This window comes from Phocoena sinus, chromosome 14 (assembly GCF_008692025.1).
Source record: "Phocoena sinus isolate mPhoSin1 chromosome 14, mPhoSin1.pri, whole genome shotgun sequence".
NCBI classification, from domain to species: Eukaryota; Metazoa; Chordata; class Mammalia; order Artiodactyla; family Phocoenidae; genus Phocoena; species Phocoena sinus.
The window spans coordinates 85140077-85428434 of NC_045776.1; the positions used below are offsets into that span (position 1 = coordinate 85140077).

Below are 288358 nucleotides of genomic sequence, written 5' to 3' on the forward strand. Positions count from 1 at the left end.
AGAATTATCAGGGAATGGGCAGGGGAAGAATATTAGTGTTAATAAAACAGTTTATTCCATTGCCCTCCGCTGGCTTCAAAAAAGGGAGTTGTCCAATGACAATTACTTCCCTCAACTGAACGGAGAAGGAATTTCCAAGGAATAAGAACCGTTGGTCGTGGCTTCCTGCTTTCTTGTCACAACACTCTTTTCAGCCCATTGGGCCGTATTTTCAGCAGAAGGGTGGGCTGGCGTGGCTGATATCTCTTCTCCACGCCCGCTTGCCACCATTTACGCATCCTCTACCCACGTTTCCCAACCCCCAGGTTCCCCAACACGAGAGGCAGGGACTGCAATGCGGAAGAGAATGTGTCCCACCCAAGGGGGACAGCTGTTATTCAGTGGGCACGAGGTCCCAGTGGTGCCACAGCCCTGATTTTCCAAAGGAGAGGTCCTGAAATTGAAGCCAACACATAGGAGAACAGAGAGAGACTCCAATCCTTAACTGAGTCCTTTGATCAAGCAGTGCCTAAACCGATACTCAAAACGGTTCATTTAGAGACCCAGGTCTTAGCCCCATTTTTTTTCATTTTGACTAAGGCAGTTTGAGTTGGGTTTCTGTTTCCAGCAACACAAAGGGGATGGAAGTCAACCATGACATCAGTGTTCCAGGAGGCCAAGTGTTAGGTAAGTTGAAGACTGAGACATCCCTGGACCCGTGTCAATCAAGCATGGGAAGTCTTCATGGAAGAGGTAGCATTTGGCCTGGATGGGGCTCAATCATAGAAGAGGGACATCCAAGGAGAGTGAACAGTAAGAGATCAAGCAGGGGAAAAGGCTGCTTAGCAGGATGTCTCTACATCTCGTTTAGCCCCGGCAGTGCTGACACATGCCTGCTGTCCTAAGATGGTGTTCATAGCGCCCCCTCCCATGGCTTAGAGAACCTGAAAGCACCCAGGTTCCCGACGCCCTAATTCCCAACTGTCCCATATTTAGTGTTCAGCTTTCAGCGTCACCGTGCTGTGATCTTGAGCTCCATCCAGGAAATCCAGAGAGAGAGAAAGAGAGAGAGAGAGAGATCCTTAAAGTGGGCCAGGAATGAGCTCATTTTGGAACTAGATGAGGGAAATTTGCCTTCCTGAAAATAGCAATGCTGGGAGGGCGGCTCCACAGCAAAGATGACTCACTTGTGAGTTGCATGCTTGCCATAAGTCTGTCTCTGAACTAATTATTATCTGCCGATAAATGACAGGCATTAAAACAATAAAAGTAAACTCAGTTCAAGGACACACACCAAAAAGGAGCAATTAACATTCTGAAAGGGGCTTTAGTGCAGGAGGCTTAGGATAAATCTTTTCTCATCAACTCTTCATCACTTTTGGCATTTCAGAGCCAGGGTTATGAGTCTTGTGTTGGCTAAATAGCTAAACAGTACTTACATAGTGTGTCCCAAGAGACCAGGGTCAGAGCTTTAGAATAAGTGTCTGGGTTTGCAAAATATATGCTTTCTCAAGCTGCATGTGTGTGTGTGTGTGTGTGTGTGTATGAGAGAGAGAGAGAGAGAACCACTATTTGACTTTGTGTGTGAACATACGTCATTCTGTGCATGTGTGGTTTCCCTCCTAAAGGAATATTGTACTCTACGGGGTAAATGCGTAAAAATTATTTTTAATCTAATGATACATACTATTACATTGTACTCCAGTGTGTATTAAAAACATCCAGAAACTAGGTTCTAAGGATTGGGAAGTGCTTCTGAGAATTCAGAAATATTTGCAAGTATCCGACACTTCTGTGTAACTGAAACACATGATTTTTTTCTTCCTTGGATTTCAATCTCCTGATTCTTGAAACAGCTTCCTGATTTTCCATGGTCAAGACCATCCCCATCACACAGGGACTCCAGATGCCCTCCAGGGTAGGACTGTAACCCACGAAGAGCCAATCCAAGTAGTCCATCAAATTGGCAACTGTAACTGGCTCAGTGTGGTCGTGTGACCCATCAGAGTCCCACTTGCTGTGGGACCACTTGCCAAGGGGTGAAGGTACATGGGAAGTAAAGCATCCCTGCGCACCCACAGGCCTTGCAGGAGCCCTCTGCCATATGGAATGTCAGCCTGCCTCTGACATTTGCCACAATCCAACCGTATTGGGCTAAGCCTGCCTTGGGCTCCTCCGATTTGGGTCAGAAGACAGTTCCTGTTGTCATAGGCCTTGTTTCCTCATGAAGGCTTAATTAATTGCACCAACATTTCTAGCCTTGATTTTTCCTATTTAGTTTCAGTTTGTGAATTAGCAGTTCCTTTCCAGGCACAACTTGGAAGGCAGTGTCTTGAACAGTCACATCATAGAATCAAGCAGTTCACTCCAGCCCTTTCCGGTCTAAGGTGGCGTCCGCCAGGTGTTCCTGCCGGATGCTCATTAAATCTGGAAGAGAGAAGATGTGTAGTCTCTCTGGGGAAAGCCTCAGGTTGGGTTCTCTCTGAGATTAGAGACCAGCCCAGTGGCCTGAGGCTGCTGATGTTAGACCCAAACGGTCTGCGAGAGATTCCAACTCGCCCAAGAACCGCCAAGAGTCGAGAGTCGTTGCAACACGCAAGAGGTTTATTAGGAGCCGATGCACCGGGGTTCCCTGAACCTCACGCAGGAGGCCGATGGGGAACCCCTAAAAGCGGAATCACATACTTTTTATAGGTTTATTTACTCATAGGGCGGGTATATTCTCACAATGATTGGGTAAATGTGGTGACTTTTGAATTCATTGGCTTAGGAACTTTTGTCCCACCTTCTGGCCGTTATAGTTGTCTGTTCATTGTGGCGGTTAGGGCGTATACCTGTTACGGGCAACTGGAAAATTACCCGCTGGCTGGCAAGTCCCCGTCAACTGAAAAACTCCAAGAATTGGTTTCGATAGGGAGAAGAATTGGTTTCGATAGGGAGAAGGAGTGGCGCAAGAGGTTGGTTTACGGGAACAAGTGAGGGGGTGGAAAGTCCCTAAAGGCCCCACACTGGCATCCTTCCCAATGACCCTGAATGGGACGTCCTGATCCAGGGAGAGCCCGAGGCTACTTCCACCTTAGGACAAGGCAAAAAGCTTCTCCCACCTCACTTCAGCCAGACCAGAGGCATCGACCCTTCCTTGGACACTATTAGGCAGAAAATGGCTTCTGCCCATGGGAAGGCCACAGCTCGGAGAGATTTCATGGGCTGACTGGAAAAATCAGACACAAATAAAATGACTCCTCCAAAATCGACGTTTGCACCACTGTGGTGTCCTCCCATCTGGGCAGGCTTAGAGAGCCCAGGACAGTGGTAACTCAGAAAATGGGCAAGGAGAAAATGGTTAGAGCTAGAATGTGTCTAGATTATAGAACGTTCATTTGCAAGTACCAACTCCGTGGACATTCTATTTCCTAAACCACGGGTCAACTCTTAATGAGCTCCGACATTAATTTAAGAGAGTTCTATCATATTTTAAGTGCATAGAATAGAATTTTTAAAAATCAGAGTATATTCTTGGAACAAAGGTACATATTCTTTCAAATAAATTTTTCATTTAAATTGTGTGTGTGTGTGTGTGTGTGTGTGTGTGGTGAGTCCCAATATAAAATGCATTTCTCCTTGTGGATTATGATAAAGAAACTGAAAAGCACAAGCTGACCAGCTGTTCCTGACCTTGGTCATCCTTCAAGACCTAGAAAGTGTCATCATTTCCAACAGGCTCCCTTTCTACTCCAGCTTGGATTGCCTCCTTCCATCTCTGAATGTTCTGAACCAGCCAATTTAAAGCCCAATTTTACACATCCCTGTCCGGATCTTTATTATTCAGCATAAGTCTTCCATCAATCATTCAGTCAGCAAGTGTTTCCTCTCCCACATGACTGTTCCTCCTTCTAACAGGTCCTCTGACATAACATAGAGCCCTATAGCAGGTGTCCAAGCAGAAATAACCTCAGGCCAGCCTGGGAAGTCAGTGAGAGTAGCAGAATAGACCCCTTGTGGCACAGACACGATTTGCCCAAGAGACGTGAAGAAAGAGTGGTCATTGCCACAAAGAAGGCTCCCTTCCTTTCTGCCGGAAACACACGGGCCACTCCATTTTTAAAATTTCTCACTCGGATAGGGACATTGACACATGAAATATTTCATGCTTCTCTCAGGTCTCCTGTAAGAAAATAACAGCTCAGGTGCAATGATAAATGGCACTGATGCTCAGTTTCTACGACAGGGAACGATAGAGAGAGATGGGGACTGTAGTCAGGTGGAGAATGCGTGACAATTGCTACTCGGTGGGCGTGTAGGACCAGTGGTGCCACAGCATCCGTTTTCCCAAGGAAAACCCCAAACCATCTGTCTGTGGACCACCGGCATCTCATCCATGCCTTAAGGGAACAGACTCCTGCTGGGGATATGCACGATGGATACTGATTGATGGGACAGGACTATGCTCAGCAACAGCCCTGGGGGGACGGCAACCTCTAGGTTTTTGCCTGGGATGAAGTTTCACGTTAAAGGAACACGCATGCGTGAAGGTGCACTAACGCATGTTTTGTATACGATCTGTTGCTTCTTAAAGAAAATCACACAAGCAAAGCAGACTTCTGCTGCCCAGGGACTGTATGAACCCTTGTTAGCATGTTTATCTGGAACAGATAATTATCTGCATATTTATTCTCATCACGGACACTGCTTACCGTACACCGTCAGGTGCCGTTTCTCAGTCTCCTTCCTCCCCGGATATGCGAGCTCCTTTTAAGGTTAAAAGAACAATGATTTCCCCCTCTATTTTAAGCAAGTTCTGAAGGTACTTCAGCTCCCTCACAGGATTACAGAGGCTTGAATCCTACCCAGCACTCTCCCTGCAGTGTTGGACATGGGTAAATTCAGCCACTTATATCCAGCTTCTCAGGCTTTGCGGTTGCCACAAGGTTCTCAAAGATGGTCCATCTAACTCCCTTTGTGGGGCCTTTAGGGACTTTCCACCCCCTCACTTGTTCCCGTAAACCAACCTCTTGCGCCACTCCTTCTCCCTATCGAAACCAATTCTTCTCCCTATCGTGCGCCACTCCTTCTCCCTATCGAAACCAATTCTTGGAGTTTTTCAGTTGACGGGGACTTGCCAGCCAGCGGGTAATTTTCCAGTTGCCCGTAACAGGTATACGCCCTAACCGCCACAATGAACAGACAACTATAACGGCCAGAAGGTGGGACAAAAGTTCCTAAGCCAATGAATTCAAAAGTCACCACATTTACCCAATCATTGTGAGAATATACCCGCCCTATGAGTAAATAAACCTATAAAAAGTATGTGATTCCGCTTTTAGGGGTTCCCCATCGGCCTCCTGCGTGAGGTTCAGGGAACCCCGGTGCATCGGCTCCTAATAAACCTCTTGCGTGTTGCAACGGCTCTCGACTCTTGGCGGTTCCTGGGCGAGTTGGAATCCTTCGTAGACCGTTTGGGTCTAACACCTTTAGGGGCGGGGGCACTTCCCAGAGGAAAGTGAAGCTTTGGGCTGGAAAAGTGGCCATCCTACATGGTGTGTTGCACTGGGCTCTCCAATCCCTCCTCTGATGCCCAGTGGGTAGGGGTGTAACAGAGAAGAGCAAACCCGACTCTATGTTGGATCTATTCCTTTAGCTCTAACCCTTGTGCCTGTGCTGAGTCATGCTGGCTCTGCACCTTTTGTAAAAGAATGTTGCCTAGAGCCTGAAATATACAGGAGAGCTCTTTCCCAAGGCTCTGACCTTTAAAGGTGTAACACTTTTCCATTCATAAAGATAAAAAATTGCGGAACAGAAAATGACAGTAGTCTTGTGGAGGTTTATAGGAACGTGGTGACCTGACCTACACACACAGTTGAAAGAACAAAGGATCCCTGCACCAAGAAGTTTGCAAAAAACAGCCACACCCCTCCCCTTTCAGCACAAAAGAAACCTGAAATCTAACTCGCGTAAGATACTTCTTTGGGACGTTACTCCACTATCTTCCCGGTCTGCTAGCTTTCCAAATAAAGTCGCTATTCATTGCCCCTGCACCTCGTCTCTCCATTTATTGGCCGGTCCTGTGAGCAGTAGAGATCCGACTTGGTAACAGGGGCATCCTTCTTCCCAGAGGCCGCCTTTGTTTCCCACCCCTGGTGGCCTCTGTCATTACACCCCAAGCCCTGGAGTGTAACATAAGCCAGAGGTGAGACACTGTTTTCTGGGCAAAATTACAGAGAAAGAGCTATCATTTTGGTGAGGGTCCTCTAAGCTCATTGGGGCCTCCCCTTGGAAAAGGAATCTGAGTGCCTAAGCTCCTCCTCGGGTGGCAGCTAGCAGAAACACTTATGGGGGAAGCCGATTGGGGTCATAATTGTGAAGGCCCGAGAGAAGGGAAGCTATGAGACCGTGATCAGATGCTGAAACTAGATGCTGCTGGTCTTCCGTATCAGAACAGGCCCCGGATATACATTACCCAAGAAGCAATGATGCAGTTTGTCCCATTTTTCTTACTCTTACCTGTTCTTGGGGGTTATGGTATTAATCCAGGCTTGGGATTTGAAGAATGAAAATCACTTCAGGGCCAAAGCTTGTGGCCTGAGGATTAATATCCCATCTGTTTATGGCTCACTCATCACGTAGTTTGGCGGCGTCTTCTTTTATTAATTCAATGGATATTATTTTTTAAATTATAAAATCACATTCATTGGGAAAAGATAAAACTAAAAAATATACAGGAAAATAGACTACTTAAAGGTAGCCGACTCATGTTTTAATGAACCACATCTCATCCTCTTTCTTCGCAAGTGGAGGCACACACACACACATACGCGCACGCACACACATCAGCTAAAGCCAGACTGACCTTTGATATTTAGCTAATTAGCTAACCCCCCTTTTCCACATCTTTAGGAGAGTTCGTTATCTTCACTCTGAATTTCCATGCGTGCTAAGGGAATTAAATTTCATTTCGTTTATTCACTCCATAATGTCTTTTGTGTGCCAGGTTCCATTCCAGGCCCTGTAGCATACACAGTAGGCAGATGAGCCCCTGCATCGTGGGTCTTTCACCGCAGAGGAGATTTTCCGGTGATTTCCAACTCGGTGCCTAACTAGATTCTTGGTTTCTCTTCTAACTTCAACTCTCGTTTCCTGCTCCACTGAGGCTTTCATGGGATACGGCCACTTTGACTTGATTTCTGCCTCCCAGTCATAAATTCACCCTTTTTGCTTGGCCTATGCGATGCTTAATGTTAGGTGTCAACATGAATGCGCTAAGGGATGCCCAGAGATCTGGCAAAGCATCATTTCTGTTGTGTCTGTCTGTGAGGGTATTTCTGGAAGAGATTAGCATCTGATTCAGGACAGTAAGAAGATCACTGTCACCAATGTGGACGGCTATCCCGCTCTGCTCTGAGGGCCCAAATAGAACAGAAGTCAAAGGAAGGGCAAGTTCTCTCCTCTGGAGCTGGGACATCCACCTTCCCCTGCCCTCGGTCATTGGAACTCTGGGTTCTCAGCCCTTCGGACTTGGGTTGAATTACACCACCAGCTTTCCTGGTTCTCCGGCCAGCAGATGGTAGATAGTGGGACTTCTAGGCCTCTGGAACCAGGTGAGCTAACTCCTGTATAAATCTCCTCTTCTATACATCTCTCCGTATATCCAGTTGGTTCTGTGTCTCTGGAGAACCCTGTACAGTACAGTCTGCAAAAATGAATCTGGGCCCTTATTTTTTTCCCCCTTTACCAGCTGACACTGAAGCTTTGTCAGTAGAGGGCGCTGGAGAGGCACTGAGGAAGACATGTATGTTGCTCCTAGGTTCCAGAATGAGAGGAAGGCGCTGGAGGATAGGGGTGGGGGGAATGCTTCGAGCAAGGGCCGTCAGTCAGGATCACGAAAGGCTTCTGAGAAGTTTTTAGACGGAGGACAATGCAGTAACGTAGGGGCATAGAGCAATCGCAATTGACCTTTACTCTTTCCTTCTGCAAAATGAAAATAAAAGTTCGCAAGTTGTCTAAATTCAGTGTAATTAGCTCTCTGGGGTGATGTGTTAGGTGATTAAATACTTGAAAGACTTTGCCTCCTGGATCATCCAGAAATAGGCCAATGTTACCGTTCAGTATTCCACTGTCTACCTGGACCGCGCTCTTGTTGACCTGGGTCACAAAAAAAGGGAGGGGGGTGGATTTTGTTCAGTCTTTTCATCCTGGTTGAATTGACCAGAGCTAGATCTGTGAGATCAGAGTCAACAGTTTAATTATCCTAAGTTCTTGAGTAAAATCAATGCCTTTGGCAAACGTAGTTTATATCATTAAAGTCAACTCATCTGTTTGTTTTCCAAACACTGTCTACCAAATATAGCTGTCAGTAACAGCACTCACAGGTTCATGCTTAAAAATCAACAGGCCTGGGCTTCCCTGGTGGCGCAGTGGTTGAGAGTCCACCTGCCGATTCAGGGGACACGGGTTCATGCCCCGGTCCGGGAGGATCCCACATGCCGCGGAGCGGCTGGGCCCGTGAGCCATGGCCGCTGAGCCTGCGCGTCCGGAGCCTGTGCTCCACAATGGGAGGGGCCCCAACAGTGAGAGGCCCGCGTACAGCAAAAAAAAAAAAAAATCAACAGTCCTTTTAATCATTAAATACAAATACATATATCAATATTACAAGAACATCATTTGCCTTTTTTTAGAAACAAACTCAAATTTATGATGACATGATACAGAATAAGAATAAATCTGATTTAAATGTTAAGATAAAGGTGGAATGTAAATGTTGGCTAGCTTTTCCTTTTATTTATGTAAATATTCATGTCAATAGCTTCTGTTTCTCTGAAAGTTGTTAGACAATTCTGTGGTTTTGTCTTTCCTTTTTTTTTTTTGCGGTATGCGGGCCTCTGACTGTTGTGGCCTCTCCCGTTGCGGAGCACAGGCTCCGGACGCGCAGGCTCAGCGGCCATGGCTCATGGGCCCAGCCGCTCCGCGGCACGTGGGATCTTCCCAGACCGGGGCACGCACCCGCGTCCCCTGCATCGGCAGGAGGACTCTCAAACACTGCGCCACCAGGGAAGCCTCTTGTCTTTCCTTTTAATCATGGCTGAATTAAGAATTTTGCAGTTGACATATAATTGCAGTTGACATATAAGAGTTTTTTCTGTTTACATTTTGCTGCTGATCAACCTCTCTAATCAAATATTTTCACCTCCCACTTCGTTCAAGTTGTGATATGTTTGCTAGCTTTTTCTCAAAAGCAACTCATCTAAAAATTACCGTATATCCAGGCAACCCATGTTACAGGATGAAAGCGAGTATTTCCCTCCCAACTCTGATATGAGCTGGATAGTGGATTTCAAAGTGGCAGCCATGTTGCTAGTTCCCTGTGGCCAAGAATGCAAACCCAAAACGTCAGAGTAAAGACAGCAACCCCACATCTTAGGCTGGTTTGCTTCACATAAATAATAAGACCTGGGATACCCAGACAGTTACAGGTAGCATTTGGGTTACTTCCTGTCTGTGTTTGCTTTATATTTATTACTGCTGCAATGTATGTCTCAAACAGTAATAGAAATTCTTGCAAGTTCTTGATCAAGCTAGTTTTCCCAGTTTTCATTTAATGATCCCTTATTGCCTGTTCTATACTAATAGAAATATATATTTTTGGGGAGATAAATATTTTTTCTGCATGGATGAGCATGGCCTTGGAATTTCATCCAGTTGGGTTTTATTCCCTGTCTGCGTTTTCTACTGAAATACTGGTTTTGTCTACATTAATCTGACAATCTGGGTGAGAATTCATTCAAAATTTATATTTTTGTTGGTTTTGTTGCTTGATTTACCCTGACTACAAGCACAGTATAGGAATTCATACTAATGTCATTTATTTTACAGTGTACTTTGCTTTTTAGTTACCAGTATTCTATGAACTACCATACTGGCCTTTTGTTATCATAATCATACATATAAGGAATAGGTCCATTTCACTGGCATAGCTGTGGTATTTCTTCTGCTGTATTCCAGTATTATTCGCTGATGTATTTCTTTTAACTATGTGATTTTATAATTTTTCAGCACTGGTTGGCTATTATTTCAACTCCAGAACTCATATTTAAGTTCATATATTTCCTCATATATAATATACAGCATATTGTATTTACATGAGCAACGTTATATATTTTTCCTACAAAACAATTTTAAAATCATTTCCCAACCGTGTATGATGTAAAGTACTTGGATTTTCCACCATATATATTTGTCTTAAAGAAATGAGTGTGTTTTATACTCGGTTATGTCTTATGGACTAGAAAATAAACTATTTCTGCAAGGCATACTGAATGAATAACAGGACAGTAGCATTTACCAAGCACAGAATTTTTGTAAAACATAGGGCAGCTAGTTAAATTTGAATTTCATAGAAATGACAACTTTGGGTTTTTTTAGTATAAGTATATCCCAAATATTACATAGGATATCCTTAACTAAAATTATTTATTGCTTATCTGAAATTCAAAGTGAACTAGTGTCCTCTATTTTCTTTGTTAAATCTGGTATCTCTATCCTCAGACAACCCTGTCTGGCCCCAACTTGCATTTTTTTTTTCTCTTTCCTCCCCTTCTATATCCCTTTTCCTCACTAAAGAAGAGATTTCTTTGGAGAATGTGGGAAACTTGAAATAGCTTCCAAAATAAAGACTTGGAAGCTTAAGATTTTAAATGAGGGTATTCATAGCATTGCCCCTTATGTCTGAAAATGTAGCAAAATAAAGACTATCTTCACTTTATAGAGCATAGGATTATGGACTTCTAAATTAGAATAACAGAATGTTCACGCTGGAATCTTGGGAGTCGCCTCACTCGCCAACCTTGTTTCACAGATGGAGGGCAGGTGCCCAAGGTCCCCTCTAGCAGCAGGCTATCTCCAGTTAGGGGGATATTTCCAACAGAGGGGTTTTTGCCAAAATATGATTCATGTAAAGAGTGTGAAATAATTTTGAGGTGACACACTGACAACGGAGAAAGTTACACAGGCTGAGGCCATACCGTGTGTGGAGCTGGGGAAGGAAGAAGCAGAGGAGGAAGGGGGAAAGGTGGGCTGAAGAAGACTTCATATTTCCTTAGCGGCTCCCAGACCCTTGTGAGAGGTTCCCCACCCTCTCCACCCGTTCCTCCACTTTTCTTGGGACCACCACCAATAAAAAAAGAGCTCCCTGTTTTGCACAGCAAAGGAAACCATAAGCAAAACGAAAAGACAACCTAGAGAGAAAATCTTTGCGAACAATGCTACCGACAAGGGACTAATTTCCAAAATGTACAAACAGCTCAGACAGCTTTAATATTAGAAAAACAAACAGCCCAATCAAAAAATGGGTGGAAGACCTAAATAGACATCTCTCCAAAGAAGACAGAGGGATGGCCAACAGACACATGAAAAGATGCTCAATATCGTTAATTATTAGAGAAATGCAAACCAAAGCTAAAATGAGGTCACCTCACACTGGTCAGAATGGCCACCATTAAAAAGTCACAAATAATAAATGCTGGAGAGGGTGTAAAGAAAAAGGGAACCCTCCTGCACTGTTGGTGGGAATGTAAACTGGTACAGCCACTATGGAGAACACTATGGAGGTTCCTCAAAAAACTAAAAATAGTTACTTTATCATCCAGCAATCCCACTCCTTGGCATATACTCATTCAAAGACATAATTCAAAGAGATACATGCACCCCAATGTTCATTGCAGCACTATTCACAATAGCCAAGACATGGAAACAACCTAAATGTCCACCGACAGATGAATGGATAAAGAAGATGTGGTACATATGCACAATGGAATATTACTCAGCCATAAAAAAGAATAAAATAATGCCATTTGCAGCAACATGAATGGACCTTGAGATTATCATATTAAGTAAGTCAGACAGAGAAAGTGAACTATCGTATGATTTCATTTATACGTGGAATCTTTAAAAAATGATATAAATGCATTTATTTACAAAATATAGACTCTCAGACATAGAAAACAAACTTATGGTTACCAAAGGGGATATCGGGGATGAGGGATAAATTAGGAGTTTGGGATTAACAGATACACACCACTATATATAAAATACATAAATGACAAGGACCTACTGTAGAACACAGGGAACTATATTCAATATCTTGTAATAACCTATAATGGAAAAGAATCTGAAAAAGAACATATCTATGCGTGTGTGTATATCTGAATCACTTTGCTTTACACCTGAAACTAACATGACATTGCAAATTAACTACACTTAAAAAATGGTAATAGGGGCTTCCCTGGTGGCCCAGTGGTTGAGAATCTGCCTGCTAATGCAGGGGACACGGGTTCGAGTCCTGGTCTGAGAGGATCTCACATGCCGCGGAGCAGCTAGGCCCGTGAGCCACAACTACTGAGCCTGCGCGTCTGGAGCCTGTGCTCCGCAACAAGAGAGGCCGCGATAGCGAGAGGCCCGCGTGCTGCGATGAAGAGTGGCCACTGCTGGCCACAACTAGAGAAAGCCCTCACACAGAAACGAAGACCCAACACAGCCAAAAATTTAAAAATTAATTAATTAATTTAAAAAATGGTAATAAATAAATAAAGGTCCAGAGCAAAGGAAAAAAAAGTTTGCTAGAATTTACCTGTTGCAGGGGAGGGAAAAAAGGAGGCCCCTGGGGACAGGGCTCTCTTTAATATCCATGTTCCTTTCAAAGAGAAGGCAAAAGGCATTTCACGTCACAGACACCTCCTTCAGCCACTGGGACATAAGTCTGATAAATCTTATTCCTCTTTCTAAAATTAACAGAAAACATCACCTGTGTCTTTGAATCTTCAATGCAAACCTAACATGTCAGCATTACACTGCTCATGCTTGCACAAGCCAGCTTTTAAATCCTGTTCCGCTCCAAATGAAGAGTCAGCAAAGGGCTAGACTTTTATATAGCTCATGATCCGTAAGCAAATATAATGCTGCGGACCAGGAGTGCTAACACTGAAAGAAAGAAAGGGAATCTTTCATTGGACTGTGAATAAGCATCACGGTATTTATTAATCCTCCAAACGCCAGCTCTCACGCTCAAAGTGCTGTCAAAGCTGGGCCCAGCTGGGGAGTGATTCATCTGAGTACACATCTCCACCCCCCAGACAAAACTTGAATCTCTAATTCAAGGATAGTTACAATTGGACATGGCACCAAGTAGCTTGCAAGAGTGCAGAATGGAGTACAGGAAGCACACATTCGGAGCCCTGAGGGCTTTCTGAATTGGTGGAATTATTTTTTTTTTTAATAAATTAAAACTAGGGAGAATGTTGGTGACCCAGCGGCTGATGCCCGCATTTGTGAAAGCATTTGGAGTTTTCAAACTAATTAGTTTTCAAACTAATTTCTCAGTACATCTCCTGCTGACGTTTTTATTACAAGCATCTCTTCATATTGATCTCAGTGGAGGACTCTATTCCCCGGGGACATATGGACCCAATTATCAGTGTTTCTGTTACAAATGTCTCCTCTTTTTTAAAAGCGCTGGATAGAAAAAAAATGCTTTTGTTTTTCTCCCTAACCAGGACTTTTAGTCTGTTGAAATGAAACTCAAAACCCCAGAATGTTCTGTGAAGAAGCAATACACACTGCAAAGAATCAGACATGTTATTGGTTCGTCCTTCTAGAGCAGATCTGAACAGAAATTTCAATCCATTAAAAAATCTAACTCCTGTCACTCCTGCCCAGTTTCAGGAACAGTCACTGAGCAGTGAAGAGAACATCTTTCAAATGTTAATCTCAAATGTCCTCTTAAATCGTTAACTTGGTGACCACCTAGAGGGGTGGGATAGGGAGGGTGGGAGGGAGACAGACTCAAGAGGGAGGGGATATGGGGATATATGTATAGGTATAGCTGATTCACTTTGTTATACAGCAGAAACTAAGACACCATTGTAAAGCAATTATACTCCAATAAAGGTGTTTTTTTTAAAAAAAAAGAGTACAAAGTAAAAGAAAAAAAAAGTTGATGCAAATGCTTGGCTTGTGTCAATGTATTCAAATTTACACTTGAGATACACTGTAAAGGCAGTTCCGAGGGAAGAAATGGGATTTGTGTGTATTTTTTAAAGGCAGACAATGGCCATTTCAAAATCCAGTTGTTGTTGTTTTTAAATAAAACCAAATATGTCAAATAGTCTGACATGGGGAGGGAACCAAAGGCTGATCTTTTTGGACTCATTTGATTTTTTAAATTTAATTATTATTTTAATTTATTATTTTTTAAATTTAATTATTATTTATAGCTGATTTACAAACTTGTGTTAGTTTCAGGTGTACAGCTAAGTGATTCAGTTATACATGTACATATATATATATATATTTTTTTTTCGGTACGCGGGCCTCTCACCGCACAGCCTCCAGACGCGCAGGCTCAGCGGCCATGGCTCAAGGGCCCAGCCGCTCCGCGGCACGTGGGATCTTCCCAGACCAGGGCACGAACCCGCGTCCCCTGCATCGGCAGGCGTACTCTCAACCACTGCGCCACCAGGGAAGCCCCCATTATTATTATTTTTAAATTTTATTTATTTTTGGCTGCGTTGGGTCTTCATTGCTGCGCGTAGGCTTTCTCTAGTTGCGGCGAGCGGGTGGGGGGTACTCTTTGCTGCGGTGCGAGGGCTTCTCATTGCGGTGGCTTCTCTTGCTGCAGAGCACAGGCTCTAGGCGTCTGGGCTCAGTAGTTGTGGCACGTGGGCTGAGTAGTTGTGGCTCGCGGGCTTTAGAGCGCAGGCTCAGTAGTTGTGGCGCACAGGCTTAGTTGCTCCGCGCCATGTGGGATCTTCCCGGACCAGGGCTGGAATCCGTGTCCCCTGAGTTGGCAGGTGGATTCTTAACCACTGCGCCACCAGGGAAGTCCCCATATATCCACTCTTTTTCAGACTCTTCTCCCATATAGGTTATTACAATTATTGAGTAGAGTTCCTTGTGCTATACTGTAGGTCATCTGATTTTTGCTTTTGGAGTTTGTTTGGTGCCAGAGAGTCAGTGGTGAGATGGAGGGAAATCTGGGTGTAGGGATGTCACCTGGCCCCTGGAGCACTTGGACTGACGTCATGAGGATGCAACCCATCTGACTTCCTCCAGGCCCTGCCTCATGGCCACAGCCTGGCACACCTTCCGGAACAGCCATGAGGTGTGGTCCCTGTTCCCTGACCCGGGCACCCCTGTTGGCCGGAGATGAAGGATGCTGCAGGGCTGAGGACCGCTCGGCATCCAGGTGCACAACGGGCGTGCAAAGGGTTCACGCTCACAGGGTGAAACTATGACCGATGGAAGGTGGTGGGGGATGAAATCGACTTCCTTCCTCCTTCACGGTGGACGGCCTCAGCCCCCCTCCTTCCCGCCCCCTCTCAGGAGCCGGCGCCACGGGTGGAACAATGATTCCTGCTGGACGCCAGACAGCGGCCAGCTTGGCAAAACCCCTCCTCCCTCCCACCTCCCCCACTTCCCCTGGGTCCTGCCCAGCCCCACCCCCGGTTTGCACAGCCTAGTAACAGCCTGCTGAGACATCACGGTGGTCTCACCCCGGATGTAGGCACTGGTGGGCCTGCCACCCAGGGTCTGGTTAGACGTCTGCTGGGGAGGACATCCCTTCCTAAATAAACCCCCAAGCTCCACAGGCAGGCTTGCTGCCTTTGCGCCCTGCTCCCCTCCACCTGCCTGGAAAACAGACAAGATACCTGCAGGTACAACAGCCATCTCACCATGGTGACATGACAAGCCAACCTGCTAATGATGGGGGCAGAAAATGGAACGGTCCTGGGTTCTTATGAACTGAGCCATTGTCCGAATCCTGGGCTCCCTACCTCCACACTCCTTGTTATGTGAGTCAAACAAACGCTTACTTGTTTACGCTAACTCTAATAATTGGTTCTGCTAGCTCTGCCCCATCCTACCTCATACCCTAGCCCTGTGTATCTTTCTGATCTCCATGAATGTTCTAATCCACCCCAAAGGCACACTTGCTTCCTTAATCAGAGATGGAGAAGGCGGTGAGAGGCAATTTCTCCCGGACTTCTGAGTTCTCAGCGTCCAAGGGCACATCCGGGGGGAGATGAAAATGAGGATCCCTTTCCCAGCCATGTCAGGGGGTCGCAGCTCCGTCGCCCAGCTCCTTCTAGCTCACATTAATGACTCATCTTCTCATCCCCTCCTCTACCCGTTACAGCACATCTGAATTCAGAGCTCCAATCCCCACAGCAAACCTGGATGGACCTAGAGATTATCATGGTAAGTGAAGCAAGTCACACAGAGAAAGGCAAATACCATATGATATCACCTACATGTGGAATCTAAAATATCACACAAACGAACCTATCTACGAAACAGAAACAGGCTCACAGAGGTAGAGAACAGACTTGTGGTTGCCAAGGGGGAGGGGAGGGTGGGGGAGGGATGGATTGGGAGTTTGGGGTCAGCAGATGCAAATTAGTATATATAGAATGGAGAAACAACAAGGTCCTACTGTACAGCAGGAACTATATACAATAGCCTGTGATAAACCATGGAAAGAAGAGCCATCCCTGCTGCTACGTGTGGCCACGGGCAGCTACATCCACTGAGTCTTCTCCACATGAAGTGGAGAACTGGGGAATTAGCGTACTTCGTTGAAAAATTAATTTTCTGCTCGCATCTAGAACTATAAGAATCAGTATTTTAGAGTTAACCTTTTTGGTTGGAAGCGTTTTCTTAGCTGCGCTCTGCTCCTGGCCGGCAAGTAGAATTAATTTTTCCCCAATCTCAACCGTCCAGTCCCCTTCCTGAAGCAACCGCTATCTCCCAGTGCTGTGTGGCCACATAGAATTGTGTGCTTTTACACACACACACACACACGCACACACAGAGTTTTTACCCCATTCTAATTCCAGACATCCGAACGTCTCAAAGAGTGTCGACCACCCTCCCCCTCCCGCAGTGACTTGGTGAGCCGTATCAGAACTCACCAGGGCTACGCAGCGGGGAGGTAAGGCAAGAAGGTGCACAAAGTAGGGTTTAGCGGCAGAGAAGCGAATTTCTGAAGGTCCTATGGAAACCGCCCCTCTCCCCTTCTCTCCTTCTCTCCCGAAGCTTCTGGCGGCCTAGAGGGATGCTCTCCCGCGGGTGGGCGCACTTTCTCACACCACCTCCGGCGGGGCGGGGCCGGGGCGGGCGGAGCGCCTGTGGACGGGGCCGGGAAGGGGCGGGGCCAAAGGCGGGGCGGGGCCGGGAGTCCCGAGGGTCCGGAGCCTGGGAGGCCAGAGACTGGAGAAAAGTTGTGGGATCCGAGCCCCAGCCGCCGCCAGAGCCGGAGCCGCCGGGGCGAGGACCACCCAGCGGGGATCCGGCACGACCTTCGGAGACGCAGCCGGACCCGCCCAGTTCGGCTGCCCGGGTAGCGCCGGGGTCGGGGGCAGCCGCGGGGGCCGCGGGCGGGAGGCGTGAACCCGGGGGCTGCATGATGCGCTCCAAACACAGGGCCCCGGGGCTGTGCGGGGCACCCTGCCGGGCAGAGGTAAGGCAGGGGCGGGGGCGTCTGTCGCGCCTGCCCTTGGGCGGGGGTCGCTTGAACTTGGGGTTTGTTGGGGAAATCTGGAGAGGGCGCTGCTGCCACCGGCAGCGCCTCTGCGGGGCCCCTTCCCTGGATGGGCAGACCCTGGGGCAGCCTCGTGGGGGGCTGGGGCAAACGTGTCCGTTCTAGGATCTTCAGAACCCCGACCTGAAGCCATCTGAAGCACCTGGAGTCGGACTGCGTTCTGATCCGGAAGTGAGGAGGGGGCGTGGCTGAGGGCATGCGTTTACTGCAGCCCACTCGGGCTTTCGTGGGGTCTACCCCCCAGCCCACACTAAACACATTATGACACCTGGGATCCAGTAAGCGGGGTCCGATTATGTGAACCCCTTTTCCGCCAAGCATAGGATCACCTCCAACCCCCCATCTGCACCTTGTCAAACTGGAACTGGCGGAGAGCCTGGCTTTTCGCACCCCTTCTGCCCAACCCCAGGTCCCAGAGCTGCTCGTGGATCACGGAGGAAGGCGCGCTCACAACGCAGCTACAGCAAACCCGGGCTTGGCAGAATTCGGGGACTCCCCCTGACACCCCAGATTCGGTCCGATGTGATTTGGGGGGTGCAGGTAGTGGTTGTCGGGCCCAGAGACGCTGGTGGGTGCGAGTCTCTGGAACAGAACCGAGCTTCCCAGGAGTCCCCTACCTGCAGCCTTTCACCCCAGGGGAACGCGCGGCCTCTTGGAGTGGAGGGAATGTCTTGGACACGTCGGACACAGCCCAGCGCCTGGAGCATTCACTAGAAGACCAGCTGGTGATACGACTACTGTTATTTTCACTATGCACACTTGGGGCGGAGATCACCGCGCCGACTCGGCGGGTGGGGCGGGAGAGTGGTCTCCAAGCTCCTGGCGCAGGTGGCATCAAGCGCCCTTTCTCGCCCAGCACTGGCTTTGGTGGCCCTGGGGACCTGCGAGGGGCCAGGCCTCAGCCCCGCAGGGACGCGGGCGGCGCACGGCTTCTGCCAGGGTCCTGGGGTGCGGATGCAGGAGGACAGAAAGCGAAAATGTGTTTGTCTTGCCGCCTGCGCAGTAGCGAAGGGTCTGCAGGGCCGCATGGGTTAAAGGCACTGGCAGCGGGGCCAGGGCATCTCTGCGTCTTGCTTCCCTGCCCAGGTTCCACCCCAGCCCCTGCCTGAGCTGACGGTCAAAAACTAAATCCAACTCAATGGGAATCTTTTTTTCTCTCCTTCCTGAGACTCTTTAAGCTGGGCTTGATGCACTTTGATAGATACTGAGACACACCACCAACTGATGCTAAAAAGTTGCATTTGCTCTTCAGAAATCCACCTTCCTTGAAATTTGAAATTCTCCTTCTATCAGTCTAGTCTTGAGACAGCTTTCAGTCTGTGTGTGTGTGCACAAGTTGTGTGCGTGTGTATGTATACCTGCTGTTTTTTTGGTTTTTGCGGTACGCGGGCCTCTCACTGTTGTGGCCTCTCCCGTTGCGGAGCACAGGCTCCGGACGCGCAGGCTCAGCGGCCATGGCTCACGGGCCCAGCCGCTCCGCGGCACGTGGGGTCTTCCCGGACTGGGGCACGAACCCGCGTCCCCTGCATCGGCAGGCAGACTCTCAACCACTGCGCCACCAGGGAAGCCCCTGCTGTTGTTTTTTTAAATGTGCCTAAACTCAAGTTCATCTAGAGATGGGCCAAAGAAACAATAGTCTGACACAACACTCCAGAAAAAGCTGCCTATTCTGGATTTATTAAGAGGTGGAATTGTTCTGTTCTTTATGGGCAATTTAAGGTGGTTTTCAGGCATAATCTTGCCTGCATACTTGCAGACTTTAGAAATTGACATCCTCATATGAGGAGGATAGATTTTAACAAGCTGTTTAAACAAACTGGAGCGTGTGGTGTCCCTGTAATTTATGCTTAACTAAGCAGGCCCTTCCATGAAAAAAACTAAGGTGCCAACATCAGGTGAAACATAAATCTTCTAAGATCTGCTGTTTGAAAGAGTCACTCCACAACTGGGCCAACACTCAGCGTATAAAACAGTCCTCATCTTGAGAAGGTTCTGTCTTCATCACTATTCTAACCCCCCTCCCACTTCCAGTGCAGATAAATATTCTTATTCAAGGAGACTGTACAGAAAAGAAGAAACACTTTGATTCTATTTCAAGCCAACCAGTAGTCCAGATCAAAGGAAATAGCTGTGTAACCGGAGCAACTATGTCAAGTGCGAGTATCACATGGGATCAGGGATGAGGAAACTGCACATTGAATGGAAGGATTGCTAAATTCTCTCAGCTCATGGGACTACATGTGATTTATTTAGAATCAAACATCGATCATCCAGAAAGGCATATATTAAAAAGCAAAATTGTCCTTCTCTATTTCTCCCTATTTCTAGCCTTGCTCCTAAGGGGAGCCATTTAAAACTCTTTATCAGTTTTTGTTTTTTATTTCTTTTGGCCATTGCCTCCTAGTAGGGCTGTTTATCAATGTGGCCAACTCTAATGCTACTTTATCTGTAATCATTTTCCTTCCTTCTTCACTTAAAGAATCCAGATTGCGTTTGCAACCCAGTATGCCCAGCTCAGGATAAAAAAATACTACATTTCCCAGACACCCTTGCAGAAAGGAATGGTCACATGACATGAACATGCCCAATGAGACGCAAGTGTCGGTTCTGGGGCGGGGCTTCTGGGGGAAGCCCAGCGTCCCCGATCTAAGAGCGTGGCACAGAAGACGCGCTGGGCCTGGGGAGGCCGCCTCTCAACCCCAGGGCTTGTGAGAAGGCTGCACGGTCTGGGTGGGTTTCTCTCCCTTCTGGTGCGGGCTTGCGTAGACAGCTCGGGCAGCCCCTGGGTTCTTGGTCTCCCAGCTTCTTGCATTAGCATCAGGTTTCCTCAGAGTTTCCTGCCCCTGTGGGTTGCATGGGGATCCCTGAATTAATTTCTATGGTCACGTCGGGCTGACTTTGCCCAAACCCTTGTACTACTTGGACTTCAATGGATCCCAGCTCTGAGGCCAGGAGGCTGAGAGTCTCCTGGTGGGCAGAGACCTGGATTCCGTGGCAGACTTACCCAAGGATGGAGGAAGGGGCATGAAAGTTAAAAAGAAGTGGTGTTTGGGCCCAGGGTCCTGGCTGCTCACCAAAAATGAACTCTGAGTGAGAGAAGAGGATATAAAAGACCATTCGTATACATTTTAGCCACATGCAAGTGATCACTCATGTAAATTCCACTTTACACACGTATGTAGTGTGCAGGCTCTTTCCAAGGATGCTACCACATTACTCGTGTACCACGGAGAGTCATTTCCTGCAAATTACAGAACAGATTCCTTTCACAGATATATGACATCACTAAAGAAGTGCAGCTCAGATTTCTCTACTTCATTTGTAAACTGCTTTTTGATCTAACTCAGCATCTTTCTTTTTCTTTCCTTCGTCTTCCTACTTAGCCATAGAAGACCAAGGAGGCCATTGACATCATACAAAGATTGTTCTCACTGTGAACTCTCTTCCTGTGACAGGTCACATCCTCAGAGCAGATATCACCTTCCTGGAAGAAACCAGTGTTTTCTGAGGAACTCAAGTTCACAGTGCAGAGGTAAGTCATTATTTATATTCAAAGCTAATTGGTTGCCAGTATTACATGCAAGCTATCCTTATGGGCTAGTGTTTTTCTTTTGGAGAATACTTTCTTTTTGGGGGATTAATGCTGGATTTAAGCTTTTGAAGGCAAACATGTTAGTTTCATTTTAATAGGAACTCAAAAGTTCATGTGAGGTGTGTAATTTGCCTGAGCTGGTCCAAAGTGCAGATTATTTTCTACACTGAAGAAATAGATTAGGAAGACCAAGCATCATGGGAAAATTGCTATGCTTTTCTGGGATGTCAAACTGTGTCACGGGATTGGAACTTCTGTTCAAATGAGGATACCGGCTCCTGTACAGAAGCTTCAGTTTTCTCACAGGGGTTGCTTTAAGATGTCTGTGGACCCATCAGAAGGGAGTCTTGAAGGCTCATTTCCAAATGCAACTAGGTGACCACTGTGCCATCATTAATATCAGGATGGACGGTGCCATCCAGCTAGGGAAGGAGAGGCTGGATGAAATCATGTTCCACTTGCAGAGAGGTTGGCACCCTTGGCCTTTATGGGGCCCAGGAACATTCTCAGCTCAGCGGGCTGTAGTTGGAGACAAAGTTGTCATCGGGGCATTGCCAAACAAGAAGACGTGGTGGTCAGTGCCCTCATGACTATCACTGATTTGTTCATTGTGAGATACTTGCCCTGGGGTCGGCCAGTGGTTGAAGGCGTGAAGCAGGTGAGATTTTGCCCAGTGCTCGGGAGATATATGTTCAGGAAGAGAAAAACTAGTTTCTAATGTCAGAAAGCCTTTGGCGTGAGACTGAAGGACAAATCATGTACATGCACAGAAATACAGTCTAAATCTAAAGGGAGGGAGTGGGCCAGCAGGGATACCAGTATAAAGACAGGACAGTGACATGGCCACTTAGACCTTGTGTTCTCATTGAAGGGGAGGAGGCTGTCACCTTCTTTTGCAGAAATGAGAATACTAGATGAAAGGTCGAATGCATGCAGCAAGAGGGTGTAAGAAGAAGATATAAGTATTTTGACATCACATTCTGGGTTAAAAAAACGCTGAGACTAACACTTTTTCTTTTTACTTGTTGAGATAGGGTGTTAGCACATTAAAACCTGGGAAAGTCTCAATTATTAGGGTGACATGACAGTGGCAGACTAACAGAAGGCTGTCCACAAGAAAATTACTCAGCAGAGGTATATCATGTCTTAATTAAAAAGCAAACAGTCATTTTTCAATGTATGGTGCTGGGGTCATTGGACACCAATGGCAAAATAAATGAACCTTGACCTAAATGTCACACTTTTTACAAAAATTAACTCAGAATGGATCACAGATTTAAATGTAAAATGTAAACTAATGCAACTTTTATCAGGAAACCTAGAACCTCTTTAGGACCTAAGACTTGGTGAGCAATTCTTAAACTTGACACTGAGAGCTTGATGCATAAAAGAGAAAAAAAAGATAAATGGGACCTCATCAAAATTAAAGATATTCAACCTGCAAAAGACTCTGTTAAGAAGGTGAAAAGAAATTGTAGACTGAAAGAAAGTATTTGCAGACAGTATATCTGATGGAAAAAAAATCAAAGTTCAATAATATTTTAAAAAAGGTGTATTTTGGCAAGACTGGGCAAATAACAAGAAAGGACATTTCATTGAAGAAAAATATGAATGGCAAGTAAGCATATGTAAAAGATGTTTTACATTACTAGCAATTGGGGAAATGCAAACTAAGACCAAGACGAGATGAGAAATAACTACACACCTGTTAAGATAGCTAAAATTTATACGTGTATGTATATTTATTTATTTGGCCGAGCGTTGGGACATGCGGGGGTCTTAGTTCTCCCACCAGGGTCCGAACCCTGGCCGCCTGCAGTGGAAGTGCGGAGTCCTAACCACTGGACGGCCAGGGAAGTCCCGGGAGGTACTGTTGATACAACAGCTTGAATTGATCTCAAGGGCTTTAGGTTGAGTGAAAAAAAACCACCCCAAAAGGGCCAAAAAGGCCATGCATACTATGTTTCCCCATATATAACAGTTTTTGAAATGACAGGTTTATAGAGCTGGAGAGGAAATTGTTGGTCACCAAGAATTTGGGGTGGTGGTGAATTGCTGGATTCCAGAAGGTCATGAGATGAGTGTTGCCCTTGAAGCTGTCTCTGGGCCTCCCCCAGAGACAGTGTCTGTTGGCACTGCCAGGTCAGGAGATCTTCGCCCAGAAGTTTCTCTCTGCCCAGTGCACACCATGGACTCTGGCTGTCTTTCCAAACTCTGCACTTAGTTCTCTCCTGGGCTCCTAGTCAGGGTAGTGACAAGGGTCGGGTGGGAAAGCAATCTCAGGAAATATGGGACCAAATAGAGCTTCATTTCTCATTCAGCACATGGACGTCGGTTGTAACACCCACTGAGTGACTGACCACTGCACTGAATTTTGAGATTAAACGGAGGGAGGATGGCTTGTCCGAGCACGAGGCATTTGTCAGTACACGTCCCTGTGGCTTCATGACATGTTCCTACATTCTGATACAGCATTTTGTGGTCAGCTGGCTCTGGGACAAAATGAGGATCTGCCAGTGGATGTTTATGACTTTCAGTATAAGTTTTTCAGACAAAATTTGCCTTCCATTTGGCTTGAGGTGTGGTGGGTCAGAAGTCTAAACCTCCTAGAATTCCCAGAAGGATTTGCCACACGAATTGAGAGAGAGGACAGAGCCTTAAATTTTTTGTAAATCGATCTTTAGGAGATGTCATAAACCTGTCTGTAATTAAAGCTTACTCAAGAGTTGCATTTCCTTTAATTGCCTTTTCTGTATTTGAAACACAAGGAGAATTTAAAGATCTACTTAGAAGGTTCAATCTGAATGTTTTAGTCTCAAGTCTGTCTGGCTGTGTGTCTGCTCCCTTCAAATGGAAAATATTCTTGTGCTACAGCAGGGTTTTTAAGGAAGGTTGCCTAGCCCTATACTTCCATCTCAAGGTCTCAGTGCTAGGCGTGCTGGTTGCCACTGAGGTATCATTGTTCCTAAGCCAACTTAGTAAAGAGAGCTACGAAATGTACATATGCATACTAGCCCTTGTATCCACATACACACACATCCATCTATCTATCTGTCTATCCATCCATCCATCCATTCACCCATCATCCATCCATCCGTCCATCATCCATCCATTCATCCGTCCATCCATTCATCCATCCATCCATCCATTCATCCATCCACCTATCATCCATCCATCCATCCACCCATCATCCATCCATCCATCATCCATCCATTCATCTATCCATCCATCATCCATCCATCCATCCATTTATCTATCCATCCATCCATTCATCAATCCATCATCCATCCATTCATCTGTCCATCCATCCATTCATCCATTATCTATCCACCCATCCATCATCCATCCATTCATCCGTCCGTCATCTCTCCCCCGCCAAAACATGATTCATATTGATAACACTGATTCCAATAAAACACCAGGGTTCACGCTAACCTTCCCCCTTTCCTTATTTTTAACTTCTTTTTCTGACGGTGAGAAACCTGGTTTTCATGTTCTCATACATTTACGTATTTCTTCAATCCTAGTGTATGTGGTTTCAGAATTGCTAGTTGTTTATAGCCTTACACTATCCAATCAATACAGTGTGTGAAGTTACTTAGACTAGATCCTCTTTCTCGCTTCCTTTAGGGTGTCAGGTTGCCCATTTGTACTATAGTTTAGCTCATTATTACCATTTATATTCCATTTTGGGTTGTCCTACATCCTGATTTTTTAAAAATCATGGGTTTACTTTTAGAATATCTGAAACGCTGCTATGGTTCTGAGTCAGAGCTATACAAATTGTCTGCTCAGAGAGGTGCGCCTTCCCCCTTCATCCCTACTCCCCCGTTCCCATACCGCCCTTCTTTCCACACCAATCTCTTTAGTTTCTGGTTTTCCTTCCTCTAATGATTTTGCACCAATAAGTAGATACACGTGCATTTTCTTAGATCTTCTTTCTGACATGAACGAGAGTGTATTATGGATACACTTTTGTACACTTAACAGTATAGCGTGGAAATTCCTCCAGTTCGGGTCCTCATTCTTTCTTCATCCCCCTTTTAAATAGATTTTGTTTTTTAAAGCAGTTTTAGGGACTTCCTTAGTGGTCCAGTGGTTAGGACTCCGCACTTTCACTGCTGGGGGTGCGGGTTCAATCCCTGGTCGGGGAACTAAGATACCACGTGATGCGAGGTGCAGCCAAAAAAACAAAACCAACAGCAAAAAAACCCCCAGCAGTTTTAGGTTCACAGCAAAATTGAGCAGAAAGTACGGAGAGTTCCCGTTTACCCCCCGCACGTGTCTCAACTTCCCCTACCGTTAACATCCCACACCCCATTCTTTTTTATACCTGTGTAATGCTTCATTTATAGACGCACCACCAGCTATTCAGACCCTCCCCTATGTGGAGATATTTTTTATTGTTTCTAATATTTTGCAGCTACAAACAGTGCTACAAGGAGTAAACTTGTATGCACGGATTTTTATGTATTTGGAGGAATATCTTCAGGGTGGCTTCCTAGAAATGGGATTTCTGGGTCAAAACATGTAAGTGCGTATGACGTTTTCTTAAGTTTCGCCAAGTTTCCCTCCAGAGGGGCGGTGCCAGTCTGGACTCTCGCCATCCATATACGAGAACGTTTCCACCCAGCCTCGCCAGCAGAATGTGTTGGGGTGCTTTTTAATTTTTGCCAGTCTGTTAGGTGAGAAATGGTATCTCAGTGTTGTTTCAGATTGCATCTAATTATAAGTCAGTCTGAACCCTTTTTCTTATGTTTGCGGGCCATCTTTGTACCTCGTGAATTTTCTGCTCACATGTTAGTTACATTGCTGTTTCAGTTTGAGTTTGAGAAGTGCGGATTTCAGGGGGAATTCAATTTCTTGTTCAAAAACATGTAATTGGTTTCAGGTTAAGTACTGGTACCTGAATCTGACAGTGCCCTGAGAAACTTTCAGCAGTGGCCGTGACATGTGGTTTGGAGGGTGTGCGCTGCTGAGGGCTGGGCAGCATTGCATTGGGATCAGACTGGTCTTGATATCAAGAGGGTTTGAAAGAGATCTTGGGGAAGTTCATTCCCGATTTCTAATGGCAGTCCTTCTTCCCAGCATAGAGGGACCCTTCAGATCTGAGAAACCTCATAGGACAGTGGGGCAGAGAGGTTAAGAGTGAGGACTAAATCCCAGCTGCATGGGTGTGAATGCCAGTCACCCCCCAACTACCTGTGCAACCTTGGGCTTGCCATGTGTCCTCTTGGTGGTCAGTGCATGTTTGTTGGGGGAACAGTTGAATTTAGACGTAGTGTAAGACTCTGATCTGAAAATGAAGTGTATGGGATTGTCAACGCCAGAAGGATGGGTGACACAGCAAATAAAAGTGTAATGGGTATGAAAGGTTAGGACCTTTAGGGACATTTGTCTAATTCTGGGAAAGGTTTCCTCCTCCTGCCTGACATTAGAGATGATTTATCATTTCAAGTATATATGCTTTGTCTTGTGTTTCCATAATGCCAACCACCTACCATTTTGGTGACTTCACTTTTTGTCATATCTGTTTTCTTTTTTTTTATTAGAGTGTATTTGGTTTACAATGTTGTGCTGAGTTCTGCTGTACAAAAAGTGACTCAGTTATACACATATATACATTCTTTTTTATATTCTTTTCCATTATGGTTTATCCCAGGACATTGGATATAGTTCCCTGTGCTATACAGTAGGACCTGTTGTCCATCCATCATGATCGGTCATCTTCATGAATTTAACTATGATATGCACCCCATGTAGAATCATTTACTCACAACTTAAGTCAACTCATTTTAAAAAACATATAAATTCATCTAAAAAGGAAGCTTGACATCCACCACCATAAATAGAAAACTGACTTGTGATAAAGAAAAGGTTATCATAAATATGAATACCACATATGCAAAGCAACAATATTGAATTCCATCTAGGTACCATTACTTACAGAAGGGCCTGGGCTGGAGGCCTGCTCTCTCTATTTCAAAGGAGAAGAGTCAGTGTTACAGAAAGGTTAGCACTGAACTGAGACTTCTCCTTGACGTCTCAGTACAGAGGGTTGCAGGAGAACTTGAAGGAGACAGCTGTCTTACTCGGTCACTCGATGTTATTTAAGATCTGGTCTGTGCATCAAACCATATCTAGAACCAGGAGCAATGTCAGGCGTTGGAAAAACTGGCCCACAATTTCTTCATCATCAGAAATTAGAAAAAATGAGGCTCAGATGTACCCAAGTCAGCCCCTTGGTGGTCAGCCTCAGTGGTCCAAGATCCCTGATTCAGACTCAAGAAATCTAGTTGACTCCTTCAGGGTTTGTAGTTTGTAGTTTCTAGAGATGGCTAGAATGTAGTTTTCGTTTTACAGGTATTTTCTGACCATCTCTTATGTGCAAATTCTGGTTAAGTTCCCCCCTACCTCTCTTAGTTTGTTCATCCATTGGTTTGTTCGTTCATTCATTCCTTCCTTCCCTTCTTTCCTCCCTCCCTCCCTTCCTCTCTCTCTTTCTCTCTCTCTCTCTTTTTTTTTTCTGATAAATAATCCTGACCCTCATGGAACTCACAGACTCTCTAGAGGTAGAGAGAAGGCAAATGTGTAAATTAACAAATATTCTTCCCTAGGCAAAAATGTAGCTATTGAATAAATGAATCCAGAAATAGATATGATAGCAGAATTCAACATTCCATTTAGGAATTCTAGAATGAGATGAAGCAATACTGATGAGCTTCTGCAGAAGGCATCGGGATTTTCTTGCTGAACCAAAGAAGACTGTCCATCAACATGAGTCAGCAGAGTACCTACTATGGAGGCCTGTGTGGCAGCTTCAAGGGTGACGGAAACCTCTGAGCTGGGGGTTCTCTGACCATACAAGCTGCTGTTCAAGCCCCCGAGGAAGTGACCTGAGAAAGAGAAGAGAGAGGACAGTGAAGTCCAGGTGGAAAACCAGAGGAGCCTTCCTGGAGGAGGAGGCTTGGGAGGATGGGTGGGGCTTGGCTTGATGAATGCAAGCTGGTGAAGGTCCACTGCTCTTTGTGGGGCATTAGTAAAATGGGATTGGAAGTTCCACTCCCTGGAATGTCAACTCTGCCTGTTTCAGCATCTTGAAAGTTCCTAAAAACTTTTCGTCCACCCGTCTAAATTCCTCACAACAGTTTTCAGAAGTACTCATGAAAAAGCCCCCCACTTTCCAGATGAGAAAAAGGAAGGTCAGGAAAGTGAAGTGGCTTTCACAAGAGAGCAAAGTTAAGGAAGCTGGTTTGAAGCCAGCTCTTTCCGTCCCCGGAGTCTGATTTCGCACTCTGAGCACATCACAGGGCGTTTAAGCCCGAATGCACACCAGCAGGCGAATGGAGATGCAGGTGCGCCTGTGTTTATCCAAGGACGCATTCACCAGCCATGGAGAGTAATTAGCGCATGTTTCAACTTGGACCAGCCTTTAAAGCATAAGACTGAATAGAAAAACGGAAAAGCAAGTTGTCAGAGTGTGCCTAGACCAAGATGTCACCACACGAGCTTAAAACATGCAAAGTAATTTCATGCATTTCTATGAGTACATATGTATGTGGTAAAAGTAGAAAATAAAAAATATGCATGGAAATAATACATATAAACATCAGGTTGTCTCTGGGGAGGGCAGGGGGTGGGTGGGATGAGGTGGGTGTCCCCAGGGAACCTTAGGGCCTCTCTGAGACTTACTTCCTAAGCTAGGTGGTGGGACAGAATGGTTGGTATTTGCAGTATTTAGCCGCCTGATGTATTTAACCATTTTCAAGCGATGGCCATATAGTGGTCACACTGGCACATTTTCTGTGGACTTTGAGACGAGGAACTTGAAGTGGTTGGAGACATATAGATGAATTTACACGTGCTTTGGCTCAGCTTTGCATGTAATACACATCAACTATTTGATCCACTGGCCTGAATCCTGCATCAGGGACCCCCACCCGTCGGCTGAGGCTTTCTTAGAGGCAAAGTACAATGAGTCTGTTCTTGGTGCTTGTTTCTGATGGAATTAGACTGAGAGAGTTGTATACAGCTGTGTTCACTATTCCCAAATCAAAGAACCGGAATTCAAACTAACTACTCAGCTCCAAACATAAGATCCAGGAAGAACAACAGTACTGAAGCTGGGAATGGGAGTGCCATTCATCGATTCAGTCCATATTCCCTGAGTGCTGACGGCGTGTCAGGAATTCTACCAGGCATTGGGGCTACAGCAGGAAACAATAGCAATGTGACCCTTGCCCTGGTGGAAACGTACACTCTATCAGGGGAAACACCTCCTCCCTCCAAAGTAAGCAAACCTATAGAGATAATCAGTACAGACATTAGTTAAACCATTGCCAAAATACATACGTATATTTGCCAAATCTGATTTGCTTGCAATAAAATAACACATATCTATTTTTCATTTATTAAATATTCGTTGAGCACCTACTCTGTGCTAGCCGCTGTCCTAAACCCTGAGGTTGCAGCAAAGAGCCTGAGGCTGCCTCTGATTGGCCTGATTTGAGGCAGAAGCTCATCTCTGAGCCAATGACTGTAAACCCAAAAGATGGGATACTCTGATTGGCTAAGTCTGGTCACACGTCCGCTAAGCCTGGTCACACGTCCACCCCTGGAAAATGTGGGCTCAAGTCAAACCACACGGGCTGGATCAAGTCAGGCTGGTTTCTCAGAAAGAAAGTAGGAGACTTTTCCGTGAACGGTGGAGGATACTAGATGTTCGTGGTGAGATGCTGCTGACATGATCTCCAGGCTCTTTCTCTGAGGTTCACCACAGCCTTTCCTTTTGCCTTGTTATTTCAGAAACACATTCTGAACCAGAACTCCTTGCTCAACTTGTGCTTGCCGTCTTGGGCTCCTGGCTGGGTGGTTTCCAGGAATAGCATGCCAGGAGCCTGGGCTCACAGGAGACGTAAAGGGCTCCCTTCTCTGGGGTGCTTTCTTTTGATGTTATGGTTAATCATACATATGCGTGTGCCTGGGACGTCTCCGAGGCAGGACACCCCATCTGCTGCAGTGCACTCAGATGACAGAGAAGCCCCATGCACTGTCTATTTTTAATGTTCCTGGCGTGCCAATCAGGTTGCAGCTCATTGATGAAGACATCTGATAAGAACCCCTGCTGCTCTCTTTACAAAGGCACACTTACCAATTCACGAGTCTCCCGAAAGGTTGACCAGCCCTGTCATCTAAGCAAAACAGTATTTTCTCTCTAAATCTGCAGTCGTCCTTTGCTCCTGCCGTAACAAGTGACCACGGACTTAGTGCCTGAAAACCACACACATTTACTGCCTCACAGTTCTGGAGGTCAGAAGTCCAATGGGAGTCTCATCCAGGTGTCGGCAGCGCCGCATTCCTTCCGGAGACTCTCGGGGAGAATACGGTTTTTTGCTCATTCAGGTTGTTTCTTATGGTTGTGGGCTAGGTCCCTGTTTCTTGGTGGGCCGTCCACTGTCCTCAGCTTCTAGAGGATGCCCTAATTCCTCGCCTCAGAGCCCCCTTGGTCCATCTTCAAAGCCAGTCATGGTGGGTTGGTCCCTCCCATGCTTCCGGTATCTTCTGCCTCTTCTTCTACGGCATCTCTGTGTCTGACTCTTTGGCCTTCCTCTTCCGCTTTTAATGGTTCACGTGATTATATTGGGGCTGCAGGGATAATCCAGAATAACCTCCCTTTTTTAAGGTCCCTAACCTCAATTCCGTCTGCAAAGATCCTTTGCCATAGGATGTAGCATATTCACGGGTTTCAGGGATTTGATCAGGGGCATCTTTGGGAGGACATTGCCTACCACAAAAGCCTCAGAATGCTGAAGGATCACGAATGGACAGGGTCGGAGTGGAAGGTTGAGGTCACGGAGTCCCCCCCACTGATGTGAGCTTCTGTCCTCCTGATCTCTCCCGTACGTACTGGGAGCCTGCTGCTAACGGAGCAGGTGTATTTCTGTGCCCTCTCCCTTGGGTCACAGAAAGAGCCCAGCCTGGCCCGGCGAGGCTGGCCCCCTAACTCCTCTGTGAGGGCCTTCGCACTTGGGTGTGAACAAAGGGGCGGTGCAGCCTGCTGGTTAGGACTGTCTGGGTAGGAATCCCAGCACGATACTCTCCAGCTCTGCAACTCAGAACAAGCCACCTAACTCCTCTGCCTTGGTTTCTTCTGCAGTATGGGGAGACTCCAGGGCTTTCTCTGTTTTCAGGCTCAGTTCTGGGCCACATGGATATGGTGCTAACCAAGGCTGATCGAGTCCTTCTCTCAAGGTGTTTCTACTGTAGCGGGAAAGTCAGCATCTAAGCACAGTTGTACAGAAATCCACAGGCTGATTTCAAATGGTAGAAAGCAGTTTGAAGACTAAGCCCGAGTACTGTGAATGGAGTGATAAGCAGGGCTTAGGTGGGGAGGAGAGCTTATCAGAAAACGTCATCTAGGAAGGGAAGCTCTGTTAAGGGATGAAGCAGAGAACTGGACAGGTGGGAAGGTGCCAGCCACGGAGGGCTCCAGGGAGAGGATTACAGATGAAGCCACGAAGTGTCAAGGCCCTGAGGCAGGAGCGTTTCCCAAGAGATCCGTGTGAGGAGGGAGATGAGAGAGGCTCAGAGCACAGAAAAGGGGCAAATGCCCCACCCCCTGCCCCCTGCCCCGCCCCCACTCATGGGAAGAAGTGGAGAGACCAAACATCGAATTTGGATTTTGTTTTTTTGTTTCACAGTTGCTGAAAGAAAAAACCTGCCTCTGCGTAAAGGCAGAAGTGAGGCTCTGAATTCCAGAGTCCTGCAGGTGAAGACAGGGTTGTTTCCTGAGGGCCGCAGAAGGCTTTCTTAGTTTTCCATGTGCATTTCCAGGAAACCCTTCTTTTTGCTCACTTGAGAGTTTTTTACTTAAAAAAATAGCAACATCAAAAGCCAGTGGTCTGCTGAATCGACCTATTACATTTTTGCCTTTGGTTCCTGTGTAGATAGCTGTTTCTGTTTGTTTCTCCCACTTTTTATAGTTTCATGGTTGCTTAACAATGATTTGTGCAGTAAACAATCTAAAAAAATTCAAAGGGATAGCGCTACTCGGGGGTATAAGGCACATATTGTGATTTTTATCCTAATTAGAGGGGTATTGTTTGGTGAGAATTGGATTTCTTCTATAAGTGGAATATACCTTTATCTCTATTAACTTCATTAAAAAAAAACCCTCTACTTCTGTTGTGTTTTAGGTTGACTGTCGTTCAGTGTCATTCAGACAGGACTTCAAAGACCACTTAATGAGCAAAAAGAAGAAGATAATGTATTCCATATTGTTATAATTTATAATCCCTAATTATGAAATTAGATATTTTAATTATGGTAATTGGCACAGTTTTTGAGCCATGTAGCCGAAATCCACAAAGCTCTTTGCAAATAATTATTCACACTACCTTCTTTGTTCCCTTTATATTTTATTCAAAACACTAGAACTTATTATCTAAATTTGTGTCATCCTTTGATTATATGCTCCTTGCTGACAGTTGCTGACTGGTTGCTTCTACATCCCCAGCCCAAGACTCGCAGCTTGTTAGAGCTCATTAAATATTTGCTGAATTGAATTAAATTTGAAATACTGTGTTAAAAATCTTGCATGAAACTCCAGGGTCCTCAGTGGTGATTTTGTTCTCACCATAGCAATGCGCTTGCACTTCAGACTTAATAGATATATTGGAGCTTTCCCTCTAAATGGAAATCAGAACTTTTATACCATACTTGTACTTCTCTGGGTTTGGCTAAAGATTCTTTCCACCTGCCCTTGGGGTCGGGATCAATGTTATAGGAGCTGTTTCCCTGGAGGAAAGAGAAATTCTACTGAGCCAGCAAAGTGATCATTTTGAATTGCTTGGGATCCGACTTCATTTTTGTTTTGAATATTGGAAGTTTTGAATATTGGAAATCTGGCTTGGGTGTCAAATAGAGAGGCCGATTTTTTTCTCTGCCCATTTGAGAAAGATTTGGCTGTGAACAGATGAGTGGTGATGGAACATGAGGAAAATTCAAACCCAGGGCTCAGAAACTCGAATACTTCTCCAAACATTGTTATCCGCCCTCACTTGCTCCCATAAGCCCCCCTCCTTGCTCCTGTGCTCCAGCCACGTGGGCCTTCTGTGGGCTCCATGGGTCACCAAGCTGGTTCCCATCTCAAGACGTTCTGTTCTTCTGCTCTTCATCTAGAATGCATGGCTGGTCTCTCATCATCACTGAGTGTAATGAGCCTTCCTATGCCATCCCAGAGAGGCTCATCCAGTCACTCTCTCCCATTACCCAGCTTTACTTTTTCCATAGCATTCATCACTCCCTGAAATAATCCTATTTATTTCTTTAGCGTCCGTGGCGCTCTCACCATGACGTCAGCTTTGTGCAGGCAGGGACGGTGCCTGAAGTACTGAAATTTTCCCTAAGGCGAAGAACACTGCTTGACATGTAAATATTTGGTAAATATTTGTGGGATAAGTAATCCGTGATCAGCTCATGTGTTGTGGTACCTTGTGATAGAAAGCAAGAAAATACGGTTTCATAAATCCTATCAAGTTCAAGTTTCTCCAAGTCAGAGCCCCTGGCCGTGTCCTGTCCATCTGACCCATATTTTTCGTAATTATTCCTCACCAGTTTGACGATTTCCGGAGGGCAGATGTTACTTGTGGGATGGATCGACTTGTTGGTGCCTCTGCTGGGCGGAGGCTCCCTGTCTGATCTTTGGATTTCCTAATTAGGGATCTTCCTTTAGGATGGGTGTGGAAGAAATTGTTAGCAAGAAAAGAAAGGTATTCTCGTGATCCTCTCACTTCCTGAAATTCATCTCCCTGGAATAACTTCTTCCTTAAAATCTGAAATACCAGGATCTCTCCCTCTGTTAGGGAAGGTCAAGAGAATTAATGCCTGAGCCATAGACACACCCAGTTCAGCCAAACCATCAGGAGGGCACTTAAGGGGTGGAGACTTGTCTGTGATTATCTTACTTGACTGGATAGCTTGTATTCTGGTTCCACTTACCAGTGGTTAGATCTCGGACATAACACAATTTCTTTGAGCCTCAGTTTCTGCACCTTCCTATACCAAGATCTGGTGGAGCCAGTTTAGAGACACTAAAAATAGGCCATTTGCTTCTTTTGGCAAAGTTGCCGGAGGGTTGGACGAAAGATACAAGGCAGAGGGTGTGACGTGAAACTGAGTCAAGCAGAGCCTCTTAGGAAAGACTTCCCGCATCACAAATGTGAGACCACTGATAACTGGCCTTTTATACTCAGAGGATGGTACTCATCGATGCAATGATGTCCATCTAAAGCAGTGGTTCTCCAAACTAGTGGGTTCCAGTGGGGAGAGGGAAGTGGGGAGGGACAGTATAGGGGTATGGGATGAAGACGTACAGACTCTTGTGTGTAAAATAAGCTACAAGGATGTATTGTACAGCACAGGGAATATAGCCAATATTTTATAATAACTCTAAATGGAGTATAACCTTTAAAAATTGTGAATCACTATATTGTACAACTGTAACCTATTTAATATCGTACATCAACTATACGTCAATAAAAATAAATAGATAAAGCAGTGGTTCTCAATGTGGGCTCCAGGGACCCCTGGAGTCCCTAAGACACTTTCATCATGACCAGCAGTAGAAGCAAGGTGTTATTTGCTTTTTCACGTTTGTTCTTTCCTGTGTGTACTGTGAATTTTCCAGAAGCTGCATGATATGTGCTATTGCAACAGATTGAATGCAGACACTGATATGAGAACCCAGCCGTCCTCTATTAAGCCAGGCACGAGAGATGTGTAAACGTGCAAAGCTATGCCACTCTTCTCACATTTTTTTTGTTTTGAAAAGTAGTCATTTTTTTGTTGTTGTTGTTGGGGATAGTAGTTTATTAATTTATTTATTTTTGCTGTGTTGGGTCTTCATTTCTGTGCGAGGGCTTTCCCTAGTTGTGGCAAGCGGGGGCCACTCTTCATCGCGGTGCGCGGGCCTCTCACTATCGCGGCCTCTCTTGTTGCGGAGCACAGGCTCCAGACGCGCAGGTTCAGTAGTTGTGGCTCACGGGCCCAGTTGCTCCGCAGCATGTGGGGTCTTCCCGGACCAGGGCTCGAACCCATGTCCCCTGTATTAGCAGGCAGACTCTCAACCACTGCGCCACCAGGGAAGTCCGAAAAGTAGTCATTTTTAATTAAATTGTTATTTATATTAACACTTAACGGTTTATTGCTATTTTTCATTGGGTTAATAAATTTTTAAAAATTTCTCCAGGGACCTCCCTGGTGGCGCAGTGTTTGAGAACTGCCTGCCAGTGCAGGGGACACGGGTTCAAGCCCTGGTCCGGGAAGATCCCACATGCCGCAGAGCAAGGCCTGCACCCTAGAGCCCATGAGCCACAACTACTGAACCCGCGTGCTAAACTACTGAAGCCCGTGTGCTTAGAGCCCGTGCTCCACAACAAGAGAAGCCACCACAATGAGAAGCCCATGCACCACGCTGCAACTAGAGAAAGCCCGTGTGCAGCAACGAGGAGCCGATGCAGCCAAAAATAAATAAACAAATGTCCTTGTCTTGTTATTTAAACATGGAGGTTAATTTCTGGAACTTCTTTTTTTTTTTTTTTTTTTTTTTTTCGCGGTACGCGGGCCCCTCACTGCTGTGGCCTCTCCCGTTGCGGAGCACACGCTCCGGACGCGCAGGCCCAGCGGCCATGGCTCACGGCCCCAGCCCCTCCGCGGCATGTGGGATCTTCCCGGACCGGGGCACGAACCCGCGTCCCCTGCAACAGCAGGCGGACTCTCAACCACTGCGCCACCAGGGAAGCCCTGGAACTTCTTTTGAAACAAAAATGAAACAAGGGTTTCCAACTGCATGACACAGTGGAACCCAATGGGATTCTTCTTTTTTTCCCCAGATTTCAGCCAAATGAAAAGAACATGTATGATGATCATTTCTCATCACTTGGTTTGACTCCTTTCACCTGGAGTCACAGACTTCCACGTTCATGGTTATGGAAATCGAGACGTCAAAGATGCCAGTCGACCCTCCCCCTCCTTCCCTTAGGATAAGTGTTGTCTGTGCCCTTTCAAAGTCTCTCTGGGCTGGCATCTGTGTCATCTCTAGCATTTAAAGACTTAAGTAGAGAAGGATTTCCTTGTTTATCAACATCAGAAGGACACACAGAAGAATGTGTTGGTGAAGCACAGCCAAGTATTTTGGACTCACAGTCAGGAGAACGTCATCTCGATGGTGCAGTTTACAAATGGGAGAGCAGGGCAGAGTCCTCAGAGGGTTAGAGCCAGGGATGGGTGATCTGCTGTGGCAGGTCCTGTGAGGCGGGAAGCTGGTGGGACCTGACCCAGCGCACACACGCTCTCACCGCCCTGCTGTCCCTTGGCCGGAAGCTTAGGCAACATCAGCCCGACTCAATACTGAGCCGTAGAAACAAGAGCCAGCCCATTGCACGGCTTCACCCGCCAGGTTTCACTGTCCCTGGCTGTGCTTTTGGAGAAAAGTTTGCTTTACCTTTTGCTCACACAGAACAATCGCAGAGCCTCGAGGCCATTCTGGTGCAGCTAAGGGGAAGGGCCACTTCGGGCCAGATACGGGTGTCCACAGCACAGCACAGCACAGCACAGCATCAGTGTATGATAAGTGGCATCGTGTCCTGCTCTTCCCGAGTCCCGTAGTCTGTGCATCATGGGTCCTTTAGGTGGTCCTGCTTGACAGGGACACAGGGTCTCCGGGGACATCCCTTGGCGTTTTGCCTGGGGAAATCAATTCTCTGTCTCAGTGATCCCGACACACCATGGAATGGTGCACATAGTTCAGATATTCAAGGGGGGTTCTGGAGCTCATCAGATCTACACCTTACGTCCTTCCTCCTTTCCAGCTCCGCAAATCACTGACCCTCTCTCCGTGTGCATTCCGGCCCAGCATCACCTCCTATACTATGCATCCATCCTCACCATGCACTACTTTTCCTCCTGGTCCAGCAGCTCTCTCTCAGCTTAGCAGGTGGCACGCCGGGCAAAATCCCTGGATCCCTGGCAGAAGGCGGTTGTCATGATCAAACAGGCTTGCTCCCTCTGGACCCAACACACTGGCCAGCTGCGTTAATACTACAGCTTAGGTTGTGGCTGAGTGGCGTCTCGTCACGGCCAGATGTGAAAATCTTTGCTTGTAACGTTTCTGTTGTTACAGGGGCCAGGGGTCCCTGCTACTTCTCTGGGACCCTCAGGAGGGTTCTTGAGCCTAGCTTCTGCTCCCAGATCTGGGCACCTGTCATTGTGATGTTGGGTTTCTGAACAGCTGTCTGACCAGTTATCACAAATGATATCAGAGATTTAGTTGTTAGAAACAGGTTGTGGGCAAATGGGTTCTGTTTGGTCCCTCCATCGTCGAGATGAAATTGCTCCTCTTCATCTGGGAGCAAAAGTGTTGGATTTGAATTCTTGGTTTGATGGGAATTCAAGCTAGTCGTGGAACTCTCCAGAGCCCTTGTGATGCTCAATCCAGAATAGAAGAAACCCTCTGTTCCAGGTCTGGTTATGTGGAGGCATTTGGAAGCTTTTCAGTGGAAAGGAGGCTCATCGCAGACTCCAGCTTGGGTCCCACTAAGAATCACGCTTAGCCCTTACTCACCGCAACTAGAGGAGCCCGCGTGTAGCAACGAAGACCCAACGCAGCCAAAAATAAATAAATACATTTATTAAAAAAATAAGTAAATAAAATTTCTCCGAAAAACCTGAACTAACTTTTGAACCTTGAATTCCACTGAAGGCAGCTGGTCTTAAAGGTGCTGGTGACTTGGCAGTGCCAGTCATTTATCAATTCTGTGAGTCCTAGTCTAGGTTGCCAGGGTTCACCCTGAAACTCGGAGAGAGGAGGGAAGATTATCTCCCGATGGAAGTTTCTGGGCTGTTCATCCAAGGCTCCCTAATGCAGCTTCTACTGCAGAGTTCCAGGCCCCCTGCCCCATCTGTTTTTTTTTTTTTTTTCTGGCCTAGACTTGCTGCTGGCCAGTATTTTGAAGTTTTAATTCATCAACCTGTACCTTTTTGTGCTCCTGGCCAGTGATCATTAGGTACCGGAATGAAGGGAAGAAAGGAAAACATTTGTGGATGGAAATTGACACTGGGTGGATATTTCCAATGCTTCTTACAGCATAAATTCAATAACTGAATTTTGGCGGTTTCCTGTTGTGGGAAAAAAAAAAAAAAAAGCCATGAGGAGTTAGATTCTATTTTGCAGCAGGGCTGGATTGCACAGCTGGAATCCAGAGGATCGGATATGGCATTTCCATCACTGAGAACGTTAATAAAGCCCCTAATAGGATTTGCTGATCCACAGACCAAGGCGTAAGCAGCAGTTGTACGCCACGTGTATGTAAATTTCGCATATAATGGACATTGTGTCAGAAACTTTATTGCAATTAGAACACAATGCATTATAATATTTGAGCTGAGACCCGAAAAGAGACAGCCTGTGTGTATATGGGCATGTGAAAAACCCAGCTCATCCTGGATTTCTGGAAGAAACTCAATCTCCGATCTCAAATCTCTGATCACAGTGATTGAGCTCAGTTAAAAATACAGCAGCCACTCACAGGCTGGGAGGTGGGGAATGAACTTTGAGTGGAGAGGAAACATCTAAGCCGTGTCTTATTAATAGCTCTTAGAATGCAGCGCCAATGTATAGTATATTAGCGATGTCTACAGTGACTGTAAAAAGTGCTGTATGTGAGTGAAGGACAGATATTTCTGGAGTTAATTATAGCCAGTCATAGAATAGAGACGCATTGTTCTTTGCTTTTTTTATTCTAAAGAAAATGGACTGCCATGCAGAAATCCAAAGACCAGGATTCAAGTATGTGGGTGTCATTTAGTTATATAAGTAATTAGTTCCAAAATTATGTATATATTTATATATATTTTGTTACATAATTAATGTCAGGAGAGGAAGGGGCAGCTAGTGGCTGCCACCTCTTTTTAAGAAGTATAGATCGCACTCCACACTCCATCATTAATAGGGTTTTCTTGCTGTAGCTGAACTATTTCATAGTGATGGTCGGTGGAGAGAGAGAATGTGATAGGCTGACTTTTAGCCAGACTGGCCTCGAAATTAAAGCACCTTCTCTGTAGCCGTGTGTTTTAATCTCTTCTTCCTCCTTCAAGTTGCCACACTGGGAAATTGCCTTAGAATCAGTTTTGGTGCTACTGGAGACAAGAGATATCTGATCTTCTTTTTAATTTCAGGTGATAAAATCTCAGAGTGTTGAGATAATCTGAACCCAGCGCACACTGCTAATGTCTGCTCGAAATGCTTTCGCTGCCAAGTAAAAGAAAACTCCAGTGGCTTAACCTACTTGAGATCGTGCTTGATTTTGCTGACTTAGCAAGATGTCTGGATCTAGGCAGCTGCTGGTGTCAGTTTAGTGGTTCAAATATATTAGGCCTGCAGTCCATATGGTGGGCTCTGACTTTCCCTCCTGGTTGCAGGATGGCTTCTGGAATTCCGAGCATCACAGCCACATTTAAGGCAGGAAGTAGTATGGAAAGAGCCAACCCCTGATACTCGTCTTACTTATCAGGGAAGTAAAGCAGTCCCAGTAGCCCCAGCAGGTACCTCGGTCTGTCTCACAGTGTGGTCAGCACAGCCCGCCTCCCCCTCAAGTCCCCTGGATGGTGCCATCCCCGGGGCTTGCACGGCCCCTGTGGCCTCTCAGACCCTCCCACCTCATGGGGGCCCTTCCCGTCCCCAGGGGCAGAACCAGCCCCCAGATTCCATGCACGCCTGCCAGACACATCCGTCTCATCTCCATCACTTTTCTGAAGCAGAAAGTGATTTGGTTCTCAGACTCCGATTAAACAGAAAACGAACACACATGGCAAAGTGCTGGAGCTCCTACTTCAGGGTGTTGGTAAATAAAAGGACGTTTTCAAAGACAAAACCATCTTTGGTCACCCTGCCCGTATCTCCAGAGGAAAGGGGAGACATAGATTGGTCTTTCCCTAGGGACCAGCTCTTGCCTCACCATCTGTTTAGAACCAAAGGGCTGTTTGGATACATTTTCCAACGAGCACACTAAAGTGCAGGAGTAAAGACGTCTCTGTAAAAGTCAGCAAAGAAGGCCAGTGGGAGATCCTGGGAAACAGAAACGAGCTGCATTTAGAGAACTGTCTTCCGCCATCCCTCGCCTGTGTGGCTGCCGTCCAGACACAGAGAGCAGCTGAAGCCCTCAAGGGTGCCCGCAAGACCTGATAGCAAAACGATGCATCATTGCACCTCTGTAGCGTAATGCCCCTCGACGTGACCAGACAGCTGCGTCCTGCAGCTTCTGAATGGCTCCGTGGCAGGCCTGTGAGGCTTTTCATTCTTTGGCCTTTTATACGCAGATGACTTAATTTGATTTAAGGTGGCAAGAGTTACTTGGGTTCACGTTTGTCATAGGGAAGATTCTGGTAACGATATTGTAAAAATTTATCGTTCTTTTTTTTTTTAACATCTTTATTGGTGTATAATTGCTTTACCATGTTGTGTTAGTTTCTGCTGTATAACAAAGTGAATCAGCTATACGTATACATATATCCCCATATCCCCTCCCTCTTGCGTCTCCCTCCCACCCTCCCTATCCCACCCCTCTAGGTGGTCACAAAGCACCGAGCTGATCTCCCTGTGCTATGCGGCTGCTTCCCACTAGGTATCTAGTTTATACTTGGTAGTGTATATATGTCCATGCCACTCTGTCGTTCTTGTTATTTTTACTGTGTTTGGCAGTACAGAGTTGAGGACTGAAATGGAAAAATTAGACACGGCTAGAGAGCTGAGAGCAAAGGCGCACACCTTGATGTGCAAAGCTGGGGTGGCGCCCCTGTGGGGTCATTGGCCCCTTGGGCTTACTCTTGTCACCCTGCATCTTGAGCACCTGGGTGCGTCCTGCCTTTTTAGTGAGACTGAAAATATCTCACGGTTTCAGAATAGTGACCCAGGTGAGCTTTGCGTTTCTGGTGGGCATCCTTTCTTCTCTGTCTTGAAGGTCATTCTTGGAGTTGACGGGGGTCACCTGGAAGCAGAAAAAGGTCATGATGGTAGCTGCGCATCATCCAATAGGCAAAACAAGTTGTGGTCCCTGTTGCAAAAGGCATCTACCCGATCCTCTTGTGCTTCCCATTCACTGAGCGCCTCTCCCAGGGGCTGCTCAAGCGGTCAGGCCAATGAGCCACTCTGGGCTAGGCCCTCCCCTGCTTTCAAATCACCGTCAACTCACAGGCCATTCGGTTTGGGGTTTGGTGCTTATCGCCATATATTTTGTTACAATTTGTTATCTGTTCCTCTTCTCTAGGCCGTAAATACCTTTTTTAAAAAAAATTTTATTATTTATTTTATTTTTTGGCTGCATTGGGTCTTTATTGCTGTGTGCAGGCTTTCTCTAGTTGCGCGAGTGGGGGGCCCCTCTTCGTTGCGGTGCGCGGGTTTCTCATTGCGGTGGCTTCTCTTGTTGCAGAGCACGGGCTCTAGGCACGCAGGCTTCAGTAGCTGTGGCTCGCAGGCTCAGTAGCTGTGGCTCATGGGCTTAGTTGCTCCGTGGCATGCAGGATCTTCCAGGACCAGGGCTCGAGCCCGTGCCCCCTGCATTGGCAGGTGGATTCTTAACCACTGCGCCACCAAGAAAGTCCCTAGAGAATAACCACTTTTAAATTCACAGTGTTGGAAACAAAGAGATGCTTAATAAACTATTTTGTGTGAATGACCCACTGACTGACTGAATGAATGAGGAATTGCATGATGGATAGAACTCGCCTTTTCCAGTGGGTATAGACAGGGACACTACATTCTTGGAAGACTGAAGCAAACGTTATCCAGTGATGTCTTCTGCCTTCTTTTCAAGTTTTATTTCAATGGAAAAAGTGACCCAGTAATCCAATGCCTCCTACTTCAAGATCTACATCCAGGTCAGCATCCATTACAGCTACTGAAAGAGACTGGCCGTCTGCCACCTCAATTAAACTATGGCACTTTGGGAAATCTCTGTTTGCTGCTGAACAGTTTCAAACCTCAAGTGAAAAATACATGGGAGGGCTTCCCTGGTGGCGCAGCGGTTGAGAATCTGCCTGCTAATGCAGGGGACACGGGTTCGAGGCCTGGTCTGGGAGGATCCCACAGGCCGCGGAGTGACTAAGCCCGTGCGCCACAACTACTGAGCCTGCGCTTCTGGAGCCTGTGCCTCGCGACGAGAGGCCGCGATAGTGAGAGGCCCGCGCACCGTGATGAAGAGTGGTCCCCGTTCAACGCAACTAGAGGAAACCCTCGCACAGAAACGAAGACCCACCACAGCAAAAATAAAAAAATAAATAAAAAGGCCGTGCTGAACTGTATGAAGGAGTTCAGGCTTTAAAAAAAAAATAAATACATGGGAAAGAGCCCTTACTTCAGCAGTTTGCTTTCAACTGCATGAGACAGAACACCTGCTTAACAGTGGCTGAAACAAGAGGGGATTGTTACCTCTCATAATAAGTCCAGAGGTAGGTAGTTCCACGGTTGGTTGATTCTGCAGCCAAATCATGCCACCCAGAGGCTTTCTCTGTCTTTCCACTCAACCACATCAGTAGGCTGGCTCCCTCATGATCTCAAGATGGCTGCAGAGCCTCCAGACATCACAAACACACACAGTTCTTTCAGCAAGAGAGGACCTTGTCTTCAAGCATCTCATATTTAACCATGGAGGAAAATACTTCCCACAATATGAAAATTACCTTTGAAAAGAAATCCATAATTTGGTTATTTCCTAATTGTTTGCCTGGGCAATAATATTGTAATCGATATCTGTGCACTCCTGCACAGAATAAATACTTGTAAATTTTTTAAAATATGTATTTTATTTGAGTATATGACTGACTGAGTTGTAATATTTTTAAAAAGAAAGAGTAATGTAAAGTCATTTTGGTTTGTGAGGATCAATTCTTATTCTCTTTAGCTGGGATAAAAGGTTATGTGAGGGGAAAAAGAAACCTTTAAGCAAAGTAACATAGATATGAGACCTTTAGCATTTCAATACCCTTTCTTCGCCTTCTTCCTGTTACCTATTTGAGCCCACCCGGGCCATAAGAAGTGCTTTTTTGTCCTTTCGAATGATATTTTATGCCTGGCTAATATCCCTGTAGAATCCATTTAACATGTGAATAAGTAATTGCCTCTTTTTGTTGGTTGTCATTGGATGATGCCATCAAACGAGGTGTGACGTGGTGTTCCACAGAATGAACGTTCTGGGCTGCAGACCGGGTGGATATGAATACATTCCCAAGAGAGCACAGCACAAAAAGCTGCATCTCTGCATTCTGTCTCAACCTTGGACGCAGTGTGTTTGCAACAATATAAGGTGCAAAGTGCCTGAAAGAATTTTTCAAGTGTTGTGAGGAGTGGTCACGGATGAGCATTTCCTCCATTTTCTGCTCTTGCTTTTTAGCCTGTAAACCTGAAATTTATCTAAAAAAATAAAATCTACTGATTAAAAAAGAGTGTTATAAGGAAAGACTTGGTGGATGCTGTTTAAAGGAAAAGAAAAAACTCTTCATTTGAAATATTTTTATGGACTCATTGTGAAGAGATGTGAGCGATGAAAGTATAAACCATGTAGTAAAGAGCAGTGTTGCCAAAGTGGAAGAGATTAGAGACAGCAAGCAAGGCTCAGAGTGTTCTGACAGGTAACATGGGACCAAAGGAGATGCAGGGCCACCCAGGGGACGTGTCCTGCGGAGACCCTGTGCCACCAGCTGGTACGCACAGGGCATTGTTCGCTGAACGGCTGTTGTCTGTGTCATTGGGAAGCAATTCTCAAAGGAAGTAAACTGCATCTTCTTATGTGACCAGAAGCCATCCTACAGAGCCTGACTTGACCTTAACAATGGGAATAGAGACTGACTGAAAAGCTCAGTGGTGCACCCCAGGAAGAAAAGTTTGTGCCGCTTTGTGGTCTAGAAGAATAGCAGAACCCTTTAAAGATTCCCATCCACTTTGTTCTATCATAATCCCAACGCAAGATACGATTAAGACCAAAGGCATATTCTCCCTGCTCTCCTGTTTGGAAATCCAAAACCAATCTTTCAGGGGTTTCTGTTTGCGTAGGTAGGGGTGTTAGTCCAGCAAAATATTTGAAGCAGTTGAGGGGAGGCTAGGATCACATTGCTGATTAACTTGAGACCCACTGCTTTTTGCGCAATGAAAGCGTTGATAGTGGCTGGTAACGGAGCCTTTGGGGACGGAGCTTCTGGGGAGAGCGGGCCTGGAAGGGAGGGCTACTTTGAGGGGATTAATCACTCCCTTACGAGGGTGGGCGTAAGTTTCAGAAGCAGTTAGATGATGCAGATACCATTGGGTTAAACACTAAGGATGAGACTCCGGAGGCCATGTGGAACGTTTGGATGGATTCCAGGCAGTAAGAGCCCTGTGCTGAGAACGGGCTTGATGTAACATCTCCTGTGACACATCCCACGAGGTAGGAATCCAAGTCGAGAACACTCATGCCGACAAACTCAAGGATTTCTGATGGAGGTCAAGAGAGTTAATCCAGAGAAACCAGTCTCTGGCGGCATCAAAGGCACTCAGTACCTCCTGCTTTTACTCTCTTCTGTGTCTTCTCGTCACCCTTTATTCTTTCCCCACCCACCCGACATAGAGATGTTTGCGTCCGTGACACGGTTCCAGGTCTCTGGGATATTCAAAGTGATCTCACCAGGGAAGGACCACGCCATCTGGGGCATTTCCACTGGAGGGCTTTCTCACCCCTGGAGTTCAGATGTGTCCAGTTCTGTCGTGTTGGGCTCTGCTACTCTCACGCAGATTAAGTATACAGAGGACTCATAGTATACACACATTTAACATTCACACGTTTAATCTGAAACACTTGCCGAAAAGAGAGAAACTAAAATAATAAGGTAAATACGATGCAGCCAGTTCTCACCACCATTCCACTCGAGAGGCGTCTGCTGTAGAATTGGTGTAGGGTGAGGAAGTGACTCTGTCCTTCCCCTGTTTAACCTCAGTTTGTCCAGCAAGTGCACGGCCCCCGCTTCTCCCCACATGTGTGATTCTGGTGTTTATGAGTCTACAAATAAGCTAGTTACTTAAAACCTAGTTCTCAAAAAAAAAAAAAGTGTGGTCCTTTCCTAGTAAAAACTACAAATTAGGTGCATTACGCCCAGTTTAAGGGATATTCAAAGGAAGTGGAAATAGTAGGCCCCCCTTTTTTTTTTACCTTATGCACGTGTAAGGGTTAAACTCTCACATAAGATTCAAATCCATTCTCCTACCTTTCCAAGACTTTCTAAGAATTTGACCTATTTTAAAAAATTGAGAAGGCAATACTCTTTAACAGAAGCTAATAGGTGTGGGAGCTTTAGGTTTGCAATGGGGGTCGTTAGTCTAATAGGAAACTTTAACAGGGTTTGCTACAGATAGGAGACAAGCCCGGCTCAAGTCTCAGACAGGTGCAACACTTAAAGAGCCAGGGAAGCTAAGCAAAACCATCTACTGTTAAGAAACAAAGCAAAACTGGAAGCAAATAGAAAAAGAAAAAAAGATAGTTACTTTCAACCATGCTGTGGGTTCATAGCTGTGCCTTGGAAACAAAGGTTTCTACTAAGTAGAAATTGTGTTTTTAACTTTTAAAAAAAGTTATGAATTACTTGAACCATACTTAAATATACACTCTAGCTTTGTTACAGATTAACATTCTGCCATACTGGCTTCAGAAACCTTTTTTTTTTAAAAGGCAGAAAACGGGACTTCCCTGGAGGTCCAGTGGTTAGGACTCTGCGCTTCTACTGCAGGGGGTGTGGGTTCAATCCCTGGTGGGGGAACTAAGATCCAGCACGCCGCAGAAAACATGAGAATTACGGTTGACTGTTAACTCCCTTCCTGTAAGGAACTAAGCCTTATATTGCGGTGCAAAGGACCATTCTGGACACAGGCTGGGGGCGGGGGTGTGTGTGTGTGTGGACTCATTTGATTTTGCTTCCCCTTCTTGTACCAAGACCTGGGAAGAGGTAATAAGTCCATTCCCACTGTTGCTGGCAACCCAAGTCAATTCACAAAGGCCACCTCACCGGGAGAGTAAACCCTGCTATCTCTTTATTCTGGCTGTATTAATGTTATTTCCCGTGCTACCTTGACATCAGGCAGGACAGACCAGACAATGCAGATTCACAAACATTTGTTTTAGGAGGTTTGTTACATAAGAAAAGCCAGAGGGCCCCTGTTTACTGGCCCTCTGTTGCTTACTTCTTCACAGCTAGATTCATTTGCTATAAGGCCTGCTGGCACCCAAATCAAATTTCTGTACATGCAGTTGTTTTAAATATAACCCAAATAAACATATTTTAAAACATTTTTAAAAGTATAGTTGATCTACAGTGTTGTGTCAATCTCTGCTGTACAGCGAAGTGACTCAGTTACACACATGTAGACACTCTTTTTCATATTCTTTTCCATGAAGGTTTATCACAGGATATTGAATAGAGTTCCCTGTGCTATACAATAGGACCTTGTTGTTTATCCATCCTATAGACGCAAGTTTGCATCTGCTCATGCCAAACTCCCAGTGCATCCCTCCGCCAGCCCCCTCCCCCCTTGGCAACCATCAGTCTGTTCTCTATGTCCGTGATTATGTTTCTGTTTCATAGATAAGTTCGTTTGTGTCATATTTCAGATTCCACTATAAGTGATATCATATGATATTTGTCTTTCTCTCTCTGACTTACTTCACTTAGTATGATAATCTGTAGTCGCATCCATGTTGCTGCAAATGGCATCATTTCATTCCTTTTTACGACTGTGTAGTATTCCATTGTATATATGTACCACGTCTTCTTTATCCATTCAACTGTCGATGGGCATTTAGGTTGTTTCCACGTCCTGGCTATTGTGAATAGTGCTGCTGTGAACATAGGGGTGCATGTGTCTTTTCTGAATGCCAAGGAGTGGGATTGCTGGATCCTATGGTAGCTCTATTTTAATTTTCTGAGGAACCTCCGTACTGTTCTCCATAGTGGCTGCACCAACTTACCTTCCCACCAACAGTGTGGGAGGGTTCCCTTTTCTCCACACCCTCTCCAGCATTTGTTACCAAATAAACAGATTTTTAGCCACCTAGTGCCTGCCTGCTTTGCATAACTCACAAAACTGCGGTCAGCCTCTGCTAGCCATAGATAAGACCCTAAGCCATTGCTGCCCTTAGGAGCTCTCTGATTCAGAGATTCCCCACCAGGCGCTGAGGGACATTGCCTAGAAATGTGAGGTCCTTCCCAATTGCCCTCTACTCCAGCCTTCCTCTCCTGGCTGGTGGGCCCTGCTCTTCAGCAGGAAAGTCCCACACTGAGAGGGACTTCCCCTACCTGCCATCCTGTCCTAGTGCCCAAATAAACGCATTGTGTGTTGCTGCCATCTCGTGGTTATATATTTCACTTGATGGGCCCCCAAATCCCTAGAACACACTACAGAGATGGATGGATACTGAGCTACAGACCACAAGGCTTGTTGCTGTCCCTCTTCTAGGAACAGTTCAGGTCGATCTTCTGATAAATTCATCTTTTGTCTGTTATACACCCTCCTCCCAAACGCCTCTGTTATCTTGTGCTTATGTGAGACTAACTAGCCATCCTGGGGCTCCAGGCCTAATTACTTACTTCAAACATGACCATGTAACGTAGTGTCGTTAGAAGGAGGAGGGCACATAAGGGCTTGGGTACCGGGCATTGGAGACCCTGCAGTTCAGGTAGACTGGAGCCTCCTTCCACACTTAGCAAGCCATCCGAGCTAATCCTGGCTCGCTCACTCCGGAGGTCGTAGGAGTGCAAACTCTGTAGCTTTCTTCCTGTCCTCACGTTCTTCCAGTGTCTCACTGGCCAAGAGTCGACCTGCAAGATTGACTGAAAACATGTGTTTTCTCACTGAATCAAACACACGGTCCCTCCTCCAGTACAATCCGCCTCAGTCTTGGACAGAACCGTGTCTCCCACTTCTTTCCCCTTGTAGCCACGAGTCAGCGGGGGAGCAGCAGTTGCAAGGTGATTCCAGAGCTTCTTTGGGGGCCAGTGCTGTTAGTCAGTGTCTCCACTGGCACAGGATTTGAAGGAAACCCGTTCCACTGGGGTCAAGCTACTTGGCGTCACCTGCAAGTTATTCACCAAGAAAGGTCCGGACCATGATTTTAATAAAATCCAATCTAGATCTCTCTCAGAAGAACTTGACATTACCAGTTGTTTAAAAGGCTGCGCTAATGCAACCGGTGAACGGTGTTAATGTGAAACCAGCTGAACTCCTTCTGGCCACAGGGTCTTCTAGGCTGGGAAGAGATGGGGTGAAGCTCGGGCAGCTGCAAAACTGATGGAGGGTCTGACTCAAGTCTTCTTGGATTCACGATGTCAGACGTCTTCTTGGTGAAGTAATGTACAGCGTTAACTTTTGGATTTGGGGGAAGAGCAGAAGTTAGAGGTGGCATAGAGGATGATATTGTCATTTTTCCAAGTTGATGTTGTGACTTTTTTTTTTACGTCTTTATTGGAGTATAATTGCTTTACAGTGGTGTGTTAGTTTCTGCTTTATAACAAAGTGAATCAGTTATACATATACTTTTTTTTACATCCTTATTGGAGTATAATTGCTTTACAATGGCGTGTTAGTTTCTGCTTTATAACAAAGTGAATCAGTTATACATACACTTTTTTTTACATCTTTATTGGAGTATAATTGCTTTACAATGGCGTGTTAGTTTCTGCTTTATAACAAAGTGAATCAGTTATACATATACATTTTTTTTACATCCTTATTGGAGTATAATTGCTTTACAATGGCGTGGATGTTGTGATGTTTTGTAAACGCCCTTAAACAGACAACAGACCTCTCAGCATCTTGTGTCGTCCTTATATTCCTACTTTCGAACACAGGCTGTCACATATGAGGTTCTCAGTGACCACTGCAGAATTAACAACGGTCTGTTTTTCAGAATTAAACGCCGTCTAAGTAAATATCAGCCACCCTTCATGTTTTATGGCCTGCAGCACACTGGGTAATTTTGCTGTGGCTCTAATATCTTCTTGTATAAAGCAGTCAATTGACCTGAGAATGGCTCAGAATATATTGCTCATTAAATTGAGTTCCAGACAAGACTGCAAGGGTATTAGCCTGATGCTCCAAAGTAGCAGGAAGTCTCAAGGGCATAGTGCAATCATTCATTTGCTAAATAACACACACACACAACGGCTTAATTACAGCATTTTGCAGCGAAAAAGAATTGTGGTGATTTCCACATTAGAGTATCTCATTAATGAGCTTTGCTAACTGTTATTGGCAATATTCTGAAATGCCCTTTTGTTTTAAATTGTTTCTTAAATGGCTAATGTCATTTGCGGGAGAGGAAATTTCCCAAAACCTCTCATGGACGTGAAATGTTAGTGATTTAGAGACTCCTCAATGTTAATTTCTTCCGGGTTGGCAGGCCTCTACGGTATGAAAAAAAAGGCATTTTTGACATCTCTCTGTGTCTCCACATCATCAGCATTGAAGTTATTACAAGCAGCAAGGATCCAGATGAAAGAAAGAATGCCAATGTGAGGATTCTTTCACCAAGAGTTCGCAAACCCCAGCACGCTGTAGGTCATGGGTCATGCCTTTGTACCCCAGCTCTGCCACTAGTGATCTATGCTAGCGGTCCCCAACTTTTTTGGCACCAGGGACCGGTTTCATGGAAGACAGTTTTTCCACGGATGGGGGTGGAGGTGGGGGGATGGTCACCTCCTGCTCTGCGGCCCGGTTCCTAACCGGTATTGGTCCATGGCCTGGGGGTTGGGGACCCCTGATCTATGCGACCCCCATCAAGATACTTCACATTTCTGGGCCCCAGTTTACTTTTCTATAGCATAACTAGGTTCATTCACTGATTCAACAGATATTTCTAGATTGTCCCAAATTCTTCTAGGCACTAGGAATACAGCAGCAAATGGGACTAGACCAGGCTTCTGACTTCCAAGAGCTTATTTTCTAGTAGAAAAGAAAGACAATAAGCTTCTAACTGAATGTATACCTGACATAGTTCAAGCTAGGTATAATTTTATTAGGCCAATTAAATTGGGTAATTCCACTGAGAAATACTTGGGCATTCCTACTACAGGAGGGTGGCCAGGGAAAGCTTCTTGAGGGTACTGGCCTCCTAGCAGAAATTTGAATAATAAAAAGGAGTCAGATTTAGAAGTTTCCTAAGAAGAACATTCCAGGATGAGGGAATACCTAAGACAGAACCCAGGATAGGAGTTCTTTGATCTCTTAAAGTGACATCCAGCGATCAAATTCAATGGTTCCCACACAGGGCATTTCAAAATAGTGTCTCATCTTTTTCCCAGGTTAGTCAGTGATATTCTAGGTCATCCTTTTACATGGGTTTTATTTTATTGTCCTTATTTGGGCTTAGATTTTTCATTCTTAAATAAATGTGTGTGTGTGTGTGCGCGCGCGCGGGTATTTTAAGCCCAGCTTCCTGGACTCATTTACATCATTCTTTGACAACACCCATCCCTCTTAGTTACTCACTGTGACCAGAACAAAAAAATTCTTCCAATCACACCTTCTTAGAGATCGCCATTTCTTGCTTTCCTCCTAGTAACTTGGAATTGCCAAGAAAATGGATGGAATTGAAAGGATATCATTTACCGATTATTTTTAGTCAGTTCTGAATATAAAAAGAGCAAACTTAAATTCTGGTCTTCGTCATTTCAGACCCTGTTGCCAGCCGTGGAGTTCTTTCTCCTTGTTAATCCATGTTCCGTGAAACTCTCTTGGCACCTTTAGGTTCCAGACCCTGTAGAAAGCAGTGGGTTTAGGTTTCCTCTCACTCCACAAGAAAGCCACCTCCATAAAAGCAGGCGCTGTTTTCTCCACCCCTTACCTCTGGAATCTAGAACATTTCTAGGACCAGAGTTAGCACTCAAAAAGCATTCATTGAATGAATGAGCCTTGTCATCAGATCAGATGACTTGTTTGTTTGTTTTGTTTTTTTGCGGTACGCGGGCCTCTCACTGTTGTGGCCTCTCCCGTTGTGGAGCACAGGCTCCGGACGTGCAGGCTCAGCGGCCATGGCTCACGGGCGCAGCCGCTCTGAGGCATGTGGGATCTTCCCGGACCGGGACACGAACCCGTGTCCCCTGCATCGGCAGGCGGACTCCCAACCACTGCGCCACCAGGGAAGCCCCCGATGACGTTTTATTGTGACGTGGCTGGGTAAGGCCACACAGGAAGGCTGGAATTCAGAGCAATAATGACTTGAAATTATCTCACAGATAATTATCACATTCAGCTTTTTTTTCCTGGCTTTATTGAGATATAATTAGCATACTAATGTATACAATGTATAAGGTATACGATGCAGTGATTTTTTTCTTTTTCTTTTATGGAAGTGCAGTTGGTTTACAATGTTGTGTTAGTTTCAGGTGTACAGAAGAGTGATTCAATTATACATGATATATATATATATATATATACACCTATTCTTTTTTATTTAATTTTTATTTTTATTGGAGTAAAATTGATTGAAAATGTTGCGGTTTTTGTAGGTGTACAAAATCTTTTCTAGTCATACATATATCTACTCATCTTCAGATACTTTTTTCCCCCGGTGACTTTAACTTTATATTTTCTATTGGAGTAGAGCCGATTAACAATGTTTAGATGGTGTCAGGCGCACAGCAAAGGGACTCTGCCATGCATATACAGGTATCCATTCTCCCCCAGACTCCCCTCCTACCCAGGCTGCCACATAACATTGAGCAGAGCTCCCTGTGCCATACGGTAGGTCCTTGTTGTTTATCTATTTTTATATATAGCAGTGTGTATCTGTTAATCCCAAACTCCTAATTTATCTCTCCCCCTCCCTTTCCCCTTTGGTAAGCATAAGTTTGTTTTCTCTGTCCGTGAGTCTGTTTCTGTTTTGTAAAGAAGTTCATTTGTATCATTTTTTTAGATTCCACACATAAGCGATATCCTATGTGATACACATCATACGTGCAGTGATTTTATATGTGTATATATTGCAGAATAATTACCACAATAAAATTATTGAACACGTCTATTGCCTGACATGATTACAGTTTTTTTTTTTTGCGTGGTGAGAACTTTTAAAATCTACTCTCTTAGCGACTCTCAAATATGCAATACGATATTGTTAACTGTAGTCCGCATGCTGTACACTACATCGCCGCATGTATTCGTCTTATAGCTAAAAGTTTGTACACTTTGGCCTCCTTCACCCACTTTCCCCTCTCTCCATCTCCCCACCTCTGGCAATCACCAATCTGTTCCCTGTTTCTGTGAGTTTGGTTTTTTTTAGATTCTGTATATAAGTGCAATTATTCAGCCAGGAGAACGAAGGAAACCCTGCCGTTTGCGACAACTTGGATGAACTCTTTATTTTTTGCTTTTGTTTCTCTTTCTGTCATTTGAAGTCAGGTGTGCAGATCTGAGGTAGCGAGTGTACAGTATTCCTTAGGTTGTTTCATGAAAACTACTGACTAAACTTAATAAAGTCAGATTTCTGATAAATAGGTTTATGAACAACTTCCACAAAAATGAGAGAGCTTAACGGATGCAACTTAAAGAGGGGAAATTTAAGGGAACAGGATCTAATACATTTGCACCAATTTATTCCTGCCTTGTGAGTGACGCGCGTAAATCAAGTAGCTTGATAATCCCTTGACAGACTAATAAATGAGAACCAGATTTTTTTAAATGGAAAATTGATATAATTAGAAAGCTATTAACTTTTTTCCCCACTCCAACATCATGGAATAAGTAAGCCATAGGGGACTTGTCCTTCAAAATAATTAAATTTCCAAATTAGCTTTTTGGTTTCAGAACGATTTGATTTAATCATTGTGTTAAGTTGAAATATATAAATGTGAATATTTGGAGGTCTGTTTCCTGCTTTTTTTCCCTCTCTGTAATTTTGGGAGCTCCAAAGCATGCATCCAGGGATTACTGTGTGCTAAGCCCGAGCCTCCTGCCCTGTAGGGTTTTGAGGTAGGTAGTATTACTATCCCATTTACAGGCAGGGAAACTGATGCACTGAAGTTGCATTTACTAACAGCCCTGGGGTTTGAATTCATGTTCTTATCTTAACTCACTACACTGTCATGTTAAATACATAAGCAAGTAGGAAAGTAGAGAATGGATATTGGACTAAACCTCAGGCAGAAAAACCCAGAATCCTTGAAGGGGGCTGAACGGAGTCCCCCTTGACGTTCCAGACTAATTCCTTGGGTCACAACTGTAGGAGTCCAAGAACAAATTCCATTGAGACCAGTGGCTCAAGCACCTCTGACTGTCTTCGGTGCCTCCTTCTTGAAGCTCATTTTCAGAAAGACTTTTCTATGTTTCCTCATCATGCTCACTCCCAAAGGGGTGCTGGTGACTGTATGACAGTGTGTGCCTCAGGGGACAGCGAGAGGGGATTGCATCAGTGTCATGAACAGGTAGAGCCAGGTGCCCAAGCAATGTTTTTAAGATTCTGACTCTCTGTCCATCTCAGAGCTCTGCTTTTATCTGTGTTACCTTCCTTTTAAGGCAGTTTCATCGTATGTTGAAAGACAGCCACCAGTATCTGTAGATTGTCTCCCACCAGCTTAGTATCCGGGAGAGAGAATATATAAAAAGTTCTAGTAAATAGCCCCGAGTGGATAGCACTTCACATTGATTGGTCAGGATTAGGCCACGCCTCCTCCTGTACAGACGTGTGTGTAGGGAGCCTGCGGTACCATCATCGACCACCCCTGACAAGTGCAAAATTGTTTGTAATTGTTCATAGTTACATGAGAGGCTCTCTTTTTTTAACAAAGTACCTTACCCTCATTACATGTCAACAGGTATTTATTTATAGCCTAATAAGTGTCAGTCACTAATGGATATTAGTTTACGACAGTATTAAAGCTTGTTAAAGCTTTCTCTCTTCAGTGTGTACCGTCTGCCGTCACCTAGAGCCTCTTGTGATACTTGGATATGTTCATTTCCTTTTCTACTGCAGAAAATTACTATAAACTTAGTGGTTTAGAACAGCACACATGTAATATCTTATGGTTTTGTAGGCTAGAACTCAATAAGGGTCTCATTGGCTTAAAAGCAAGGTGTTGGCAGGGCTGTATTCCTTCTGGAGGCCTGGGGGGAACCCATGTCCTTCCCCTTTTCACCTTCTGCAAGCTGCTCCCTTTCTTCACCTTCCTCTATCTTTGTTTTGTTTTGTTTTGCTTTGCGGTACGCGGGCCTCTCACTGTTGTGGCCTCTCCCGTTGCGGAGCACAGGCTCCGGACGCACAGGCTCAGCGGCCATGGCTCACGGGCCCAGTCGCTCCGCGGCACGTGGGATCTTCCCGGACCAGGGCACGAACCCGTGTCCCCTGCATCGGCAGGCGGACTCTCAACCACTGCGCCACCAGGGAAGCCTTTTCCTCTATCTTTGAAGCTGGCAATAGCGGGTCTAGTCCTTGTCACACTGCCTGCCCTGGTTCCTCTTCTGCCCCCTCTTCCACCTTTAAGGACCTTAAGATTACATTGGGACAATCCAGGACCATCTTCCCATCTCAGGGTCAGCTGATTGGTAACCTTAATTCCGTCTGCAGCCTTCATTCGTCTTTTCCATGTAACCTAGCCTATTCATAGTCCCAGGGATTACGATGGGGGTAGGGCTAATCTAATAATAATGATAATGGCCCAAAAGGGCCATTATTTTGCCTTCCGGAGTGGGACAGGAACCTGACATAAGAAGCCACAGGAAAACATACAGTGACTTGTACAAGGCTTTATGAGTCCGGGGCAGAATCTCATAGGGGTTGCTCTCCCTATTTTATCTTCCCTTCAAAACGATGAGATTTCTGTTTGTTTGTTTTGTTTCACGTCATTTGCTTGTAGAAATATTCCAACTGCAACTGTTTAATGAAATGACCGTCTGGATGTTGAGGAGTTTGTGCAAAAGGGAAAGGGACGTTCTCCTTTCTTTTATTTCCACGCGGGAATTGTGCGTTAGTGTGTTGGTATCAAGAACTCAGCAGCATTTACTGTGCCTCACAGCTGTGAGCTTTCCTCCGTGTTTCCCATAAGAGCTTCTGTGGAGTCGGTGCAGCCATATTTGCTCAGGGAGACATTTTCTAGCAGTAGTGAGTAGCCAAGACAGGGATGACTTCATAAGTCCCCAGCATTAAAATACAACTTATTGTATCTTTTGATCGTCATTTCTGGAAGGCATGCAGAAGTTAAAAGTCCCAGTTTGCTGGTTAGAGCTGGGAACACCCCATGGCCGAGTTACATTCCTGTGAAATGGATTGTATAAATGGGTCTAATAGCAAATTTCTTTTTTTTCTCCTCTAATCTCTTATATATGAGCTACTGCATGAAGGCTCTTTATGAACTGCATCTTAAAAGCATCTTTTCATAGAGAACAGACTTGTGGTTGCCAAGTGGGGGAGGTGGGAGAGGGATGGGGTGGGAGTTTGGGATGAGCAGATGCAAACTAGTATATATAGGATGGGTAAACAACAGGTCCTACTGCAGAGCACAGAGAACTATATTCAATATTCCGTAATAAACCATAATGGAAAAGAGTATGAAAAAGAATATACATATAGTATCAATATATTATACATATGTATATATGTATATAGTGTAACTGAATCACTTTTCTGTACATCAGAAACTAACACAACATTGTAAATCAACTATACTTCAATAAAAAGTAGATGTGGGGGCTTCCCTGGTGGCACTGTGGTAGGGGGTCCGCCTGCTAATGCAGGGGACATGGGTTTGAGCCCTACTCTGGGAAGATCCCATATGCCACAGAGCAACTAAGCCTGCGCGCCACAACTACTGAGCCTGCGCTCTAGAGCCCGCGAGCCACAACTACTGAAACCCACGTGCCTAGAGCCCGTGGTCCCGGGAGAAGCCACCACAGTGAGAAGCCCATGCACCGCAAGGAAGAGTAGCCCCCGCTCGCCACAACTGGAGAAAGCCTGCGCGCAGCAACGAAGACCCAACGCAGCCAAAAAAATTAAAAAAAAAAAAAAAAGTTTGAAAAACATCGTCTTTTATTGTTGTTAAATTTGTAGAGCAAGAAATAGAGAGAAATTGTAAATAAGAGATGCTTGTTAATGCCATTTTGAAAATGAATTATGATGGGGGAGGTCTCATTTGGGGGATTAGCTCCTTCTCCAGATTTACTAATTATTTGTAAGACAGAAACAAAATGATTTGTGTCCTTTGACAACTTTTAAGTTTGCGCTTTCCTCTGAGAGTCTTTTTTTTTGCTTTTGGAAGCCAGTCACCCCTTACGATGACAGTTTCTCCAAATGCTCCTTTTCATGGAGAATGAATTAAAGGAGAAAGATGTACTCTTGTCCAACAGACGTAAAATTGAATGGAAGGCCCTCCTTCTACCGCCGTCAGCTGTCAACCTGAATACTTTCTTTGCAGTCCTGGCTGGAAGGTAAAAGCTACGGTTTTGAGCTAGTAGTCTCATGCCCGGCTGTGCCTTGTTAAATATTTTGATGGTTTCCCTACTTGGAGGTGAGGTTGAATGACATCAAAGTGTCTGAGGGTGACAGCAAGTTCTTTGTCAGTTTTCCTTTCCCCTCCTCTGCTTCTTTTGAAGGTGGGGAATATTTTGAAATGGGACGTCCCTGAGAGGCAAAGGTAGCATCTTCCTTTGATACTGAGCGTAAACGCGGCTGCCAAGCCCCCAGAGCACGCACTAAGGATGGGGTTTCTTCTATGGAGGACTGAATCAGACTGTCCGAAGCAGATCTTAGCCTTTCACGTAGCATGATTGCAAGAGCTGTGGTGAAATCTTCACGCCAAGCCAGATGACATCATACGGGTCACCAGTGCAGGGGCCCCCAGTTACATCCACGTGCAGTACGTTCTAGTAGTAAGTGTTCAGAGGACTTCTCTTTGATAGAAAGCATGAAGATGATCCTAGAGTTACAGCTGTCTCTGCATTTTCTACTCTGTAGCATAATTATAATTCAGTCATTCCGCTCCCCGTACGCTCTGGGGTGTGGTGAGTTCTGCAGACAAGTCATCAGATGAACGGTATGTCTTCCATTACATCTGAGTAGGCCTGCGCTATACAACTCTGCCCTCAAACCGGGTCACAACGGCATACATCATGGTGCCTTACTTTGGGTAGAAATTATCATAGCACTAACTGCTGGGTCTGTACCATGGAGAGAATGATACATTAGGCTTCTGGGCTGCTTCACTGTTAGAGATCATTTGGCCTGGCTGAAAGAGTCCCTGGCCGGTCTCATAATTTTATGTGCAGATGGTCGCGTATGTTGAAATTATGTACCCACAAGGGGAAAATTCTACCCTGTGGGATTTTTAGAGCACATGCTATCTGGTCTACACTTTGCTCAGGGCATCATGTATATAATTCAGTTGAATCCTCCAACCTCCTATTAAGGTTGGCATTAACCTTATTCCCACTTTAAAGATGTGGAAATTGAAACTTCGGAAGTGAAGTAACTTTTCTAAGGCCATACAGGGATCGGGTAGGGTATGGGAGGTAAGTGTCAAATCCAAGTCTGACTGCAAAGGTCATGCTTTTTCCTACATCTGTATGCTTCTACGTCTATATACCTATCTATCTATCTATCTATCTATCTAAGTAAGTAAATAACTGGGTCTAGCTTACCCTCCTGCTACAAACAATGAGAAAAATAAACAGTGTGAGTTATTAGGAAAATGTAAACTAAAACCACAGTAAGATACCACTACACATCCATTAGATCATCTGAAATTAACAGGCTGACCGTATCAAGCATTGGCCAATATGTAGAAGGGCAAGAACTCTCAGACGCTGGTGGGAATGTCAAGTGGCACAAGCGCTTGGTAAATAACTACGTGCAACATGACTGATTCATGCTGCTGTACATGACATGTGAAAGCTGTTAAAAGAGCAGCTCCTGAGTTCCCATCGCAAGGCAAAATATTTTTTTCTTTTCTTCTGCGTCTATAGGAAGTGATGGATGTTCGCCAGACTTACTGTGATAATCATCTCATGATGTGTGTAAGTCAAACCGTTATGCTGCGTACCTTAAACTTATACAGTATCGTACGTCAATTATATCTCAGTAATACTGGGGAAAAAATGAAGCGGTTTGGTGGTTTCTCAAAATGCTAAACCTAATGGAATCCCATAAGGTCAAGGACATTAGCCTACTTTACCAAAGATCTATGTAGAAAGTTAAAAAAAAAACACAACTGTTTATCTTAACATACCCTCCATTACAAGACCAAAGAGGAAAACTGAAGACCAGAAATTCATGCAAGAATGTTTCTACAAATAATGAGACCGTCAAGGATCAAGGCCTATTTGGGGGAACATAACATCATGAAAGAGTACACGAATGTACCAATATGGTGTATTGATGGTTTTCCATTAAAAGCTCCCCTAGTAGGTCAGAGGACTGATGGACTCCTACACGTGAACCTGTATGCGGGGTAGTTTCTGGCCCATTGGTCCCTATCTCTGTGCGTGAGGTTCACAGGTGAATCAGTCATGATGACCTGTACCAACGTTGCAAAACCTTCCAAACATAATTAGGGCCTCATGTGACAGTCACTGAGGAGCTGCACCAGAGTCTAAAACAAATCAAGCCACCGTCAAAAATCTCTCTCCTCCTCTTCCTCTCAAGCCCAGACTTTCGTCTAAAGGTGGAAGACAAGTTTGAAGAGATGAATTCACCCTTATTCCGCCAGACATCAGATGCTTCTAATTAGCTGTCTAAAAGGCATGAAACAATATTTGGAGGACAGTCCTTCAAGACACGAAGAAAAATTTTAAAAGCAGCCATCGGAAGGGATGTCGTGAGACAGATGAAAGGGAGCTGCCATCACAAGAACTTAATGAGCCAAAAAGCAGTTGTGACAGATGTGCCAAAGGAAACCTTTCCATCCCCGGCTCCAGGGTCGGGGGAGGAGAGAGAAGAGCGAGGTGAAAGACCACAGACCTCAAATATAGGCAACCAAATGGCCACTTTCTTTAACAAGATGATGACCCCTCTTTGGCCAATTTTCACCCTTTTCTTACATTTTTTCTGGCACTCTGATGTATTTCTTGACTTCACAGCCCTTCTGAGAGCTGCCCTTAGAGTTTTCCTTTGAGCTGAACTGTTGGCCTGAGAGAAAACCTTCCCATTTTAGCAAATTACAATAGTTCTGCTTTAAATATCGCATTTATCTTACCCGTAATGGCGTCAGGGAGAGAGAGAGGCAGTCTGATGCCCCCTCTCAAGATTATGATTAGAGGCCGATGGACTGCAGTGGAAATGCCAGGTCATTATTAAAAGCAGAGCATTGGAGGGAGGTCAAGGAATCCTTTCCTCTCGGGTTCTGGAGCTGGGTAAACTTCTGGCCTTATTATTACAACTTTCGATTTCATAAGCGAGCCCAGCATACCGTCAACAAATCCTGTGCTTTGCTTAGTCTAGCTGTGATGGTGCTGTGTTCTTCTCAAGGTAACAGCCCCTTTCCAGATAAGAGTCGAAGCTCTACCTAGAGCTCCAGTCAGCCCAGCGCACAAAAACAGAGCCCATGCTATCCACTGTAAGAAAGAAGCAAATTAAAATCCCAAATACCCAGTTAATTATGTTTGAATTTTACCAAATACGTCAACAGCTGATCAACATTAACTAAAACTGAAAGAATGTAAGTTTCCCAAAGCTAAATAAAATTTATTTCAGTAAGAACCATAATAAAGGTCCTAGAAACAAATGTATCTGTTTTACTGAGAAAGAAAAAGAAGGTGAATAACGAATGATCTCCCCTAGAGAAATACTTCTGCTGAATTCTCTCTCATGAGGCCAGAGCGTCGGCTAAGTGAGACACAAAGAATCTGCCCGATAAATCCTAATAGTTCTACCACTTTGCTATCTGGTCAGCTCATTTTCTTTTTTCTGATAAACTTTGAAAATTAGGACATGATTGCTTTTGAGTTTGCTACTTTTGGTGACCCATTCTCACACCCCTAAGTGAAAGTATAATATATAGTATTCTTAAAAAAGGGGTATGAATTTGAGTTTGATTTCAAACACAGTGGGAGGAAATGTGTACAGGCCCTGAAGACACAGGTTATCATTTGTGTGGGGTAGATGAGAGCTTGGTGCTAATAGAGCTGGCATAGAATCGGAATTGTTTCCTTAGTCTAATTGCAAGTGCCCAGGCATCTGGGCGTATATCCAGACAAAACTCTAATTCAAAAAGATACACACATGCCTATGTTCATAGCAGCACTATTCACAATAGCCAAGATATGGAAACAACCTAAGTGTCCATCAGCATATGAATGGATAAACGAGATGTGGTACATATAGACAATGGAATACTACTCAGCCGTATAAAACAATGAAATAATGCCATTTGCGGCAACATGGATACGACTAGAGATTATCATACTAAGTGAATTCAGAAAGAGAAAGACAAATATCATATGATATCACATATGTGGAATCTAAAATATGGCACAAATGAACTTATTTATGAAACAGAATCATGGACATAGAGAACAGACTGATGGTTGCCAGAGGGGAGGAGGTTGGGGGAGGGATGGAGTGGGAGTTTGGGGTCAGCAGTTGTAAGCTTTTATACATAGAATGGATAAACAACAAGGTCCTACTGTAGAGCACAGGGAACTATGTTCAATATCCTGTGATAAACCATCATGGAAAAGAATATAAAAAAGAATGTGTATATGTATTATATATGTGTGTGTGTGTGTGTGTGTGTGTGTGTGTGTATAAGTGAATCACTTTGCTGTACAGCAGAAATTAGCATTGTAAATCAACTATACTTCAGTAAAAAACTTTTTTAAAAAAAGTGACCAAGCATCCTCTTCCAAAACGCCCTCAACACTCCACATCGAGTGAGTTCCCCTCCACCCCCAAATGTAAAATGGTGTGGGGAGGAAGATTGGTTTTATGATGTTTCTCATGAATTATTTCACACCTTTTTGCCCAAGTCTCACCATGATGTATGAAATTAGAATAAAATTTTAGATTCCTTTCCACAGAGCTACATGTGTGAGAAAGCCAAGTTTTAAATAGTAGTGGTTCCTAGGAGACAGATGTTCCAACTTGTGTTACCTTTCTGAATTAAGCAACTGTTTTATTACTACTAAAAAAATCTTATCTTTCATTCTTTTACACTGCGTATCATATGTTTTTCTTATTTTGTTACCCCCTTTTATCATTTTCTTTCCCCAGATATTCACTAAAACGTATGGTGATGTAATTACATGTGCAGAGTTGATGTGACATTACATTAGCACCTGAGGCCAACTTAAAAGCCAGCATGAATTTTACAACAATGTTTATACCCACAGGTGTAGAGCGGCAACAGTAGCAACATTAAGAGAAGCTTAACCAATGTTTCAAACGATACCATGATGCTCCAGAACATCCCTGACCAATAAAACTTTCTGCGATGGTGGTAATGTTCTATATCCGTGCTGTTGAACATGGTAGCCACTGGCCATGGAAGCTTATTACTTATTTTTTAGCAAGAAGGGACTTAACGCATAATCATCTGGCCCAGTTCCCCTGTTTCAGGCTGGTCTGGTATACCGATCCCCTTTTTATGGACAAATCTTGTGACTGTCATGAAGCAGCATGAAAGGCCTGGGTTCAATTCCCCAGACCCTTCAGATGGTGTCTGGGAGCCATGGAGAGGGCACCCCAGTCCACGTGTAATCAGGGCTGGCGCTAGGATGCAGGCATGTGGGGCGTGTTTAACACCCCGAGAGCCACAGCCTCTGTGATGCTGCCTGCTGAGAACATCGCCTGTTGCTGTGTTCTGTCCTAGTCTCTGAAGTTGATAATTCTGTGATGCTGAACAAGGATATTCTTACCCCTCCTTAAAGAGTGTGAGACAAGGCTAAGTGAAGTTTAGTAACCCATCCGAGGTCACGTAGGTAGTTTCTGACTAAATCACGTATAACCTGGGAAGTAAGTGCGCAATCAGGACTCCCATGATTACAAATGACAGAAAACCCAACTCTTAATGGCTTGAGTAGTAAAGATCATTATAGGCTCAGGGAACTAAAAAGCCCAGGCACCCAAATGAGTTGAAAACTTACGTCCTCACAAAAACCTGCGCAAGGACGTTTATAGCAGCTTTGTTCAGAATTACTAGAACTTGGAAGCAATCAAGATGTCCCTTAGTAGGTGAATGGAGAAATAAATGGTCCATGCAGACACTGGAATGGTATTCAGAGCTAAAAAGAAATGAGCTCTCGAGCCATGAAAAGGCATGGAGGAACCTTGTTGCTAAGTGAAAGAAGCCAATCTGGAAAGGCTGTATAATGTGTGATTCCAACGTTATGACATTCTAGAAAAGGCAAAATTACAGAGACAGTTACAAGATCACTGCTTGCCAGGAGCCGGCAGGGAGGGATGGAGAGTCAGAACACGGAGGATGTTTAGGGCAGTGAAACTACTCTGTATGATACCGTAACGGTAGATGCATATCTTTATATATTTGCCAAAACTCACAGAACGTACCATAAGGGTGAACTCTGTGGACTCTGGGTGACAGTGATGAGTCGGTGTAGGTGTAACAAATCGACTGTAACAAATGCAGGATGTTGCTAATGGGGGGAGGCTGTGCACGTGTGTGGTCAGAGGTAGCTGGGAAATCTCTGTACTTTCTGCTCAATTTTGTTGTGAGTCTAAAACTTCTCTAAAAAACAAAGTCTATTAAAAAACTAAAACCCAGGCATAATGGGTCGAGGGTCTCAGACGTTTACAACATGACCAACTTTTTAACCATCTCTGGGCCATACCTCCTCTGTGTCTCTGGCAGACTTTCCTCACGTACCAACACCTGGCAGCTCCAGACTCAGGTGCCTATAGCTCTAAATCCCAAAAGAACAGAGAGGTGTTCTTCACCAACAACTCCTAAAAGTTTCTTTTAACGTCCTGCACGTGGTGCTTTGTCCCCATAGGGGCTCATGGGCTCCTCTACCTAGGTGGATGGGATGATCTGATGTGCTTGGCTGAGGCCATGTGGCCCTCCCTATGTTAGGAAGGGGGGTCAGTTCCATCCACACTACACGGAAGAGAGCAGGGCTGGGATTAGAACTGTTCGGGAACCCAGCTAGTGGACCCTGCAGTAACACATGTGACCCACAATTTATAAATGGATATACGTCTAGTGTAGAGCAGTTTCATTCCTGGCAACTGCCTCCAGCCTGGGAGAATTCGTCCCCAGATGCTCAGGAACTGTTTACTTCTTGTGACGAGTCTAAACAGAGACCCTTGAGAGCTGCCTAGGAAGGTGGCAGCGGTGAGTTTTTATATGAACCTGGGCAGATGCCTTGGAAGGAGGACCTGTCAGTTACACTGTTCATGTGGAGGTGGTGCTTATAATTAAAATTACGGTCTCGTGACCATTTAACTAGTAAGCGACTAGTTTGCAATTTCTAAACTATTTGCAAAATGTGACCTTGGAAAGAAAGAAAAAGTTCGGCTTCAGCAGTATGTCTATCGCCTGGTTCCATTCTGCAATTTTTTGACTCAAGAACCAGTGTATTTTAATTATCCCTAGGGTAGGGAGATGATAGCCCTTTCCCTATGGTGTAAGGAAGTGTCCTGGTCAGATGGCTGGGCAAGTAATTAGGACAATAAATACAAATTTAATTTAAATGAGGCTGTTAAGAGTTGAAGCTTGACATTTACCACTTAGCATTATTAGTTATATGTGTAACAATCCGTTGCACTAAAAACAAAATGACGATAGATCAGCTAGTGTAATTTAGAAGATCGCATTTACTCCACGTGTAGTTTGCAGCTCCCCTCTCTTGCTAGTTAAGTCTGTTAAGCATAATAGCCATTCTTGGCTGGTGTTGTTTAATCACGTTTTGAAGGCGTTTATCAGCATGTATCGGCAATAAATGGCATGGGTTTCTGACAGAGAAATGACTGAGATTAGGCCATCTGTATGCAGTCATCTTTTTTACCCTGTGGTTTACATACCAGCCTGGCTGCCTGGTCCTGGGTAGAGGAGCTCAGAGGGCAGCATTCAGAGTTCACGTTCTAGCTGCTGAGACTTGATTCCCTGGAGGAGAAAGGGGAGCCCTAGAGGGCACTAATCACTGCAAAAGGGCAAGCCTCCTTCACTCTGAGGTTCAGTCCTGATGCTCTGAGTCCTTTCTTGCTCAGGAGACGTTAGCATTGGCGTCCGACTGGATTAACTCCATAGGTGGCTTGATAGCAACATTAGCACATTTCCTGGGAAGACGAACACTCCCTTGGCTTTAAACTCCCCAAACTGTATTGCTAACGTCTGGAGACTTTCACCTGCACCTCTCCCTGTCCTGACTATTTTGGGTTGAGATTTCTTGTATTCTGCATGAACAAAGGCAAAAAAATATATTAAGGTTGGGCTTCCATCATTTAGATGTTCTGTGTCTTATTTTCATTTGTCCACTCACATGGGAACTACAATGACAAGAGTTTGGGATGGGAGCAAAGAGCTGGCTACCCACAGATACAAGAAATCAAAGTCATCTTGTCCTGCACTCGGGGAACGTCTTCAGTCATAACTGTGTCCCGGGTCAAAATAACAGATGAACAGGGTGAACTAGGGAGGAAATCAAGGTCAGGATATTCTGGAATGCTTCAGGGAGATTTACTATTTTTCTCGCTTTTACTTTGAACAGGGAAGCCATAGATGAGTTTGGGCTTGAGAATTGTAAATATCCAAGGGGTCACTCCTCCCGAAGAAGAACAATGATGCTTTGAAATGTTAGAGCAGGAGTACAGCAACAATTTTCATCTATGCTGGAGTTAGTTGGATTCCTGGAACTCTGGAGAATGGCTCCATCAGAGGGAAGGGTGACACGTCACACACATAGCACTGTCAGAATTACTGCATATGGAAGGAGGTGCTGCCTGCTATGGGTTAACACCCGACTTTTGAGGGATGAGAGAAATCTACTGGTTGAATTCATCTGAAGGTATGCAGATCCTGTATTGTTTTCGGGGGTGCCAGGGAAGTAAGCCCTCAAAGCGGATGCAGTTCTAGCTCAGAGGTAACGTGGTGCAGTAGAAAGAACCTGAATTTTGAAGTCAGAATTGTTTTGAATCCTGGCTCAACTACTTATTGACTGGGATACCTTAGGCTTGCCACTTAACTTTTCCAATTCAATTTCATTTTGTGCCATTTGATTGTAATAGTAGCTTCCTCAGAGGGTTCTTTCGAGATGTAAATGAAAAAGCCATCTTGCCCAGCTACTTGGGGGATACAGAAGGATGTGATTTAACACACTAAGTTTCAGGGCCCTCGTTGGAGTGGTAAATAGCACCTGATGGGGGAAACCTGCACAATTCTTGGTTGTCTCATTATTTTAGTAGTTGAGATGTATCTTGCTATTAATCTGTGCCAATGGTCAGTTACAAGGTGTTAGATCTCTGCATCCAAAGGAGGACCAGAGTTCAGCCCGCCCCCTGGAAAATGCAGCCAGTGCTTGGATGGTGCAACGTTTTACCAAATTGACTTAACCACCGATGGACTGGATCTCCTAGATGCACCTGCAGGGGGGCCAAGGGCAGCCCTTCCTCACCTCCTGCCTCCTTCTTGTCTCTTTCCATCCGAGTCTTTGTGTAAGGGTGTGTGTACAGATTGCTTAGACATGACATGCTGTTCCTACCCCAGGACCTTTCCTGCTGATGTTCCCATGTCTCCAGCCCTGAGATTGCAGCTCCAGTCGCAGGCTCTTAGAGAAGCTTCCCTTCACGACTATATCTAAATTATCCTTCTCTCCTTCACATCTTTGTCTTTGCATCGTCTCTATATCAGTTAAACAGACTAGTTTATGCTGAGATGTCAAACAACCTTAAATTCTTTGAATAACACAGGCTTATTTCTCCCTTGTGCCACGGGGGCATATCAGGTCAGCTGGACGACTCTGATGGCCGTCGTTGCCCAGGGAACTAGGCTGAAGCAGCAGCCGCCATATTGAACGTCACTGGTCCTCGGAGGGTCTTGTACGAGCAATGAAACGCTCCTGCTGGCAACAGACACATCAGTTCTGCTCATAAAGTGGTCAGAGAACCAGTCCCAGGGCCACCCAACCACAGGGGCCAGGAAGTGCACTCCTGCCGTGTGCTGAGCAGGCTGGGAGCTGAAGGTATCTGAGAAGGGCACTCAAGTCTGTCCCATTCACTACGGTTACTCGTCTCCTCCCATTAGTATATAAGGAACTGTACACACAGCCCACAGCCACCCTTGCCTTGTTCCCCGCTGTCTACTCAGTGCCTAGGACAGAGCCTGACATGCAGTAGCTGTTCAAGATGGGCTGTGTGTCAACTGGATGTGTGTCTGCCCAAGGCACATGCATGTGTAGACTGGCCTTGGTGATTGTGTGTCTTCAGTGTCTTGTTTCATCCTAGGGATGTTGGCCTGGGCTTTCTAGAACTATCCTAACTTCAAATATGATGCTTCTTTAATAGTACCACCTAATAGACCACGTGTTCTGATTCTGTATTCAAGGAGCATGGTTTCCAGACTCTAATCCCCCTCATTAAGGTGAGTCAGCCCCCCCCTAGATCAGAGAGAAGGACACGTTTCTGCTCTGGGACACAACCGTTTTCAAAAATATGGTCTCTCAGGGCTCTGACCTCGAATGTTCAGAGCTGGAGTAGAAATTGGCTCTTTGTTGAGATTTGGGGCCTGAGACTCAACGCCCCAGGGGGCTGAGCTTGTTTCCAGGGCCCTCTTGACCCTCCCCTGCGACAGCAAGTTGGGCAGAAAGGGGAGGCGTGCTCACAATGGCAAAGGTCGGTCTTCCCGAGGACCATCACATGGCCCCCGGCCCCTCACTAGTGCAGCGTGGGCAGAGCCGGCCCAGCTCACCCATGAAAAGAGACATCACCTTGCATTCCGGGGCCTTCCTCCTCCAGAATCTGGCCTGGGACTGACTCCCATCCGGATTTTGTTATTACCTGGAATTCTTGTCATCTGAAAAGGCACTACTGATGCTATCTCTAAATCCATCTTTAGCAGCTCTCTTATGCGTTCCGGAGCACTGAGTGAATTCATTTTCCCCTCTCCTGGGATCCAGAAAAACAGCTCCTCAAGTAATGAACATGGAGGCCGTTCCTTATACTGAGCCTCTTTCTGTTTTCATGTCCCATAACTGGAGCCATGAGCAAGTCTTAAGGGACAAAAGAGAAATGTATTACTTTTTATCCCTACTTGCCATCACCTCATACAGGCATTTCACTCATAATTACTCAGAACAAATGCATTTTTCCGAATAAAACTACTGCAGATGGAAGTGTGAGCACAGTCCCACGGATGATATTTCAGGGGCGTCTGAATGGCTGTAACCAGCAAAGAACAAGTAAGAAAAGCTGTATCCCCATAGTCCCTTCTAACTGTGTGGTTAGATTGAATTACTTTAGAATAATTGTCCTAGGTCAGTAGTTTGCAGAGGGGGGCATTTTGTCCCCAAGAGGACAGTGGACAATCTGTGGCTACATCATTGGTTGTCACACTGGGATGTTACTGGCATCTAGTCGGTAGAAGCCAGGAAAACTGTTCAGCATCCTACAAGGCACAGGACAGTCCCCCTTACAAAAAATCATGATCTAGTCTATTGAATCAGTAGTGCCCAGGTTGAGAAACCCTGTCTGGTAAGAACGAGTGTTCTTACCAGAACTGCAGTGTCATCCTTTGTGTATGAAGATCTTGATGCTGAGATGCCAGGGCAGGTGAAGGGTGAGAACAAATTGGTACTGATGTCAGATGCAGCTGCTATTTCGTCCCCTGGTGACCAGCATAGCCTGCAGGTGGCTGGCGTTTTGGTCACCCTCCAAGGTCTCTGTGGAGAAGCTAGCTAACCAGCATGCAAAGGAGTTGGTACTCCGGCCACAGCTGTTCTTATCTGGAGAAGCCAGCCTGCCCTCTAGGTGATGAAGGTACCAGAGCTAGTGAGGCCCTTCCTAATCCCGGGGCACAGCAACCTTGCTCAACGTAGCAGAGGATCGCGTCATGTGGAAGCAGACATTTTTGGAAAAGTTGAGGGTGCTCTGCTTCCTTAACTGTATGTGCTACCATGACTGAGATGGGGCCGAGTTCTCAATAAAAGGGAAATCCATGAAACGGTGACGGGAGAGTTACGATCAGGTTCTGAGTCCTCGGAGAAGGCTGTGGACTCTGGCTCCTCTAAGCCTTGGTGTCCTCATGTTAATGATGCTGTTCGCCAAGCATCCCTGCTCTTTTCACTTCCGGACAGATGGTAGGATTGAGTTGCTGGCTCCCTTGTGGTCAAAGGTGTCATGTGGCTGCTCTGGCTGATGAGGCTGTCGTGGAAATGATGGGCATCACTTCCAGGCCAGGGCTTTCCTTGGTCTGTGTGGAGAACTGCCAGGGCACCTTCTGCCTTTGGGCCAGTCCAAGTGTTACAGATGTGTACAGTCAACACCATTGTTTCAGATGCGCTGATTATCTCTGTCAGATTCCTAAAGAAACTGATAATAGCACTGTGGACATGAAGGGGGAGTGTAGAGGAGCTAGGGTACAGGAACGGGAGGCAAACTTTTCACTGTGTAATTTCTGAGCTTCTCACCATGTGAGAATATGTTATTTATTTGAAATATCATTAAATGAAACAAATCAAAATGCAAATCCCCAAGGTACCTGGCTCAGACAAATCCCGTAACATCCACCTCTGGGATAATGAGGAGAACCACTGAAGTCACACCCACCCATTATGGATATTGTGAGGATCTGTCCCATTCTTTCATAAGCCGATAGGCATGGGTTTCATTTTTTATGTTAGGAGACTTAAAAGGGAGCATTTGCTTACAGAGGAAACAAATTATTATGCATGATAAGAGCTCTCATTTTGGACCTTAACGTGGAGAATGGAGAGAAGAACAGCTCCTAAAGTCTGCATTTAGGGAATCAGCGCGAGATGCTTTCTGTACCTGCATTTTCTAGAAGGGGTTGGGGATATCATCAAAGACAAAGAGAGACAGAAAAAACTGTATAATTGGGTCAGTTGTCTAAGATGTCCCCAGACATGTCACGGTGATTTCTACACAGTCGCGTGAGCTGGAAGTGAGGACGAGCTATTAGTATGAGAAACAGTTGTAGATCTGGCAGAGAAAACTGAAGCCCCTGACGTTTGCTCGTTACTGGGATTTATTGTTTTGGATTCTGCAGAAGTGTTAGCTCAGCAAAAATAAGGTCACTCAAACCAATCCGCAAGGTAGGTGCTTCTTTAATGGAAAAAAATAAAACGGAGAAGAAAAAGAAAAAGAACCCCCAATAATTTTCCTATGGTTATAAAAGATTATGAGATGCATTAGGAGTCAGATAGGAGTTTTCTTGGAGAATTTCTGGTAAAAATATGTTGTTTAGACTCAAACAACACCAGTGCAATCCACCAAACCACAGAGAGCTGGGATGATGATAGCTTTCTATTTTTAAATTCAATATTTCCAGTTTACAGAATACTAAAGAACAGAGCATAACAAACACCCATGGACCTGTCATTCGGTTTGTCAAATCCTAATACTTTGTCAAATGTCCCGTAGTTTCTTTAAAAGAAAGAAAACACGACAGATAAAATTGAAGCCTTAACATACCAATTCTGACTGCATTTTCTTATCTCCCTCCCAAGAGGTAGCTATTCTTCCAAACTTGGTCATTCTGAGGAATGTATGTATATATAGAGAGAGAATGCTGTATTTATAAATAGAAAGCTATCATCCCAACCCTATGGTTTTGGGGTAATAGTATTGATATTATACTATTATACTGTGATGATCCATTTGCAATTGGCTTTCTCTTTAAAATTCTTACGTTTTATGTGTGTGCATGTGTACGCATAGATACATATACGTGTATCTGTATGTGTACACACATATGTACAGCCACATACAGACAGTCAGGAGTAGGAGTTCTGATTTGCAGGACAAGCGCAGCTTCAACTTTACTACATATTCCTAAATTGTACCCCCAAAGGGTGATGCCGATTTACCCTCCCATCAGCAATGTATGAGCGTTCCTCTTCTCTACATCGTCTCCAAAAATGCCTGACATTTTCATCTTGGCACATGTTCACAGCTGAATCCTCTTTCCTCGTGAGCATTTTTCTAGGTTTTGGCAGACGTGTTACACACGTTAAGTTCCTGGGAGAGGGGCTGGCAGGGCTGGCAGGGCTGAGTACGTCAGAGCTCTTCAGCATCAGGCTTTTGGAGAGATTATTCCTGTTCCAGGGAGAAGACTATCCTGATAAAATTTCTGGCACAGAGGATCAAACCATTTTTGCTAGTAATGGCGTCCTCTCGTGATGCGTCCTGAACGCTCGACTTACAGAACACGGGCGCCCATTTGCTGGGTCAGTCCTTATGGTGTGGGAGCTGATTGAAGAGAGGCAAGAGGACACAACTGGGAGGGAAGGAGCCTATGAAACTTTGGGAGAAGGAATGAAGCAGACATTGAGTCCTCTGTTTTATAGAGGGACAGGGGAAGTTGGGAGGGGCTGTTCTAAACAAAAAGTCCATTGGAGGAAACTGGGAGATTGATGTATAGTGGCTTTTCATTGGCTGAATTGTGATGGTCTCTCATTGGCTGAGCTGTTGCCAGGCGTAGAGAAAATTTTTCTTCCTCCTGCTGCAGGTGGTAACGTAGTGCCATTTCCTGATGGAGATGCAGAGTTTGTCTCTTCCTCTTAGGATCTGTACTGACATTTAGTGGTATGTGCATGAGAGCTCCCCTTTCTGGTCTTCCGACTCCATCTCAGTGAGGTTTCCCTTTATTTGCACAGTAGGAAACATGATGGTTTTCTCGGAATTGCAGAAGTGTGAATGCATTTCTTCTTTTTGACTTTTCTGTGCTTTCTAGGTGTTATACAACTAACACTAATTATGCAACATAATTAAAAACTTATGCTTTAAAGTGGCTATGTCCCTTTACCAACTAGACTTCGGTGAGCTTTTAGGTACCTCTTAGTTTATACTTGCACTATGAAAATTGAGAGAGTCACGATCTTTTCTTAATGATTTTTTAAACCGTAATGAAGTAAAATTGAAGTGAACTAACAAGCATAATGTGTGCAGCTTGCTGTTTTGACATATGTAAATACCCAAAGCTACATCATCGCAACGAAGATAAGAAATATCTCTATTGCCCCCAGAAGTTCCTCATACCTATTTTTACTCATCCAGCCTCATCCCCAGGCAGCTACTGATAGACTGGTATCAGTAGCTAGATACCAAGCTAGATTGGTTTGCTTTTCCCAGAATTTTATACCAGTGGGCATTATGAAATCTAATTTGCATGGCTTCTTTCACTCAGTATAATGATTTTGAGACTCACCGATGTTTCTTCCTTTTCCTTGCCAATTATACTCCATTATATGGACATACCAAAATGTGTTTTTCCATTCATCTGTCAATAGACATTTGAGTTGTCTCTAGTTTTTGGTTTCAAAAATAAAGCTGCTATGAACATTCATAAACAAGTCTTTGTGGGCATGTGCACTTTTTTGCTCTTGGGTAAAGAAGAGGAATATGTCAGTCGTATGCTATATATTTACTTAACATTAAAAAACAACTGTTTTCCAAAGTTGCTGGTCATTTAATAGTTCCACCAGCAGTATGTCAGAGTTCCACTTGTATGGCATCTTTGCCAACAGTTGGCAAGGTCAGTTTGTTTGTTTTAAAATTTAGCCACGAGAATAGGTTTGCTGTGTTACCTTGTTCTGATACTAATGTGCATTTGTCTGTTGTCTAATGATTTGGAACATCTGTGCTCACTGACAACTCATGTTTCTTTTTTATAAAGTGTCTTTTCACATTCTTTGTCCACGTTCTTATTGGGTTGTTTCTTTTGTTGATTTTGTTGTTGATTTTAAGAGCTCTTTTTTTTTTTGTGGTACGCGGGCCTCTCACTGTTGTGGCCTCTCCCATTGTGGAGCACAGGCTCCGGACGCGCAGGCTCAGCAGCTGTGGCTCACGGGCCCAGCCGCTCCGCGGCATGTGGGATCTTCCCGGACCGGGGCACGAACCCGTGTCCCCTGCATCGGCAGGCGGACTCTCAACCACTGCGCCACCAGGGAAGCCCTTAAGAGCTCTTTATAGATTGTCTTCATCTGATACAAGTGTTGTGGATATTTTCTCTAAGTTGGTTGCTTGCTTTTTTGATTTCTTAATGGTATTTTTAAAAGATCAAAACTTTAACATTTTTATGAAGTCTAATACATTTTTTTTGTGATTCATACATTTAGTGTTTTATCTAAGAAATATTTCCATACCCAAATTTGCCCCCAAAATGCCATATATTTTCTTCTAGAAATTTTATACCTTTACCAGATTGTATTTAGTTATATGATACATTTATGTTTTATCTGTGGTATGAAATAAGGTTTTTTTTTTTCTAATATGGATAGCTAGTTGATCCATCACCATTTGTTGAAAAAACTTTCTTCTCTCTATTGAATTCTCTTGGCACCTTTGTCAAAAATCAGGACCATTCATAGATGGATCTATTTCTGAGTACTATCCTGTGATGTTGATGATTATATGGATTTTTTTTAATGTATCTGCCCTGAGTATCGTAACTTTAGAGTAAGTCTTGAAATCAAGTAAGTCCTCCAACTTTGCTCTGATTTGGGTTGTTTTGTTTTGTGGTTGTTTGAATTTCCATGAGAATTGTAGAATCAGTTTGTGAATTTCTACCAACAGCCTGCTGGAATTTGTATGTGGATTACATTGAATTTATAGATCAGTATGGGGAGAATTAACATCTTAATCATACTGAAGTTTTCCACCTCAATGAACATGGTATACATTTCTATATATGTAGGTCTTTTTTTTTTTTTTTTTTAGTATTTTTTTAAAATTTATTTTTACCTGCATTGGGTCTTCATTGCTGGGCCCAGGCTTTCTCTCTAGTTGCAGCAAGAGAGGGCTACTCTTCATTGAGGTTCACGGACTTCTCATTGCAGTAGCTTCTCTTGTTGCAGAGCATGAGCTCTAGGTGTGAGGGCTTCAGTAGTTCTGGCACGTGGCCCCTAGAGCATGCGGGTTTCAGTAGTTGTGGCGCGTGGGCTCAGTAGTTGTGGCTCATGAGGTCTAGAGTGCAGGCTCAGTAGTTGTGGCTTAGTTGCTCCGTGGCATATGGGATCTTCCTGGACCAGGGATCGAACCCATGTACCCTGCAATGGCAGGCAGATTCTTAACCACTGTGCCACCAGGGAAATCCCTATGTAGGTCTTCTCTAATTTCTCTCAGCAGTGTTTTGTAGGATCCAAGTCCCAAATGTATCTGTTAGACTTATTCCTAGGTATTTTATATTTTGGGTCTTCTATGACTTTTAAAAAATTTCATTTTCCAATTGGCTGCTGCAAGTAAATCCAACTGATTATTTTTTAACCTTGTATCCATAACCTTGCAAAAATCTTTTTAAAAATGTAGTAACCATTTTGTAGATTCCCTGGGATTTTCTATCACCTGTAAATAGGGACAATTTCGTGTCTTTTTTTTTTAAATAGATTCATTTATTTATTTGTTTATTTTTGGGTGTGTTGGGTCTTCGTTTCTGTGCGAGGGCTTTCTCTAGTTGTGGCGAACGGGGGCTACTCTTCATCGCAGTGCACGGGTCTCTCACTGTCGCGGCCTCTCTTGTTGCTGAGCACAGGCTCCAGATGCGCAGGCTCAGTAGTTGTGGCTCACGGGCCTAGTTGCTCCGCGGCATGTGGGATCTTCCCAGACCGGGGCTCGAACCCATGTCCCCTGCATTGGCAGGCAGATTCTCAACCACTGCGCCACCAGGGAACCCCGACAATTTCATGTCTTGCTGACCACCAGACCGATTTTCCTTATGATATTTTATTTTATGCTATTTTGTATTTTTAAATTATGTTAAGTTATTCTATTCTACTCTATTTTAGAATTAATAGAATAGTTCTTTTTTTTTTTTGCAGTGGCTAAAATCTTCAGAACAATGTTGAATAAAAGTACTGTAGTGAGAGCAAGTATCCTTGCCTTATTTCTGATCTCGGGGTGGGGGGGGTGGGGGGGCGGGCAACAACTCAGTCTTTCATCGTTGAGTCTGATGTTTATTAAGATGTAACATAACTGACCATTTCCATTCCTTTGGGTGGGGTATCCTATCCTATTCCTATTTTCTTAGAGCTTTTATTATGGATAGTACTAGGAGTAGGGCCATTTCTAAGAAATCTGCTTAGAAAAGCTGGTGTGGAATTCCAGGCCGACTTGTCAACCTTCCCAGTTTCCCATGAACCATCTCTGGCTCTGGAACATTTCCACCCTTGGCTGATAAACCAAATCGTTCTAAGTGATGATTATAAGGTCCTGCTCTGTCTCCAAGGGGGAGAGGAGAACTTGCAGCTGGAAGCAGTAAATTAGCACAGTAACCTGCCTTTTTGGCAGAGGGAACCTAATGGGACAGAACACGTCTAATCTCCTAGGATGGAAGGGGCCTCCACACTGTGATTTTATGTCCACATCAGAGTTTGCCTGTGAATCTCCCTTACGAGCCTAGTCAGTATTTACATTGCAGATGTAGCCATGCAAAACAGTCAGATTTTTTTTGAGTAGTGGGTTGGGACAGGGTATGAGAAGGCTGTCCTTGGTGCTGAATTTCAAGCTGGCTCTCACCTTTCTATTCCTTTGACCTGCCAAGTTTTGAGGAAATGGTCCCAGAGCTCTGGCCTCTCCGGGTGTGGCCGCATCAGCTTTCATCTCTAGGAGGGTGTGCTGACCGACCCTGGTCGGCGTAGTGATGAGTCTATGGTAGGAGGAAACTGCGATTAACTTAGGAGAGAGAGGATCTCCAGGGAGGACTCACCGTTCTGAATCCCCACACTGTAAAGGGCAGTGAAACTCAACTAAAGAGGAACACTGGTCTATAGATTTCTAAGGCACTACTGGGTCTCCTGTACCATCAGCTCCCGAGGGCGCGACCGTGGTCAAATGTTCATCAAATTCTCATGGTGCTCAGCACAGGGCTTCACACACCGTCAGTGCAAGAATCTTACAATAAAATTTCCTGAGAATCAGGCGTGTAAGGTGGATGAGTGAATGGGGTGGGGTGTAAGTGAAATTTTAAGGAATAACAGAGACAGATGACCTAGAGAACACTTTTCCATTTAAATAAAAGAGGCACCAGGACTGATTCCAACTGATTGTTTACATGTGGGGATGGGAGTGCAGGATGGTCAGACCCTCCAATTTCTTTTTTTAAGACAAGCAAAAACCAACTGGCCATTTATAAAACGTCCAACAAACATACAAGCAAACAAACAAAAAGTACATTTGCAACCTTTGGGGGTGGTTATTTGTCAATCCTAGCCCTCTTAGAGAGCACAGGCTATGCATTTTTGTTTGTTTTTTTCATCTCTGAAGTCTCCAGAGCTGCTACAACGATGCTAAGTGTAGGACCGCGAGGACTGGGTTTGGGGGTCCCCGGGGAGGGGTTGGCAGGGTCCTTGCAGCATCTGTAAACGTGTCTCAGGGTCCTGCCATATTGTTTTAAAATCCTGTACAGATGGGACCTGGTCTGGCTGAGACTTGAGGGTCTGTTACCCTCACTGACCGAGACATTGAAACAGGGCACTTGAGCCACTGCACAGCTGAAAGGAGGGTGTGAAATAGTCTCTGGGCCCAAGGAAACACGTGCTGGCCCCAGGGCATCACTGCAGGCAATGCTGGTGGGTGGCTGCCCACAGCGTCCTCCCAACGTTGAGGATGGTTGTAGGAAGTTCATGAGAGGAACCCAATGTGCTGAGATTGAAGCCAAATCCAGCCTCTGCACCCCAGCACCGAATTAAATCTCAGAGACAGGGTTTTGAGTAAAGTAGACAAGAATAGCTTCATTGCTTTTCCAGGCAAAGGGGGCCACAGCGGGCTAACGCCCTCAAGACTGTGGGTCCCAACCTGGAGGAGGCAGGGAGCAGTTTTATAGCAATGGTTCAAAGAGGAGGGCATGGTCAACTCGTGGACCTTCTTCTGATTGGTTGGTGGGGAGGTAATCGGGAGTCGGCATCGTCAACCTTCTGTGCATAAGTGAAAAGAAACATCTAAAAGGACAGACGTTAAACTGACAACACTGCTTACCCAGAAGTGACAGTGACTGAAGGAGAAGGGTCAGGAGAGACTGACTTCATCTGTAATGCTTGCGTTTTACAACACAAATGTAGTCATGCAATACTTTTGTAAAGAAAAATAGTTAAAGATTAATACATTATAGAGAAAAAACCAAATATTTTTCAGTTTAATACAGATTTTTAAGAGTTTAGATTAATATTCCTTCAAACATTTCTCCCACAACAGTACCATTAATTATAAGCCCTTTCTCATGGCCTAGAACAGATGAATCTAAATACTTATTATTTGCCAGTGAACATTGTGAAGTATTATCGTGACTACATTAATTATAAAACAAATTGAAATTGTTACGAAGGAGAAAACTTTTATATATGCTCTGTTGTGGGCCAGGAGCTGAGCTGGGTGCATTAGAAACCGATCTGGGGTCTATGTGCTTGTGGGCAGCCGACAGTTAACTTCTTCCACCTGATGGGGGTTTCAGTATCTGCAAAATGGCTCAAAGATATTGTTCCGTGTATCCCTTGAGGGGGAGCCAGGACCCTGCCCCAAGGCTGCACTCTTGTCTCCTGGCTGCGCCTCCCTTGTCTCTGCATCCCATCTCTTCCCTAACTAACAACTGCTCGAACCTGCCCGTTGAAACTCAGGGAAGGTCACGGAGGCTGAATGAAGCCTATTTCCTGTAATGAAGAAATGGGGGACACAGAAAGGCTTTTGTGCCCAGGAGCCCCACAGGGTCCTGCTCAGTATCAAGATGGGTTCACAGATTGTAGAGACTGGACCTCCCTGATACTGGACCTCATGGATTCTTCTGATTGTAAAGCCCTCTGTGAATGTGGCTTTATCAGAATGATAAACCCCTGTATCGAAGTTCTCAACTGGGGTGATTCTGCCACCAGATCAGGCTTAGCGACGTCTGCAGACGTCTTTGGCATTCTCCCCAAGGGTGAGGAGGTTGCTATTGGCACTCATTGGGTAGAGGCCACGCAAGCACCCGACCCTGCAGAGGACAGCCCTTCATGACAGGGAATCGCGTCTGGCCCCAGAGGTCAGCGGCACACAGGTGAAGAGAGTCTGCCCCAGTCATCCCAGGACCGTGTTATGTTGCGGTCACTCTGGTTAATTTGCATACAGCGACCTCGTGTAAGTGTTTATTCAGGTTTTTAAGTAGAGCTCGGTGAGGACAATGAATTCAGCCCTTTGATGAGGGGGCTATAGAAACTGTCTGGATCATTCTGTATCTGCACAGGCTGGAATCAGTCTGTGGACCTCCAGCTTGCGTGAGCTGCTTTCTGCATTGTTCCTTCCACAAAGGGCTGAGCTAATTTCTCTTTAGTGTCAAGAGGTTTCCATTGAGTTCCAACATGGATCCTGTTCTCGAGGAGTGTGGACATCGATGGCCTGGTTTGGGTCTCAGTAGCGGTTCCAGTTTCCATCCGGCCAACACTGTACTGACTCTTCCTTCAGCCACTCCAGCTGAGCCTGGACCACTTTTCTAGCCTGGAGGTTCAGTGCACAGACAACTGGCTACCACTTACTAGGCTTCTCCCATTGGAGAAGCTGCAAAATGCCTGTGTATTCGTTTTCACATCTGCAAAATGGGATCGGTATTAATATTCAGTTCACACGTTGGTTGCAAAGATGACATTAGTTGCAGTGCCTAGAACAGTGCTGGAAAATGCTCAGTATGTGCTCTTTATTCATCACCGCCATTATCTTCTAAAGGCAAGTTCTTCGTCAGGGGAATTGCCGGCGAATAATCAAGATAACAACATGATAAAATCTTACTATTTTGTGGAATTTCTCAGCATCACTGGGCAGATCCTCAGGCATCTTCCAGCGTGAAGTACCCGAGGAGCGGGGTGGCAGGGTGAAGTTCTCTCTGACTTTAGCTCAGATAAGGACCGACTTTGTAGAGTCCTGTAAGGAAGGCCATGTCCCTCTGGGCACAAGCTAGCTTTGGGGGGAGAAAGCGGATATTTCTTCCTTTTTCTACCAATTCTACCACCTTCTGAAAAGTATGGACTTGGGACATAATCTTAAGAAAATAATTCTTTGAAAAAAAATAGCTCTGAAAAGCCAGCTAATTTTAATCCTCTAATGAAGTTTTCTAGACCTAAAGAAGGGTTGTAATATGTGCCTGGAGGGAAATTATAAAAAAGGAGACAGGACAGTCTCTGCCTGCGGCCTGCTGAGCCACCAGCACGTCCATGCAAATAACAATCAGGGAATCATTCGAAGCTGGGGCTGAGAGAAGGAGAAATCTGTTAGCGTTCTTTCCTCTTTGGGACTGAGCCCTGCTGTGGTGATGAATAATTGTCCTGCTAAGAGTGAGTCTCGGAAAGGCTCCTTGTCTCTCCAGAGGTGTTTCAGATGGCGACCCTGAGCCCACTGCTTCGAGGAGAAGGCTCCAGTCTCTTTTTAATACTTGTTGACTAAAAAAAAAGAAAGCACAGCCTAAAAGTTGAGACTCATGTTTTCTTTGGCAGACAACACTGAGGACGTAAGCCCGGGACACAGCGTCTCAGAGAGCTCTGAGGGACGGCTCTGAAGAGGCCAGGGGGAAATCAGGATGTGCAGGGGTTTTTGCGGTAAAGACCAGGTCATCGGAACATCGGAAGATTGCTGTTCAGGAAAGAAAATCAGATATCTCACGTTAAGGAAGTTAGCACTTTTCTTTGTATGGGAAGATGCAAGAGTCTAGGCTCACTGACATCCTTCCTTTGATGTGCACCTCAGCTCTCTGGGGCCAGGTGCTTTCTTCTCCGGAGTCTCCTCAGGGTGCATGTCAAGGGGAGACTGCAGTGGCTGAGGGCTTGGTGGAGGGGCATCCTCTTCCTTTTTTTTTTTTTTTGGGCCGTGACTTGTGGGGTCTCGGTTCCCCAACCAGGGATTGAACCCGGGCCATGCCAGTGAAAGCCTGGAATCCCAACCACTAGGCCACCAGGGAACTCCCCAGGGCATCCTGTTTCTATGCTGACTTCCCTCAGGGCTCACCACTGGGGCAGCTGTCGTGTGATGGCTTGACGCCTGCAGCATGTTTTGTTTACCAATACGGCAGGCAATATTTTTCATTCACATACTCTCTACAAGTGTCTCTGAAGATAGAGAAATAACGTTTTCAGTTGGCAGGCAATTCCCATTCATGACCACTGACCCTTATAAGTGAAGCCCAAAGAGAGTGTGTTTGTCTTTTTCAAGGAGCATGGAAAAGCCAGAACTCAAAATAAGCCGTAAGTGATGAGGTTTGTTGAGTGAATACAAAAGCCAGTGATGCCTCTGCCACTTTCGATTCTTTCTATTAAGGAAGAAGGGATGAAGAACAGAGAGAAGGAGAGAGAAAGCCCTTGCATCCTCAGGTCCTAACAGCAGACAGGGTGAGTAGGATCTGCCCCAGCCAGCACCTTCCTGGGACGTTCCAGCAGGAAAGCGGGTGAGGAAGGGAAATGGTACCTTGCAGTCATTCGGTAGGCTCTGAGCCAGCTCACTGTGTTTAATTAAACATGGATGTAGCACATGATGTATACAGATCCAAACAGAGATGTCTGTAGGGGAAACAACAGCTTTTACTTAATACTTAGCAGGCACATGGCCAGCACAGGCTGCTGAAAGCTCGGTCATTCCGTTACAGGCTGTTTCTCTGTGCTAAAGGCAGAGGCAGGCAGGTTAGGAAGCAGATACTCCTACCCGGGGCTGCTTAAGGCCCGATGGCGACATCGGGCCCGGTTGTCACTTCGGCTGTTGTCTGTGTCTGGGCAGGGCAGGTTGAAGAGCAGATAGGCTGGATGAGAAGCAGGAGAGGCTTGCAGCCCCTCCTTAAGAGGATGGTTTTGGGATTCGGGAAAACCTAGCTTCAAGTGCCTGCTTTGCCCCTTCCAGGCTACGAGCACTGGGCGAGTCTCTCCATCTCCCTGAGCCTCAACGTTCCCACCCGGTTCCGGGGGTGATACTGCCCGGCTCAGAGGGCACGTCAGAGCCCCTGGTGCTTAGTGAACAGGATAAATTGTAGGAGGAGCCGTGTCGTTGCCAGGCTTTCGCTAAGCGCACGCGCCTGCCTCACCGCAGGGGGTGTGCGTTTCAGGTTCTGGGGCAGGTGGGACCCGCAGGTGTGTTTTATTTGGCCCACTCAGCGTATTTACATTTCGTGCATTCATTTCCGGGGTGGGAGGTTAGGAATGTCACTTGTGGTTGAGATTTCTGACTTGAGCTATTTCAAGGTCTGGTAAGTCTGAGTGCTTGGACTCCCTGTCAACAACCAGCTGGGGCTGAGAAGACTCTGCCTCCTTTTGACTGGGCACGTGCCCTCTGGTGACAGTGACACGGAGGCCAGCCAAGCACACAGGAATATTTACTATGGACGACAACAACCTCGCACGGTGGGGACCAGCATGTTACAGATGAGGTTGTCGACAGGGAGATAGAGATAGAGATGGATGATAGATAGATGGAGATGTTAGTTGGATGGTAGGTGATAAATAATAGATAATACATAGATAAAAATGTTAGATGGATGGTAGGTGATAGATAATAGACAGATAGATAAAGATGTTGGATGGTAGTTGATAGATAATAGATAGATAGATAAAGAGCCTCTTTGAGCCTCAGTTTCCCCATCCTCCAACAGGGCTAATGATGGAACCTACATGCGACAGTCATCAGCGCTCTTCACAAATATTTCTCAGGTGGGGGCCCATGAAGTGTGACGGGCGATTGAGGTGTGACCAGACGTCAAGCGTATTATCACTTCTGGGCTGGAATGCGTTTTTGCCATTGCCAGAAACTCCACAGTGTTGTTTCCACGTGAAGGTCAACTTTCTGGATAGAGGCTGTTCCATCAGCCTGGTTCCTGACTTATGGACCTCACGTGCGCTCTTATGTGTGTGTGTGTGTGTCTGTGTGAGAGACAGCCTTTAGCTAAACTGATCCACACATACGTAAGCGAGAAAGAAACCGTTGTTGTTTCAAGCCACCGCTATGGTAGGGATTTTTTCTTCCAGCAGCGTGTCTTATCTACCTGTCTGATTTACCATCTCAGAGGGCTTCAGCAGCGTTCACAAAGTTAATGCCGGCAGAGGGCCAGAACAGGGCTTAGCATGTGGGGATGACTGCAGATCACAACGGCTAGTCGTATTCTGGTCCGTTTGCTGGAAGCCTGTCTTTCCTCTGCACGGTGATCACAGCCTGTCACAGCTGGATGGGACACAGTGAGAGTGAGAGTGAGGTGTACTCTCCTTCCTTAAGGAAAAGTCTCTACATTCAGAACAGGGTCGCGAGCCTAATCCACAGTATATGATCTGAAGATGCTGTCTGCATCCCGATTCCCTGGAAGGAGCTCTGAATGGGGCAGCTGGGGTCACACACGAGCCTTAGCTAAATCTGTGCTCTGGGGAGACCCTGTGTATCTCTAGTTTTATCATCCACCACTGCGATAGGAAGGGGTTAAAGCAGGGAGGTCTGATCGTAGGTGCATCCAGACTGCAGTTTTCAAACACACATGCTTTTCATACAGAACAGCTGCTGTGTCTGCGTGCAATCCTGTGAGAGCTCGAGCTTGATGAAAGGGGGCCCCACCGTGGTCCCTGACAGGCAGAATTCAGGCTGGGAGAGCATACGCTGTGGGACGAGCCAGGCAGGCATTTGCATCCTGGTTCTTCTACATCCCAGCTGTGGTGTCCTTGTGAAGTTACCCAAATCCTTCAAGCATCAGTTTCTTCATTGACAGAATTCATTAAGTACGTTATTCGGTGAATGCTTTCTGGGTCCTTATGACATCCAAGCGCTGTCCTAGGCACAGTGGGTAGAGCAGTAAACAAAACAAATGTGGTCCTTGACCTCACAGAACTAATAGCTTAGTGCTGTAGTATCTTTTCTCTTCTTTAAACATATTTATTGGAATATAATTCTTTACAGTGGTGTGTTAGTTTCTGCTTTATAACAAAGTGAATCAGCTGTATGTATACATATATCCCCTTATCTCCTCCCTCTTGCATCTCGCTCCCACCCTCCCTTTTTGTTCTGCAGATCCTTTTGGTGTCTGATGGAAGCTGTAGACTAATCTCACATTAACGGTTTTTTTTGCGGTACACGGGCCTCTCACTGTTGTGGCCTCTCCCGCTGCGGAGCACAGGCTCCGGACGCACAGGCCCAGCGGCCATGGCTCACGGGCCCAGCCGCTCCACGGCATGTGGGATCTTCCCAGACCGGGGCACGAACCCGTGTCCCCTGCATCGGCAGGCGGACTCTCAACCACTGTGCCACCAGGGAAGCCCCACAATAATACTTTTAAATGCATAAAATAAAGCACATAGCATTACAAAGGGAATGAATTGTACTAGGATGTAGCTATCAAAATCTGTGAAATAGTAAAACATGTACTTCTTTATTACTATGTTACTATATTAGTAACAAGCTCTAGTGGCAGGTCTAATAGCTACTATAATTTTGAAGTAGGGGTGATTATAACTGACATTTTGAAACATCTGTTATAACTGTAATACGATATGAAAATATCTTTAATTTCTCCTGGTGACAAAGTCACAGACACTGATAATACTACAATGTTTTGTTGCCTATATTTATAATAGAATATTTGAGGGAGATGTTAAATTTACAGTAGAAGTCCATGGACATAAAATTATCATTTTTATTGCACCCAAGATTATGAAATCCATTCCTGGGCTCCCAGGTGTCTTCAGGTTAATAACCCTTAGAGTGTGAAGAGGTACACAATAGATAGATAAAAAATATATGCAATAGCAGGGTTTTAAAGTATTATAAATACAAATAAAGCAGGAAGGGGGGATACAGTGATGGGGGTGACGGTGGCACTTTACGAAAGTGGTCCTGGAGAGCTTCTCGGATAAGGTGGTACCTGAGCAGAGAGCTGAAGGAAGTGAAGGAGTGAGCAATGTTTTCATCTGGAAGGGAGCCTTTCCCAGGGGGGGAGCAGGAAGTGCAAAGGCCCTGAGGTGCGGGTCACGTTTGGTGTGTTGGGAGAACGGCAAAGGTGTCGGTGTTCAGGGTGGGTTGAGCTAAGGGGAGAAGGGGGCGTGATCAGACTGTCCACACGGGCGTAGGCATACAGCGTGGGCTTACCAAATGGGGGTGCTTGTACCGCCATCAAAATGCTGTTGAGGAACCAAATATGCTGAGCGACCATGGACTTTGAGGTTTCCACGGTTGCTGACACCACTGGGACAGGGTGCCGCGTGGCGTTCCAAGTGGGACCACGCAGACTACAATGCTTTAAACTGTGTCAAGGACTCTGTAAGAGGAGTTAAGTGCCCTTTCAGTTCCCTCTTTCTCTCTAACAGATTTTAACTGTTACAGCAGTTTTAGGGTCATGGCAACATTGAATGGAAAGTCCAGAGAGTCCCTGAATACACCCCCGACACACACACACACACACACACACACCACACAGTCTCCCCGACCTTCGACATCTACAGCAGAGTGATGCTTTTGCTACCGTCTGTGAGCCTACCTTATTTAGCCACCACTGTCAACTCTGCTCCCTGTCATTTCTGGTTGTTAGCTCAAGGAGTCACAGCTGCTTACTTAAGTGTCTTGGATAAGCGACAGGACCCACTTTCCACTGAATAGGCCTGTTCTTCTTTCGTGAAATTCGAGTTTCTTTTATCGGTGACAAGTGATACTGACATTTTCCATTGATGCAAAGGGAGACTTTATTTAAGAATACGTTTATTTAAGTGCAAATAAAGAAAGAAGGCAACTGAGAGGAAAATACGATGTGGGTAAGAGTAGCCACACAGTGACGGCAGAGCTGTGAATGGTACGTGGATGCCTGGGGTGAGGGAAGTGTTGCTGTGTGCATACAGAGCCAATGAAGCTGGCTGAGCCTAGGTGTGGCTGCTTCTCTGAGGTGGTGTCTGCTTAGAAAATCCAGCCTCTTCCCAAAGCTCCTTCCCCGGATGCCACCTCAAGGATGGCCTGGCCCTAATCTAGGCGGTGGTTCAGCAGCTTTCTTTCCAGGCTTCCTGCTCTGATGAAGAAGCCCATGCAGGGGGCACTGCTGCTCTTAGCACCAGCATTCTCCCACGGGGTTCATCCCAGCCGGAGGTGAGCCATCCAGGCCTGGGGTGGGGGGTCGGGGGTCACAGAAGATAAACATTCACCTGCTCAGGTACAGTGGTAGGTGCTGGGTGAGGGTGAGAGGTCTTGTCCTGGAAAGGAACACACTGCTTAACAGGAATTCGGAGGGTGTGAGGACACCAGGCTGGTGACTGAGGGAGGCTGTGCCCTATTCACTCTGAGGGTGTTTTGCTCTTCCACCAGCGCTTCTGTTAGGTCTGCACTCCTGTCTACCTTGCTGTGTGACCTTGGGTGAAATACTCCCTGTCTCTGGGCCTCAATTTCCTTTTCTGGGAAAAGAGAGCTTGAATCAGATGGTTTGTTTCTTTCGTTTATTGTTGTTTTTGTTCTCCCAGTTTTTCTAATCCCCCACATATGCAATGTATCCCACCCTATGTATATCCTTCTGTAATTTTCTTCATGTCTATAGAAATGTATTCAGAGAGATTAGTTCAAGATGGCAGAGTAGAAGGACATGTGCTCACTCCCTCTTGTGAGAGCACCAGAATCACAACTAACTGCTGAACAGTCATTGACAGGAAGATGCTGGAACTCACCAAAAAAGACGCCCCACGTCCAAAGACAAAGGAGAAGCTGCAGTGAGACGGTAGGAGGGGCGCAATCACAGTAAAATCAAATCCTATAACTGCTGGGTGGGTGACTCACAAACTGGAGAGGACCTATACCACAGAAGTCCACCCATTGGAGTGAAGGTTCTGAGCCCCACGTCAGGCTTTCCAACCTGGGGGTCCGGCAATGGGAGGAGGAATTTCTAGAGAATCAGACTTTGAAGGCTCGTGGGATTTGACTGCAGGACTTCGACAGGACTGGGGAAAACAGAGACTCCATTCTTGGAGGGCACACACAAAGTAGTGTGCACATCGGGACCCAGGGGAAGGAGCAGTGACCCCACAGGGGACTGAAGCAGTCCTACCTGCTAGTGTTGGAGGGTGTCCTCCTGAGACGGGGAGTGGCTGTGGCTCACCGTGAGGACAAGGTCACTGGCAGCAGAAGTTCTGGGAAGTACTCCTTGGCGTGAGCCCTCCCAGAGTCCACCATTAGCCCCACCAGAGGGCCCAGGTAGGCTCCAGTGTTGGGTCGCCTCAGGCCAAACAACCGACAGAGAGGGAACTTAGCCCCACCCATCAGCAGACAAGTGGATTAAAGTTTTACTGAGCTCTGCCCACCAGAGCAACACCCAGCTCTACCCACCACCAGTCCCTCCCATCAGGAAACTGGCACAAGCCTCTTAGATAGCCTCTCATCCACCAGAGGGCAGACAGCAGAAGCAAGAAGAACTACAATCCTGCAGCCCATGGAACAAAAACCACATTCACAGAAAGATAGACAAGATGGAAAGGCAGAGGGCTATGTACCAGACGAAGGAACAAGATAAAACCCCAGAGAAACAACTAAATGAAGTGGAGATAGGCAACCTTCCAGAAAAAGAATTCAGAATAATGATAGTGAAGATGGTCCAGGGCCTCGGAAAAAGAATGGAGGCAAAGAACAAGAAGATGCAAGAAATGTTTAACAAACACCTAGAAGAATTAAAGAACAAACAAACAAAGATGAACAATACAATAACTGAAGTGAAAAATACACTAGAAGGAATCAATAGCAGAATAACTGAGGCAGAAGAATGGAAAGGGACCTGGAAGACAGAATGGTGGAATTCACTGCCATGGAACAGAATAAAGAAAAAAGAAGAAATAAAGACAGCCTAAGAGACCTCTGGGACAACATTAAATGCACCAACATTCACATTATAGGGGTCACAGAAGGAAAAGAGAGAGAGAAAGTACGCGAGAAAATATTTGAAGAGATAATAGTCAAAAACTTCCCTAACATGGGAAAGGAAATAGCCACCCAAGTCCAGGAAGCACAGAGTCCCAGTCAGGATAAACCCAAGGAGAAACACGCCGAGACGCATAGTAATGAAATTGACAAAAATTAAAGACAAAGAAAAATTATTAAAAGCAACAAGGGAAAAACAACAAATAACATACAAGGGAACTCCCATAAGGTTAACAGCTGATTTTCTCAGCGGAAACTCTACAAGCCAGAAGGGAGTGGCACGATATATTTAAAGTGATGAAAGGGAAGAACCTACAATCAAGATTTTCTACCTGGCAAGGATCTCATTCAGGTTCAATGGAGAAATCAAAAGCTTTACAGACAAGCAAAAATAAGAGAATTCAGCACCACCAAACCAGCTCTACAACAAATGCTAAAGGAATTTCTCTAAGTGGGAAACACAAGAGAAGAAAAGGACCTACAAAAACAAACCCATAACAATTAAGAAAATGGTCATAGGAACATACGTATCGATAATTACCTTATACGTGAATGGATTAAATGCTCCAACCAAAAGACACAGGCTCACTGAATGGATACAAAAACAAGACCCATATATATGGTGTCTACAAGAAACCCACTTCAGACCTAGGGACACATACAGACTGAAAGTGAGGGGGTAGAAAAAGATATTCCATGCAAATGGAAATTCAAAGAAAGCTGGTGTAGCAATAGTCATATCAGATAAAATAGACTTTAAAATAAAGAATGTTACAAGAGACAAGGAAGGACACCACATAATGGTCAAGGGATCAATCCAAGAAGAAAATATAACAATTATAAACATATATGCACCCAACATAGGAGCACCTCAATACATAAGGCAACTGCTAACAGCTATAAAAGAGGAAATCGACAGTAACACAGTAATAGTGGGGGACTTTAACACCTCACTCACACCAATGGACAGATCATTCAGACAGAAAACGAATAAGGAAATACAAGCTTCAAATGACACAATAGACCAGATAGATTTAATTGATACTTACAGGAAATTCCATCCAAAAGCAGCAGAATACACTTTCTTCTCAAGTGCACATGGAACATTTTCCAGGATAGATCACATCTTGGGTCACAAATCAAGCCTCATTAAATTTAAGAAAATTGAAATCATATCAGGCATCATTTCCGACCAAAACACTATGAGATTAGAAATCAATTACAGGGAAAAAAACGTAAAAAACACACACTCATGGAGGCTAAACAATACGTTGCTAAATAACCGAGAGATCACTGTAGAAATCAAAGAGGAAATCAAAAAATACCTAGAGACAAATGACAATGAAAACATGATGATCCAAAACCTATGGGATGCAGGAAAAGCAGTTCTAAGAGGGAAGTTTATAGCAATACAAGTCTACATAAGAAACAAGAAAAATCTCAAATAAACAATCTAACCTTATACCTAAAGGAACTAGAGGAAGAAGAACAAACAAAATCCAAAGTTAGCAGAAGGAAAGAAATCATAAAGATCAGAGCAGAAATAAATGAAACAGAAACAAAGAAAACAATAGCAAAGATCAATAAAACTAAAAACTGGTTCTTTGAGAAGATAAACAAAATTTATAAACCTTTAGCCAGACTCATCAAAAAAAGAGGGAGAGGACTCAAATCAATAAAATTAGAAATGAAAAAGAAGTTACAATGGACACCACAGAAATACAAAGTATCATAAGAGACTACTACAAGCAACTCTATACCAATAAAAATGGAAGAAATGGACAAATTCTTAGAAAGGTATAACCTTCCAGGGCTATACCTTCCAAGATTATAACCTTGAAGAAATGGACAAATATTTAGAAAGGTATAATTTTCCAAGACTGAACCAGGAAGAAAGAAAAAATATGAACAGACCAATCACAAGCAATGAAATTGAAACTGTGATTAAAAATCTTCCAACAGGGGCTTCCCTGGTGGCGCAGTGGTTGAGAGTCCGCCTACCGATGCAGGGGACACGTGTTCGTGCCCCCGTCTGGGAAGATCCCACATGCCGCAGAGTGGCTGGGCCCGTGAGCCATGGCTGCTGAGCCTGCGCGTCTGGAGCCTGTCCTCCGCAACGGGAGAGGCCACAACAGTGAGAGGCCCATGTACCGCAAAAAAAAAAAAAATCTTCCAACAAACAAAAGTCCAGGACCAGAGGAAGGAACACTCCCAAACTCATTCTAGGAGGCCACCATCACCCTGACACCAAAACCAGACAAAGATACTACAAAAAGAAAATTACAGACCAATATCACTGATGAATATAGATGCAAAAATTCTCAACAAAATACTAGCAAACAGAATCCAACAACACATTAAAAGGATCATATACCATGATCAAGTAGGGTTTATCTGAGGGATGCAAGGATTCTTCAATATATGCAAATTAATCAATGTGATACACCATATTAACAAATTGAAGAATAAAAGCCATATGGTCATCTCAATAGATAGAGAAAAGCTTTTGACAAAATTCAACACCCATTTATGATAAAAAACTCCAGAAAGTGGGCATAGAGGGAATCTACATCAACATAATAAAGGCCATATACAACAAACCCACAGCAATCATTCTCAATGGTGAAAAACTGAAGGCATTTCCTCTAAGATCAGGAATAAGACAAGGATGTCCACTCTCACCACTTCCAAAACTATGTTGAATAACTATGTTATAGTTATTCAACATAGTTGAATTTCAACATAGTTGAATTCAACAAGTCCTAGCCATGGCAATCAGAGAAGAAAAAGAAATAAAAGGAATCCAAATTGGAAAAGAAGAAGTAAAACTGTCAGTGTTTGCAGATGACATGATACTATACATAGAGAATCCTAAAGATGCTACCAGAAAACTACTAGAGCTAATCAATGAATTTGGTAAAGTTGCAGGATACAAAATTAATGCACAGAAATCTCTTGCATTTCTATACACTAACAATGAAAGATCAGAAGGAGAAATTAAGGAAACAATCCCATTCACCACTGCACCGAAAAGAATAAAATGCCTAGGAGTAAACCTACCTAAGGAGGTAAAAGACCTGTACTCAGAAAACTATAAGACACTGATGAAAGAAATCAAAGATGACACAAACAGGTGGAGATATATACCATGTTCTTGGATTGGAGGAATCAATATTGTGAAAATGACTATACTACCCAAATCTACAGATTCAATGCAATCCTTATCAAATTACCAGTGGCATTTTTTACAGAACTAGAACAAAATATCTTAAAATTTGTATGGAGACCCAAAAGACTCCGAATAACTAAAGCAATCTTGAGGGAAAAACCTAGAGGTGGAGGAATCAGACTCCCTGACTTCAGACTATACTACAAAGCTACAGTAATCAAGACAATATAGTACTGGCACAGAAACAGAAACATAGATCAATGGAACAAGATAGAAAGCCCAGAGATAAACCCACGCACCTATGGTCAACTAATCTATGACAAAGGGGGCAAGGATATACAATGGAGAAAAGACTGTCCCTTCAATAAGTGGTGCTGGGAAAACTGGACAGCTACATGTAAAAGCATGAAATTAGAACACTCCCCAGCACCATGCACAAAAATAAACTCAAAATGGATTAAAGAACTAAATGTAAGACCGGACACTATAAAACTCTTAGAGGAAAACACTGGAAGAACACTCTTTGACATAACTCACAGCAAGATCTTTTTTGACCTACCTCCTGGAGTAATGGAAATAGAAACAAAAATAAACAAATGGGACCTAATGAAACTTGAAAGCTTTTGTGCATCAAAGGAAACTGTAAACAAGACGAAAAGACAACCCTCAGAATGGGAGAAAATAATTGCAGATGAATCAACAGACAAAGGATTAATCTCCAAAACATATAAACAGCTCATGCAGCTCAATATTAAAAAAACAAACCACCCAATCAAAAAAAGGGCAGAAAAACTAAATAGACATTTCTCCAAAGAAGACATACAGATGGCCAAGAAGCACATGAAAAGCTGCTCTACATCACTAATTATTAGAGAAATGCATATCAAAACTACAATGAGGTTTCACCTCACACCAGTTAGACTGGGCATCATCAGAAAATCTACAAACAACAAATGCTGAAGACGGTGTGGAGAAAAGGGAACCCTCTTGCACTGTTGGTGGGAATGTAAATTGATACAGCCACTATGGAGAACAGTATGGAGGTTCCTTAAAAAACTAAAAATAGGATTACCATATGACCCAGCAATCCCACCACTGGGCATATACCCAGAGAAAACCATAATTTAAAAAGACACATGCACCCCAAAGTTCATTGCAGCACTATTGCATTAGCCAGGACATGGAAGCAACCTAAATGCCCATTGACAGACGAATGGATAAAGAAGATGTGGTACATATATACAATGGAATATTACTCAGCCATAAAAAGGAACGAAATTGAGTCATTGAGACGTGGATGGATCTAGAGACTGTCATGCCGAGTGAGGCAAGTCAGAAAGAGAAAAACAAATATTGTATATTAACTCATATATGTGCAACCTAGAAAAATGGTACAGATGAACTGGTTTGCAGGGCAGAAATAGAGACACAGATGTAGAGAATGAACATATGGACACCAAGGTGGGAAAGTGGCGGGGGGGGGGGGGTGGTGGGATGAACTGGGAGATTGGAATTTACATATATACATGAATATGTATTAAATAGATAACTAATAGGAACCTGCAGTATAAAAAATAAATAAAGTTCAAAAAAAAGAGAAATATATGCAGACATCTGTATATATATGTGTATACACACACACACACACACATACACATTTACAGGGTTTCATTGTTTCTGATATTTATTTTTTATTTATTTTTGTACCAAAATGGTGCAGAGAAGAAGCAGCTGGTCCCCTGAGGGGCAGATCAGACTTGGGCTCCGGGGGTGGTGAAGGAGTGGGGTACAGAGCAGTGACAGCTCAGGTCCCACAGGTGGCAGTGTGCCATGGCATCCCAATCCTGGGGAGGGGGGCACAGCAGCCTCTGGGGCTCTGTGGGCAGGTCCCAGCACAGCCCCAGCTCCAGCCCCAGAGAGAAGATGCAGAGGCAGGGACTCACCTGCTCTGTCATCTGGGCTCAGCGTTGGTGAGGACTGGGGCCTTGGTGGGTCCTCGGTAGCAAAGGCCACAAATGTCCATGGTGCTGAGACTGGTAGGGTTCCCCTTCCCCCTTTTCCCTGTGGGTGAAATCCCTCCAAGGGGATCCCTCTTGGCATTGAGCGGCACTGGGCTGGGGTTGGGGTGACACAGGTAAAATGCTTCCTTGGCTTTTCTACACAGCCATTCTGGGTTTTGAATTCTGCAGCATTTCTACTGCTTCTTTGTTGTAACCCAGAGCTTTCCCAGAGCTATTTTTTGTTGGTTATGGTTATCTACCATTTTTATTGTTTTTGTGAGGGAAATGAGCACAGGGACCTCCTGGCCTCCATCTTTCTGAGGTCATCCTTGTCCCCTATATTTTCTTCAAGGAGTTTCAGGTCTTATGTTTAGGTGTTTATTTCATTTTGAATTGATTTTTGTGTATAGTGGAAGATGAGGGTTGCATTTCCTTCTTTTGCATGTGGATATCATTTTCCCAACACCATTTGTTGTAGAGACTATCCTTTCCCTGTTGTGTGTTCTCAGCTCCCCTGTCAAAGATCAGTTGACTGACGCATGGGTTTATTTCTGAGCACTCTATCCTGTTCCATTGTTCCATGTGTCTGTCCTTATGTCAGCACCATGCTGATTTGATTACTATAGTTTTGTAATATATTTTGAAGTCAGGAAGTGTGAATTCTTCAACTTTGTTCTTCTTTCTAAGGATAAGGTTTTTGTTTGTCTGTTTTTTGAAGACAGATTCTGTGTGAATGTCAGCAGTTTGAACACAAGGCGAGCATGCATTATACACCCTAATCACTAGGTTTGGTAAGTTTGCTTCTATCCTTCAGTCATGCATCCACTGCCTCCCAATGTCTGACACAAGTCTTTAAATTGAAGTATCAGGACTTCCTTGGTGGTCCAGTGGGTAAGACTCCGCGCTCCCAAAGCAGGGGATCCCTGGTCGGGGAACTAGAGCTCACATGCATGTCACAACTAAGAAGCCTGCATGCTGCAGTGAAGATCCTGCATGCCACAACTAAGACCTGGCACAGCCTAAATAAATAAATAACTAATTTTAAAAATAAATAAATAAATTGAAGTATCAAGTGAGAGCATGGATTTTTTTGCCCTGTCCAGTAGCAGGATCAACTCTAATAAAGTAACTAAAATTGCTGGCCTGAGGTCCCCGCTTCAAATGGAATTTACAAGAGTTCGTGTCCATGAGCTACACACCTGACAAAAATTGCCAAACTGCTTTTGGTACCTTGCCCCCATTTAATTAATATTTCTTCTCATTTCCATCTCTAGCAGAGGCTCGCACAGCTGGCACACACCCCAAAACAAAGGTATTTAAAGCCTTCAATTCCTTTTGACCCCTGCATTCCAGCTGGTGGCGCCTTTTAGATAAGAGCATGTGATTATTAGTATCGAAGAGGCAAGAATTACTTCTTGGACAGTGCTAAATTAATGGTCCATTTCTCTTATAAAAGTAGACAGGCATCCTATTCCAGCATAAATTCTTTGAAAGCAATAGTAAAACCTTCCAGATTACTAAGGGTTTGTAAACTGCTGAATACCATGATTCCCATTTAAGAAAAAGAGACACCTGCATTGGACAATCCGTCCTTCTGCATTTTAAGACTCCTTTGTGAAATAAGAAAAGCAAGCAACCAAACAAAACAATGGTTTCCTTCTCTTTTGTTAAAGAATTAGAAAGAGTGGGCATTCCCCCCCCCCCCCCCGTACTATCCAGGACAGTATCCACTGATCACATGTGGCAATTTACATTTAAATCATTTAAAAATTTTGTTTCTCAGTCCTTCTAGCCACGTGTCAGGTGTTCAGTAGCCACAACTCTGCTTTGATAAACAGAGTCTAGAACATTTTCATCATTGCAGAAAGTCCTATTGGGCAGCACCGCTCTTAAGACTTAAGAAATGATAGGGTTGGATTTGATGTGATGTGGGAAAATGAAAACAGCTTTGCAGCAAAAACCAATTTCATTAATATGTATCTATGTCCTGAAATATTATGTGTAAATGTATGAAAAGCACGTCAGAACTTCTTTGAATTATAATAATTTGGCAAAGCATGTGATTTATATGTTAAGCTGGCTAACCCGATTAATAGTGCTTTACTTTTCTATCTGGAGGAAAAGGTAGTGAATAATTTATCACACAGAAAAAAATGCTTGTCATCATCGTCATCATAATTTTTATTTTTAGCTGAGGCATAGTATCTCTGATCTGTCCAGCTCCTCCTAACTTCACGTGTTTCCTTTTGGTGAGTTCAATGAGGAAGAAATAGCTATATAATTTATAGTATAGAATTATATATAATTTATTGAGAGTATAATTTTCAAAGAATCTTGTTCCTTATTCTTTTCTTTCTTTTTTTACAGCTTTATTAAAAAGTGTAAGTGGCCTGGTTATTCTACATCATGGAAACTCCTTATCCTATTCAAATATTCGCCCATCCCCAAAAATCCAATTTTGTGTCTATTTACTGCAGAAGTATGTGCAGTCTTTTAAGATTTGAGCGTGACATTTGACCCACCCATTCTTTTATTACATGTACTTTGACTTTCTCTGTTGGACACAGTTTATCTGTTTTCCATTGAATTTGGTAATTGCCTGAGTCCATGTTAGCGGAAAATGGACACACTTCATTTCCCAAAGCCCAACACTTACATTTATGTATCTATCTGTTTGTTTGTTTATTACCTTTTGAACCCCTTCACGCATTTCTCCCACCCCTGACCACCCCATCACTGGCAACCAGCAATCTGTTCTCTGTATCTATGAGCTTGAGGTTTTGGAGGTTTTTTGTTTCTACATATAAGTGAGATCATACAGTATTTGTCTATCTGTCTGACTTATTTCGCTTATTTCATAATGCCCTCAAGTTCCATCCATGTTGTCGCAAATGGCAAGATTTTATTATTTTTATAGCTGAGTAATATTCCATCGTGTGTGTGTGTGTGTGTGTGTGTGTGTGGGTATACATCTTCTTTATCCTTTCATCCATCCATGGACACTTAGGTTGTTTTCATGTATTGGCTATTATAAATAATGCTGGTATGTACATGAAGGTGCATGTATCTTTTTGAGTTAGAGTGTTTGTTTCCTTTGGGTATATTTCCAGAAGTGGAATTGCTGTATCCTCTGGTAATTCTATGTTAAATTTTCTGAGGAACCTGCATCCTGTTTTCCATAGTGGCTGCACCAATCTACATTCCTATCAGCAGTGCACGAGGGTTCCCTTGTCTCCACACCCTGGCCAGCACTTGATATTACAGTCTGATGACAGCCCTTCTGACAGATGTGAGGTGGTATCTCAGTGTGGTTTTGATTTGCATTTCCATGATGATCAGTGACGTTGAGCACATTTTCATGTACCTGTTGGCCGGCTATCTGTGTGTCTTTACCATTTTCTTATTTAAAAGAAAGAAATTAAATTGTTTTGGGGGAATGAGAGGGATCAGAGTTCTCTCTCAAATTTTCCCTAAAGGACGTTGTTTTGTTTTGTCTTCTTTGCTCTGCTTTGCTTTTCTGCAGTAGTTTATTCCGCAAATGGTTTTTCATTATTCATGATCTAAGATGCATCTTAGATGTCGGGTTTTGGGTCACCGTGGCAGGTCCAGGTTTAAAGGAGGAGACAGCAGGGGTTGTCATTCCGCCAAGTTACTCCCACTTAGTACCTCAATCTCAGACAGTTGAATCTGTGAGAAATGAGAGGTTGCTGTGACATTTTGTGTTTTGTTTTGAAGCTCCCTCTCACTTTGAAGCCCTTTACTGCGCTCCGACTTACAAAATTAATTTATACCCATTCTTTACCTTGAAGGGGCTCCCAGTGCAGCCAAGAGGCAGACAGAGATGGGGCCTGTGTGAGCGGCAGAGGTCTCAGCCCAAGACTAGCCGTTGGAACCCACATGGCACCAATTTACAGTTTCTACTACTTATTTAAATAAAGTCTTTATTTCAAGGATTGATTTTTCACAGTTTTATGCTTTCCCTTTGGAGTGTTTCTCTCTGTAGAGCCAACTAATCAAGTTTAAATTTTAATTAAACAGCTGTCATGTGCTTGTTAGTCCTATGACAACCTGATGTTTTATGAAATTTTAATTTAGCCCAAACTGGGTAAGAAGATTTCTTCCGACAACAAAAGAATGCTATTAATAGGGTACAGTGGAGATGAAGCAGAGTTTGCTCAAGTGCTAAGAGATTCAGGTACAGGGAAGGAATGAAAAGTAAGCACTTGGGTAATTATTGTTAAGCGGTTGGAGCCGGGGTGTGTGAAGACCAGACTGAATTGTTGGAAGCACAGGTCCGAGAAACACAGGTGAACTAGATCCAAGTTTACACTAGAATGTTCTCTGCCTTCCTTTGTCTTTATTTCCTTCTACTTCAAGTCTCTTTCTCTGTGTCTCTGCCTCTGAGCATCTTTCAGCCTCTCTTTCTCTCTCTGTCAGTCTGTAGCTGTTTGTCTCTGTTAATCTACAGATCTAATGGTTTACTTGTTTTCTCCACCCCCTCGCCTTCTTCTGTCCAGGGTCTTGATCTGAGCATCCCAGGCTCCAAAGGGCTGGAGGCCAAGCTGGCCCCGATTAAGAGTGAGTGATGACAGGGACCCGCCTGGGATCGGGAGGGGGCTGCAGCTGGTGACGCTGCTTCCCTCCCCCTGGAGTAGACAGCTTGCCCATGAGCAGAAAAAACCCTCTCGGGGGATAATGCATTCTCACACCACCGTCACAGTTTTTGCCAACTGGACTGCACATAACATTGTGCCTTTGTGTACTTATTATTTTTTTAATTAATTCACCTTTTATTTTTTAATTGAAGCATAGTTGATGTACAATATTATATAAGTTTCGGGTGTACAACATAGTGACGCACAATTTTTAAAGGTTATGCTCCATTTATGGTTATTATGACTATTGGCTATATTCTGTGTGCTGTATAATATACCTTTGTAGCTCATTTATTTTATACATAGTAGTTTGTACCTCTTATTCCCCTTCCCCTAGATTGCCACTACCCCCTTCCCTCTCCCCACTGGTAACCACTAGTTTGTTCTCTATGTCTGTGAGTTCTTTTTTGTTATACTCACTACTTTGTTTTATTTTTTAGATTCTACATATAAGTGATAACATACAGTATTTGTCTTTCTCTGTCTAACTTATTTCACTAAGCGTAATACCCTCCAAGTCTATCTGTGCTGTTGTAAATGGTGAATTAATTCACCTTTTAGACTTTAAAAACACCCTATATTTAGCCATACTCCAAATCTATAATCCATGAAGACATGAGTTTCGTGTGTTATATTTCTTAATACACATTAAAATGTTAAAAGTTAAAAAAAAAAGAAACCAAAGACAAATTCATCTATGCATCACCTAAAATAATGTTAAGTATTACCGGCGTTAAAAATCCCATCGTTTGGGGACTTCCCTGGTGGCTCAGTGGTTAAGAATCCACCTGCCAATGCAGGGGACATGGGTTCGAGCCCTGGTCTGGGAAGATCCCACATGCTGTGGAGCAGCTAAGCCCGTGCGCCACAACTACTGAGCCTGCGCTCTAGAGCCCACAAGCCACAACTACTGAGCCCATGTGCCACAACTACTGAAGCCTGTGCGCCTAGAGCCGGTGCTCTGCAACAAGAGAAGCCACCGCAATGAGAAGCCTGCACACCGCAACAAAAAGTAGCCCCCTGCTCGCCGCAACTAGAGAAAGCCCGCGTGCGGCAGCGAAGACCCAACACAGCCAAAAGTAAATAAATTACATAAGTTCTTTAAAAAATTCCATAGTTTGGCAAACTTCCTATAAAGCACTTTCTGCTTTTTGTTAGTTGGCTAGTTAAAATCTTAATTTTTCCTCTAATTCTATTTGGCTATGTCTACAAATAGGCCAGAATCCCGTCCCTGGCTCTGTCATGCTATTTGCAGGAGTCTGCTTGAACTCCAAACATTTCTGAGTGTTTTGAACACACTGGTTGGAGTTTTCCTTTTGCCCTTAAAAGATCTGGGGGAAATGTTGAGGTTTCAGTATCACCTGTCCTCCTTTAAGTTGTTAAAAGAATCTCTTAAGTTCCAATCTATTAATTCATTTTAGGAAAATCAGAACAATTCTGAGTTCTGTTACCATAAATGATCCACCCGCTCTTAACACAACACTTGAGTTTAGACTTAGCTCAGTCATAGCCAAATTGATCTTTAAGATAGAAATAAAAGCCTAATTTCAGCTCCCTTCCTATAGTAGATCGGGGGAGGAGATGTTTTCTTCCTGTTTCAGCCTACTCTTCAGGGTGAAGCATTTGAAGGAGGCTGCACCTTGAACCAGAGACAGCTTCGATAGCCGACCTATACAAATGGGCCATTTCAAACAGAAAACTCCATTTCTGCTTTTCTCAAGAAGCTTGAGTTACGCTTGCATTCCTGCTTGGTGACGTCACCTGGGATTGAATAGCCACTGAGCCTGTTACACAGCACCCAGTTGACCTCAGTCCCCACCAGGCCCTCTAGTCTCTCCCGCATGAAGGCTGGGGGACACACGTCATTTCTCTTCCCACTTGCACTGCTTGTTCTCTAAGAATAGAGTTCACGGAAGAATGGAAACTCAGCGCACACTGGTCTCTATAAAACGGGCAAATAATGAATAGCCCTCCCTCCGCCACTGTGTCCTAGAATTCTGTTTCATTCCAGGTTATAAAAGTCACACTGGGAAATTTCAATGTGCTCATTCAGAGAGTGTCCAGGGGGCTGAGGGTCCTTGAAATCAGATTACAGAAGAAACAAGTGCTCAGCTGAGTGAGGGGAAAGCAAAAGGGCCCAGGGGTGAGTGATGGGGGAGGCGTGGGAGCTTTTTGTAAGCACTGAAAGGGCCATTGTGTAGATGATGGAGGAGAATTATTCTTTCTTTCTGGGTCTCTAAAGTAGAAACTCAAAGGAAACCAACTTTAGCTCGTTATAAAGAAATAGACATTTCAGAAGCAGGGTTCTATGATGGCTAAATTTTTTAGACATTGGTTCGAATGTGATGTCATCACTTTCTAGCTATTTAACCTTTTGGCAAAGTTATGTTACCTCCTGAGATCTTAATTTCTTATGTGTAACATGGAGATGTTAAAGGTCTAGTGGTTTGTACCTAATCCAGAGGTTAGTTCTAAATCAGAGTGCTTACGGCCTAAACTACCATTAATCATAATGAACCTTCAAAATTCCTTCAGTCAAACTTAAAATACGAGGACTTGAGCACTTTGAATCTCAAAACCAAGGAACTAATTTTCTTTTCTGTCCTTGCATTTCACTGTGGCTTATTCCTTAGGTCCTTATAGGTCAAAGTCTGGTTTAAAAGGGGGTGTAGGGGGCTTCCCTGGTGGCGCAGCGGTCGAGAGTCCGCCTGCCGATGCAGGGGACGCGGGTTCGTGCCCCGGTCCGGGAAGATCCCACGTGCCGCGGAGCGGCTGGGCCCGTGAGCCGTGGCCGCTGAGCCTGCGCGTCCGGAGCCCGTGCTCCGCAACGGGAGAGGCCACGACAGTGAGAGGCCCGCGTACCGCAAAAAAATAAAATAAAATAAAAGGGGGTGTAGGAAGAATCACACATAGGTTTTCTATTTTCCTCACTTTCTGTTATTCTCAGCGTATATAATTGAACCGTCACATGTTACATGTGTGAGTTATGCACACACATTTAATGCCATTGGGGGAGAACAAAGTAAGATTGTGTTTGTAAAAGGACCTCACAATGTTTGACCGTCAGTATGTGGGTATTTGTATGTATATCGTACGTTGTGACATCCGCTGGATTGGAAGCTTCATGGACTCTTGGACTGTGTTACATTAAGTAGTGGACTCTCCACGGCTTAGCAGAGTGCCTGGAACACCGCAGGGATTCAGTGAAAATAGTTGGAAGAAAGAGAAGGAGGAAGGGAGGAAGGATCCAATGACGGAAGGAGTGGCTTGCATGCTGTGTGTTTTCTGGAACAACTCCTGTGAATTCCTTTTCACTGGAGGTAAGAAAAGGAATATGAACCTGTCTAGTCCAATGGGTTTTCGCTGGGTGCAGACTTAGATCTAAGTAGTTACCTCAGTTTTCTTTGGTTCTCATGGAGTGCGTTTATTCCACACGTATTCACTGAACATCTGTGTGCAGGGTAATGCTCGTAAAATTTAGAGAGCTACAAAAGTGGAATCCTCTGGCTTCTGCCCTTAGTAGCTTGCAGTGTTGATAATGGATATCAGTAGCTAAATTTTATTATCGGCCAAACACTATTATAAGCACGTTGTCAGTATCGACTTATGTATGCCTCAAACAAGACTTTAAGAGAGGTAATTACTATTTACATTCGGGTGGGCGAGTAGGGGTGCAAGCTATTGGGTGTAAGACAGGCTACAAGTATCTATTGTATGACACAGGGAATACGGTCAATATTCTGTAATAACTGTCATTGGAGAGTAACCTTTAAAAATCGTATAAAAAATAAATACATTTAAAACAATTTACGGATGAGGAATCAGAGGGTAAGAGGGTAAATAACTTCCCCAAGGTCACCCAGCTGGTGGGTGGTGGAGACACAGGGCTCCCAGCTATGAACCACCTCTGAGCCTGACCTCCTAACCCCTGTGCATTATCGCTTTGTCAACCTTTGAGGCTGTGAACAACATGGCGAGAGGGGTGTCTTAGGAGCTGTAGCAAAGTACTAGTCCTACTGCTTCTCCATCTGAAGGGTTGGCTGGTGGATAATGAGCTTTTCTGAATTTTATACACACTGCTGTTTTCAACCACTTCACCTGAAAAGCATGTTTTCTTCTCATTGCCAAGTTTCTTTGAAGGTCTTCACAGGAAGCGTGAAACATATATTTCTGGGGTGGTCGTCGTTTCACGTTTCTCCTTCTGGCAAAATGATGGGTTTATGCTTTTATGGGCTGGTGATTACAATGTTTGTCCATAAATTGTGGCTTCCAGGACCCCAGAAGCCTGTCCCACATCATTAGCAGGCGCTTAGCTATTTCATTCTTGGAAAAGAAATGGAAATAAATCCATGCTGGCACAGAAATAGTGCCCACCAACTTATCTCTGCAATCATTGTGCCCAGGGTTCTGGTTTCAGCTGGACTAGACAATAGTGAGCTGCTAATGACCTAATAAAAAGACGTTAATATGTTTAAGTCTCCCCTGCCTCAGGGAAGCACTTGGTGAATCTGGCTTAAGGCAGTGTCTTCTGATGGATGGGCTGTCATATTGGAAAATTAAAATTGTCCTGCTCCTTGCTTAGAAATGTGTAACAAGCTGGCTCCTCAATAGAAAACAAAACAAAACAAAAAAACTTTGGCTTTGAAATAGCATCTGCATTGCCTGGATTAAGGCACAGCATCTAGAAAGAGCTCGTTGACCAAGGTTTCCGGAAGGGTTGGGTTTACAGAGAGGGGAAGATGGCAGGTGCATGGTTTCTGAATGGGAGCCTCTAGAGGCGACACTTGGAACTGCAATAATGGAGTCAAAGGCATCATTGAAGGTTTGGGAGAACGTGGGCAGGTGTGGCGGTCGGCAGGATCTGGTAGGTCTCACACACATCCCTACATTCATTGGACTTCTTTGGTTACAAATTGTGAAAACTCAAGTCAAAATTTGTTAAGCCAAATAAGGCAATTAGTTGGATCATGCACCTGAAAAGGGCCATTATGGTATACTGAAAAGTTGGACTGAGGGCATTCTTAGGACTTTGTTTCTTTCCATTTCTCAATACGGATTTCCTCTGTGCTGTGCTCAGACCCAGTCAGGCTCTTACTGTGGGGTGGCCCCCAACAGTTTCAGGGTTTATATCTTTCTAGTTTCAAATCTAGCAGATGGAAAGATTTTTATTCCCAGACATTTCACCAAGAATTCCACCCCCACCCCTTTTTTTTTGGAGCAGTGAAAGGTTTATTGCAGGGCGAGCAAGGAGAATGGGTGGCTCGTCCTCAAAAATACTGAACTCCCAAGAATCCCTTGTTGAACAGACTTGGTTCTTGTGTTCATCCCTGAACGAGTAGCACCCTGGACGTATTGTGAATATTTAAGTCGTGTATCCAAATGTGCAGCCAGGAGTGAGAGTTCAAACTCTTCATCCTCAGGGTAAAATTGAGAAAACAACAAATAAGAGATACGGACCGGACAGGCAAAGAATGACCATTATTCATTAAGTTTCCCATGAAGACTCCCTATGAATATTACCTACATTCTTTTAGGAAGAATGTAGTCAAGAGTGTTGATACAAAGTCTACCATGTGGCAGGCACTATGGCAAGTCTTCAGAGACATCTGCAAACTGTTGGAGAAACACTTTAGCCACTAAATACTTACTGAGTATCTAATTGTGCTTATTATATATTGCTGCATCCCAAGTCACCGGCAATTTAGCAACTTAGAAAAATAAGTGTGTGTTTAAACAAACCTTCTGTGGGTCAGGAATCTGGGAGTGGCTTCACTGCATGCCTCTGGCCCAGGGTCTCCAGTGGGCTCGCAGTTAAGATGTGATGTCTGGGGCTGGAGAATCCCCTTCCGGAATGGGTCCCTCACGGAGCTGTCAGGTTCACGCTGGGTGTTATCAGGAGCCCCTGTTCCTTACCCCGTGGCCTCTTCATGGAGCTACTTAACTGTCCTCATGACACGGCAGCTGGATTTCCCCAACGTGAGGGATTTAAGAGAGAAGGGAAGGTGGGATTCGCAGTGATTTTCATGTGCTAATTTCAGAGACACAGACTGTCCCTTCTCACATGTTGCGTTCATGACAAGTGGGTCATTAACTCAGCCCACGCTCAATGCCAGGGGAATTAGTCTCCACCTATTAGAGGGGAGGAGAGTTTAAGAATTTGTGAACATATTTTAAAAGAACCACAGTCTACCCTCTGGCCATAGATTATTCCTATTCTTCCTCTGTGCAAAATACTCACCTCCCAAGATCTCCTGAAAAGCTCACCCTTTCACAGCATCAACTCAAAATCCAAGACATTGGGATCGACACGAGGTCCAGGTGCAGATGAGGTCCTTGATCCTAAGCGGTTCAGTGTGATCTATTAAGGAAGTATATTTATCCCAGAAAACTATACCCCTAATTATGGGAAGAAGACAAAGATTTGGAGGTAAGTTGACCTCAGTTCTAATCTTTGCTCTGTCATCACCCTCTGAGGAATATTATGTGATCCGCTGTACACAGTGAGCTTCAGAGACCCCCTTTGTATATAACAATATCCAGGATGGTTTGCACTGATTGGGCACTAAGCGTATGCCAGTGTACCAGGCACTATTCTCACTGCTTCCTATGTTTGAACTCGCTTAATCCTCACCACAGCACCGTGGGGGTAATACTGTTATGAAACCCATTTTATAGATGGGAAAACTGATGCACAGAAAAGGGATGTCATTTATCACAGGTAACCCAAATGGCCAGGGGCAGAGTAGGGGTTTGAGTTCCAGAGCGTGTGATCTTACCCGTAACGTGAAGAGAGCACTCCAGTTTTCCACAAAACACAGCCCAAGGTGAAGAGAGATGATGCTTATTTCGAGGACACTCCTATTCCTTTTATTTTCTTGCTTTTGGATTGTCTACAAAATGACTTGTTTTAAGTAAGATGTGAGAGTTGAAAGTTATTGTCTGTCAGAGATGAAAATGTGTTGTTTTTTCCCTAAACCATTGCAAATGAATGAATATATACTGGCTTATACTAGGAATTAAGGAACACACAAAGAAACACCACAAAGAAGAACCTGAAATTCTTTTCTAGTCAGAAGGTATTTGCACCGATAGAGGCAGAGATGAGAGAATTCTTTTGATTAAATCGTATTGCCCCCCTAATCTGCAGGGAATTTAGTGACTGAATGGCTCTTTACTGATGTATCTCACTTGGATAATACGGGTGCTCGAAAGGAATTCCTGGCTTGAGGAGCTCGAGGAAGCAGAAATCATGGCTGAGCTGAGAACCCCATGAGATTACCGAGCAAGGGGAGGATTCAGATTTACACAACTCATCCATCAAACAAGGAAGAAATTATCTCTTTCGGTTTTATTGGCAAGTGGGACTACCAGCCAATGATCATTTCTGTTCATATCCTTTATCCATTCTTTTCTAATCACATCTTCTAAACCGCTGTTTAGATTTCATTTACCGATGAAGTCGCATTGCCACGTATGGGCTAAGCTACACGGACAAGAAACTCACACAGATTCCAATGTGCTGCCTTATTTTTAACTTCTCTTCTTCCCTGTAGGATCAGGTTAACTTTCATAAGGATTCACCTCTCCCAGAAAAATAAAAAGGTCGGCTAGTAAACTGTCTTTATGTTATTGGTCTCTTCTAGAAGCAAGTTTTCCAAGCCCTGCATGATTTTTTGTTTTTTCCTAATTAAAGCAGGGACCCCAAGCACTGCACAGTAAAGACAACTTTCTATGGTCTTTCCTGCCAAAAGTGATTCCTATTAACTAAGGGTTTCTATCTTACAATTTCCCAGGAACTATGTTACCAAACTCAGTGTAACAAATAAACCAAATACTACCCAGCATCCTTTGAGTGCCTCATTCAATGAATATTTGGGCCACTATCTTAACTTTTTTGGGGGTACAGTTGTGGAAAAAACACACTAGTCATCCGTTTTCCGAGTTTTCTCTGTATCTGAAAACCCACTCTGGGGGACTGTGCATTTCCCATACTCCTTATAGACAACCCTGTGGGGTGGTGATAATAACGCTTAGAGAAGAACTGCAGATTTGCCAGTTATAGTTACCCTTCCTTTCTCCATGGCTACAACTGGGGCAGAAGGAACTGTGGTCTAGCATATTGGGTCTGTACCAGAAATGTTTGGCAGTATAAACAAGATGGATAAAATAAGCAATTGTATTAGGGTTCTCCGGAGAAATAGAACCAATAGGATACGTGTTCGGTAGCTATATAGAAAGAGATTTATTATGAGAGATTGACTTAGGCGATTATGGAGGCTAAGAAGCTCCATGATCTTGCGTCTGCAAGCTGGAGTCCCAGGAAAGCTGGTGGTGTAATTCCAGTCCAAACTCAAAGGCCTGAGGATTCGGGGAGCCACTGGTGTAAGGTCCTGTCCAGGCTGAACACCCACAAACCGGGAGTGCTGATGTCTGAGGGCAAAGGGAGATAGATGTCCCAGCTCAAGCAGAAAGAGAAAATTCACCCTTCCTCTGCCTTTTGGTCCTATTCAGGCCCTCAACAGATTGGGTGATGCCCACCCCTGTTGGTGAGGGAGATCTTTATTCAGTTCACTGGTTCAAATGTTAATCTCATCCAGAAGCACCCACACAAACACACCAAGAAAGAATGGTTACCAGCTCTCTGGGCACCCCTTAGCCCAGTCCAGTCAACACATAAAATGAACCATCGCAAAAGTATATTAAAAAGACCTATTACAGCGTCTGACATGTGGTAAACCGTTAATATTTGTTCCCCCTCATCATTATCGTTCCACATTGTTTCCATGTGGATGTGTTTATAAACGGATGGTGGAAAAGGCAAGAGACCAGGCTGTCAGGAGACGATGCTTCACCTCCTTTGCCACCTGGATGCTGTCCGCCATCAGCAAGACACTTAGCATTTCTGGCTTCAGTCTACTCTTCTGCCAAAAAGTAGTGGTAGTATCTGGTCCATTCCTACGGCCCCTAACCATCTCCAGAACTTCGAGGAGGCTTCATCTCCCCACACAAAATGTGTGCTATCATGTAATTGCAAGAAAAAGACCTTGACGGTTGTACATCGTCATCATACCATTATCCTGTGATCAGAGAGCAGGGGCCATGACCAACACTTTTTTTATTGTCTGTAGTAAGGTACTAGGTCCATATAATATATTAAATCCAAATTTGTCAATTTCCTTATTAACAATTATTTGTTGAAAATGTCCCACTTTCCGCCTTTTCGTATCGCTCTTCCTCAACCCCCTTCATTCAGAACAGGAGAGAACGGAGACTCAAATTTGTTGAATATCTTCCAGGTGCTTGACACTTCTAGAATGTCCTCTGGGTAGGCTGTTTCATGGGAAAGTCCTTATAATGAGTAATATCATCTCTGTCTTACGGACAAGGAGCTGAAGGCTTAGAGAAGTTTAATGTCTAATGGAAATGGATCTTGATTTTGGGTTTACCTTATCCCAGGACATGTGTTCTGTTGGGTGTGTGATGCTGGTCATAATATGTTCTAAAAAACTTTTGAAAGAGTGAAAACTCATGAAAGAGTTGATGGAGCTCAAGGAATTTTCACTGGGGTTCGGGGGTGCTCTCTGGAGATGATAGGAGGGACCCAGCAAGTTTAGCTGAACAACAGCTTTACAATGAAGGCTGGATTGCGGTACCCATGTGTGCTGTGACTAATCACAGCTCTAGAATGAGAATTTGATTCCCTCAAAAAGACTGGGGAAGAACAAACATATATATTGGACCACACCCAAGACAGAGTTATTCTCTTCATAGAGCAATTGCATTTTACTGTTTTGCTGAAATTAATTACACAGAAAACTAAACAGAGATATTTCCTTGTTAAAGGAGACGTGCTTTTTATTTGAACTAATGGGAATCTCTACGTGTTCTGCATTGTTCACTGGTTCACTAGAAAATCAAGTAATTGGTGATTCGCACCAATCTATAGAACTTTAGTGACCGATGCCTCTTAGACAGCACAGACCCTGCAGATTGTAGAAAAGTAAACATCCACTCTAAATGAAGAATGTGATATTTAAAGTTAAATCAATAGGCCCACATTTCTAAGCTGAACAAAACGTTAATCCTTAATAGAGTTATTTCAGAAAGTCGATCCTAATGGTCCCTGTAGTTCAAAGATTTAACTCTAAAGATAGGGCTGTAATGACTACAAGAATAGGAACGAAATAAGGGGATGAAAGAAAGGCATTTGACATTTGCTCCAGCGTAAGCAACGTGCAAATGAAAACCAATTTACGTGAAGCAAAATATTCCCCCTTTGTAGTACAGATACCGTGAGGTGACACCATTTATTCCTGACAATGTTTATTCTCCCCGCCAGGGAGAGCAGAGTATTCAGACGCAGGGCATGACCTTCAGAATTAGAAGTAGAAGTGAATTAATACACTGTCCTAGTAATAAGTGGAGGTCGTTGTAACTCACCTCCCAGAACAAATGGGCAAGGAGGAACTTATCCATTCTCAAAGTAAGTAGAAGATCAAATGGCCTTCACAATGAGACTTGCAGGAGAATGATACAACGTAAGTGTCCATCAACAGATGAATGGATAAAGATCTGGAGCTGGAAAGAGCTTTTTTTTTTTTTTTTAAACATCTTTATTGGGGTATAATTGCTTTACAATGGTGTGTTAGTTTCTGCTTTATAACAAAGTGAATCAACTATACATATACATATGTTCCCATATGTCTTCCCTCTTGCGTCTCCCTCCCTCCCACTCTCCCCATCCCACCCTTCCAGGCTGTCACAAAGCACCGAGCTAATATCCCTGTGCCTTGCGGCTGCTTCCCCCCAGCTATCTACCTTACTACGTTTGTTAGTGTGTATATGTCCATGACTCTCTCTCGCCCTGTCAAAACTCACCCCTCCCCCTCCCCATACCCTCAAGTCCGTTCTCCAGTAGGTCTGCGTCTTTATTCCTATCTTACCCCTAGGTTCTTCATGACATTTTTTTCCCTTAAATTCCATATATATGTGTTAGCATACGGTATTTGTCTCTTTCTTTCTGACTTACTTCACTCTGTATGACAGACTCTAGGTCTATCCATCTCATTACAAATAGCTCAATTTCATTTCTTTTTAAGGCTGAGTAATATTCCATTGTGTATATGTGCCACATCTTCTTTATCCATTCATCCGATGATGGGCGCTTAGGTTGTTTCCATGTCCTGGCTATTGTAAATAGAGCTGCAATGAACATTTTGGTACATGACTCTTTTTGAATTTTGGTTTTCTCAGGGTATATGCCAAGTAGTGGGATTGCTGGGTCATATGGTAATTCTATTTGTAGTTTTTTAAGGAACCTCCATACTGTTCTCCACAGTGGCTGAACCAATTCACATTCCCACCAGCAGTGCAAGAGTGTCCCCTTTTCTCCACACCCTCTCCAGCATTTATTGTTTCTAGATTTTTTGATGATGGCCATTCTGACTGGTGTGAGATGATATCTCATTGTAGTTTTGATTTGCATTTCTCTAATGATTAATGATGTTGAGCATTCTTTCATGTGTTTGTTGGCATTCTGTATATCTTCTTTGGAGAAATGTCTATTTAGGTCTTCTGCCCATTTTTGGATGGGGTTGTTTGTTTTTTTGTTATTGAGCTGCATGAGCTGCTTGTAAATTTTGGAGATTAATCCTTTGTCAGTTGCTTCATTTGCAAATGTTTTCTCCCATTCTGAGGGTTGTCTTTTGGTCTTGGTTATGGTTTCCTTTGCTGTGCAAAAGCTTTGAAGTTTCATTAGGTCCCATTTGTTTATTTTTGTTTTTATTTCCATTACTCTAGGAGGTGGGTCAGAAAGGATCTTGCTGTGATTTATGTCATAGAGTGTTCTTCCTATGTTTTCTTCTAAGAGTTTGATAGTTTCTGGCCTTACATTTAGGTCTTTAATCCATTTTGAGCTTATTTTTGTGTATGGTGTTAGGGAGTGATCTAATCTCATACTTTTACATGTACCTGTCCAGTTTTCCCAGCACCATTTATTGAAGAGGCTGTCCTTTCTCCACTGTACATTCCTGCCTCCTTTATCAAAGATAAGGTGTCCATATGTGCGTGGGTTTATCTCTGGGCTTTCTATCCTGTTCCACTGATCTATCTTTCTGTTTTTGTGCCAGTACCATACTGTCTTGATTACTGTTGCTTGATAATATAGTCTGAAGTCAGGGAGCCTTATTCCTCCAGCTCCTTTTTTCGTTCTCAAGATTGCTTTGGCTATTCGGGGTCTTTTGTGTTTCCATACAAATTGCGAAATTTTTTGTTCTAGTTCTGTGAAAAATGCCAGTGGTAGTTTGATAGGGATTGCATTGAATCTGTAGATTGCTTTGGGTAGTAGAGTCATTTTCACAATGTTGATTCTTCCCATCCAAGAACATGGTATATCTCTCCATCTATTTGTATCATCTTTAATTTCTTTCATCAGTGTCTTATAATTTTCTGCATACAGGTCTTTCGTATCCTTAGGTAGGTTTATTCCTAGATATTTTATTCTTTTTGTTGCAATGGTAAATGGGAGTGTTTTCTTGATTTCACTTTCAGATTTTTCATCATTAGTATATAGGAATGCCAGAGATTTCTGTGCATTAATTTTGTATCCTGCTACTTTACCAAATTCATCGATTAGCTCTAGTAGTTTTCTGGTAGCATCTTTAGGATTCTCTAGGTATAGTATCATGTCATCTGCAAACAGTGACAGCTTTACTTCTTCTTTTCCGATTTGGATTCCTTTTATTTCCTTTTCTTCTCTGATTGCTGTGGCTAAAACTTCCAAAACTATGTTGAATAAGAGTGGTGAGAGTGGGCAACCTTGTCTTGTTCCTGATCTTAGTGGAAATGCTTTCAGTTTTTCACCATTGAGGATGATGTTTGCTGTGGGCTTGTCATATATGGCTTTTATTATGTTTAGGAAAGTTCCCTCTATGCCTACTTTCTGGAGGGTTTTTATCATAAATGGGTGTTGAATTTTGTCGAAAGCTTTCTCTGCATCTATTGAGATGATCATATGGTTTTTCTCCTTCAATTTGTTAATATGGTTTATCACATTGATAGATTTGCGTATATTGAAGAATCCTTGCATTCCTGGAATAAACCCCACTTGATCATGGTGTATGATCCTTTTAATGTGCTGTTGGATTCTGTTTGCTAGTATTTTGTTGAGGATTTTTGCATCTATGTTCATCAGTGATATTGGCCTGTAGTTTTCTTTCTTTGTGACATCCTTGTCTGGTTTTGGTATCAAGGTGATGGTGGCTTCGTAGAAGGAATTTGGAAAGAGCTTTTAATGATGCAAAAGAGGCCAACCAATATCTGTACCCCAAAGTTTTATATATTTAAAACAATCAAACAAACAGATGAAAAACAACATGTCCACCTCAGAGCCTTTCCAGTGGAATCAGGATCACACAATCAGGGTAACCTTAGGCCAGAGGTTAAAATGCAGTGTCTGTTGAGGCAGATACGGCTCAAGATTTGCATTGTTTGCTTTAAAAAACATTTAATTACCTACTGATAATTTAAAAAAATAGATTATCAATCTCTTGTTTTTCTTGAAAAATTTGAAAATTCAGAAACACTGTGTCGGCATTCCCGCCTGGCAGCGATCCAGTTCATCCGATCAGTGGCTGTCCCTTTGGCAGTATGTTCACTCCTGTTTGCCACAGTTGATGGCATCCTCTGTTATTATCTTTTATGCTTTGGTTCTTGCTTAATGATCTTAATAGTATCTCATGAAATATTCCTGGATACGGGTTCCGAGAAAATTATGGATAAATGGCAGTTTGTAAGTGAATTCTGTTACAGATACATTAGATAAAATTGTGATGTTTGGGTTTTTGTTTTGGTTTGGTTTTGCCTTTTTTTTTCTTCTCATGCAAATTCAGGTTTTCCCATATCAGAACTTTTCAAATTAAGGAACTCTTACATTTTGTTATGGGAGGTTAATTTCTCCAGCTTTGTTGAACAAGAACGTTTACAGGTAGAGGTTTTAACCAGTCTTTCTAATAATAAATGCCACTGAACGTGGTATCTTCTAACAAGGCTTTCATTTTCTTTGTATAAAATGAGCCTTAAGATTTCCAAAGCTTAATCTAAAAAATGGTACAAATGAACCTATTTACAAGACAGAAATAGAGTCACAGATGTAGAAAAAAAAACTTATACAGTTACCAAGGGGGAAAGAGGGGAAGGAGGAATAAATTGGGAGATTGGGATTGACATATATACACTACTACATATAAAATAGATGACTAATAAGGACCTACTGTATAGCACTGGGAACTCTACTCAATACTCTGTAATGACCTCTACGGGAAAAGGATCTAAAAAGAGTGGATATAGGTATATGTGTAACTGATTCACTTTGTTGTATTGAAGAAACTAACATAACATTGTAAATCAACTATACTCCAATAAAAATTAATTTAAAAAAAGATTTTCAAAGCTGGCTCTGATCCTATAGTTATGGGATGGAATGAAAATGCCTTGAGATACTGGTCAAAAGGTACAAACTTCCAGTTATAAGATGAATAAGTTCTGGTGATCTAGTTTACAGCATATTAATAATACTGTCTTGGGCATTTGAAATTTGCTAAGATCATAAATGTTCTCACCACACACACATCAGCTGTGAGATGATGGACGTATCACATAGCTTGACTGTGGTAATCATTTCACAATGCATACATACATCAACTCATCACACTGCACACCATACACATACACACTTTTACTTGTCAGTTATACCCCAATAAAGCTGGAAGACATGAATCAGGAACTTGTGGGGGGAAGTAAACAGACGTGGAACATACAGGGGCAAATAAGAATGAGAAATCCTTCAAATGAAGTAATATAGGCAGTATTCCTAGGGAGGGGAAAGTTCTAGAAATAGATGATGAAACCTGAAAAGGAGGGGAAGATGAGGGGCAGAACTCCTGTGATAACATTTTATTTCATCAACATAAAGCCCGTCTCACTGGTAGGTGAGGACAGAAGATGATGGTAAGATGGAACCCTGAGTCCTGGCATCTGAAGCAGGTGTCATCACCTCAGCTGCCCCCAGCTCAGGCTCCGGAGAGGGAGAGGGGTGCCCTAATGGGGTGTCCTCAGTCTCCCTGTTACCAAATGCAAGTTCATGTGACCAATGCACAGTGAGGCTAAACAAACCAAAACGTTCGAGTTTGGGGTAGAGAAAGGTATATTGCAGGGCCCAGCAAGGAGAATGGGTGGTTCATGCTCCCCAAAGCTCCAGACTCCCCAAAGGGTTTCAGGAAAGTATTTCGAAAGGCCAGATGAGGGAGGGACTTTCCAGGATATGTGATCAGCTCATGCAAAATTCTCTGACTGGTTGATGGTGAGGTAACAGGGCAGTGTCACAGGGGTTAACACTATCAATCCTTAGGCGCCAGTGGGTCTTGGGGGGGCTACGCGCTCATGGTCATCAAGTAGTTAATTTCTTCCATTTGGTGGTGGTTTTAGCATCTGAAAAATTCAGGAAATATGCATGAGATGCTATTATAAAGGTATTTCAGAAAGGAGCGAAAGCAGAGGATATGGGAGACGGGTCTGTCTGGGGAAGGTCCCCTAGGGTCCTGCTTGGGTACATCCGCACAGTACCTGAAGCAATGGCACCTGGGCTCCTCGTTGTGTCAGCAACATGTGCTGTTAATGTAACAAGAAAATAGTCAGCTCCTCTGCCTTGAATTCTTATTGAAACCCCTGTTAACATTTCCCCTTTACAATCCTGGCCACAATAATGAGGTTTTAAATCCTTCAAACACACTCTAAAAGGCAGCTACAGGCTTTGTTAGCATGACATTTTCAGCGCCATATGATTTACATGGTTGGTCATTTGTCTTCTTTCTTTTTAAATAATGGCCATCAAAGGGAGGGATGGGAGAGTCGGGAGAGGTGTTCAGTGGGGACGGGAAAGGTTCATGAATGCCTCACTCCCAATCACAGCCTTTGGTGTTTAAACGACCCGACCAGGTTTTATTTGACAGTAAGTTGCTTCTAGGAAACCTGTGTAACTGCAAATCTAGGAAAACCCACACCCGTGTACTGCATCATTGGCCTTGGTGTTTGACAGACGCCATTTGTTCTTTTTTTTTTTTCTAGGAGAGAATTGAATTCTTTCTCAGATAGCCTCTGATAATATTCTTTTAAAAACTTTTAATTTTATTGAAATATAGTTGATTTACAATGTTGTGTTAATTTCTACTGTACAGCAAAGTGACTCAGTTTTTTATATATATATATATATATATATATGTATATACACACACACACACATTCTTTTTCATATTATTTTCCATTGTGGTTTATCACAGGATATTGATTACAGTTCCCTGTGCTATACGGTAGGACCTTGTGGTTTATCCATCAAGATGGATATATGGATATATGGATAGTATTATATACTATCCATATAATAGTTTGTATCTGCTAATCCCATGTCTGTTCTCTATGTCTGTGAGTCTGTTTCTGTATCATAGATAAGTTCATTTGTGTCAGGTTTTAGATTCCACTTATAACTGATATCATATGGTATTTGTCTTTCTCTTTCTGACTGACTTCACTTAGTATAATCACCTCTAGGTCCATCCATGTTGCTGCAAATGGCATTATTTCATTCTTTTTTATGGCTGGGTAGTATTCTATTGGATATATATGTACCACATCTTCTTTACTCTGATAAATAGCTTTAGGAGACGCTGAATCTTCAAGTAATTGATTTAAAAAAATATCCCACTCTATTCAGGTATGATTAACATACAAAATGCTGTACATATTTAATGTATACACCCAGATGAGTTTGCAGTTAAGTGTCCATCCCTGAAACCGTGACCACAATCTATGCTTAAGCATGTCCATCGCCTCCAAGAGTCTCCTCCCACCCTCTTTATTAGCATTGTATGCCTTTCTTCGTGACAAAAACACTCAAGGAATTCCAGAGTCTCCTGCTTTAATAACTGCTCCTCCCCGGAGCTGTGCTATCATCAGTTTAAGAAGGCTCTTCCTGTCTTAATGTGAACTATTTTGTTTGGGAGAAATTTCTTCAATGGTGTCGTTTCTCTTTATACAGTTGACCCTTGCACAACGCAGGTTGGAACTGCCCGGTCCGTTTATACTCGAACTTTTCAATAGTAAACGCTACACGGCCTGAGGTCGATTTGGATCCTTGGAAGCAGAACCTCGAGTACAGAGGAAGAGGACTGTGTGTAAGGAGGGCTGACTACAAGTTACACGTTGATTTTTGACTGTACAGAGGGGTCAATGCCCTTAACCCCCAAGTTGTTCAAGGGTTAATAGTCATAGAAATGGGATCTTTTTAAGATCTCAAGAAACCCCAGCCAATTTTGATGGCCATAGATTCGACTACCGGAACTGTAATCCCACTGATTCACTGTCTGTCTTATTCTCCGATTCTTCCTCACATCTTTGTCATAAACGCCTATAGGAGAAGGGCTAGATGGTACTCTTCCTCGGTGCTTGGTCCCCTGTCCCAGGTCCAGGTGAACAAGTATTGAGCAAAGATCACCAAAGCCTGATGCCTATAGGAGTTGGGGTGGGGATAGCACATTGGATGAAAAGGATCCATTTGCTTTGCTTTATTTTTGCATAAAAAAGAGACCTATTATTCACTTTATAAAGCACTATGTCAACCCTACAGTTTTTCTTCTAAAACACATCCCTGTGTGGTTACCTGTGATATCCCCACACTTGAGGGAAGTGTGGATACAGAACTAACATGATGATAAACAACAGCTCAGTGGTGAAGCCCCATCAGGACCCCAGGGCCTTCATGTTAAAACAGACAGGTATCTGTTCCAGCCAGCTGGTGCCATGTGGGGCTGCTGATTTAGCTTCCAATTATTCTACTTTTTCAAGAGAGTCTAACATTTTGAATTTTTGAGTGAAAGATGCCAATTTAAAAATATTCTCTCGAATACTTTTGAACTGCTCAGTATAAACAAAACAAACTGATGGGCAAGATACATCCGTGGACCCAACACACTGACAACTCCTGGTGCAGACAAATGCCTGAAACTAGTATCATGAAATATCTGTGCATGTGTGCTCGTGGAAATTCTGTGCACAGAATTTCATTTTGAACAGATTTCCAGCTACTTTTGTTAGCTTACAATGTATCTGTATTTATCTGACATATAGAAGTCATATATCAAAGACTACATATTCAAGTAGATGTTAGAGGCATATACATGCATATTTGTTTGTATATGTAATACATGTGATCATATATTGTTTTGACATAGAACTGAGGTCATCTTTGGTTCTCAAGAATACATGCTGATTACACAGTTTAGTTAGGTTTGATGAGAACCTAAAATGAAAAGCATGACCTATTATTCAAAATAGATTTTATACCCTCGGTTGACATTTTTTCGCTAGCTCTTATCACCGCCTCATTTATTTAACTTTTTTTTTTGTTGCCTGTCTCAGATCGTTGGAGTGTCTTTAAGCCATAATTTTTTTCTGAAGGGATAGGAAGTCAAAAGCAAACTTGTGCAGCCAAAAGGAAGAACAGCTGTTTCCCCTGAGGTGAGGTGTGTCAGTGTGTGTTACAGGCAAAAAAAAAAACACTTCAGGGTCTGGGGAAAAAAAAGATAAAACACAAATTACAGGATGATCTGTTTTCACGGCACTTGGAGATATTCAGCAACTTGGCCTCAGAATAACACAGCTCAGAAAATATTTTTGTTACTTGAACTGAGGAGATTTTTTTCCTTGAAGAGGAACCTTTCACAATGGTATTCGATGAATACGATCCACCTGCAGTAGAAGAGAATCATCTTAATTTGGTTTGATCCTGAAGAGTCTAGGCAGGTATATTTTCTCTGTGCCCTGACACGGCAGTGTTTAAGAATGTGATCTATGGGGGAGAAAAATGTGATCTACAGCCTGAAAAGGGGAAGGATTTAAGAAGATATGGTTCTTGATGTTTCTGAGACTCAATTTAAGATTTTTGACTCAAAATAAGAACATATGCATTGGGAAATATTATTTTATCCCATTTATCCCCACGCTATGGTCTCCCATCTGAAAGGAAGTACATCTATTAATTCATATATAGTCTCTTTGTTTTATTATGCAAATAAAAGCAAATAGGGATGTACTTATCCTTATATCCCCAGCCCCTGGTTCTTATACAAGATGTAGCATCCTGTACACGTTTCTGTACTTTGTTTCGCTTCATAATACATCCTGGCAAAGAGGAAATGGGACAGGGGAGGGATAAATTAAGAGTTTGGGATTAACATATACACACTACCGTATATAAAATAGATGAAGAAGCACGTACTGTATAGCACAGGGAACTATATTCAATATCTACCTATCTATCCCGAAGATCTTTCCTCGGCTATAGATAGTGACTGGTTCCCTTGTTACAGCGCCTGGTGTCGCAGCGTGGGATGCCCCAGACCTGGCTCTCGATTTGTTAATCCCCTTGTGTCAATCAAGCTTGTTCTGCTTTCACCGCTCCAAGCAGGGCGTGGCCTGATATTTATTTAGGAAGTCACCATTTCCAAACTCCCCTGAGTTCCAAGAGCTTTGTAAAGCTAGGCATCAATACCCACTTTCACAGGTGTCACTGAGGCTGCACAGCTGCTAAGTGATATCGTTCACGGGTCCCGCCCCGCCATCCTGCATCCTCTGTCCTCCGGTCTCTGCGCCCTGAGCCCCTCTTGCGGGGGCCGCGTCTTATCCCTCACTCCACGCTCTTGGACCTTGATTTGTTACTTGCCTTTGAGATCTCCAACTCTCATGAACTCAATTTTAGTCTTTTGAGCCCATAATGTCCATTGTAACGGAGTGGGCTTGAAGCCCTCCCCTAGTTCACGGGGCCCCCTGACATTCAAGTATTCTTCAAGGACAAGGGAGAGCAGTCAGCTGATGAACAAGTAGAAGCCAGAGGACCAGGTGGTGGGTCGGGGGACGGGCGCCCTGGTGGGGCTTGGGGGGCTCTGCCGGACACCCCAGGCCGCCCCTCTTCCCGCCGCCAAAGCATGCGTTGTGATCCCCGGGTGATTCCCGGCTGCCTAAGGAGGGGCCGGGGCAGGTGGGCACAGCGGAAACGCTGCCCTTAGGGGTGCGAGGGTACATTATGGGGGACTTTCCAGAAGGAGCCTAGAGTCAGTCGAACCTCTTCAGCTAGAAGTCAAGGAGAAAGATGGAAGTGACAGAGTTGAAGGAACAGATGGAAATGGGGCTGCAGAGAGGATGCAGAAATGCCAACGGAATGCATTCGTCTGGATTGAACCGGAAATGACCGTTTATTGGCAAGAGCCATGCAGTTAAAGGGGCTGATTGAAATTAAACAAACAAACGCTTGCCTAAATGGAGTCACCCCTTGCATATTGGTTTTCTTCTCCTTTCACTTTCTCTGGTCCCCTCCTTCCTAGAGCACAAAGATGGGTCCCTGGCCCCAGATAAAGAAGGACTGAGCTAACTCTTAGTTTTGAGTATAAAGGATTACCCACCTCCCCACCGCAAGTCATAACCACAGCAGTGACCTTCTTCTACACGTCTCTGCAGTTCATAAAAAGACTTGACACGTTGACTTCTTTGATGCTAAGGACAGGCACGAGATAGGCAAGGGATGGTCATTGTTATCTTTTCCTTTACAAGGTATAGGAATGGAATAGTTTCAGAGAAGTGCAGTATCTTGCCGTGGTCACACAGCTAGTTAGTGATAGAAGCAAGCATCCGAACAGGTCTTCTGTCTTAGAATCTTATGTCCCACCAACTAGACCAGGGTTTCTGCGTTGCAACCACCTGAAAAGCCTTTTTTGTTTTAATGGAAATTCCATGACCTCATCCCTTAGAGAGTCTAATTTAGTTGGTATGAGTTGGGGCTCTGGAAATGAGAGATTTTTCAGAAAATTCTCCCTGGTAATGATAAGATTTGGAAATCACTGGATCCTCCACAATTTGTCCCAGAGCTGAGCTTCCCATGGAGAAAATGTTTCCCCACTCAACCCCAGGATGACACTCTTACGGCAAACATTCTTCTTCCCAGCATTTAGAAAAGAAATGAGTAATATTTTTGTGATTTCCTACTGTGCCCTTTCTCGTGTGATTGTCATTCTTGTGCTCTGATTTGCACAGTCTTTGTTTTTATTTTCCTTTTTGTTTTATAATATTCACTGACTTACTCATCCAGAAATAAATATTTTAGCTGTTTATAAGAGCAAACCACTGTGGGATGCCCCAATAGGAATAAACCAATGAATAAATCACGGTTCCTTCACTCAAAGCCTACATGCATCATGTCTATACCTTCTAGAAAAGAAATATACCATTAATAATGTCCTTGCCAGTGTCAGAAAATAGTGACTTATTTTCCAATACACCTTTAACTCTGGGAGTGAACTTGCTGAGGGCTCTGCCCATCCTTGCATTTGACGAGGCACTGAAGAGTTTATCCAGAGGAATTAGGGTGACCAGACTGGGAGAATGAGTCAGGAAAGGATGTGGAACCAGGGGGAAGTACCCATGGCCACAGAGAGGACACCCAAGCCGAGTGAAACACTGCAGCTGTCTGCACATTCCCTGTCAATTGCAGTGGGTTAGCAGTAACAGATGGTTTTATCTGGGGAAAAAAAGAATGAGCTGGAAATAAAGATGCAGCAAAGAGATATAGAAAACCTAAACATCTTATTTTTTTAATTTGTAGAAAGTTTTAAAAGGTTTAAAAAATTTTTTAAGGTTAAAAATATTGGGGCTTCCCTGGTGGCGCAGTGGTTGAGAGTCCGCCTGCCGATGCAGGGGACACGGGCTCGTGCCCCGGCCCGGGAGGATCCCGCATGCCGCGGAGCGGGTGGGCCCGTGAGCCATGGCCGGCCGCCGAGCCTGCGCGTCCAGAGCCTGTGCTCCGCAACGGGAGAGGCCACAACAGTGAGAGGCCCGCGTACCGCAAAAAAAAAAAAAAAATTTAAAGCAAATGTGATCATGAAAGTGCCCAATGCAGGGATGATTGCCTCAATTGGGAATACAAACGCATGCATATGAGTGTGTGTTGGTTTTGTTGAGGGGGGGGGACGGAACAGGTAAGAGAACGTTGTTGGGAGACACAGAAGTGTCCTCCAGACCACCAGCCAGTGGTGGATGCTACAAACCTCCAAGCATCCCCTTCATGGAGTAGCAGCCACTGGCTGGTGGACTCTATGCGGCTCTGTGTGGGGGAGGGAAGATGGACTCTGCTTGAGGTGGGAGACTGGGGTCTCAGGGTGAAGATGCCTTCCTGCAGGCCCAGCATCCTATGAAATGTCATCCTTCTCTAGGATCCAAACCTCTCAGTGAGTGGAGAAGCGGGTCGAGCAGGACTTACCTAGAAAATAATGACTTCATTTTTGTCATGTGTATGGATGTTAAGAGAGAACGTTTTTGGGGTCGATTTCTGTTGTTTTGCCTTTTTTTTTTTTTTTTTTCGGTACGTGGGCCTCTCACTGCTGTGGCCTCTCCCGTTGCGGAGCACAGGCTCCAGACGCACAGGCCCCAGACGCACAGGCCCAGCGGCCATGGCTCACGGGCCCAGCTGCTCTGCGGCATGTGGGATCCTCCCGGACCGGGGCATGAACCTGTGTCCCCTGCATCGGCAGGCGGACTCTCAACCACTGCGCCACCAGGGAAGCCCTGTTTTGCCTTTTAAAGCAGCAGGGATAGAGTCCTGATGGGCGCACTCAGGACTCCTTCTTCCAACCTTGGCCTCTTGCTGGGTGACCACATCTCATCCACCCTGTACTTCTGCTGCATTTGCATACCCAGGACCCCAGCGGAGTTCTTAGGACGAGGCAGGGGATGCACTTGGGATAAAACCCAGGGTGTGTGCCCTTCCTCTTCTCTGTGATTAGTAAATGCTGCACATCTGGAGGGCACATGGGATGGATGTGAGTCCAGAGTCACAGTCCCGCTTTGCAGAAGGTGAGTGCTGTGCCCCAAAGCAGGAAAGTGACCAGTTTAGAGCTGGTTGCATTGGCAGTGGAAGGCGGGGCACAGTTATATATAGCTATATATATATATATATAGATAGATATATGTCCCTGGTTAACAAATGGGAGAGTCCACGTACTGGGAGCCCTGGTCCCATAGAACAGCAGAGCCCAGGAAGGCTGCAGAGCCGGGCGATGGAGGAATAAGGTGTGGGTAGAGCACAGCATTCAGGCCAGGCTGTCCCACTCAGATTATTGCACTCATACATCCCCTTCACCCAGAGAACTGATCACCTTGGCTACAACCTACCTTTCACGGCAGGGCGTCACCTCAGGGTTGGAGCTCGAAGCTGGGGCGGGGGGTGACTCAGATGGGGTAGTGTGGCTTCAATTCTCATTTTGCCATAAAACAATTTAAAGCCACCGCGATTCGCCTTTATAGCACCAGTTCCCCAACCAATGTGTCAGAGAGCCTATGGAAGACAGATGCATTGTAAACACGTTAGGAATAAAAGAAAAAAAAAATTCCCCAAGCACCATCCGATGTAAGTGTTTTCTCTTACTTAGTTTTGGAAATCGTTATCTGCTCAAGAAATCAAGTGTTTTGAGGCAGCGAAGTCCCCAGCATGGGGGCATAATGAGAGAAGATGCCCGCCTCGGGAGCAATGGCTGATTTTCAAGGCAGGAAGAAAAACGGGGATGAAGCGCAGAGTCTGCTCTCCCATTGGGCAACAACAGAGTGAATTAAACGAGAGACGCTCTGTGCTGAATAACGTCTTCGAGTTCCTTATGTGGATGGTGCTGTCTCTGAGAAGACGAGGTTTGCTGCCAATGTTTTCTCTGCGTATCCCTCAGCTTTGACAGCTGCTCAGCTTATAAAAGGAAAGAGAGAAGGGTCATGCTTTCTGACCAGGCCGTTCCTGAGGCTGTGAGTGATGGGCTGCCTGCCTCTGTACTGCAGGATTCTGCTGCCTCTTGCAGGTGGTGTGTGACCGGAACAAGGAAGGAAGGGCAGTTACGATAAAGGCTAAGATTTTCCCAAGAGCTGACCCTGTGGGTCTTTCTACGTCCTCTATTTGTGTTAACTTATTGAATGTGTCACGATAACCTCAGGCAGTTAATATTTTATTAGCCCCATTTTACAGACGGGGGTCTGGAGCAGATAGCTGAAATATTCTACCCCAAACCGTCCGTTGAGCTGTGTAAAGACGGGATGTGAAGTCAAGCTGTTGGGCATCGAATCGTCCTGTCTCTTGGTAACAGACCTTTCCAGGGAGATCAGAGGCTTATTCGTGAGCTCCCGATTCTCTGTGGGTTTTTGTCTCCCCTCCTATTTCTTGTTTGAATTTTCTCTGCCCATAGATTTGCCTCTGGCCTTGGTTATAGAAGATACCTCTGGTGTTTCCTTCAGCCTTTTCTGAAGTTGTCTTTTACTCGGGATATTCACAGGGCAGCAGTCACGGGGCACGCAGCCGCTCTCTGAAGATGACGCGCTCACACCTTGAGACTTATTTCACGTTTAAACTGTGCCCGGGAACACTTGGTTTCCGCAAGAGGCTCCATTCGCATTCAGCCTAACAGAGTTTGGGAAAACGCATCTGAAGTAGTTAAGACTTTGATTGCATCTCAAGGAAATCCAGCCCAAACCAGGAAAAGGAAAAGGCATGTTTTATGGTGATATTATCTGTAGACTGTTGTACGGGCAGAGTTTGAGTGGAGACTCCTATCTGCAGCAGGGAAGAAATGGCAGCTATGAACTGGGGTGTGTTTATGCCTCTCCAATCAGGAAATCACCCGCTTGAGAAGGAGAACCGAGGCTGCAGTACATAAAGGTGTCAATTGAGTCTGGCGGCTGGTAAAGTGTGACCTCTAATACATGGACCACATTAAAGGTTAGCTTGTTGTCATTTATTTAAAACCATCCAGGAGCTTACGTAAGGAAAGGCAATTTTGAGGAACACATCCATGTTGAAGCAGCGGAATGATGCAGAGTTTGAGATTTGGACTAAAAACCCGTGTTCAAGTTTATCCAAAGCCACTGTTAATTGGATGACTTTGATTTAGGTCAGGGACTCGCTCACCTCTGAGCCTCACCATCAGTTCTCCCCGGGCTGTTCTCACTGCCTGACTCCCCTCACCGGGACTCTCACATCGCCATGGCTTTTCCAGCCAGGCCTTCCTTCACCCGCTCCCATAACCCATCATTCCCATAACCTCTCAGCCCATTACTGTCATCCTCCTTCATGTGCTTGTTTATGTATGTATCTCCCCCAGCAGGATGTTAGCTTCCTGAGGGTGGGACCTAGCTTGCCCATCCTTGTATTTCCAGTGACTAGAGCAATGAGTAGATGTAAAAAAAGAAAAAAAAGAAATGTTTTAATTTTACCAATAAGAAATCTGAGTTCCAGAGATGTTAAATCTTTCTGCAAATCTAAAAAATGGCAGAAATTCGATTAAAACCTACCTAGTCTTTGCATTTCGTAGCTCTGTGCTCTTTTCACTTTACAGTATTTCCATTGTATAGTATTTTTTCAACTTTTCTGGCCATGGCCTAGAACGAAATACAGAGTGAAGTAAGCAGAAAGAGAAAAACAAATACTGTATGCTAACACATATATGTGGAATCTAAAAAAAAAAATGGTTCTTAAGAACCTAGGGCCAGGACAGGAATTAAGACGCAGACATAGAGAATGGACTTGAGGACACGGGGAAGGGGAAGGGTAAGCTGGGATGAAGTGAGAGAGCGGCATGGACATATATACACTACCAAATGTAAAACAGACAGCTAGTGGGAAGCAGCCGCATAGCACAGGGAGATCAGCTTGGTGCTTCGTGACCCCCTAGAGGGGTGGGATAGGGAGAGTGGGAGGGAGATACAAGAGGGAGGGGATATGGGGATATATGTATACATACAGCTGATTCACTTTGTTATAAAGCAGAAACTAACACAACATTGTAAAGCAATTATACTCCAATAAAGATGTTTTAAAAATTTCGTATATCACACAAAACACACAGACACGGTTTTTTAAAAATCTTACAGAAAATAATTCCACTTACTAATTAGACTAAAATAAAATGATTTAACTTTAACATCAAATATGATTTTATTACTAATGAACTATAACATGCTATTCTATGTTATCTTTTTGATAGTTCAATCAAGTTCACGACCCACGAATGGTTTGTGATTGCTAGTTTGAGAAACACCGCATTGCTTCATCGTTAGGAAGGTCTATGTCTTGTCTCTCGTCATGTGGACATTAGCTAGTTGAGGACCGCACTCAAGTCACCATATGCAGTTGGTCTGCAAATTCTGTTATTCCATCTCCTCAACATCACCTGAATCCATCTTGTCTTCTCTTCCTCTGCCTGGTTTTGTAAATCAAATTTTGGAAATAAACTTCTGCTGGAACAGACACGCTCCTTTGTGCTACCACAGCAGAGTTGAAGAGTCGTGTCTGAGTCCACACGGCTCATAAAGGCTAGTGCATTTACTCTTAGGCCTTCTTCAGAAGGAAGTTTGCCGGGATGGTTCCAAGCACGTGGCCACAGACCTCAGCACTGGAGCCTCTGATTGCTTGTTAGGGGTCATGTCATTCAGAGGCAGGGTCCAAACCTGGTCACGGGCCCACTGGTCTAAGACTCAAGGGAGACCCTGTCTTATCATTCACCGCCGACGTTCAGCCCTTTAGATCTGGCACGTGGTAGGAATGACATGATCACTAAATGTCTCTCCAAGCTGGTCCCCTTTCCTGAGGTTCAGCCTGCCCCCGAATCTCTGACTTTCTCCAGAGTAAACTCTCCCTGTGATAAACCTGATAACGCCATTCCCTTGCCTAACATCCTGCAGTGGCTTTTCATTTCCAGCACGCTAGAGTCAAAGCAGACGGGCCTGTGCAAACCTCTCCATCCCCATTTCCAGTACCCCACCGCCACCCCAAATAACAGTAACCATGGTGACAGCTGGCGTGGATGCTGGGCTGGCCAGAAGCCAGGTGCTCTGCTAAGCGCTTTGCGTAAACACAATGAGGTTGGGCAGTAAATGCTCTGATTATCCATTATCTCCGTTTACACATGAGGACACTAAAGCTGAGCCGGGATCGGCTTACCCAAGGTCACTCAGCTGGTAACTGATGGGACCTGGCGGCGTGGCCCCCTCTCTGCCTCTTCAGCCAGACTGACCATCTTTGGGTTCCCAGATGGACCACAGTTTCTCTCTTTTCCAGAGTCCTTTCACGTGTCGTTGCCCTTCCTGGAATATCCTCCCACCTCTCTGCCTGGTAGGTTCTCTTATCTTTTAGAAAGATAGTCTAGAATAGAGTTTAAGATCATGAGTGCGGGGACCAGACTGCCTCTGTGTAAACCTAACCCTGCGTCTTCGGCTAAGATGCATCATCTCTCTGCATTGAGCCTCATCTGCAGAATGGAGTTGATAGGAATATCCACCTCATAGGGACACCACTGTATCACTATCGTGAACCTGGGCGTGCAGCTGGTGGCCGATTTGTCTCTTTCCCTGGAGCCTCACAGGGTGGACTAAAGAGCCATAATTTCAACAGGGGGTTGTCCAGGACGTTCCACAAGCCCCACACAGCTGGGATTCCCAGAGGGCCTCTGTCCCCCGTCAGATGAGACCTCTTCTCTCTCTTGGTTATCACATCCTGCAAAGGGATTCCCAGAGGGCCTCTGTCCCCCGTCAGATGAGACCTCTTCTCTCTCTTGGTTATCACATCCTGCAAAGGAGATCTAGAGCCATCATAGCTATGACTGGTGATTCTCGAAGCTTCTGCCTGCTTCTTCCTGCTTCTTATCCTGTCTGTCCTGTCTCTGAAAGACATACGCAGTGGGCACGGGTCACTTTTACTCTTACGTGCTTTTATCTGCCAACCACAGGCCCATGTGCCGTGTGCTTTCCAGTGGGCTTATCTGTGCGAGGCCCCGTCTGCTGCTAGAGTGTGGCTGGAGGACTACAGTTCTCTACTTTTTTGTCTACCACTTTGATAGTGGGGAGTTCAGTTTCACCTCCTTGAACAAGCATAACTAATGGCCTCCGAATTGCTGTAATAATTGTCAACACTCCAATGTCCCTCCATCTTTAAGATTTAAGCAAATAGTTATAAAAAAAAATACTTGGGTCACTGTGTCTTTCAAGCATACCAATCTCCCACAAGTATCTTTCCCAGGCACTTTAGGTCAGCACATGTGTTGTTTGTTCAGGTGCCAACATCTGGTTCTCCTGGCCTTTGACATTCTTTTTTATTTATTTATTTACTTTTTATTCTATTTTTTCTCTCTTGTAAATATATAGGGGGAAATGTTCAGGCTTTTCTTAGAGATCTGTTTGATTTACATAAGCGGTTTGTTTGGTGGCACTTACCATATAAGGTATCCTTTTTATTTAGTTTGCTCCATTTTTTTATACGTTGGTGTTTAGAGACAGTATCCAAAAAGCTTGCTTTCAATCTGACCTGTCTTCTTTTCTTCTTTAAAGCCTCTGCATCATTGGACAATGGGATTTTTTATGTCATCCTTATGTTGTATGGTAAACACAATTGGCGGTCACATCAGGACAGAATTACTTCAGTAATAATCAACGTTCTGAGAAAGCAGGATGTAGTTGCCCATGGCCAGATACACAGATTTCTCAGTGTACAAGCAGATTCTGTCTAAAATCTGTCCCTGTGTCAAACTCGGAAGCGCATGCAATTCTTTCAACACTTCTATGCAAATTTAAGTTCAAGAGGGGTGCAATTTTAAACATTTCTTGTAGAAATTCTAAAATTAACATAAAACAGATTTACTAAGAAAACTCAGAATCATGTACAAACTCTTGGAAACAGTCACTGCTTGTCAACTCTTATTATCTTTACTTATCATTAAACCAAACCATCATGGTATGGTTTTCATGCCACCCCGAGAGTAATCACGAGATAAGCCCATCTGGTTGAACTCCCATATATAAACAGAAGACTGCTTGCTAGGGGTTCTGGTTCTAACATCTCAATGGGGATTTTTAAAACCACTAATTAATCTAACCACTAATTGTTAATGAGGATTACCTTTTAGCAACTATTTTTTTTTGCATGTAGTTTGGGAAGTTTAGGAGAAGCTTGTGAACCACCAGCAGGCTTATTTTTGTCCTCTGACAGTTGGAAAATGATGGGGAAATAGTGGAGCACATCTCTAGGAGGAGAATAAAGCTTCAATTAAGTTGGCTGAATTTATGAAATCACTTTATAGTTAATATATGGTATTACCCAAAGCAAACAAAAGTTACCACTGATGAGCACGAAAGAGAAATGGTCTAGGAAATAACTTCAGATCAAAGCTGTCAATACACCAGAAAGAAAAGAATGATGATTCTCTTTCCCTGCACTTACAAACCCATCTGTGAAATGAGTGCAATTGTGCCTCTGAAAAGATACAACTTTACAGGTTGTGCAATAAGGGGGAAAAGCAATGGGTATTTTCAAAAGTTGTAAAACACAAATGGCTTCCAAAGTTTAAGAAGCAGCCGTTGTGAAAAACACAGAGGATAGCAAATCAAAGCGCAAGGGAAAAAGAAATATAAAGGGCTGTGCGAAAATTTTAAATAGAAACTATCCGTGCAAGAATAACATCAATGGTCTTAAGCAAAATAAGGATTCCGGATTAGGAATATGGTACAAGATGTCCATTGTTCACGATGGGCTAGCTGCTAAAACAAGCATTGGCCTCCAGTGGCTTACTGTGGCCTCTGCTGGGCCATTGGCATCTCTGAGAAATAGAATATTAAGGACTCAGAGTGGCTTCCAGCATCAGGATGTCATGGGAGTAGGCTCCGCGACTCCAAATGACTGATTACTGAGCTATTCAGAGGAGCTCAGCCTTCCTCTTGTAATAGGTTTTCATGGGTGGCAGCCCTGCAAACCGGCCTCTTCCCAAGTCTCGTGACACTGACACACCAGAAGATCTTTTTTCTCCTGTTGATGGCATTACCTTGTGTTTGTGAACCAGGTACAAATCCCAGTCATCATATAATTTTATTGTGTCTTGTTTTTCCCTTGCTGGTTGTTCTTTTGATGAACAAAAGTTCTTAATTTTAATGTAGTTGAATTTATTAACTATTTTTCTCCACAAATTATGTGCTATATTTCTTGTTTAAGAAATCCTCTGTAAACTGAGATCATGAAGATATTCTCCTGTCTTCTAAATATTTTTAAACTTTCTTTCTCTCTCTTTTTTTTTAAGTTCTTTACAAATCCTTTCAGTAAGAGTTTATTCCATTCTTAATATATCCAAATTAACTATTGAGGAAAATAGGTAAACAACTTTTAAATCATAAAGCAATACTCCTGGAAGCAGGACTAAGAAATTGTCCCTATCTTTGAACAAGATAATACTTTTATCTATTTTAATGGGAATATATATATATATACAGGTTGGAGTATAATTGCTTTACAATGGTGTGTTAGTTTCTGCTGTATAACAAAGTGAATCAGCTATACATATACATATATCCCCATATCCCCTCCCTCTTGCATCTCCTTCCCACCCTCCCTATCCCATCCCTCTAGGTGGTCACAAAGCACCGAGCTGATCTCCCTGTGCTATGCGGCTGCTTCCCACTAGCTATCTATACATTTCGTAGTGTATATATGTCAATGCTACTCTCTCACTTTGTCTCAGCTTCCCCTCCCCCCTCCCCGTGTCCTCAAATCCATTCTCTACGTCTGCGTCTTTATTCCTGTCCTGCCCCTAGGTTCTTCAGAACCATTTTTTTTAGATTCCATATATATGTGTTAGTATACGGTATTTGTTTTTCTCTTTCTGACTTACTTCACTCTGTATGACAGACTCTAGGTCTATCCACCTCACCACAAATAACTCAACTTCGTTCTTTTTATGGCTGAGTAACACATTGTATATATGTGCCACATCTTCTTTATCCATTCGTCTGTTGATGGACACTTAGGTTGCTTCCATGTCCTGGCTATGGTAAATAGAGCTGCAGTGAACATTGTGGTACATGACTCATTTTGAATTATGGTTTTCTCAGGGCATATGCCCAGTAGTGGGATTGCTGGGACATATGGTAGTTCTCTTTTTAGTTTTTTAAGGAACCTCCATACTGTTCTCCGTAGTGGCTGTATCAGTTTACATTCCCACCAACACTGCAACAGGATTCCCTTTCCTCCACACCCTCTCCAGCATTTATTGTTTGTAGATTTTTTTGATGATGGCCATTTCTGACCAGTGTGAGGTGATACCTTATTGTAGTTTTGATTTGCATTTCTCTAATGATTAATGACGTTGAGCATCCTTTCATGTGTTTGTTGGCAATCTGTATATCTTCTTTGGAGAAATGTCTATTTAGGTCTTCTGCCCATTTCTGGATTGGGTTGTTTGTTTGTTTTGATATTGAGCTGCATGAGCTGCTTGTAAATTTTGGAGATTAATCCTTTGTCCGTTGCTTCATTTGCAAATATTTTCTCCCTTTCTGAAGGTTGTCTTTTCATCTTGTTTATGTTTTCCTTTGCTGTGCAAAAGCTGTTAAGTTTCATTAGGTCCCATTTGTTTATTTTTGTTTTTATTTCCATTACTCTAGGAGATGGGTCAAAAAGGATCTTGCTGTGATTTATGTCATAGAGTGTTCTGCCTATGTCTTCCTCTAAGAGTTTGATAGTGTCTGGCCTTACATTTAGGTCTTTAATCCATTTTGAGTTTATTTTTGTGTATGGTGTTAGGGAGTGTTCTAACTTCATGCTTTTACGTGTAGCTGTCCAGTTTTCCCAGAACCACTTATTGAAGAGGTTGTCTTTTCTCCATTGTATATTCTTGCCTCCTTTATCAAAAATAAGGTGACCATATGTGCATGGGTTTATCTCGGGGCTTTCTATCCTGTTCCATTGATCTATATTTCTGTGTTTGTGCCAGTACATTACTGTCTTGATTACTGTAGCTTTGTAATATAGTCTGAAGTCCGGGAGCCGGTTTCCTCCAGCTCCATTTTTCTTTCTCAAGATTGCTCTGGCTATTCGGCTATTCTTTTGTGTTTCCATACAAATTGTGAAAATTTTTGTTCTAGTTCTGTGAAAAATGCTATTGGTAGTTTGATAGGGATTGCATTGAATCTGTAGATTGCTTTGGGTAGTATAGTCATTTTCACAATGTTGATTCTTCCAATCCAAGAACATGATATATCTCTCTGTCTGTTTGTATCATCTTTAATTTCTTTCATCAGGGTCTTATAGTTTTCTGCATACAGGTCTTTTGTCTCCTTAGGTAGGTTTATTCTTAGGTATTTTATTCTTTTTATTGCAATGGTAAATGGCAGTGTTTCCTTAATTTCTCTTTCATATCTTCATCATTAGTGTATAGGAATGCAAGAGAGTTCTGTGCATTAATTTTGTATCCTGCTACTTTTACCAAATTCATTGATTAGCTCTTAAAGCTTTCTTTTTTTTCACATGTAAGTTCTTATTCCATTTGAAATTAATTTTGTTGTATGGTGTGAGATGTAGATCCAATTTTCTTTGTTCGCTTGTTTTGTTTTGAAATAAGAATACCTCTTCTTCCTGAGCCCCGGATGAGTTGTTTCCAAAATATTTTAAGTGCGGTTGGAAACTGAGACAGATAAAGCCAAAGTACTTTCAAATTGATTAGAACATTTCTTAACCTCATGGTAATTTTGTTCCCCAGGGGACAGTTGGTAATATCTAGAAACATCTTTGATGGCCAGGATTGGGGTGGAGGGGAGCTGGAATGGATGCCACCGGCATCTAGTCAGCAAAGACCAGGAATACTGCTAACCATCCTACAGCATACGGCGCCCCTTGCCACCTCTTAAAAACTAAAAACATAAAAAAATAATTTGCTGGCCCCAAATGCTAATCGCGTGAGGCTGAAAAACCCTGGTCTAGAGAATGAATCCAGGAGATCTATGTACTTTTCCAAAACGGAGAGGAGGCCCTCAGCCCACTGGGATGGACCACAAAGATGTGATTCTACTTGCTTTTTTTTTTTTTTAAATTATTTTTTAAAGTTTTGCTCAGCGGCCATGGCTCACGGGCCCAGCCGCTCCGTGGCATGTGGGATCTTCCCGGACCGGGGCACGAACCCGTGTCCCCTGCATCGGCAGGCGGACTCTCAACCACTGTGCCACCAGGGAAGCCCCTATTTTTTTAAGTATTTTTTTAAAGTCTTTATTGAATTTGTTACAATATTGCTTCTGTTTTATGTTTTGGTGTTTTGGCCGCGAAGCATGTGGGATCTTAACTCCCTCACCAAGGATGGAACCCGCACCCCCTGCATTGGAAGGGGAAGTCTTAACCACTGGACCACCAGGGAAGTCCCTCCACTTGCTCTTTTCAAAAGATGTTTTCAATTTTTCTCTATTCAGATCCTCAAGAATGGAAAAGCCATTATAGGACTCCACTTCTGTATCCAAATCACCTAAGCAAAATAAGGGCTGAGTGGCCCAGCCGGCCACCTCTGCTTGGAGAGTGGACTTTGTTGGGGAGCGGGACACATCGTAGATGGAGCGCACCAATGGGAATTAGGTAGCGATGGGGGCTGTGATTAAAACCACGTGCAAAATACAGCAGTTCCCGTGGATGACGTATTGTAGGAAGCCAACTCAGGGCACTGAAAGGTGGCAACGATTCTCAACAGGGCTGGGGATGCATCGCCTGGGAAGACCGCTGTGTGGAGATGGATAAGAGAGGGTTACCAAGAGCAACGCGGGTATCAGCGCAGTCACCGTTTTTACTCTTAAAACTTGATCTGTTCAAAGTGAAGAAACAAACAGCAGGTCTGAGGATCAAACAAAAAATCAGTGGGAGATAAGGGTAACTTTTAACTCGTCTCCGTATCAGCACGGGTAATAGTCCGACAGAAAGTCGTTAAATGTTGATCGGCTCTAATTGTTTCCGGCTAATTTAATTAGGCGTCCGAATTGTAGCTGTCCCTGAATTGATCTGGGTTTTTAGCGTATGAGATGTCAAATTATTTTTGGAAAAATCGATTTGATTCTCCCCAGAACGTATCCTGTCTTTTCTACCGGTTGGAGTGGCTTAGACTAACGCTGAGGCAGGTACTAATATTCCTCTTGACAGGACAAACCAGTTAACTTCCTGAGGTCACAAGATGGGCGGTACAGATTCTAGAAGAAGACCACACCCAAAACGTGGGAATAGGTGAGGCCAGATTCCCTGCCCCAGAGATGCTGCTTTAGAAATCTATCCAAACATATATGGATGGAGAAGCGGTGGCCCCAGAAAGGTACCAGAGTTTAAACTCAGAACTGCGTGAAATTGGAGAAAAGGCAAATTTTGACATTTTTCTTTTCTAGGAATGAACAGCTTCTTTAGCAAGCCACAGAACTGTGAAAGATGTCTTTACGTTTTATGTGAAGAATGTGGGGGGGGGGTCACAGTGATGACTGTGTCTTTGGGAGAACGGCTTGTTCCAAGAGCAGCAAATACCCGTGGATTGTCCCATCTGGAATTTACATGTAATTGAGACAGTTTTTTTCTCCACTCAGATAATAAATCTACTTTTCATTCTTTCTGTGGATACAGCACAAATATCTCTTAAACCAAGCGGACCTTCTTCTATAAAATCAGCCCTGTATAATGTAATGCATATCATCTTTTCCACAAAAGAATGCTATTTAAATGGATGGCGGAAAGTTACACACAAATATAAATGATAAAGCTGCGTGTATGCGTTGTAGGGAATATACTGAAACACTAAAAGGGGCATTGGAATAGGAGTGTCTCTAAATAAAAGCCTGCATTGGGGGGCTTCCCTGGTGGCGCAGTGGTTGCGAGTCCGCCTGCCGATGCAGGGGACGCGGGTTCGTGCCCCGGTCCGGGAAGATCCCACGTGCCGCGGAGCGGCTGGGCCCGTGAGCCATGGCCGCTGAGCCTGCGCGTCCGGAGCCTGTGCTCCGCAACGGGAGAGGCCGCAGCGGTGAGAGGCCCGCGTATCGCAAAAAAAAAAAAAAAAAAAAAAAAAAAAGCCTGCATTGGAAGGACAGGCTTCAGGCTGACTCTGTAACTTAAGACATTTATAGCGTCTGAAATATAGTAACTGTGACCTGCAAGGCAATGACCGTGCAGCAAGTCAAAAATCTCACCTAATATTGTTGCCGTCTTACTATGTTTTAGCTACATGGACCTTTTTCCAGTTTCTGTCTTTGTGCTTTAAAATACACCCAAATCGTTCCCAACTAAGAGTCTTTTTATTTGCTGTTCTGTTTGCCTAGTGCAAACTTCCTGATCTTTGCCTAGTTGAGCCTACATTGTATTTATTTCTCAACTCAAATGCCATGAGTTCTGGAAGTTTCATCATAAGGGCTTCCCAGGTAGCATCATCTACCACCACTGGTCACATTATTCTAGGTCCTGGCTTTATTTTCTTCACATCATGTGACACTTGCTGACATAAACTTGTTACATTTAATTTTAAAATCAAATAGAACAGTATAGTTATATAATGTAGATCATATATCAACATATTCAATAGCATATGCCATTTATATAACCTATAGTATATTTACAAACATATAAATATGTTCTTATAATATATTTATTATTATATATTAATACATACATATTGCATTTACATCCCGTAACTCCCAAGGAGTGAATAAGTTTGGATAGTAAACATCATTGGTTGCTAAGATTAAATAACAGATTAAAGCTGCACTTTGAAAAACACTATAATTTTTCCAAAGACCTTAAAACTTGAGTCTTACCCAGTCTCTGGATTCAGCTGCCCATATTCAGGGAACATAAAAGAAAGAGAAACCTGGGATCTGGGAAATCTTACAGGCCAAGGGGTTCAGAGTCTTCATTAGATAAATTTCAAGGAGTTAAAGGGAAGGGATGGAGGATAAGTCTTATGTTAAAAGAGATTTAAAGGATATCCAGTTTTTGAAGAAGTAGGCAAGTCTCAACTGCTTGGAACAGGGATGCAAAGTGAGTTATAAGCTGTAAAAAGAAAAGGGGCTGCTCTTTAAGGCTGTAGGTGGGGACTCGATTACACATCTGCCTCTTGGCAAGAAACCGAGTCAGTGACAGGTCTTCAAGTGGCCTTCCGTCTCATACTCGCCCTTCTGAGGGGCCCAGGAATCTGAAGAAATAAACAGTGACAAGAGTTCTGAGTATTTTCTGTTACTGTAGTAAGTAGACCAAGGTCACTGCCCTTCTGGTTGTTTTCTGTCAGGAGCTTCTCCATGTGTCCTGATGGACACAGATGCATTCGAGCCAACCCGAGCCCAGAATGTTTCAAGAGGTGCAGAACTTGGGAGGGCGCACATAGTCAGACTTGGGGGCTTCTGCTCATGTGGGTATGGTACTTATGGCAAGCTTTGGTGAAGAAACAAATATTCTTTATTAATAAGTTGTTCTTCTTTATGGAATAATCTAACCAAATCAAATGCTGTTGAAAGAATGACCTAATCATAACCCAATGATAGCTACATCTACATCTACATATGTATATCATCTATATCTGTATCATCTATATATCTCTCTATATATCATCTGTATCTATATCAGTGTCTGTATATCTGTATCTATAGATCTATTTACTGATGGGTAGAGACTATACACACACACACACACACACACACACACACACACACACACACACATTTGTTCCTCTTCTAAAATACTGATTTCTATCCAAAAAGCAGAAGAAATAAAATAAAATAGCAAAATATATTTAAGGTGGTTTTATTCATAACCCCAGTCTATTCACAAGTGGGCAAGATCACTACCACAGTATGTCACTGTGTCCACCCAAAAGGCAGCCATGGGCACATCTCACAGACAACTTGCTTTGTCTGAGCATCAGAGCAAAAGCCCCTGAACTCACATCCACGAGGACAGTATTTATATGAATATTGTGGGTCAAGGCGCTACACGCTGATAAAAGATGGAAGGCAAACTAGAAACTTCTCTTTGGAAATTGCTTTTAGGGGCTCAATTACTATGGCAATTCCACACTTCTAGCTTCTCACGGAGGCTGCAATCACTTCAGTTTCATCCAGCTTTTAGGGAAAGTGCTCTTAGGAAAGGCTACAGATATTCAAAGGAAAGTAGAAAATGCTGTATTCATGTCTTCTCTGGAAGCAGCACAGGGAGAAAAAGAGAGGGCAGGGCATTCATTGGAATGTGAGTTGAGTTTGTATATTAGCTGTTGATTAATTTTTCTTACAACAAATATGGACTGAGTACCTACCACGTGGCAGTCATTTTTCCAGGAATTAGGACATGATGTTAAACAATTAAAGATACTTCCGTCATGGCGTTTGTATAGCTATGGGTGTGCATGTGTGTCGGGGCAGGGAAACAATAAAAACGTAACAAGTGAATGCGTTAGGTCAGGTGGGGTAAAGGTCTATGAAGAAATATAAAGGAGGGAAAGGTGCATTGAAAGCACCCAGTGGTGGAGACAATAATTGAAAAGGGAATGATTAGAAAAGCCTCACTGAGGGACTTCCCTGGCGGTCCAGTGGTTAAGACGCTGAGCTTCCACTGCAGTGGGCAAGGGTTCGATCCCTCGTCTGCGAACCAAGATCTCGCATGCTGCGCGGGGCGGCCAAAAAATAGGGGAAAAAAAGTGTCGCTGATAAGCTGACAGTTGGGCACGGACCTCCAGCAAATGAGTTGATAAGCCAAGTGACAGCTGGAGGAAAGACTTGCTCTGAAGAGAGGGAAGAAAATTTCAAAGGTCTTTTTTTTGTTGTTGTTGCGGTACGCGGGCCTCTCACAGGTGTGGCCTCTCCCATTGTGGGGCACAGGCTCCGGACGCGCAGGCTCAGCGGCCATGGCCCACGGGCCCAGCCGCTCCACGACATGTGGGATCTTCCCGGACCGGGGCACGAACCCGTGTCCCCTGCATCGGCAGTCGGACTCTCAACCACTGCGCCACCAGGGTTACGCGGTGAGCATGGCTGCTGTGTTCAAGGAACAATAAAAGATCCAGTGCTGTACCCAAGGGGAAAGGGTATGAGAGGAAGTTGGATGAACTGAGGAAATGGTTCAGAGCGTGTAGGGTTTTCCAACCCACCGTAGACGGGATAATGACGGTAGTGATGTCGGTGATATAAACAATTGCGAATTACATCTCTCCACCACGTACTCCACCCCTACCTTACAGCATACATAACATCTGCTCGCATGAATAGGGCAGGAGTAACCCCACGCTGACACATAAACACAGGGCGCCAGCAATTATAATCTTATCATCATGATTCTTGTCAGGAAAGGGTAGACTCAGCTAATACTCATCACAACAATGATACCAGGAATTCTACACAGACTTTGTTTTTTGCTTAGAGAGTGGCCAATCAAAAATCTTTGGAGGGCTTCCCTGGTGGCGCAGTGGTTGGGCGTCCGCCTGCCGATGCAGGGGACACGGGTTTGTGCCCCGGTCCGGGAGGGTCCCACATGCCGCGGAGCGGCTGGGCCCGTGAGCCATGGCCGCTGGGCCTGCGCGTCCGGAGCCTGTGCTCCGCCACGGGAGAGGCCACAACAGTGAGAGGCCCGCGTACCGCAAAAAAAAAAAAAAAAATCTTTGGAGACTACTACCAAGAGAAATAATATAGCATTTGAGCAAAACATAATTATTATTACCAGCCAAGTAATACCTGGCCTTCTGATGTGACTGGAGCAGACTTAGGGCTTTCTGAAGTGATTTTGGATAAACTGATGTCAAGTAACACCATGATTAAAAATGCATCGTAAGAATTTCCTGTCTAGTCCAAAAACAGGATAATATAACCTAAATTTGAAGAGAGAAAAATCAATAATTTAAAACAGACTCAAATAACTGAATTAGTAGAGAAGGATATTAAAACAAATATTATGACTTTATTATACACAATTAAGAAGCTATAGGAAAGACTGAACATATTAAATAAAATCATGTATCTTTTAATTTTTTTAATCTTTATTGGAGTATAATTGCTTTACAATGGTGTGTTAGTTTCTGCTGTATAACAAAGTGAGTCAGCTATATGTATACATATATCCCCATATCCCCTCCCTCTTGCGTCTCCCTCCCACCCTCCCTATCCCACCCCTCTAGGTGGTCACAAAGCACCGAGCTGCTCTCCCTGTGCTATGCGGCTGCTTCCCACTAGCTATCTATTTTACGTTTGGTAGTGTATATATGTCAGTGCTACTCTCTCACCTCGTCCCAGCTTACCCTTTCATGTATCTTTTTAAAAATCACATTTTAGGGACGAAAACAACAATATCTGAGATGAAAAATACATCAGGCAGGATGAATGGTAGATATTGAGGGCGAATAAAAGATTAATGAAGTTGAAGACATATCAGTAGAAACTATTCAAAAATGGAACACTAAGAATAAAAAACTTGGAAAAATATAAACAGAGCCTTAATAAACAGTACAAAATTTTCAAGTGGCCAAATATACATGTATTTGGATTTCCTGAAACAAAGGAGAGAGAAAAATAAATAAAAGTTTGAAGAACTTATAGCATGTCATTTTCCAAATCTGATTTTATAAAAGCAAAAAACCAAAGAACAAAACCACCTATAAACCTAGAGAATCAAAAAGGTCAATGGACACCAACCAAGACACATCATAATCAAATTGCTTGAAAGCAATGAGCTCTCTGATAAACAGAAATCCTAAAAACAGACAGAATAAAAAGGTACAGTTCCTACAGAGGAACAGAGAGAGATGACGGGAGATTTTTTTTTTATTGGAAACAATGCAAGCTAGAAATGAGAACAACATCTTCACAGCACGGAAAAAAACAAAAACCGAAAGCAATTGTCAACCTAGAAATTTTGCCCAATGAAAATGTCTTTCAGAACAAAGGTGAACATTTTCTTCACCAGAATTACACTACAAAAAAAAAAAATTAAAGTTCTTCAAGTAGATGAAACCTGGAGTTACCAAAAAGAAATTAAGAGCACTGGAAATCATACTTTATAAGTAAATATAAAGACATTTTGTCTTATGACTTAAATAACTTCAAAATGTGATCAATCGTTTAAAGCAAATATAGCAAACATATATTATCACACAAAACCACTGCTGATGCATTCATCTTACATGCAAATATATTTTGAATGATACATCAGATTTACAACTATACCAAAAGATGATGTATTTAATTTTGTAAATAACTATATTTAAATGACAAACTTTTCCTTTGTTACCTGTAGCTCTAGCACATAGAATGTCTTAGGCCAGCTCAGAAGTCTTCCAGCTCTGTCAGCTTTCTTGATACTGCCAGGTAGAATGTCAGAGTGATACCGACCAGGGCTCTTGGCTTTCCCCCAATCAATGGAAATTGATTAGCGTCCAGACAAGAAACTCAGGCAAGGCTCTATTGGGACCCCTGCTGCAGCAGGCGGGGAGCGAAAACCAGTGACAGTTTCCCTTGCTCACTGGCTCGGGGTGGGGCAGGGGCGTGGCGAGCTGTTTCCTTATATCAGATGAGGATAGGGGTGGGTTCAGGGGTCAGGCCAGAGAGATGGCTTAGGTGTTTTGCCCACCGCTTTGGTGGTGTGGTATGCAGGGGGCATGCACAGTACCCTGCTTTTCTCCTGACACCCTGTATTTGCTCGTGGCTCTTCAGAAGTGGCAGCTGGGTTTTTCTGGTTTGTTCGGTTGGTTGGTTTGCTTTGGTCTTTTTGTATCTTGTCCATAATTTGCCCCAACTGCGCATGCATGCAGTTATTTTTAGTCCCTTATAATTTCTTTGTATTTTGTTGCTGGAGGAGACGTTCATCCAGGTGCCAGCCCTGCAGCAGAGGGTCCCAGGTCCCAGGTCCCAGCCCGTCTCAAAAGCACGTTGAGAATGGCTTTCCATAGCTCCCTGTGACATTCTAGACCTGGGTCATGGGACCAACAGCCAGGTATAATTATGAACTGATAATAGGATAATATTCAGGTTGATGAGCTGTGAAAACCATTATTTGCTCTAATGGAAAGTTTACATTTTTCTTCTTGAGCACAATTTGAGTCGTGGAGAGGTTTATGGATGTGCGTGTGTGTGTGTGTGTGTGTGTGTGTGTCCTACAAACTTCAGCTCAGCCAGAGCACTGTGTGTTAGGGGGCGTGTGGGGCAAACACAGCCTGAATCAGCGTGAGGTGAGTGGTGCAGAATGGTGCAAGTGTGGGTTCAGAGTCCGCTCTTGTTTAACATGTTGACACTTTGTCCATCGTAGATATTTTAGATGAATTTTGATTTTAAAAATATTTCATTAAAATGTTCTTTATCTAGATGACTGAGTTCTTTGGTGCCCCCTTAAAATTTGCACCTGAGACTAGCCTCACTCTCGTCACCCCGGTCCTGGCCTGAGCACCAAGGGCTGTGTGTGTGAGCTACATGCCCAATCCGATTTCCTTTTTTTTTGGCCGTGCCTCACAGCACGTGGGATCTTAGTTCCCCGACCAGGGATTGCACCCACGCCTCCTGCAGTGGAAGCACAGAGTCCCAACCACTGGACTGCCAGGGAAGTCCCTAATCCTATATCATAATAACCGCAACAGCAGTGAGAGGCACCCGGGCTGCTTGGCTGTGCTCCATTCAATGCGCAGGACTCCCTGGAGGGGCTGCCAGGAGAAAACAAGCCACGAGTGTTTTCCTCCGGACAGGTTCTGCTCCATCAGGACTGAACTGCCTTGTACCTCTGGTTTCACCACCTACCCCTAGCAGCCCCATCTCACTGCAGGGAGGTGCTCCGGGGAGGAGACAGGAGAGCCCAGGAACTACAGGTGTTCCTCAGATGTGCAGGAGAAGGCTCAGGACGCCCAGGACAAATGGCTGGTGGAGCTCTGGTAGTGACAGAATAAACTGGGAGGATATTAGTCACCCTCCAGAGTTCTCTGGTTATTTTTTTGAGGTTGTTTTGCTTTTGTTTTTGTTTTGTGTGTGTATTTTGCCCAGGTTTTACTTGTAATCTATGGGGAAAATAAGCTGTGATGGACTTTCTCCATCTTCCCCTGAAGTGTTAATTATGAATGGAAGCAATGGTCAGGACCCCAATTAAGCAAAGTTTGGTCTATTACCTAACAGTAAGCATAGACGTCATGAGGTCTGCTGGACTTTTCATGCAGGGACAGGGGAAAATTATCCCTTAATACATTTGAAAGGTCCAGGGGAGGAAAAGTTGTGTTTTGTCACGTGATATCTATTTATGTTCAGTGTGTCATATACTCATGGAATTGGGAGGAAATATGAAGAGATATGGTGTTACAAATCCCCTTCCCTGGTCCATCCTGTCCTTGGGAGTCCCCATCCCGACGAGGGTACGGCATGGCTGAGATTGGCTGCGGTGTTGGGGCCACAAGAGTAGGACCTGATGGAGGCCAAATCTTAGAGCTACTTAGCACTTTGAAAAGCGCCTCGCGCACTCATCTCATGCGACTTTTGCAAGGCCCTTGGGAAGGTCAGATTGGAGTTAACATTTACTTTATGAGTGGAGAGACCAAGCGGGTGTAGCTTGCCTAAATTTCCCATGAGTTGATGCAAAATCCCTGGTCAGAACTCAAGTCCTCAGACTCTCGGGTTGTTGATCGTTCCACTAATCCCCGAGTGGTACTCAACAGAGAATGAGGCTCTCAAGCTGTGGAGATAAGGACAGTGGTGATTCAGCATCACTCCTGTGGCATGCATGAAATGCTTTGGTTGGGGGAAGGACTGGGGTTGTCTTCAAGGATGCAAATGAAAGAAAACCTCAAGCTCCCTTGAGTTGAGACACTTCCCATGCAGCTCAGAAAGTGTATGCAAAACCCATCCACGTCACCCCTCCCGACAAAGAGGCAGGGAGATACTGAAGTTGGAAGAGGGGAATTAAGATATTTCAACGGATCCCCTAAACCACAGTCCAGCAGTAAGACATTTTCCTCCCATCAGTATTGTCAGATGCAGTCTATTTAGCATGACAGGACAAGCTGGAAGAAGAGCCCAGAGAATCCATGATCACGAGTGGTCTCAGGAAGTTTGGGAACTCGTTCTGAATTGATTAAAATTTTATTGGAATAACATGCACATGGTTATATATTTTATTCTCAAGCCTTTCTATAATATCCAATGAGGTTTTCTCCTGTGGATTGCCTGGTGGCAGTTGGCTGGCTGATCATCACCCAGAGGAAGGAGTGAGAGTGTTATTTTTAATTCCTCATTATGGGAGGAAACACACACATTTGGAACATCGTGTGGGTGACTGTCAGCTGTTCAGCTGAGAAATGGCCTGGGGTCGGCCATGCATCACTTCCCAGCTATTCTGATACCGCTCACTGACGTAGACACTTATAGGCATCTAAAACCCAGACTATTTAATCTCCCTAAATTATATCCTCTCAATCTGTCACGCAGCAATTTTTAAATGAAATCTCTACTTTCATCAAGCAGTGAAACTAAGACGGATGACATTCTGACAGGTGTATAAGCCCACGGTGGCTGCGGTAGGAGACTCAGCTGGAGGGGAGGGCATCCAATCACACAAAATGTCTAGACAGGATTGATGTCAGCCTGGGATCTGAGAAAGGATGGATATTTCTGAACTGGAAGAAAAAAAAAATTTTTTTGTATTTATAGTTAAGGGGGATTGGATTTTTTACAAGTCTATTTACCAGGCAGACAAAAGGAAGCTTCATGTGTGTATTTTCTTCCCCCTCCACCCGCCCGCTCCCCCGTCCAGCTTTAGCGAGATACAATTCTCAGATAACATTGTGTAAGTTTAAGGTGTACCATGTGATGATTTGATACACAGGTATATTGTGAAATGATCCCCACAATCAAGGTAACGCATCTTCTGTGTCACCTAATTACCATTTTGTTATTGTCGTTACCGTGATAACATTTAAAAGTTACTCTCGCAGCAACTTGCAAGTATACAACACAGTATTGTCAATTATAATCACCTTGCTGCATATTCGATTCCCATCACTTGAACTAGAAGTTTGTGATTAACGTCACCTCATCCCTCCCCACCCACCGGGCCTCAGCTCCTGGCAACAACCAATCTACTCTGTTTCTATGAGTTCAACATTTTTAGATTCCACATATAAGTCAGATCACGCAACATTGGGTTTTCTCTATCTCTCTTATTTCACTTAGCATAGTACCCTCTAGGTCCATCCGTGTTGTCCCATTCCATGTACATACCACATCTTCTTTATCCATTCAGCTACTGATGGACACTCAGGCTGTTTCCATGCCTTGGCTGTTATGATTAACGCTGTAATGAATATGGAGGTGCAAATATCTCTACAAGATAGTGATTTTATTTCCTCTGGGTGAATACCCGGAAGTGGCATCACTGGATCCTCTGGTAGCTCTATTTTTAGTTTCTGAAGAAACTCCATACTGTTTTCCATGGTGGCTGCATCGGTTTACATTCCCAGCAGCAGTGCACGAGGGTTCCCTTTTCTCCGCACCCTCGCCAGCATTTATCTCTTGTCTTTTTGATGATAACCGTTTTAACAGATGTGAAGTGATATGTCATTGTGGTTTTGACTTGTATTTCCCTGATGATTAGTGATTTTGAGCTCCTTTTCTTGTAATTTTTGGCCATTTGCATGTCATCTTTGGAAAAATGTCTGTTCGGGTCCTTACCCGTTTTTCAATCAGATTTTTTGGCTATATTGAGTTCTAAGATTTCCTTATATATTTTGGATATTAACCTCTTATCAGATATATGATTTGCAAATATTTTCTCCCATTCCTTACATTGTCATTTTGTTGATTCTTTTCCATGCAGAATCTTTTTAGTTTGATGTAGTCCCACTATTTATTTTTACCTTTGTTTCTTTTAGTGTCAGACTCAAAAAAATCCTTGCCAAGACTATTGCCAAGGAGGTTTTTCCATATGTTGTCTTTTAGGAGTTTTACACTTTCAGATCTTATAGTTAAGTCCTTAATCTATTTTGAGTTAATTTTTGTGAGTGGTGTAAGAGCGGGGTCTAATTTCATCCTTTTGCATGTGAATATCTAGTTTTCCCAATACCATTTATTGAAGAGACTATCCTTTCCCCATTGAGTATTCTTGGCTCCCCTGTCAAATATTAGTTGACCTTATATGTATGGATTTCTTTCTGGGCTCTCAATTCTGTTCCACTGATCTATACGTCTGCTTTTATGCCAGTACCATATTGTTTTGAGTATTGTAGCTTGGTGATAGAGCTTGAAGTAAGGAAGTGCGGTGCCTCTGGCTATATTTTTTTCTCAATATTGATTTGGCTATTTGGGGTCTTTTGTGGTTCCATACACATTGTAGGAATGTTTTTTTACAATTTTGTGAAAAATGCCCTTGGAATTTGGGTAGGGATTGCATGGAATCTATAAATGATTTTGGGTAGTATGGACATTTGAACAATGTTAACACATAAAACTTGAACATGGATAGCTTCCTATTTCTTTGTGTTCATGTGTATATTTTCTATGTGAACTTCTGACAATTGATGGTATAGCATGATTACACCTAACACATGGGATCGAAAGAAGTCAGGCAGATTCCTTTACCCATTCAGCTCCACACACCCATGGTTTTGTCTGCATCTGGCAGTCTTCATTGAGACTCTCCACCCTATGCATCCACGTCAGAATAAGAGCATCTGAGGTATCTGTCCACGGTCAAGTGTTTCATGAGGACACACAGCAGCGTTCACGCTCACACAGGCAGGGGATAGCATTTTGAAGTTGCTTTGAGAAAGACAGGACTGTTGTGTCAGGGTCAATTTCATGCTTAACACGCATAGGCAGTGTTTTACCTTTTGCATTTTTAGGGTCTCAGGAAAGGTCACATCCAACCCTTGACTATCTTCTTCATTCACCTCAAAGATTTTGGAATTTCACACTGGAAGCTCAGCTCCTCTGTGTATCCTCTGATGCTACCCTGTGACAATAACAGAATATTCAACCAGAATGTTTCAAACAAAAAGTGATTATTAACACACCAAAAAGCTTGGCAGTTTCAGATTAGGTCCAGCAGTTCTCCCAGGTCTCCAAGAACTCAGGTTCCCTCTGTCTTTCTACTGAACCCACTGCATATTGGTTGATCCTTACTCTTGTCTCCTTGTGGTCACAACATGGCTGCCAGAGATCCTCACATCAATCACATCCTCACTTGTTTACATTCAAAGACAGGAAGATGGCAAACTTTGGTTTCCTTTTTTTTTTTTTTTTCTTTAAGTAAGGAAAAGCTTTACTAAAGCCCCCATCGATGCCCTCTAGTATTTCTGGCCACATTACTGATGTGATGACCAAAGGTCTTGGCATAACGCTTGGCGCATTGTTGGAGCTTAGTAATGGCGGCCTGCAAGCTGGCTACATTTTTCTTAAAATACAGTCACCTGTTTGTTGCTCAGGTTGCCATCAGCCTGTCAATTAAGGTATCTCTGATATAAAACTCATGGTAATGAACAGGGTCACGTTATAAGTTTATTAACAAAACATTTGGTGAGCAAATGCAAATTAGTTGTACAAACAAGGGTAAAGAGTGGGAATATGACAACATCCAAGGGAAAATAATCATGGAAAGAAAGATGAAAACGGGCTATTGACCCAAAAGGATAATGAGAATTCATTATCATTATTCATTATCATCATTCATTATTCATTGTTTCCTAATGTTGAACGGTCTTATTTGAATTATCTTAGCTACTGTATTTGACAGCAAAACCATATCTCTTTTCTAAATTTCATAATTCAAACTTTAACACAATCTTAAATTCCCCTCAATTAACACTGAAGAGGTTTAGCTGAACTTCTGAGTCCGTAGTGGCGTTTTCTTTGCAAAAGACGCGAGGCTCCAGAAAGAGAGAACCCTGCATTCAGTCACGCTCAAACCTGCCTGGCACCGTCAGTTCTTCCAGAAAAATGTCTTCTCCTCTTTCATCTTAGGCCCAAGATCAGTAAAGGGGTAACAGGAAGTTGTCCATCCTAGAGTCGTAACCTGTGCTCCAGCCTGTCCTGATACAGGGAATGAGCCCGTGTTTTGTCTTGGGGAAGGGCTTAACTTTGGCTGCGAGTTTCATACTGAAGACACAGCCTCAGATCCAGTGTGGTGCCCAGGAGGCCTCTGAGGACAGAAGAGGTTCTCTGATCTCGGAGGGATGGATTCAGAGCATTCCTGCCTGAGACAGGGCGGTGGGCAGTGAGATAAACACCGAGCAGACTTCATACAGGCCTGGGTCCTGCTGGACCGGGGTCTTGCCCCTCCCCTGATCTGCGGGGCGGATCGTGGTTGCCCTAAGCCGCGGTGACCCCACCCGCTTTGTTCCGTGCCTGGACCACGGTTGGGCATGTGATGCAGTCCTAGCCCAAGACAGACAGGGGCTCAGAGGTGGGAGGAAAGCTCCTAGATAAACCAGTCTTTTCAGGAGAAATTCTTTCCGGGAGTGAGGGAAGGGGTGACCTTACCCATCACATTTCATGTTTGGGAGGCTAATGCCTGCGAGTTTGATGTTTGAAGTCACCCATTTCCAGGCCTTCTGGACAGACTAACAGAAATGCAGAGACAGGGCCCGAGATCTCTGATACCTTCCAGGAGCTGAAAAACCGTGGAGACCCCCTCCCCTCTGCCTCCCCCCACAGGCTGCTGCTCATGGGAAGAATTTTTTAAAATCTCTGTTATTATGGCTCTGTCCCTTGGGACTCTGATCACCTCAGTGACACAAAATGTAATTGCTACTAACAGACTTTTCTAGTTAGATTCTTCTGCTTCTTGCAAAGGCTCTGGGCTTAAGGCCAGGTCTCTCTAGGTTAAAAACAGTATTAGCAAATGTTAGAGGTGTTCAGGATTTCTGCCTTCAAAATGATTTTTTTTCCCCTTGTTATAATGGAAAGGATTGAAAGAGAATTGAAGAGGGAATACAATTTCTCACTATGTGGTTCTCAGTTCTAATGTTCTGTCTGGGGCCGGGGAGGGAGGTCCCCTAAAATCACACTGGGCACCACCCAGGGGAGTCCCAACACTTTAGGAAATGCTGTTTAATATATAGTGAGTAGAATCAACATTTTTTTTCTACAATACCAAGGAAAACGAAATATTTAGGTCAAAACAGAAGGTTTCAGAGGGTATGAACTCTTGCATTACTCATCACGACCTTCGTAAATGGTGGTTTTAGTGATTATGGAATGCACACAGGCACACGAGACTGTGGATTATTTATTTTAATTTTTTTGATTCAATAGTTGTATAGATTATACTCCATTTAAAGTTATTACAAAATACTGGCTATATCTCCCTATGCTGTGTACAATATATCTTTGTTGCTTACCTGTTTTATACATAATAGTTTGTACCTCTTCATCCCATACTCCATCTTGCCCCTCCCCGCTTCGCTCTCCCCACTGGTCTCTTCTCTATATCTGTGAGTTTGTTTCTCTTTTGTTAGATACATCTTTTTGTCTTCTTCTTACAGCTTTTCCTAACTTTCAGCATTTTCGGTCACATTGTTGACTTTTGCCTTATTTACCACAATATAACAAATAATAGTATTAATGTTACTTAAAATTATCTGGAAACAGGCTTATTTAACTTAAATACAGAGAATTAGGAAATGGCATCTACCCTACGGTTGGAAAACCACTGTCACTCACTGTAAGAAGAAGACAATTATAAATTAAATACAACTTGGGCAGTCTACAAATAATAAATGCTGGAGAGGGTGTGGAGAAAAGGGAACCCTCCTGCGCTGTTGATGGGAATGCAAATTGGTGCAGACCCTATGGAAAACAGTATGGAGTTTCCTAAAAAAACTAAAAATAGAGCTACCATGTGATGGAGCAATCCCACTCCTGGGCATATATCTGGAGAAGACTCTAGTTAGAAAAGATACATGCACCCCAATGTTAATAGTAGCACTATTTACAATAGCCAAGACATGGAAACAACCTAAATGTCCATCAGCAGTTGAATAAAGAAGATGCAAGATATATATATGTGTGTGTGTGTGTGTGTGTGTGTGTGTGTGTGTGTATGTGTGTGCGCGCACACATAATGGAATATAAATACATGGAATATTACTCAGCCATAAAAAAGAATGAAATAATGCCCCTTTCAGCACCATGGATGGATCTAGAGATGATCGTGCTAAGTGAAGTAAATCAGATAAAGACAAACATCACATGATATTTGATCACTTATATGTGGAATCTCAAAAAGTGATACAAACGAACTTACAAAACAGAAATAGACTCACAGACACACAGAACGGACTTGTGGTTACCAAAGGGGGAGAGGGGGTGGGGAAGGGATAAATTAGGAGTTTGGGATTAGCAGATACAAACTACTATATATGAAATAGACAAACAACAAGACCCTGTTGCATAGCACGGGGACCTAGATTCAGTATCATGTAATAAACCACAACGGAGAATAATCTGAAATTTGGAGACTGGTTATCCCGTTTGAAGTTTTGTCTTTATGTCAAAGTCAGGTTTCACTGCCAATGAGCAGCCACGTTAAGACAGCGTAGGTCCCGTGATTTGATCATTTTTTGCTACAAGCAAAGGCCCTATGCATCTGGGTTTTGATTCTAGAAAAGGTTGTGGTCGAAGGCGGTTGCCCCAACTCTTTTCCAAGAAGAAAGATGGTAACTGGACCCCTGCAGTCCTCTGGGTTGAGCTGAAGGGGAGGAGAAGCAGTAAAAGAGAGCAAAGTGAGCACATTTCTCAGGCAGGGTTTCCAAGTTTGTTTTGACAGTTGGACGGGTTTACGTCAGTGACCGCTACTGCTGCTGCAAGTACCTGCATTTATGTTCCGATTACACTGACAGAGCGGAGAGCACCAGAGCCAGCAATTTCTATGCTGTAGGTGGAGGATGGCTCCCGGTGAATTTCAGATTCTTAAAGCGTTTTACTTTAGTGGATCCATGGCACAAAGAATTGGGGGAGAAACATATTAGAGGAAAAGCACATCCCAAATGAGAACAGTTGAGGATAGGAGGCTCCCGCCATTTATTGGATTCATTACAGAACATTACAGCAGGTTGTAATATTTGTTCTGCTGCTGTGGTGTAACTGGTGAAATGAAAAGGTGCGTCAGGGGAGTGCACAGAGGACGTTGTTCTTATTTCTTTCATCTTCTTAAAGGGCTGGGCGGATTCTACCAAGGCAGGGATAGAAAGTCATATCACATTCATTTAATATGGGAAACAACAGTCAGGTTATGAGCCAGAGATATTTTGGCCTCGGAACAATAACTCTATTGATTGGGTCAAATGTGTTTAACTCCGACAGCAAGACATCCCGTCTACGTGAAATTATTGTGACTGCAAACAGCCAACAGAGGCAGGTGCAACCTCTGAGCTAGAGGGAGTGTGGCGGGTAGACCAGATGCCCCGAATGCCTGGCTTTCTGTTCTGACTTCTATATGGATATTGATGGAATGGCACAGATAGAGATCCCACAGATACTGGAGGACAGTCCCAAAGTCCCCCAGTTAGAATTTCTCGAGTGCTTTAAGGTCGGAACCCCAGCTACCAAATCCATATGGGTGCCTGGGGGCCATTTTGAGACCACGTGTGGAACATTAAAAGTACAACACATAACGTTTCTCTCCACATCCGCAACAGCACATACAGGGGGCATCTGGGATGGAGCCATCTCACGTCTGTATAATCACATTCAAAGGTGATGGGCCCAACTGGCCTGTGGGTTGAAGTTAAATCAGAATTTTGCCCAAGAGGGAGAGGAAGAGCAAAAGGCACGTAGATAATTGGCTCAAGTAACATATTACGCTTCTTGAGAGTCGCAAGGAATGGAAATTGGAATGTGTAAATGAGAGAACAGTGGTTAGAGTTCACAGAAGCCCCGCTCACACACCTGAGAGATCCTGCTTCTTCCCCGTCCTTCAGTGCAGCCTCACTCACTCCCTGCCATGCATCAGACACTTTTCCTTCCCTCTCATGTGCCCGTCAGTGGTTGGAGTCTGAGTTTCTCAGTCAATAAAGTTTGTTGAATTTTGTCAGAGGCTGCTGCTAAGAAAAGCAGGAACTATTCCAGAGTGTAGCTAGAGAGGTGAAATAAAATGTGTTTCCCTGGGGGAAATAAAAGATGCTCTCGTGATCCTAGAATGTCCAAAATAAAGGTAAGACTCTCTAGGTTTTCCTCTTTGGGGCTCCTGGCCCCATCTTAGGCTAGCATTTTCTTTCTGTGGGCATTTAACAAGTTATTGCCCATAGAGGCTGCAGGATGGATGGCCCTGCTAATCTTTCAAACCAGAGAAGTCATGACACCTCCCTAAACAGAGAGGATCATGGAATATTAATGCTGTTGTTAATATCAAGCATCCAAACCCATGGGATGGTGTTACAAGGACACACGCCTCTCCTTGTGGGACCCAATGGGGCAACCACAGGATTTCCTTCTCCTCCACTTTCCTCCTGTTTGCACATCCCATCTATCTCCGTCAATGGTCAGGACCAGAAGGTCCAATCTCTTTGGACACGTTGTTTATCGGCTGAAAAAGTAAGACATGTGGAAGGTGGGTCCTTGTGAAAGGCTCCCAGAGATGACAGGTCACTGTTTCCTGAACTTCTCTCCACCAAGGATGACTTTATTTTCCCCTACACCGTACCCATGATTTAAAAGGGAACAGTCATCACGATGATACTAACCTTCTTTGTGGAGCACTTGCCACGGGCCAGGAACTCCTTTAAGAGCTGGATATCTATAGCTCATTTTAACTTCACGGCAGCCCCGGGAAGCGGGTCCTGTTATTGTCACAGATGCTCTGAAAAGAAGCAGGAGGAAGTAAATGACTTCCCATGTCACGGGGACAGTGGGAAGCCAAGGCAGGACTCTTGAGCTCTGTCTGTATGTTTCTGGACACACAAACGTATCCATTCTCTACTGTATTATAAGGAGGACGGAGGGTGCTTCAGGGCATGGACGCTAGAGCCAGATTGGCTGGGTCGGTGCCTGTCTTTGCAGCTTATCGCCTGTGTGACCTTGGGCAAAAGCTTCTTAATTCTCTGCTCCCTCGTTTGTGTATCTGTAAATGAAGACTCAATGAGGTAAAGTGCTAGGACAGTACTGGTACCCACTAAGTACTATATAGGTGTTTATTATTATTGTAACTATTGTTATCATCATCAATCAATTTATTTGGGTTTTTCTGTGTTTCTACTCCCAAGCTGTTCAAATGTCACCTTCTCAGGGAAGCATTTCCAGGCTACCTGATTTAAAATAGCAATCTCCACCGACAAAAATCCCAATCCCCCTTATGGCTTCATTCATCTGTATTTGTGTTCCTGTGACGTACAATATACTTTATCTCGTTGGCTTTTCTACCTTCCTCTTCTCAAACGGAAGCTCCGTGAAGGCAGAATCCTTTGTCTGCTTTTCTCCCTGCCACCTCTGCCTGCCTAGAACAGTGCCCCATGAAGGGGTTCAATCGACATTTGGTGGATAGATTTAACGCGACACCGGGAGCCCAATCAGGGTTGCTCACTGCCAACCTCAGAAGCCCTCAGTGGGCTTTTCCCAGAAGGCACTGCTCGGTTCGGCAAGATGGCCTTTGGGGGAGCCACTTGGCCCTCAAGAAATCCCTCCTCCCTCTTGGCAAAGGATCCTGCACAACATCTGGCACGATTTTGCCACATCCCGCAACTTGCAAATCGACCGTTCTACAGCCAACTGTAATATTAGTCTTGCTGTCTGCTAGAGGAAACCGCCTTCAACAGCAAGGTTTTCCAAACTTTAGAGCTCCAGGATCAGAATTAATTCAGTGATAACGTCATGACATTCTGGCTGCACGATGGTTTCTAGGAAGCAAGGTGGTGATGCTAAGAACCAAACTGAAGAGTGTGTGCATAAAAGGAGACTTCACAGGTGCACAGAGGCTTGGCATTCGCGGGTTAGATAGTACAGGAAGGTATGTTGAATATAAACTTTGCCTTACGCCCAGCTGGAGAGTAGGAAGGGCATGCCCCTTGGGTGAAGGAGTCAACGTGATCTTCTTGAGGACCCTGAGGAGAGAGAAGGGCGGGGGCCGCCCTCAGCCGTCATTTCACAGAGTCCCCCTGGCCCGTGGGCTTTCAGATGAGGGCTTGGAGCTCCTGAACAAACCTCTTCAAAGGCTGGGGTGGGCTGTGACATGCTGCCTTACGTGGAAAACCAGACAACAGAGCAGTGAGTGCCGTTCACATGCCAAGCCCCAGCTGTGTCAGTTTTATCCCACCGAGATCTTAGATCGTTAGCAGTTAATCATTCGTTCTCTGCCTCTGGGACCAAATGGTATCTTTTTGTCCTCTCTCTGTGTTTTTCATTTCCAAACTGTGCCTCGCTTCTCTAGTTTGCAAAATGGCTGTAACAATACCAACTTCACAGGTGGTTGTGAAGATTAAATATATTAATATTTAAAGTACTTAGAATAAAGTCTGGGACCTAGTATGTGCTTACGGAGTCTATGCTATTACTGTTATTATTATCCTTTTTTTTCATGCTGTCATCGCGTTTTCTCCGTCTGGTTTCTCAGCTGCCCCTTGGCTTTGAGGTTTCCGGGTACAAGGTAAGCCCATGTCACTGATGGATGGACTATCAAGGAGGCAGCATCTGATTGGCCTGGCTGAGGTCAGGTGTTTATTTCTGGACCAGTCATCTGGGACCGGGAGATGAGGTCAGAATGTAATAAGAGTAGGGAGGCTTCCGTCAGGCCCGGGGTGGGGCTAGCTTTCGAAAATGGAGTAATAGAGGGGACGGATGACGGGCATTTCTTGTTCAGCAGTTCTTTAATTTCACGTAGTTTTTCCCTATCTGGAGTGCAAGCTCCTTAGATGTCACAACTATGCACCCGTGTTCTCCAGCACCTGAGCAGCCCAGGGCTTTGCATATATTATGCACTTAGCACTCTAGACCTCATGGACACACCTGTCTCTGCATGACCTGTTCCCCATCCACCTCTCTGCTCCCTGCTCTCAAGCCACCATGGCCCTTCCAGCTCTTTCATCAACAAGCCAAGCTCATTCCTACCTCAGGACCTTAGCACATGCTATTTGCTATTCTCTCCCCCTGAAATACTTGTACTCCTGATTCTTACATTGATGACTTTTTCTGATTTCTTAGGTCTTACCTGGAATGGCAGCTCCTCAGAGAGCCCCTTCCAAAATGGCCTGGAACTCAGTCACTCTCCTATCTCATGCATCTCAAAATAATCACCATGCTCTGTAATTATCCCACCCCTTTACTTTTTACTTGTTCTCTTTCTCCCCTACCTTGACTGTAAACCCCATAAAGACATGGACCCTGTTTCTATTGTTTGTCATCATTTAACCCAGAACAATGCCAGACATATAACAGATGCCCTAAACATAATCCTTAAATAAATGAATAGACAATTATAGATTCTCTCTTATCAGGTGAAAATTCTTTATACCGTCTCCCCCTCTTTTCCTAAAAATATCATATATGATTTATACTGCAGATTCTCATGACCTTAGGGGTGGCAACAGCCAATAATTTTTCATGTTTTCACTCAGATTCTCATGTACCACCTCAACCTGAAACTGAACTGAAACCACACCTTTTGGTCAGTCTATCTTTACTAAGTAATTGGAGTCAGGATTAATAACCCCAATTCCCATGTATCCAGAATCACCAGCAAGTTCTGTTGAACAGAGAGGTATTGACATCCCTGAGAAGCCCACCTGGGCTTGCAGGACTGAGGACCAGCCCCTCTGCCTCCTGAGTGTGCTGTTCTTGGACTTAGCAGCCCCTGCCCCACGTGATGTGGTGACCCCTGTGCTTGGCTGACTTTTTAATTATGGGAGACTCAGGAAGTGGTGGGTCTGGCTGACATGTTCTCTCTGGCTCAGGGCCCAGTGCAGAGCTGGTGCCCAGTAAGTATCTGCTGAATAAATGAATGTGAGAATATGTGTGAATAAAGTCTGCACTTGTTTTTCTTTTGCAAGAAACTCAGTAAGCGTATTAGTTATCCATTATTGTATAAAACTCACCTCCAGAAATGAGAGGTTTCGTGTAATGATCTTTGATCATCACTTATGGTGTCTGTGGGTGAGGAATTCAGGAATGGCTTGATCAAGCCGTTCTGCTTCTCCATCTCTCATGATGTTGGTATCAGGTTTGGGCTGGGGCTTCAGTTGTCTGAAGGTCTGACTGGGGTTAGTTGCTAGGTAGGAAAATCCACTCCCAAAGTGACACTCACCTGACTGGGAAGTTAGTGCTGACATGTTAGTCAGAAGCTGTCTGTGAGCAGCATTAAAGGCGGATTAAATACAGCCTTTTAACTAAATACGGCCATGGATCTGACAGCTTCCCAAAGCCAACGCAACCATGTTTGGTGTTTCTCTTTTTACTTTTATCTGTAATTTTTTTTTTAAAAACTTGCCTGTTGAGGAAATGAACATTGACAAATAACAGAATAAACAGACGATCCTCACAAGCACCAGATAGAGTTCATCTTTCATACAGCTCTAATTATATCTTCCTCTTTAATGCCTATCAACAAATACTATAAAACACAGACATCAGCCTCCGATAATACATTTTCCTACCTTCCAGGCACTGGTAATTCCTCAGAGTTGAGAGGGAGTAAACACCAGTTTGGCCAGACCCTCTGGAAAGCTAACAGCAGACATTTTTTTTTTTTTTTTTTTGCGGCACGCAGGCCTTTCACTGTTGTGGCCTCTCCTGTTGCGGAGCACAGGCTCCGGACGCGCAGGCTCAGCGGCCATGGCTCACGGGCCCAGCCCCTCGGCGGCATGTGGGATCTTCCCGGACCGGGGCACGGACCCGTGTCCCCTGCATCGGCAGGCGGACTCTCAACCAATGCGCCACTAGGGAAGCCCACAGCAGCCATTTTTAATTTGTCCTGGGGCCAAATGATATTTCAACAATTTATTCAAATATAGTTATCCCCAAATAACACTTGATTTGGTTCATCTGAGGTTAGAAGAATGGAAAGAGCGGGGAACTTCTAACACTGACCTCATCCTCAACGTGCGCCCACCACGATATCTGTGCCCTGAACCTTATGTTCCAGCAAAACTGGAAAGACCTTGCATCTCACTGGACTGGAGTCTGTGTTGGGTCCCTTGTCTGAAGACACTGAAATGTGAGCCAGGGGCGTCCATCTCAAGTACTTACAAGGGCTTGGTCGTATCTCTATATAAAATGTTCTGATATTTCTAAAAGGGGCACATTTGGGGGGCATACAAGACACTCAGGGTAATAATTCTATACTTTCACAGAAACATATGAGCTCTACCCCTTTTCTGTAAAAAATCGACCCTATTGGTCTAGATTTTGTTTATCCACTTTGGAAAGTAAACATAGGAGAAAAAAACCCCTCACTTTCCCCTTAACTCGATTTCAAGTAAGAGCAAAAGTAGAGCCTAAGGATGAATTGGAACTCACCTCCCCCCTCAGATGAAGGCACATGGTGGGGCAGGGGAGGGACCTGGTAACTGGAGAGCAGGTGCCTCTTCTCCCCCCGACCCCCTGCTGTTGTCCTGGTGTCTATATGCAGATTGTTGTACATATATAAGGACTTACCAGAAATAGAGAGAATCACTACGTTTGCCTTTCTGCCTTGTTTCCACGTCAGACACAGATTGCATCCGTTTGCGCTGTGTTCCATCTGGCCAAGTCCCAGGAGTGTCAGCGATGTGCTTGACGTCAATGGCTGATCACTCCTATCATTTCGTACCTCTCCCAGCTCTGCCCTGTCTCTGAGAGGCTCATGTCATAGGTTGTGTCTCCTAATCTTGCTTCTCTTCCATATCCCAGGGTCTGGACCAGGATGGTTGGGGGCTGTCAGAGGAGAAAGGTGGAATCAGGGGGCTTGAAGTTGGAGAGAGGAAAAGCGTGGAGCCACCCCTCTCCATGTAAAGCCCCCTCCCTGGATCCTAAAAATGGGAAAAGGCAGAAAAACAGATTTCCCCTCGAGCGTCCAGAAGGATCCAGGCTTAGCTGTATCTTGATTGTACCTACTGAGACCCAGGTCAGACTTCTCGCCTCCAGAACTGTAAGAGGATGATTTTGTGTTGTTTTAGGGAGGATGGAGTTTCAAGAGGATAGATTTACTTGGGGTCTGTAGACTACTGTTGCCATCTTGAGGGCAATTGGGGTAGAGTGTGAGCCATGGGAAGAAAAAGGGACAGAGAACAGCTCCCCCAGACTCCTGCAAAGTGCTTGTTCAGACCAGGGCAATATTTTTGGTATCTTTATTTTGCGCCCAATCTTTGGAGCATTGTGGATGCTCAGGTCAAAGGGAAGAATGAATGAAACTTCCCTTAAAGTGAAGTTGAGGTCTTTTCTCTAGAGACTGAGACAAATGGACCTACTTGTTGCTAATGCAGCTCTGGGATTGAAACACACATGGATATTGAAAATAATTTCCATGTCCACATAAAGTAAGAACCGAGATGTACCAAACATGAATTGTGTGTGCCAAGGAGGAAATGCAGGTGGTCAATAGGCACAAGAAAAGACGCTCAACATCCCTAGTCATCGGGGAAAATGCAAATCAAAACCACAATAAGATATCACCTCACCCTTGTCAGAATGGCTGTCATCACAAAGACGATAAATAATAAATTTTGGCAAAAGGATATGGAGACAAGGGAAGCCTCACACACTGTGGGTGGGAATGTAAATTGGTGCAGCCATTACGGAAAACAATATGGAGGTTTCTCAAAAAACTAAAAACAGGACTACCATATGATCCAACAATTCCACTTCTGGGCATATACCCATAAAAAACCAAAACCACTAAATTCAAAAGATATCTGCACCCCAACGTTCATAGCAGCACTATTTACAGTAGGCAAGATATGGAAGCAACCTGAGTGTCCATCAACAGATGAATGGATAAAAAAGATATGGCGCACACACACACATACACACACACACACACACACACACACAGTGGAATACTACTCGGCCATAAAAAAGAATGAAATTTTGCCATTTGCAGCAACATAGATGGACTTTGAGGGCATTATGAGGTAGGGGAGGGGAGGGTACAAGCTATTGGGTGTAAGGTAGGCTGAAGGCTGTACGTACAACACGAGGAATATAGCCAATGTTTTTTAATAGCTGTAATGGAAAGTAACCTTTAAAAATTGTATATTGAGAGTCTGCCTGCCGATGCAGGGGACACGGGTTCGTGCCCCGGTCCGGGAAGATCCCATATGTCACGGAGCGGCTGGGCCCGTGAGCCATGGCCGCTGAGCCTGCGCGTCCGGAGCCTGTGCTCCGCAACGGGAGAGGCCACAACAGTGAGAGGCCCGCGTACCGCAAAAAAAAAAAAATTGTATAAAATTTTTTTTAATTAAAAAAAGTAAAACAAATAACATTACCTCATTAAAACAACCTTAACTGTGTGATGGGCACTGCCCTGTGCATCCTATGTATTTTATCTCATTAACAACCCGCACATACCAGTGAGAGTTTGCGGTTTTATCATTTTATAGGTGAGGACTGAGGCTTAAAGGGGAAACGAAAGCTCCCTTGGGTCACAGAGCAATTTAGTGGTGAAGTCAGGACTGAGACCCAGGCTTCTCAAATCCAGAATCCAAGATTTTAACCACAAGGTTTAATCTCAAGGGCGACATCACACAGAATAAGGTCATAATGCCACCACTTCCCTTTCCAGGACAAATACAAAGAATCAGAGAGTAGAAGATGAGCGATAGTCAGTCAGTGGTTTTCTGGATCGTAAAGGATCCCAGTCTTAAAAATGTCAGTAACAATTACACATGTGACTTTTTCACATTTTTTCAACTTTTTAAGATATTCCCTTTGGTTCCTAAAATGTGGTGAAAGATTAGTACTTAGATAACCTGGAAGATAATAATTGAACTAGAAATTTCACGCTCAGGGAGCTTTCAGGGTGAACTTCTGGGGAAGGGTCAATTATGGAGACATTACAGCAACCTTTCCTGGGGCCGGAAGGGAACCAACACCCTGGGTTCACACACCCTGCATCCCCTGGAGGAATGCATTTGAGACTCATACATATTTATTTTACATATTAGAGGAAATGTCAGCTTTTTTTTCTTTTCCTCCTGTTAACTTAACATGCAGGAAAGTAAATGACCCGTAAAGAAGAAGAAATGATTTTCTGTACCACGAAAACCTTTAAATATGCAAACATTTCAATACCTGATAGAACAGGTCATAAAGTGAGTTTGCTGCGTTTTCTTGACAGAGGTTTTACAAGGTTTTACAAGGGTTTTGGTTGCGGAGCACAGGCTCCGGACGCGCAGGCTCAGCGGCCATGGCTCACGGGCCCAGCCACTCCGCGGCATGTGGGATCTTCCCGGACCGGGGCACGAACCCGTGTCCCCTGCATCGGCAGGCGGACTCTCAACCACTGCGCCACCAGGGAAGCCCGCGTTTCTGTTTTTATTGGACAGAAAAACATTTCCCAGAAGCACCAAAATGCTCCTTAGCCTCTCACTGGTCAGGATTGAGTCACTTGCTCACCTGTGCCTTCAAAGGAGGTTGCAAATGTGAGTGTCTGTGATTTTTCAGCCAAAATTGCAGGAGATGGGCTCAGCCTACAAGGACTAGTGTTGGCCACAGCACCTCAGGTAGAAAAAGTGATGAAAAGCCTCCAGATTAGGCCTGCCAATCTTATTATGTTTGTGGCAATTTTCACTTTATGACTTTGTTCTGGATCTTCTCAACATATTTAGGGAGGCAGAGGAAAACGACAGAGGAAAAAAAAGTTTCCCTTGTTAATTTAAATAAGTACGGCTCATGTTCAGTGGTGCAGGCCTTGTGTCAGTGACTTTATGGGAAATGTGGAGAAGAGCAGCCTACCTCCGCTCTCAATGCCAAGCGGACGTAGGCTCACACGGGATTTTGTAAGTGTTGCTGTAGGTACAGGGTGGGATGGGGGCTACCACAGTCCTCTATGAGAAAGTGGGAATATAGGAGGGGGCTCTGGAAGCATCTTCACGGTTGCTTGGCTAGACTCTGCCTGTTGGAGATGGAAGGAAGAGTGCTCCGGGCTAGGCAGGACTGAGGAAAAGCCTGGAGGTGAGGGAAGGCCTTGTCTTATTTACCAAATGTTGACAAATCCAGTTTATTTACCTTTTGTTTTTGTTTCCTTTAACTTTTTATTTTATATTGGAGTATAGTTGATTAACAATGTTGTGTTAGTTTCAGTTGCACAGCAAAGTGATTCAGTTATACATGTACATGTATCTGTTCTTTTTCAAATTCTTTTCCTAATTAGTTTGTTACATATTATTGAGCAGAGTTCCCTGTGCTATACAGTAGGTCCTTGCTGGTTTTACATATAGCAGTGTGGACGTGTCAATCCCAAACTCCCTGACTGTCCCTCCCCCCACCCTTCCCTCCTGGTAACCATAAGTTCCTTCTCTATGTCTGCAAGTCTGTTTCTGCTTTGTAAATAAGTTCATTTGTATCATTTATTTTAGATTCCGCATATAAGTGATATCATACGATATTTCCCTTTGTCCAACTTACATCATTCAGTATGATAATCTCTAGGTCCATCCATTTTGCAGAAAAGGACATTATTCCATTCTTTTTAATGGCTAAGTAATATTCCAGTGTGTGTGTGTGTGTGTGTGTGTGTGTGTGTGTGTGTGTGTGTATACATATATATATATATATATATATATATATATATATATATGCCATATCTTCTTTATCCATTCTTCTGTCAATGGACATTTAGGTTGCTTGCATGTCTTGGCTATTGTAAATAGCCAAGACAAATCCAGTTTAGACGGAGTAGGAGGGAGAACTCAGAGGTGGGGCAGGAAATGCAGGCTGGGGCCATCTTTAGAAAGTCTTGGAATCCAGTCTCAGAAGTGGGTAGGTATGTAATAGTCTAGGGAATATAGAATATAGAGGTGACAGTAAGGGGCACAGATTTCCACAACTCTGGCTGCTGAACCTTGCTCATGGACATTGCCAGGGAAACACATCTTTACTCTGTGTCTGTGCATGGGTGTATGTTGTGTCTGTGTGACGTGTGTGCATGTACATATATGTAGGTGTGTGCAGGTATAAGTGTGTGTGCATGGGTGTATGTTGTGTCTGTGTGACGTGTGTGCATGTACATATATGCAGGTTTGTGTGCACATGTGTTTCTGTGTGAGTGTTTACATGCATGTGTGTGTGACTTTGACCTTCACCTGGAGATCACTCACTATCATTTTTTGAAACTTACCTTCTGGCTGAACCAAAGTCGTGGTCATAGCAGAGGCATAGAGCCCCGTGAATCAGCTGAGCTGCCTCACAATTGCTTCTATGGAATATATAGACTTAGGTCTCAGGATCTTCTTTTCTAAGCCTCATGCTTCGAATATTGGGGGAAATGCACTTTTCAGAACATGAGTTTTTATTTGTGGCTATTTGGACCAACACGTGGTCATTTTAAAGTTCCCCAAACTAATCAAAATTTATCAGTCATCCTTAGACCTCATTTGAAGACCAAGAGGCCTTCCTCTGAGAGGTGAAAGTTACCATGCACATCAAGTTACATAACGCAAGTTTTCTAACATATCACAACCAAATAAACGGCAAACGGAGAAGAAAGTGAATCAACACAGCCTCCCCTTCAACAGACTTCCGTTTTAGGACTACCCTCATTTTGTGGAATCCTGTTCTTTTCAATGAAGATGATTAAATAAATATATAATTAAATGTGGTTCAGGGCTTCCATCATTGGAAATCTTTTCCTTGTTATCCATTCGCAATGTAGAATACAGACGGCATGTGGCCTGTGTTTTGTTTTGGCGAGTAAGATCAACTCAGTTCATCCGGGTTGTCTTTTTTTTTTTTTGCAGTTTTGTGCCCTGTTTCTTTTTTTTTTTTTTTTTTAACATCTTTATTGGAGTATAATTGCTTTACAATGGTGTGTTAATCTCTGCTTTATAACAAAGTGAATCAGCTATACATATACATATGTTCCCATATCTCTTCCCTCTTGCATCTCCCTCCCTCCCACCCTCCCTATCTGCCCTGTTTCTTATACAGGTTGCCCAGGGTTCGGCTGGGATCTGCTGGACCGTGACATTTGCATAAGATGGTTTGAAAGCCCCTTTTTTCTCTGTGGACGTCTAAAGCCTTCCCCCAGTGTTTTGAGGATTCCTGAGGCTTATCATCCTATAGTCGCGTCTCCCTTTGGCTTTTATTTCTAAGCTTTTCTCTCACTTGCAAGCTGAAAACCCCAGGTTTAAAACTCAGTGCCTTCCTTCATTTTCACACCATCTTTACTTACACAAAGCATTTATGAGTTGTGTAGAATCTGGTGAAGTGAGGTGGTGGGCAGAGGAGGCAAAGGAAGGGTTTCCGTTACAGAAACACGCAAATTGAATGTAAGGCATCTCTGTTCATAAACCTACACTTAAAACATCCTCTGGTTACTCACCCATAGGGAAACGTCTTCAGAATCCCTTGTTCCAACTATCTATGGGACTCCTCTCTCTTGGCCAAGTCCACTAAACTTGAATATGCAGGGCGTAAGGGCACCAGCAGAAAGGCTAGGCAGGGGCAGAAATTCACCCCATGCTCTGCTTACCGACATCCTGCAGTGGGCTAGCCCGTGTTCGGTGTCTCCCCTGCCCTTCCCTGCCTAACACGCTCTATTCCCACCCTAAATCTTAGACGTAGTGCCACAATTCTTATTTTCTCATGAGGAACAGTCAAACAATGCTTTTTGTTTTGCTTTGGTTTGCTTGTTTCTTTTGTGTTAATACCTATAATCCCAGCATATTCAGCCCAGACACCTAGCCACGTGTGTTCTAACGCAAAAGGGATTGAGAATGCAGGAGGGACACGATAAGGAACACAGGTTTCCAAGACTGTAAGTAAACTGTGGGAAACACCAACAGAAACCCTTTGCCTAGATACTCTTTTGAATGGCGGCCCTACAGCAGGGACTAATTCTACCTACATTGACCATCTTTGCATTTCATAATTCCTAGTACTAAGCGATTTTTTAAAAAGATTCTTGTGTACTAGAATGAATGTTCTATCAAAAGCAACTTCCTTTCTGCATGAATATTTCTTATCTGCGGGATGTCTTTGAGTTTCGGCAGTAATACTTTAGCCTTGCATCAATTCGATATCTCCATGTTAAACACTTAAATTGTACTCCTTGAGGTCGTTTTGAAATGGATTCTGTCCGCTAATGGGATCGAACCAGCTGGCTGTGTGTGGCAGTTTTATGATTTCACTTTTTCACCTTTGAGCTGACTGTATTCTGATGAATCTGGACTCGTCTTGGCCATAATCCCACAGAACAGGGTGAATTCATGGATAAGATGATTTGAACTATGAGAAGTCAGACTCTTTTAAGGGATTATCAAATGATTCGACATGTCACAAGGCGCCTTAACCATTTTTCAATGAAAATCTAAACTTTTGGAAGAAAACTTGGAAAGAAATGGCATGAATCACTGTGTTTAAAAAAAGTCGAAGTTAGACATGTACAACCTCACAGAGTCAAATAATTCAATAAGGCTTATTATTTATATTTTTTACCCCAAATTCTTACTAATTCTAAGTGATTTGTTTTTAGAGTAATTTCAACATCCAGTATATTCTGATTACATCCCTATGCCTTTTTCTTTTTAATTTTATTTTCGGCTACGTTGGGTCTTCGCTGCTGTGTGCGGGCTTTCTCTAGTTGCGGCAAGCAGGGGCTACTCTTCGTTGCGGTGCACGGGCTTCTCATTGAGGTGGCTTCTCTTGTTGCAGAGCACGGCTCTAGGCCCGTGGGCTTCAGTAGTTGTGGCACACGGGCTCAGTAGTTGTGGCTCACGAGCTCTGCAGTGCAGGCTCAGTAGTTGTGGCCCACAGGCTTAGTTGCTCCGTGGCATGTGGGATCTTCCCAGACCAGGGCTCGAACCCGTGTCCCCTGCATTGGCAGGCGGATGCTTAACCACTGTGCCACCAGGGAAGCCCCCATCCCTATGTCTTGATCTTTATTATTTTTCTTTTATAAATTTTCTTCTCTCTGCAAAGCTGTAATTCCTTCAGGTTGCTTTTCGTTATGTGTTTGCTTGTTTCAGTGTGTACCTTTGGGCTGGAAGATTTCCTCATGGATGTGAACCCCGCTGACTCCCATTTACGAGTAAGGGACATGGTGGAGAATGTCCAGTGCAGGCAGGGCTGGGCTATTTCATTGAACCGTTGATGCCAGTACCTTGGTGTCTTTCCCAGTTAGCTCCTGCAATTCCTCAGAGGTGGATCTTGTGAACACGGTGTGGAAGGCGTGGTCTGGCAGTCATCACTCTGGAGCCCAGCTGGTGAGGAGGGCTGTGCGTCTCATCAGGGTTCAGAAAGCCCTGATGGTATTGAGTATAATAGCTCACCTTCAAGTGTACCTGAGCCCCCTCCCTTTTCAGTCATCACAGGAAAGAAATCATGTGTTCTGCCACATTTGGGAAGGATGAAAGGCGCTAGAGAAGGGATCCAGCTTCTTCAGCAAATCCTCTTGCTGCCAGCCCTGCCTGTCCAGCTGCTTCTGGTGTCAGGATTCCTGAACCTCTGAGGGGTTCTTTGGAATAAACTGGGTGGACGCTTAGCTCTTCCCTGTTGGAATATGATTGAGCTTAGCGTCCAGCCGTTTTTGTTCCTGTGGTCTCCTTTGTCTCTCTTAGTCTTTGTTGATTTACTCCTTAAAAATAAAATCAATTCACAGTTATTGTTGCAGCAATTTGGGAGGGAGTGAAAATAATTCACGGAGGCCACCTTCCACTTTAATCAAACACAGATCCCCTGACTTTTAACACATTTTGTCTACATGAACGATCTTGGCGTAAACAGCATTCTAAAGCAGTGTTAATTTCAAACTTTCCGTATGAATTAATTCAACTTAAAGTCTTTTTTAGCCCCTTAAATTAATTGTCAATCTCACCTATTCCACGATGTTCTAGTTTCACCTTTTAGTTCCTTTTAATCAGAAAAAAAAAGAAGAAAGACATAAGTATTTAATATCATAGCTTCCTTGTTTAATTTTCTTTTTTTTTATTAGTTGGTCAGAGTTTGATTGCAAGCCAAGGTTTCTAAGAGGAAAAAAAAAAAAGCAAAGAGCAAGCATAAAAGTAAAGACATATTGTTTTTCTTCTCTGACTTGCTATCTGTAAGTTTCCCTGTGCCCTTCATTCTGGCAAAAATTAAAATTCATCTCAGTCAAGGAACACACACAGCATAGCACCTGTATAGTCTAGCGAGACCAAGGCAAAAGGCCACCGATAACGTGCATTTTCCATCTAAAAGACAACTTCATTCAATGGATTTTTTTATACTAAATAATGATAATTAATCCTTGGATCTAAGCACACTAATACCACATGCTGATTAATTATCCAGTGACAAATAAGTAACAGTTACATTTTTTGGGACAGAATCAACCTAACAGAAATAGCCTTGGCCAGTGAATAAATGAATCCTTTTTTCTCAACAATTCAAATTATTACTGAACGTCTGTTAGCTCCCTTGCCTTCTAAGAATTATTTTAAACACTCTCCCCATCAGTCACCTCGTGGAAGAGGCTACATCTACAAAGTGATGGATTGTTGATATGTTTTTACACCTTTTACACTAAGAAAGTTCATCATTTATTGGGAAAATGGAAAATCAGCATTAGAGGGAAGATTTTTACACCTCCCTCCCTCCTTCCCATTCCTCTCTTCTTTTTCTCAGTGTTAGGTTTATGAGAAAGAGAAGAAGAAAAGAGAAAGCAAGAAAACAAAAAGGGAACGTTGGACTTTACAGTTAATTCCCTCTTGTGAATTATACACCTGCATCTTCCACTTTCCATCCATGGTTTGCATTTTCTCAAGTCATAGCATTGTTTCACTTTATCCACTTTATCCTTTCTCTAGAGCTACAACCTTACTTTCATTTTCTCCCAAGCTGCCCTTGAAAACTTTCTGAGAGACTCAGATTTTATCTCAATTTTACAGTGATTGCTATCTTGTTTCCAAAAAAAAAAAAACCAAATTGAGTCAGGAGAAAAACCAGATGACCATGCTGATGGAATCTCACACAAGGAGATTAATTGCAACCGCTTTGGAAGACTTGGGTGAAGTGATGAGCAATCCACAGAGTGCAGAGGAAACTAGAGTTAGCGGCGTTTGCAATGCACAGACTCCTTGGTATTTGTAAATATCCTCACGCTGGGCTGGTACATTGGGAACAGCCATCTGGATGTTCGGCTACATTTTTCATTTTTTTAGGTGGATTTTTAGATAGATAGAACTTTCAGCTTGATAGCATTTTTTTAGGTGGATTTTTAGATAGATAGAACTTTCAGCTTGACTTCTTATTCTTTTGGGTCTCGATAGCAGCAAGGCATGATACAATAAATTCAACAGTATTTTAAAATTCACACAGTACCAGACAACGAAATCCACAGTGTGGTGTGAATCTACTGTTAAGTGGTGTCATTGTATGTAGCTAGCACAAGAACCTATGTCAAAATATTGTCATGTGTTAAAAGTATGAATTCAGAGAATATGAACAGTTGAAACATATCACAGTTTCTGTAATCTGATTTTGGCATCTCACTGTTAAAAAATTTAGTTATGTCAAAATGGAATCACCTAGGTCTCCATCAACCTTTGATGGGACCGATTCCTTAAGAAACCCACTTATATATACACTACTGTATATAAAATAGATAATCAACAAGGACCTACTGTATAGCACAGGGAACTCTACTCAATATTCTGTAATAACCTATAATGGAAAAGAACCTGAAAAATAATGGATATATGTATACTATAATTGAAACACTTTTGCTGTACACCTGAAACTAACACCACATTGTAAATCAACTATACCCTAATATAAAATAAAAATTAAATTAAAAAAAAAGGGATCCACAGATAATCCGATCGAATGATGGTGAAAGAAGTCTAGTGCCTGGAAGTGGGGTGAAACTTTTCCTATTCTGTGTTTGTTCACATATAATTCTGAATTTACATCCACACAACAACGCAGGAGTGTCTGCACACAGAAGCCTGGAGCCCCCAGCACCCTCATCTTCTCGCGAGCAAGAACTTTCTTCTCCATCATGGGGTGAGGATAACAGCCTCCCTCGGCACTGGCTAGAGAGGCTGATGACAAAGCAGGCACCACCGCGTCTGTACAGATGAGTGAACAGCACAGCAGACGAGGAGCAGTCATCACTCAGAGTGGCATGGCCTCCACACCCCGGTGCTGCAGCCCTGATCTCAGGACTCTGAGCTCTGAGGACCAAGTGGAGACAGAGCGGCACAGAGATGATGCCCAGAGATGCCCTCCAGCCCCTTGGCACACACACAGCTGGCCATGACCCACAGCCGTGGCAGACAGCGCTGATCCCAGCCCCACATTTATTCCAGAACACTGTAATATCTCTTACTTCAAGAGTTATTATATTTAGTGAAATCCATTTTAATCAGAGAGGGGTGATGCCTCCCATTCTGATGCTCCTTCAAAATATGTAAAATATTGACCAGAGTAGCTTTTTCACAGATTGTTCAAAAACAGACCCTAGAGGGGCGACATCCCTTTCATGTGTTTTAAAATTATAATTTTTCCCAGGTCCAGAGAAGAAATTGGCCAGAGTATACAATAGTGTCTAAAGATGAAAGTGTCGGACACAGTTATTGCAGAGTGAAATCATTTTCTTCTGAAACTCTATGGATCTCAGTTTCTGCCAACAGTGCTTCTCTATACAAAGGTAAGCAGCCAACATGCAGTTTCCTGAAGAAGGATATTCATTCTAGGATCACATGTTTTCTAATGAAATGTTTATTGCATTCTCTGAGGCTTAAATAAATGTTGGCCTTTGACAGTCAGGTACAAGGGGATGTTTCCACTTCCCTTCAAGGATGTTAAATGTTCCCTCCAAGAATGACATGTGACAGCCCCTCCCACACAATGCCATACACCCGTGGTGTTACAGCTCGTCTCCTCACCCCGTTTTCTGGATAAGTTAAAAATAAAGGGTAAGGGCTTCCTTGGTGGCGCAGTGGTTGAGAGTCCGCCTGCCGATGCAGGGGACGCGGGTTCGTGTCCCGGTCCGGGAAGATCCCTACATGCCGCGGAGCGACTGGGCCTGTGAGCCATGGCTGCTGAGCCTGTGAGTCCAGAGCCTGTGCTCCGCAACGGGAGAGGCCACAGCAGTGAGAGGCCCGCGTACCAAAAAAAAAAAGAAGGGTAAATGCTGATACATCCCATTTATACTCAAGACACCCACAAAAACACTTATTTACTTATACATTTCCCAGAGTTTCCAGTTTACCTGCTTGTATATACAAAATAGGTGTATAGATTTTACCCAAATATTATTATTATTTTTGCAGTATACGGGCCGCTCACTGTTGTGGCCTCTCCCGTTGCGGGGCACAGGCTCCGGACGCGCAGGCTCAGCAGCCATGGCTCACGGGCCCAGCCGCTCCGCGGCCCGTGGGATCTTCCCCGACCGGGGCACGAACCCGTGTTCCCTGCATCGACAGGCGGACTCTCAACCACTGCGCCACCAGGGAAGCCCCAAACATTATTTTTTATAAGTTCTATTGCCACCAACCACTACAGAACACAAGTTAATCTTTTTGCTGAATTAAGCAATGTGAATTCTCCCTGCAGCTTTCTGTGAGTTTATCACACACATCAGTTATTTCAACTCTGTCCTCTGCCCCCCATAGAGTATTTTAAATTTTTTTCCCATATCAAGTGCGCTGCTAGCAAACTGTAGGACTGGAAAACAGGGCACAGAAATCACTAAAACCTGTAATTAGAGAAAAAATTTTTTATATTTAAACAGGCTTTTTCATTTGACAGAAACAAGCACTTTGTCACATGTTAAGGTAATATTAATTATGAACACTGAATTATTTGCAAGAAAACAATACAAAGGTAGCTTCTGTGTTTCTATCTGGGTTAGCGTGAATTCATGACAGATACGATATAGACCATTTTTTAAGTCTCTTAATTTGTCAGTGTTCCTGGTGGCAAATGATGTATCAGACCAAGTAATTAAAAAGGTAATGAAATAGATTGTCTTTTTATGAAATATTAGTATCCATTAGATCTGATAACCCTCAGTCTAAATGTGAAATCTCCCCTTTTTGAATCATCTCACCTGGTATTGAAGGTGATGTGTTCAAAGCCAAGGAGAATTGCGAACTCCTAATTAAAGGAATCCAAGAGGATGCTTAAAACCAGATTTAGGAGAGTAGTTCCATCAAGGGAAAAAAGAGAGAATAAAATTGGAGAAGGGCACCCAGGAGGCTTCAGCAGTGTTCATAATATTCTAACCAAATTCTGCCCTGTGTATATGGGCATTGGTTATATTATTCTTTATTTTTGTAACATCTGTATGTGGGAATTCTTCTGGATCAAGAAAACAATGGGAAACAAGTACACCCACTTTCCGAAGTGAGGTGCTGACTACCATGTATAAAGTAAGCTTGAGAATATAAAAGGATTGAAGTTGAAGAGTTCTGAAAATCAGGCCAAAGAGAGGGCATATCATTGGAGAAAGTCGTCTGTGTGCTGAAGTTGGCTCTGAGGGTCAACAAGACCTTCTGATTGCTCTTCTCAAGTTTGCTCAACTTAGAAATGACTTGAGTGAAATTTTGGGTGGAAGATTGGGGGAATGATGGAAAAGTTGCTGGATTTTGATCTAGAGCAGAACAAAAGAAGACAGCCTGGGGATTCAGTTATGTGAGATGGTGGAGATCACAGCTTCTGGAGTGTGACTATAGAAGAAACCTCACAAACATAAATTTACTGAGGTTTTGCAAATATCTTAAGGAGAGCACTGGACATCCCAGAGACTGTGAAGAAGAAAAATCATTACTTTTCAGTGTCAAGGACTGCATGACCACAGGTACGATTTGAATTATACAGCCACTGTGATTTTACTTCTAAATGGAATGGCATTTACCGACTAGCCTGTAAACTCCACACAGGTAGGTGATATCTCTATTTCCACTATTGCATTCCTAGTTCCCTGCACGTTTTGTAGATTGAAGGGCAAAGGAAGGCAATGATGTTGTTACTGAACTCAGGTTCGGTTGCTGGTCACTCAAGAATCCAATACTGAGAGTCAAGTGTTGGGTAAAAGGAAAGATAGCTTCATTGAGGAAGCTGGCAATCCTCGGGAGAAGGTGGACTCATGTCCCAAAGAACCAACTCCCCACTCCTCAGATTTCGCTTGGAGATAATACAGGGAAAACAGGAAGGGACTACATGCTGAGGAGAGGGTTGTGGGGTGTGTGATCAGCTTGTGGACATTCTTCTGATTGGTTGGTGGTGAGGTAACGGAGTCAGCATCATCGACCTTCTGGTCCCAACTGGTCTGGGGTCTACATGCTTGTGGGCATCATATAGTTAACTTCTTCCATCTGGTGGAGGTTTCAATATCTGCAAAGCAGCTCAAAGGACATAGTTCAGAATATTATCTATAGTCTTTGAGGAGGATCTCAAGGTCCCTGACTTTGTTAATGTAGCCATTAACTATTACTATTTTGTCCTGTTTGACTGTTTTCCTTTGCTTCTGAATTTTCTTACATCTCTGATTAAACTTATTCTTTGGCTAAAGTTTTTCTACTGACAAGAGGCAGGCGGAGGACATGGGTGTGGGTGGCATCTGTCCTGGTTACAGAGGGTCCTGCTCAGTTACAGTGTTACTAAATCCCAGCATTACCCAGTGGAGCTAGACCCTCAAAAGACATGTCAAGTGGGAGACAGAGGTTGGAGGGGAGTCAGTCACTGCTGCAAACCTGGCCTGAGGAAAAGAACAAAGGGGAGGAACACCCTGGACTCTTTCTTCCTCCTGCCTGACAGTCTAGCATCAGTGCCTTCCATTGGCTAAGTCCAGTCTTTAATTGAGATATAATTCACATACCATTAAATTCACCCTTTTAAAATATACAGTTTGGGCTTCCCTGGTGGCGCAATGATTAAGAACCCGCCTGCCAGTGCAGGGGACATGGGTTCAAGCCCTGGCCTGGGAAGATCCCATATGCCACGGGACAACTAAGCCCGTGCACCACAAATACTGAACCCGTGCTCTAGAGACCACGAGCCACAACTACTGAGCCCGTGAGCCACAACTACTGAGCCCGCGCGTCTGGAGCCTGTGCTCCGCAACAAGAGAGACCGCGATAGTCAGAGGCCCGGGCACCGCGATGAAGAGTGGCCCCCGCTTGCCACAACTAGAGAAAGCCCGCGCACAGCAACGAAGACCCAACGCAGCCAAAATAAATAAATAATAAATAAATTTATTTTAAAATATATAAAATAAAATATACAATTTAAGTCAAAGTTCATTTTATTAGTATATTCACAGAATTGAACAACATCATCAAACCTGACTTTAGAACATTTTCATCGCCCCAAAGAGAAACCGTGTTCCCATTAGCAGTCATTCCCCGTCACCCCGCACCCCATCCAGCCCTGGGCAACGACCCATCTTCTGTCTCTATGGATTTGACTATTGTGGACATTTCACGTAAATGGAAACGCACAATATGTTGTCTTTTGTGCCCGGCTTATTTCCTTTAGCGTCGTGTTTCCAAGGCCCATCCACACCATAGCCTGGGTCAGTGCTTCATTCCTTTTAAAAACTGAATGCTATTCCATGGTATGAATAGACCACATTTTGTTTATCCATCCATTAGTTCATGAACTTTGGGGATTTTCCCATCCAAATGCTAATTATTAACTTTCTATTTCTCTACATTTCATTTTAACAATGTGGACGAAAATGGAAGGTGGCAGAGCATTTTTAATAAAATATCTTGAAATATGTTTTGATATCATACAAATGTTAACATTGGAAGAGGTCTTAAATGTTTTCCAGGGCATAATTTTCTGTATTTCCACATATATCACATTTTATATATGGAAGTGACTTATAAAGGGAGATAAAATAATTAGGTTTGAGAAGGGATTGTCTAAAACATGTCAACTTAGCTTAAGCTGAATATCTAAATTTGAGTAAATTGAATTCCTGGAACCAAAAGGTAAAAATCTCCTGAAAGAAATTGGTAATTTAGCCCATGAAAAATCCTAATTAAAGGAAAATAAGAATTCCCTGAGATTTTGCATTAATGAATCTTCTGGCTTGAGAATGTAGTCCCCTTATAGAGCCAGAGAGATAGAGCTTTTATTAAAAATGATATTATAAACTATTTGAATTATCCCAAGTTTGGGTTTGATACTGTTTATATTGGTGATCTTTTCTATTTCAGGTTAACAATAGCTGGTTGAAATTTTTCTTTTTTTTTTTTTTCCCTCAAGAGCCATGGGTCAAGGCCTAAGTATTCAAATGTGACACCTCTTTTCCTAAAAATAAATGGTGCTTTGGGTATTCCCTGTTATATTCATGCTGTTTTCTTGGCCCTGTAGCCAGACATCCATTACTGAGATAGAAATGGTTGGGGGCTTTTTTTTTTAATGAAGTATCAGCTGGAATAGGCACCCATTCACTCACCATCAGAAGTCACCAGGGCATCATTCTAAGTGACCCTCTTCACCCCTCTCTCTAAATATTCCCCAAGTGTGGGCTTGTAGAGGGAACTCCTGTCACTCTGAATAATAATCAAATCCTGTTCGAAATCCCAGCTATATCGTTATTTTGTCAAATTCCCAGAATGCCCTATTTTAAAGAGTATCCACAGCTTTCCAAATAGTTTCACAGGCTTGTTTTTCAGCCAATGTGCGGACTTTCTCCCATTGTTCACAAGCTGGACACATGGGCAACTCATGGCCTGGGAAGATGCCAACCTTAGTCATTCCGGAGACCTCTTTTGCTCGCCCTTTTAAAAAAGGTAAGCGACTCACAGCCCACAGAAATTCTAATCAAGAGCTCCAGGCTCCCAAGACAATGGAGAAGTGAGGCACCTGACACCCAGTGGGTTCGTCCCACTTATCGTCCAGTCATTTTCACGCACCATCAGCATGGCTACTGCAGAGCCGTATTCTTCACTCCCAGAAGGATTCGATTTAGGGAACCAGCAAAGTACCACTCAGCCCAATTATCAAGAAAGCTTTTTTCAAACTTCAAAAGAGAGGAGGAAGTTAAAACATGAAAGATGATGCACCACAAAGCAAAAGGACTTTTTGTTTTGTTTCCATATGACTTTCCCATCAACTCTGCTTTCTTAAATGACCTGAAAAACTGCTTTATGGAGGGAAAAATGTATTTTCTTCCAATAAGTCCATGCTCCTATACGTTTCCTAGTCCTTTTTAATTTTGACTGTTAATGCAAAATTTGTTTTCCATACTATTCATAGTTGCTCCCTAAATTCAGACAAATGACTTTTTAAAATAAGAGATAATTCCTAGAGTAATGTAACACCATTTAAATGGGCATGGAATCATTCTCGCTCATAAAAATATCTGTAACTAGGTAACTGAATTGCTCATCTGTCAACTACATGTGATGCAGACCTATTTATGCCTATCGTCCTAGCTAATTATTTATAGCACTCTCCTTTCACACTCAGAAATGTCCAAGTGTGGGGAATAAGTTATGTCACCATCCTAATTATAAGGTTCTTTCAGGGCTTTGCTTTCTCGGGGTTTTACTATATCATTTGATTTAAGATGCTTTTTGGAATCCTTTTGGCTGAGAATAAGAGGTACATTCTCTGACCCTGTGTATATGACTTTGTGCTTTGTGAGTGGGAGGAAGTAGGGTGAAGGCTGGGATGCTGGTGTAGTCTATGGGCAGCATCATTTAGGTGTGAGGTTCACACATGGCGTTAAAGGCTGGGATGCTTCAAGACAACCAGGCTATCAGGCTTCTGGTCCTGGAAACGTGTGACATATACTGATACGTAAGGGCCAATGTTCCCCAATAGAACTTTTTTTAAAAAGAAAACAAACAACAATAGCAACAAAATTAATATTTTTATTCTTTACCACCCAAAGTAATTAATAGCTTTGAGGATTCCGTGTTTATGCTGTCCTATCTGTTTTGCCACAGGGAGAAAGAAGGCTCTTGGTCATTGTAGTTCAAGGCCATTTCAAAGCAGTCAAGCTTCCCCCCGAAAGGCCGGTGCCCCCCTTCATCAGTCCTCGGAGAGAACAAACTCCTTCAAGGACCCCTGATGGAACTTGGTTTCACTGACCCTGCTACCAAACTCAGGTTCAGCTGCCCGCAGCTTGAAAACCAATACTCAAGAGACAGTGTTGGTAGGAAAGGAACGCTTGCTTTATTCAGGAGGCCAGCAACCTGGGGAGAAGGCAGACTTGTGTCCACAGCCAACTCCCAACTGCCCATCAGGGGGCAAGAACTTTTAAAGGGAAGTTTCAGGGGTGCACAGGTGGAGGGAGGGCCTACCTGCACAGGCAGCTCTGACAGGCATCTTGAACTTGGTCATCGGTGGTCTGATCAGCGTCATCTTGATGGTTTTAGGTACCGTTAGTCTTCAGTTCCAGGGTCAATTCCCATTTCTTTGAGGCCAGTTCTCGGAATGGTGGCAGCTTATGTCATGGCTACAGTCCGGTCATCATGTAGTTAACTTCTGCACCTGGCAGGTGTTTCAATCTACAAGACGGCTCCCAGGACACGGCTCAGAATATGATCTCTAGCCCTTGAGGAGGAACCAAAGGGCCCTGACTATGCTTAGTGACTGAACTATTATTACTTTGTCTTGTTTGACTGATTTTCCATCGCGTCTGCATTTTTTCTCATTTCTCTGATTAAATGTATTCTTTGGCTAAAGTTTTTCTACAGACAAGAGGCAGGCGGAGGACATGAGGGGTTGGGGTCCTATGCCAGGAAAGCCCCATAGGGTCCTGATTGGTCACGGCCTGATCTGAGGGTCCAGAAGTGCCCTGCGGTTGGCACCTCCCCCCGGGCAGGTGGCATCAGGTTCACTTCTTGACAGGGCCCTGAGGATCACAAGCTAGGGTTCTAGCTGGCTGTTCTCCCCTGGCACTCCTTCTTACACTCTGTACAAATTTATTTATATGTTTTGTTTGTTTGTTTTTAAATTTATTTATTATTTTTTTTTGGCTGCATTGGGTCTTCGTTGCTGCACGCGGGCTTTCTCTAGTTGCGGCGAGCAGTGGCTTCTCTTGTGGAGCACGGGCTCTAGGCGCGCGGGCTTCAGTAGTTGTGGCACACGGGCTCAGTAGTTGTGGCTCGCAGGCTCTAGAGCACAGGCTCAGTAGCTTTGGCGCACGGGCTTAGTAGCTCCGCGGCATGTGGGATCTTCCCGGACCAGGGGTCAAACCCGTGTCCCCTGCATCGGCAGGCGGATTCTTAACCACTGCACTGCCAGGGAAGCCCTATTTATGTGTTATGTGTCTGTTTGTTTAAGCTCTGTCTCTCTACGTTATGAGGGCTGGGATTACTTTGTCCGTTTTTCTTTTTTGCTTATCTTTCACTTTTGTTTTTTTGGAGGGGGGGTCATTTGTCATCACATCACCGAGTGCTGGGCACAGAAGAGGTGCCCATTGAGGTAGGTGGCCACAAATTTGACCTCCGCTTATTCACACGCCTTTGCAAATGGCTTTTCCACTGCTCCCACTGAATGTGGGACTGTTTCTTCACATCTTGTGTCTGGACTTGGCCTTGGGGATCGCTCTGCCTGTTAGTAAATTAGTAAATATTGCTTAAACAGAGGATTAAAGAGCATTTGCCCTTGGAAGCTTGCCCTCTCTGGCTCTGGAAATCCTGTTGACTGCCCCCCACCCCGCAGTAAGCCTGGGTGAGCCTGTGAATGAGAACAGCACGTGGCCTGTGACCTCCATCAGCTTTGCTGAGAGCCGGCACCAGCCGCCAAGCACCTGATGAGGCCACTGGACCCTGGTGACTGTCAACATAGGGTAAGCCCATCTCAGCTGAGGCCAGACCACATCTCCAGCCTGGAGCATCACGTGTAAACAAATAGTTGTATTTAAAGCTACTTTGGTTGTTCGTTTGTCATGCAAGAAAAGCTAATTGGCATACCCAATAAATATTTATGGAACGAATGAATAATGGTCTCAGAACTTACAAAAAACAAGACATCTGTGTATGTATATTTATTCATTTTTGCACATATAAAGAAAGGTGGGTATTATACATATCTATTCCCTTCTGGCGTGCACAAAGGAAGTACAAGATTCCTATTTGTATCAGTCAGGGTTCTCCAGAGGAACAGTCCCAATGGGAGATACACATAGACGTATGGAGATTTACTATGAGAGATTGGCTCGGTGGATGGTGGAGGCTGAGATGCCCCAAGATTTGCAGGGTTAGGGTTAGGGTTAGGGTTAGGGTTGGGTTAGGGTTAGGGTTGGGTTAGGGTTAGTGTTAGGGTTAGGGTTAGGGTTGGGTTAGAGTTAGGGTTAGGGTTAGGGTTGGGTTAGGGTTAGGGTTAGGGTTAGGGTTAGGGTTAGGGTTGGGTTAGGGTTAGGGTTAGGGTTAGGGTTAGGGTTAGGGTTAGCGTTAGGGTTAGGGTTAGGGTTAGTTTTAGGTCTGCAGGCTGGACACCCAGGAAAGGGTTAGGGTTAGGTCTAGGGTTAGGGTTAGGGTTAGGGTTGGGTTAGGGTTAGGGTTAGGGTTAGGGTTAGGGTTAGGGTTAGCGTTAGGGTTAGGGTTAGGGTTAGGGTTAGGGTTAGGGTTAGGGTTAGGGTTGGGTTAGGGTTAGGGTTAGGGTTAGGGTTAGGGTTAGCGTTAGGGTTAGGGTTAGGGTTAGTTTTAGGTCTGCAGGCTGGACACCCAGGAAAGGGTTAGGGTTAGGTCTAGGGTTAGGGTTAGGGTTAGGGTTGGGTTAGGGTTAGGGTTAGGGTTAGGGTTAGGGTTAGGGTTAGCGTTAGGGTTAGGGTTAGGGTTAGTTTTAGGTCTGCAGGCTGGACACCCAGGAAAGGGTTAGGGTTAGGTCTAGGGTTAGGGTTAGGGTTAGGGTTGGGTTGGGTTAGGGTTAGGGTTAGGGTTGGGTTAGAGTTAGGGTTAGTGTTAGGGTTAGGGTTAGGGTTGGGTTAGGGTTAGTGTTAGGGTTAGGGTTAGGGTTAGGGTTAGAGTTAGGGTTAGGGTTAGGGTTAGGGTTGGGTTAGGGTTAGGGTTAGGGTTAGGGTTGGGTTAGGGTTAGGGTTAGGGTTAGGGTTAGTGTTAGGGTTAGTTTTATGTCTGCAGGCTGGACACCCAGGAAAGGGTTAGGGTTAGGGCTAGGGTTAGTGTTAGGGTTAGGGTTAGCGTTAGGGTTAGGGTTAGGGTTAGTTTTAGGTCTGCAGGCTGGACACCCAGGAAAGTTGGGGTGATTCAAATCACAGTTTGATGGCCTGAGGACCTAAATGTAAGTCCAGTTCAAGGCAGGGGAATAGGGTGTCTCAGGTGAAGCTTAGGCAGGCAGGAAGGGGCCCTTTGCTGTATTCAGGCCCTCAACATTGGCTGATGGCCACCGACACTGGGGAGGGCCATATACAGAGACACTAATTCCATGGCTAATCTCACCCATCAACACCCTCAGAGAAACACCCAGAAACAGTGTTTTATCTGGTCCCCCACCCGGGCCATGGCCCAGTCATGTTGACACATCCAGTTAACTCTTGCATAGTTAAAATACTCACTTTACCAGTTCTTTCTCTATAGCTATTGCCTACCAAAAATGACTAGGATAGATATTTCCAGCTGGTATCTGAATATTGTCAGCTACAGGATCCAGAATTTAGAGGTGAAGAAATTGAGAGGTCAAGGGAGGATTGGGGGCAGGCCTGAGGTCATGGGGCCATGAGCAATGGGCAGGTCTCAGATCCAGAGGCTAGAGCTCACAGTCTGGAGGCTGTCAGGGTTTAGGGACTGTGTGGCTTCCCCAAGTTCCAAGGGGGGCAAAGTCCGCACCCCTCACCGTCGGGCTTGAGTTCGTGATACGCTAGAACGCCTTGAAGAATAAGAAGGGCAGGTGTGGTGGAGATGACGGTGGTGGTCAGGGGTAGGATGCTGTGTTTGCCTGTGCACCCTCCTCCCTTGAAACTTGTGGAAGATTCAGGTGTAGAACATCCTGTTACTCAGAGAAGAGCAACACGCATCCCTGGTCCCTGTAGGAGTGGAAGCAAAGATGCTCATTCCATCCCTGTGTTTTCTTAGCAGCTTCTACAAACGGCCACTTGTTGACAAGGTGTAGGTGCAGCGGTATCACTGCAAGAGGAAAAATCTGTGAGAAAAAGAAAAACAAATGTTTACTGAAAGACAGCGGCCTTTGGGGTATGTATTTAGTATTATCAACTCATCTGACGTTTTATTGACTTCTCGCCTCGGCCTCCATCTTTTTCTCTTTAGAGTTTTGAATTTTGTCTCCATTTGTTCAGGAGAAAGAATTCTGATAACGCATGTAATTTCAGAAGGAAATTACACAAGCAAACGATATAAAATCATAATTTGTCCATATGCGGAATTCCCATTAGTGCGTGACTTAAGATATGTAATTTGCTAATTAAAAATACTTTTTTTCTGGCTCATTAGGTTTCTGGTAAATAATGTGTATATATATTTCGTTTGTTTGTTGTTTTGGGTTTTTTTCAATTTTTTATACAATTTTTTAAATTACTTTCCATTTACACTTATTACACAATATTGGCTATATTCTCTGTGTTGTACAATACATCCTTTAGCCTATCTTGCGCCCAGTAGTCTGTGCCTCTCACCACCCCCCGACCTTTATCTTTCCCCCCCCACTCGCCACTGGTAACCACTAGTTTGTTCTCTAGATCTGTGAATCTGATTCTTTTTTGTTATACTCGCTACTTTGTTGTATTTTTTAGATTCCACATACAAGTGACATCATACAGTATTTGTCTTTCTCTGTCTTATTTCACTTAGCATAATGCCTTCCGAGTCCATCCATGTTGCTGCAAATGGCAACATTTTGCATGTATATATATTTTTTATTGTGATGGTCAGATGCAGCCACAAAAGGAGACACAGGGAACACTCAGCAAAAACAAAGGTTATTATACTCACAAGTCCTAGAGTTGGGAGACACACATAACATGCAGGACCACATGGAAAGACACCAGGGCAGTCAGGAGGTGTAAGATGGTGAGGGGAAGTTTTCCCCAGGAAACTCCCATGACCTTTATGGGTGTTTGCTGGGGAAAGGCAAAGACAGCAGAGTAAACAGTTCAGGGTTGACTCATTGGAAAACTTCTGTGCTCCAGGGATGGTCCCCTGCTTACGGCACCTGGCCCTGGGATGATTAAGATAGGGGAAGAATGCCTCCTGGGGTGTAGGTCTGGCTGTGGGTTGGTTATTTTGTGTATTAGAGGCAAACTCCCATCTGGGCCCTTTATTATCTCTAAGAATTGCCTAGTCCCTGGAGGGGTGGTCCTTTCTCAGCCAGAAAGGATTTTTAATATGTCAAAATATGCAGAAAGGATTTAAAATATTTATAATACAGTTTGCATTTCGTATTTAAAAATTTATAATAAAGACAAAAGAGAAGATGAACAAAGAAAAGTCAAATTTATAAATACCCATACGTAATCAGGTTTGTTTAAAACTACTCTTAATTTCTGGGTGTCAGAGAGGCTCAAGGATGTATCGTACACCATGGGGACTATAACCCCAATATTTTGTAAAAACCGTAAGTGGACAGTGACCTTTTAAAATTATATAAAAATTAAAAATACTATTAATTTGAAGCAAGAAAGGAATAAATACCTTATACAAAAAAGCTCACAATTCAATTGGTATAGATTGTTGCCAACTGCTGGCCCAATACCCCCTCTCCCAAAGAGAGATTTTTAAATTTCTACAAAATAATTTCTTTTTTTTTTTTTTTTTTTTTTTTGGTGTGTATGAGGACAGGAAGAGGTAGGAAAATTGCTGAGCAGTCTTAGTTGTTCAAGATTTTACTGAGGTCCCCTAACGCCTGCCTGCCTGGTCCACAGCTCCATCTAATCAGCATGGCGTCATGTTAAATTGGCCGTTTCTGGGAGTCAGAAGGCATCCAGTCTTACAATGACAATGCATCACCCAGATATAAAGCAGCTGGCGATCCTGTGGACAATGCATTATTGATCTCAATAGAGAAGACATATTTAGAAGGTATAGGTTGGCCTCGGGAGGATTTTACAGCGGATTGTAAAATTGTGTCTGAGAAACAGAGCCACAGAGAGCTACAAGCCTAACAGGGCTTCCCCTGGGATGTGGCTGAGCTCAGACCCAAGAGATGTAAACAGGTGGTCGCAGAGGCCGGGCTGTGTAACCCGTGTCCATCCCATAAACTCCTTCAGTCGTCAACCAGGGAAACGTCTGACTCATTGCTTTTCCATGTGTGGGTTGAAATTTCATGTTTCTGTGTCTTGGAAGAGTTATTTGAAATTGCATGTACTTGAAAATTGTTGAAAACAAACAAACCTGTATAACGCTATATTCTAGGTATATATTTGTCTGAGAAAAGTCACCAAACTCTCAACTGTTTTTGCCTCTTGGTGACAGGGTATTAGTGACTTTCAATCTTCTTTCTCTTAAAAATAATCTGCATGTTGTGATGACTCTAAAACGATGGTATTTCATGTAATTCAGAGTATTTACAGGAAAATGCAACGGTGATTTTAAAACACAGCACGTTATCAGTTTGAAAATGAGGCGGCGGGCTAGTCCTTATGGGTACATTCTCTTGTCCACCTGCTTGGTGTTCTAAATCAGTCTGCTATGGAAAAACGCTGCTCTTCACTGCTGTGCTTCCTTCATGTTCATTTATGTTCACCTTCCCTTAGTCTCATGACTCACACAGACTCACACTTTTTTCCCCGAAATGCACTGAAGGCATGAATCATTGCTGAGCGCCTCCATGGGTTAGGGCATGCTGGTGGCAGAAATGGCTGAATGAGTATGATGGCCATTTCCTTATGAACCTAGTCAGAGATCAGCCACCAATCTGTCCACGATGAATTCACATGGACTTGATTAACATTCATAGGGAATGAATTTCAGGGCATGTGCATTTGTAGTGCATGTGTGTGACACACAGATGTCATATTTACCGTAATTACTCCCATCGCAATACATGAATTTTGTCCCGTTCTCTTTTTTTTAGTATACAGTTGTTAAGTTGGCAAATGTGTAATTGTGACTGTGTTTCCAACTTGAAACAAATGCCTGAAACTTTTTTAATGACTGTGCAATATGACGTCATTAAATGATCAAGTTTAGTAAGACCTAGAAAACCGCAAAGAGGTGCCAATGTAATAACTGTTCTTAACATAAAGTCCTCCTCAGCCACTTTGAAGGGTCTCGGATTTCCTAAGTGACTCTGAAAGAATGCTATCTCTGCCTTTCAGAATCAAAATGGACCCCCAATAATCCTATAATTCAGCTCTGAAAAAAATGCTTTTTGCTTCTAATGAATTGATGTGCCTTTAAGATGGTCACATCTTATTGAGATAAAGAGCTTATCCCTCCTTGTTGGATGAAATGAGAAAGATAAACCTTGGGAAGAATTAGGGTACAGTTCCGAAAAAAATTAAGGAGCAGTCTTTATTAACTGCGATATGCTCTCTCCTTGAGAGTAAAGTCAATTTTGAACTTAATTTACGTGTATTAAAAAATATATATATATATATACACACAATAAAAACTTTTCTAAAGTCCTCGCAAAAGCTATTTTCCCACTTCTTCCTCTCTCTGACCTTAACTGCCAGAAAACTAGTGCTGAAAAGCCCTCAGATCTATTGGTCTCCTGTGGCTTCACTGTTATTGGCTCTTCCACAGCTGTGCTCCTTTCCCTGCTGCCAGGACCCTGATTTGGTCAGGCTGCCCGGTTCCCAGACCCTGGAGATGAATCAAGTCTAGTCTAAGTCATCGCAACCTGGTGCTCCTTTGTGATTGGTCTAGACATGAGCATGTGACCCACTTATGGCCAATGAGAGAGGAGGGGAAGTGATCTTGGGGCCCTCGGAAATACTTTTCTCCTTAATAAGTAAAAAATACCTACACAGGGTAAAGAGCTTCCTGCCACCCTTCTGTGCCTTCCTGCTGTATATACAGTTTCGGAGGACGTGACACCTGGATGGGAGACAGCCATGCTGGGATCACGAGGGATTGAGCCTTGGAAAACAGGCTGTGTACCAAGAACTGTGGAATGGAAGGAAGAAAGAAGACTTCCAGTTACTTCCAGGTCAATCCTGAGAACACCCACTGGGGTGGGCAAAACAATCGCGAAAGTGTACATTTTCATGCCCGGAACCTGTGAATATGCTACATTACACGACAGAAGAGAAGTAAGGTAACAGGTGGAATGAAGGTTGTTGACAGATTATCTTGGATTAACAGGGTGGATCCCATGTCATCACAGGGTTCTTAAATGTGAAAAAGGGAAGCAGAGGAGTCATTGTCACAGTGATGCCATGAGAGAAAGACTGGACTGGCCATGGCTGTCTTTGAAGATGGAGGACGTGCCCACGGGCCAAGGAATGCCAGAAGCCGCTTGACACTGGAAAATACAGGGAATGGGATTTTCCTCTAGAACCTCCAGAAAGGAACGCAGCTCTGCAGGCATCTGATTTTAGCCCCGTGATGATCTTGGAGAGACAGCAGTGAGTGGTGGCATGAAGCGAGGTCTTAATTCCCTGCCCGGGACTTGAAGGTGGGGAGCCTAGATGAAAACCAGGAATCCCAGCCACCACACCCCCTGGCTCTTGCACCCCAGTGCAAAATGCATTTCTCATGGAGGCAAAACTGTAAAAACAGGTACAAAGTTTATTATTAGAGACACAGCACAACAAGTGGGAGAGCACACCGAGAAACAGCTTGTTTAGTTAAGACAAGTAGGGCAGAGACGCACACCTGGAGAGCAAGGGTGTGGGCGTCCCCCCTGACGAGGAGGACCCCAGTAAAGAGGCGGTTAGATCACTTATATAGGGCAGGTCTTCCGGGTCTCTGTTCACCTCTGGCCAATTATCTGGTTTCTTTCTCCGCACCTGCTCTGCCCTAGGGCCCTCCCCAACATGCCTGAGCAACTTTTTTCCAACATGGATTACGGCCCAGACGCCTATGGGACGGCTTTAGCATCACCTATTATGGGGTGGTGTCCCCTCCTTTTTGACCCCCAAAGAGCTTTTCTGCGCATGTGCAATGTCTCCCTTGCCCCAGGGATGGGAAATGTATGGCCTCTTAATCTTTTAACAGGGTTTAGTCCCACTCTGTTCCTGCCATAAAAATGTCCAATGTCAGGTTATTTACCCTATTTCTCTTACTGGTTTTTATATCGAGGTGCAGATCTCAAAATATAGACAGGAGTCTGGTCATAAATATGTAGTCCTAGAGTCTGTTTATCTCTTGCTTCAGGAAATGTAAACAGGGGACTGGTAATGAATGTCTGGCCTGGAGCCCATCTTCTTCTCCCCCCAGAAGTGTGAACAGGAGGCCAGTTGTAAATGTCTCGCCTGGAGCCCATCTACCTCCTGCCTCAGTGACACCCATTTAAGACTTCTGACCCCCTGAACTATAAGACAATAAACTTGTTTTGATTTAAGTCACTAAGTCTATGGTAATTCATTACAGCAGCAACAGAAAACTAATTATGGATGTTCAATTTGAGGATGACTGTCTATTTGAAGCCGTTGTTAGCTCAGTTTTCTGTTAATTACAGCCAAACACCAGCTAGCTGATATGCCACTCCATCTATTTGAGTTAGTATTATTTTTAAGACCATTACCTTTGTTCCAAAGAGATCATTACATGGTTCCCTGGCTAAATGATGTGTCTCTCAAGGCAGGAAACGCTGAACCTTTCACTACTGTATTCTCAACAATACCCCAGGTCCTTCCCCAAATATGACTTACTTTCTGTGGACTCTGAAGATCCATGCAAGAAAGATGAAAACCACCGATTTATATAAAAAACAGAGCAAGTATGTTAAATCACATATGGGGTCACTTCTTTATAGTAGGTTTTGAAGAATTAATTCACATGGAACAAAATTATTATATAAAATTTTGTATCAAATTGATGCTGTCCTAGTAACATAAAAAAAAAAAAAATCAGAACAGAATTCCACATTTGCTTTCTGAAATCGGTTGCCATCAACCATGTTTTTGGTCCTTTGTTATTCCAAACTTTGAAAACTTAATGAATAAATTTCGTTCCCGGGGTCTGTATGTTGAATTATATCACATGTACGTATACTATATGTCACGTAGATTCTAATTACATTTCCCAGTCATTTAATCTTTACAAGAACCTATTTCTCAGGCCAGTGGGAATTAGTAACCATGACAAGCTTTCTTCCGCTTGTGTGGCTTTGTCAATTTCTTTGTTTACTTTATACCATTAATATCCTATCACGGTGTGGCTGTGTGTTACTCACAGAAAACAGTGTTCTAGTAAATGTGGTGCGTTCTCCAGGCCCAGGGCTATCTGTGATTTAAAAAGCTCCAGGTATGCAGAATATCAAGCCACCCACCGACCCATGATTAGATGTAGATCCGAAGTACTACCTTGAGGTTCAGGAGCCTATCCCCTTAGGGTCCCTGGTGTGAGGACCACACAGGCCACTCCCTTGTTAATCTTCAAGCTGACGTTGTAGACTGCCCATTCATTCCTCAGGAAACTCTCACAGCCCCAGGTTCAAGCAGGCGCGCTCTGATTTAGGGATCTACCCTATACCTATCCTCTCTGGCTCTGTAGAACCCCTCCGTTCCTTGTCACCGTCAAGGCGGAGTGGCTGCAGTGCAGTGGCCATCGAGAGAGTGGATGCTGAGGCTAATCCATTGGCAGAGGCGACCCCTGTGTGGTGGAGGTGGACCCAGGCTTCCCTGGGACCCAGACGTCCAGCATCAGAGCCAGACGCCTGCTGGGCAAGGCTGCCCCCCGTGGTGGGAGAGGTGCATCTCCAGGTGGAGAGTTGGGTTGTGTGCTACCTCCAGAGAATCCCTCCGCTTCCCTGGCAGCTCACGCCTGCCTTGTTCTGCTGATCCGTGTGCAGCCACAGGCCTCCGTGCCCATCTGAGGAGCTCAGTCTGCCTGTGGTCACTCAGGACCCAGTGGGATGAGAGGGCGGGAAGCTGCCAGTTACAGAAATTTCCTCTGGCAAAAAAGAAAGGCTACTTTGGTCCTACCTCTTTCAATAGGCCTCTGTGTTGCCATCCATCTACCTTAAATATAGGTGATCTGTAGGCATTTAGGTTCATTTTCAGCATTTTCTAATGATTTAAATGATCTTGCTTTATGATTGACCAAGCTTTAAAGATAGAGAAATCGGGTTCGGGGTGCAGAGTGCGGGCTCAGCAAGGCTGTTTTTTGTTGTCTGTCTTAAAATCTTCAACATGGAACCCTTAGCAACTGAATGGCCAGTAACTAGACTGGCTATACTTCCCCGTCCAGGAAGGGCCAGATGGCTTCCATTCTCAGAGAAGGGCCGCGAACATGTATCTGTAATTCCCTGCAGCCTGCACTGCTCTTTTATGAAATCTGCTGCTACTTGTTCTGTGTGGGACAGCAAGTGACCTGTCAACAGCATAAAATATAAACACAGCAGGTCTCCCTCACCCCAGGAGCCCATCCTCAGTCTCATGTCACAGCTTCCCTTGGGGAACAAAACCGAGCATATACATGACAGCATCTTTTTTACCCAAGTTCAGATGAATGGCATTTGTTAGCGTCCTTCAGCCTCTGTAAAATTAAGAGTGTCATTTTCCTGTTTGGAACATGAGAAACATAGGCAATTTTGAGTTACTGGAGTGTGAGGTTTTGACGTTCCGTTCACATTGATCTCTTCCCCAGTTGCATTGCCATGCTCCTGCAAAAGTGTCTAGATTGATCTCGGAGAGAAAGGCACAGCAGGTCCTTATTCTGAATGTCTTGGAGCCAATTGGGGGCAGTGTTCTCAGCACCAGTGGCATGGGCAAGTTTCCAACAGTGCACTTCGCTCTGCTCCAGCAGATGGGCTACTTTAGCACCGGAGCACAGAGGTTGCCACGCATACAGCTGCCGTCACAGGTGTGTAAACCTCCCCACTGGTGCGTGACCCAAATGCAGGAGACTCAGGGCCATCTGACAGAGGGTATTTAGGGTTCTGATTAAGAAAATTCACAAGGTAGGGCTTCCCTGGTGGTGCAGCGGTTAAGAATCCGCCTGCCAATTCAGGGGACACGGGTTCGAGCCCTAGTCTGGGAAGATCCCACATGCCGTGGAGCAACTAAGCCCGTGCGCCGCAAACTACTGAGCCTGCGCTCTAGAGCCCGTGAGCAACTACTGAGCTCACGCACCACAACTACTGAAGCCCACGCGCCTAGAGCCCGTGCTCCGCAACAAGAGAAGCCACCACAGTGAGAAGCCCGCACACCGCAACGAAGACCCAGTGAAGTAAAAAATAAATTAATTAATATAAAAAAATTCACAAGGTAGAAAAACTGCAAAAGTTGAATATTTGAAACCAGGGGACTGTAGCTTTCGTTTACTTTTCCTTCACTCATTTTTTGTTCCAGGGATTTCCTTCTCCGAGGAGGCAGAGGAAGTGGAAAGGGCTGTCAGGGAGTTGCAAAAATAGAAGAGGGGTTCAACATAAAGCGACGGGGAAAGAAGAGATTTCTGAAGCATGGTGGCTGGGAATGTCAGTGAAGAGAAAGTGGTGAAGGATGGATGGGATGGTCTCTCCCTTTGACCCCGATCGATGGACAGTATCCGGGGGGTGCTCGGCAGTCAATAAGAAAAGGAGAAATGCTGAGCAATACGATATTGGACCAGGTATAAGGGTCCCTGCAGTTTAACGTAAGGAAAATGATTTCAGTAACACTTCTAATGTAACCGAACCAAGTTCGTTTACCCCCATAACGAACCAAATGCTGAGACACCAAGGTTTTGCCGCAGAGAAAAGGTTTATTCACGAGGCAGCCAAGCAAAGAGACAGATCTCAAACAGGTCTCAAATCCACCTCCCCGAAGGTGAGGGGTTCAGGATATTTATGGGATAAAGAAGCAGGGTGGCTCTATATAAAATAGGTAAACAGCAAGGTCCTACTGTACAGCACAGGGAACTATATTCAGTGTCTTGTAATAAACTGTAATGGAAAAGAATATATGTATAACTGGATCATTTTGCTGTGCACCTGAAACTAACACATTGTAAATTAACTATACATCAATATAAAAAAAAAAAGAAGCAGGGTGGGTGGTCTGAGGCATATGAGGAGTGTGGGAAAAGGTGATTGGAGATAAGGAAAAGGTGAGGTCATTGTCACGCTGTGCGGGTGCAGCTAAGCTACAGGCCTGCCTGTTCAGAAAGTACAGGCGTTAGCATGTTTCGAGGGTGGGGTTTTGGCCTCTAATGTTGAGGTAGTCTCCACCAATCTTAGCCGGCTCAACTCAAACTGGAACCAGCAGACTCCAAGTTCCTGAAAAACAGCTTGGGCGAACATCTTATTGTTTAGGCTACATGATGTTTGGAGGACACACACATTTTTGTAAACACAATTAAAATTAGCTTGATAAGTGAAGGCAGGTTACAATTCATTATTTATTAAGCAAGTTACAGTTTAATGGGTCTGATGACCACCCTCAGTTTCATTAAGTGAGCTGGAACTGCTGCAGTTCCACCACTTCGGAAACCTGTGTGACACAATTAACTCACCTTAAGGAGATGCCAGAAAGTCTCTTGCAAGTTATCTGAGTGCCTATCAAAACACAGTTACAGGGTTGGGTGAGGGATGGATTGGGAGTTTGGGATTAGCAAATGCAAAGTAGTATATATAGGATGGATAAACAACAAGGTCCTACTGTATAGCACAGGGAACTGTATTCAGTGATAAACCATAATGGAAAAGAATATGAAAAAGCATGTATATATAAGTATAACTGAATCACTTTGCTGTACAGTAGAAATTAACACAACATTATAAATCAACTATACTTGAAGAGACAGGCAAGTACAGTTGACCCTTGAACAACCTGGGAGCAGGGTGGGTAGTTAGGGGCGCCAACCCTCCCAGTAGTTGAAAAATCTGCGTATAACTTACGGTTGACCGTCACTATTCCAAGTTCCTCTGTATCCGAGGTTACACATCCACAGATTCAACCAACCTCGGAGTGTGCGGTATTTACTGTCGTATTTATTACTGAAAAAACTCCGTGTATGGATCCATGCAGTTCAAAACTATGTGTTTTAAGGGTCAGTCTACTTAAATCAATCAAGTTTCCTCATCTCCCCCAAAGCCACCAACACTCAGTTGAAAATAGAGGCCACTAGTAGCTTGGCATATTGATGCAGAGAAGCTGACTAAACCACTGGTCTTTCGAAACAAGCCTGCAGATAGAAAGTGGTGAATGTTTTGGGAAAGTTGGAGACTAATTCCTCAAGGCCAGAAATCATGCTGTTCTAGTAAATAAAACCTTCAGTTCCATGCACAGACTGTTCTGTCGGGAGTGCATTTATCTTGGTAACATCGCCTTGGACTAACACCAGGAGTCAGTGGTATGTAGACTTTATAAGAACACAGCCGCTTGTCAAAGGGACAGAGGCTGCAGGCAGATTGGAGGCTGCAGGCAGCCTGTATGTAGGCTGTAGGCAGATTGGAGGCTGCAGGTAGCCTGTAGGCTGTAGGCAGATTGGAGGCTGCAGGCAGATTGGAGGCTGTAGGCAGATTGGAGGCTGCAGGCAGATTGGAGGCTGCAGGCAGATTGGAGAACGTTTATTAGAAAAGGAAGCAGAAAGAATAAAAATATCCTATCATTCCACAGGGCAGAAAGAAACATGCCATTGCTATTTTTTATTAAATATAAGTTAATGTTTGCTTAATGAGTCCTATTGCATTTACCTTTCCTTTCTGAAAGTCTAACACTTCTGAAAGTCTAACACTTAGGGATCTTAAGAACATTCAACGGCAGAGCCTATAAAATTTAAATCTCCAATAAAGAGTTAAAAAGCCGTTAAAGTAAATTGTTTCGGAGAACAGAGACATTACAAAATATCATTACATGTTCTCACACATGTTACTTGTTTAATTAGTCCGATATTAATTACTCTGCCACTTTATTTATTTATTTATATTTATTTATCTTCTTTTACTTAAATAATACCATTTACGTAACATAAAAGTAAACGATACAAAATAGTATATAATTTATATGATTATTATTTTTAATATACAATGTGCAGATATCCACTTTATATTTAAGTTAAATTTTAAAAAAGTATGTGCATAATTATTTATTACATTTATATTATATAATTTATCAGTTAGCAACACTAATAATGATATTATACTATTATTTAATTATATATCACATTATATTTATTTCATATTATAGTATTATGGTTTCCTTTTAAGTCTGGTAGGTTATGTACTGGCTTTCTTTCTTTTTTTTTTTTTTTTTTGCAGTACGCGGGCCTCTCACTGTTGTGGCCTCTCCCGTTGCAGAGCACAGGCTCCGGACGCGCAGGCTCAGCGGCCATGGCTCACGGGCCCAGCCGCTCCGCGGCATGTGGAATCTTCCCGGACCAGGGCACGAACCCATGTCTCCTGCATCGGCAGGCGGACTCCCAACCACTGCGCCACCAGGGAAGCCCTGCACTGGCTTTCTTAAAAGTCAATCATCCTAGTCCTATTTCCAGAGACACATAATTAAGTAAAACCTTCTGCTTTGACTCTGGTCATCCAGAAGAGAAAATGTAAATAGTAGAATTTTTCCCTTAAAAGTATTTATGTTGTAAATACTTCATGAACACGTAAGGAAACAAACTATCATGGTAAGTTTTAATCTTTATGCAACAGTCTAATTGCTCATTCACTGTAGGTAAAAAAGTAGCTTCCATATTGTCTTATTTACTATGGAGAACCTACCTGATATGAATGAGATCTGTTAATGTCTCATTCAAAATAAACACAACTGTAAAGAACGTATCACTAAATACTGTTACATAAAATATCCATAGTGAACATATACAATGTAGCTATAGTTAAAAATCCTTAGACTTAAAAATCTCTTTGCATGAAATATATTAGTAGAAGATTTGCTTCCAAAAGGAGCTGTATATTTGAATGAATGGTACAATGTAGAGAGATCAGGTGTTCGTTTATCTTACAGAGGGAAATGCCAAATTTAAAATAATGTTTACACAAGATCTGGAATAGTGCTTTTTGAAGTTAAATTTGCTAATTGCAAATAAAACCAGATAATCATCAAAAAAAAAAAAAAAGGAAGAAGAGAAAATGTACTTCCGTTTCCACAAGGTCTGCTGGAGAATAACCTATGTTCTCTGAAGTTGCAAATACAGACAGGAAACAGGAGCCGTGATGAGGACTCCAGCAGGTCGGCCACGCATGGCTGAAGAAGGACAAGAGACACAGCGTCCATCTGGTACCGTCAACACCCCCAGCAGGTCATTCCTCTCCACTTCAGAGAACTAGTCAGTCGACAGCTTAAACAGTGTGGCTTTTAAGACCCATGTACCCCAAGATGCAGGGAAATGTGAATATGAGAAGATGATTCACAGCAGGTTTGGGTTCAGACTCTACTTGGGCCAGATAATGCCCTGCTCTGTCCCTCCCACCCCAGAATGGGACACTTGGAAATGGAGAGATCTGAGTTGTCGCATTGACTATGGAACCCTTTTGGCATTTAGGGCCTGGGATGGTAAGAGCCTGAAATGACCAGAATGGGACCTCACTATGAAAATGGTGCACCCCAAACACCTATAGCGTCTCCCACAGAAAAGCACCGGAACAGAGACAATGGGATCATTTGCTCTTCTTGCCTGGGAACCTCTCACACCAACAGGTGAACCTACTGACCACCTCCCTAATGAAGTTCAACTCCATCCATCATCCATGGTGATAATATAAACACAATTACTATGTGAACCACTTTGCTGCACACCTGAAACTAACACAATATTGTAAATCAACTATACTTCAACTTAAAAAATTATTACTCTAAAAATATCCAGTCTTTCCCATCCCACTCCCACAAAATAAAGAAGATTCCGACATGGCCTGTTAAGTTCCTGACCCTCTCCCTACAGAGGGATCAGCCTGGCCAGACGGCTCCTTTGAGATTTGTAGCAGGAAATAAGAAGGCAAGTGAGACAAACAGGGAGTATTGGGGCACGAGTAGACAAGAAAGTTTTCAAGGAGTTGTTAGGGTGATAGAGGAGCCACAGCAGTGTCTGTGTGTGGAAGAAGAGAGCAGCGAGGAAAAAGGGAATTTAGAAAATATCACCATGGTTTACAAGGACCCTGCATTCTTGGCGTCTGTGAAATATAATACATGTGTTTTGAAATGAAACTTTATTTTTTTTAACAGAGGTATAGGTTAGCAATTATGAAAGTACTTCTTAAACTTTTTATGTTTTCTAGGATTGAAAAAATACATAGATATATTGCAGGGCCAGATTTCTTAATGTTGGAGAAAAAAGTTATATAAATGGAAATGGAGAGGATGGGAGTAAATCCTGTGGTATTAGACTGGAATCAGGTACTAGTATAAAGTACTACACACACACACACACACACACACACACAGATATATGTGTGTGCATAGCTTGGTATACACACATGTATACCAACATTTCCTAGCTCTGTCCTCTAAGAGGACTTAGAAGCAGTGACACCCCAGTAACAATGAGAACACCTAATGCTCAGATCTTGGTTTCTAATACCAATTTTTAATAATAGGAATCAGGGCTCTTGGGGAAAAAAATGCTGACCCCAGGGCTGAGGCAGAAGAATTACTGGATGAACCTGGAGCATCTTGTGGTACAAGGAAGTGCTCAAATGTGACAGAAATACGTGAAAAGATTACAAGAACCAACTTGAAGGAACTCAGAATGTTCAAAGCCAGAACAATGTGTACAACAAAATAACTATGACAGTGTTGGCTAATAACCCATAGAATAAAATTAGTATCCATGAATTGATATAATATCAATCAATTAATGGTACTGAGAGTAGAATGTAGAGTGTGTCTGAGAGTAGAATCCCAATGAAAAAAGCAAAAACTATGTGTGAAATGGAAAATCCTCATTAGACTAATGTTACAGGAATGAATGTTGTGAGCGGGTACCACCCAGTGATGCTAAAATAACATATGCACAGACCCCGAAGAGCTACCCGTGGGAAACGCTGAAATCACTAAAGATCATGACAGCTCTATAGACATCTGGGAACTTCAGCAATGACGCTCCCTCAGAAGGAGTCATCAATATCCAAAAAACGGCTGCCCAGCCTCTAGCATTAAACCGTTGGGCTGTTTGAAGGCAGAATGTATCTTATTTGACATCCAATGAGCAAAACATCTGGAGAAACAAATTGGGGTGAGGCCTTTCCAAGTGTGCTAATGAAACAGGTGCTGTCAGGATGAGGCAGAAGAAAAGACAAGGTCAGGAAGCCCTGGGGCTAAATTGATTTGTCTTCTAGGAAAAGATGGCAGTGGGCAGAGTGACTCACTCCCAGGTATCAGGGGAACGTCATTAAAAGCTTATTAGGGCACTAGTCCCAGGCAGCAGACCAGAGCATAAAGTTGGTTCACCACTAGCTCTGTCAGAATCTTGTTTTCTCGTACAAGCATCTTATTGTGTTTCTGCGCCCAAAGTCATTAACATAATATAACAGCTTCACGCCCAAGAATTTCTGTGCCTGAAGCCGGAAGCTGCTGTTTAGGGAAGGGAAAGTTAAGTTCTCAGACTGTGGATTTTGAATGCACAAAACTGAAAAGGGAATTTTTCTCCAAACATGGGGTTTATTCCAAATGGCCTGTTAGGATGCCTTTGATGAATGACATCTCATATATCTGGGAACGTGTGGCAGAGACGGGACGTGCCTCACGTATATCGAAATACCTCCCTATACATCTTGCCTTGCCTCTCTTGCAGCTACACTGGGACTGATGACTTGCTCTGGGAGGGCAAGTAACATATATGGCTTCTGAGAAGAGGTATTTGAAATCCAGTGTTTCTTCTATCACTCTTTCCCCTGCTGCGAGGACCTAGTGGACCACTTGCAGTAGCGCAGCTACTAGGGAGGAGATGCCAGAGGCGCATCACAGGTGCATGAAGAGTCAACCGGTACAGTTTCAAGCCACTGAGACTTCAGAGTGTGTGTGATTCTGGCGATAAACACCCTGCCTCTTCCAGAATGCCTCCTCCCAAGCCCACTGCAGCAAATACAGGAATGCCTGTTTTTCAGTCAACACCATCCAGAAATAAAATTTCTGTGCTTCAGCCAGAGGTGACTGCAGAGGTGACAGAAATGTTAGTTACCAGACTTGAAAATAGCCTTTGTCTGGTCACAAGGGCACGATTCCCAAATCTGACAGAGGGCTGGAGCTCCCTGGGCTTGGAGTGATGAATTATGTTCACGTGAGCTAAGCAGATTCCATAAATCATAAGAAATTTTTACCGAATCTACTGTGAATACAGCTGGAGCCCCAAGTCTGACACTTCACACATCTTAAATTGAGAATAATGGGTCCTTCTTTGACCATTTACCCAATAGGTAGAATAAAATATCAGAGCTGAAAGGGCTTTTAAAAATGATCTTAATGAATCCCTTCAGTTGATTGCAAATGTTTTATTATGTGCCATGGACTGTGCTAAAAACTGGGAATTCACGAATAAGTGAGACCCACTCCCTTTCCTCAAGGAGTTTATGTTTTAAGTGAAAACCGAATACGGAAACTACATAATGAGATGCACACAATAGACATATAAAGGGTATGGTGGGGCTTGCTGGAGGGGTAATTAGTGCAGCTTGGGGTAGAGAGAAAGCTTTGTGAAGGGGTGATGCCCCATTGGGTCATAAGAATGCCTGGCAAAAAATATGGGACAAGAGAGATTTGTGCAGGCAGAGGCATGAAAGTATGAAAGAGCATGGTAGGGAAAGAGAATAAAATTCTCAAACACTTATGTGGTCAGAGCTTGGTCTAAGTTCTTCGTACCCACGCCTGCCACCACATTTAACTGGCTGTTGCTTGACTATAAGGTGGAGAAATGGCAGTGTGTGAAGCTGGACAGTATTGAACAGAAGGAAAATCTGTTTCTGTGAAGATGTGATATAATCTAGGTTAAGTTATTAGTAAACAATGAATGTGTTTAAAGGGATTCAAGGGCACTAGTATGTGATACTACAGGGTAGGAAACACTGTATAATTTTAAATAGATTGAATTATACCAGTATTTTTAGAAGGCGGTATCTTGGTTTGTAGTACTTTTTTTTTAATTGCTCATCAATTTTTACTCCTGCTTTTTTCATCCAGAACATAGTATATTTAAGTGAAGATTTTTACCCCTTATCCATTTTGTTTGTACGTTAAGGTAATTTAATTTGCTTCTAAGCCAGACTATAACAATGCATGTATAAAAGCTTGCAGGAAAAACAAGGGTGGCGGGGGAAGGGGGGGAGAGAAGAAAGAACTAAGTATAGCTATTCTTTTTCTGAAATTAACTTCTTTGTGTTGCCGGGTCCCAACCTCCACTTATGCATTTTAAATTGTTACAAAGACTCGTAAAAAAGTTCAATGGAATTTGGCACCTTCTGAAAAATCAAAAGAGAAACTACAATTAAAATGTGCAGAAAGAAAATTCACATTTTCCCAGGCAAGGGAGTGAAGAGGCAACTGCGGGGAGGCTGCATTCTTCTAATGACAAAAAGTAAGTGATTCGAATAGGTAATTGGACTCGAATCTGGTGAATGCAGACGCCTTGGCTAGAACGGAAGCGTCTGTCTAGAGAGGCCGCAGTTAAAAGACCTCCTCCTCATGCTAATGACGTCATGCACCAAAACCAAGCCGGTGACACCAACAGAAATCAGTGCTGCAATGATGTTGCAGGCTCCCCTTTGGGAGAAGGACTGGGGTAGAGTTTGGGAAGCATTTCAGCTAAAGATAAAGAGTGGATTCCTATGGGAATGGGCTGGGTAGTTAACACATGAGCTGAACTGAGCCTGTGAGGTTAGAACACTTGCACCAGGTCTCCTCAAATCACATGGGGGCGTCAGAGCTATTAACCAAGGACATGAAAGTATAAGGAGGCAGAGAAAGAGAAAGCTGAACCCCGTCTCTTAGACGGAGAATCCCTGATGGAAGAATGTATCCCAGACTTTAGACAACTTGGCAACAGCTGTTCTGGGAATGCACGTGTGCCCTAAGCCGGATGCTTGTGCTAATTTCAAGATAAGGACTGTTGAGCCGTTTCATGGCATAAAAAGACCGTAATCTGATTTTGTACTTTCCTAGAGCTTTGTGTTTATGCTTCTCATCTTGCTTTTTCTTATCACTGAGACATGATATATTCACCCTGTGCAAGTAGCAAGATCGTGTGTGAATAAAACATCCCTACTCTATGACATAACTCACAGCAAGATCCTTTCTGACCCACCTCCTGGAGAAATGGAAATAAAAACAAAAATGAACAAATGGGACCTAATGAAACTTCAAAACTTTTGCACAGCAAAGGAAACCATGAACAAGACAAAAAGACAACCCTCAGAATGGGAGAAAATATTTGCAAATGAAGCAACTGACAAAGGATTCATCTCCAAAATTTACAAGCAGCTCATGCAGCTCAATATCAAAACAACAAACAACCCCATCCAAAAATGGGCAGAAGACCTAAATAGACATTTCTCCAAAGAAGATATACAGACTGCCAACAAACACATGAAAAGATGCTCAACATCATTAATCATTAGAGAAATGCAAATCAAAACTACAATGAGGTATCACCTCACACCGGTCACAATGCCATCATCAAAAAATCTGCAAACAATAAATGCTGGAGAGGGGGTGGAGAAAAGGGAACCCTCTGGCACTCCTGGTGGGAATGTGAATTGGTACAGCCACTATGGAGAACAGTATGGAGGTTCCTTAAAAAACTACAAATAGAACTACCATATGACCCAGCAATCCCACTACTGGGCATATACCCTGAGAAAACCATAATTCAAAAAGAGTCATGTACCAAAATGTTCACTGCAGCTCTATTTACAATACCCAGGAGATGGAAACAACCTGAGTGTCCATCATCGGATGAATGGATAAAGAAGATGTGGCACATATATACAATGGAATATTACTCAGCCATAAAAAGAAACGAAATTGAGTTATTTGTAGTGAGGTGGATGGACCTAGAGTCTGTCATACAGAGTGAAGTAAGTCAGAAAGAGAAAGACAAATACTGTATGCTAACACATATATATGGAATTTAAGAAAAATAAATAATGTCATGAAGAACCTAGGGGTAAGATGGGAATAAAGACACAGACCTACCAGAGAATGGACTTGAGGATATGGGGAGGAGGAAGGGTAAGCTGTGACAAAGTGAGAGAGTGCCATGGCCATGGACATATATACACTACCAAATGTAAAATAGATAGCTGGTGGGAAGCAGCCACATAGCACAGGGAGATCAGCTCGTGATTTGTGACCACCTAGAGGGGTGGGATAGGGAGGGTGGGAGAGAGGGAGACGCAAGAGGGAAGAGATATGGAAACATATGTATATGTATAACTGATTCACTTTGTTATAAAGCAGAAACTAACACACCACTGTAAAGCAATTATACTCCAATAAAGATGTAAAAAAAAAAAAATCCCTGATCATACGCAGATGGCCCGATTCTCAAATAGTGTCCTTGTATTTTGGAATGTAATGTCATATATTTCAAACTGTGGAGCATTTACAGTGAGGAGAAGATCATTGTAAGAAATATTATGTCCATATTGTTAAATATGAAATCTGTGTTAAGATGGAATTTTATGTGTTTCCAAATATGGTATAGACTATAAACCCTTGGTTGATGTCTAATAGATAAAGAACTCTAACAAGTGGAAAAGGAAAAAACAAAGTTATAGATAGAAAATATGACCAAGAAGAAAAAGAATTGAAAAATAAACTTTGACCTTTCCAATAACAAGATGTATTAAGTATACCATCTCTACTGATAATATTTTAGTTATATATAAAATTATTTGCACAAACATGTAACAGTCCAACTTTGTAGTTATGTCACAGCAAAAAGAAATGCTCTGAATATTAATATTTCTGACTAAAAAGAGGGGAAAAAAGAAAAAAAAGGAAATCAGGTGATGGAATATTGAAGAACTTTCTAAAATAATTTATGGTTGTCATTGAGTTCAGGTATCCAGACTGGATTCACTGGGCTTCTAACGGCCAATTTTATCCCGATGGATTGCACTGAAGGTTGACCACCAAAGCAAACACAAATCAACATTTTAATTTATGGTCTTTAAAGGAAAATATATATTAAAGTGTCTGTTGTGCTGTACCCCTCAGTGGAAGGTATTTGAAACTAATTACTCTAAGTGCTGGAAGAAGTTTGATTAGTACAATGGCTTCATCCACATTAATCAATATCACTCTCCAGAAACCGTGTGCTCTTTGGTGTCACTGGTTGAAGCTTTATTCAATTCAAACTCAAGTTATTAAACCAAGGCTCAGGGGCTCCCACTATCTGGCCAGTAGAGAACTCAGGTACCACGTATAGCTTTAGGGGTTTCTCTCTGTTATCCCTGTGTTTTCTCATAAAGGTGAGCAGGGGGAGGGGAGGGGACAAGGGGGGGCTCTGCACCCCAAGACCCAGGCGTGTCAAAACTCATCTGACTGTACTTAACATGGGTGCATCTTATTGTCTGTTAATTACACTCCCCAAAGTTGATTTAAAACAGGTAATGGAGAAAACACATAAAGATTCTTGGCAACTAGTAAATGAAACGAGCTCCAAGTTATACAAAACATCTTTTCTACGCTGGGTGACGTTCTTTCCAATTTTCTATAAATGCCTAAGAGGGCTCTCCTGAACATCATTTTGTTAGTTGAAAACTCCCAAGTTTCTCTCCCCAAACCTAGAGCTGTACACTGTTGCCCAAATATATTTACTAATTTCGGAACTTAACGGCTGCTTCTTGGAGTTGCACATTATTTACTTCATCTGAAGCGCAGCGGGGTCCCAGGAAAACAAGGTTATCTTTCCTCCAATCTCTAGAAGCAAGAAGAAGGAGGAAGGAAAAGCAATAGTCTGATCGTCATTCTTCTCCACATACAGTATATAGGTTGGGGTGGGTCATTATTCATCTGTGCCGGTGGAAATTGGATTCTAAATACTGGAGAAGCAGAAAGCAAATTTTGAGAGCAAAATATGCCGTTAACTTCACGGCCGAATGGCCTGCTGAGGGATCTTTAATTGCATATGCCACAGTTTCAAGATCCGTGGCACATTCCAAGATGATCCGGGGTCTGTGGTTTCTAGGTTGTTATTCCTTTCGAAAAATCAATTATGAAATTTACAGTCTATCGTCCTTCCCACACAGAAGTGTCTTCAGGTGGACTCCCGAGAAGTGTTTGGAATTAAATATGGGAAGACCTAGTTTTCAGTGTAGCTTTTGCCACCGGTTAAACAATGCAAAGAGCCCAAAGGGATGCATTGTTTTTGCTTTGTTTTGTTGTTGTTTGCTTGTTCTAGATCAAGGGTCACCACTCCCCCCCGCAAAGGGCCAAATAGGAAATCTATTGGCGGGCCAGAAAAGGCAAACTCGAGAACATTATATAATTATTTCTATATTCATTTAAAAGGTAAAAACATTTTTAGCACGTGGGCTTTGCAGGACTAGAGGCTGCCCACAGGCCATAGTTGCTGACCCTGTTTTCGATGGTCTCTAAGGCCTGAACCGACCCTGACCATGGAAATGTACGTGGCTTGCTCCAGATACCCACAGCTAATTAGAGCACTTAGACTAACTCAGGTCCCTGTGATTTTCCCCAATATGCATAGTTCATTAGATGTTCCTTGGTGCTATAACAAATTATCACTCTTAGTGGTTTAAAACAACAAATTTATTGTCTAACAGTTCTGGAAATCAGGACTATGAAAGGGGCATTTTGTGGGTAAAATCAAGGTGTCGGGCAAGGCTAGTTTCTCCCAGAGGCTCCAGGGGAGAATCTGTGTCTCACCTTCTCCAGCATCTAGAGGCTGCCCGCGTTCCTTGGATCATGGCCCCTCCTCCATCCCGCAAACAAGTACTGTAGCATTTCAAATCCCTCTGTGACATTGACCCCTCTTCTGTTTCCTCTTTCAATTATAAATGTAACAGAGAAGAGCAAACGTGACCGTGTTGGATCTATTCCTTTAGCTCTAACCCTTGTGCACTGTTGCCTGTGCTGAGTCATGCTGGCTCTGCACCTTTTCCAAAAGAATGTTGCCTGGAGCCTGAAATACACATGGTAGCCTGGTACATATTTGTGGATGATACGGACAACAACAAATACATCAGAAGGGATTTTCAAAGCTAGCAAACATCTGGATTTCCCTGGCAGTCCAGTAGTTAAGACCTCGCGGTTCCACTGCAGGGGGCACGGGTTCTATCCCTGGTCGGAGATCCCGCATGCTGCGCGGCCAAAAAATTGCTAGCAAACACCTGCTAACATTTTGCCTTCACATTTCCCATCCCATCCCTAAGATGAGAATGGTGAGCTAACCATTTTGATATTTGGAGCTCAAGCAATCTGCCAGTGTTAGACTCTGGAGCAGTTTTGTGTAATCTTGAAACATTTGAATGTCCCTTCCCTAGCAGGCCAATATTGAGTTTAAAGCTTTGTGTCTGTATATGCGATGGGGAATCCTCTCATGGCTTATTCCAAATCACAGGTACAAAAAAAGCCTTGGAATGAACCGTTTGCCCCTAGTAAGACATTCTTAATGAATGAAATGAGAGTCAGTTTTAAGGAGACAATATAGACCGTTTCACTTCCTCTTGCAAATCTTCTTGGGAAAATGATGGGAGGGCATGTCCTCCTGAGACAATTGGGTCCTGAGGGATTAGAGGTTAGAGAGAAAAATTAAGAGCCTTTGTTTCAGTATCCACCCTAACCTTCCCACACCCTGGCTGCCAGGTCCCCTGTCTCTCCGCCTGATGTTTACAAGTGTAGTTGCTGTTCTGTGATGAATTCATTACAGGCACCTCATGTCAAACTGTCTAGGAGAGAAACCATTAAAAATGAGCTCCTCTGTTTTTAATTAGACACTCGGAAAGCCCATTTTCAAGTACAAATGAATAATGGTGTTTTTACGACCAGGGAGAATTCGTTTTCCTCCTGCCATCTTGTTCAAGGCACAGTCACCTGTTCACTAATTTTCATTTATCTGGATGTTCATTTTTCTAAATTGGACCCCCTTCTCTATCGCAAAACTTATTCAAGTGGCAAAGCATCGAGAAACCACAGGACTCTTTGCAGAACAAGAAAGATCACGATATTGTCAGAAAATAGCCAAGTTAGTGTTCTGTGCTAAATTAGGTGCCGTTGGACACTGGATTTTTAACTCTGCTACGGCAACAAAACTCCTGTCTTTCCTAGAATCCCTCCCCACTTTTTGTTATATTAGCCAAAATCAGTTTTTGTTGCTTTTACTAAAGGTTCGGCTTAACTTCCTTCTCCACGCCATTGTTTTCTGTCATCCAATCTCCTTCTCATAGATATCTGAGATGAAGCCGTCTCATGTTCTGGAACTTTCCCCAAACAAGCCATCAAAACATAAACAGTTAGAGGATCAGCAGGAAATGCACAGACACAGAAAACTGGAGGATGGTTTGAAAGCCATTAATGAATTTTCACCTCTCTGTGCAGTATATAAAAGTGTCACCTAAAAGGATGGCTAGAAAGACATCCTTGTCAAGATAAAGGCTTTCAGCACAGTCAGGACTGCGGGGATTATATTAAAATATCACCACTAGTAAAGATGGAGTTTGCCAGTCCTGCAAAAAAAAACGTTTCCACAAATGCCGTAGGAAATACCACACTTAATCTCCATCTTAGTCTACATTTAAAATAAATTTTATTTTTTAAGACAGCCTTTGGTTTACAGAAAAATTGTGCAGAAAATACAGCAAGTTTCCATATGCTCCTTTTCTCTACACAGCTTCTTCTACTACTACTAGTGTGATGCATTTCTCACAAAGGATGAACTCATATCGTGTCATTATTAACTATAGTCCGTAGTTTACATTAGGGTTCACTTTTTGTGTTGTACATGTCTGTGGTTTTGACAAATGCGAAATGCCCTGTATCCACCATTACAGTGTCACACATGTAAGTTGCACTGCCCCCCAAATCCTCTGTGTTCCACCTCTTCGTCACTCTCCCCCCCAACTCCTGGCCACTACCGATCTTCTTACTGTCTCCATAACTTTGCTTTTCCCAGAATGACAGGGGTTGGAATCATACAGTATGTAGCCTTTCAGATTGGCTTCTTTCACGTAACATTCTAAGGTCCTTCCATGTCTCGCCATGGCTCTGTAGCACATTTCTTTTTAAATCTCTCTTCTAGTCTATGAGTATTTTTTCCAGTTTTATTGAGAAATAATTGACATACATTGCTAAGTTTAAGGCGTACAGTGTGGTGGTTTGATTTGCATATACTGTGAAATGATTGTTGCAATAGTACGTGTATCATTTTAAATGAAAATCTGACTTTTTCTTGTCACCTATTTGTTGGGGAACACTCTTCCGTGGATCTCTCACAGGTCATAATGGCTTCCTGCCGTTCAGTAAGAGTTGAAACCAACATTTTATGTACGTATGTGTATTTCTTTATTTCTTTCTTTCTTTCTTTATTTATTTTTTTGCGGTATGCGGGCCTCTCACTGTTGTGGCCTCTCCCGTTGCGGGGCACAGGCTCCGGACGCGCAGGCTCCGGACGCGCAGGCTCCGGACGCGCAGGCCCAGCGGCCATGGCTCACGGGCCCAGCCGCTCCGCGGCATGTGGGATCTTCCCGGTCCGGGGCACGAACCCGCGTCCCCTGCATCGGCAGGCGGACTCTCAACCACTGCGCCACCAGGGAAGCCCTTCTTTATTTATTGAAACCAACATTTTACGTGCAGTATTATGGAACAGGACAGAACAAAAGAGAACAGAAAAGAAAGAAGAAAATATTGAAGCTCATTGCATGTAACAAAGAAATTAAAGATTTGTAAAATTTTGCTTCCGTTGTACAAGAGTGTGTGTTTGCATGGGTAGTGAGACATGAAATATATTTCTTACCACAGTTGTCTGTGTATCTGGGGGATTGATTCCAGGAAGCCCCTCCGTGGATAACAAATACAATGGATGCTGGAGCTCCTTATATAAAATAGCATAGTATTTGCACATAACCTATGCACATTCTCCTTATACTTTAAATCACCTCCAGGTTACTTATAATACCTCATACAATGTAAATGGGGCGGCAAATTCAAGTTTTGCTTTTTGGAACTTGCTGAGATTCTTTTCTCGAATTTTTTTGATCCGTGGTTGGTAGAATCCACAGATATGGAAGCTGTAGATATGGATCCGGAGGGGTGACTGTATGTGTTTTTCACTGTGAGTTGTAGTAAACAATCAGATCACTAAGTTTTGGTGGACTCTGTTACACAGATACAATAAAGTAGAACAGGTGACGATACGACGACTTTTATAATTTTCTTATATTGTTGTTGTCTACATGGCCATGTTTTTAAATAAAGTGAACATGCTTTGGGTTTTTATGGGGTAGTGAGAAAATATATATAATTGTTAAACATATATACGTGTATTCCTATATAAGTTTATTATGAGTTGTTCTGATGTAAAATATGTGTAAAACACCATTTACAATTAATAATAAAAATATGATGTTATTTATCGTAAATTCCATATAGCTAATTGATAGTTAATATTTTTGTTGATTTTTGTGGGTCTTGTGTCTCAGGAGACAGAACATGGTTGCAGCTTAACCATGACTTGACTGATGGCGGAGCATCTCACTCTGTTCTTCCCATTAAGCATATTGTCACTGTAACTGATCTGTGATCTACTTGAAATGATTTCTCACCTTCAAATGATTTAGATTCATTAGACTGAAACCTCTTTCAGCTTCAGCACTGCTCATTGCAGTAGTGCCAACTATCTCTATTGCCTTTGGAAGAGTTGCAGGGGATCGGATCATTGTTCGGTTTTAAATTAGTTGATAATAGTTGTATTTACAACAAGCTCACAGAATGCTTGGGAATCAGCTCTTGCAAGCTGGCATGACCTGGCTTTCAGCATATCATTCTTACCAACTAAGTTGCCTTTATTTTGAAATATGGGAAGGCTTAGGTGTAAGAATGGCTGTGAATTTTTTTATTACCTCCATTAATTTGTGAAGGGGTTTACATAATCCTCTTTGATTATATATAAACCATCCCTGTTCCTGCCTGGTTTTTCTTCATTGTCTGGATAAGAGACGCTACACACTAATTATTCTTTCATAAGAGCAGATTGGTTGGTGCACAGCAAAAGCTTTTCTAATGGATTCATTGGAAGTATCACTGGGTGCTTGGAGAACTCAGCAAATGACTTTGAACAAGCACTTCTCACAGTGAATGGTGATAATGCAAAGTAAATTGTGTAATAAACTCCACCACTGACATGGCAATTGGAAAAACCGCTAGCCTGAGAAGTCCCCATTTTCGGATTTTAGAAGTAGAAAACGGCAATTTCCTGAAGCCAAATTGTCCCAGGTCAAATCCCAGATGCGCTACTTACTTACTTGCTAGACTTTAGGCAAATTACAATCTATATGCCTCAGTCTCCTCATCTGTAAAATGGGTGTAGTATCAATAGTTCCCAAGCATTTATGACAGCAGGGCATGAAGTAAGCCACAGGTAAGTGCCAGCTGTAGTTATCATTGTGTTACTGGGTCCAAGCTCGTCCTGCCGTCTGCATGACAGGCCAATCAATCAAGAAAGGAGGTGCTGGGGCAAGGAATAGCGACTTTATTCAGAAAGCCCTCAGACCTAGGAGCTGGTGGACTCGTGTCCCAAAGAACCATCTTGCCCAGGTTTGGATGCTAATTTCTTTTACAGAACAAAAAGGTGGAAGTGAGGAAGGAAGGAAAGTAAAAAAGGCAAATACGGGGGCTTCCCTGGTGGCGCAGTGGTTGAGAGTCTGCCTGCCGATGCAGGGGACACGGGTTCGTGCCCCGGTCCGGGAAGATCCCACATGCTGCGGAGCGGCTGGGCCCGTGAGCCATGGCCGCTGAGCCTGCGCGTCCGGAGCCTGTGCTCCGCAACGGGAGAGGCCGCAGCAGTGAGAGGCCCGCGTATCGCAAAAAAAAAAGAAAAAGAAAAAGGCAAATACGTTGCTGCAAATATTGCCTGGTTCTCATCAGACTCCAGAGGGGATGCAGTAATTTCGTCTTTCCTGCAGCCATTCACAGGTGGGCCCGATCAGGATGTTTCCTGTGAGCTTAAATGAAGATATTTTAGCCTAGCACTCAGGCGTGGGAGGCAGGGGACTGGAGATGAACCGTTATGCGTACCTTAAGCAATAGGCAACATCCCTTTAGTGATTAACTTGTAAGGAAAGCAATAGAACACAAAGGTTAAAGTAAAAGAAACAGATCCATTATGGAGTCAGATTTGTTCCTCCGTATTGCAATTACGCATGAAATGTAACAGTCATGATCCTAGAAAGACCGTATGTCATACACAAGTGGGTGATCAAATATTAATACGCAGGACCCCTTAAACGGGTGTGGACAGGATTAAGGTAACCAGTGAAGTATGATGAAGCCCCCAAGACCTAGCAAGAGTGGGAAGCAGTTAGTCCTCTAAAGCTTAAAGGGCAAGAGGAAAACATTATTCCCAGAACGCAATGCGACACCCGTTGGGATCTGTGGCCTTTGCAAAAGCAGGCAGACGCCTTGGAACTCTGCCAGGCACACGGTTGGGCGTAACACTGCTGGGGACTGTTCCATGCAGTCCCTTCCAAGTGGTGCCTCAGAGATAAGGCTCTTTCTGTTGTGTGGCTCCACCATCTCACCAGCCTTCAGTCCAACCCTGCATGCAGAAGAGACAGGACAGCGCAGGGCAGCAGCCCATGCATTTTTGAAGCCTGAAAGTGACATGTATCACCCCAGCCCATATTTCATTGACTAGAATTTAGTCATATGGACCTTAAAGAATCACAGGAGCTACAGGATACAATCCCCCTGTGCTCGGGAAAGACAATGACTGAATTTGGTGAACGTCTGGCATGAAAAATGTAGACACAAAAATTAACCAAGAGCCGATCCAAGAAAGAAATTGAAAACTTTATTTGAGCCAACCTGAAGATTATAACCTGGGAGACAGCCTTTTAGAAAGCGCTGAGGATATTTCCAAAGAGGTAAATGGTGGGGGGAGATCAGTATAGATGTGATTTGGGCGAAGGGGTGCCTCTAATCAAGGGCTGTGCGTAACCACATCTTGATAAAAGGTTACTATGTCCATGAGAAACAGATATTTTAGTTCATGGTTTTAGTGCTTTTAATGCTTTTCCAGGTATGGGAAGATGCAAGAAACTGCATAGCATTTCTAACTGTCTTATGACCAATTCTGCATTTTCCCAGAGCACAAAATGTCTCATCCTGACCTTCACCCTGAATCCCTTTCGGGGTGTCTTGTACGTCAGCAAACACGGTGACTAACGACTTGGTTCTTGTCGAACTGGATGGTGGGCAACGTTCTTTCTTCCACAATCCCCTCCCTTTTGGTCTTAATTTCAACCAAGGTTTGGGAGGCATTTCAGGACCTATCTGTCTCATGGCCCTAGGAATGCTCATTCCCAGTTCAGGTGAGGATTCCGTTGATCGGCCATGCAGTGTGCTCTTACTGTACTAAGCCCCTGTTAACAGTCATCAAAGGCCTCTGGGCCACCTGTCATGCTGGTCTGTTACGGTCCAGGAAATGGTTCCCTTTTGTTGCTTCTTCCCATATTTAGAGTTACACTATTACAATCATTGATCGCATAGAAATATATAATTGGCCGATTGTTCCAAGCTGTGTAGTCATCATTATTTTTATTTGTTTTATTAAATGAAACAATAATCAATAATAAACAGAAACAATAATCCTGTAAACGAGGCAGAACACAAGGAATATAGCTAGTGACACTAATAATGTCATAAGTAAGTCTTTAAGCCAAGAACTTCCATGAGGTGTGGCCCAGTATCTCCCCAGGTCGTCTGACCAGCCTGCTTTGTTTGCACCAGTCTTTAAGGGAAATGATACATTGTTGGCATTGTACATAAAGCTCACCAAAGATGTCTGCACAGACAAGGCGAATGGTGGGTCATCACGAGCCTTTATAGGACTGAAAGAGGAATCTTATCTTCTAACCAGTTAACATGGCTGGTGCCAGAAGGAGAAAAATTGATCTTTATGGTTGAGCAGGTATTTCTGCCACTGGGGAGGTCAGGTTAATGCACATTGCAGCCACACACGGCACACTGGAGGGGAGGGAGGAGGCCACATCCGGCAGAGAAAAGATTCTGTTTCATGTTTTTTCTCTTGCCTTTGATGAAGTTTTATTTCATCAGGACAAAACGGTGAATTGCCTACATGATAAGCAACTGATAAGATCAGCACGCTCTCTTCTCCTTTGCAGTCTTTTGACTGAGATGCACACGTGTATATTTCAATGACCATAAGATAGGACCATATGCATTAAAGGTAGGATAAACAAGGTATACTTTCACTTCCCACGTAAATTTAATCTGCTATCCTAATGGGGTTTTATACCACAGGTCATTAGTTCTTTCCATGTTTACATCATATACTCTTTAAAAACATGCTACATAAAATCAGTGTCAATGTAGTAGAAAGTTTCCAAGTGAAGGTGCCAGTGGGACAATTAGACTTGCCAATTTCAGATCATTGGAATCAATATCAGAATTTTGTAACAGGTGACAGCATTTACTGCCTTTGATCCTGACAGCATTTACTGCCTTTGATCGCCTCAGTCTTCTAATTTTATTTATTTTTCTTATTAATTGTTATTGGAGTATGGTTGCTTTACAACTTCTAATTGTAAAATAGGGGAAAAGCACCTATCTCTCAGGATTATTTTCACGATTTAATGAAATAATTCCACGTTTGTGCGTATACATAAACGTTCAACACATTTTAAACACTTATTTACTTTATCTCCATTATTCTTAAAATTAGGGAGAGTAGGATACCAGCTTCTGCTTGGCAACTGCTATGCATATCGGTGACCTTTGAAAAACTTCAAAAAACACATTCATTTTAATTTTTTTTTTAAATGAAGCAATCAACCATAGAGTTTCACTTTGGGCAGATTTATAATGTGTTTTAAAATCTCAAAACTGTGTTTATAGTAGCATATTTATGAAAAGGCTGTGGGGCTTTTTTTCTATTTTATCATGCTACCATAGCAATTCTTTTGAAAACTTAAGCAATAGATGAGGCTTCCTTTGTACCTCAAGGTCTGTTGAAGGAAATAAATGAGATTAGGAGGATATTGAGAGAGGGTGTTCTTCGATGCGCTTTCAGCCAGTGCCATGCATGGCTGAATAAGGAAAGAAAAAACAGTGTGAACAGGCTTAAACCCTCCTACTCTGCCCTCCTGCCTCTCCACGCTTCTTCTGTATGTGTGTGTGCACACGTATATGTGTATATGTATGTGTGTGCGTACACAAACGTGTATCTATGTACACACACAAACACGGATCTTGTCACTTGGAGTGTAGAGAATACTTAAATTCTGCAGAAACACAATGGAAATGGATAGCTATGGAAGGATTTTTTTTACTACATGTTCAAAGGCAGAACTCATGCTGAAAATGTAGTCACGGGTTTAAATGGACAAAGGATACCTCAGTTTTGGAGATTTTACAAGAAGCACATAGCTATCATAGAGATCAGAGTACATTTGAATACGGCATCAAAGAGGATGCTGGAAAGTAGCAGAAGGACCATCGGACAGGGCGGTGATGTAGGCTGGTGTGAGGAAGAGCTCTTGAACTGGCCGTGTTAAATCGTGTTTAAACTGGGATCATTTTCCAATAAGCCTCTCCAAGCCCTGGTGGCAATATGGCGGCCTTCGCAGAGCCCAGGACACAAGCCAATGGGAGTATTTGTAATACTCAAGTATTACTCAAGTAATACTCAAGCATGAGTATTTTAGCAAAATAAATGGAGGCGACCACAATAGTTGACTCTGGTTTGTGTCTTTTTTGGCAGATCTTACTACGAACGGACTATCTTCCTTTTTGTGATTTCTCCCATTGTGGAAACACGAACTGTGAACACCATGGAAGGATCTGGAGACTCAGTCCTTGAAATAATATATTTCCACTCTTAGCTAAAGGGACTTGTCTGTTCTTTTTGCCTCATTAACCACTTCTTCAAACTCTGGAAATTCACATTCATCCTATAGTTTCTGTCTTCCAGAAAAACTCTAGGTTAAAACAGAGAGAAATCTGAGCCTTTGGGAATTTACATTGGGAAGGGAGAGGCAGAATGGGACAATGTTAGTCATGCATTTTGCCTCTGAAGCTACTTGTAAAAGTTCTTCTCTCTCTTCCTTGACACAGCTCAGGTGTAACGGGAAGCAGCTACTGGCAGAGACCCTGAATTTCAAGTACATACCATGTGGCATGTCAAATACTGCAGAAACAGGGAGTGCAAGTTAGGGGACCAGCTGAGTGAGTTTCTAGTCCAGCCAATTCAGCTTGCTGGACCTCAGTTTCCTTGTACATGAAGTGAGAGGTCTCTAAGATCCTATTTAGTACTGAAACTATATTAGTAAATTTTAAAATCAAAAAAGGCAAATTGTCTCATGTAACTGGAAAAGCCAGGTGTGATAACAGGCTTCAGGCAAAGTTAAATTCCAGGGGAGGGAGGCGTGGCAGAAACATCATCAGATCTGCCTTCTTTTGTGTGATGGCATCAAATCTATGAAGTCCCTTCAAATTAGTGGCAGTGATGTCTTCAGAGAATTCCAAACTTCATCGTTATAGCTTCTGATCCAAAAGAGAAAAAAAATGTGTATTTAAAAAAGACTCATCTTAAGTTCAAAAAGTCCTATGCAGTTGGTTACAGATCATCCTTACTGATATCTTTATAGCTTATGATCCAAGAGGAACGCTACAATAATCCCTAAGAGAAATGATAAACGGAGTGCTATGGGGGTCAGAAGACTCAACACTGTTAAGATGCCATTTTCCCCCAAATTGATTTATACATTCAGTGAAATCCAGTCACAGCCCTGGAAGGTTTTCGCAAGCTGAGCGTGGCGTCAGGATTCAAGACATCCCCGTGATTGTGTCCTCTACGTATTCGTGCCTCTGTGTGTCCTCTCCCCTTGAGTGTGGATCGAATCAGTGACTTGATTTTAACAAAAGTGATGGACGCCACTCTGAATTACGTATTAGGTAGGACTCTATCTCGCTAGTAGACATGGCTAGATTACTGCTACTTGCTAGTAGTAGTTCCTAGATTTGCTCTACGATCTCTCATTTGCTGGCTTCGGAAAAGCAAGCTTCTGTGAAGCCAGCTGCAAGGAAGTGAATCTGCCAACAAGCTGAGGGATCAGGGACGTGGACCCTTTACTAGTCAAGCTTCCAGATGAGGACCCGGGCCTGGCAGCCTCCTTCCATCGCGGTCTGGTGAGACCCTAAGCTGAGGATCCGGGAACCTGTGCCACATTCCTGACCCACAGAACCTGTCGGACCGTAGATGAACTGTTTTAAGATGCACGTCTCTGGTAACGTGCTAGGCAGCAATGGGTACCACTCTACCAAGTCTTAATTTCATGCAGAAATGCAAAGGCTCCAGAATAACCAGATAGGGTGGAAAAGAATTTCCCTTCTTCCCTTCTAGGTTCTATGGCTGGTCTAATAGTTAAATTGACATGAGACGGTAACAGGAGAAAAATAGAAAATTTGTATGTATAGGTGCCCCATAAAAACGTGAAACTCCCTGGCTGTAAGGTAATTGGGGCCTATATACCATCTTGAGCTAAAGTTAAGAAACTGCTCTTAACCACAAGGGGCAGCCGCTTTCTAAAACAGAGGGTGGTACCTCACGTCATTGAATATGTGATCGGGCTGCAGGAGAACAAAATGTGCCACCCTGGAATGTTTTGGCATGTGGATGATTTCCAGCCGAAAACAGTCAAGGCCCAAAAGACTCAGGGAGAAACTTTGACCTACCCCCTAACTTCTTAAAAGAGTGTAGATTGAGGACCTGTTCCAGGAAGGGAGCGTCACCATAGGTAACCATAGTATGAACTAGCCGTGGAGACGGGCGGGGGGGGGGGAACCCAGCAGTCTGTTTGTTAAAATTCCTCCGTGTCCCACTGTCCCTGCTTGGCTCAGCAAACATCTATTTACCAGACATTTGCTTTTCCACCTCCATGTGAATTGCCTTCCTCTAACCTCAGCATCTTCTTTGGTCTTTAGCTGAAGCTGGTATTTAAGGTGAGGGTCTCGGCCATGTTGGCAACTTACTCAGTTTCCCTGGGTCTCTCCCATGTACACACGGGATTAAACTAGTGTTTGATTTTTCTCCTGTTCACCTGTCTCACGTCAATTTAATTCTTAGACCAGCCAGAAGAACCTCGAAGGGGAGAGGAAAATTTCTTCCTGCCCAACAGGACTCAAATAAGACAGGTGAATATGACACTCTGCCTCTGGGTGGTATATAGAGAATTAAGAACTTTGAACCCATATGCTTGCTAGGACCAGACAAGTAAAAGTAAATTGACCAGACGAAAGAGAAAGCGGTAAGGTCCCTGGGGAGGCACATCCCACAGCCGTCTAGACACAGACACTGTCTCTTTACTTCTCGGGTGTGTTGTTCTGCAGATATGAAGTCCCAGGGTTAGCAGGTAAAATCGTTTCTCCAAGAGAAGCAGAGTTGAATGTGAAATCTCCCAGTTTCAAATTCAGACTATCCAACTCTCTTTTGACTTTTAACATGGCTCAGGCTAACACTGAAGGGGTTATGAGAGAGAAAAAGCGGCTCTTAGAGAAATTACGGCCTGCAGAGATCAGTTTAAAACCTCCAGATTCGGTGTCTGGTTCGGGATGTGAGCTGCAGGGAATAGTTTCAGACGAGTGGTCTGGACGCTGTGAGCACAGCCGGATGGGCCCAGGGGCTGTGGGTTCTGAGTGGCTTCCTCCTAACTCAAAGCCATAGAGGCGGGCTCCGGCTACTTAAGACATGAACTTCACATCTGAGCCCGGAGGCGTGGAAGAATGAACGTGCATAATTGATCATTAGCCACAGAGCGCAAAGCCTCCCAGCATACTAAGGGCATTATCAGTTGAAGATGGATGGATGTCTTTCCATCCTCCGCTAATGTCTCCGCTCTGCAAGGAATTTGAACCTCAGCTTTGAATTAAAAATTTCATAAGAATACCAATGATAGGGGAAAAGTAAGTTTAAGTAAGTACACAAATTCTCCTGGGTTAGATTCAGGGCAAGCTTCCTTGCCTATGAGTGGGCATAGTTCCTATTAAACGAATAAGATTTGCAAGTGCCACTGAGGTCCATAAACAAATGAGGTCCAAAAGTCTGATGCTGCCCGTCTGTGAGGCCGCTGATCTCAGCTTGTCCCCATGTAACCTTTCACCTGCTCTCTTGTAATCCTAAATAGAACCATGGCATATGTTTTAGCAAAGCATTGAAAATAAAATCAAGTTAGACTTGAAAATCTATTGACTTGTTTTCCTGTGGAAAGGAATAAAGTAATTTCGTGTTTTTTTAACTCAAAGAAGTACTGTTCTCTGTCAGTTCCAATCGAATGTCCAAAGAAGAAAAACGATTCCGTATCTCAGTGAAAGACTGAGTCGAATCGAGGGTCATGGTCTTTTTTTTAGGGACTGAAATCCATCAATAAATGCCCACAAAAAGAAAAAAAATGTCAGTGCAATTTTTTTTTTATTTGAAGTAAGCTACGTGCTTTTACTTTGTTTTGTTTGTTTGTTTTGTTTTTTTTGTTTGTTGCGGTACACGGGGGCCTCTCACTGTTGTGGCCTCTCCCGTTGAGGAGCACAGGCTCCGGACACGCAGGCCCAGCGGCCATGGCTCACGGGCCCAGCCGCTCCACAGCACGTGGGATCTTCCCAGACCGGGGCACGAAACCGTGTCCCCTGCATCGGCAGGCGGACTCTCAACCACTACGCCACCAGGGAAGCCCCGTGCTTTTACTTTGATGTGGACTAAGAATTTGTGTTGTGTGGTTGCTATGTTATTATTAATCTTGTTTCACTGTACTTTTTTTTTGTTTGTTTGTTTTCTTTGGTACGCGAGCCTCTCACCGTTGTGGCCTCTCCCGTTGCGGGAGCACAGGCTCCGGACGCGCAGGCTCAGCGGCCATGGCTCACGGGCCCAGCCGCTCCGCAGCATGTGGGATCCTCCCGGACCGCGGGACGAACCCGCGTCCCCTGCATCGGCAGGCGGACTCCCAACCACTGCGCCACCAGGGAAGCCCCCTCACTGTACTTTTTAAACAAATCAACCATTAGGTTTTACATTCCACGAGGGCAGGTACCAAAAACCATTTGATAAACCAAAGTCTAATGCAAATCACCTTGCCGAATGCTAGGAATGTAGCTGGTTTCCAAACTCAAGTGATGTCGTGCTGTGGTTGCTGGGGGCCTCTTAGCTTGTGTTCTAGGGTCCAAGCGTCACGCATACCTGAACACCTTGACCCTCTTAAACACATATTGGGATGTTCGTGAATTTAGAGATGTCCGAGATTTAGAAAATACAGAAATTACGGAAATGTGTTACGCCTCCACCCAAATCTTGGATAAATCTCCTTCCGTTCCTGGGCTTCCTTTCCACTTGTTAGATCAGATCAGTGTTTCCTAGCACGGAGGAGCGTGGCTCAGTCACCATACAAGCTAGTGTTAGGTGGCACTTGGCATGGCATAAAATAACATTAAATCACTTAGAGAGAAATTATCTCTATTTCAATTACCTTTTGATTTTGGTTCCATTAAGGAGAGGGTCTCTTTGGTCCTGGCAGGAGTTTTACACTTTTTAATCTCCTTATTTAGCAAAGAGAGACGCAACTTCAGGCTTGGAATCTTTTCTATGTAAGAGTCCCGCAAGAATTTTATATTGTTGAATAATTTTATTGTATTTTACAATTATCTTCTGTATCCATCAGAATCCCATCAGAGAAGCATAGCTAAAATGAGTATTGTAGAATAAGAATCAATTATAGGAATAAGAGGTGATACCCGTGTTTCAATCAGGGAAACGTCAGCTGCTCCCCCAGGAGACATTTTTGCTTGTGGTCCTGGCATTTAGCATCTCATGGTGAAGGCCAGGGATGCTGCTAAACATCCTACCTTGTCTAGGACAGATCACCACAACAAAGATTATCTGCTCCCAAATATCGATAGTACTGTCAGAAAAACTAGGCCTGATAGAGCTGTGACAGTAGCTGGTAAAGTGTGGAAACATCTGTAAAGGGCCGTGACTCTGCCCTAGGGGCAAAGCAGTTTTCCATTTACTGTGTAACATAAAGTTCTCTTTGCAAATAAAATCAAGTTAAACAAACGAGTACATTCAAAAGCAAACACTAAGAAAAGGAAGACAGACGTGGTACTCAAAAAAGGTCAAAAATCTGTAAGTCGTGCATAATTAACATGCTTGTGAAATATTAAAATTAACTCTAATATTCCTCCCAGTCTTACCTTAACATTCAGTCTTTTTGAGGCCAACGCTCCAATGTTACCTAAGCAATGTCCATTCATCCTGGGTGTCATACTTAAGGTGCTCTGACGGGTCGGGGTAGCCATAGGCCAAGGTAAAAATAAAGACTAGTATTCACAGTCTTGCTTACAGACAGAAACGGCCAGGTGACTATTTTTGGACAGTGAGATTTAAATGGAAGCTATTGAGTAGGACTTCTAGGAAAGCTCCGTAAAAGAATGCTGACTCCTGGGCTTCCCTGGTGGTGCAGTGGTTGAAAATCCGCCTGCCGATGCAGGGGACACGGGTTCATGCCCCGGTCCAGGAAGATCCCACATGCCGCGGAGAGGCTGGGCCCATGGGCCACGGCCGCTGAGCCTGTGCGTCCGGAGCCTGTGCTCTGCAACGGGAAAGGCCACAGCAGTGAGAGGCCTGCGTACCGCAAAAAAAAAAAAAAAAAAAAAAAAAAAAAAGAATGCTGACTCCATTTGGCACTTAGCCTTTTATAGTTTTCCCATTCCTCGGGATGCTGATGCAATGGCCGGTGCAACAGAAGCCTGTTGCCACAATGAGACAACTGTGAGGATAAAAGCAGGTGATAAAGATGGCAAAGTGGAAAGATAGAATGAGTCTAAAAAATAATGGCAATGAAGTTCCTCTGCACTAGCTCTGGACTCCCCACTGCAGGATTCCATGTTAGGTAAGAGGAAGAAAAAACAGGTCTGTCTTATTTAATTTAAGCCTCTCCTGTTCTATGTTATTAGTATATGCAACTCTAACTCTCATACTCACTGTGTTCTAAGTCTGTGGCTCATAACTCTCCCTCACTTTCCTAATTTAAAGCACAAACTGTTTACCATTATTGAATCTCCACCTTTCAGCTTCACCTTTAAGCTCTCCATTTCCAGTAAACAATATTGAGAACTTTTGTTTTGCCTTTTTCTTTCACAATTCCGTGAGAAGTACAATTTATTTGCAGAAAAACCCTGAGTGCTTCACTTTGATATTCCAATTGCTAAACCAGAGGGACTTGCCTCCTGAAAAAAGGTGAACCTTGCTCATTGTCTATCTCTAAACTCTGCTATTGTAACTGAGCAGGACCCTCTGGGATCTTCTGGGGACAGACCCTCCCCCATATCCTGGGCTTTAACTCCTCTCTGAAGTACCCTGATAATAGTATCTGATGCACACTCCTGAGTTGTCTTACAGATGCTAAAACCCCCACCAAATGGAAGATGTTAGCCACTTGATGACCACGAGCACGTAGCCCCCAGATCTACTGGAGCCTGAGGATTGAAAACGTGAACCCCTGTGACAACACCCTGTTACCTCACCATCAGCCAATCAGAGAACTGTGTATGAGCTGATCACACACCCTGGGACCCCCCTCCTTCACCCGGCCTTTACAAATGCTTTGCTGAAACCCACTGGGAAGTTCGGGTCTTTTGAGCACTGGCTGCCTGGACTCCTTGCTTGGCCCCTGCAACAAACGCTGTACTTTCCTTCACCACAACCTGGTGTCAGTAGATTGGCTTTACTGTGCATGGGTGAGTGGACCCAAGTTTGGTTCAACAACACTGCTATTTAACGGGAAAAGAAATCAGTGGCATTACATACCAGTAAGCATATAAAGCAGTGCTTCCCACCTGGGGCCCGGAAAGTTGGTCCCCTTGAGAAAATCTGGCAACTTGAAGGCGTTTTTGGTTGTACCCATGTGGGGTTTGGAGTAGACGGTAGAGCGCAGGGAGGCTGACAACGTCCTACAATGTACAGGACGGCCCCCAACAAAGGACCATCTGGCCCAGTGTCCGGAGCTCATGTTGGGAAACCCTAAACGGTCTGAATGTTAGAGATCTGTCACTTAAGGGAGACATGACCATGTGAGACTCAGGAAGCCACTCTCTTTCCATGAGGTGAAAACTATTTTAAAAACATGTTCTCGTCAGTGGTCATCGCTGCTCCAAGCCCTCCCAGGAGACAACGACCAAATTTCTGTTCCTTCCCAGAGAGAAAAGTGAAGTGTTCCTCTTGGCAAAGAGTTTAATTTCTCAGCACGTTCTTGGCAGCAAGAATTAGCAGTGGGTGACCGACTTTTGTAATCAAAATCTCCAAGTTACTGTGTAGACAGTGTTGAGATTGGGCTTAAAGATTAGTCTGGGTAATAAGGAGGCTTCAATGATTGACAGCTTTCACTAAGGGCTCTAAATTGCAGATCAATGTTCTTTGCATCCATAAATGTATGTGTTAAGGAGAAAAAAAATAAATCCATAGGTGTCCCTTGAAAATTTTTGCAAAAACCTAATTCAACTCTTAAGAAACCAAACCTTGGTACCTCGAGTACCAGATATTTTCAGAGAACGAAAACCTAAAGATGATCAAACATTATAAGGAAACCTGTACGTTCCTGCCCAAATAGTAATATTTCTTTCAACCATGAGATGGTTTGGTGAAAAACGTCAGTTCACAGAAGTGACAGGCAGCTGTTGACCTTAGTTCCCTAAACTTTCTATTAGAGTGAAACGGTGAAAGGACAATTCTGACTCTTCTCACTATCATAGTTTAACTTGACACTCATGGATGTTTTGACCATATTCCCAAACAGGCCTACTGTAGGCGGACAGCCCCATAGTGGTGAATATCTGTGAACTTATCCCCAGAGGCCACATAAGGAAGAGCTTGGGAGGACCCCCCGAGTATTCCCCCAGAGCATAAGAGGGTGGGATGCCTGTAGGGTCTGGTCTGAGACCACTGCCCATGGCATTTTGTCCTACCTCCATCAAAATGGAGCAGAGGCCTCAGGAACAGGGTGGCAGTCACCTGGCCCCTTGAGGTGTAGGACCAGGCTTATGGGGAACTAGCTCTTATTGTCACCGGTAGTGGGCTCTGGCCCCTCGCTGCTCGAAAGCTACTAAAGAGGCCAGGTTGGTGGAAAGGAAAGTTTGCTTTAATTTAGATGCCGGCAACCTGGGGAGGGGGACGCCCGTCCAAAGGATGCTGACAATCGTGGGCAAGAGCTTTTATAGACGGAGGGAGGGGGCTGCGTGCAGAAACAGCACAGGAAGCTCCCACAGGCTTCTTGAACGCGGTCATTGGTGGTCTGACCAGTGTCATCTTGATTGTTTTAGGCACAGTTGGTTGGTTTGTTCCCATTCCTTTGAGGCCAGTTCTCAGAACTGTGGCAGATTTTGTCATGGCTACAGTCTGGTCGTCATGCAGTTAACTTCTTCCACCTGGTAGGGTTTCCGTATCTGCAAAACAGCTCCCAGGACACGGCTCAGAATATGATCTCTAGCCCTTGAGGAGGAACTAAAGGGCCTTGACTATGCTTAGTGACTAAGCCGTTACTATTTGGTCTCCTTTGACTGTTTTCCTTTGTTTCCACATTTTCTTACTTCTCTGATTCAACTTATTCTTTGGCTAATGCTTTTCCAGAGACAAAAAGCAGGCAGAGGACTTTGGGGGGAAGGACCGTAGGGCCCTGCTTTGTTTCACTCTATCTATTTGTCCTTTTCCATCTATGTGAGTGATACACCGTCTGAATCTAAATGCAGCCTCTGTGTCTTTATCACTGCAGTCTGTCTGGCCTTCACCTCGGCCTTGCCTTGTGTGGTGTGCTGGCATCCCAGGCTCACAACGAGGAAGAGCCCATCCAGGACATCGGGGATGTAGCTATCCCGCCAAGTAGGGAAAGAGATTAGGTTGCTGACTTGAGATAGCTCCTACTTGTGGAAACTCAAATGCCAGTAGGTTCCAGGGAAGGCAATGAAAGGAAGGGAAATGGGGTTATTATCCATAATTAGGGAATCGTGGACACCATGTGGAACTAAAGGTATTTGCTCCTTTCTGAAAGACGGCAGGGCCCAGTTCTAGGCAATTGTTGCCCTGGAGAAACATGATCCTGAAATGACTGCATTTTCTGACCATTCTCCCAGCACATAACGCACATTTGAGTCCATATGGTCAACCATTTTATATAAGGGTATTCATTCTGACCTGATTTCACCTGCAGAACTAAGTTCAATTCCTAGATCTACTCTGTTGTGCTAGACACATAACTTTTGTTTAGTTTTGTTTCCTATGTATGTGGAAGAATGCTGGCTTTTATAAGTTTAGGTTATTTCACATATAAAAAAAAATTGAAATAACAGAAATTTGAATTCAAACTGCCTGAAGCAAGAAGGAAATTTGTCTTTTCACATAATAATGAGTCCAGTGTACAACAGGCAAAGGGTTCCATGGCCGGTCGGTTCAGGGGCTGGAGGTTTTAGACAAAGCAATTATGCAAGAAAGTAAAAATGTAAGGCATCCAGATTAAAAAGGAAGGTGGTGTCATAAAAACATACGCTGTCAGAGGTAAAGGGAACTTTTAGAATGATCTCCTTCCTACTCTGCGCTGGGAAAAGGCAATGACTGAGACCAGAGAGGGTGTTGAGTCACCAGGACACAGAGCTTGAGGAGAGAGGACAGATCAGGGAAGAGCACAGGTTACGTAGATTGAATTATACATTTAACACCTTCTCATAAAGTCCAGGCCCAGACATAGAGCTTCACTGGTGAATTCCAAATATTTCAGAAGAATTAATACTAATTCTTCACAAAATTTTCCCCAAAATTTAAAGCGGAAGGAACACTTCTCTGTTTATTCTTGAGGCCCAGATTACCTGATACCAAATCCTGCAAACACCTCACCGGAAAAGAAAACTACAGACCAATATCTCTTCAGTAGGGATGCAAAAATCCTCAACAAAGTAGTAGTAAACTAATCCAGTGACATATGGAAAATAATATATACCATGGCCAATTGGGATTTATCTCAGCAAAGGAAAGTCATTTTAACATCTGGAAACCAATTAATGTAGTACACTCTACTGACAGAATAAATGTCAGTGACCCAATGATTATCTCAGTAGACTCAGAAAATATTCTGTGAAATTCAGTACCCTATTATAATAAGAAGCTTAACAAAATAAGAATGTAACAGAGTTTCCTTGAAACAAAATATCATCTACAAACATTCCACAGTTAACATCAAACTTGATGGTTCTGAATGTTTCTTCTTAATCATGAAAGACACAGAAGTTTCCTCCTGCATGTTCCTTTCAACACTGTACTGGAGGTTTTAGCCAAGGCAATTAGGCAAGAAAATAAAAATGTAAGGTATCCAGATTAAAAAGGAAGGCGTGAAATGGTGCAATTTGCAGATGGCATGATTTTGTATTTAGAAACTGCTTAGAAATTCATTTTTAAAAACCTTTTAGAACTAATGAAAGAGTTCAGTAATGCAGCAAGCTTGCAGGAGATAAGATACATATACAAAAAAATCGACTGTATTTCTATACACTAGGAATGAATAATATAAATTAAATCAAGCAAACAATTCAATTTGCAACAGCTTCATAAGAAAAAAAATGCTTAAGAGAAATGTGACAAAAGAATCACGAAACTTGTACTCTGAAAGCTACAAAACAGTGTTGAAACAATAAATGCTGGAGAGGGTGTGGAGAAAAGGGAACCCTCTTGCACTGTTGGTGGGGATGTAAATTGATACAGCCACTATGAAGAACAGTAGGGAGTTTCCTTAAAAAACTAAAAATAGAACTACCATACAACCCAGCAACCCCACTACTGGGTATATACCCTGAGAAAACCATAATTCAAAAAGAGTCATGTACCACAATGTTCATTGCAGCACTATTTACAATAGTCAGGACATGGAAGCAACCTAAGTGTCCATCAACAGATGAATGGATAAAGAAGATGTGGCACATATATACAATGGAATATTACTCAGCCATAAAAAGAAACAAAACTGAGTTATTTGTAGTGAGGTGCATGGACCTAGAGTCTGTCATACAGAGTGAAGTAAGTCAGAAAGAGAAAAACAAATACTGTAGGCTAACACATATATGTGGAATCTAAAAAAAAAAAAGAAAGGTTCTGAAGAACCTAGGGCAGGACAGGAATAAAGACCCAGACTTAGAGAATGGACTTGAGGACACGGGGAGGGGGAAGGGTAAGGTGGGACGAAGCGAGAGAGTGGCATGGACATATATACACTACCAAATATAGAATGGATGGCTGGTGGGAAGCAGCTGCATAGCCCAGGGATATCAGCTCAGTGCTTTGTGACCACCTAGAGGGGTGGGATAGGGAGGGTGGGAGGGAGACGCAAGAGGGAGGGGATACGGGGATATGTGTATACGTATGGCTGATTCACTTTGTTATACAGCAGAAGCTAACACACCACTGTAGAGCAATTATATTCCAATAAAGATGTTGAAAAAAAAAGTGTTGAAAGAAATTAATTTTCTAGCTCAGGCATACAGTCAAGAAAATACAACACAAGACATCAAAATTGGAAAAGGAAAAGTAAAACTATACCTACATGCAGATGTCATAATCTTATACATAGAAAATCCTAACAAATCCATATAAAAACTCTTAGGAATAGTAAATGAGTTCAGCCAGGTTTCAAATCAGTTGTATTTCTAGACAGTAGCAATGAGCAAACAGAATAAAATTCCAAAAAAACCTATTTATAATGGCAGGAAAAATGTGAAATACAAGTACATTTTAACAAGAAGTACAAACATATATTCAAAACTAAAAACATGGTTGAAAGAAATTAAGGACGATCTAAATAAACAGAAAGATAGCCCATGATTCTGGATCAAAAGACTTAATACTGTTAAAATGATGATACTCCCAAATTGATCTAAAGATTAAACACAACCAAAATTTTAGCTGACTTCTTTGTGGAAATTGACAAGCTCACAGTAAGTTTCAGACAGAAACACAAAGGACCCAGAATAGCCAAACAACCTTGAAAATAGGAGAACAGAGTTGGAGGATTCACATTTCTCAATTGCAAGACTTAATACAAAACAACAGGACAGAAGCAAGGGAGGAACTTACAGATAAATGGAACAGAAGACCAATAACAGCAAGTGTTGTTGAGCAATTGGTAGAATCTCAACAATGGTTCCCCCTTGATAGGAATGCAAAGTGGTACAGCTGCTTTGGAAAATAGCTTGGCAATTCTTGAAAATAATAAGTATAGCATTACTATATGACCTAGTATTTACCCAAGAGAAGTGAAGACACATATGCACACAAAAACTTGGGCCTTAATGCTTATAATAGTATTATTAATAATAGCCCAAAATGGAAACAACTCAATGTCCACCAGTGATGAATAGATAATGAAAATACAATGGAATAATACTCAGCTATTAAAAGGAAAGAAGGGGCTTCCCTGGTGGCGCAGTGGTTGAGAGTCCGCCTGCCGATGCAGGGGACGCGGGTTCGTGCCCCGGTCCGGGAGGATCCCACATGCCGCGGAGCGGCTGGGCCCGTGAGCCATGGCCGCTGAGCCTGTGCGTCCGGAGCCTGTGCTCCGCAAGGGGAGAGGCCACGGCGGTGGGAGGCCCGCGTACCGCAAAAAAAAAAAAAAAAAAGAAAGAAAGAAGTACGTGCTACACCATGGATGAAACTCAAAAATGTGATGCCAAGCAAAATACGCTATTCACAAAACTTCACATATTGTATGATTTCATTTGTGTGAAATGTCTAGAACAGGTAAATCTACAGAGTCAGAAAGTAGCTTAATGATCACCTAGAAGCTATGCAAGGACTCTTTTTAAAATAGGTGATGAGGCGGTGTCACATTTATTCTGTTTTCACCAATTCCATTCACTGGGTGAAACCTGGAGCAAAAGGCATTTTAATGAAATGCTTTGCAAACCAAAACTGAAAAAAAATGATCCGCATCACTGTTCAACATTGTTGAGTTGACTAAACCATGATTACTTTTCTGAAAATAAAAATCTTTGCGTGAATACAAAACATAATTGTAATTAGGGCTTTTGGAAGAGCAAGAACTGATTAAAAATGCTCATCTTTTATTCATCACATACATTTTCCATCAGGGGACTATTTTTATTAACTCAGGCTAATGTATAAACCATTATTTTATGAAATTGTGGGAACAATAGGCCCATGACAATTTAATACTGTTTTCCAAAACTCTCATTTTGCAGGAGCTTAGATAAGCCAAGTTCACATGGGTGTTTTCTTAATTTCTTAAGCACAGACCCTTTGTGAGGCAGTTGTCACAAGCCAGTAATTGACATGCAGTCATGGTGTGTTACTATCTCCCACGTAATACTCCTTAATTTCCACTAGGAAATTTCCACTAGGATCCTCTAAGTAGGAAGAGAACAAAAAGCTATGACCTGGGGAACTGACCACAGGGCTTCCTGGGGTGTGTCGCCCCCCCCCAACTTGAAAGCTCACATTTTCTGAGCTAAATCACATCAAAAGAAATGCTTCTTGAATGGCTGCAGATTAGAAGGGCAACACTGAATGCTTAGAGAACTGGAATATTTTAATTATCCTTGATCTGTACACTGCATAAGACTTCACAGACACAGAACAACCAAGAAATAGAGCAATTTGCACAAACTTGGCAGATACTGCAAGGGAGACACAGATAAGAAGCTTCAACCTTCACTTATCGTCCTCTTTCCACTGCTCCTGTGTTGATAGGTAGGAAATGGAGTTTTCTAGTAACCATGGAGAAGGATAATAAGAAAAGGTATGCTTTGGTGAGATTCTGTATTGAGAGAACACAGAGAATTAAGTCCAAGGCTCTTAATGAGGGCGAGGTACGGTAAGATGATGTTTTCAGCTCTGGGTAACATAAATCCCTGTTACAGTTTATAAATATATAAAGAACTTAGGTTTTCGTGTAATAAGAAGCTTGGATATGGGCAGTTTATAGATGAAGTGGTCATTCATGTTGTCATAAAGAGTCCAGATCCTTCCCTCATTTTCCCCCCAATTCAGCAGGTGATTCCTGCCACATGGTCACAAAATGACTGCTATATCTCCATCCTTTACATCTATATTCCAGGGAGAGAAAAGGGGGTGGTGCCAACAGACTTCTTCTCACAGGTCTTTGCTTTTTATTTGAATAGGTTTGCTTTCCCTAAAAAATTTCAAGTATGTGACCTTGATTCAAACTGGGTCACATGAGGCCTAGTTACAAGAGAAACCAGAAAATATTTTTGCTTCCCGGTCTCTGTGGTAAAGAACGGCAGGGAAGGAACAGGATGGCTGTAAGGTGGCCAACTCAAAGTGTTTACCACTGAACTGAGTCCTACAGTAAAACAAGGAATTCTCCCAGGCCCGTGAAAGAGTGAACAAAAATTTTAATCTCTACTTTCAGTGAATTTGATTTCATCTTATCTTAGAAATGATCGCGAATACTGATGGAACTCGATTTTGACAGTTTCCTTTATCAACATTCCATTAACCGAAAGCAATTGATTGTTTTGGGAGGCACACATCCGTTAAAATGGGTGTGTGGGGGGAGAAGACAATCAGAAGACATAAATGAAGAATTATTGCGAAATGTGAAATCACCGCCCAAAGAGAAATAGCAGAAAGAATTGCTGGCATTAATTACTAGGTATGTAGCACTTCAACGCCCCTCAAAAATAAATGAATAACGTGTGGAGAGCTAACACAGCTAATAGTGGGGTGATGTTTTGCCATCCAGTGGAGACCTGAGTGTGTTACAGCATTTAAGTAAAATCTGCTTTCTGAGAGAGGCCGTCATTCACCCCACGATGGGATGCTTCTGTTTATTTTGCAATCAGATGGTAACTTCTACACTTTCGCTTTTGAAGGTCAACAATCTATCTTTGTTTTGTGGAGGTATTTTTGTGCTCAGTAGAATGGCTTAAAGGGATGATAATTAACAGGAGGTGGGGACCAAGAACAAATGAATTGTGAGTTTCTGGAAAAGCCCCAGCTGTATTCTAAAAGAAGATGTTTGACTCAAATTGTCAGTATAAATCAAGGTCTTCTGAAGCTTGAAGTGGTGTGTTCGCATGCTGACCTATCAGGTTCCTTTGAATCTTCTGTCACTGTGGCCTTCGTCTTCCCTGGTCAACAAGAGAAGGACATTTGCATGGAAAGAAAAATGGAGCCCTAGGACATGTTCAGAGCAGAAGAATGGGTGCTCTTGATGGAAACTGAAAACCAATTGAATGTGCTATCTTTTTCCTGGAACGTTCTGCTCAGTCTTCAACTAGTGTCTCCCTCTTACCATCCGGGTCTCCATCCAAATGTCACCTCCTCAGGGAAGCCCTCCCACCTAGCACACCACTATTCCCAAGAGACCACGTTTATATCTTTCCTAAAGTTTTCACAGTTTGTTCTTAGTTTGTTAATGTCCCCGTTTATCTGTTTAGTTTGTCTCTCCCACTAGTTCTCCAATGAACTGACAGCAGGAACCATGCTCATTTATTATTTTAAAATATGCATTTGATCGTCTTCAATTTCTTTCATCCCTGTCATAGTTTTCATAGTCCAGGTCTTTTGCCTCCTTAGGTAGGTTTCTTGTTATAGGTATTTCATTCTTTTTGATGTGATGCTGAATGGGATTGTTTTCTTAATTTCTCCTCTGATACTCTCTAAGGCTTAGATAGGCATCAGTTTACAGGCAAATTTTGTATCGGGTTTGATTCTAAGTGCACCTAACTCCTAGACTGCCACAAACAATTTAAAATCTTATTGGGGCAGTGAACACTTATACCTGAGTGAGAAGCAAGGGGTGGGAGGCATGGGAAATCATTGGGACTGGGGTGAACTGGGGGTCCTTATTCTCAGACCCAGCTGATTGTTGCCACATAGGAATTCCTGCCAGGATTAAGGAAATCTAACAGAAGGAGGAGGGCTGAAATACGGTTGTTTATCTAAAATCTCACTCTAAAAAAAAAACTGGGAACTAATTAAGATCAAGTTTAACCACAGTGCACCTAAACGGGGCTTTATAGAGCACCTATAGTTTACCTGAAAATTGCCTGTTTTCAATCTCTGACCTCCATATTTTCACTCTTTCAAAAAGCCAAAGCTTCTTTTAGAGACTATGGTATTGTTAGATTAAAGCTCCCCTTCCATCCCATGAAGTTGATATAATGATTCCAACGTACTTTGTACTCAACTTTTAAAAATGTTTATATGGCTAGACGTAGTTATATGGGGAAATTCAATTTCTATCAGAAACCACACTTTGTGTTAGAAAATTAAGTAAATCCGGTGTGAGAAATCGGAGCTACGATATGTACCATGTGGAAGGATTACGCATGTATCTAAATCTGTTCTGCTCCTTCAGCCAATAAAATTGTAAAATGCTATTTTGCACTCATGGTTACAGTCAGATGCGGGGTGAAGGGCTTTCTGGAAAACGGTGTATAAAATTACTTATTTGGAGTGTTTAATTTTAATATTACAAATAGTGTGCTGCTTTTTAGAGTTTGTACCTACATGAAGCTGGCTTAAAGAATAAGAATTTGAAAATAGGCCTGCTTCCCGTAGACAGGCGTTATTGCAAGGCATATCTGTATCGAAGGGATTTAATTGTACATAGGCGTCTTCAATGGTTGTTAACTCACCGGCATTTTTATTACATTATCCGGAATTAAGGATGGCTGAATAATCTTTACTATCACAAACAGGCTTGTAAATCATGGTTTTAGAATTTTTTTTTTTTCACAGTGGAGACTAGCTTGCGCTTCTGGTATAATTCCTAATTTTCTTAGAGTTGCATCACGAGTTGAAGTAACCAAGCAGGGACACAGTTCAGAGAGCGAAATCCTTTCTGCTATAAAATACGGTGGCATAAAGTGCTTGGATGTTACATTTTCGGCTTATTATTTTCTATTTACAAATCTTAATTTCCTTGTGTTGAATTTTATTTATTTATTTATTTATTTTTGGCTGCGTTGGGTCTTTGTTGCTGCGCGCGGGCTTTCTCTAGTTGTGGCGAGCGGCAGCTACTCTTCGTTGCGGTGCGCGGGCTTCTCATTGCGGTGGCTTCTCTTGTTGCGGAGCACGGGTTTTAGGTGCCTGGGCTTCTGTAGTTGTGGCACATGGGCTCAGTAGTTGTGGCTCGCGGGCTCTAGAGCGCAGGCTCAGTAGTTGTGGCGCAAGGGCCCAGTTGCTCTGTGGCATGCGGGCTCTTCCTGGACCAGGGCTCGAACCCGTGTCCCCTGCATTGGCAGGCGGATTCCCAACCACTGCACCACCAGGGAAGCCCTGGGTTGAATTTTAAAAGTTTTATTTTATGTTTTCATAGGGATTGTCATTTCTATCTTTTCCCCCCCTTTTTTTGGAGTGATTGATGAAACACTATTGAAATGTTTAGCAAGAATGTGGTGAACACTTGTCAGGGTGAAAGATAATGGCCTCATTGTGGTCCTGATGGCCACAGCGGTTTGACCTGTGTCCTCCCCTTTCTTATGGATTCAAGGAGAGTTGTTCATTTTTCAGTCTGTTCAGGTTTTTACTTGTTAGGAGGGAGGGGCAACTTCTTTACATGCAGAACTCTTGAGTGTAATTGATGCACAAAAGAAGCTGTGCATGAGTCACGCATATGATTTGATGAGTTTGGACATATGTACAGTAAGTCCCCTATATATGAACCTTCAAGTTGCGAACTTTCAAACATGCGAACGTGCGCTCAGGCGTGAGTGCTATTGCAGCTCGCCCTCTGTCCCCTGTTGCTGACGATCCTTCAGCTCTGCCATCTCCCACCTCCTCTCCCTCCTCCAGTCAGTAACTCTTCCTGCCCGTTCACTCGATGCCAGCCCCTGTGTGCCAGCTGTTGTACGGCACTTACTGTACTTTTCAAGGGACTGTGATGTAAGATTAAAAATGTTTTCTTTATTTTTGTGTGTTTGTTTCTATGTACAGTGTATTATTTGTGTGAAAAGTATTATAAACCTATTAGAGTACAGTACTATGTAGCCAATTGTGTTAGTTGGGTACCTAGGCTAACTTTGTTGGACTTACGAACAAATGGGACCTCCACACGTGCTCTCGGAACAGAACTTGTTCGTATGTAGGAGACTTACTCTATATACCCATGATACTATCACTACCATCAAGGTATTAAACATGTCCATCACCTCCAAAAGTTTCCTCTTGTCTCTGTTATTTGGTTCGGTTTTGTTTTGTGTTAGCATGAGATCTACCCCCTTAAAATTATTTTAAGTACACAACATCGTATTGTTAACCATAGAACCTACACGATACAGCAGCTTTCTAGAATTTATTCCTCTTGTATAACTGAGACTTTATGCCCATTGGCCAATAAGTCACCATTTCCTCCCCCCACCTCCCCACCTCCATTTGTGAGCTTGTCTATTTTAGATACATCATATAAATGAGATTATGCAGTATTCGTCCTTCTGTGTCTGGCTTATTTCACTTAGAATAATGTCCTCCAGGTCCATCCCATGTTGTTACATATGGTAGGACTTCCTTCTTTTTAAATAGTGAATAATATTCCATTTTATGTATGTATCATGCTTTCTTTACCCATTCATCTGTTGATGGACATTTGGGCTGTTTCCATGTGCTGACTATTATGAATAATCCTGCGATGAAAATAGGTGTAAAATCTCTCTTTGAGATCCCCTTCAGTTCTTTTGAATATATACCCAGGAGTGGAATTGCTGGGTCATACAGTAACTCTGTTTTTAATTTTTTTGAGGAAACTCCGCACTGTTTTCTCTAGTGGATACACCATTTGACACTGCCACCAACAGAGCACAAGGGTCACGATATCTCCACCTCATCCCCAACACTTGGTATCTTTGTTTTTTTGATAATAACCAGCCTAACAGATGCGAGGTGATATCTCATTTTGGTTTCGATTTGCTTTATCCCTAGTGTTGAGTGATGTTGAGAACCTTTTCATATACCTGGTGGCCATTTGTATATTGTCTTTGGAGAAACGTTTATTCAGGTCCTTTGCCCGTTTTATAATTGTCATTTTTTTTTTTTTTTTTTTTTTTTTTTTTTTGTGGTACGCCGGCCTCTCACTGATGTGGCCTCTCCCGTTACGGAGCATAGGCTCCGGACACGCAGGCTCAGCGGCCATGGCTCACGGGCCCAGCCGCTCCGCGGCACGTGGGATCCTCCCGGACCGGGGCACGAACCTGTGTCCCCTGCATCGGCAGGCGGACTCTCAACCACTGCGTCACCAGGGAAGCCCCTATAATTGTCATTTTTAATTGTGTATTTATTTATTTTTTCTGTTATTGAGTTGTAGGAGTTCCTTAGAAGCTGTTTTACCAGTTTAAACTTGAAGGCTGTAAGCTGGATTCAGCTGGTGGGCCCCAGTATAAATTATGAAATAGAACACATCTGTAAATGTTGGTATGTCAAAAAGTCTATAGGCACACAAATATGGGAGACATGAGCTCTGCCTGTGTGTGTATATCCACAAGGAGACAGGAAAGGTTACATAGTGAAGACGCTCTTGGGAGTAAGTCTTGCAGGATGGCCCACAGTTTGCAGAGAAAGGAGGATCTCGTGCTGCTGGAGGCCCAGTCACCCTCTAAGAAGGCTGGAGATGTTTCCATTGCCGTGCCCTTATCAGTTCACTTCAGAACAGTGGAAAGAAGGAAAAGACGTGTCAGGAGTGATTTGCAGAAGCGATGGAGAAGTGCCTTAGTACAAACGTTAACCTGGAAAAAACAATCAAACACATGCATTTCAAGGGTGAAAAGACGCACATCTTTTTCTGATGTTCCCCCTCTCCTCTTAATGAAGGTGAGTTATTTAACACAGTCAATAATTCTCCAGTTTCCAATTTAATGAAACTTAGCAGCCCTACGTTTCGTACATTCTTTCCTATTAAGCTTTTTTCAACTAAGCCCCAGAGATAAAAGGTGTTTTACTTCAAGGAAATCTGATTTTTCTTTCGTCTAGTAAATTCGACTGGCATAAATGCAAGCGTGCCATACCAGACCTCAGTGAAGTCCACGTTAGCTGTTTCCCTGTCTGTTCTCAAAGTCCTCAGGGACAGTGCTCTTCTGGGCTATAACTGGCCTTTGTGAATGAAAGCAGTAACATTTGAGTGTGTAGATAAACACATTTGTAGAAGTCTACGGATTGAGGGCCCGACTATTAAGGCAGATCTGGAAAATATAAGAGAATAGCTTAGAAAATTAACAAAATATCGGGTAATATAATAGGATTAAAAAAACCCAGAAAGTCAAATTTATCTAGATTGGTAACCATGAAAAGTCTAGTCGCAGTCACTGGATTGAAAGGTCGCTGTATGCTTTGGGGGTTCTGTTTCCAGGGTCCCCCGAGTGCTGCCTACAGCAGACACAGCTGGGGGTGGAAGACAGGACACAGAGGGGAGGCAGGGACCACCTTTGTCACTGACCACTGGCGTTCCACTCACGCCAACAGAGTGGGAATCCCACAGGCTTGAACTATTTGTGCTGGGAGATGTGACGGAATCTCCTTTCCCTCATCTTTGCTGGAATAGGATGTGCGTCCTGTACCTTCATGACCTGGGGTCGAAGTTTGGTTTGAAATTAGACGATGGAGCTGCTCTCTGCCCCCGCTGCCCCGATCCCTTGTTCAGAGTCGGAACACAAGCACGATCTTTGGCGTGGAGAAGACTTGATTCAGACTTGGCCTTGGCAAGCACCGTTAAATGTCTTTGATCATGGTGCTTCTCTCCTCTCCTCTCAGCTTTCTCCTTGATAAATACAGGTGGAAAAAAAAAAGGCGGGGGGCTTTGGAAAGTTGGAGGAGAACCCAGGTGAGAAAGAAATGTGACAACAACAGACAGGAGGCCCTCAAGACTGTCACACACTAAGAGACATCAAATATTACAATATAACGACTGTATTTATACTCTTGTGGGGGAATAGATGGTGGAAGTGCAGAATTTAAAACCCCCACTTTTGATTCATAAAGACTGAACAGTAAGAAAGAAGGAGACGTGTCCCCAGCACCCACAGGCTGAGTCCATCATAATCCACATGGCAAGACGTCAAAATTGCAGACTTTCTTTTCCACCTGAATTTGCCCCAAATGTCACCCATTCCCTGACTCATTCCAAAGATTCTTTGTGATCTTCAGGGAAGAAAGAGCTCTTCATTCATCAGCAAGATGGCTTTGCAATGAAACTTAATACGCATTTGAAAGGAGGTCAATATATATTTTTTAAAAGAGATCAAATATACCTTTGAAAATAAAAGGAGTCCCAGTATTCGTGCAGAAGAAGAAAAAGGAGTGACCTTTGAAGATCTATAAAGGAGCCATGATGGCTGTTTGATGGAGAGTAAGAGTAAAGTTTTTTTTTTAATTAATTGGGTTTTTAGACAAATTAATGACAGGAAATTCTTTTGACTTATGGAACCAGTTGTCCACATCAGTATTCCCAGGGGCTAAGTGTTCGATAAAGAAATCTTGGCTAGAGCCATCAAAGCCAAGAATTCAACATTCACGTCAACCTCATGACCTGTGATACTGCTTATTATCAACTACTTCCAGGATGAGCTAACTGGGGCATTGAGACAATAAATAACTTGCCCAAAGTCCCCAGGTGAGAAAACAGTAGAGCTGGGATTTGAACCCAAGAAGTCTGATCTCAGAGTCTGAGCCCTCAGCTTCTCAAAGTGACGTGTCCGGAGGGGAGAGAGAAAGGAATCAGAATAAAGCGGGAGCAAGATATGTGAGAAGAGAGAAAAGAAGGGCAGTGGCTTTGGCCATCAGAAGGTCATTAGTGATCTTCTAGGGGCAATTTCAGAAGAAACATGAGAGTGAGAACGGGAAGAATGAAGAATAAAGGAGAAGACAGGATGTTGAGGTGAGACCTGGTCCATTGAAACCAACAAGGTGATAATTTCCCGAGTGTGATAGCAGGTAAAGAAAAGGAGTGAGTCAGGAAATGAAGGGCCATCCCACCTGATAGTCTCTGTCGCTTCCAAGACTTGGGAGGCAGGAGTTTCCCTGAGAGCTGGGAGTGTGGGAAATGATTCAGAGATCGGGAAAGGGACTTGTTGAGGAAGATACCTGGATTCATGTCCTGGGAGAGTTGAGTCGTCTTGGGGGTCAGCTCAGGGCTGGAGACCAGGAACTAGTAGAGAAATCAAGAATATCTGGAGCGATTGTCCTCTAGCCCCTGACAGCCTGGGCATGGGTATGGCCTAGGTAGGTGTTTGAAGTCCTCAGGAGTTTTGAATTGGCTGGGTAAGCATAGTGGAAAGACGAGAGGACCAGGTCGTGATGGTCTTTGTACAAGGGTAATTAAGAGGCTTCCTCGTGAGATCCACAGAGGACAGAAAGTTCATCAAGAAGGGATGTAACAGGGCTTCCCTGGTGGCGCAGTGGTTGAGAGTCCGCCTGCCGATGCGCGGGACACGGGTTCGTGCCCCGGTCCGGGAAGATCCCACATGCCGCGGAGCGGCTGGGCCCGTGAGTCATGGCCGCTGAGCCTGCGCGTCCGGAGCCCGTGCTCCACAGCGGGAGAGGCCACAACAGTAAGAGGCCCGCGTACCGCAAAAAAAAAAAAAAAAAATGAAGGGATGTAACGCACAGGAAAAACAGGGAAGGGTTGAAAGAGAATGGGACTTTGTGAGGTTTAAGGGCAGATATAATGAAGGAGGGCACGAGAGTGGTGCCGCCTGTAGCGGGTGTGACTTGGGCTGAGGGTTCACTGCTACAGCATCTCAGTGAGGGTCTGCGCAGGTGGGACAGGGTTTAAGTCTGACGTGCAATCCGTAGGATTCTGTAGGCTTCCCAGGCTGGGGTGAGGTTCTGAGTTCATCTCCGCATCTAGCCTAAGGGGTTCCTTCTCTCCCTCCCGAGGCTAAATGTGTCAGCGAGGCGCCCATTTAGCCAGTAAAAAGAAAACATTCCAGTCATTCCTGGATGACTTTGGATTTACTCACGTTCTGAATTGTAGGTTTCTGTGTTTTTTTTTCAGGAATGATCCTCTCAGGTGAAATATTTTCTTTTCACATGTTTATATATTTTTAAATATTTAATTTTATATAGATGAGATCATATGAACTGATTTAGAAACTGTGATTTTACCACTCTGAATTTGGGTTAAATGGTCTATAAAATAAAGACCATCATAACACCCACGTCACCAAGTAGCATAAAGAAAAACTGAGATCGTATTGTTAAAAAGACTCACACATAATGTCTCCCTTCTCTGGTTCAGATCCCAAACCCTGATGTCAGGGAGAATTACTTGAAAATTGCTGGTGTGTTTATTTTCCTGGCGAAACTGGTACCATAATGGAGCAGTAACATTAGCTAAGTTTACAATCTATTCAGCCAATCAGCTGTGAAATAACTTGGTTCTTGAAGATTTATTACTAATTTATGTGACACCCATTATTTCCAGTTATTCAAATACAGTCCTATTGAATTCTCATTTCTTATCACACACTGGTTAAACTATGTTTCAGATTTGAATAAAATATAACTTCCATATGTATTTGCAAAGCTGGAAGTTTTCTGCTCCCTTATTGGTTTACATGAGACCTTTCCCAGGGAAATGTTTTTTTTTTTTTTTTTAAATCATTTATTTATTTATGGCCGCATTGGGTCTTCGTTGCTGTGCGCGGGCTTTGCCTAGTTGCAGCGAGCGGGGGGCTACTCTTCGTTGCGCACGCAGGCTTCTCATTGTGGTGGCTTCTCTTGTGGAGCACAGGCTCTAGGCACGCGAGCTTCAGTCCTTGTGGCTCGTGGGCTCTAGAGTGCAGGCTCAGGAGTCGTGGCGCACGGGCTTAGTTGCTCCACGGTATGTGGGATCCTCCCGGACCAGGGCTTGAACCCATGTCTCCTGCATTGGCAGGCGGACTCTTAACCACTGCGCCACCAGGGAAGCCCCCAGGGAAATGTTTTGGCAAGTCCCCTTGGGCTGGGGACGTCTCTGTGGGACCAGTTACTAAGTGACTGGCTGTAAAGATTCAGGGAGGGCGAGGTGATGCCCAGTGGGGAGCTCTGGCAAAGAGCCCATTTGTCCTGAGGTCAAGGGGAATGGAGAGCTCTGAAGGTAGAGAGAGCTGGGGTGGGAACCAGGGGGGTGGCAGGAGGCAGAGTGATGGGCCTTTTCCCCACAGCCCTGGATGCCCTCAGCAAACGGACTAAATAAGGGTGTGTCCACTTTGGTACTATTGACATCTGCGGTCGGATAACTCTTTGTTGTGGGAAGGCTGTCCTGCGCTTCGTAGGCTGTTTAACAGCATCCCTGGCCTCTATCTACCTATTGTCATCCCCTTCCAGGACACGACAACCAGAAATGTCTCCAGAGAGTGCCAAATATCCCCTGGCCAAGGGTGCAGAAGTTACCCCGTTTGGGAACCACTGAACTAAACCTCTGAAATCCTTGTTAGGATGGGACATTACTGAACCAGAAAATCAGGCTCAGTTTGGTGTCTGGATTGACACAGGGAAAAGAGAAAGAAACACCGGACAGAAGAAGTGCACAGAAGTGACCATGGGGAAGCGAGGCCCTCAGGTATTTGCAGACGGGGTGTGTGAGTTGGGGAGGGGCGTTTGTGGGTTCAGGGAGGGGAGCATCTCATGTTCTGGCCGAGGGTCACCATGTACGGTTGTGCAGGTTGCAAGCAACTCTGGGGGGTCATAGTTCATATTCACAGTGATCTTAGATTTTCAAAATACTCAGGACAATATTCTGGCAGACTGTGGCAAACTTTCTTGAGAAAGGCGTTTTTCTATTTGTTTGTCTTTTCTTTTTTCCTAATCCACCCTGTAAAAGTACCACTTGGGTGAGCTATGGAGCTGTATATGAGAAATCAAATTCATTGATGTAAATATTTAGGGAAAGGGAGCTTTATTAGAAAAGGCCGGGTGGGCTGCAGAGTGAGTGAAAGAGTGAGATTTGGAAGAATGTGTAAGAAGTTCTTAACAGTAATTCCAACTGGAGTTGGAAGCTCTGGTTGAGCTCTGGACCCAATGATCTTCAGGCGACTTTCTCCTTATATATCTATGAATCAACTGGGTAGGACTTCTGCAATTAAAAACAACAAAAATCAGTTAAAAATGCAATAAATTTGAAAAGTACCTTTATAATTAAAATCGCGCAAATTATCTATGTGTTTCAAAGGAGCCACAAGCATGTTGGGGGCTTTAAGTGGCATAAATGACTTCAGAGAATGAGGATTTTCCCCAAACGACTACTTCTGCAGGACAATTTTGAACATTTCCAGACCCCATCGCAGGCTTGCTGTGACTTGTCTCTGCAAAGCCAGATGGAAGCTCTTTTACGTGGAAACTGACTGAGGATTTTCTTCTGGTCCACGTGTAAAAAGGAGATGCTGCCCTTCTCACCTCCTGCCAATTTCCAGGTGATGGATGTGCTGGGTCGAATCCCATTCATTTGCAATTGTATTTAGGGAATGCAATCGATTAAATGGAAAGGTGTTTGATGATGAAAATGATACACTTCTCACATCCACAGACTCTATGAACCCGGATTTTATTAGGTGTCAAAAGTTAGTCCATCATAGGTCAAATTCACCCTCAGATTTCCCATTAGCTCCTAACAAGTTAAGGTCCAGCTAAGGGATCCAGGCTCCTTGAAGGAAAGGGATTGCCAAACACTGCAATTTTATCTTCATACTCATCGAGAACCTTTTATAAGACGAAAAGAATGGAAATTACTTCCTATACCTCCAACTCAGTGGTGCAACGGGGGTGGCCTGGTACCCTCCAGGCCCCTTACGTACAGCTCAGAAGCACATTTTTCAAGGGTTTTAAATTGGTTCCTGAGTTTGTACATCCCTTTCAAAGGAACCTCTTATTTAGATTCTTTGTCTTTTAAATCAGACTCCAATGTTAATCGGGCAACCCAGCAGGACGGGTGGAACGTTTCTTATTCCACAGGATTTCATAGGCTTTGAAAACTTGTCTGTTGTTTTTTTTTTTAACTCGTTTTTGATGCCTATGCCTTGAGCTCCTGCCCACACATCTCTCACATAAACAGAAGCCACTACTGAAATCTTTCTGCTATTAAAAAAATATATATGTATGGAAGAATAAAATGTTTGGGGTATTACTTGGAAAAACAATACACCCGAGAGTTGCCTAAATGTGGTCTTGAACTAAGGGTAGACAAGAGACTCACAGATCATCCATTCTTTTTTAAAAAAATTTTCTTGGAGTATAGTTGTTTTACAATGTTGTGTTTGTTTCAGGTGTACAGCAAAGTGAATCAGTTATGCATATACATATATCCACTCATTTTTAGATTCTTTTATGGCTAAAAAGCACATGAAAAGATGCTCAACATCACTAATTATCAGAGAAATGCAAATCAAAGTTACAGTATCACCTCACAGTGGTCAGAATGACCATCATCAAAAAATCTACAAATGATAAATTCTGGAGAGGGTGTGGAGAAAAGGGAACCCTCTCGCACTGTTGGTGGGAATGTAAATTGATACAGACACTATGGAGAACAGTATGGAGGTTCCTCAAAAAGCTAAAACTAGAGCTACCATCCATTCTTAAAACAAAATTATGTCTTTGATCAGATCAAAGAATTTAAACAATCTCATGCAATCATTCATTCTCTAAGCATTTATTGAGTGTCTAATATTACCCGCTGGCTAGGTTTCCTGATTCATAAGCTCCTGGGGTCAAAGACTAGTGAAGAGATGGTTCTCTTACACGGTGAGTACTTTATCCAGACCCTGAACATGGTATCTCAGGAATCCCTAGGAATGTAATTTGGAGGCTTCTCAGGAAAATCTCAGTTCCCAAATTGGACTCCCATCTGCCTTTTATTTATGTTTTTTTTTTACCCCTCCAAGGGAAGAGATGAGGATAATAGATGGTGTCAAACTCATCACACTCATTCCTATAAAATATCTATGTTGCAACACACAGGGCACGTGGATAAGATGCGATTCATTTCTTCAATCTCCTTTGATGTGTTCAAGCACTTGTGGCAGAAAAGTGGCCCTGAATAAATCAGAGAGGGACATATCCCTTTGTGTCTCAAATGATGCAAAAGAAAGTTGAAACTGGATTTTATGGATGCAGGAAATAATGGATTTGGGCTTAGAGGATGCTAACAAATATCAATGATGTACAGCTTCTTCCCTGGAGGAAGAAGTTCCTTTTTTTCCCAACAGGGCAGAGGGTCCCCCACGGCACTTAGGTAGTGGGCTGCAGTGTCCCCTGTCTCCCATCCACAGCTGTAAGAAAAGCCAGCTCAGAGATTCAGGACCGACAACTGGAAGTTTCTCCTTCCATGGAGAAGGTAGCAGTCTGGGTGCTGCATGTGATAGCAAACGAGTGGAAGGTAACCCCGCTGGACCACTTTCTGTCTCCATCTCCTTGGGATCAAACAAATGAAATTATTCAGCCCAGAAGCATTTTTAACTTTGACATCTCTTCAATACAAAATTTAGGAAGGGTCAAGGGAGGATTCCTCTAAGGAGGATACCTCTAGGTTGAATAATAGAAAATTAAGGTTGGAGGAGAAACAGTTGGGGATGTATTTGAATAGTGAAAGGTAGACCAGGCAGGAGGAAAAAGACATGTTCATTCTTCAAAGATGGGAGTTGCTTAGCTCAGGACCTGCGGAGATTTCAACGTGGCTGGAGGCTGGGCTCCAAAGGAAACAGTTGCGTATCACCAGACAGGACGGGAAAGAGGGGCTGGATCTTTCAGGGACCTATAAACAAAGAAGGCGTTTGGACTCTAGCCAAGAGCGATGAGGAACCTTTCAAGATTTTTAAAAAAATAGATGGTCAAGGTCAGAATTCAACTTTGAAGCATCACTCTGGAGAATGTAAAAAGAAGGAATTCAGATGACCCAACAGAGGAAGCCAGAAGAGCTAGTCTGTCCTGAGTCTCCCCAGCGGCATGCGTGTCTTCTCCTCCCAACTTCTGGCCAAACTCAAGAAGCAGGGACTGAATCCTTACACAGGACTCTTAGGCAGTTCCCAGGACTCATGTGATCTCATGCCTACAATCCGTCTTACATTTTGTATCATTTGCTTTATCTCTTCTTCTCTGATAAAACCCTGACTTCTACAGACACGCATAAACTTAAAAGAACATTTAGCCCAGTGTGACATTTATACCACGAGGTGTGAGAGATATTAAGATATATGGATAAACATTTGATTTCATCATTATGGTGACGTTCATTCTTGTTCTATATAAAAAGAAGCATAATTGGGACATCAGATGCATAATGGTATAGATGTTTTGGCCTATTACAAAGGGAAAATAAGTATTAAAGTTTAAAAAAGTCAATTTATAGTAAAAAAAAATTAAAAGAACAAGGTAAATAATAGAACCTGTGGTCCTTGTAGAGAGCAGAGTATGACACGTGAATGACCTCAGTGTGGGAAACTGCGTCTCAGAAAACTAAGAACCTTAAACAGAGGGTATCTCACCAAAGCTTTGAGTTTCTCAAATTGTCCATGTGATACAATATTACCCTATAAACAGAAGCTCTTCAAAATTAAAACGAATGCTCTGTACACTTGCTGTACATTTCAGGAAACGTTAAAATTATTCATGTTTTAGATTTAGATTTTCCCTCCTTGTGCTCGGCCCCGGGCGTCCCCGGGAGTCCCGACCAGCAGGACAAATCCTTGTGAGTCCGAGGAGGAACCTGTAGGGGTTGAAAAGAGAAGAAGGGGCAGGAGACGCGAAAGAATGGAGGCAAGACAAAATCCTGATCAAGCCTCAAACCTTTATTGCTGCAGTAGCTGTATTTATACAGTACAGAGAAAGGGGGGCGGGATCCAGAATAAGGGAAGTACTTGGCAAATTATCATTGGTGCTGCGTGCGCGGGCTTTCGTTGGAAGCGCGGGCTTTCGTTTTTAGGCGCGGGCTTTTATCTCATTAAGCAGGAAGAGAAGCAGGATGTCGGCCATCTTCTAATGGCGAAAACTTCTTGGCTCCCAACATCTCCTCCCTTTTTATTTCTTTTAAGGAGGTGGGCATTAACCGAGTGAGGGAGTAGTGACCTGAATCCTCCCGTGGACAATGTATGTGTGTCCACCATTGCTGGCTCTTGGTATCTTTTGGGGAGGAGAGGCAGAGCCAAGAATAATCTTAGATACTGAAGCCAAAAACAATGTTTAGATACCAACCTCTTTCATAATTCAGGTATACTCACAGGGAATAACAGAGATTACCTTATGTATAAAGGTTTTCCCTTGTGCATGCTTTGCTGTCACACTCAACTCGGTACCCATACCCTCCCATCAAAGAGGGGGGTAGGCATGTCTCTGTCTCATGCCGCTCCAGTGGAGGGGCAGCCAGAATCATCTTTTGGTTCTGCTTCAGGTTAAATTCTGAGGCAAGTGTGGAGGGGGTTCAGCCTGGCTGACAACCAGCAAAGATGACAGGATCAGGGTCACAACGGATAGTCCTTGTTGTCTTTGTCGTCTTTTCAATGCCAAGAGGATCTCCATCTTTTTCTGAAAAGGAAAAGAAATACAATCTCAGGGAAAAGGGCCCTGGATAATTTTCATTATTTCATAGAATTTATAGGTTTAATAAGACGCTCGGGCAGCCAACGTGCTCCACCTTCCTTGGTATTGTATACACATGCAGACCCCCTCCCCCAGATGAGGAGTGGATCGGGCCCATGCCACTTAAAGGTCAAAGGGTCTTTCCACATAACTTGTGCATATTGATTTTTAGTTTCTTGATGCCAAAGACGATCGGCGGCAGATCTACCATTAATATCTAATTGTAAAAAATTAATAACAAATAGGGCATGACTAAGAATATTTTTTGGGGAATTTTTTGTAGCAGTTAAATCATTATTTTTAAGTTTGGAAATGGTATTTTTAAGAGTTTGATGGGCTCTTTCTACTATGCCTTGACCCTGGGGGTTATAGGGAATTCCCGTAAGATGTTTTATTTGAAACCGGGTGCAAAAATCTTGGAAAGCCTGGGAAGTATACCCAGGCCCATTATCTGTTTTAATTATTTGAGGCTTGCCTAAAACTGTAAAACATTGGAGTACATGTGAAATAATGTTTCTTGTGGCTTCTCCTCCCTGGAGGGAGGCATATATAAAGCCGCTAAAAGTGTCAATGGACACATGAATAAATTTTAATTTTCCAAATTCAGCAAGATGGGTGACATCCATTTGCCAAATTTCATTAGGTAATAAACCTCTTGGGTTTACTCCAAGATGTGGAAGAGGTAAAAGTGTAACGCACCCTGGACAATTTTTTACAATTTGTCTTGCCTGCTCTCGAGTGAGCTTGAACAACAAGCGAAGAGTATGTGCATTAACATGATGTAGCTGATGAAATTGAGTAGCCTGAGAAATAGGATCAGAGGTTATGGTGCACATTAGGCGGGCATTTTTATCAGCTAAATCATTGCCCTGAGAAAGGGGTCCAGGGAGATCTGTATGAGCCCTAAGATGATCAATAAAAAAAGGCACTTGTCTCCGGAGTATAAGACTCTGAAGCTGTTGAAAAAGGGGAACAGCATTGGAAGAGGGTTTAATATATGGAAGTTTCTAAAAGGGGGACGGACAAGGCTATATATGAGCTATCCGTATATAAATTAAAGGGGGTTTCTTGTAATATTTCAAAAACCTGAAGAATGGCAAAAAGCTCAACAAGCTGTGCTGACAAAAAGGGGGATTGTACCCTATAGGACTGATTGTTTATAACATATACAGCAACACCGGATGATGATCCATCAGTAAATACTAAGGCAGCATCTACCAAAGGAACAGCAGAAGTAATTTTGGGAAATATAAAGAGATGTTTTCTAGCAAACTGAAGGAGCTTATCAGGAGGATAATGATTATCAATATTACCCTGAAAGGAGGATAAGGAAACAAGCCATTTATCATCAGTTTGCAGTAACCAATTAAGTTCTTCTTTGGTATAGGGGAGAATCAAATGATCAGGATCTCTGCCAAAAAATTGACGGCTTTTTTCCCTGCCTAAAGTAAGAACCTTTGCTACTAAGGAAGGGTAGGTCTTAAGCACTTTGTTAGGAGAAACGGACAAATGTATCCACAAAAGGGGATGATCTTGCCATAGAACTCCAGTGGGTGTATGTGCAGTGGCACAGACAATAAGACTAAAGGGACGACCATAATCTAAAAAGGTAATCTGCTGACATCTAATGGCCTTTTCTACTAATTGAAGAGAATTTTTAGCCTCTTTAGTCAGCCTACGGGGTGACAAAGGATCTGATGGCCCTTGTAAAATTTCAAATAAAGGTTTTAACTCTCCCGTAGTAAGTTTAAGATATGGTCGTAGCCAATTAATATCTCCCAAAAATTTTTGAAAATCATTAAGGGTTTGTAAATGTGATACCTGTATGTGTATCTTTTGAGTGGTAATTATATTCCCATTTAATTCAAAACCAAGATAATAGTATGGATCTTTTAATTGTACCTTATTCGAAGCAATTTGAAGGCCAAAGGAAGCAAGATTATCCTTTAAATCTTGATAACAATTAAGGAGCTCGTCAGTTAATCTTCCAGCCAAAAGAATATCATCCATGTAATGAATGATATAAATATCAGGCCAACGAGCCCTAAGAGGATCTATAGCTTGTGCAACAAATTTCTGACATAAGGTGGGGCTATTTGCCATACCCTGTGGGAGGACCTTCCATTGAAAACGTGGCATTGGGCCTTTAAAATTAATTACTGGGAGACTGAACGCAAAACGTTCTCTATCTTGAGGATGAAGAGGGATAGTAAAAAAGCAATCTTTAAGATCAATAATAATTTTAAAATAACCAGCTGGAATGGCAATAGGAGAGGGCAAGCCAGGCTGTAAAGCTCCCATAGTAAACATCGTTTTATTAATTTCCCTAAGGTCTTGGAGGAGTCGCCATGAGCCAGTCCTCTTTTTTATCACGAATATAGGGGTATTCCATGGAGAAGTGGTGGCTTCCAAATGTCCAGCGGCCAATTGTTCCTGTACTAACTTTGTGGCAGCTGTGAGTTTTTCTTCTGTTAAAGGCCATTGGTCCACCCAAACGGGGTCATCAGTTTTCCATCGTATTTTGTCCGCATGGGGCACAGGAAGGTCAACGGCCGCTAAGAAAAAGGCGAACTACCTAGGCCCTGGCGACTTATATTAGATGTCAGGGAAATAGGTTGTCTGATTCCTTGATTATTTTTTCCTAAACCTAAGCCTGGTAGAAACCCTTGATTCAGCATTTGTTGGGTCACCACCTCGTTGGGGCTGGCCATGATTAACTTTAATTGTGACAAGATGTCGCGTCCCCAAAGGTTTAATGGGATGTGTGGCAAAATGTAAGGTTGCACCTGTCCAGTATTACCTTCAGCATCTGTCCATGTAAGAACCTTGGAACTCCGTTTAGGATTGGTAGAATGTCCTATGCCTTGTAAATGAGTTATAGATGCTGTACAAGGCCAAGAGGAGGGCCAATATTTCTCCGAAATAACTGTTGCATCAGCTCCTGTATCGACTAAACCTTCAAATTTCTTTCCATCTAACCACAGGGTTAAGAGCGGCCTTTCAGGAGTAATTTGTTGGACCCAATAGACATCTGAGGAACCAAAAGCAGCATCTGCTCTAGGGTAACTAGTGTGGCTCTTATTCAAAGAATTTAGGGGTAACAATACTAACTGTGCTATCCTTTGACCTCTAGGGATCGATATAGGGCCTTGTAAAGCAGATGCCAAAAGGGTAATTTGACCCGAATAATCATTGTCGATAACACCAGGTATAATTTGGAGGCCAGCCAAAGCAGAGCTACCTCTTCCTAAAATTAAGCCATAAGTATTTGGGGGCAGGGGGCCATAAACTTCTGTGGGAATCGGTTGCACTCCTTGTTCTGGGACTAATATTGAGTCGGTGGAGGCACAGAGGTCCAATCCTGCGCTTCCGGGGGTGGCTCGGCAGAGGGAGCCAACGTCTGGGTGAGGGGAACTTGTCCAGATTGTTGAGGAACAAACCGAATCGCCCCTTGGTTCGGTTCCAAGGAAGGGGCCAGGGGCTGGCCCCATGAAAAGTTTCCCTGTTTTTTGGGGAGTAGTTGGCCATTTATGTCCGTTTTTGAATAACATTCCGAAGACCAATGTTTGCCTCTTTTACAGCGAGGACAAACGGTGGTGGGAGGAGCTCGGGATTGATGTTGGGGTTGTTGTGGGTTAGCCTTTGATGACTGTCCTTGTCTATATAGTGGACAATCCCGGGCAAAGTGTCCAGGTTGTTTGCAATTATAGCAAGTTTTTTGTTGTTTGTCTAGGGCGGATGTGTCTTTAATAAAATCTTTTAGGGCGGCTCCTATTGCAAGACCAACAGAATGGGAAGGACCAATTCCGGAACACAGTTTAATATAATCAGCAAGGCTACCACCACGATGAGCCCGAAGGGCAGCCTGGCAGGCTGGATTAGCATTTTCATAAGCTAAATGTTTAACAAAGGCGTTATCAGTTTCACTATCGCCCACCAGACGTTCGGTGGCGTCCGTGAGGCGGCTAATAAACTCACAATAAGGCTCTTCTGGTCCCTGGCGAATTTTCGCCAAAGAAGTTGTGGCCGAACCCTTAGGCGGAAGGCGGCGCCAGGCCTTAAGGCCAGCATTTTGTATTTGAGCCAACAGACCAGGGGGAAAAGCAGCCTGAGCCTCATTGGAATCATAGGGGCTGCTTTAAGAATTGTTTCTCCGGTCTCAACAACCTTTTGGATATCGGGGTCAAAAAAATGACCCATAAGAATCTCTCTAATTAAATTCCAATATGAAAATGCAGTCACAGGTACTTTAGAAGGCCCAAAAGTCTTATAATAATCATTTAAACAATCTCCTACACGATTCCAACATTTTTTATCTATCGTCCCTTCTTGTGGGAACCATGGGCAAACATCAGACAAAAATATAAAAAAATCACGCAAATCTTTTTTTCTAGCCTTAATCTTTCGCATCTTGAGGGAATCCTCGATCCCCTGAAGAAAGAGTTCGTGGGAACTCAATTCCTGTCCCATTTTTAAGCTCCACTTACCTTACTCTCTACCGGTCACAACTGCCGAAGGGCGGCTAGTCCTCCGGGGACCTAATCGAGCCGCACTTTCGAGTTCACTCTCGCGGCGGCTCAGTGGGTGCCTGGCCAGGCGTTCGTAAGCGTGCTACCTCCGTTAGGATCCGTTCCTCGGGCCCCACGTTGGGCGCCAATTGTGCTCGGCCCCGGGCGTCCCCGGGAGTCCCGACCAGCAGGACAAATCCTTGTGAGTCCGAGGAGGAACCTGTAGGGGTTGAAAAGAGAAGAAGGGGCAGGAGACGCGAAAGAATGGAGGCAAGACAAAATCCTGATCAGGCCTCAAACCTTTATTGCTGCAGTAGCTGTATTTATACAGTACAGAGAAAGGGGGGCGGGATCCAGAATAAGGGAAGTATTTGGCAAATTATCATTGGTGCTGCGTGCGCGGGCTTTCGTTTTAGGCGCGGGCTTTTATCTCATTAAGCAGGAAGAGAAGCAGGATGTCGGCCATCTTCTAATGGCGAAAACTTCTTGGCTCCCAACACCTCCTAGTGGTTTTTCTGGAGCAGGTGAATTTCAGCAGGACCTAGCATCCAACGACACACAGGAAGTGCCCATTTGGAAGCGAGAGTACCCACAAATCTGACCGTGTGGCCCCCTTGTCACTGATGGGGGGACCGGGTCTGTGTTCTGGGGGGCAGGGACTGGGGTAACTATTCCAATGTTCTCAGGAATTTCAAGAGCCTGGGTGTAATCGAGGTCCTGACTCAGCCCAGGCAGCTGGATAGGGATCCCCCTCAGTTCCTGCTGTGTTTTGTTCCTGAGGCTTGGAAGTGGTGTCACATAATAAACCTTGTCACGGCACAGCTATCCTGGCAATAACATGACACCAAACTCACAGGCAACAAAGGCAAAAATAGAGAAGTGGGACTCCATAAAATGAAAAGGCTTCCGCACAACCAAGGAAACCATCCACAGAATGAAAAGGCAACCTACAGGATGGGAAAATATATTTGCAAACCATCTATCTGATAAAGGAGCTAGTATCCAAACTAGATAAGAAAACAACTGGTGTTTTTTAAGGTAATTCCACAAATGTTCATGGAACTGCCGTTGCATTCCCAATACACCCCAGATACTTAGAAGGATTCAATACAATGTTTTCAGACTCTTCCTGCACTCGGAGCTGGGAGGAGGGAGATGTCCGGGGGCTTGGTGTGATTGGGAGGTATAGGACATATAGGATGGAGAAGCATAGGCTGGAGATGGAAGGAGGCTCCTTTCTCCACAAGGCCTTGGAACAAGCATTTCTGTCCTTGTTACAAGGCAGCAGGGAGGAGCTTACAAGCGTCTCAACAGAAGCATCTCAACAAGAGAAGTTATCTGCAGATCTAAAGACAGGGAAAGGCAGGAGGCATGAGCTTTCGAGACTATGACCCTTCCTCTTTCATTTTGCCTGGAGTAGGGTCCTGGGGAGTGGAGTTGGCTTGTGTCAAAAGATAGTTTTCATTTCTGGACACTCACGTGCTGTCGTGGAGGTTCTGTGGTCAAGAACCGGCTTGAGAATGCTCATCACGCCTTTATTAACCGTACTAATTTAACTTCCCTGAGGGCACTCATAGAAATGACTGCAAGTACCATGACAGGGTGGAAAACCCAGAAAATAAATGTACTTGAGAAAACTGCAGTATAGAAATCACACATTAGGCGTGTTGGTTATTTGTGGTTTTAGCTTTAATTTCTGCAAAGTGGCTATCTTCTCAATAACCTCAAGGTCCTAGGACTTTCTGGTCATCTAAGTCACAGCAGTTATTTTTATTGCCATCTGGTGCAAGTCGTTAATATTAACATTTATTTGCCCAGACAGATTTCGGGAGCTCGTTACATCGAAGGGTGAGTAAACTTCCCAATTTGAATGAAGAGGTGTTTACGGAAAATGAAGAACCTAAGGAAAGAATCTACTATAATTATTCAATATCATCTCTCTGTTGGCAAAGTGCATGATTAATTTTGGACCCAGGCAATCAGGCTTGAGTAGGCTAGACGTGTAAATGCACCTGCTGACAAATGTCTCACACACACACACACACACATGAATGGAAGCTGAAAGCATATTTATAATAGCAACTGCTTGGGAACCATAACCCAGACCCACCCTGATGGGATGTGGATCTGGAAGACAGGTGGTTGCTTCATCCATAAATCCTTACAGATCCCGCGGGAAAGGGACATGGATTTATATGAACCCTGGGGAGGCGTGAGCTACAAGAGTTGTGGGATGTGAAGGAGACCCAGATTCACATCCTCATGTTAACTCATTAGCTGAGACCTTGAGTGATTTGACATCACGGAGTAACTAATCTCTGAAGTCCAGATGATCATTATCTCCTTCACATGTATTAGGGATGAGAACGTCAAATGAGATTGTCCATGAAAATTAGTAGAAATGTGCTTTTCACATGCCGCTCAAGTAACATTGGCTACTGTTACTATTTTTGTCCATATCGTAACCATTCTTTCTAGAGTATAAAACCCCCATGGACTCTAACACAGAAGCAGATTTACGTTGGAGGGGGAAGTCTTTTCTCTGAAAGTGTTTTGTAACATTTTGTGTTGTTTGTGCCAATATTCACGGCTTCATTCATTCCATTTCTTATTAACTGCAGAAAGTTTGCCGTTTTCCAACACGCTCCACCCCCATCGGGGCCTCCCAGGAGACCTCCACGAATAGTTTATTTTCCTAAAGTTTCCGGAGGTTAATTTACTTCATAAGGCTTTTTTTTTTTTTTTTTTTTTTGCGGTATGCGGGCCTCTCACTGTTGTGGCCTCTCCCGTTGCGGAGCACAGGCTCCGGACGCACAGGCTCAGCGGCCATAGCTCACGGGCCCAGCCGCTCCGCGGCACGTGGGATCCTCCCGGACCGGGGCACGAACCCGTGCCCCCTGCATTGGCAGGCGGACTCTCAACCACTGCGCCACCAGGGAAGTCCCATAAAGCTTTTTAATTGATATAATTTTTTTCTGTTCTCTTAAGTACCAAGAAGCTGGGGTCTGGGAATATTGTCATCCATTGATGACCCTCTAAGTGAGCTTGTTTCCGGAAAAAGAAAAAAAAAAAGCAGCAATATTTCTAACGCTGCCCAACCAGCTTTTCCCTTAATTAAGAGTGAGCTCCCCGACAAGGCATGGTGGTTAGGGATACAAATGCATTAGCAAAATAAACAAGCTGATAAACTTTTACTAGACACGGTGGAAAACATCCCTCCCCCCTCCCCGTGTGTTCAAAATTGAAAGCTGATTGCCATATCATCTGTAATTACAAGACCCTCTTACACAGGCAGGCACTTAAGAGAACCTCCGCAATTGCTGAAATTGAGAGGATTACCCTGATAGCCCTGGTCAGAGCTTAGTGGAAAATGCACTTTCTTAAATGCACTATTCTTAAAATAGATGAGGCAGACTCTTCTCGGGCCAGGAGGTGAAGCGAGAGTGTATGTAAGTGGAAGGTGGCAGGTGGCAGAGAGGAAATGTTTTTTGCTTTTTCCTAATTTTCCGTTATCACTGTCTTGAATGTACAGGGTCGTTTAGTCTCAGCCCTAATGGCATACGTTGAACCATCAACAGTACCACCAAACAAAGGATGGTGAATTCTACACATCGTTCATGGGAAGTGTTTAGAGAAACTCATTTTATGTGGTTTTCCAAAGCTGAATGGAATCCAGTTATTTTGAGTGGCTTAAGCAGATATCTGCTATGTTTCTCAGACAGACAAACATGGCAAATATCTGCAGAGGACAGATGTCTGTCCTCTGTCCGAGGGACATCCAAGGAGACCCAGAAGCTGGGCAGCCGACCCAAGGTCACACTTCCTGGGGACACAGGGCAGAAGTTAGAAGACAGGGCTGCTTCAGGGGGCAAGGAAGGCAACCTGGAGCCTTTGTCTTCCTGTGGAACAGAATCCATAGATAATTTGGGGCAAAAATAACACTCCAGGGCTTCCCTGGTGGTGCAGTGGTTGAGAGTCTGCCTGCCGATGCAGGGGACGCGGGTTCGTGCCCCGGTCCGGGAAGATCCCACGTGCCGTGGAGCGGGTGGGCCCGTGAGCCATGGCCGCTGAGCCTGTGCGTCCGGAGCCTGTTGCTCCGCAACGCGAGAGGCCACAAGAGTGAGAGGCCCGCGTACCGAAAAAAAAATTAGAAAATAACACTCTTGATATTCACCAACTGAGTCAAAAAGCAGAGCTACATCTAGAATGGGGTGAATTAGGGTGAATTAGGATATCCTCAACATCCTTGTGAAGTTGCAAGCACAGCCTTTCTTTCTCAACTCTTTTTTTTTTTTTTAAACCGGGTTGTCCTGTTCTAATAAACTTATTTATGGCTGCGTTGGGTCATCATTGCTGCACGCGGGCTTTCTCTAGCTGTGGAGAGCGGGGGCTACCCTTCGTTGCGGTGCGCGGGCTTCTCATTGTGGTGGCTTCTCTTGTTGCAGAGCACGGGCTCTAGGCGCGCGGGCTTCAGTGGTTGTGGCTCGCGGGCCTAGTTGCTCCACGGCATGTGGGATCTTCCCAGACCAGGGCTCAAACCCGTGTCCCCTGCATTGGCAGGTGGATTCTTAACCACTGCGCCACCAGGGAAGTCCTCTTTCTCAACTCTTACGGAAAACGTCTTCTGCCATAAGGCGATGGAGAGAGGTTACCCATAGTCTGGATCCAATGGGCAGGGTAAAATATTTTTAAATTAGTTAATAAAAATAAGGGTGGGAGGTATCACATAAAAATCAAGGTTTCTAGATCCTGTTGAAATCATAGGATCTGGTGCCCCTAGTCTGTCTTCTCACATGACAGTGGGACCCAGGACTGGGTCTCAAGTCTCCCTCCCCTTTAGATGGTGCATGGTCCCTACTTGATAAACTTGTAACCTGGTGAGGCCGGTAACGAACCCAAGTTTAGATGCTCGCTGCTTGAAAGGCCAATACTTGAGAGGCAAGTGTTTGTAGAAAAGGGAAAGTTGCTTTATCCAGGAGGCCAGCAACCCGGGAAGATGTTGGACTAATGTCCTAAGACCATCTCCAAGTTACCGGTCGGGAGACAAAGGTTTTAAAGGCAGTGGGAGGGAGGGGGAGGGGGCTGCAGGCGACATGATCAGCTTGTGCTCAATTCTCGGATGGGCTGGCATCAAGGTGAAGCTTTGAGCATCGCCAATTTTCTGGTTTCAGCTCGTCTGGGGTCTACGTGCTTGCGGTCAGAAGTTTTCAGCTGGTGGAGGTAAAAAAAAAAAAAAAACAACAACTTAGGAATGTGTGTTAGACCTTTATCTCCATCTTTTAGGAAACTGGGAGCTCAGTGACTCTACTATGGGGCTGGCTTGTAGTCTAAATTGTTACCAGTTTCCCGGGCCAACAGGCATTCTTTGTTTTCCCATCTTCACATTTCCTAATCACTCACTCTTGAACCAGTGTTTTGATACTCAGCGCAGGCCTGGGAGACTAAAGCAAAAGCCTTTACTTTAGACACAGGGACACGGGGGCTTGTGTGCAATTTCCCTCCCCTCTTTTCTCTGATACTCCTCAGTCTTGAGGGGAACAGTGTTGGATGAGAGAGGGAATGACATTTTGGGTAGAGACGTTAATCATAAACTCAGCAGAGGAACTCAGTTTTAGGGGGACTTGGTTTCACACTCATCACTTAGTGGGGATCATTTACTCATATTTTGGGTCTGGATCCCCCAGGCGTTTGAGTCCCCAGAGAAAAAGGGATGTATAAAAAGGATGTATAGCTGTGAGTTAAGTTTTATTTGGGGCAAAGAGCCTCCGATTCTGGAGGCTCTTGTAATTCTCATTCCATGTGGTTTTTCCCAGCCCCAGAGCATGGCAGGGGCTTCGGTGGGGTAAAAAGACAGCTTCTCTTGGAAGGGGCTATTGTATGACTGTGCTCTGTGGGCTTGTTGGTTATATTCTGTCAGATCAATGCTTTTGGGGGGAGCACCGTCGCCTAGAATGTTACCACTTTTCTTAATAAACACTTTTATGTTACCTGGGCAAACCTAACACAATTTCCTTGCATATCTGTCAAGTTAATCCATTGGCTGTCACCTTGTATTTTGAGTCAAAACAAATACATAGACTGATCTTTAATTTATAGCAGGAATTTCTTTAAATCATATGGGGCTAAAGGAGAGGCTTTGTTGTTTTTTTATCCCAAGACGCATTCTGTGAGCACCACTTAAGATCACATTTGTTCAACAGGTTGAATAAATCCAACTGCTCTGTTTGCTGCCAGGGTTATTCAATTTACTCTGTCTTTTAATCCTCCTATTTCTTCCCAAATTGTTTGCTGAGAAAAAAATTCTCCTCTGTCAAAAAGAAATATTTAGGTCACTTACTGAAGTCACCTTTGCCCTGAAAACTTAATTACAGAACGGTTCCGGTTTTCTTGTATGTTATTAAATGATGGCATGCCTTTTTTGGACTTAATAGGTCTGTTCCACAATCAAATGAAAGCCAGTTAACAGGAAGTATAATTACTGCTATTATGCTGTAGTTATCACATCACGAGACAGCTACTCTCCCAAATGCGATCCATCTCATGAACAAGTGGCTCTTTTTATTTAAAAAATAAATAAATTTGGAGTCTGAACTGCAGAGGGATCGAAGGTTTGTGAATTTCCCTAGTTTGGGGATATTCTTTCTAACCAATTAGCACACACACAGACAGCGTTTGGTGCCAGGATAGATGGGTCCCCGCATTTCTGCATGCACCCACTTTCCCTGCGCCATGAGTTTCTGTAGATGTGTCCACTAAAAGGCAGCAGAAGTGGGTATCATGAAAGGAGGCACTTTTTGCACCGAGTGCATTTTTGATGTTGAAAAGACCTGCATTTTCGATACGACATAATCCCTTAACAATTATAATAATGATCTATGTGTACTTTAGCAGTAACCCTGGTTCTGCTGGGCTTATGGAGTTATTTTGACTAGACACGGTTTTTATCTTATTCTCCTCTTTAGAACCCAGACCTGCTACAGGATGCAGCTTTATCCACCCTCTCACTGTATCCAGAATGCTCTTCCTGCCCATTTCTTCCACGAGGAATCAAACCTCTTTCATCTCCACCCGTGAAATATGTTAGGGTATTCCTGCATGATTTATTCTTCCAGATCCCAATAAGAAGTGCTTCTGCTTTCAAAAGAGAAGACTTGAAAAGGCAATGGTTCATCCTCAGGAAGGGGCTGGGAACGCTATTTCTCTCTCCCTCGGTTCTCGGAAAGCAGGGCATTTCCTGGTGGACGTCGTGGCTAAGAGACATAATTTCTCATTTCCCCCGGGGAAGGCGCCCCATGCTTGCCCAGGGGGAATTGCTCTCTTTTACCAAAGAATGCAAAGACCATAACGCGGGGGGAGGAGGGTGGCACTTGTCTAAACCTCCAAGGTCCACCCACAGGTATTCAGGTGGCAGAGACATAGCAGAGGGGTCAGCAGGACACAGGAGTCACAGCTGATGGCCCGTCTGTCCAAGCCACTGTGATGGAGACCGGGAGGGAGCATTGGTGTGGAGTGACAAAGCTGAGCCAGCGGACTCAAGACCGAAGGCTTCATGTGCCACGTGGATGCAGCACACACATAAGACACAGCCACAGGCTGGACTCCTCAGGTCTCTGGATGAAGCGTCTGGTGAAGACGGAGCTGACCCTGGGTGGTCAACATTATCTCCCTTTTTAACTGCCTCTGAGCAATGACGTGTCCATCCTCAGGGTGTGGATTCTGATTGGCTGTGGTTAGTCATGGCGCTCCAGATGGCTTTGCTGGACATTTTCTTGTCCTTCCTGGCAGTGGTCAGGTGACCTGAGAAGATAGAGCAGGAAGTGGCCGAGACCCAGCCCCTACCTGATAAAACTGAGGCCACGCTTTGTCTTCAGGTTCCCTTCTCCAGGAGACACGAGTGTCAGGAAGTTACGTGTGGACCTGCCTCCAGCATCTTGTTACCGTGAGGCGACAGCATGAGGATGAAAGGCCAACTGGGAAAGTATGACAGCAAGAAAGGAAGGAAACAAGCCAAGTGACATCAAGGAGAGGCTGAACAGTCACAAAACCACCACCCTCTGTGCTCCCTGCAAATGAAACATTTCTTGGTCTATGGCTTAATCACTACTGCTTGAGTTGTTCTATTTGCTATAGGTGAAACATCCTACAGGATACAGATGCGATTTTGTTTTTCTTTTTTTCTTAACCTTGGATGTGTCGACTTAAAAAAAAATGCACAACGTGAGAGCTGTGAGTTAAGTTTTATTTGGGGCAAAATGAGGACTGCAGCCCAGGAGACAGCGTTGCAGGTAGCTCTGAGGACCTGCTCAAAGAGGCGGGGAGAAGGTCAGAATATATGTGATTTTGGTGAAGGGGGAATACATGCAACTGAGCACATATTTTTTGCAGAAGGTTTCTGCTAGTCTCGAGGAGCGGTCGTCACCATGAAGGATTTTAGTGCTTTTCTAGATACGAGGAGACACAAGAATTGGGCTCATAAAATCTGCTCCTGAAAATCTCTAACATCTGAAGACCTGTTCTGCCAGTTTTTCCCAGAGCACAGAGGGCCTCCTTCCTGCTCTCCACCCGGAACTCCTTTCAGTGGGTGCGGAAAGTCAGCGGCTGCAGAAGCTCACGATTTAATCCTTGTAGAGGGAGATGGCAAGTGCCAATGGTGAGTGCCCATTTCTAGTTGACAGAGGTAAAACCTCTTTATTCCTGAAAATTTAAGAAAAACAACAAAGTAGGCAAGGAAAGCAATCACCTCTGACCTCGAGATGATAAGGCTTCCCACAGCGAGGAAGCCTGATATTCTCATCTCTTTAAATTACCTTTCTCTGGATCAAAGCAAGAAACACACATCATCGTGCTGTCTCTGCCCTCAGGCTTCCCCTTGATCCTTCAAATTCCAAGGGAGAAAAATGGAAACATTAAATAAATGCAAAAGCTTAGCTTTAAAATTCCTCTTTCCTGAGTAGCCTTCTGCAAGGACCCTTGTCCCGTAGTTCCCGGCATGTAAAAGTCACCCAGTAGCTGTTCTCTGGCTGAATAAGGACCATATTGGATTCCCCCATCCTTCTCATCTTTCCAGCTGAGAAGCTGGTACTTGCTAATTGACACATAAAGAAAGTCACTCATTGGCCTTCTTTCAGGTACAAGTCACTTTGGAAGATTAGTATGCTTAGGTGATCCCATTTTAACAGCGAGATAATCTTGTACAATGACAGGCAGCTCTTCAGAAATGCAAAAATCACCGGACACTAAAGATTTGGTTCTGAATAGCAATTGACGAACAAGGCACAGCTCTTTCAGGAACCCTCACTAGCCACACAAAGGAAAGAGTCTTGGTGCCCTAAGGGAGGACTCTCAGATCAATGAGAGTGATAATTAAGTGGCCTTTGCAGAAAGTCTGTATGTTCACTGATGCAGCTTTGAATATTTGACTTTAAAAAGAAAAATAATCTAGAATGCGGAAATACAGACACTGATTCTACGACCGCTGTTAATGTCAACTGCTTGGAAACCCAAGGCTAAAATAAGCCACGCAAACCCTTGATTTAAGCGCTGTTATAAAATGTGGCTGTGCTTGACAAAAGCTTGAAAGGTACTTTTGTTGAGTTTCGTGATGTTTATGTATGTGCCTTGCTGAATTTTTAGGTATGTAAATCTGTTCTCCATAAGGATGGAGGCTATTTATTTTTTAAAATGCCCTGACAGGCATTTTAGAAAATAGAGTTAGAATGGAGGGAAGCACACTGGCCAGGATACACCCACGCCAGAGGTAGAAATTGCTTCATCTCTAGACTATATCAGGGCAGTGACAACGTTAAAAATCATCACCTTAACTACTTCAAAACAAACGAGGCTTCTAAACTCTGCAATTAGTTCATTACACTATTATAGGTAACACTGCTCTATTAATAACATTTATTTCTGCACATCCTAATTATTTCACAGCAAACTTATTATTCTATATAATAGCTGAGTAATTGCTTGAATCTAAGTAGCTGCAAAGGTTAGTTATGTTTACTTTATGTGGTTAAGTGAGTTTAGGGAGTGTAGCAGTCAGCAAAGGCAAGCATATACAGAGTAACAAATAAGCCACAAATCACTGCAGCCTAACACACACCAGAAAAGGCCAATTTCTCACATATTGTGGATATCCCTCTAACTAATCTCAACTCTGTGGCTCTGATTACCAGGAGGTAAGAAGTAAACAGATTCATATACAGCAGCCAGACTTTGTAAAGTGTGGTCTCCTTTGAAGTGATCTCCAAATTCTGTAAGTGAAACTGTAAGGCTCCTTTGATTACGGAGAGGACCACACTCTGGGAAAGGAGGGGTGCAAATATGAATCTAAAGACCAAGATGTATAGAAAATAGAATCTTAAAAAAAGAAATGGGATCTACTTTAATCCCATTGACTTTCTCATTTAAGTCTTGAGAGTATACAATTTTCAGGACCATCTCTAAGAAAAAAAAATTAAAATTGCAAATAAAAATCAGGAATGGATGTGCATATTTACTTAGGAAGAGAACCTAAATCACAACAGGTTAAATATTGTAAAAAGTTGATCAATGCCACAAATGTCACAAAATTTCAGGAAATGAATGCAATATCGTTAAGTAATGGCCTGACGCACCTCTGTAATACTGTTCTTATACATATTTTGTTGAGTACTCCTTGAGAGCTTCTTTACATGACAATGATTTTGAAATACAATTTTCGTATAATGATATACAAATCAAGCATTCCTCTACATTTTTTAACATTGATATTTATGATGTCTAATACATGTGACATGTCTGCTATTTGCTGCATGGCTTTGCATTTTCTGATAAAGTTTATTTTGTGCAATTTTCATAAAAGAAGAAAAATATATGATGTGTTATCCTAGTACATGCTGTGTAGTCAGGTAAACTCTTAGAGAATTTCCATTTTGATTAGATGTCAAAGAGGATTGAATCCTCTACTTTTTTAATATTGTAATTTTTTAAAACTGAAATATAGTTGATTTACAATGCTGTGTTAATTATCACTGTACAGCAAAGTGATTCAGTTATATACATTCTTTTTTTTAATATTCTTTTCCTTTATTGTGTATTGTAGGATACTGAATATAGTTCTCTGTGCTATAGAGCGGGACCTTGTTGTTTACCCATTCTCTATATAAAAGCTCACATCCACTAACCTCAACCTCCCACTCAATCCCTCCCCCAACCCCTTCCCCCTTGGCAACCACGAATCTGTTCTCTATGTCCGTGTGAATCCTCTACTTTCAATATTCCTTGCCTGATAATTGGGAAGGACAACCACCCCTCACCCATGGTGCTGGACCCAGTCCCAGCGAGGAGACCCAGGCTTCTCTTCCAGCTCTTGCTGATGCGTGTGGGCAAATCTCAGCCACACAAGAGAGTATTTAGTGCCTTCTTTTGGGTGGGAAACAAGAGGGCTGGAGGGTTATACCAGGTCCCTCTGCCAGAGACCCACATGTAGCCATTACTACCCTTCAGTACCAAGGAGGCATGAGGGACTCCATATGGGAATGGAGAACAAACAGGATGGGTGACAGGCTGCTTCTGTTTTCAGGCTCCCAAACTATTTAGGGGATGCATCACCCAACCACCATCAGCTTAGAACACCTTTTAATCTTGCTTGCTTTTCTCTCAGACTCTCTCTCACCGTCCCCCAGGCATGTGGATTGTTTATTCCAGGTGAACAAGAGAAACTCATTCTGACAAATCACATTTTCTTCTTTCCCTACTGCTTAGATCAGAACCTAAAATCTGAAATTCAAGAGAACAAGATTCTTCTGACTCAACGCCCACCCCTCTCCCCATCCTATGACTTTGTGCTGTGTGGAGAGCATTGGCTCTGTCTTGAGTTTAAAATTTCTGTGATGACTCTCAAAAGTTATAGCCATAGACTTGTTTGCCTTTTATTTGCATCTCTTCCATAACCGTTGTCATTTGGGCAATAAGCCAGAAATGCCCCAGCTGCCTGGTTGTAAACAAAAGTGCAAAGGAATGTGCGGAAAATGCATACCTGGTTTAATATTTCATATCATCCAGACACAGATGTAGTTGTGTGACGACAGAGGGACCACAAACGCTTGGAAGGCAGCCAATTCCAACAAAGTTCTGTATCCCAAACCCAGATGCTCTCTATCTGGGTGGGGCCTGGTTAATTTCAGTGTGGCTCCCCCAGGGCAGGAGATGCTGTGGTTAATAGAAAAATCAGCCCATAAGAGGAAAACCAAGATTACTCCCAGAGAGAAGACAGACGGGATTAAACAAGCCTCTTCCTTCCCTAGTGTGTGTTATATTCATTTAAATATTTACTTAGAGCAAATACATTTTAATGAATTTTCAGTTAAAGTTAAATCGACTCATTAAACCACATTTAAGAGATGAGCAATGTACAAACAGCAGTGGGAGTGACTTGCTAATTTCTGAGTCTGTTTGACTTGAACCCGGGGGAAAACGGTCCGTGTGAGGGTGGGGATCTTCTTAGAACAGACACAGCCCTTTTTAGTATACAAGGCATTTCACACCCAAAACCGAGCAAGGCTGGGGTGAGCATTCCCAGTATTCAGGACCTCAGAGAAGTTGAATAACGGCGGGGATTCTCAGCCAGCAAATACCAGACAGCAGACAGAAGTGACTCCGAAGCTTTTCAGAACCAGCCTCCCTGCCCACAAGTGGGAAACACCCCGTGGAAAACTCAGGCTCCCTTTCCCAAACATTCTCAACATGATCTATTTTCTGGTCTTTTTTTTTTTTTTTGGATGTCAGATTTCTAATCCTGATTGTTTAGCATTTACCAATCCAGATGTACTCTATTACACTGCAACTATGACATCCTTCTTTTTTTTATTGGAGTATAATTGCTTTACAATGTTGTGTTAGGTTCTGCTGTACGATGAAGTGTAGAAGCCTTTCTGAACCTTAGAAAACTGACCTTTATCTTCTGCCTTCCAATTGGGTTTGGCCAATGGGAAGCACCAACCAGACCACAGACAGCAGGAGGAGAGACGTATCAGGGTATTTCTTTCCTGCTTCTCTGATTTGGTGACAAGACTCTGACAGTAATCCCACCACTTCAAGATTACAGCCCCTAGAAGAAGATTATCCCTCCTCCAAGGCTCCAGCCCTGAGTTCTGGTGACACTGGCTTCTCCTCTTGCCCTTTCAAAAATAAATGAAATACATCATATGAAAAATGCTAACAATAAAAATGCTTATCATAAAAAGCTATAGAAATTTTTAAAAATGTGGCTGGTGTTTCACCAGACTCAAATGTATTTACAGAGTTGTAAAAAAATATCACCACCATATATATTGAGTTTCAAAGATATGGCCAATGTATGAGGATAAAAATAATTTCTCTCCAATTCCTTGCTCTGAACTCAAGAAGACATAGTTCTGTCTCAAAGAAGGTTTTGCAGAAGCTGGACTAATAAAGCAGGTCACCTCAACGATCACTGGAAGAGGGCTTCCCTGGTGGCGCAGTGGTTGAGAGTCCGCCTGCCGATGCAGGGGACATGGGTTCGTGCCCCGGTCCGGGAAGATCCCACATGCCGCGGAGCGGCTGGGCCCGTGAGCCATGGCCGCTGAGCCTGCGGATCCGGAGCCTGTGCTCCGCAGCGGGAGAGGCCACAGCAGTGAGAGGCCCGCGTACCGCAAAAAAAAAAAAGTAAATTCAGCTCAATTACAAAAGCGTTTTTTTTTTTTTCATTAGAAAATTGAGAGACATTCATAAAAGAATAAAATAAGGAAGTAATGCTGGTCCCCATGTGTTTCAGGGGTTCCCAAGACCAGCCCCATGTTCAGAGATCCTCTAGAAAGACTCACAGGAATCGGCACAGAGATGTTCGCACAGCAGAGGTGTAGCTCAGTGGTGTAGATATGATATTCAGGGGGGTTGTAAGGGACAGTGGTGGGTCTGGGGGTGTCCACATGCAGCCCCCTTGTGCTGTCCCTCCAATGAGGGCCACACAGACACACTTGCTCCCGGCTATAAGAATGCAGCAGTATGCATGCTGGGTTTCTGCCCAGACTCAGACTCAGGGCTTTTACTGGGGGCTGGTGACTTAGGACACCATCTGCCTGGCTTGGCCAAAATTCCAGACAGTGACAAGGACAGCAGGTGTTCAGCACGAACCATACGATTTGCACAGACAGCCTAGGCACAGTGAGCCCCTTTTATTAACTATCGGCTAGGAGCCATTCGACACTGAGAGTCAGCTTAGCTCTCTGAAGCCAGCCAACCTCGCAAGCCGTTATCCTGTTCCAAGGATAACAGTCTCGGGCCCCCTACGATAACTTTTCTCTGCACACCATGTATTCAGAGTCCACCTTGAAGGAGACCCCTCCCCTATGCCATAGCATTCAATTTAATCCTCGCACACGTATAGACTAGGAGATGTTACTGTTCCCATTTTACTGACAAGGCACAAGGGAGTCTTGACTCTCCCGAGGCAGAGATGGGATTCAAAGGAGGGGGTCTCACTCTTGATGAGACCCCCCTCTTCATGCCCCACCAAGAAGCCTGATGGAAGAGTCAGGGGAAGAGCCTCCCATTGCCTTTCAGTTGGCCCTTGTGGCAAAGCCCTCCTTTCCTTTGACTCCTCCCAAAATGAAAATACAAGGTGTCTTGCCAGCTATGTGATTATGGGTCGTTTCCCATAGGTACACCCCTGCAGGGGTTAATCGTATGTAAACCGAGGGACCGCCTGTTTCATGGCGTTCTTCTGAGTATCGAAAGCCAGTGTGTGATAAGGAGGGTTCTCTTTCTTTGGCAGTACTGGAGGGTAGACAAAGGCCAGGAATCTGCAAAGTACCTGCCTCTGCGTAGGAGGCTGATGGGAAAAGGCAGGAGAAGGGCAGGCTAAGGTTCCCGCGCTGGGGCTACTCCACTCTCTCACCCAGCATCCAGGATCCAGACACCTTCGTCCAAAAGACAAAGTTCCATCCAAGTCTTTCTAACTGAGCTGCTGCTCCCCCAAGACTCCTCTCCTTCCAGACCCGGTCTCATGAACGATCGAGTGTAATCAGACCCAGATCGATCCAGCCTTGTTCGTATTCTTCCTTACCTACTTTGGTTTTCAATAATCTATGTTCTTATGTTTTTCTCATGTAGCGTTGATTCTCATGGCATGTGTTATATTATGCACTTGAGATGTTAATTTTACTTCCTTAGAATTTTAAAAGGCAGAAATCAGGCCGTTCCCATTTTTGTCTTCTCATTTTCTCACGCGTTGCTTAAGAACTTAAATTACTCTATTTTGCATTTACCACAGAAATAAATGGAATGTGGCAGATAAAGTTTAGGTTATGTCGAGTTTTTATGGCCCATAAAAAGCGCAAGCCATCTAAAAAAAACCTTTCCAGGTAATTATAAGAATGTGAGAACAACTGTGAGGCATTTGAGATGGAGTCCCGGTAATCCCGTTAAAGCAGTTGTAAATGCATTCATTTATGATTAAGTGTACACCATCCTCGGCGCTGCCTAGAGCCGAGGAAGCCAAATCCAACTGTGAAAACCCTTTAGAGAAGAAAAGCATTGCTTGAGAAGCAAGCGTTTGAAGAAATCAGTGAATTTTTAAATAAATACATGTTGATAATTTAAATCTAAATGAGTTCTGGGGAGAGATGGTGGTGGGTTGGACCCTTCCAGCCAGTAATCCTGAGATTAGAGCGTCTGTCAGTCTGGATTAGGTTGCACGTATTTAATATTAGTATTTCCTTCCCAGTGTACTGGAGCACAATTTAGTCAAACTCTCTAGGCAAAACTAGGAAGATCGTGGAATAATATTTTCAGGTATTAAAATATACAATGCACATCTTCCAAAATGGATGTATTTTGTGTTCCACTCTTCCTAGCACAAAAATCGCCAAAACCTCTATGTATAAATATGGGGTTCATTTGCTTATGTATGACATCTACAGATGATCCATCATGGAGGCAATAAGCTTGTTTCCCTGTTCTACAGAAAATGAGTCCAGGGACTTGTAATTTGTCCAACCTTTTCCCCAAGTTAGAGATAACACGGCCAAATAAACTGCATTTTCTAAGACATTAAACGAAGCTACCTTTATGAATGATTCGTGGCTTACCAGTGGATTGGCAGAGAGAGAGAAGAAGAAGAAGGAGAAGTAGAAGGGGAAACGGAAGGAGAAGGGGAAGGCGGGGGGAGGGATTTTGCCTTCTTTGGCCTAAAAGATAGTCATGTTGTTTACATCCATCTTGTGCTTCAAATGAGAGTATTGGTTCATTTTATTTTTAGATTCAGTTGATTTTGTAGGTGGCGCATGTTGCAGAACACAAGTCATCAGCTCAGAGGAAACAAATTTAATCCATTCTCTGCTAGCGTGACTTCTAATACACAGGACAGCCCGTGCAGCCGGGGACCTGGGAAGCAGGTGTGAGACATCAGGGCAGTCCTGCTCCGTCCCATAGTTCATTTCAGTGGTTTCGTTGGTTTTCAAATATATCTTTTTCTCCTTGTATCAAGGGGCCTAGTTCGATGGCTTTGCCCTGCCTTGCTTGGTTGAGTACAGTACCTGAGATTGACATTTCCTCGAGTCAGAGAGAAGGAGCTGGGCTTATTCCACACGCGCTGTGGTGTCTGTGCTACTTACTCACGGCACAAAATGTTTACCGTGATGATGCCAGTTTCCGGGTCTGCTGACCATCTCCTGTACCTGATCGCCACGGGCTTGAGCCTCTGACAGACAGGGAATGGGGTCCTCAGAGCCACCTGAGTCGTGTTCCTGCAGGAGCCCTTCCTTGTCCGCACAGCGGTCCCAGCCAGCCGCCTGCCCAGAATCAGACACAAACATTCAACACGACTCCAAGTGGAAAACTTCCCACCACCTCCGGGAGGCATGCTCTGAAGATCCCGAGAAGGCTCCCGTGGAAAGTCTAGACTGCCACACCCAGAGGCCTCCGCAGCCCCTCGTACGATACTTGGAGAAACTCCCAGATGTTGCCTTTAACACCTTTTCTCTTGAGGAAGAAGTACCAGGCGGTCTGTGTGCTTTTTTCCCATCATTGAATAGAATCTCAGTAGAATGTCAAGAACAGGAAAATTTGTAACAGAACAAAGCAAGAAGCCAACAGTGTGTCTTCAGGCACATGTCATTTTCAGCAGGTTCAAAGGTCACAAGCCTAACCCCGGTACCAGGGGCTCCTTAAATGTCTGTGCCATAAATGATACCAGGGATGCCCCCTTTTGTAGTTAAATATGTCCTATGATTAGAAAATATGAATTCCCATTGTCAAAAACTTTTGTCTCAATATCATATGATATTGCTTATATGTGGAATCTAAAAAAGGGTACAAATGAACTTATCTACAAAACAAACAGAGTTACAGATGTAGAAAACAAACTCGTGGTTACTAGGGGGTGAGGGAAGAGAGGGGTAAATTGGGAGATTGGGATTAACATTTGCACACTGCTATATATAAAATTGATAACTAATAAGGACCTACTGTATAGTACGGGGAACTCTACTCAATACTCTGTAATGACTATATGGGAAAAGAACCTAAAAGAGCGGATATAGGTGTATGTATAACAGAGTCACTTTGTTGTACAGCAGAAACTAACTCAGAGGGTAGGAGTGGGAGTTTGAGTTTAGCAGACGCCAACTATTATAAATAGAATGGATAAGCAACAAGGTCCTACTGTAGAGCACAGGGAACTATACTCAATATCCTGTGATAAACCATCATGGAAAAGAATATGGAAAAGAATATATATATATGTATGTATAACTGAGTCACTTTCCTGTATAGCAGTCATTAACACAACATTGTAATTCAACTGTACTTTAATAAAAAATAAATGAACAAACAAATAGAAAGAGCTAGGCCTCTGAAACCACCTCCAGCCGGGTTCAGATTCTGTCCCCCACTACTCAGCGACCCCGTGACTTTGGATGAAGGACAGTGATAGCTCCATAAGCAGGATTTCTTGGCATTTGACACGTAGTACCTGTTATACTTGTTATTAATTGTGCTTATGTACTAATAAAATATACAGTGAAATCTTTTTTAAAAATCTATGAATTTGAGTCAAAAGTAGTGAAATGAAGTGAAGGGAAAATACATACTTTATAGATTTTGTCTGGATTTGGTTAAAACCTGGCAAACCCAGAGATGTTCTCCTGGGGTTCAAACACATCGTGTTGCAGTTTCTTGGAGAAAGCAATCTCATTTTTATTTTTTACATGATAAGCTAAGAGAGAACCAATCTACATATTTAAATAACATGACAGTGACATTCCTAAATGATAATTTACTGAAAATTAGCTGGAAATATTGAAAATCATTATTTTCCACGAGTCATCTGAAGCTGAATTCTTTTCTATCTATACGCAAATGTTGGGTTCCTTTGTCGACCTTCTTTTTTTTTTACAATACTATAATATTGCCTATTTCATAAAGTTAAATTTAATAAAGTTCTGTTATGGATCGTGAGACTTTTTGATAGCAGGTTTGAAAGATTCATACCTGAATGTAAATGTTGCTATCATATGCTACTTTTGCTAGCATGAAGCTATAATTTCCATTTTGATATTTAAATATAATGAATTATTTTAATATCTTCCCATCACTACAAGGATTTATTGATTCTTTTTTTTTTTTTTTTTTTTGCGGCACGCGGGCGTCTCACTGTTGTGGCCTCTCCCGTTGCGGAGCACAGGCTCCGGACGCGCAGGCTCAGCGGCCATGGCTCACGGGCCCAGCCGCTCCGCGGCATGTGGGATCTTCCCGGACCGGGGCACGAACCCACGTCCCCTGCATCGGCAGGTGGACTCCCAACCACTGCGCCACCAGGGAAGCCCGGATTTATTGATTCTTTAAAAAAAATCAGACTTACGTTTTAAATTGAACATCACCTTCTTAGAAGTAAAGCCAAGCAGTCAGATCTCCCGAGTTTATTTCTAATTATCTGAAACCTGCTCTCCGTGCCAGGATCCTTGGAGATTTCTCTTTGTTCCTTGTTATTTCCCTGGGTTTTATGTGACTGTCTAATTTTTAACTGTAATTTAAGTCCTCTTTGGGAGAGCAGCATATAATTAAAATTGGTCCTAATTGTGTGTTTTTATTTCACTGCTACTTAATAAGAAATTATAAAACAATTTGGCACACACTGGGAGGTCTGAGCCCAGAGAGAGGTTGCAGTTGGGGGAAGCTTTCTGTCTTTTTAAACCACAAGATGCAGACTAAAGCCCAGGTGGTCCCAGCATGTTTACAGGGCTCAGCGCTGTGGAAATGCACCAGAGGACACAGGGCTGTCAGCTTTTGCCTGGGTCCCTCATCAGCATCTAGATTCAGAAAAGGACTGGAAAATTGGAGATTTCGTGTGACTCCAGTGTATGACCAGATCCAGTTACTGCAGCCAAAATTTCTGCTGACCCTCTAGCTGTGCAACCCAGGTGGCTTTTAAGATGTTATGTACACCGTGCATGTTTGTTTATTTCTTTATTCCATTCATTGCCTCCTTTTCAGCCCCATTCCTCGTTAACCAGGATCCTTCCTATAAGATTATTAATGAGAGGAGAATCCCATCAGCGTAAACAATATCACAGCTTGCGTGTGTAATGACTTGCCTGAAAAAATCTTTGTATCTGCGTTGCATTCATTATAGCCCTCATTTTAATATAGTGTAATGAAGACAGGAAAAGTGCCTCACGGCAAAGCCAAAATAAATAAATAAGAGTGAGGGAGGGAGAGAGAGAAGGTGGGAGGGGGAGAAAAAGTAACAGGTGGAAGATATATTGTGTCTGTGATCATCAGCCTGTAAGAGTTTGCAGAGACTTCTATGGGTATAACTTGTGGAAGCTTTTGTACAGAAGTAATGACACAGGCTAGCATTCTGTTACAATACCTTTCTATGTCAATAATTTTAACTCTTTACTTATGATACCGTAGCTGTTAATGAGGTTCTGGTAATTGTGAGGGAATCCATCTAGCCAAAAAAAAAAAAAAAAAAAGGAAGTTCAAGTTTTTCACTGTGATTACTGCCACTGCCCCAATTTTCAAGGGTTCGCTACAGTCCAGGATTGTGGCTGGGACATACACAAGCAATTCAGGTGAAGAAAAGGTGGTAAGCATTTCCTGAATGTTTTCCAAATTAGTTCCTAAAAAATTGTGACAGCAAATAGAGACAAGGACAGGATGCTACAGAACACAGAGAAGGGATATCAAGGCCTGGGGAACACAATTCAGCCCATAACAAAAAGGTTCAGTTATTGTATGCCTCTTCTCACCTCCAGAAATGTATGCAGGGTTCTGCTCCCTGTTGGATCCATGCCCTGCCAAGTCTCACTTATATTCTCAAGTCACTTGGCCTAATGTTTCTACGCAACATCTGTATCCCTGGCCAGGACTTCGGCATAAATCCCTATGTCCTCTACCTAGGTAGCTTGTCTAAATGTAGGGGAAAGTGTATACTGCTTCTTAATTTAATCTGGTTTCCCCAAGGCTACTCTGGAAGTGCCAAAGAAGGAAGACACAGTGCCCCTCACTTTTCCTTCTCCAGCCTTGGTTTTCTCTCACAGGGCCCCAGCCCACCCAGCACTCACGGGGGAAGTGGCACCATCGTGAATGTTCATTGGAGAGAGAAACTTTTCTGTTGGGAGTGACGTAGGAAAAGACCTGTGGCCAACAGAACACAGGGACACAGCCGCTTCATTATGGACATTATATTCCTTCTTTCTTTTTATTAACGTATAGTTGATTTAATTTAATTTTATTTTATTTTTGGCCACACTACGTGGCATATGGGAGCTTAGTTCCCCAACCGGGGATCGAACCCACGCCTTCTGCATTGGAAAGGCAGAGACTTAACCACTGGACCACCAGGGAAGTCCCTGAAATATAGCTGATTTACAATGTTGTGTTATATTCTTTCTTTTGAGAAACATTTAGGCAAATAACTAGCAAGTATTAATTCCTAATTAATTAATAATTAAGCTCTAGATTAATCAGTCCAGTCTTTGGAGTCAAAGAGCCTCTGAATTCTGACTCCTGGCTTTCATGATCATGTTGGAACCAACACTGAAAAATTCTGACATCTAATTGCTGAGTACAGGAGTCAAAAGCCTCCAACGGAGACTTACCTGTTATAAACCAAAAGGAGGCAGAAAACTCAGGGAAGTGTGGAATCAAGAAAATCAGTGGAAGAGAGGGCTTCAAGAAGGAGCCGGTAGATTGGAACAAATGCTTTGAAAAACACCTACTAGAGTTAGGAAGACGACAGGTATGGAGTACGATGAAGAGATATTTTGAGTGAGCGATGAAGGAATAGGGGAGTCAGGTGGCAAGAGCTCAAAAACCATTTGCTGAGTCAGAAATATGTAGACAGATTGTTTCATCACGCCAAGAAGTGTTATGCTGAAGAGCAGGTGGGAGAAAGTGATGGAGGCGGATACGGAGTCGAAGAAAGTCTGCTTTGCTTGTGGTTGATTTGAACAGAGAAAACTACACACGTTAGTAAGGACATGGGAAGAATCGAGCTGAGGGGTTGATTATGAGAAAGAATGACCATGTAAGGCCCTAGAGAGGACGTCTGGAATGGGCACCAGCCAACAGGCGAAGGAACTGACTCTAGAAAGGAAGACAGTCCCTTCTTTTTTTTTTTTTTTTTTTTTTGCGGTACGCGGGCGTCTCACTGTTGTGGCCTCTCCCGTTGCAGAGCACGGGCTCCGGACGCGCAGGCTCAGCGGCCATGGCTCACGGGCCCAGCCGCTCCGCGGCATGTGGGATCTTCCCGGACCGGGGCACGAACCCGTGTCCCCTGCATCGGCAGGCGGACTCTCAACCACTGCGCCACCAGGGAAGCCCTGGGAGAACATTTTGGGTTTGTGTGTGTGTGTGTGTGTGTGTGTGTGTGTGTTTTTGCGGTACGCAGGCCTCTCACTGTTGTGGCCTCTCCCGTTGCGGAGCACAGGCTCCGGACCCGCAGGCTCAGCGGCCATGGCTCACGGGCGCAGCCGCTCCGCGGCATGTGGGATCTTCCCGGACCGGGGCACGCACCCGAGCCCCCTGCATCGGCAGGCGGACCCCCAACCGCTGCGCCACCAGGGAAGCCCTGGGAGAACATTTTGAAGTGCTTAATTACCTCTGTGAAATAAGAGACACATTCCTCTGCTGAATGTAAGATGGTACGTGAGGATAGAAGGGAATAGAGGGGGACGTGGAAATGTATTTTCAGCATGAGAGGGAGAAGAAGATGTGGCGGGCTCTTTGTACCTCGTGGAGGACGTTGATTTCAAATGATGAAGATGTGCCCATTGCGTGACTTTACCCAGTGGAGTTTGGCCACTTAGATCCAGGCAGAGAAATTAGATCATAATTTTTATTCAAGGTTGTAAACAGAAGGGCCAGGGAATCTGGAGTGTTGTCAAGAATGTTTTACACATACATATGTAAGGCGTAGACTTAAGCATTGTTACTGGGCAGATAGTAAGCTAGTCCACATGACAAGCTTCAGGCTGAGATGTTTTTATGTTTTGTGTTTTGTATTTTAAAATGAGAAAATTTCTTTCTTTTTTTAGTAGGGGCCCATGGCAGCTTTAGGAGACTGTTATAGTACAAAGCAGGATGTCTCGTAAGACTGAGATTATAGGGGTTCTCCTGACAGCGTATTTAAAATGATACTGGCCCTACTTCACCCAGCCATGGGAATGAAGACTCAGCAAGGGTCGCTCAACCATCCCTCTTAGTTATGTAAATATCTACTTGCTTAAAATCCTCATATAACAAATGTCTAAGTCGCTTCATTCATCATCCATTTATTTCATCGAAAGGTTGGGCTTCTACTCGAATCAGTAAATGGGGTTATGAAAGGACAGAGTGTATTCCCTCATAAAGCTTCTATTCTAATGGCCGAGCAAAAATGGCATCACTCTCTTGGTTTACAAAATTAATTCTGGAAAGTAAAGGGCTCCGTTTTCATAAGGAATCCAGGACCTCCTGGTCAGGTAGAAGTGAATACCCTAATTCCTCTACTCTGAGGGGTACATTTACCCAAAATAAAATCAATTCACGGAAAATGCAAGTCTCAGCCAGTGACCCGGCTCAGCTAAATGTCATACAGATCCATTCAGAGAGTTGTTTTCAAAATAACACACAGCTGGGCTTCCCTGGTGGCGCAGTGGTTGAGAGTCCGCCTGCCAATGCAGGGGACACGGGTTCGTGCCCCGGTCCGGGAGGATCCCATATGCCGCGGAGCTGCTGGGCCCGTGGGCCATGGCCGCTGACCCAGCGCGTCCGGAGCCTGTGCTCTGCAACGGGAGAGGCCACAGCAGTGAGAGGTCCGCGTACTGAAAACAAAAGAAAACAAAACACACAGCTGATTCTGGGAGTATTCATCAGAGATAGTATAACCTAGCAGGACCCTATGAGGCTTTCCCAGAATAGACCCCCCGCCTTCATGTCCTCCACCTGCCTTTTGTCTGTAGAAAAACTTTAGTCAAAGAAGAAATTTAATCAGAGAAGTGAGGACATGCAGAAAGGAAAATTGTCAAGCAAGACAAAAGAATACTTTAGCCATTAAACAAAGTCAAGGACCTTTAGTTCCTGCTCAAGGGCTATAGGTAATATTCTGAGCCATGTCCTTCGAGCTGTTCTGCAGATACTTGAAAGCCCCACCAGGTGGGAGAAGTTACCTGTATGCTGATCACAAGCATGTAGACGTCACACGGGTTGGAACCAGAAGGTTGATGATGCCGACTCCCGATTACCTCACCACCAACCAATCAGAAGACTGTTCACAAGCTGACCACGCCCTCCTCTTTGAACCATTGCTATAAAACTCCTCACTACCCACTCCAGGGGCGTTTTGAGGGCATTAGCCTGCTGTGGCCTCCCTTTGCCTGGCAAAACCATAGAAGCTACTCTTTTCTGCTTCACCCAAAACTCTGTCTCTGCGTTTCTATTTGGCACCCGTGAACAGAGGCCGAGTTTCAACAACAATGGTGATCTAGAGAAGAATGGCTAAAACTGCACATGAACTAAAAAGACCGGTACCGTGGCACGCAACCGTGGCCTGAACCTTGGTATCTGAGCAGCAGCGAATTAGTTTGCAGAGCCTCACAGAACCTCTCTTCAACACTGCCCCCTGTGGCCCTGTGGAGTAACGACAGCAGTTCCTTTTCTGCTTGATACTTAGAAGAAGACGATTGTTTCTGAACTATAAAAGCAACCATGGATACTGAAGGCTTCAGTATGGGAGGAAATCAAGACGGGAATTGTTATCTTTCCTAATGAAGCTTGTATTTCTTGAGGAATTACTTGGTGCTGGTAGTGGTGAGGTATGGCAACTTATGTTTCTCATCTTTATGAGAAGAGTCAGACTGCTTGCTTCTTTCATGCTAACAATGTCCAAACTTTATTCAGAAACCAACTGAGGGACTTCCCTGGTGGCGCAGTGGTTAAGAATCCGCCTGCTAATGCAGGGGACACGGGTTCGAGCCTTGGTCCAGGAAGATCCCACATGCCGCGGAGCAACTAAGCCCGTGCACCACAACTACTGAGCCCGCGTGCTGCAACTATTGAAGCCAGCGCGTCTAGAGCCCGTGCTCCCCAAGAAAAGAAGTCACTGCAATGAGAAGCCCACGCACCTCAACAAAGAGAAGCCCCCGCTCGCCGCAACTAGAGAAAGCCCGCATGCAGCCACGAAGACCCAGCGCAGCCAAAAATAAAGAAAAAAGCATCATGCACTTCTAGTTGATGTCTTATCTCAAATGTAATTAAATGATTAATTTTGAAATTCATTGTTTCATATCTGGCTTTTTACTTGATAGTAGATTTCACCAAGGGGGCAGGAATCAAGTGTCTTGCTCATCCCCTGACACATAATGGAGGGCCTGATAAAATTGTTGATACTCAAAAATACCTGCCAAATAAAAGTTGGATGAGCCAAAGAAATGTTATTTCACACTTCTATTAAACATTGAACATTGTTACCAAATTCCAGGGCAGGTAACATTTCAACTCAAAGGCAACGGGGCACCTTCCAGGTGAACAAGCTACGGAAAGTACATCCTGGAATTGAAATTATTCCTCCAAACTTTTGATGTCTAAGAAGCCGGTGCCCAGTTCAGACTTCAGCAATTGCTCGTGTTTGATTGATTGTGTGTCTTCAGAGGTGAAAGTTACAAACTGGCTCTAAAGGAGAAACTCATCAAGGAGGTATTGATTTTTTCTAAGTGTCCCAGGGGCAAAGCTGGTCCCTAAAACAGACAGCAGGAGGCTGCCATCTCCTCTAAAGCATTCAGAAAACCAGCATCATTAGTGCCATTGTTTTCCACTGGAAACACTGGTGGTGTTTTCCACTGAAATCTTATGACTATTTGCACTGAATTGGCCAGCATCTTTCCAATCATGGATTGGATCCCAAACCACATTGGCTCTTCCAAGTATATCGTTTGTCCCAAGACTGCACAGAATGAATAGATTTGCAAGAGCTGAAGCCCTCAAACTTGGATTGCAGAGGGAGAGTTATATCCACTCGATCATAGGCTGGGGCTTGTTTGGCTACAGTTTCCAAAAGAGAGTTCCCACTCAGTGCAGATAGGACCTCTTAGGGAGAGGGAAGGGAAAATTGCTTGTAATTTAGCACTGCATGGGTTATAAACGTGGCTATTTATATATATTCATGTAATCTTGAAAGATTTATTTTCCCTATTTTCCAAAGGACAAAGTTGAGACTTACAGGAGTTGTACTGTATACACTCACCTGGATAGCAGGTGACAGGTGGAGCTGGTATTTGAACTCAGAACCACTGAACCCTCAAGTTCCAATCCTTTCCATAAAGAATGACAATGACACTTCAGTTCATATAACAAATCCAAAAGCATGGTTCACTGCCCAGAGATGTACTGAGATTTTTCTGAAGGGGCATCTGGAGTTAGAAGGAAAAGTATCAAGATTGACTAATAATGAGGCCCAGCTTAATAAGAATGACTTATTTGTTATTCTGGCCACAGCATAATTAGTTTCCAAATGTGGTTTCTCTCATGTTTGTTCTGTTATTCTAGATTCAGGCTTTTTTTTTTTTTTACATTCACTAATTTTAGTAGATTTTTAAAAAATCACTCAGTAATTATAAAATCTAATTATATTACAGAGAATAACCTCATTCTTTTCTGGAAGTAAACATGTGCTTATATTAAGGCAGTCAAAGCATCTTATTGGCATGGCCCCAGAAGGCCAGGGGTGGCCTTTGACCCCATGAGATGAGGAAGCAAAGCAACCTATTTTATTTTGTTTTATTTATTTAGTTATTGGCTAGTTGTTTTTTTTGTTTTGTTTTGTTTTGTTTTTTGCGGTACGCGGGCCTCTCACTGCTGCGGCCCCTCCCGTTGTGGAGCACAGGCTCCGGCCGCGCAGGCTCAGCGGCCATGGCTCACGGGCCCAGCCGCTCCGCGGCATGTGGGATCTTCCCGGACCGGGGCACGCACCCGTGTCCCCTGCATCGGCAGGCGGACTCCCAACCACTGCGCCACCAGGGAAGCCCTATTGGCTGGTTTTGGGAAGGAAGACATGCTTTTAACAGGACTTGAGCTGAAAAGCAGAGCCCTTCCCTGTTGCATCTTGCTGCCGTGTGAAGCTTGACAATTACATCAACATGGAGGAGAGAAGAGCCAGGAGGAGAAGATGAGTCCTGGTGCCATTGTTTGAGCCACCAATCCCTGCCCTGGCTAAATGCAATGCTCCCCACAGGCAGTTACACCAATACACTCCCTTTTGTACCATTGCTATTTTGAATTAGATGTTCTGTGCTGCTCCAATGGCCAGGCAAGTAGCCTGAAGAATTTGCAGCACGGGGGCACCCTTGTCTTACTCAGGATGCCGACCACCTTGGGTTTGTCTTAAAAGGTAGAATCAGTGTTGTATTTAGCCATTTCCATCCATCCATCCATCCATCCATCCATCCATTCACTAAATATTTACCGAGTGTGCCTTTGTTGGCTTTGTCCTTCTCACGTGAGGCTTCATACTGTCTGAGTTCCATCTCTGTCTGAACCCCTCACCTCAACTGGCTCCCCTTCTGGCATTTCAAATTTCCATAAACAAAAACACCATGCCCAGGTCTGAAATCCAGTCTGTCAAGGATCCCCTCCACGGGGACACATTTGCTGGTGCTGTCACTGTCACTATTCTGTGCGTGTAGGATGTGCTGTCAGAGATACTCCCTTTCTGGGCTACAGGAATCATGCTGACCTCCTTCTGGGTGTGCCCATGTTGACCCTGATAGTAATCCCACCTCTGTCTCACGGATACAGTATCTCTTCTGTGATATTCACTCCCAGGGATCCTTCTCCATTAGCACCGCTGATGTGCAGATCAGACACTTCTTATTTTTATCAGCACAAATAATGTGCGGGGTTTACTGATGCCCACACTCTGTGATGTTCAATCAGTAGTCAAGTACTTTGATCCTGGATGTTCCAATCAGGTATCCGAACACAGTGTAACCACCCAAGCAGACATCTTCAACAGCTTAGATCCTCAGCCCCTAATTAGTGAAGATGATGAAAATTTCCCCCCAACCATCAATTTTTTTTACAAGAGTCAGTACATTAGGCAACGGGCGGGGGCACTCAACAGTCTCTTTCCTTTGACTGTTAAACTATTTTAGGGGGAGGTTTTACCATATATCTTCAAGTCACTTTGACCTACAAGTAGCTACAAAACAAACGGCCAAAACAGAGAGCATTCCGTTATTTGTCCATCTGAATGGGTTGGAATTTATGTTATGGTTGATTTCTTTGATCTACATGTTGCTAAACCACTCAATCAAACGATTTCCTCTTTCCTTGCAGGGGATTGGTGGAATCAACCTTCTTCATGTTAGCATGTGATGTAGAGAGAATTGCCAGTGGCACTCAGGGGGACTAGTGGCTCTCAATCTTTCCCAAGCCTAGCTTCCACCCAAGTAAGCAGTGCTCCCCAAACGAGTCCCACATCACCATGCCCACCACAGCAGCCATGGCTGACAGCCGTTCCCAGATGTACCCTCTCCTCCCGCACATTCCTCACCTCTTCATTCAACCTTCCACAAGTACATAGTTTTTGGATCGTCCACTGTATTGCGAGCGCTCTCCTTGGTGCTGAAGATACATCAGTGGAAAAAAAATAGAGGAAACGTGCTCAGAGATCTTACATTTCATAAAAGGGTAAATAACAAAATATAAACCTCAGAAGTAATTAAGTTGTGTTAAATTCTGAAAGGTCATAAGTACAGTAGGGAATAAAAAGGGAACAGATAGTGGCGATCCGGGTTGCTAGTGATGGGAGTGGGTGACAATTTGAAACAGGAGGTGACAAGAGTCTTTAAGAATATATTTGAGGGCTTCCCTGGTGGCGCAGTGGTTGGGAGTCCGCCTGCCGATGCAGGGGGCGCAGGTTCGCGCCGCGGTCCAGGAGGATCCCACGTGCCGCGGAGCAGCTGGGCCCGTGGGCCATGGCCACTGGGCCTGCGCGTCCGGAGCCTGTGCTCTGCAACAGGAGAGGCCACAGCAGTGAGAGGCCCGCGTACTGCAGAAAAAAAAAAAAAAAAGAATATATTTGAGGGCCTCCCTGGTGGCGCAGTGGTTGAGAATCTGCTTGCTAATGCCGGGGACACGGGTTCGAGCCCTGATCTGGGAGGATGCCACATACCGCGGAGCAACTAGGCCCGTGAGCCACAACTACTGAGCCTGCGCGTCTGGAGCCTGTGCTCCGCAACAAGAGAGGCCGCGATAGTGAGAGGCCCGCGCACCGCGATGAAGAGTGGCCCCCGCTTGCCACAACTAGGGAAAGCCCTCACACAGAAATGAAGACCCAACACAGCAAAAATGAATAAATTAATTAATAAACTCCTACCCCCAACATCTTCAAAAGAAAAAAAGGATATATTTGATCAAAAACCTGAAGAAAAGGAGAGATTTAGCCATGTGAATATCTGTGTCTCAAAGTACCACCATTGAAACGGTGACAGTAATACCCTTTACCTCATAGGCTTGTTGTGAAGGTCAGAATGACTCATGCACATGAAATGTTTAGAAAAATACCTGGCTCATGGGAAAGGTCAGTAAGTATTAGTACTTAATTATCTGTAACATCATATGCAGGGGTGGGGTGAGGTTTACAGCATTCATGTTATATATCCACACATACGCGGAGTCTACAAATGGTGGCTGTTATCAGTATTGTTGTACTAGCTGTTACAGTTCATGACCAGAAAATGCCTGCATTTCAGTGCTTGATGTCTAGCTGGATAGAACGTTTCATTTCCCCCCTCGGGCTAAGAGAGGTCACCGCATTGGATGCAGGTATCAGCTCCATCAGGAAATTAATGAGAAATGCAGCCTCTCAGGTCCCAACGCAAACCTACCAAATCAGAATCTACATGTTATTAACATTCCCAGGAAAGGCACAGGCATGTTAAATATTGAGCTGTTCTTTTATGAGTAGCGAGGACGGTGGTAGTAAATTGGGATGGGCTGGCCATCTTCTGAGCTGTCTCAGGCATGTGGCTGGGACAGAGGCTGTTTCCATGTCTGTAGCCTGTATCCGTGTCTGCTCTTTGTATCCCCGATCCATGAAGGGGACTTCTAAGCTCTCAGGTGGATCACAATCACCTGAAGAAAGTTGGTAAAGGATGACAGTGAAGGGTGGAAGCATCTTTTTTTTTTAAAAAACATCTTTATTGGGGTATAATTGCTTTACAATGGTGTGTTAGTTCCTGCTTTATAACAAAGTGACTCAGTTATACATATACATATGTTCCCATATCTCTTCCCTCTTGCGTCTCCCTCCCTCCCACCCTCCCTATCCCACCCCTCCAGGCGGTCACAAAGCACCCAGCTGATCTCCCTGTGCTGTGCGGCTGCTAGGGTGGAAGCATCTTAAATGAGGAATCATCCCAAGTCCACGCGTGAGAGGAAACTGGCTTGAAGTCAAGATCACTTTGCTTTTTACATGTGGAGATGCAGCCGCTCAGAAAGAGGCCACGAAAAGGCACAGCAAATCACTGTAATACACTTCGTCTTACAAAACCCATTCCCTCTTTAAAATTTCGCATTTCTCACTGTTTCCCTATAAATCCTCCAGTCTCAAAGAAAGAGTTGTTCACCAGGAATCAAGAGCCCTGAATGTTTTAAACTCCTGTGACTTGTGTTGTTTTACCTATCCCTCAGTTTGCTAATTATCAATCCAATGAATAGCATACTTGAAAAAATCGTGGCAATAGCTTCTTGGAGTTGTCCCCAAGGTTGCTACTCAAGAAACACCAAAATAAGAAAAATAAACAAAAATTTGAGCCGCTGGTATTATATTTAATGTTCAACCCAGAATGAATCAAAGAAATTTGGGTTCGTTTACAACAATCTGTTTATTTTTATAATTTAGTTTTTTTATTGAAGTATGGTTGATTTACAATGTCATACCAATCTCTGCGGTACAGCAAAGTGACTCAGTTATACACACGTAGACATTCTTTTTTTTCATATTCTTTTCCATTATGGTTTATCACAGGATATTGAATAGAGTTCCATGTGCTATATAGTAAGACCGTATCATTTATCCATCCTATATATAATAGTTTACCTCTGCTAATCCCAAACTCCCAATCCTTCCCTCCCCTCCCCACCCCTTGGCAACCACAAGTCTGTTCTCTGTGTCTGTGAGACTGTTTCTGTTTTATAGGTAGGTTCATTTGTGCCATATTTTAGATTCCACATATAAGTGATATCATATGGTATTTGTCTTTCTCTGTCTGGCTTGCTTCACTTAGTATAATCATCTCTAGGTCCATCCATGTTGCTACAAATGGCATTATTTCATTCTTTTTCATGGCTGAGCAGTATTCTATGGTATGTATGTACCACATCTTCTTTATCCATTCATCTGTCGATGGACATTTAGGTTGTTTCCATGTCTTGGCTATTGTGAATAGTGCTGCAACGAACATAGGGGTGCATGGATCTTTTTGAATTAGAGTTTTGTCCAGGTATAGGCCCAGGAGTGGAATTGCTGGATCCTATGGTAGTTCTATTTTTAGTTTTCTGAGGAAACTCAATACTGTTCTCCATAGTGGCTGCAGCAACTTACATTCCCACCAACAGTGTAGGAGGGTTCCCTTTTCTCCACTCCCTCTCCAGCATTTGTTATTTGTAGACTTTTTAATGATGCCCATTCTGGCAGGTATGAGGTGGTACTTCATTGTAGGTTTTTTTTTTTTTAATTTTATTTATTTATTTATTTTTGGCTGTGTTGGGTCTTTGTTTCCGTGCGAGGGCTTTCTCTAGTTGCGGTGAGCGGGGGCCACTCTTCATTGTGGTGCGCAGGCCTCTCACTCTCGTGGCCTCTCTTGGTGCGGAGCACAAGCTCCAGACGCACAGGCTCAGTAGTTGTGGCTCACGGGCCTAGTTGCTTGCGGCATGTGGGATCTTCCCAGACCGGGGCTCGAGCCCATGTCCCCTGCACTGGCAGGCAGATTCTCAACCACTGTGCCACCAGGGAAGCCCCGCTGTAGTTTTGATTTGCATTTCTCTAGTAATTAGCAAGGTACAACAATCTGTTGACTACCTGCGTACACTGTCTCTGATCACCCTTTGAATGGAGCGTATGTATCCCTCATTTTGTTAAGAGCTACTCTACTTGCCAGCAAGCAAGATCCATCTTTCTCCAAAAGCAACATCTTTACCCCATGTCTAGTGAACCAAGATAGCATGTTGAAAACCCAGCAGGGAAGGAGACAGGAATAGTGGGTTTACAGACTATGGTAATATCGTTACCTCTAGTGGCAAAAAATGGAAACACAAACATCACAGAAAAGATTGGAGACAGATTCCCATCCTAGCATGATTTTCTATCTAAGTAACACCCCGTTACCCACCCAACGAATCAGAGCTAGAATTTGGGTTATTTCCTTACAAGATTTAAATTTAAATGTCTCACTACCACGAGCCAAGGCTCCAAGAGGAATGGAATTTCTAGGATGTTCTTGAAGCTAGGTTTCAAGCTAGTTTCTACTACAATTCTTTTTTTCTCCCCTGCCACTGGTTAGTGTGTGAATAATAGCCAAAAAAATATTGGCTTTTACTGCATGCATAAGAATGACCTTGGGTTTCCTTCAACTCGATTTTTTACTGTATGTCTTGCACTGATTTATACAGAAATATTGGCTTGTCAACATTTCCTCCAGCAAACCTGTGTGGGAATTCAGTCCAACGTATGTTTTCGTTTTGCTTAATTTCTTCGCTTGCCAACAGAGCCATTCATTTTTATCCCATCCAATTTTATATCGTGACTTGCTTTTCAGGCACCCGTATTTTCTGAATCATAGTGCTGCCGTTTGCTTTTATAATACCACAAATAAAATATAAGAATCCATTTACCAGCAATATTTTGTGGCATTTCTTCCCCTGATTTGTACCCATATCCACTTAAGCCAACATATTTCTTTTATTTATGTAATTTTACACCTTTTTAAAACCAGAGCTAATGGACCGTTATTTTATATTCCCATCAGTTCCCTGCTACATTCCAATATAGATTATGATGCATTTACATGGGCAGAAGAATATGTTTTCTCTACAAAATTCTTTAATAGCTCTTTCAGCGAATTCACCGTAAAGATCACTCAGATCCTCCTACAAATATTTCGCATTAAATCAGAATGTTTTACACCGTGGTATGCTTTAAATGTCGGAAAATAAAGTACTTGCGACTTCTTCTTAAAGGGGCCCTCAGTGAGTGACACGGAACCAGGGTTTGCTGGACACAGACGCCTCTTTGCATGAAATATTTTATTTAATTTCCCAAACCCTGAGGTTATGTTGGTACCTACGAGTGTGGACCTCAGAAGAAAGACCACAACCCGGGGGCTGGTGCTGCCTCCAGAGGGTGCAAGACGGAACCCCTCTGGGGCTGAGACCCAGACTTCTGAGGAGCGAGCGCTCCAAGGGAGCCTACTACTTGTTTTCAGTCCCTCACGCTGCAGCAGGATTCCAATAAAGCCTTGCCTGAATTTCTCTTCCGGCCTCTTATCAATTGCTAGTTATTAAAGAGTCCAAGGACCCTGGTCGGTAACAAATCCATCGGCGTGTCATGCAGTAAGGGTGGGACACAACTTCTGGAAACACCCAGGCACCGAGCTGCCTGGTGAATGTGAAGTCAGAAGCCTCCTGCCTGGGATGGACTCAGCTCCAGCCCCCGCCACCTGTGTGACCCTGGACGAACGACTGGACATATTTAAGCATCTGTTTCCTTGCCTGTAAAATGGCTCTAAGGGGAGCATATACTTGTAGCGTTTGCATAAAGAATGCGTCAACTCACTCCTTATGCTCAGAAGAGCATCTAACTTATGTGCTCCAAAATACTATTGCCAGTGCAAGCTAGGCCATTTTAATTTAATATTTCTGAATCCCGGTTTCTTCAGTGGTAAAATGGGTAATATGCAGAGCTTTACAAGAATAATTCACGCAACAAATGGTCACGAGTTACACAATATGCCGGGCATGGCTCCAGGAGCTGGGGAAGCTTGAGTCGTCACGGTCCGTGGAGCTTTCATTGAGGGCTGGACGGGTGGCCCTGGGGACAGATAAGCAAGTAAACAAATGAACGACAAAATGAAGCAAGGAAGGCCCATAACAAGTGCTCAGTAAATCGTAGTTACCACTGGATGGGGCATAGGATGGACTGAATCTTTATCCAGAGAGAGAGAGAGAGAGAGAGAAACAGAGGGTGTGAGATACGTTAGAAGGAAGATAAACGTGGGCATCACAGTCAGAAAGGGGTTTTGTTATTTTCCCCGTGGTATTTTGGACTGGGAACTGCGTTAGTTCTACAACTTGGAGAGAGTAATATTCAGCGCTGGAAGGTTAGAGATGATAGGGAAGCAGGAAGTGCAGATTGTAAGCCTGCAGAGAAGAGGGAAAGGCAGGGGGGAAAGCTGGGTACATTTTTAGGGCTATTTTTACGGTTTTGTTGTTCATATGATCTTATAGGAGGGAAAGGTGAACAGCCTGAGGCATCAGCCAGGTATAACGCACTCCTGGATGAATTCAGAAGGTGAGAAACGTGTGTGTGTGTGTGTGTGTGTGTGTGTGTGTGTGTGTTTGGGCTGGAGAGAGAGAGAGTGAGAGAGAGAGAGAGAGAGAGAGAGAGAGAGAGAGAGAGCGAGAGAGATGTGTGGCAGAAGCAGATACAGAAGAAGACAGCCCTGCTGTTTTAGGGGCACCAGACAGCCCACATGTGTCTTATAACTGCATCTGCTTCTGAGGTCACATCTAGGCTAGCCAAATGGAAGGAATCTTGGGAAATTATCAGCAAGAGTTTTCTTTCTTCTTTCTTTTTTTTTTTAAACAAAGACAAGCAAACAGTAAAAGCCACAAGCCTCGCTCCCCAGACCTATTAGAACTGGCATTTAACTATGACCCCTCGGGCCTGTGTCCTGTGTCCCAGGCTGCCTTCTCCCACCGCCGCCAAGTGGAATCAACGTGGGGACCCAGTGAGCTGCCTTCACCCCAGCCTGGGTCCAGATTTCCAAAGGTGATCTCCTGGGGGACCCGCTCCACACTGAGTGCATTGCTCAGCCCACCCCCAGCTCCCCCGAGGCCTGGCACCTCCGTGTGTCCGAGTCTGGGGACACAAAAGGATTTTCAGTTGCTCATTTTCTCTCTCTTTGATTCTCATCCACTCACGGGATTTTAAGTTTTCTTTTCTTTTGAAAAGCTTTCTAGGCTCAGTTGCCCTCGGTTGCAGAAAGATGGTGACACAGGGCACAGTCAGCTTGGCTTCCTTTCCGAGGCTGGACTGGGTCTCCCGGGAGAGAGAAGAGCGGCCTGAGCCCTGTCCTAGAAGAGGAGACGAAGGAGGCTGTCCCAGTGCTGGGCCAGGGGCGCGGGGAAGGAGTGGCAGCAGGGCGTCTCTGCGCTGGTGTATTGTCAGGAGGCGGGTCGCTCTACCTCCCACTCACCCCCAGACCGACAGGAACAGGAAGCACCTGATCGGGCGGCACCTGAGGCAACCGCGAGGGGAGAAGCTCGGGTCGCTGGTGAAAATCTGGGGGAAAGAGGAGGGGATGAGGGGCGGTGGGAAGTTGGGCTGAAAATGCTACTGCGGGAACAATTCTGCAGGAGAGGGGGCTCTTCCCCCCTGAATAGTTAACTGAAGCACATTGCGTTAAAACTCCGTGAGTAAATAAGGGTCACTAGTGAACAGTTAACCTTTCTTCCAATACAGTTAACGGTGTATTTCTATACGTATGTTTTGAGTCTTTACACACGCGCACCTAAAATACAGGTAAATGTCCATCTATATAAGCATAGATCCCTTGTTCACTGTTTTGTATTCTCTTAGTGGGCCGAAGATGGTTACGCATCAGATGAATGGGATTTTTAATTCCAGAAATCGCGAGCTCCCAGGACAGCAGAGCAATTTACAAGTGGGAGGCGCCCACCGCCTGCCCCAAGGGACGGCCGGCAGGTGGGGAATGGATCTTGCATCACAGTAGCAAGTACCCGGCGCAGAATTCCGGCGCCGCAGGGACGAAGGACCGAGTCTGCGAACTCGCAGTTTCCTCGCGGGTGGAGCCGGTTGGCGCGGACGAGCTGTGCGGGTCACCGGTGAGAGCCGCCCCGGTACGTCCATCTGCCTCCGGCGGTGCCACTTCCCCAGCGCACAAGGCACCCTGCATCCCCGCCCGCGCGCTTCTCCCCCTGCTTCCCGCTCACCTCCAGCCCAGCATCCGCGCGGGAGGGGCCCCACCCCTGGGCCGGGGATAGTCCTGGAGGCCCCGGGCGGGGACAGAAACGGGGGTGGGACCGGGGGACGGCGGCAGTAGAAAAGTTGCTGGCGGCGGAGCTCGGGCAGCGGCGAGGGCACCGAGGGACCGGGGCGCAGGCATCCGAGACGCTGCCGGGCTTGGGGCTCAGCCGCGGGGCCCTCCACTCGCGCGGGTCAGCGGCGGGATGCGAATGGCGGGACCTCAGGATGCGCCCCGAGGGTGCGCCCCGGGGCTGTGCCGGCGGCTGAGCTGGATGCTGGCGCGCGGGGAAAGGCAAAAGGCAGGAGCGCGGCTGTCTCTCCCCTCCACCCACCCCCCACCCGCCCCCAGCGCTGGGCAATTTCCTCCAGGCTTCCAGGGGCACCGGAGAGAACCTGAACTTGAGTTCAGTCTCCGGGCTCTGGCAAGGGCGTTGGTCCCATTTGGAGTCCCTTGGCAGGGTGCCCCATCCCTGGAATAGCGGACTCCATTGGGCTCTGCGTACCCGGTCTCCCCTACCTGACACCACCTGCAGACCGGTTCCTGATCCATGGGTGTACAAGGCAGCGAAGGAAGGGGTGCTGAACACGGTTTGCCCCAAACCCCAATACTCTGAGGGACTGTGGGACTCGGAATGGGGAGCCGAGTTTTTTGCACTCTTTCCCCAAATCCCGGGGCCCCATCCGCCTCTCACCTCAATTATGTCAAACTGGGACTGGGAATCCAAGGGGTGAGCCGGTCTCTGAACCCGTCTTTCCCCAGCCTCCTGGTCCCGAGAGCCGGCCTAGACCCTCGGAGATGACTCGCGCTCCCAGCGCAGCTCGCGGGGAGACCCCCCCTTCTTGGCCGAGGTGTGGGATCATCCCCGCGGGCAACTCCCCGGGTCCAAGGCGGTTGGGAGGGTGCTCGTCGGGACTGTGGGGCTCAGTGGCGCTGGTGGATGGGAGCAGTGGGTGCATCTCCAGATCAGAGGCGAGCTGATTACCTTTGCTGTTTTTAGGATACACACGTGGCACCGGGGTGGAGCCGAGCAGACCCAGATCAGTAGGGAAGGAGGCGGCTTCCACGCCCAGGAGCAGCCGACCACGTGTGCCCTCCGCGCCCCGCTCAGGCTCGGGTGAGCGCGGGGCTGGGGAGGATTGAGGCTGCGCTCACAGTGGGTCTTCAGGGGTCCCGGGACGCCTGGACGCGGGCATGAGGTGAGAAAAACACTTCCCTCGCCACCGGGCGAAAGGTCTGCAGGTTCCTGGCTCTGACCTTGGTGGGACCCGTAGGTTCAACTCATTCGCAGTGGGGTGCAAGGTCTGCTTTCAGTGCCCAGGGTTCTACCCCAGCCCAGAGAGAAAGATACACACTACTATATATAAAAAAGATAACCAACAAGGACCTACTGTGTAGCACAGGGAATTATATTCAGTATCTTGTAGTAACCTATAATGGAAAAGAATCTGAAAAAAATCTATATATCTATCTCTCTCTATATGACTGAATCACTTTGCTGTACACCTGAAACTAACACAACATTGTAAATCAACTATACTTCAATACAAATAAGTAAACAAATAAATTAAAAAAAAAACTTATGACAATAGGGAAGAAAGACAAATCAATACTGAGCACACCAAGGGCAAGTGGGGATTTATAGCCGAAGGAAAGGCTGAGGGGGATCAGTGGGTGGGAAATCGGAAGTCAAGGGAAGGGGGCTTCTTGCTCAACTGTCTTAAGATTCTTGCTAAAGATAAGCCAAAGGCCTAGATGTCAAAGATGGAGGAAGAGGAATGTGATCAGAAAATGACTGAATGTTTGTCTCTCCCACCATCTAAAAAGAGTCGTGTGTTGAAATCCTAACCCCCAATGTCATGGTGTAGGAGGTGGCTTTGGTGGGAGGTCATTAGGTCATGGGGGTGGAGTCCTTGTGAATGGGATTAGTGCCCTTATAAAAAGAGACCCTCAAAAGCCCCCTCACCTCTTTCCTCCACGTGAGAACACAGTGAGGAGATGGCCATCTGTGACCCAGAAAGCAGACCCTCACTAGGTGCCAAGTCTGCCAGAGCCTTGATCTTGGACTTTCCAGCCCCAGAACTGTGAGAGACATATTTCTGTTGTTTAAGTCCCCCAGTCTACTGTATCTTCATTATGGCAACCCTAACAGACTAAGACAGAAATCAAGGGTGTGAAGATCCTTGACGAACTGATTTAGCAGCCTCAGGACATGGAAGGCCAACGTTCAGAACTTGTAGAGAAGAAGACTCCTTTACAAAGTAGTCTGGCTGAAGTTTGATCAAGGAGGGAGTCTTTGTCAGCATTAAAATGGAAAAGCCAGAAGTCAGGCCCCATCAGAAACCCCTTCTCTTGTTCTCCTAACCTCATGGTTTTGAATTCTTAAGAGCCCATGTATTTTCAGCTCGTTTGGACACAGAAGTTCTGTTGTGGTATAGGAGAGTGTCCCGGCCATAAAGCTGGGAGAACAATTAGAAAACCAGTAAGGGATGATTTAACATAAATGAGAATATTACAAGTTGTTGGCTTGGCATGCCTCCATTAAGCATTATTAGTCAGAAATTGCACCGCATATGGTGCCACAATCTATTTTACTGAGAAGAAACCATATATAGAGACTCTCTAGCTATGCCAGTGTAATGAAAAGCATCCTTCTAGTGAATTTTAAAGCATCCAATTTACTCAGACTGTACTTTGCAGTTCCCTACACTTACTAATCAGGCTGTCAAGTATAATAGCCATTTGGCGCTAGAAGTATTTAATCTTGTGTGAATAGGCTTAGCGGAATGTCTTAGGAAAACAATATATGACTTCCTGGCAAAGAAATGGCTGCAATTAGGTGGTAATTATGCAATGTCTTGTTACTATAGTTTTAAAAATTTACCAGGCTAATTCTGTGGTAGAGGAATTCAGAAGTTACCACCGAGGGTTCAGAGTATGATTACGCTGGGGGTGGGAGAGCTCTTGGAAGACATTTGTTCAAGGCCCATGGGGCTCTTAACTGCAGAGTTTAGTTCTGAAATCTCTGAGTCCATCTGTGCTGAGAAAGTATTGGCTTTGACACCTGACTCTATGGATGCTGAATTGTACAGCTGACATGGTACCCAAAGTCCTGGGAAGAGCTGGTGCTCCTGTTGGCCTTACAGGGCCCTGGTATGTATGACCTGCACCCTCTAGCTATTTGGGGACTGGATTCCTTGTGTTCTGCATGGGCAAAGGCACATATATTTAGGGTGGAATGAGGTCATTTAGCATCTTGGGTCATGAGTTCTGTTTTCTCTCCATTTATTAAGGGGACACCAGTTATAACAATCCTTTTGAATAGGGGCAGAATGTCTACGGCACCTGATCTCCTGACACAGAACAGTTGACCCTTTCCAGAGGACCAGGATGGTGGGCTTAGGAATTGACAGCAGCAGTGGCCTGGCCTGGACCCCCACGGGATAGGAGGCAGGTGAACTGTCTGATGATTGAACCAACTGTTATGCATTTTTCATCAGATAACATTCGCGGGCATGCATCCTTGCTTTGAAAAGCATGTGTCATCACGATGATTCTCTTGCCTTCTTTTATTATTAAAAGAAACATGAAATCTTTTACAGTTCCTGTTTCCCAAGTAGGTGATGCAAGTTGTCTAAACGAGAAAAATACATTCCAGTAGCGCTCCATTTACCACTTATGCCATGAGTGTTCTTTGGAAACCATACAGCTCTTCAGTTTAAATCCTTTTTCATTTGTAGATACTACACAACTGGCTCCTGTAGAGAACCTATTGTTTATGACCTTCATCTTCATGTACATCAAGACGAAGGTCTACAATGACTGAAGATGGTTTCATTGAAAGGTATTCGGGACACAGGGCAGACACAGCAGTTTTGTAAGTCAAGAAACCAGCCCCCTTGGCGATCAGCTTTGCTCTGAGAATCTCCTAGCCTCTCAGGGAATGGAAAAGTCTGAAATGCAAATGCAGTTAAAGAGCCTTGTGGGGAGCTGACCAGCTGAGTATCGAGAGGGTCCCAGAGTTCATCTTGTGTTTCTGTTTCATTGGCCTGGATGTGACCAGATTTCTTCTCCCAAGCATGGTTGAAGCTCCATATACAACAAGGCTCAGAGGCCACATCTGAGAACAAAGTGATGCATGAGGTTCCAGAACCTGAAACCTAAGGGGCTGATGGGTCACAGAGATAATAAACCCATGGGAATGCCCCATGCTCAATGCCTTTTGTGACTTTTAAAAGGTGTCCAAATGTATTCTAGCCTGTGTTGCCCCGCCGGGCTGAGACCAAAGAATGAGGTCACAAACCTAAATGATCATAACGGAATCAGCAAGAATATTTACTACTCAGACAGAGTTAATAGTGTCCCCCCAGATTCACATCCATCTGGAAGTTCCAATGTGACCTTATTTGGAAATAGGATCTTTGCTGATATCACTAGTTCAGGATCTTGAGATGAAATTGTTCTGGATTTAAGGAGGTACCTAAATCAGATAACTGATGTCCTTACAGGAAGAGGCGAGAACAGTTAGAGACACACAGGGAGGAGAAGGCGTGTGACCACAAGGGCAGAGATTGGAGGGATGCTGCCACAGCTAAGGATGCCTGGGGCCACCAGAAGCTGGAAGAGGCAGGGAGGATTCTTTCTTGGAAAGCATGGTCTTGCCGATCCCTTGATTTGAAGCTCCTGGCCTCCAGGTGGTGAGAAAGTACATTATTTTGTTTGTTCGAAGCCACCAAGTTGATGGCACCTTGTTTTGACAGCTCTAGGAAATGAATACGCCATCACTCAGGTGTCAGATGCCAGAATCGAGATCCATTTTGCATTCTAATCAAAACTGATCAGGTAACGTTTCAAGACTTGCCTCTGCAGGGAATTCCCTTGTCCAGGGGTTAGGACTCTGCGCTTTCACTGCCGAGGGTGCAGGTTCGATCGCTGGTCGGGGGAACTAAGATCTCACAAGCCACACAGCACGGCCAAAACTAAATAAATTAATTAAAAAAAAAAAAAAGAGTTGCTTCTGCAAAAGCGATTCTCAGGCTGTTGTACTTGATTCTTTTCTCTTCCAGAGACTTGCTTCCCGAAATTTCCCCAGACTTGGCTCCTCTTTAATAAGCTCTCAGCAGAAATGCCATCTCCAACCTGCTCAGCTAAAGTAGCTCCGTCTGCCCCTCCTCACTCATCGCTCTCTTCACTTTATTACACTGTTTTATTCTCTGCATGGCTATGACTCTTCTAAGAGATTTGTTCCTGGGGGGTCCTCATCCCAGACGTAAAAGTCAATTAGGGAACGGACTTGGCTGTTTTGTACCCACGGTGGGGCGCTGTCCCCATTGTCTCAGCACCTCCGATGACACCTGGCACAGGGAGGCATGCTGTAAATATTCGTTGAATGAATGAATGAACGAATGAGAGGACCTCACGCTTTAATTCAAGCTTGCAGGGACACCTAGTTCTTGGGGACTGAGGGGAGATGTCCCCATCAATCAGCAGAATCTGTGTTTGGATTTTGGTGACTTCGTGGCACAGCAGGAAGCGAGCTTGCTAAGGGGCAGAGATGGATGGTGGTGGATTTTAGGGCAGAATTGATGCTGCCCTGCACTTTTGCCCCTTGGAGCTCTTCTGTATATTCTCTGGAAGAACGTGGTTTGGACTGAGACACGTGTCATCTCCTTAAGCTAAACTCCCACGAATGAATCCTAAGTCGATGGAAGAAGTTTCCATGCTTCACCTGTAGCCTCCACTCACTGTGGGTCCTGAAGCTCCCCAATACTGCTGAGGGGGAATTTTAAAGGAGAGCGTCATGCCTCTCAACGGGCAGTTATGAGCACCCAGAGGAAATGGGAAGTACGCGAGCTTACGGCCAGGGCCGTGGGACCAGGACCTAAGGGAGGACCTCGGGCTCTCAACACAACCCAGTTCTAATTGTGCCTTGACCACTGACAAGCTGAGGGATCTTGTCCTGTGCCTTCCCTTCTCTGGGTGCATTTTCGTGTATGCATTCCTTCAACGGATTTTTTAAAAAAATATTTACTTATTTATTTGGTTGTGTGGGGTCTTAGTTGCAGCAGGCAGGCTCCTTAGTTGCGGCATGAATGTGGGATCTAGTTTCCTAACCAGGGATCGAACCCCGGGCCCCCTGCATTGGGAGTGCGGAATCTTAACCACTGCGCCACCAGGGAAGTTCCTCAACCGATGTTTCTTGAGCCCTTACTATGTACCAGGAAGCATCTAGGTGTGAAGGAGTTAAAGATGAACAAAACGAAGTCCCTACTCTCACGGAGAGCCTATTCTTTTCTTTTCTTTTTTTTTTTTTTGCGGTACGCGGGCCTCTCGCTGTTGTGGCCTCTCCCGCTGTGGAGCACAGGCTCCGGACGCGCAGGCTCAGAGGCCGTGGCTCACGGGCCCAGCTGCTCCGCGGCATGGGGGATCTTCCCGGACTGGGGCACGAACCCATGTCCCCTGCATCGGCAGGCGGACTCCCAACCACTGTGCCACCAGGGAAGCCCGGAGAGCCTATTCTTTTAGGGCGTGAACCATCAACAGATGAATGGATAGAAAATGTGGTTCTCATAGTGGTAAGAGCTCTGAAACAAATAGCACAGAGAGAGAGGCTTGCAAGGGAAGGGGTAGGATTTACTGCTGTAAATAAGGGGCAGCAAAGCCCCCTCTGAGGAGTGAGCTGTTTGTGTAGAGGCTGGAAATAATATATTATGTATATTATTTAAAATATACATTTTAAAATAATGCACATTTTTAAAATAAGTCACTCTATGTGAGTTACTCTTTGCATACAATGATATGATTTTTTTGCTTTAATTTCCTCTTTTTAATTTAAAAATGTTTTGTTTTTTTTGTCTTGGTACAATGATATGTTTCTGATGAATTTCCTTACTAGTATAAATAGATCTGTCTCTCCTTTTTTTTTTTCACCTGCTGCATAGTATTTTAGAGTATAGTTGTACCAACATGTATTCGGATTTCTCCTATTGATAATCATTTAGGTTGTTTCTGTTTTCAGTTTTTTGGCTGCTACAGTGCAGTCTTGTTAAGGCCTATCTGATAGGGGCAGAAAATTGGCTGAAGGGTGGCACTTTGACACTTGGGCTGGAAGGATTCTCAGGTCTACTCTGGGTTCAACGGAAAGAACTCCAGGATCGATAAGCAATCCTGACCTCGTCCGCAGGAAGTGAGCAATGATGCTTCTGGCACCGTGTGTCTGCCATGCTGTTCCTGCATCCGCTTCTGGGATCGACCCACTTCCCTGTCCCTCAATGAACGTTCAGAATCATGACTTCAAAGGCAGCCAGTGATCATCAACAACCATAAGAAAGTCTTACCTTTAGTGGTGTGGCTGAATTCTGTGTGTCAAACGAGAAATAGGTTTTCATATATTTGGAATTTATTTTACTTTAACTCTCACTCCAAAAGACCACTGAGATGCTGCCTGCATCTCTGCTGCAAAACAAGCTGGTCAGTGATTTTTTTGAGGCCGTCTAGCATCTAGTGGTCTGTCTGCTGTTTGGGGGAGGGTTTCCAGAATAAACTTCAAGCAGGTGGTGCTTTTATGTTCTCCTATAAACCAGAATGAGTGAGGTGCTCTGCAAACAGCTGTTATCTCAGTTATATAAAAATGATTTCACAGCTGAAAGGAGCAATTGTAAAATGTCAAGGAGAGTGGATGTCCGCTGGGTACACCGAGCACATGACCAGAAATAACCACCTTTGTCCGACAAGATTAAACACTGTGCACTTTCTAAGTGTTCTTTTATGCGTGTGTTCAAGAGTGGGTGGCCACACTTCAAATCTTCCAACAGTGTCCAACTCTCTACAGCTAAGTATTGCCTCAGTATATGAGCCCTAATGATTGTATTCAGTAAACTTATTATGTCAATGTGCGCATAATAAGGTTTAGATGTTTTGTCATTTCCTAGCACACATCAAAATAGAAAAGCATAAAAGGATTTTTCCCAGAGAATGAACTGGATTCAGCAAAGTGGAGAAGACAGACAAAAACCAGGAAGGTGTGGGGCGTGTTGATCTCTGCCTGTATTCAGACAAACCTTTGCTAACACATATTTTTTCAAGGTGGAAGAGGGAAAACAAAGCCAGTTTCAAACAGTGAGGAAAGAAATTGGTCGTTGTTGGTCTGTCTTAGTCAGTGATAGATTCTGGGTATTTCTATGGCAGGAATGTGACGTGACACATTTTTGGAGCTTTTATTGATACTATATATTAATACTGATGGGGAACTCTATTCAATATCCTGAGATAAAACATCATGGAAAAGAATATAAAAAACAAGGTATGTATGTATATAACTGAATTACTTTGCTGGACAGCAGAAACTAACACAACACTGTAAATTGACTACATTCCAATAAAAAATATTTATATGTTCAAAAAATCGCCATTGAGTGACACATCCTTTCAACATTTGTGTTTGTAAATGGAGTTTTATTGACATACAGCCACGACCATTTATTCTCTATGCTACTTTCACACTACAACACAGAGTAGCTGGGAGAGAGATGGTGGGGCCCCAAGTCTAAATTATTTTCTAACTGGCTTATTATGGAGAAAAGTTTGCTGACCTCTGATAACCTGTACAGTAAGTCCCTACATACGAACCTTCAAGTTTTGAACTTTCAAAGATGCGTACGTGCGTGTGCACGTCCAATCACGTAAGCTGGTTCACGTGTCTGGTGTACATTGTCACGTGCGTGCATCCTCTACAAGTGGTTGTGCTTTTGTGTCCTTTACGATGCAGTGCTGTATAGACTACAGCAGTACAGTACCTTTATTTCGAGCCCAGGATGTCCGGACGCAAGTATAAAAGCAGTGGTGATGTAGCTGGTACTACTGTACTTTTCAAGGTCCTATGCTGTAAGATTAAAAATGTTTTCTTTATTTCTTGTGTTTGTTTTTTATGTATTATTTGTGTGAAAAGTATTATAAACCTATTACAGTACAGTACCATATAGCTGACTGTGTTAGTTGGGTACCTAGGCTAACTTGATGGGGCTTACGAACTAACTGGACTTTTGAATGTCCTCTCAGAATGGAACTTGTTTGTGTGTAGGGGACTTACTGTCCTCAGCTGCCTAGATTCAACCCCAGCTCTCCATTTACTAGCTCCATGACCTTAGGGAACCTACACAGGCTCTGGAGTCTTGGTTTCTAAACAGGGTAAAATAATTCCTGCTAGAATATCCCCACTGGTGTATTTGGGGGATTAAATGTGGTAATTCAGGCATAGCTCTTGGCAAAATGACCAATATGCAGGGAGAACACGGTTAATTTATAATGAAATTACTTGCATTATTAATTCTGTGTGCTCATAAAGGAGGGGGGGGCCTGTCAAGATATTTATCAGCAAAGATTCCAGAGCTTGGACCAATCAGAAATGGCCCCAGCCCACAGCCTGTGGCACAGCTGTGACCGTGGCTGCTGGTCCTGCATCAGCCCTGCCCAGGAGAGATGCAGAGAAAGATTGCAAAACACTTTCAATCACAGTGCACTCCAGAGCCTGGTAAACTTCTTTCATGGTCTTAATTTTGAAACTGAGCAGGACCCTACGGGGCCTTCCCGGGACAGCCCCCTGTGTCTCCTGTCTGCCTATTGTTTGTAGAAAACCTTTAGCCTCCTTTAGGCTTCCCCTAGTTCCAAAGAGCAAATTTAATCCGAGAAATGAGAAAGTGCAGAAATGAAGGAAAACAGTCAAGCAAGACAAAATAATAATGGTTTAGCCATAAAACAAAGTCAAGGACCTTTAGTTCCTCCTCAGGGGCTACAGATACTATTCGGAGCCGTATCCTCAAGTTGTTTTGCAGGTACTGAAACCCGCACCAGGTGGAAGAAGTTAACTGCATGCTGCCCACAAGCATGGAGACCCCAGACCAGGTGGAACCAGAAGGTTGATGATGTTGACTCCTGATGACCTCACCACTGACCAATCAGAATAGTGTCTATGAGCTGATCAGGTACCCGGCAACCCTCTGCTTCACACTGTCTTTAAAAACCTTTCCCTGGATAAACAACGAGGACCTACTGTACAGCACAGGGCACGGTATTCAATATCTTGTAATAACCTATAATGGAAAAGAATCTGAAAAAGCATGTATATGTATAACCGAATGACTTTGCTGAACATCTGAAACATTGTAAATCAACTATACTTCAATTTAAGAGAGAAAAAAAGAAGCAATTAAAAAAAAAAAGAATAAACACCTTCCCCGAAAGCCATCGGGCGTTTGGGTCTTTTAAGCATGAGCTGCCTGTGCTCCTTGATTGGCCTCATGTTGGACGCCCTGAAGTAGTCGCTGTGCTTTCCTTCACCACCACCCTGTGACGGTAGGTTGGCTCTACTGTGCGTGGGCGAGCGGACCCTAGCTGGGTTCCCTAACAATTTTACAAACTGTCCAGATGACAGTTTTAACTGTGCTTGCTTTATCCCATTTCTAGCTTGTGGATAGATGGGGACTTACGCATTTTTCACTGGCGTGTTAGCACTTATATTAAAATAATGCTTTATTATAAAAAATTCTAAATAACATCACAAGGTGAGACCCAAAATTCTCTCAGATTGAAGCACCCTAAAACCATTAGTAGTGTTAGCAAGTTATCATTTGACTACATAGGGCTACAAGGAGATAGGTATGAATGCACAGAGGGAAGGATGTAATATATGTTTAAAAAATTATATTCTGTGTGTGTTTGATAAAATGTGCTAAATTCAGCATTGCTTGTGTCTCACAGAAGACAAAGTATCCAAAATGAAATTGCTGGACTTCAAGTAAATGTTAGTTGACCCCAGAGATATTGGTGTTGAAAACATTCTGGTAAGACTGAGGTGGGGAAAGCTTATGGTGAAATTAATGTCTAGAGCCACCATTGAAAGTGTTGGTTCTGTTATTGTCTTCAATGTCTTGAGCTCATTGTAGCTAATAAACTGAGTCCTATTTTTAGAAGGTGAAGGGATGACCAGCCTCTTATTTTTTCCCTCTATTACTAATCGTTATGATCTGTGTTACTTGTTAAAGTTTATAACATTTATATACCGTATTGTATTTCCAACCGCCCAATTCCTGAAGTCTTAGTCCTATATGAAGATTATCCTGCCTCTTCCATCACTGACCTTGGCTTCATCTGCTTTCCATCTGCCAGAGGTGTTTTAGGTGTTTTCTTTATCTACTGTGACTCCTCAGCAAGTCCCCTCAAATAACTTGCAGAGGGGGATTTCATCATTTCTTCCCTTCACCATCATTTTTATTTGGCAAAAAAGGAGATCAAACCATGGGTTCAATCCACTGTCTTGGATTGGAAATCTCAAAAGGTGCCTAAAAAGTAAGATGCTATATAATGATAAGGTATTTCCATTCAATCATCTGTTCAATAACCATTGCTTAGTGGCCTGTGTGCTAGGCTGAGCCTAGGGCAACGTTTATTACTCAGTTGTCGGCATCCATGAGTGCACTGAGAAGTGTTTCCTGCCCAATGACAGACTTGTCCTCCTATCTGGAGGAAATTTCTCTAATCAGAAATGAAGGATTATCCCATAATTAAAGTCTGAGCCTGAAACACTGATCCCCCCAGGGGAAGTAACTGTGTCTTCATTTATTCAGAATCTGGTGGAGAAGTGCTGGGCTCTTTCCAGAGTACAGAAGAAGGAAGGATGAGGGATATTTAGGAAAAAAGAGTAAGAAGAGGGAGGAGCCGGAGACCAGGGGGAGGGGTAGGGGGAGGGAGAGGAGGAGAAGAAACAGGTATTGCTGTGGACCTCAGGGCTGATCTGCCAGTCTTTCTTTCTTTCTTTTTTTTTTTTTTTTTGTGGTACGCGGGTCTCTCACTGCTGTGGCCTCTCCCGTTGCAGAGCACAGGCTCCGGACGCGCAGGCTCAGCGGCCGTGGCTCACGCGCCCAGCCGCTCCGCGGCATGTGGGATCTTCCCGGACCGGGGCGCGAACCCGCGTCCCCTGCATCGGCAGGCGGACTCTCAACCACTGCGCCACCAGGGAAGCCCAACGCCAGTCTTTTCAATCTCCCCAGAAACATCTCTTCTTCTGGAAAATTGTTACCTTTGTCTGATGAGGCAGCCTATTTATAGATGATGATTATAAACTTCTGTTCTCACTGGTGGTTGCCAAGGGGGAGGGGCTTGGGAGAGGGATGGTGTGGGAGTTCGGGGTTAGCAGATGTAAGCTTTTATATATAGAACGGATGAACAACAAGGTCCTACCGTAGAGCACAGGGAAGTATATTCAATATCCTGTGATAAGCCATAATGGAAAAGAATATAAAAAAGAGAAACTAAAGTATATATATGTATAACTGAATCACTTTGCTGTGCAACAGTAATTAACAAGACATTGTAAATCAGCTATTCTTCAATAAAAACACGTAAAGTTCTCTTCTCTCTCTTGGGGAGGGGAGCTTGGAGAGAGAGGCAGTAACTCAGCCCAATGAAACCTAATGGAACAGAACACGGTCTGATTCCTGGGAGATCTGTGCAGCCACTCTGGGATTTTACAGCCACATTTGACTTGCCCTGTGGGGTCCCCTCTAGGGCTGCTCAAAATTCCCAGCTGAGAGACTCTAGTCACGTAAAACCAGGCTGGCTTCTGCAGGGAGATGAGATGGGTCTGGTTACAGAAGAGACTCCTGTTTCCTGGTAGCTTGGTCTCTGCTGGGGACATGAGGGGCGGGTGCTCAGAACAGTGTCCCTCAAGGTGTTCTGAAATGCATCCATCTTTGCTACAAGGTGTTGACTGCACTGTATAACGAGGTGTCAAAGTTCAAATGCATCATTTACCAAGAAGAATGACATCAATCTGATTTCTTAAAGTATAAAGGAACAGGAAAGCTCAAATAGGCAAACACGGGGGCTGGCTAGTTCCTCTTGTTCGCTGGGGTTTCCATTTTGCCTTCTGTGCTGAGAATGCCATAGGTCAGCGTTTAAAATAACATTTCTCCAGGCAACCAGGCTTGTAATCTCAGTGAAGGACAAGTATGGGCGTGAGAGGAAATAGGAAGTAAGGAGACAGAGACCTGGAGAACATAACCACTTGTTTCCATGTGTGACCCAAGACTGTTGGTTCCTCCAAGGGCTTTCAAAACAAATCTGAAATCTATTATTGAGCTGTTGTTCTTATTTTTTTAATAATCCTTTTTTTCTTTCTAAAAATATTTATGTTATTTATATATTTATTTTTTGGGCTGCATCGGGTCTTATTTGCGGCACGCTGTCCCTTTGTTGTGGCATGCAGGCTTCTCTCTAGTGTGGCACGCGGGCTCCAGAGGGCGTGGGTGCTGTAGTTTGAGGCACGTGGGGTCCCTTGTTGAGGCCCGAGAGCTCAGTAGTTACGGCACGTGGGCTTAGTTGCCCCGCGGCACGTGGGATCTTAATTCCTAGACCAGGGATCAAACCCGCGTCCCCTGCATTAGAAGGCGGATTCTTTACCACTGGACCACCAGGGACGTCCCGAGCTATTGTTTTTAATGTGAAACATTCCCATTATTAAATGTGACTTCTGCCAATAAACAAACACAAACATCCATGAGTGGCCAGTTTTGCAAACTGTTAAGTGTGGTCATTTTTTCCATTTCTGTACCATGCACATCACCCATCATGACACTTGGTGTGAGGGACCATGTTGATATCACTGTGATTTTCTGGCAAAGCCCTTGGGCCACTGCTGCATCGCCCTGCTAAGCTATTTATAAAATCACGTACAACAAAAGGCCAAGGGTGGCTGAGACAGTTAGGTCCTCTAGTGCATTAGTTTTTAGACTCTACCACATTTACCGAAACTTAGTGGCTTAAAACAACATGACTATATCATTTTGCTGTTTTTCAGGTCAAAGATTTGAAAATGGGTCTTAACAGGCTAAAACCAAGGTGGTGACAAGGCTGTGTTTCTGGAGGTTCTAGGGGAGCATCTGCTTCCCTTTCATTCAGGTAGTTGCAGAATTCAGCTCTTGAAGGTTGTAAGAAAGGCTTCATTTATACTTAAAGGAGCAGGGCTGTGGCTGGTTGTTGCTAACTTCTTGGTGCAGGAATCCTTTGTTCTTGTAGCTGTGCACATAGGTCAGGTCAAGACAGATGTTCTTGTAAACCTCCAACAAGACAAATGTTATTCTCTGTTCTGAAACTTTTACCCCTGTATAAATGAGAAAATGTTATGCCTTTAAAGGTCAGAGCCTTGAGAATGGGCTCTCCTGAGTATTTCAGGCTCTAGGCAACATTCTTGTAGCAAAAGCAATAGAATACAAAAGTTAAAGTAAAAGAAATGAATCCAATATGGAGTCAGATTTGTTTTTCCCTATTACAAGACTCCTTCTCAAGGGGACACCCTGACCACTAGCTCAGGTGTCTCTGTGACCTGAGT

General features: G+C 43.9%; 2 long non-coding RNA genes across 2 annotated transcripts; both read left to right on the top strand.

Moving 5' to 3' along the window:
* Positions 1-20245: 20245 nt before the first annotated feature.
* Positions 20246-163579, top strand: LOC116739106. Its single transcript, XR_004345461.1, has 3 exons — positions 20246-20296; positions 21022-21098; positions 163507-163579. It is a non-coding gene; the product is annotated as an uncharacterized LOC116739106 (long non-coding RNA).
* A 70055-nt stretch (positions 163580-233634) lies between these two features.
* LOC116739228 lies at positions 233635-244819 on the top strand. The gene is made up of 3 exons (XR_004345492.1): positions 233635-234702; positions 241421-241425; positions 244808-244819. It is a non-coding gene; the product is annotated as an uncharacterized LOC116739228 (long non-coding RNA).
* The last annotated feature ends 43539 nt before the right edge of the window (positions 244820-288358 follow it).